Genomic DNA, 284,026 nt, shown 5'->3' with positions numbered 1-284,026 from the left:
AAAACTATGAGAGAAACTGGTCCCAAAGGACACATTTAGTCCTCACAGACACAATAGCATATGGATGAAAATGTAGAAACAGTTCAGGATATTTTAAGCCCTATTCACACAGGAATAGTATTACCTGAGGACCTCATGTTTTTCAGAAATTACCACCCCGCCAAGTCTGCGTTTCATTTTTGTGCAGCCACACGTCTGTATTTTACCAACATTTAACTGACATTATCTCCTGGATGTGATGCTAAGCCTCTGCATTATTTCAACTTCTAGAAGCAGACTGTCTGTTCTTCAGCAGCCACATTAATAATATAGTTTAGAGTTGTCTTTTTCCCACAGTCTGCACGTGTGACAGGCATAAATACACATTTGCAGTTGATTCAGAGCAAGTAACAGCAGCTTCGTGGCTGCACTTGTATATGACAACCCTTTGTTGCTCCTAACTAGGAATGTCTAATATGGGGGGCTAGAAGGGGCTACTAAAAATCATGGGGTGGCCACCAAAATGCCGTGCGACAGGTGCAAGCTGGGTCTCACTGGCTATATAGCTAACATAAAGTTAAAAGCTTCAATGAGTTGAACCTCCTGCTTTTTCTTCACCTTGTCTTTCAACAGTGAGTATCCTGGATCAACCCTCTGAAACAAGTCAATTTGAGAATTTGTACTTTTTCCACTTCAGGTTTACAACGACGGGCTAATGTATGCACACACACAGCGGGGGGAAATCTGCAGCTCTGCATTTCCCGGCTGCAGCATTCATCTGAACGGAACATAATCACAATATTGAACTTCCGCACAGCAATTCACAAGAGGCTGTAGATTATGTGGGAGCAGTTTACATCGGGCCACATTCTGCTGTACTAATTAGTGCATTTAGCCATGAAAAAGCATTGCATGCACGAAACAACACTCGGAATGGAAGAATCCCTCCAATGCTATTACATTTGGGGAATTTTGTGCAACTCGGGAAGCTGCGAGGGAAAATGTTTTTTGTTAAATGAGAACAAACTCGACATTAAGTGTTAAATATTTTAGGAATAGACGGAATTGGAAGTTCTCTCCAGGGATGAGATGAGGGATGAACCTGCCTGTCAGCGAGTCTGGACAAAAACCAAAGTGTCTGAAAATGATCACAGCTTTCATGAGATGAATACTGAGAGATCTGATATATGAAGGTGTTGATGAAGTGTAGAAACACACACACACACACACACACACTCAAACACAGCGTCCCTGTCACTTCCTTCCACTTCCTCTCCCTCTGCATCTCCTCCCACTTGTTCTGTCTTACAAACAAAGACAAACACACACTGCAGGGGTGTCTCCCAACGGGAAACCGAGTATTGAACATTCTCTTTTTCTATCTCTTCCACTCACTCACACACACACACACACACACACACACACACACACACACACTCACACACACTCACACACACTTTGCAGGGGCCATCTCCATTGGGTAACCTATGATTGAACTCTCCTCCAGCCCTCTCCCTCTCTCTCACACCCCTGCCGTGACCTTATAATGATCTTCCACACTGCGCCAGGCAAACACATGCACACACACACACACAGACACACACACACGGACACACACACAGTGTCTCTCTAAATTCCCACACTAGGCCTGTAATGATCTGCCAGGCACTCCATGCTCTGAATCTTTTAACAGTCCACTCCTCCACTCAGTCTCAATGGAGCACCCAGTATCTGTGTGTGCGTGTGTGTGTGCGCGTGTGTTATGCTCGTCGTGACTTTGTGTGCAATATTCTCCTTAAAGTCATATACTTTTGTTGCGTGCACTGTTTGCCTACTTTGCATTTTTTTTCATTAGTGGAAAGAAGGTGTGTGGCGCACACCCACACATAAACACACTAACACACATACACAGGTTGAGGCAAATAAGCTTTTAATCACAGCAGCGCGACAGGGGAGCGGTAAAGTTACACCTCTGTGTATTCAGTATTAATTTCAAGGTCTCCTAAAGTTAGCATTCGACACATATCTTTGTGGCCCTCTGAAGAGTCTGACCAAGTGTGACTACTTTATGAGGTGATGTCCATTTTAGATGTATGTAAGTAAAACTCGAGAAAAGATCAGTGTGTTTATTATGAAAAAACAACCACCTGTTGGATTAAAAGCAAGGGTAAGATCTCTGTATAACCTTTGTATACATAAATGTATAAAGGCATGACATATACCGCCATTATGCTTAAATGTAGCGTCTCAGGTACTCTGCCACGCTTGGGTGGACACTTAATTTACGCCCCTCTTCCGTTGCCATGTTATGACGTGTTGAAGTTAAGGACGCTGGTGTGTAAAGAGTTCAGAGTTGAGTTTAGACCTTACAGCACATGGTAGGTTTTGCCATTTGTTCTTCCACAATTTCATTAGCTGTTTTATGTATCTTATACTGTTCTGTGTTTTATCAGGCTGCATGACAAATTCCCTTTGGGGAAAACAAAGTTAAGTTGAATTATTAGGTTTCAGATAAGTCCGGACACGGAAAATAACCAGTAGCTACTGATCGAATTTACAGTAAAACACACAAAGCACACAGATTGATGAGACCAGTGGACCGGAGACGGCGCAGAATGTTTGATCACATCTAGTTTGAGTTTTTAGTTTAGTTTGAGTTAACCATAATAACCTTGGTTTCCTGCTTCACTGGCGCCTGTATGTGCTGATCATGTCTGGTGTGTGTGTGTGTGTGTGTATGTGTGTGCTCAGATGCATTAAAGCCATGCTGAGGCAGCCACTCTGAAGCCCGGGCATTCCCTGGACGTCTCTAAGTGGTTTTCTTTGAGAGCCACAGTCTGGCAGCAAGACCCCTATTACTGATACAGACACACTGTAATAAGGCAGAGTTGCTCAAACACACACACAAACGGAGTGTATCTCTACTATCAGCAGCACATAACAAGCAATCTGCACGCAAGGAAAACAAGCGTTACCGCGGTTAACTTAACGCTGGATCAAGCTGAACACAAGAGCGTAAATATAGTATAGTTTTCTACTCATTTTCCTCCCTCTGTCTATTTTTGCTCTCCATCTCTTCCTCTGCAGATGATTGTAATCAGAGATATTGACTGGCTGATTGATGGCCACTTTCATGTCTAAAATCAGCCACACCACGAGATAATAACAAGACGACAAACAGAGATGCACATCCTTCCCATCATCTCCCCCTCTCTCCGGCAAGATTGTTATCTGGCAGCAGATCGCTCAGTCACAGGAAGGGTCCCAACGCTCAAAGGACAGGAAATGAAGACGTGGTTCGGCCTATCAAGCTCCTCAGGAGACAGCGGGATAAGAGGAGGGTGTGTATGTCCCTGTCGGTGTCTCTTGGGAAAGTCTGGTGACAGGAAGGAAGTATTTTCTTAATAACGTCACACCCAGCCTGGCAGATCATCAGAGATGAGTGAGTTTACAAGCAGCTTCTTTGCCCTCACTCTCTCCTGACCTTTGACCTTCTTATTTTACTTACTTCCCTACCAAAAACAGATATTTGTTTGCTTAAATCTTGATTCTGCTGATTCTAGATGGACATTTTGTGTTAAGACAGCTTTAAACACTGACGCACTGGAGACATTTGGCTCATTTCACCACAAAGGAACTTTTGCTAAATGGTAGATTTATTTACTGACGCAACATAACTTAAAATCAGTTCAGTGTTCAATCAATTCAACTTTGTCACACACAAAAAAAATTTGAAACGTTGACTTCAATTAAATGTATCTCTTCAACAGGTTGCACAAAATTGTGTTTAGGTTTAGGTATATAACACATATACTGTGTTATAGTAACAAAACAACTTTAAATTGAGCCAATCAAAAAATATAACTTCTGATCAAGAAAATATATTCAAGTATATTCAAGTTAGGTCATTTATGTTATATGGACTTAAAGAGTATACTTCACCAATATAAATCACCAACAGGACGCACCGTTGAGACTTTTTTTGTTTTGTTTTACGACTTTTCACAATTATTATGTTTAAATATGTAAATGAGACATTCACTCATTATATCGCTCATTTGCATACATTTCTAAAACAGAAATCTGAACATCAGGCTCAAAATTCTTGTCACATTTTGTTGACAAATTAGACTGAAAGGTTTTTACAGAGGGGAGTTTTGATATCTCTTTTAATCATAAATCAAAAAAGAAAAAAATCAATGTTCACCATGTTTCTAGGAGTAAAATGTTCAATCAGCTTATGAATGATATATGAACAAACCTCTCTGTAAAAACCTTCAGAATACAGACAGGAATAAAAGAATATAAAGAATAAATAATATAATATTAGATAGCACCATGACAACCCAGCTAATTATGAGGTAATATTATTAATTATGTACGGATCTGCATAAATATCCTGAACAGAGATCTGAACTGAAACACCCGAATATGCATTTAGGATATATTCTTTCCACTAGTCTTGAAAGACGACATGTTAAAATAGCCCAAAATCTCAAAATTGCCCAGTGAATGAAAAAAACGGTTGTCATGTCTCATGAAGAAACGAACACGTTTATATTAAAGTGGCCACCTGAACCTTCAGCTTCCCTCTACAGAGCTGGATTTAATCTCATTGTTAAGCCGTTTTTGATTCATTTTGACTTCTCTCATAGCCACAGCAGGCAGCTGTTTTCAGTGAAAAGCTCTGATAAACCCCACTGTACACCACCTGCTAAGCATCAAACAGCATGCTGTTGTGAAAAAGGCTGTTCTGAGGTGTTTTTTTAGTTAGTATTGTTACAAATGTCAGTTGGATTTTGATTGAGGTTGTCCTACTTTTTGGAAGAAAAAATCTGACCTGTCGTATTTCTTTTTTAACCAAAAAAACCCTCACAATAAATCTAACTGCCTTCATTTCTATAATGCTATGATACAAGAAAAGAAAAAAAAAAAGCCCTTGAAACACAGCTGGACAGCTCGTATGTTCACACTGACGGCAGCTTCTACCTGAAGTGCCTGAAGCAGATATTTTTAGCATGTTCCACTTGCAGACACACAGACAACCAACCCCCCGGAAATTGTCAAGAGGTAATGTCTCGCAATACCCATAGAGGAAAGTCGACCAGCCGCTGTAACCAATTGTCTTTTTTGATGATTAATTAATTTGTCAAGGGCCATGGTACCATTCTATTAAATTTATAACAACGTTGAGTTCCTGTCACCGCCGACGGCAATATATCCCACCCAGATCGCCTCTCACAGGCAGCGGTCAAACTGAATCAATAACTGGAAAAAGAAAAATATGTATGCGCGCACTCCTGGACCTGAATATTATTGGCCTTTTTGCATATAAATGTAAATCAACTGGAATTCGTGGCAATATTATCTGAGGAGGAGAGGACACTGACCCTCCATTTTGTATCCACAAGAAGAGTACGTGCCCTGCGTACAGCTGCCTGTCGCCCAACTTTTGCTGGAAATAACAGGAGGGGAGGCATGTGAGTAGAAGCAGGGGGTTGGAAAATCAAGAGGGGGCATAAATGCAAAAGATAAATGAAATGAAGTTATATAGACACAAGATTTAAGCACTGATTTCCACAGATAGTACCGGTAGGACACAGCAACATAAGGCTCATCTATCAGCCACTAAACTGGCCGCACAAAGCCACAAACACGCTGCCAAAAACATGATCGCACACATGCACAACACGCATAAAGCAGTCCTCCTGTCAACACAACATCCACTCCTCTCACACTCTTTTCTCCCTCCTCCAGGCTCCCTTCCTCTGCCCTGCTTCCCCCTCCATAAAGTATGCACACACACATGCTAACACACACCCACGGCAACAAGTACAAGCCGACCGAAATGACAATGAACCGCTTTCACCCTTGTCAATCGACCGCTCGACACAAAATCAATACGCAATCAGATTGAATCTAGGGGAGGGGGGGCTTGGTGTAATATCTGCACCTCAATCAGCTGAGTGACAGGTGCTCCGGAATAATCTTCAGAATTCATCCGTTTACAATGCGCTCTTTTTTTGATTTTATTTATTTTTTTATCAGCCACAAACTGAAGGAAATCCTGTCTGGAAATTCTCCTACAATATGTGTGAGTGAGGGCGGCCCAGGCTAATCTCTGGACGCCATCTGTTTGCAATGAGGTTTTCGTTCCAAGCCGCTGAATCACGACAAGCCCCGGTCCGGCTCAATCTACAACACGGGCGGGAATGAAATAAGGAAGGAGCAAGCGCGGGCGGGTGTAATCTCTAGATTGCATCTGTTTCTGTTGAACGGCGGGCGAAGGGCATCATATTTATAGTGTATTTACTATAGGCTTGTTGTTGTCATCCACACCATGTGAGCGATACTGCAGAAAAGCACACAAAAGTCACTTGCAAAAAGATACAAGTTTAACGCCTGCATTTGTTTCACAGTTAAAAGACAAGAAAAAGGGATGAATGATTGAATATCCTCCCTTATTTTATGAAAATGGAGCAGTTAACACGATAAAGTGAACTCTGACTCGTAACTTTGTCTCTATTTTCTCCACAATGACATTTTTCTTTCCTGGAAAGCTCCTAGAAAATTACAGACCTGTAAAATACAGCACTGCTGTTTTATTTCCCAAGCTGTTTTAAATCCCTCCCCACGCTGCCAAGAATAAAACTAAACACCGAATCCTCAAAGTCAGTCCATGAAATGTAGAGGATTTTAGCTAAAACCCAGGATTCCCAGAAAAAATACCAAGGACGCAGCCTTAATGCCTTCAGAAGTAGCGATGCTCCCCTGCATAGAAGAGAAACTGCGTGTCTGTATCTGTGTTGGCGCAGGTGTGTCCTTGATTCGACATCTCAGCCACAACAGTGAAGGATGAACTGGGCTCATTGCAAGTGCATTTTCTCTGATGAATTTGGCTGCTTCGTCTGATCACTGTTAAAGCTGCACTATCAACTTTTTTCTATCAACAGTGGGTCAAATTAATAGGCGTAATGTGAAAGGGGTCACTCTCTATCCCCCTTTACATCCATGTCAATAGATGAAACTGTAACAACTACTGTATCCATAATGTTGAGCATAAATTAACACCACTTATCTCTAGGAGGTTTTTTTGGGGTCTTTTAGCCAGTTGTTTTGGTTTTAAGGTCCAACACGTTGGTTAAATCTCACTGCCAACAGATGCAGCTCCACCAAACGGCAGACAGACAAGTTAAAGACTAGCTGGTGAACAAAGTGGAGCATTTAGCAGCTTAAGAGCTGGATATTTTTCTCAGAAGACGGTGGAGACCAAAAACAGAGCAAAACCAGAGGATCGGAGATTAATCAGGTGGACACAAACATGGGTTCAGATGAATGCTGACCAGAGAAATTTTATTGGGTGATAATATGTGAATGATGTGTTTACAGATAGTTTCTCCTGCCCCCTGGTGGCCAAAACACCAGCGAATGCAGCGTTAAAGGATGACAAGAACGTCAAAATGTATCCTCTGGTGTCAGACTTAAGTCTCATTATCATAATGTTCACAGTCATATGTTTTGTTTTAACAACTGCTAAGTAACTCAAGTTGAACCAGAGAACATTGCAGACAGTGACCAGAAAACTCAATATTATGTAAAAGAGTTACCATAATTGTCTTTCTCATAACCAGGCTCTTCCAGGTTGAATGAGAAAAAAAATGACAATTTTTTTTGCATTCGTCCATGTGATTATGTCTTATTTGATATTTAATATCAAACACTTCTCCCTACATAACAGCAGAGCTGATTTCACAGAGGATCCAGCACACTGCTTGTACTGTACACTGATGTACTGTAGCCTGTTAGCGCTGCAGTTTAATGCCGCTGCCGTTTTCCTTTTGTTTCCACTTAATTTATACATTCAAATTGTTTCTATCCGGAGCGTACAACAGGGAGATGATTTAATCTGTGAATCCTGATATTTTTTCATGATGCCTTTGTAATATTGCTCTTTAGTTTTATGCCCGCGTAAGACAGTGAACTGAAAATAAATTGAAGTCACTGGTCGGGAGCACAGTTATTAATCAGGCAATAAGCTCGCAGGAATAGCAGAACCGACGTCTGTCCTTTTAAGGTGAATTTTCCGATTAAAACAGACGCTTCCCTCTAAATCAAATACAGATAGGGCCTTTCAAAGGGTTTCATTGTTCAACGCAAGCTTTGTAGCCATCTTCTTTACCTCTACCTGCACCTATTATGGTGATAATTAGGCTTCTTCATTAAACATTCAGACTGATACAGAACAATCTGATCACGGGGGAGTATTCATCAATCTTTTCGTCAGATGACTATTTCAAGTAGTGAGGAAAGATGTCTGTGTGTGTGTGTGTGTGTGTGTGTGTGTGTGTGTGTGTGCGTGCGTGCGTGCGTGCGTGCGTGCGTGCGTGCGTGCGTCAGTGTGTGTGTGAGAGAGAGAGAGGACAGGAAGGAAGTAAGTCATCCTATCTATGGTCTCCAGGGGACGCAAGGCAATTTGGGAAGCTGTGACAGCACAGATTTTAAGTTTTATACCCGTCCCTCCCACATCCCTCTCTTCTTTGTGCTGTTTCTCTTCACATCCCTCCTCTTCTTTTCCTTCTCCTCTCCCTTGTTTCTTCTTCCACAGCTCACCGTGCATCTGGATACGCTTTGATAAACTTTGCTTTTAAAGCACTTTGTCCAACACAGAGTTCATGACACAGACTTTCTCCCCCCTCCATTCACCACAACACTTCCTCTCTCCATCCATCCACTCCCCCCCCCTTTTCTGTCTCTTTCCTCTGTTTTTATCTCCATCCGTCCCTCTGAGGGCCCGTCTCTATCACTCACTCCGCCGTACACACACATGCGTCCACGCTCACACACTTAGACATTCTGTCCACGGTCCACCACTTACAGACACAAAGGAGCATCGCGAGTGCTGGCCGGGGGGCTAAAAGCGTCCTCTTTGATAGGAAAAGCAATATGGATGGTGCTGAGTGATGCGGACGCGGCTACATTTGTGCTACACACACACGTACACGCACACATCTCTAAATGCACAAATGGACATACTGATGCACACAGGTGAAGAGACACGAAAACATTCACACACACATAAATGTCCGCTAATATCAGCTGAAAAGTGCTCTCAAAGGATTAATGGACATCATAGAGTGGACAGAGTGCGCAGGAGACCGGGTCACACTGAGGGAGACCAGAGTGATACCAGCGGGCCACAAAATGCTCCCTTAAAGCTTCCAGCGTTTTCCATTCAACAAACGTTGAGCATCGAATTCCTCATAGAGATCATAAAATATCATCTAATCTAACCTGGGGCTGCCGGTTTGAAACTGTCCAATTATTACAGTAACAAAGACCAAGCTGTCGGAAACAGATATTTGAAGTTCGGACAGCTCTTAATAGAAAGTCACGGCTGACCACTAAATTACCAATTTTCCTTTAGAGCCCGGAGCCACAACTCACAAAGGCTGACATGTTAACTTCTTCTGATCTCGACCTGACATTTCAAGTGCTTTCCTCGCTTATACTGACGCTTAACTGCTTTCAGTCATCGCATGTTAACTGACCCTTGCACAGATTTTTATTCTCCGACTACTTCAGCTTACATTTTGACTGCCATCACTGCCTTATACCAGCTCACACAACTACTTACAGTGCACACACTGCACCAACTGTCTTCGGCGCTTCCATTCCACCAGAAGTTTTAATGGATCTAACTGATTACCTTACCATTTAACTGACATTTCAACTGCTTTCATGGCTCGATGGCTGATTGCCTGGCAAGATTGCAACGCAATTGGCTGCAACTTTCTCCGCCGGAGTTCATCAGCCAGGCAGGGAGTCAGACAGAGGGATCGGTATTGAGAATCCAGTCATTTTTCAAAATAAAGCAGACAAAATAAAGAAGCCATTTATCTACAAAGCCTTCCTATCATCCATGGGAGCGTAAGACTCGAGAACAAAATGACTAAATTGACAAAATCTGAGCAAATTAACAAAATCAGGCAGGATTCTGAAAGGCTCCCTGTCGGACACAAAGACGTACCGAGGATGGAACAACGCTTTCATCACCTGCACTTGAACTGGCACAACAGCCCCATTACAATAATAGATTTTTAAAGTAATTTGCCAATAATTGAAAGGAGACCTATTATGCCTTGTTGTTTTTTCCTTTCCTTCAGTGTGTTATGTCAGTTCTTGTGCATGTAAAAGCTCTTGAAGGTAAAAAGGTCAAAGTCTGCGCCAACAGAAGCTCCACTCTCCCACAGAAAATGCTTACACTTTTACTTACACTTCAAACCCTTTCAGTGCTTCAACTTCAACATCTCATGTTTTTTCATTGTTGGTTATTTTGATAACTATATTCTTATCTTTCCATGTTCCCAACCTTTACTGTCTGACACACACAGTAGCAGCTGAACTCGCTGCAGTTCAAACTGAATAGCGGATAAAAATAAATATAAAATTGATGGGACTGTTGAAAAATTCCACATTCATGAGAGAAAATTTAGACCATGAAAGCATCTAATGCATTCCAGCGCGTTCACACAGCCGGCGCAATACTTTCAAGATTCAAAAGACTCGTTCAATGTCAACAACAAATTAAGGTTGCTACGTTTTTGTAGCGACATAAAAGGAAGAAAACAAGAATTGTGTTGCCTGCATTCAACATCACAAGACGAAATTCAACTCTGCTGAAACCCCTCAGAGCGAAACACTCCCCACAAAAACTGAGGGAGAAATGTAAAGTACCGTTTCAGATCTGTTCTGTGGAGCTTTTGTTTTTGATCTACAAGGGATGCCTCTTTAAAAAATAACCACAAACAGGCCAGACTGCCTTTCAACTCTACTTCTTGCCCCCGTCTTTGCTCCCATCTGGGTCCACCTCTCTGTTCTGCTCCAACCTGGGCAGGAAGTTGGGACGAGAGCTTTTCCTGGCGACAGAAACGTCTGCCAATTCAACAGCAACTCGTAACAGGCGAGAGACGGCTCCATCTGTTGGGTCGGTTCATTGATTGGCTGTGCATACATCTGTATCTCATCCTGTTTTTCCATCCTTCCATCCAATCATATCTCTATCTATTTATACCTCCAGCGATTGTTTTGTTCATATTTGCTCTGTCGGCTGGGCAGATTACCATGTCTCTAATCCAATCCAAGTTGCTGTGCAAACAAAATCAATGTTGGAGCGACTGTACGACGATTTCAGTCATTTCACACACATATTTCACTCCAGAATTTTGGGCGAAATTAACATTTACAGCGACAGCTCTGCCTCCGTGTGATATTAAATAAAGACAACTTCAAGGCTCACAGTGACAGACGCTAAGTCAGTCCCTCCATGCTGCAACAGCGTGGAGAAACCAAGGCGAGGGGTGGAAAAATTTTAATTTCACTCGAAATAAAGGATAAAAAAAATGAGGCAACACTTTGCAACCGGTTAGCTTGCAGCTAGCACTTCCACTGGGATCGTTATCAAGCCCTCCACTCCTCGGGTAACAGAAAAGGATGGTATGGAAATATTTTATCCTCCCACCCCACCAGAGCAAGCGATGAATTCCTGGTGAGGGATAATGACAGACTTTTGATGCATGGTGTCTCTAGTGTGACACTGAGACTAAGAGTATTTACATATTATATGTGAACTGAAATGCACTCTGTGGCAAAATTTCATGAACAATTACCTTTAATTTAAGGTATTTATTCATTTTTTAGAAAGATAGATAGATAGATGTCCAATATAGAGAAGAAAATCACAGGAGGAGGTAATGCAGTACAGAGAAAAACGGTAAGATGTAGTGAAAACCATTGTGACTGACCTGCGTTAGCCAGCTATTAGCTTGTCATTAGCTTGCCAGCTACAGTAGTTCCCCAACTAGCCTGACCATTTTCATGAATTAATTTCGCTTCGCCTCTTTTGGCTGTGACTAAGTGTTGGACACATCATAATTGAATTCATATTTTCAACTTTAAACCAGTTTTAAAGCAAAAAACAGCCGAATGACAAGACAGTAACTAGCTAATGTCCATAGCCATAGCCAGTTAGCAGATAAATATAGAGAAGCAGAAGATGTAGTGTAAGCCATTGCGACTGACCTGTGTTAGCATGTTCCCAGCTTGCTAACATCTTGTTCGTTAGCGTACCAGCTACAGCAGTTCACGAACTACCCTGTCCATTTTCATAATTATTAATAATTATATTGTCAGCTTTAAAGCAGTCTTGAAGTCAAAACAGCCGAAATGAAAAGACATTTTCTCCGTGACACGCAGTGACTGTGGCATCTTTCCTTTTGTGCTGCAAGTCGCAGAGACATCTCTGCTCCATTTAGCGGCCCAGTCTCTATTCACACTGACCTTGATGAGAAGAAAACCAAAGAAAAGACGTGCTGACACATGACGCCATCAAGCTTCAGCCAGGGACACACGTTCAAGCAGTACAGGTAGGTTTTTTTATGTGGTTGAATTTATGCTCCTTGCCAACTGACTTTACACCGTGAAGGCTTTGGAAGCGTGTCCTGTGACCACAGCGCCGCCGTATAGACTAAACATTATGAGCTCATATGCTGTAAAATCGATTAAGATCCCAAAGAGAGCAAAATACAATAGGCGTTATAGATGCAGCACAGTACGAAGGGAATTTTTTTCCATCTAGGAAACCTTCCCCCCCTTAGTCTTCATCATCCTCGCATCGTCTTAATAATAAATGAATCAGCTAAGCCATTTACTTGTTGAATAGCAGCTGGAGGAGTCGGAGAAATGTGCTCACCAGGGTCCAAACACCAAACGGCAGCAGTTTATATGATGTGGATTAACATTTAAAGTTAAGTGTTTCCAATGCAGTGAAAGCAGACGATGTGAGCCGATCATTGCTGTGGTGTTTCTGCATCTCAACTTCGGTTTGAGTGATTTTTTAAGAAAAAAGAGTCAAAATTCTCTGATTTAAGCCTCTTCAGTGTGAGTATGTCCTGGTCTCTTCACTCCACCATGAGAGAAAACTTAATATCTTTGTCAACAAGACATTTGAGGACGTCTCCGGCTTTGGAAACACTGATTTTTCACAATTTCCTGGCATTTAACAGAAGAAGCAATTAATCTAGAAAATAAACGACAGATAAATTGACTGTTTTTTTAAAAGAATCATGGACGCGGTTACCTGGCAAAGAATGCAGCTGAGGTCTGATTTATTATTTAACTCTTTTCAGCCACGGCCAACAAAACACTTCACAGCAACGCTGCCGATAATCACTTTCTTTTAGCTCGATGACTGCAAGACTTTCTGTCCTTCAACCATGTTTTCAAGCTCGCAACTTCACTTTCTGGCTGCCTGACAGATGAAATATGTCAGAACTCACTAAAAGTATCGACAGAATGTGAAGGAATAAACAGTTTGTCAAAGATGTGTATGTATTGTCTTGCCCCCAGCGCTCCAAGCTCCCAGTCCGAGCTTACAAGCTAACGACAGCTACAGTTAGCAGCAGTTAGCGGTTACTCCGATGATTTGCTGCCCCCGACTTGACAAATGGCCAATCCTTACATACTGCTCCTTTAACTCAGAGCCCAATAGCACACATACGTCATGCGGACGTTGGTGCCAGTTATGCCAGGGAAGATGTAGCATGGGGAGCGTTTGCTAACGGAGATGATGTCGCAGAGACGTCGACCAAATGCTGAACTCAACTTCTATTCAACGTATGAGTGTTGTCGACCTAAATTTATCCTCGCAGTCTCCTTTAGAGGAAGCTCTTGTCCTCGAGCCAGCCTCTACATGTTGTTACGAGCTCTTTAAGAGGTCGTGGCGCTTAATTGTGAACGAACTCATACGATAAACCAACAGACATTTCTCAAATGACTAAAGATTATACTTTCACTGTATTCTGATGTTGATGAGAATTGTTTTGTATGCATGCAGACAATAAAGTGGGTGCAATAATGTACTGCTGTGTGCGTTATTGTTTTTGAAATGAAGAACAAATAAACCAGACAAACAAGTATTTGGTAGCTAAAAGCCAGACGCTCTCTGTGTACCCAGAGGGTTGCTTTCATGTATTTCCTGGCAGGCATTTGATATTTAAAGCAGTAAGTGTACTAAATTACATGCCCACCACAGAAGAAGAAGAAGCCAGATTGCATTTGTTGCAGGTTATTACTTTAAAAATGTGATCAAGCAGTTGAATCATGGGATATTTCTCTCTGTCACCTTCTCCCCCACCAGGATTTATATTTCCACCTCACGCCTTACTCGTCTAATTATCCGTCTCTCTCGCCACCGCCGTCTGTCCACACACACACACACACACACACACACACACACACACACACACACACACAGACACAGGGCTGGGGGTGTTAATATGAGTATGTGATGTCACATAAACAGCCACAGGATGAGGGTCCAGGTGATTTATCGAGGGGGCCTCAGCGCCGCCACAATAAGCGAGCTGTCAATACAATCACAGCTTCTCCCAGCACACACACACACACACACACACAGACAGACAACCGCTATGCTATTCATGGCTCTATCGCTTTCTATTGCTCTATTCTCCTGGCTGGACACACACACACACACACACACACACACACACACACACACACACACAGACAAGCAGACTTCCATCCATCTGATTTTCATCGCTCCACTCAGCCAGCTGGTCGGACATTCCAGCGACGATAAACAAGAGTAGGACTCCGAGCTCTCACTTTCTTTCTGTTTGGCCTTCTTCATCGTCCAACATCTCCACACACACACACAGACACACACACACCACCTCGCACAGACGCCAGCTGACAAACACAACACACCGTAATACTATCACAATAAAGGATCGCCCTTCCTTTTCAATTTTCGTGTAGTCTGGCGATCACTATGATGATGCAGCACACACACACACACACACACACAAATCGTGTTTCCCAGCAGCTGCACAACACAACACCTGACTCACAGCAGAGCAACTGTTTGACACTGAAGGAATGTCGGCTCTCGCTCTCAGCGTCGCGGCTTTCCATTCAGCTATTTTTATCGGAATTATGAGGTTTAAATGAAAGGAAGAAGATAAACGCTACATTTCATAATCAATGATGTGTGGTCAGCTCAGTCTCGCGGCGGAATAACAGAACATCACCTGGGGCCGGGAGCGTTAATGATGCGTGCACACAAAACCACTTGCTTAACAATTTCCTCACATAAAAACAGCAGGCACACATCGCGCATAATTCAGGAGCGAGGTGTTGATGATACGATGGTAAAAAGGGAGATTTAATTTATTGTGAAGCACTTACTAAGTCAAACATATTGATCCGATCATGTTTCCTGCATTTAATGATGGTGATTGAGATATGACTGCAGGCGCAGGTGTATGCAGCAGGGGATTCGTTCATTTTACACAGGTGGGTAGCTTCACGTGAGATGATTTACAATGCATGCAACTGGTCTGTGAGTTTGTGGAACCGCTATTCTCGCAAAGGCTGAAGTCTTTAGATTGCTTGTATCGTCCAACCAACAGCACCAAACCAAGAAGAGATTTTGTTTCCCACCGTGGAAGAAAACCAGTTCGTTTTCATATTCTAGTAGCTGAAACCAGTTAAATAATTGCATTTTTTGATTAAAAGATGGCTTAAGTGGTTGATCGGGCGTCATAATAGTGGGCAAAAAGAGGAAGAGGAGGGCGGCAGCAACCTGGAAAACCGACGCAGACGATGAAGCGCAACTGTTTGACACTGAAGGAATGTCGGCTCTCGCTCTCAGCGTTGCACTTTTGCAGACGATGCTTTGGTGTTTTCTTACGTTGACCTTTAAAGATCACCTTTTACTTCCTTGGACTTTCACCTTTTGTGCATTTCTTTTTAGGGCTTTTAGTTTGAAATCCATGGCACCTTTTTATTCATTCTTTTCACAAACATTTTATTGTTTTTTTGTGTTGTATTGAAGCTGGTTCTGTACTTTATGAACACCTGGTAAAAAAAGACTTTCAACCAACAAAGTCCGTCCATGATTCCCTGGTCACCAAACGACGTTGTTCCCTTCCATAATTACAATGACACTGTTTTAAAATAATCATCCCATTCTTTGAAATCACCGCAGCATTAAGTCTGACTCCTCAGGCGAGACCGACCTTAACTGAAGTAAAATAACAATAACATTCAGAGTCTAATCAGTTTTTGAAGCCCATTACTTTTTGGAGTTTTTTAAATTAGTGACATTTTACACTAACAAGGTTCATTAATTTTCTTATAACCGTTCACATTCACATGTGCAAAGTGGATTTTGATGATACTTTTTGCAAATGACACCAAGACTCGTGACTCATTAAAGCATTCCAGCTTTTTTTTTTTTTTTTTTTTTTAATTATACTGATTATACCGACAATTAGAGATGACATACTTGCTGATGATTGGCCGACAGGGATTCCTGGGGATTGACAAGTTTATTGCCACCTTCTTTTTTCTTCTAAAGTTTGATATAAAAAGAAAAACCTGTCTTCCCTTTGTTTCCTCCTCACGCTCTCCCTCTCTCTTTTAACTCACACAGTTTTAAGCATTGCTCACTCAGTCACGGCGGCTCCCCCGGGACGTGACAGGGGCGTATTAGCCGGTGAGAGGTAGACCGCCAAGGGTGACAGAACAAGAATCATGCGCTGCAGTTTAACGGATGGCCGGATGGCGACATTTTCCTTTCAACACCCCGTCCCCCACCTTCCCCCCGCCAGCCCTGCCCCATCTACTCCATGTAACCGTGAGCTACCCTAACCCGCCAAACCAAGCGTGACGAGCGTGCTCTGTCACCCAACAGCACCAGCGGCAGACTAGACTAATCAATCCACCGGCGGAGAGGCTGTGGAAGGCAGTGGGAGAAAGGGGAAAGAGATAGGGTGAGGGGTGAGGAACCGTGAGGACGAAAATAGATTCAGGTAGACGGAAAGGTAGAAAACGAGAGGAGAGATAGATGATGCAAGAGTGAGACAGAGGGAGGTAAAAGGGGGGGAGGACGAGAGGAGGGGGAGAGAGACAGAAACAGAGAGGGAGATTATGTCCGTCCTTGTCCAAAGAGGATAATGAGGTGAGTGGAGCTGAGCCGACCCAGTGTGGCAAATCCCAGCGTGCACCTGGTGCCTGGGAAGCATCGTACAGGACAAACACACAGCCTGACACACATTCGTAGGACTGTACTTGTGAGGACTGTCCTTTCCTGACTGTTACAGGAATGCTTCGCTTTGGGAGAATACTTGTGTTTAGCATGGTCAACACAAAACGATAGTAATACTCAGAGGTCAGAGATACAGAACAATCCTGGAGGTGGGAGGGGTTCAATGACTTATTCAAGGACTCGATGACCTTTAAACCATAGCTTAGGGGTAGGGTAGAGAAAAATGAGGGTATATAGAAACATGTCCCATGAGATTTAGCAATGATCTTTTCACCGCGGGAGCTTTCCCTTAGTGTCAGTCCCTGGTAGATCTCCCTCACTTGCCTCGCAGGGTAACGTAATTTGGGCAGCAGGACTGCTTACTACATTCTCTACTACTCTACTATTGGATGGATTGCAGTGACATTTTTACACACATTCTTGGTCCCCAGATGATAAATCAAAATGATTTTGGTGATGATCCATTGACTTCTCATTGAGCACTGCCAGCAAATCTTGTGAAAATCTCAACATCTATTAGATTGATGGAAGCATTCATGGTCCCCAGAGGATAAATCCTACCAACTCTGGTGATTCTAGTGCTACCACGAGGTTCACATTTGTGCTTCTGAGTGAATATTCTCGACAACTATTGGACGGATTGCCATGAAATTTGGTACACAAATTCATATTCCCTAGAGGATGTATTCAGATTGTTTTGGTGATCTCCTGACTTTCCAACTAGCGCCACCAGCAGGTGAAAGTTGTGGCTAATCTCATGAAATATTTCAACATCTGTTGGATAGACTAGAACAAATGTGCTACAAGCATTCATGGTCCCCAGAGGATAAAAAATCTGCTGACTTAAGTTAATAGGGCTGCCATGAAGTACAATCTTTAAGTTTCGGATTTGGTGACACAAACGAGCAGTTTTAAGAAGCACCACTGGGTTCTGGGAAATTGTGACGGACATTTTGCTCATTTTCTCTTTTTGCTCATTTTCTCTTTTTCAGGCTATGGTTAATTGCTTAATCAAGAATTAATCTATGGATTAATCAATAATTTATATTTTCTGTAGCTGCGTGATGTGAATCTTATCACACAGCAGCGACACACGGCTGTATCTGCTCTACCTGGTAGATTTTCCACTTCAAAATTTCCATGGCGTGATGAGAATTTCAATTCACCGCTGTGGGAACAAGGTCAGTGTGCCAACCTGTTGACCTCAGTGCTTCGTCAACAGTGACTCATGGAGCAGAATCACCGCTGGCATCTGGTTAACATGCAATTTTCTGGATATTTGTATCACTACATGCTCACCGCCTCCAGTCTGAACCACTTCCTCTGATGCACGCACGACCCTCATTTTCCTTGAGTTTTCCCCAAAAGTGAAGCATTTTCAGTTCCAGTCACAAGTTTCATGAATTGCCAAGAAACACAGGCACACACACTCATAGTAAGTGCTTACACAAACACACACACACAGATCAGGGAGGGTAAAAATGAGCTGCAGCCTTTATGATAGCCATTTTCTATCCACCGGTGTAAAAACAGAGCAGAACTGCCACATTTATTTAATGGGATAAGTGCAAGATAAATGCCATTTTACTCAAATGTTGACCAAAAGTAAATGTTCCTCACACACAAACAAAAAACACACGTCCACACTGCCTCAGTAATGAATAAATGCATTTCAGGTCATACAAGCATGCAGGGTTCATCAATAAATGCACTGGCAGTAGCACACAAGTATCTCTCAGCTCCCCTCTCACACTCTTTTGGATTTAGGTGTGAAATACTTCGATGTCTCTTTATTTCAGATGCATCACACCTTCAGGACTGGTCTCAAACACACTCGCACACAAACCTTCCTTCCCTTTTTTGTCACAAGACTCTTGATCCATCATCCAGAATCACTCCTGGATGTTATCATAGGAGCGTGAAAGGGATCTTACATCTCTCAGCCACGCACACACGACCTGCACACTAATAAGCCTCACCTAAAACGACCAGGGCTCAGCTGGCGCTGTAGCGTCGCCAAAAACCCTCCACGGATCTGTGTTACATTTACACTGACAGCCCAGCGGAGAGGGCGACAAAAAGACGGGAAGTTTGTGTCGTGTGTTTACTAGTCATGGTTGGCTCGAGGCCACAAGGCGACTGACGGAGAGCCTCAGCTGCCCCGACAGCCAAGCACACAAGCCGGGGTTGAGGCGATGGCACGCTGGCTGGCTAGTCGGTCCCAAATGGGAAAAAAAATCACTATCATTTGCTTTGATACTACTGAGACAGTTTACAGCCAACTTATCATACATTTTTGTCTCCTGTTGTGCATGAAAGCAGTATTTTATCATTCAAAAACTGGGATAAAGTGAAGAAAAAAAAAAACTCTACCTATTTAACATTAAAGAAAAGGACAAGATGAAATCGCACTCATTCCTGATACATTTTTAACGCAAAATATCTTTTTAAACGTACAACTAGGGACACATATTTCCAGGTTCTCTCCATAACTGGTCCATAAATTCAACTCTAACTGAAATACAGTGATTTGACTCTAATATTCCTCTCAAGTCATACCGCATGCTTTTGACTTTATACCTGATTTGTGCCGTCTTAAAATCTTCAGACTCTCTGAATTTTATAGCTTTTATTTTAAAGCCCCCTCCAGTCAAACATGTGTTCTCCTTTTTGTCCCTTCTCTCTTCAGACTGATGTATGTGCAGTTTTCGTATTCATCTTGTCGGAGGGGGAAAAGTGTCTCCGTGCTCACCTTAAATCTCAGTTAACACCTGGACGCACCTGCAATCGCAACTAGTTTGGAGCAAATAGACGTTCAATATGCGACGTGGGAACTTGCACACACCCAGTAAGGACTTAACAGTGACACGTCTTGCGCTCGGCGGTGAAACTTTTTGCATTAACAAATATTTGCGCATTCATAGATTCTTGATTTTTCCTGAGGGAGAAGAAAGAGGTTTTAGGATTTAAATAATGTAATAGAACTTTCTTAAAAAGAAAAACTATACCAGACACAGAAATTATTATTCAAACCTTGCTCTGAATCATTTTAGATGTCTTAAAGCATGGCCTGAGGGAGTCTTTAATCACTGTTTGCATACTTTAAAGGCGTAATATGCAGGATTTTTTTCTGTTGCCGTTTGTAAACGCGCCATTTAAAAGGTGCAGTGTTTCCCACACATATACTTTACATGTGTTGGATGCCACCCAGGTATATTAATGGCCGTCCAATCATATTTTGTGACTCATTTTATAGCATTTTTTACTTTTATTTTTTTATCTGTCCAAGAGAAGGACGCCATCCACCATCAGTTAACTACTTGACAATCTCCCCCAGCGTTTTCCACACCTATAACGTCCGAGGGCAGGCCACCCAGGAATGTCAACCAGCCCTTTTCACATTTTTTATTAAATTTTATCCATCTCAGGGAACAACATCATCCAAGATAGATTAACTAGTTGACAACTTCCCCTTGCCCGAACCCTCCGAGGCAAAAAAAAAGCATCCGTCTGCAAATATTATTTATAACTATTAGCCTCTTGATTTTGCTCTCCAAGTGCACCGGCTTGATGCATTTAACTTTCAAATGTGCAAAATCTTCTTTGTTTCTAGACAGTCTGAGATCCACCCACCGTAGTCTCACAAAATCCTTTGGAGAAACAATGAGAAACCAGTAAACTTCTGTGCTAGGCTCATCGCCCATATGAGATGCACAGAAATCATGGGAAAATGACAAAATAAACACAATCTGAACAACAGGCACAACGCTCTGCTTCCGAAATGCTCCCATTAGGGTACAACGCCGCCAAACAAAACTGAATGAAGAATATGAAAGGTATAATATAAAGGTTTGTACTATAAATTTTATTATGTATATTCCCACGGAAATCCAGAATAATCCTGTTTCTATCTCTGACACTCTTCAGCGGTTATACAGTCATCTTATGGTACAGACAGACATTTTCCACCGAGTATTATGAGATCACTAAAACATTCCCATAAGAAATTATAGACTCCAAAGTGATTTTGTAAAACATGTGGTATGTTTATCGCTACAATTTTCCTGCAATACTCCTTCAGGTACTTCTACTGAGTCTCAGTAAGATCACTTTTTATTGGTCTATGGTTGCCTCATTGTTCTTTATATCATTTCTGTCTCATACCTTGTGGCATCAAAACACCTAAAGGGACTTGCGGTGTGGGTATGCAGCTCAGACGGGGGCTTTATAGCAGCCTCGTGGTGCTTTCATGTATTTCCATCTGCTCTGATATACAGGCCTATTATGACTATTTTATCCTCGTGGGAGTTATAGTGAACTTGCGCTGGTGTACATTGAGTTTATGTGATCAAGCATCCTTTGTGCTATTTTCATCTCCCCTGGGATCATCGTCATATTCCCACCGGGCCTTTAAAAGTAGCCTCTCCCTTCGATCTAATATAAGCTGCTGTAGTGGCTTTTTTCTAATTGGCTGTCAGTCCAGGTGTTAGGTTTAGGAGATCATTTCTATGCAACCAAAGAATAAATAAATAATAAAATCCGGCTGCTCATAATGATTCCAGGATACGGAAACTGTCTTCGGAGGGGGGAAATGTTTCAGACTTTATTAGATCCACTTCAACCTTTCTCAGGCTGGGAGAGAGCTGTCATTACCTCGTGTAAAGGGTAAACAAAAAAAAGGGGGGGGGGGGGTAGATGCTGATAGTGTGGGCGAGACAGGACACACACACACACACACACACACACACACACACAGTCTGGATGCCCTCCTCAGCTGCCCAACAGCATAGGTCCCCCCTCCCTCTCCAGATGTAATTACAGCAAACGCACCAGAATCAATGCATGTGCCATTATTGCGTTAACAGATGACTTGCAATAATCCCTCGTGACACCTGCACGCGCGCACAGACGCACGCGCTAAATGCTGAGGAATGTCACATCTCTTCCATGTCTTGCATAACAGCGCCCTGCCTGCATGTCTGTCTGCCTGCATGTCTGCCTGTTGTCACACAGAGTTTATTCCTAAACAAGACGAGGATAATGAGCCGCAGACATTCCAGCCCAACTCTGACCTGTCTCCTCCTGTCACAATCCAGCTGACAGTGGCGTGCACATGCTCCCATGACTTGTTTGACTCACATTAAATTGCAGGAAAAACAGCCAGCAAGAAGACTTTAAAGTGTGTGGTGCGCATTCCCTCAACAGTCCTCCCAGCTCCGCTTTCCAGGCATCTTACCTGAAAACGTGCCATTTCTAGCCGCTTGCCATCTCAGCTGCTTTTAATCCCGCCGAGCCGAGCCGTGCTGAGCCGCTCTGCAGCTATACGGCCACGGCTGAACAGGTGCTTCTCCAAATACCACCAAAACCCGTGCGTAACCGAACCCCTCTGCGTATCCAGGTGGACGCGCGCAAACGCGGCTGGTGGAGGAACGCGTGAGTGTGTGTTTGCGTGTCCGGGTGTGTGAAGCCGGACACAGAGAGCCACAGGGAAGAAGTGTGTGTGTCAGGGTGCTCCGGCTCGCTGTCACTTAGAAATAGTCCCGGTGTTTGAGAGCCTCCCGGTGCCGCTGACAGAGCGGCCGAGACTCCTCCTCCTCCTCCTCCTCCGGCGGCGGCGCTCTCACCGTCTGGTGGCGGGGTCCGGTGTCTAACAGCCAAAGTCTCTCTCTCTCTCTCTCTCTCTCTCTCTCTCTCTCTCTCTCTCCTCTCTCTCTCTCTCTCTCTCTCTCTCTCCCTCCCTCCCTCCCTCCCTCCTTCTCTCTGTTTGAGGTGTTCTCCCTCTGAGAGACAGGATCACAGGCTGACAAACTGTAGGGGGTTAGCAGAGGCTAAGAGTCTGAAACTCCTCTGTGGATACTGTGTTATCACAGCTGTGCTGTTGGACCAAAGTCATGTAGTAGATGTGAGAACACTGCGATGACATGAGAAGCGTCCCACAGGTCCTGCCTTCACAATCCACAGTCAAAAGTAAAAGTTGTCTCAGTCAGGGCCGTAGCCAGGACTTTAGTAACCCCCCCCACCGTGTGAATTTCTTCCCCTAGATTACTAGAAACTACCTCAGAAATGTTATTGTAGAAAGTTGGGGGACTCACAAGGGTCACATTTTTTTACAAAATGGAAATCAAAGCAGCTGAGAGCGACATATCCTGACTTTAAAGGTGCAATATGTAGGAATGTTAGTTTAAAACATTCAAAAGTTAACTAAAAATATCAACACAATGCGAAGATATAAACAGTTTTGACTTCATGCAAAGACGTCTACGTATCTTCTTGCAGAGATATCTGTTGACGTGAGCATGCTAATCAGGTAGCCCCTAGCTACTTTGCAAGTCAGCTAATAGGCAGCTACAGTTAGCAGCAGTTAGCGGCTACTCTAGTGATATCTACTTGTCTGAATTCAACAAGTGGCCAATTCTTACATATTGCACCTTTAAGTTCCTATGGATTAAATTCAAAACACATATTACAACCAAATATCCTCGTCTTTCAAAGCTTTCCGTCTCAAACTCAACCTGAGATGACTCAAGTGACATCACTATGACATCATCGGGGGTTATTTTTTTAGACGAGTGAACTGACCTTTATGTGTAACTCTGGTGGAGTGGCCCGTTAAGTCCAGTAAAGTAAAAGCACTTGTCGCTGTCAGATAACTGTAGTGGAAATATTTCATTCTGGAATTTCGTGGAGGAAAATGATAATAATAAAACCACAAACTGGGAAAAAATATCAATTACACATTAAGAGCTGCCTTCATCTAACATCCAAACTTCATATGCACTTGAGGAGGAAGATTTGTCTCCCAGTAGAAAGACCGCAAGCGGCGGTAAAAACAGAGAAAATGGGCCAGGGTTTCTTCCCTACAGTGAGAAACCAGAAACAATTTCATTTTTCACCAACGTTAATGCGTCATCAATCAGCCTTATGGGCTTCTTTTGGACAGGATTTGATATCAAAATCATTTTAAAATGAAAACACTCCAAAGGCAGCCCCATCAGCTTGACTGATGATGCATTAACTTTAATGAAAAATTAAATTATTTCCAGTTTCTCTCTATCTATTTTGGTTAGCTGCATGCTTAGCTGGTTGTTCGGTGGCCTGGTGTCGTGATGGATGGTGTTCATTTCTCCGCATTTCCAAAATATAGACGAGTGCATTATCTAAAGGGTTGTAGCTTGTAAATAATGGTCTTCTCGCTGCTAATGGCTTTAATAATCAGCCATAGTTAGCTTTAGTTTCCTGTTCACAATCACTCTGTGAGAGGGGGTGTGCATGTTTTCTTCAAAAGACGAATGTCTCATTTTAAAATCAAGCCCTTGGTTTGTTTGGGAGCGGGGAACAAATCACAGTCGGCCAAATCCAAGCTGTTATTCTCAAAGGCCGAACCTCCCTCGCTAAATTCCTGATTTATGCGTCCGCTATTGTCTATTGACTTTTAACCACGTCGCTCTGCCTCTGTGAGTAGCCCTGCAGCTTCCAGCGCTCTGAAACATTCATCAAACCCGGCAGTTGTAGCCCGGGCAGATCCTACAAAACGGAGTTTGATTTTGGAATATCCAAATGAGATAAAACTTAAATGAGGGACAATTATCGAGCGTGAGGATCTGCACTGGGCTGACTTGATCTCTGCTCGGCTCTGCAAAGTGTATTTTTCTTCTCATGAATAGAATATCAGCTCATTTCCTGGGTCATCTGCTGCTCGGGTAATTGGGTAAAAGGCTGAGAGCACACTCAACACATCCAACCTTCACATGCAAAGAATGGGTGGAAAAAAAGGAAAGTGTCGTTTGAGTGTCACTTATAAGACATTTTGGGCAAATTTTGTTCTCAGTGTTGTAGAATTATCTTGATTTCACATGCTGTAGTACAGTTAAGAGGCCAAAACATGAGTGTTCAGCAGACAAGGAGGCTTCAGTGCACTTTATTCACCATATATTCTCAGCTATCTCGCCTTTAACAGGACGCCGTCTGACGTTTCCAGTTTAATCCGTTTTTCAATGGTGACATAAACAACACACCTATGGGATTAGATTTACATTAACAGAACACTGTTTGAAGCCAGAAAGGTGGCAGGGTCCGCCACATATAAACAAAGTAAAACAGTATGAAATTGTGGTGTGCTTTGAGGTCAGTTTGTTTATTCAGTCATGGAAACAAAGAGTTTGTTTGTTTAGTTTACCTTTAAAGTTGTAATCCGTAGCTTAAATGATTGTTATGGGTACATTATGGAATTACGCCTCTATATAGAAGTTTACATTGATTGTGGCAGGGTCCGCCATTCACCCTGACATATTTTAATAACTGCAGCAGAGGCATTACAATTGATGACACAAGTTAAACCAATCAGCTTCTACTCCTTACAGTTATTCTTCGCCATACGTTACAACGTTTATCGGGCTTTTGGGGTTAAGCAGTTAAAAAGCTGCTGTACAGTACGAGGCCTGTGCTGCCAAGTGTGTAGTTAATCATTGTTTCAAATTGCACTGCAAGACTCTTTATAATTAAAACAGTGAGGCGGTCTCATTTACTTTTTTCATTTGGCAGTATTAACCAGAGGAAATAAAAGAGGGACCATTAAGAAAACATTAAAAGCAAAAAAGACTACTTATATTTTATTAGTTTTCTCTGTTTTTAATTGAGAATTGTACTACAGCAAAGGTAGAGGGGACGGTTACCGTAAACATCACTATTATGTGTGTTTGAATATAGTTGTTCTTATTCCCATGTTTGAAACCTCGAGACTCGCTTCCTCATTCAGTAATGATTTCCAGTCGGCACTCCGGTGTCAGGGCTCGGGTCTCCTCATCAGAGAGCGTAGCAGTCCATAATGAGCAGTTAACAATAATGTAAGGCTATTAATGTGTCGATTTGCGTATCACTGTTGGCGCCATCGAATGAAAATGATCTTTTTTAGCTCTGCCTGGTGGCAACCCCGTCTCCTCGAAATTAGAGTTACATATTTCTACTATAACTTTTGAGATAAATGTGATGCCAGCGGGACTATGTTTTTTTTTTAATTGCAAAACACTCACTGAACATATTACTCCTTGTTCCCTCCAATACTTTATCCACTTATAACAACAGCAGCATGATTCATAATTTATGCTTATGTTTAGGCACTCACTGTACTTAGTCCAAGCTGCTCTGATCAATATTTTTGTACTAACAACAAGTCAGAAGACTACAGGTAACGTGAAATGACCTGCTCGTATAGTGATGATCTCAGAGAATGATCACCTCCTCTGTGGAGGCTTTTAGTGTCTTTCAGCTCATTGTTTTGGTTGAACACAACTGTGTTTTTCTAACCCACACCAGGCGTTGTGCTTAAACCCAAAATATTTGTAACAAGAGAAAAACAGCCCCTTACTTTAAAGTTAACTTCTGCAAAATATCTGCTTGCTATGGTCGGCCAGCACCACGCTGAAGGACGCTCCTCAGAGACAGGTGTGTGAGGTGCAGGTTAACTGGCAGTGGACCAAACCAATGTGAGGCATATGAAAAAACCAAAAACTTTGGACTGGGAGCTCGAGGAGCTAGCTGGTTAGCATGCTAACTCCGGTAGTTATCTCTGCCACACAATACTTAGACATCATAATGTCAAAACTGCTATTTATTCACATTGATTGCAGATTGCAGCTCAACAAACTCCAGGTAGCAATTTCATTTCACTCCAAATGTGTGTTTGGCAATACAAATTAGCAGTACACAAACACTATTTCGAGGAGGCGAGGTTGCTGGTGTAATGAATGTAATGTGCATTGTCTCTGTGATCGTGTGTCAACTTCAATTTGGATGCAGCTGACGAGTCCCAATCATGTTTCAAGCCATTATATCACCTCAATGAATCAATAACAAATAAATGGTGAGTAATTCGTAAGTTGTGGAGTGGAAGACAGGTGAAACATTACATCCAACGGATTTAAATAAAATCTAAGGTTGCAGGCCAAAGCATTAGAGTGAAAATGTAATACATTTGACTGAGGTATTATCCAATCTATGATCTAGCCACACACCAGAGGGGTTTTTGGGTAAAAAATGTGTCTTTATGAGATTTATCCTTTAATGTGCATCTGTTCCAGCCTGCTCGTATTGCATATAAATACTATATATTTAACACTGGGAATGAATATTGAATGAAGACATTTGCATTTTGCCTATTAGAGGATCCCTCCTAAGGTGATAACAGCAGAATGAGTGTTAATGCGTATCCTCCCTGTATTAGAACAGGAGGAGCTGCCATTATTCACAGGCGCTGATGAAGGCCAGGAGGCTGAAGCCGTTTGTCTGCAATGGGAATAAAGCGATCCGTCATATAAAACTAGTTCTGTCAAGTGCGAGCTTATCTATTCAACATTAAACTCTACTGACAGGATAATGCACTGACTGGCCTGAGCGCGGCGGACTGTGCGTGACAGCGAACGTCCCCGGTGAGTCGGAAGTCATCAAAAACACCGGAGCCAAAGTTAGAAGGACTCCACACCTCTGATAAGAACGTGCTGTTGTTGTTTATAGCGGCCCGCAAGGAGAAAGAAGGTTATATTCACACACATTCACACACATTCACACCTGGGAGCTGCCCAGTATCACCACAGATTTGCTCGACTGGCCTCTGAGCAGAGCCTCTGGGCCTGCTGAGTGATAGATGTTGGGTCAAGGTTATAGATGACAGAGGGGTCCTCTTTTAGTGTCACTGCCCAGATGTTTCCAGCTGATTGGAGCTGACAATAGTCCAGAAATAAGCTTCCATGTCATTCTCAGTATAGTACATTTTGGCAAGAAAGTATTTCCATTTTTTCTTGCATTTTCTGTTTACATTTTAATGCATCAACAACTAAATGGCACTCAGTGGAATCCTCCGTCCTTTTGTCTGGATCTGCACCAAAAGTTAATGGGGTCTCTTCTGGGCCGAGACACATCCTCCATCCAAGTTTCATGGAAATCCATTCAGTAGTTTTTTTGTAATCCTGGTGACAAACCAACAAACCGGCAAACAGACACAGGAGAAAACATAATCTCCTTGGCGTAGGTCATAAAGATCCATTATCATAATAGTACATTTACTCCTGATACTGTGAGTTTATTTTGCAAATAAAACTTCTCTCTTTTAACTTGAGGCTACATTTATTGTTTTTTCAGCCACTTGGGGGCAGCAGAACAAGCTCAACTTGGAGCAACATCAGCATTTATTTGGAGTCATGTTTGGGTCCACATTAACCCCCTTCAAGCTCTGTTTTTGGTCTCCACCAACTCCTGATTAAAACATCTTTCTCTTTAGTTGCCAAATGCTCCACTATGTTCACCAGCTAGTTGCTAATTGTGTATGTCTGCTGTTTGGCAGTGGATTTATGTAAGCCTTCATGCTGAAAACAGCTACCTGCTGGGACTGACACTGATGCAGGCTTCAAAACATTAACGTGGCGGGCCTGCCAACCAAAACAGCGAGTTGAAAGGCACTGGAACGCTCTACGGAGCAGAGAGGAGGTGATACATCTCTGTGGGTTCATCACTACAAAAGGCCTCTTTCACATTTACATAGTTATTTCACCAATTTGTCAATATAAAAATATTGATTAGTGCAGCTTTAAGTATGTTTTAATGCTTAATAAAGGTGCTCTTTTAGTTAAGTTTAGAAGTTGAGAACTTCTTTCACTCCTGTTCTTATGCAACCAGCTGCCACTTTATCAGATTTATATTTGTAATTAGAGGGACTTGTAAAAAATCTTGACCATTATGGTATCCAGTTCTCTGTGGGATCTGCTGTCACTGGAAACATTGTGGTTTTCAGGCTGTAAACTATGTCTTAATAAAATAGAAAGAGGCCTAGAGAGAGGTTGAACTAATAATGTTCACAGGGACACAGCAGTTTAAAAACTTGTAGCATCAGTTGTCAAAAACAGGGAGTAGGATTTCAGTGCGAGATTAGCAAACTGAAAGGACTGACGGTGGGTTTTATTGGTGCCAGAACATGAGGAGCAGCTGCATAAGGACGTGTTTTAATGTGAAGAAGCTTGCTCATATACATATATACAGCATCAGCTATTTACTTCCCACATAGCTGCATTCTTTAATAGAGTTCACATCGGAGCTTTGCAGTGAAAAATGTGTTCAATGCAGCAAAGTTATGAAATCTGAAAGGAATTTTACCAACACATTCCTACTGTGAGGATTAAGGTCGAGGTCTTTCAGTCGGCTACACATTGTCATCATTCCACCAAGCAGACAGTGTCCTCCACACAACATTACTTGAATGATAAATAAACCTCAAACTGTTCTATTAACAACAAAAAAAAAAACCCTTTTGAGCTGTGATGTTCAACATTTGGGGATATTTGTGACTTAATAAATCATCCGTGTCTCTTAGAAAGGTATCACTTTAAATCTGAAACGATCCCGAGCTGGGCTTAACTTCAAAAGCGAGAACCGGCATCAATCAGCTTCACCGACATGGATGCCAGTTTTACCCTTCCAAAAAACAGTCCCCAGGTGTGACACAAACACAACGAAAGACAAACAGAAAGGCTGAAAGACAGACAACAGCTGAAGTGTGAGAAGTTTGTCAGACACCTGTCCCCACCCACCCAAGAGTGATTCAAGCCTTTTTAGTCGGTAAATTGAGGATAGGTAAATATATTCTGATTACAGTGAATTGGAGTGCTCCTACAAGGACACCTGCGTTCGTAAAGCATCCATTTCTCGGTTGATTGACTTGTCGCCGTATATTCTGTTCTTGGAGTTCTTCCGAACTTAAATGCAACACACGAAAATAAAGCTGGCAGGTCTGCTGAAGTGAGAGATATGTGCGGAGTGTCAGAAATTCAGAGGAAGGCTAATTATAAAAAGTTCACTGACAACTTCAATACAGAACTCTTAATGTTCTTTGGAGACTATAGCTAGTAGACAGTATTATGTGATACACTGTGATAAAGGACATGTAACCACAGGAGTACATTTGGGTATTTCTGGTCAATGCAGGGTTGCCAGGTTTGTGCGTTTCCTCTCAAAAGTGGGCTATTTTGATGGAGATTGATCGAATGAGAAATAGGGAATACCTGACCTGAAGATCTGGCAACCCTCTGGATCTGCTAGACATTGTTAGCTAGTTGCAGCACTGCCGGTAGTGTTGAATAAGTCAGAAAACACAGAACTGACTGTTAGTTACCGCTGCAACTTCTGTTAAACTTGAAGTGATCGGACATGTTGCCTAGCTTGCAGTTTAATTAAATAATTAAAATGATCCCACCACTTATAATTCTTGGTTTACGTCTTCTTTTGCTGACATTATGGGTCCTTGAATTCAGACACAAACTAGACTTTTCATTTATAGTCAGCGAGATGACAACTACTTAAGTGCTAGGTTAGCTCTATGTGTGGAAAACACTGTCTCCAGCTGTCTTTGAATGTTTTCTGAAGATTTGCTCTACAATGAAAAAGCATTGGTCTTGTAATGCATTGCAGATTTAGTCGGCATTAAGAGGAAAAACGTAAGATAGGACTGTTATTTCATTCTAATATAACTCTTTTGCTAGGTAGCTTACATGCTAAGACAATCACGGGTTGTTAGTATTTTCAAGCAGTAGCTTCTAGTGTTTAAAAAAAAAGGCTTCAAGGAAGTGGACTAAATAATGTGTTTGGTGAATGCAGACTAATGCTAACTAGGGCTAAGATTACTAAAAAGCTGGACAGAGTTGCTAACGCTAAACGGGACATAGCCTAATCAACACCAGTCAGTTTCAGTTTCACATGTAAGGTATTAGCTCATTTGTGGTCGCTGCTCTTTGTATCAGCAGACAGAAAGTAAAGCCCAAGAAAGTCCAAAGCTTCAGTAAAACTTATCTAATAGCTGCTAGCTAATGAGCTTCAGAATCTTAGGTGAGGTTCAACAACAACAACCTCTCCGTTCATTTTACATTTAATATCCTGTTACTGATTGTCTATCATCTGTGAATTTGAAATAGTCATTTTAGCCTCAGATATATGGGCTTACAATAAAATAAATACCTTGTTGCATACACGTTTTCATCGTTGACCCAGGATCCATCACTTTCCACCTCCAGAATATAATAATACACCTGATTGCTTTAAGCTATTACATCAAGGGCGTGTGGCTCTCGTTTATATTCTCCATGCATGTGTCCTGTAGCTCCTCTGTGCCTGATGAAAAGTGAGGGGAAACAGGACTGGAAAAAACGTGCAGAGTTTTGTTTTAACATCCTCCAGGAGACGGGTCGGCCCCCGAGGTGGAGAGGATTACCAATAACCCGAGGGCAGCTGGACTGATCTCCGGGGCTGCCTGGAGGTTGTATTTCAGCTGGGATCTGGAGACGGGAGAGCGTCTGCTTTTTCATCTGGCGTGCCCACCATGACTGTTGAACAGCCCCTAAAGCGAAGCGCAGAGGCCCCAAATTGCTCTGAGGGCGCTGCAGAAGGCGCTCTCTGCTTTCTTTGATGAGATTCAGAGATATATGTGTCTATATCTCACCTGGCTGGATGCTTCAAATAAGAAATTCTGATTACCATGTGTCCAGTGAAGTTCAGCATCCCCTGTGTTTCTGTGTATCGTTGCTGCTGGCCGGAAATGTTTTCTCTGACTGCACCGTAATTATCCCCCAGCAGACCTGGGAATATCATAATTCTATTCTGGGCTCGCTTGCTTTTGCCAACTTCCCGCCTGCCAAACCTGTAAGAGCAAAACAAAATCCTACAACACAGTGCATCATCCCCAGCAGCTGAGGAAGTCTGCCTACATGACACACAACCCCTCTTATTGGCGCGTCCTCGGCTCGCAAACATATGCCTTTATTTACAGCGATCACGAGCGTCATTAAGCGTAGCCATTAGTCAGCCGGCGCAGGAAATGGCAGGGATCCCGCTTGCTCATTGGCTGGGGGACCTCGTTAAGGGGTTTTGATTGGTTCGACGATGACCTCCCCGTGTGTGTGTAAGTGTGTGTGAGATTGTGTGTGAGTGTGCATTGGCAGGGGTGACAGATAGGAACACAGCCGGACCAGCTGGCTGAAAATCACTGCAATCTGCTTCCTAGTTTGGCTGGCCCGGGTACGTGCACACACACACACACACACACACACACACACACACACATTAGCTAAAGACTTAAGTGCATTCAATTATTTACTACACATTATACGCAAAGAGTGCCAATTAGAATATTACACATGAGAAGCATTACCAAGAATTTAAAAAAGTTCATTTTTCAATAACATTTACCTCATTAAAAGTGAATAAATATAAAGTTTGGACTGGCTGGTCCATAAATGACCTTAAAACACTGACTAACAGTCAGTCACTAAAAAGGAACAGACTGATTTGTGTAATTTGGCGGTCGCGGTACACACTTCCCCTCCGTCCCCCGGTGAAACCACTCGTGTGTGTCCTCTCTCTTTCTTCCTCTCTCCGCAGAGAAGCAGAAACCATTTGCAGGTCATTAAAATAATTTATTACAATTCTCAATATTCTCTTAATTAAAATTCACTTATCGCAGTTGGGGACTTGAGAGCCGGGGCCATTAAGGAGACGACTCTCTCGAGTGTACGTATAGGAATGTGTTAAGGTGTGTGTGCATGCGGCGTTTGTGTGTTAATATAAGCACCTGTGTGAGTGTGTGTGTATGTACTGTATCGGCACCCATGCGTGGACACATACCAGACTTGGTCTCTTAATCAGCAGCTCTCTTGATTAAGCCATACTAGGAGGCAATTCTTTACAAAAAAACTAAAGCTTGTTACGAGGCTGTCGCTTAACCCTGTTATCAGAAGACCAAAACATAGCCACATCACCTTAAAACACCTTACCATTCCTGACAATGTGTGTAAATGATCTGGAAACGCCTCTCCCAGTCCAGCCCAAAGTAAATTCAAACCTGTTGTTGAACTATTTGTGAGTACAGACATGGTTTTGGGCTCTTTTTGAAAGTTTACAGTCTGCATTTTTTTTCTCTACACACAATCAGAAGCTCTGCACAGTAAGTGCTTCTGGCACTGATCTTTATGAGTCTGAACAAACTGAAATATTTATTATTTCACCGTGTTCAAACTTCTTTTTTAATCCATAAACAAGCCTGCAAAGAACCTATAGCTGCCCCTATTAGCTGGAAAACATAATGGGTCCACATTATAAAGTCTTGCATGGTCCAAGTTCAAATAAGATAACAACATCACTGAAAATGAACACTTTACACACGTTTTTCTGAGGAATTTTCCAGGCGGCTGGCAAAATAAATGTAATTTTGTGACCTCGAAACACCCCTGCGTGAGAGTAACAGAAGCATAAACTGATCATTCTTTATTTCCATATTTACACCAAATGTGTGCTTATAAATTGGTCTAAAACAAGTACATAGGGTGGAAGAACACCCTATTTAAAGCACAAAAAATATAAAGTCACATAATTTCCAAGCATATGCCTGGGAAAATTGATGCAAACCATATACTGCCAGACTTGAAATCTCATTGGCTACATGATGCGTCAGTCATTTGGTGGCTGACGTGTAAGTTGCTCAGGACTCAGGAGGGGAGGGAACAGAGAGTGGGTCATCTGTCTACAGGGCGGTCACGTGTTGGCTGTTGTCGGCGTGCACAGAAGCTCCTAACTGGTCAAATTTGGTGTCACTCAAATGGAGGCCGTCTCAGGGTCTCCCGTATTGACAATATTGGCATTTCACTAATGAAAGACTTTTCATTGGTGAGTTGCCAAAACTGTGTACTCACTTATTTGTCTGCTTGTTTGTTGATTGTAACTGCCTGATGTGATTTTATCTTAAAATGTTTTGCATGATCAAATCACAAGAATCTAAGCTTTCTAAGTGAATAGGAGTGTCAATAGACCGCTCTGTGCGAGCCTTCTAACATGTTTGTTTTGGTTCAAATGGATTTTGGTGTGTCTTCCTGTTTGCTTCGCTACATTAAGACTGATGTGAAAGCCGTCAAGTGAACTTTAGACCACAGACACGCAAGACTGTTTGGTAAACACGGTAACATATCCTCAGATTTGTTGTATTTGTGTCTTTTTAGAAGTTCTGATTATCAAAAAGTGAGTGAAAAATCACATTAACAGTCACATAGAGTAGGAACTATTCCCCTGATGCCTCTTTTTCATGTCCAGGGAATGCAGACCATATCACTACATGTTTACAGCTCGGGGTTTGCATGGAAAAGGTCAGAGCGAACACAAAACAAGGCAGAACTGAAATTGCTTTATATTCATAGGGCATTTATATTAGAAACCAACAGGTGTGGAGGTCACCTTGGACCAGTGATTCCTTTTTGGTTTGTGAGCCTTTTAAAATGAAGTCGTGACCCCACGTCACAAGCTGTTTGCATCGAGCCGTGTGCAGGTAAAATATTCACCAGCGATGAAATGTACGAGGTATATGAGGTTAATGTGACTTCTTCTCCTTTCCTTTCAGATGGCGTTGATCGTGTTCTGACCCGTCCGATTTATCTTGAGATCTCTTCAGGGTCTCTCGTCCCCAAGCTTCAAGAACACCAACAGGAAGATATTGCATGTATTTCCATTAATAAGAAAAGCATCGAAAAGAGCCAGTCGAATGGAAAAAAAACACACATTCCAGGGGGATGCATCTTTTACAAACTCAACCACTTCCATTAATTCTTCACGTCTCCCACTGACACATTTTCTCTGTCCACTTTTCATCAGCATCATTGTTTCCACTGACACTGATGCTGCGTCACAGGCTCTTCTGCTCAGCCTTTCAATTCTCCGTAGAAACAGAGGCTACGGCGAACAAAAAAGACGCCGCAGGCGAACGTTCAGCTGCAATTTTGATCATGAAAGCCCTAACCGAGGTTTGTTAGATACAACTGCTCGACAGTGGGGGTAGATACATGGAGCCGGAACCTGATGCTGTCCTCTCACACACACACACACACACACACACACACACACACACACACACACACACACACACACACACACACAAACACACTTCCTCTGTGAAAATACACAAGGCGTGTGTGCACCACTGTAGCCATGTGTCAGCTCCAGCTGCCTCCAGGCTCACTGGGAGTTTTTGGGGAAGCGCCCAGGCTGCCAAGGACCTCAGCGCCTACAGTATTGTATCCCAGCTACAGTTGCTATGGCATCTGTATTGTTGCGCTGCCAGCGGCGATGAATGTATGCATGTTTCCCGCAGAGAGCTACCCCGCGGAGGGCGGAGTCATTAGCTTAACGAGCACTGCTTAGATGACACCGTGCACACACGTCAAAATCACATAGAAAGGCACGCACATTCATAGAGAGGCAAAAACAGTCACACTGGTATGTTGTAATTACCACCTCTTTACTCCTGGCAGCATGACAAACAGTTAGTCAACCGGAACGTTTTGTCTTTTTAATGCTCATGTGTACGATCCTGTGTGTTTGCATGTGCGTGTGTTCCTGCTGTGAGTTGGATTGGATGGATTACTGTACATGTAAGGCTTTAGCAATGTACTCCACTGGTGTACCATAACGACATCATCATAGTACTTTATTTCCTTATTAACACTAACTTTGTGCAGATAAAATAGTCAAAAACACCTGCTTGGATGAGAAAACAGCCGATACAAACAGCAGAATGTATAAAATGATATAAAGTTACATAATTTCCAAGTTTAGTCCTGAGAAATCTGTGAAAAACGATATATTGCTGGATTTGAAATCTCATTGGATACATGGTGTGTCAATCATCTGGTGGCTGGCATGAAAGTGGCTCTGGGGAAAGGGGAGGGAACAAAGAATGGCTCTCCTGTCTATGCAATCACTCATTGGCTGTTGTAGGTTTTAGGGCGGGCATAGACGCTCCTATCTGGTCAAATGTGGCGTCCATGAAATTGCTGCCATCTCAGGATCTCTCTTGTTGACAATAATGAAAAATCATCGTTGAGTTGCTAACATTTGGTAAAAGCTTGTTTGTCTGCTTGTTTGTTTGTTTGTTGATTGAGCCTGCCTCATATGCTAGAAATAATCGCTTGTAGTTGTAGGCTCTAGGGCAGGCATAGAAGCTCATAGTTGGTCAAATGAGATGTCACTCACTAACGCAGCCCTTTTCAGGATCACACAAAAAGACTCACACATTCAAGTGTGCACAGAGAGGCAGAAAACCAGACACACATTTGCCACGCTGCTATGCTGTAATTACCACCTCTTTACTCTTGGCAGCATGATAAACAGCTAGTCAACTGGAGCGTTTTGATCCCGTGTGAGTTTGCATGTGTGTGTCATCCCGCTGCGAGTTCATGTGAGGGGAATTAAAGGAGGGATTCCAGTAGAAGCAGTGTAAGACTTCAATAATCAACCACACTGGTATGTTTGATTAAACTAACAAGCCTGGGGAGTCCAGATCACTGTCAGCTCTGAAATGTTCCCAAGTTGATCAACCAAACAAACTCAAAGTCCATTTATTCGAGTCAGACAACGCACAGGTTGTTCTGTTTGTTTACTTATTAAAGACTTTTATAACCCTGCCCTGAGTGAAATAATCCTGCGGGTAATTCAATTGTGGCTTTTGTTTACTTATTAAGAGCATTTTCACTCCAAAAACGCTGGCCCAGCTTCCCTTGGTGAGCAAGCAATTAACCTGCCTGAGAATCATTCGACAGCCTCCAGTCAGCAAACTGCACAGTAATAATTTCCTCAGTAGTGTGTGTCTCAGGGATCATTGGAAAACATTAACTTACTCCTCTGTATCAATGTGATAATTGGAATTATGATTATTGGGGGAAACGCACCACCAGCAATCCTCTTCGGTGATTTAATTAGTTTAATAAGCACGTACCTTGACTTATACTATCCAGTGAATTACACTCACTTCAAGTCCACTAATAGATACTTTAAAGACTTCTAGCAGGTTCACTTACAGCTAACATCTGTAATCTTTATTTCAAGAGACGTTTTATCAGTCACACCTGAACTCACACTTGAACTGGGTTCATCAGCAGTCAATAAATAAGTCGATCAACTATTTTGATACAATCATTTTCTGGTTCCAGCTTCTTAAATGTGAGGATTCGTCATTTAAGACAGTAAATGAAGAGAAAAAAGAAGCAGTTGCAATTATTTGACATTTTATAGACGTTTAAATATTGAACCATAAAAAACCTTGGCATATTAATAGGTAAAGGAAATAATCTTTATCAGTTGAAATTTAGAGGTGTGGTAAATTGAATCTGAAGTATCTACTGAAGTTAGCATGCTCACCAGAGTCTGCTTCTAGAAACTAAAGCATGATTAAATTGTCCATCTGTCTGTCTGTAGTTCACATATCTTAAGAACTGTTCATCCAGTCTAATTCACACTTGGCAGGTTTGTTGCTGAGGACCAAATCATATGCAGTGTCAAATTTGGTGCAACTTGGACATGTGTCATGTTCAATATTAATAAATCTACAGTATAAACAGCAAACACCACTCCGTGCAGCACTCTGGCCTCATGGATCTGCAGACTGAAGCTGGGCTCACCCATCATCCCTCTTACGTGATCTCATGGGGAAGTAGACATAAACACAATAGAGATTAGCGTGGTGCGAGACCTTATTGTAGGTTTAACGAGTCTAGATGAGTGGGGAGACACGTCATGCTCTTTCCCTAAGATTGTCAACCCAAGGCTCAAACTAATAGTCAGACTTCAGATAGATGTCTAAATTCATCCCTTTTACAGAGCTGTCTTGACTGTCTTTAAGCATGACTGATATCCCATGAATTCTGGGTAAATTAAGACTTCCTGTCACATTAAAAATCACTGCTGACAGAGCAACTGTGTCAAACTGCTCGGCTCCATTCACTCTGGCAGGAGATGTTTTTCTGCTGGAAGTGCAAAGATACAAAAAACATTCAAGGTTTTACATTACACTTGGCAGACTATTACCACTTTAATGAAACAGTCAACAAAGCTTTAGCTCTGTCCTGCTAATGTGATTCAACATGTCTTCTATTAAACCACAAAAGCCTGTGTTAATAGTTTCCAAACCCAGAGGTCACATGAGTTAATTCAAAAATACATGTTTTAATTTTATGCTTCTCATCATTTTGTGACAGCGAATGAGTCTTTTTTGTCAAACAGGGATTATCTTTTTTTTTTAGAACATCTTCTAGCAGAAGACAACACTTTAAGGGTTCCCCTTCCTTCACTGTTATTGTTGATCAAACACACAACACCCAAAGCGCTTTTTGAATTATGTTATAAAAGCATACAATGGATTCAAACAACCAGAGGGCTAATTAAATTGTTTAGCTTGTCTCATATTAAGGAATACTTTATCCTCTGAAATGTGTCTGCCACCCTGGTTGATTAAGCAGGGGGACTTAAAGCTAGCTTTAATCAGGGACACAACAGCGAGAGAACGTCTATCACTGCTGGAAAACATGTGGAGAATGAAAATAGTTTGAATTGGAGCTCATAATGATGCTTAAGAAATATGACGGATTAACAGGAACAGTTTGATATTTTGAGAATTACACTCACATGATTGTTTTGATTTATTGTCACAGCTTTCAAAAGCACCATTTTAAACCACAGCAGGAAGCTAGTTTTCTAAGAAAAACAAAAAACTGTACCAAACCTGCTCAGCACCAAACAGCAGACTGTCAATGTTAGCGACCAGCTGGTGAACATAGTGGAGCATTTAGCAGCTAAAGAGAGAGATGTTTCCCTCAGGAGTTGGACAGCAAAACATAGCTAACACGCTAAAGAGTGAATATTTTACATCCATTCACGAGGTGGACACAAAATGACTCCAAATGAATGCTAATGTTGCTAGCATGTTGTACTTTATAAGCTAAAGAGTGTTAATCAGAACTTGTTGGGCTGTGCGCACGTGGACAGCCCAACAAGCCCAACAAGCTCGCGGTGTCCCGGCCGCGAGCTTCATGCCTAATTGAGCTAAGTAGCTAACGGCAGCGACAGTAAGTAGCAGTTAATGGTCATTCTGCTTCCTGTTTGTTGCGAGCATAAATTTTATTTCATTTTTTAAAATTATTTTTATACATATTTTTTTTTAAATAACACCACTTTGAATAGAGCTATGCAAGCTATTTCCCTGTTCTAACAGTGTTTATGCTCCGCTAAGCTAAAATGTCCTGGCGCTGGCTTCCACAGATAGACTGCATTTTTATTATTCTAAAATCATGAAGTGTTCTGTCAGTGACCTCGGTATGCTCTCTGATATCGCTTCTGCTGTTTGTTCCGTTTGTGCCTTTCAATCTTCGTGTGATTCAGCCTGAGCAGCAAATTCACCAAGACAAATTTCCGTGCTTCTGGCAGCTCAAGCAATATTGATACCAACTTGATCCCAGGAATTAATCCCTCATTTCAAGCCGACATGGTGTATATTTACCACATGTTGCTCAGTGCTGAAGGCAATCATTTCCATTAAAAACTTCTTCAAAAAACACCTGCATATGTTTGGATGAAAAGATGTTGAGCATCAATTCCATTTTCCTCCCACTCCTGCGCACCCCTGTCTCCAAGTTTAACATGCTGACAACAGCTTGAGCCACCGTGGCATCAAATCCAGAGCCCCTTCATGAATTTAATTCTAGCTAAAGGCGTGTAAACAAGTCAACTAACAGACTACGAGGCCCTGCAGCTTGAAAACCGACCAGCCAAGTGAGACTTGCTCATTAAGACACAATTCTGATTGATCTGCACTCCTGCCCGGGTCAAATTAAATCTAATGGAGCGAACGGAGCAGACAACTACAATGCTTGAGTTGGACGGTCTTTAATTAAACTCACACTATCCTGCAGAGATGAATAAATAACGAGAGGAAAAACGTTACCAAACTGATGCATTTGATGGTTTTGACAATGGTGCTTGAAACGGTGATTGATGTGGAGTGTTGCCTCTGCTCCAATAAGGCTGCTTTTCAGCTTCCTCTCCTCCAGTTTAATCCAGCTCATAAATGTTATTTAAATCAATTGACGGAAGACGACAGATGGTGAATGTTTCAGAGGGAGGGAGGTGTCATAAAGTTCGATCACTCCCACGCTGCATTTTCTAAACTGTAAGTCAGGATCCAAAAGGGACCAGGGGCTTTGGGTTTGTTTTTGGAAATGTGCCACATGGCAACAGCCCTCACGACATTTCAGTGACAATACAAGCCGACAGTAAATCTCTCCCCTGCAGTGTTTCATTTTCATTGGTTTAGTTTATGGTTTAGGTGAGTAGATGCCGTCAAGGTCCATTAAAAAGCCATTGGAAGGTTTTTGCAAAAGGCGAAGGAAAGTGTCATCACCTGTTGTCTCACTTCCTAAAAAATAAGGCTTGACTAAAACTGGATTTTAAAGTAGACCTATTATGCTTTTTAGTTTTTCCCTTTCCTTCAGCGTTTTCTATATGTTCTTGTGCATGTACAAGGTCTCAAAAGTTACAAAGGTCAAAGTCGGCACCAACAGATTCTCCTCTCTCCCACAGGAAACACTCCTCCTCAAACGCCTCGTCAGCAGTCCCTCCTTTAATTCTGTGACATCACACTGCGTCATCCTGTCACACATTTGCATAATTTATGCCTACCAGCTAGTTTGGCAGGCTAGAACTGATTTAACACAGCTGCTCTGTTGTTGTATGCAGTGCTGGCTCAGGCGTGTGTGAGCTGACCAATCAGAGCAGACTGGGTATTCAGGAGGGGGAGGGGGCCTTAAAGAGACAGGAGCTTAAAAAAAGTGTTTCAGGCAGAGGGGGAATACAGTGATGTGTGACATAAGATGATATTTAAAGGCGTCTTCAAAACAGAACTTATTTTGTACATTATCAAAATAAAATCTGAAATCAAACTGAACCCATTCTGTGATTTTTTTTTATCTAAAAATGTAAACTGTGTCACAGCAGGTGTTTCTGTGTCAGCTCCAGACTTCAACACGGTAAAACAGATTCTGCCTGAGCAACGAGACGGAGAGAAGAAAAAGGTTGTAGAGGGGACAAAGATATCACACGGGCACGTAAAATTAAATAGAGGCAGGAAAAGTTATTTATATGGTGTTATCTATGGTCCTGGCTCCCCGTCTCTCCTCTCAGTCTTATGTAAGCTGAAAAAGGATCCCTGTCTGATTCAGAGGCGTGGAGGGTGCAGCGGAGCTTCTGGAATATAATCTATTTGCTAATTATAAACCAAGGCTAAAGCACGACCAGGCCGGCGCTCCGCTGAGCTCAGGGCTATACCCAGAGGCTGGGGAAGAATTAGCATAGTCTGCACACACACCAAGACACACACACACACACACACGTGCACAGAGCCTCAGAGTGATTAGACCCGCCCTGGATGTGAACAGCAATTAACTGCAATCAGAGCCCTGTCCCTCTCCTCCCCAGCCCTCCCACCTTCTCTCCGTGTGTCTCTCCCCCCTCGCTCTTTCTTCTGCATGTCAGCCCTTTCACTTGTTTTTGTTCTCCATAATTCTTAAAAAGGGATCCCTTGATATTTAAGATTTGACTTGGTTTCGTTTTTTTTTTCTTTCAGCACACACAGATGGTGTTGCTGCTGGAGGGAACGGTTAAGTCAGTCCTTCGACTCTCTCGTCGACGGTGGGGAGAACATCCATGCCAATTTAAAAATGTAAAAATCCTCATCTTTGCTGCATTGAGCTTCGGTTAATTGGTGCATCTTTGTGAAATATTCTGTTCTAGTAGCCCGGTGATGAAGAAACTATACTCACAGGGTTAGCTGGTGAGTGATCTTTTCCTAAACCTAACCAAGTAGTGTTGCTGCCTGATTCTAACAAAACAGCGACAGCGATTCTGTTCATCTGCTTGAAGGTCCGTTCATCCCACATGGTCTTTGTCCATCCGTATATATCACCTGACTTCTGAATGGCTTTCTGACAGAAAACTTCTCATACAGCCACCCAAATGGTCTAGATGTGCGGTCAAATACATGAAATCTAGAAAAACAATGTGCGATCAGAGCATGGCCTGGGATGGTCACTGAACTCGCCGAAGCATGCGCTACTGCTACTGCTACTGCTACTGCGCTCTCCTGGACCATGTTCCTTCCATGTTCACAAGGCTGTTGTCATGTCGCAGTGGCTTTGATCATTGGTCTCCTTATTACAGGATGCTTGTAATGGTGATGATAGAACTGAAGCGAATTAGTCGACGTGGTTCCGTCAACTAAATGCAGCAAATGTAATTAAAGTTAAAGAGTGACAGGAAATGAGATACAGTGAGGGAGACTGGACTGGTGCGTTTGGTGGGTGTTGAAACCGGAGGTACAGCTGCACCTCTGATCCACCGAGACACCTGCAGCCCTTTAATGAAACTTAGCAACATTAAGCCCATGCCCGGGGGAAGACTTGGTCATGGCGAGAACAAAACCAGCTTTAAAAAACAGCACAGTCACTCAGTCATACAAAAGACTGGGCTACGTCGCAGCAGGCTTTTTAAAGATAAGCTAGGCACACTGGTCCTGATTTTCCTTCACTGTCTAATAAAACATCAAACATTAAAACATCAAAAGCATTATTAAGAGCAGACTTACGCAACATTTTCCTCGCTATGGTTACCTGACTTAAAAAGGATAATCCTGTTGATCTCAGATATTAAAGTATATTTCCAATTCTGTCAGTTCTGTTAGTCGTGGTATTCCTGCTAATAATCCTCTTATCACATGGTGTACTGTTGTGCACTTCAGGCCATCTTTACCTGCTAAGATCCGGACTTTCCACCAGGTCTGGCAGAACTTACAATCAGTGTGCAGTACAGGTGGAAAAAAGGTCAGGTTGATTAAATTTCTTCAATCAGAATAATGAAGTGCTGGCCTTAAAAAGCCAAAGGGCCACTGATGACCTTAAATATTTTGCACAAGGCTAATGAAACTCCCGCCAAATCAAATCAGGCGCGAGAGGCTGGAAAAGACAGGCATGTAATTCATTCTCGCGGTTTCATTTTCTTGGGGCCGTATAATAGGTAATATGTGTTATTAACAACTTTGTTTTCCTGTGATCGTAAAATATTCCACCGGCCTTAAAAATGGCCGTAAAAATGGCTGTTACGGACGGGTTTAACATCAGTCGCGAGATGCATTACCAGAATGACTGAGCTCGTGCGGGGGCCAATGTGAGAAGTCGGTTTTGTGCACTAAATTGCAAAAATCACAGAATCAATGGTGTGAAATGGAAAATGCATCATGGTGCTGTGCTTGTAATATAGTAATATTAAAAAAAAAAAAATCACAAACGTGCAGAATCTCATTCATGATCCTGATGAATAATACATCGAATCCTACGCTTCAGCCCTCTAATAAGGTTTTGCAGTGACACACTAACACATCAGGTGTCTTGTGGTATATTTAGATCGTGAATCATCATGAATTGTATTTTTTTATGGTGATGCGTCTGTGTTGTTGTCTAGACATGTTGTCATTTCCAGCCTGTTCTCACTCCCAACCCGTCACATACAGCAGCCTGGTCACTTGCCCTACGTTCCTAAGTTTGACGCACCAGGTACCCCTCCAGCCTCGGTTCTTGAAGTGCAGTAGTATAATGAGCAAGAAAAGTTGATGCCTAAACCTAACCAAAACCACTGTTCCAGCCAAGTCCTCTCTGGTCATCCTTTTGTAACAAACAATAAGAGCTACTCTTTTAGATTGTAGATTTTATATCCATTATTTTCTGAAGCCAGGAAACCTTGCTTTCCTGCCCAATCTTCAGTGTCTTGCCAAAGTTTTCCATCACTTTTAGTATGTAGCGTGTTAGCGGGGGCATTGGCAGCTGTTGCTTTCAGAGACTTTGAAAGTGGCGACACAGGGAGAGCAGAACGGAGAAAAAGAAAAAAGTATTTGGCCAGTGGGATGCTTCTCACAGCAGTCTACATCTGGTGAGTCAGACTGCTTGCTAACCAGCCCAGAGACACACAAAACACCCCACAGACCCTCACTGGTTCTCATATTTAAGAGGCACGACCTTCAAAATACAAAATCTCTCCGTCGCGCCCTCCTTACCGCAAGCTCCGAGGGTGCACCGTCCTCCAGACCTTCAAAAGTGACGTAATATTCTTTTTTCTTTCTTACTACCCTGTTCCTGCATCTGGTACCATCTTCCTCAAAGCCTCCTGTTTCTCAGGCTCGGCACCTCTGAACCTCTCCATCCAAGCACTTTAGCAGAAATATGCTCTTTCAACCTTCCCCACTCCATCCCTCAGTACATCCTTCATCTGAAATCCTCCTGTGACTTGCCCTCCCCAACCTCTAGCCTCCTTGCATTCTTTTTTATTTTTTTTTACACCTTCCCGTCCCTTCATCTGTCCCTCCATCGTATCATCCATTCAACCTTTCAACCTAAGTGTCCCTATCTGCCCTCTGGCCATCTGTCTCAATTTCTCTGAAGTTTTCTTTCACTCCCTTTTTCCCCCTCATCTGTGCTTTTCTAAATCATCTCTCCCATCCCATTGCTTTCCTTTCAACAACCTTGTGACACCATTTCAGGGAGCAAAAAATGAAAAGAACATTGCTGACATTGGTCTTATAATAAAAAAGAAAAAGCAGGAAGAAAGGCGTGAGGAACAGAAGAGAGTCAATAGGCAGGGAGTGTGTGTCTGTTGCTTTTGTGTGCGTGTGAGTTTGTGTGTGTCAGTGATGACAGTACAGAATGAAACAACAAAACAGGAATGAAAATCAAGAACAATGGAGAGACAGCAAGCAATACAAGAGGAGAGAATACAAAAAAAAAGGAGAGAGCGGCTGAGGGAGAGATGGAGACGGCAAGAGAACAAACAAGAGACGAGGAGAGCAAATACTGGAGAGAGCAAAGGCCAGATTAAAAAGTGCTCGGCTGAAACTGAATCAGGGCAACTGTAGATCTATAACTGAGCTGTGAGAGCACATATAGAAAGAAGTGTCGCTAAGCTGACACACACACTCATCCACTTAGGCATGCACAAACACTCCTCTCAAATGTACTGACGTAACAGTGTTCACCTGGCTGAGAAAAAACAAATACAGAAGTGTTTCCTGTGCAGACTTCACAGTCAGTCATGCTTGAGCACAGGGACAGCTGCTTCACGGGAGGAAGGAGGCAAACCTTTCTCAGGCCACTCAAATTCATATTAAAGCTGCTCTAACCAATATCCTTTTATATATATCCTTATATTAACAATGCATTTAATGACAGTGTATATGTGAAAGGTGTAATTTGATTTATCAAGCCTGCAGTTTCTCTCATGTCCAGGGGGAGTTTTAGCCTCTTTCAGCATATTGTTTTGGTTTCATAGCCTGGGAATTTTGTTTTTTGTAACACGCCACAAAAGTTACACGCCACAAAAGTAATGCCAAAGTACTGTAAAGCGTTTTAAAAGGATTTGTGGGAATATTAACAGTTACAGTTAGTTATGTCCAGTAACATGTTACCGTCTGACAGTAGGTGTTTATAGATGTTTTACAACGCGCTCAGACCAACTGGGTTGTTAGAAACCCATTAAGCTAATTGAAACTGGCTCGTTACGATTTAAAATTACATGTTTAAACATCTTTCAGTGTGGAATACACGTTTAAATCAGATTCAGTTAATTCAGTGCAAACCAGAAGAACTGAAGAACAATGCGTCCAGATAACCCCCCCCCCCCCAAAAAAAGCAATTAATGTAGGTTTTACTGAGACATGTTCTTCCCTCTGACACAAGAAAGAAAATGTGAATCACTATTACAGCAATGAAGCACCAAGGAGTGTTGCGTCAGCATAGCTGAAACAGTTAGCTGACTAACTGATCTACAGACCAACGTAAGAAAGTTCCAAGTCAGATTCACCGAACTCTCTTTAACTGCACAAACTTGTCAGAAATTGCTTGTTTCAACTTGATGAATGCCTCCTGTTCATGAAGAGATGCCTTTTTGCAGGATAGGATAGGATAGGGTAGGGTAGGGTAGGGTAGGGTAGGATAGGATAGGATAGGATAGGGTAGGTAGGGTAGGGTAGGGTAGGGTAGGGTAGGATAGGATAGGATAGGATAGGGATAGGATAGGATAGGATAGGATAGGGTAGGGTAGGGTAGGATAGGATAGGCCCCCAACTGCTACACAACTGCTACACAAGTCTATCTGTTCGGTTCCATTTGAGATCGAGTTTTATTTACAATAAGGTCACAACAGTAGTACAGAAAGCATATCAGGGAGCCTCAGTGGGTGCTGTCAGAGATCAGCAGATAAAAACATTACATATTTAGCAGTGACAGTAGTTACATGCTCCAGTGCAGCTCCGTGACGTGACAGAAAGAAAGAAGCGGCGGCCTGACATGAAGCTAGATGCTGAAAAAACGTCTTGCTTGAGAAAAGCAGCACATGATTAAAATGGGGGGCGGTCAAGGGAATATGACAGTCGGAGATGAATAAGAGAATACTTGACAAGTGTTACAGCTGAGGCTACTCTTCTAAACAGTGACTAACATAGAGACCCTGAGGCGGTTGCTGGTGTGTGAGGAGTATCGACTAAATTGTGGCTCGCTCAATTTTTCCTGCAACTGACATATTAAGGAAAAAGAGCACAGCCCAGTGAAGATCCAGTCACGGAAACACACATTTCCCTACATGAATGGAAATGCATAAACACTCACGCTCACTTTCCAATGCAGTATTCATTAAGAAGAGAGGAAAGAGGCCTTATTTAAGTGCTATTCTTTTTCTGCACACACTCACAAAGACACACCTAAAATATTCCGGGAGACGCCAGGGCATTTTGAATTCTTGGAAAGAAATCACTGCAGGTTTTAAGGCGAGTGTTGAAGGATGCACTTGGAAGAGGGAGATGCGGCAGGAGTGCAGATGGGAGGTGATATCACTCATTTAAATTAAACTCGTCCCTCTTTTCTGCATCTTTCCCATCTCCCTCTGTTTTATATCATTTATTTAACTTAACCTGTTATTTCCATGCAGGGTACACGGGCAGAAGTGAATAATCTATAAAGCGGGGTGTATTACTGAGGCTTTCTAAGACTTCCTGTGGTGGATGACTATAAAAGACCAGACGAAGAATCTGTCATTACATACAGTATTCACCCAGAGGTGGCTCTTATTTTCACACGACTACTTTCATCATTTTTCATGTGCAGAACTGAACAGAAGCGTCCAACACCATGAAGGTCTTCAAGGAGAGACTGCATTCTTCGTCCAGTTCGGTTAGACCTCAAACCTCAAGTCTTACCTCTCAAACAGCCACTTTTTAAAAGCTTTCATTAGATTGTCACCAGTAGTGAGATGGCAGGAAATGCCGGGAGAGAAAGATAAACATGGACATGCAATAAAGGTCTTGAACCGCTCGGCGCCTTGGGCCACCGGGGCACCACCCCTTCAACAGCCCTTTGAAGGTTCGTCCCAAAGAGAGGATCGCCCAAAATGTCCCCGTTCAAAGGTCTGAAACTCGAATCAGCCCTTGCAAAGATAAGAAGTACAGTACAAGAGCTCGCAACACACATGCACAGTGTGTCTGATACTGATGCTGCAGAGAGGATTAAAGTGGAGCTGATCTTATCGCTCCATCATGTGTGTTTGATGGTGCGAGCCTTGTAGGTCTTTTTCTAGCTCTGAATGTGTGTGTGGGAGGGGTAGGCGTGAACATGTGTCTGCACGATATGCTAAATGACCGCTTCAGGGTTATTGATCCAATTCATACAAGTGATGGTAATGATTTTTGATGATCTCCTTGTGTTCGAGAGCCAACGCCGCTCACCCTTTCCGATCTTTGTGTACTTCTGCGATCGTCCTCTTTGTCGGAGCTCCGTCACTTTTATTGTGAGTTTAAAAGTTAACCAAAACTATTAATCCACACTTGGACGAGTTGAAAATCCCAACTAATCCAAAACGCAAAGAGGATTCTGATCCTGAGCCCAGCGCGAGTGGAAAAGGTTGCCTCTGATTCGGGATTCCCACCCATCACCTAACCCCACTGACTGCGACTAATCATGCAAAGTCATGTTGGACATTTTTCTCCTCTAATGACCCCACATCAGCTGTCAGAGAGCGCTGATGATAATGATGCATCAATCAAAAAGACGTGATAATCTGCGCAAGGAGAACTTCCTTTTGTGGTTGACTACGGCCCAGCGTGGCTCTTCCCCCTCGGCCTGATTGATCGATCCCCCCGCTGCGAGCTGTTGGCCCACTTCCATGAGAATGGGGTGCAACCTGATTCTGATTTCCCTGACATGACTCCTCCTAACCCAGAAAGAGCTTTTTGTGTGCGTGGATGTGTGGCTGTGTGTGTCTGATTGAGCAGGGAGGGGGTTCCTCTGGGATCCTCGACTGCCAGACTCATTACAACATCCCCACACAGCCTCCTCCCCGGTCTGTAGTGACCCAGAAACTTCATATGGGTCAGATCATACGCTGAACCCTCCACTCCACCCCGACTGAGGGACAGAGTGTGTTCACATCCGTCACGACTCAGTCATTTATTGTACCACCCAACCTTTTTTCTTCCCTAAAGACAACAACAGCTGCCTTTCTTCTCCACCATCTTTCTTGTTTTGTGTTTGTTTTCTCCCTCTCTCTCACCACAAGCATCAACCCAACCTGACTCTCTCTCATACAGAGCCAGACTCAAATCTCCCAAGAACAGGCGGATCTGTTCCCACACATTCATCTTCATTGCCAGCAGCTCACACAGTCTCTCTGAGGACACTAACAAAGCCAGCGGCTGCCTCTGCTGCCATCTTCTGTCCACAGACGTGACTGCTCGATCGTGTAAAGCCACCGACTCACAGTTGGGAGCTCCTAGGAGCTTATTAATATGTCATCGAGGGGAGGATTGATGAGTCTATTCTTGCTTTAAACAAGACCTTGCTTTATATTTATACCTGCTGCCTGCTTTCATACAGTACATGCCTTCTTTAAGTTGTTCCACTGGAGTTCGGTGACTTTCTCAAGGGCACCAGGACTGCAGCTTCACAAAAGCCTGGAAATATTCAGAGCTGCAGAATCATTTTTGGCTTGATTGTGCCATTATATGCTTCAATAGCTGGGTTACCATCCGCCTGTTTTTCTGGACAAATTGTGCTTTGTAAAGCAAAATGTTAAACTTAATTCTAATTTTAACAAATCACAAAAGTTTAGGAGCCGGAAAAGTTGGTGAATCGATAAGAGAAAACAAACTACAATATAAAACAGACACAGCAAATTTAGTATTTTGTTGTTTCAGTCCTGTAATCCTACAAAATATTGTAACATTAGATGAACACTGTGTTAGTGTTATTGTACATCGTAAGTTAGTTAGCTAGAGATGCTAACGTTTGTGGCTAAGGCTTCTTTAAAGCAGATAAAAACATTTGCACAAACTTTTATTGGCATTTGATTCAGTTTCAACATGTTCATCTCTCGGAACACAGTTAAAAATGTGATTTCATTCAAATAAAATGTGTATTCTCATGGAAAACATTTACTGTTCAGCACTTTTTCCAGCATTTGCTCCAACTTTTGCTGTATTGTCGTCCCCTCGAGGCCTGTTGATATCACATCCAGCATTCTACCCACTTCAAAAGTTAATTTCCCGGATGGCACTTCTCAGTCAAGCTTCAAAAATTTGTTGGTTTCATTTTCTTCATTTCACTGAGATCGTTTCGACACAAACTTGAACTGTTACATTTTGCTGTTTGAAGACTTTTTTATCTATTGAACTTTTTGGCTAGTTAGTTCTGTGTCTCTTTATTTAATTATTTGCTTTGTCAGGCCTTTACTGATTTCATTTTGTCCTTGGTTGTTGAAGATAAACAAACACGAGGATAAAATACTGGCTGATTTATTATTAAAATGTGTCCTTTGCTTTCTCTCGCCGTACTCTATGCAGAATGGCTGTTTTGCAAATGCAACCTGAAGGCTGATATTAACTGAAAACAGGGAGCTCGTCGCACTAAAATGTCCCCTGACGCCGCGGCTGTACTCAGATCAGTTACTCCTCCTGTGCCGCTGACAGATGAGGTTAAGGTTTAAAAGACAGCGAGGCTGATCCTAAAACAGCGCTGAGGGACAACTTAAATCACTGAGTATTTATTGATGGCCTTGCCTGAGTCTGCATGCAGAGTATATTTAGAGTTTGTGTGCGAGCTCTTTAACTGTCCTGACTTCTTCTCCCTAGAAAGAAGAGGGGGAAAAACAACAAAATAAACGAGAGTCTACATCAGAAGATAAAAAATGAAGGCTAAAAAATACCCTGCTGTGGATGACTTGAGGGATAAACTGGGAAACAAGATGAAGAGTGAGAGAAATAATCATGTGAAAGAGGAGGAGGATCAGTTAGGATAGCCTGGAAAGTGGGCAGAGGGCGGCGCCTCCCCTGGGCCGGGGCAGGAAGAGACGGATCAACAACAAGAGAGAAACCAGAAGAAGAGAAGAGCGCAGAGGTGAAGCAAAAGGACGAGACCAAAAGGGAAGTGAAGGAAAAAGGAGAGAAAAGAAGCAAAGAGAAGTTAAGTTAAAAAGCGGTCAAGTGAAGAGAAGTGCAGCGAAATGAAGAGGTGAGAAGAAGAAGAAGTAGCGAGAAGTTAGTGAAACGAAGCGAAGTGAAGTTAAATGAAAATAAATGACACGTCGATCAAAGAGGGGTAAAGAGACGTGACGTGATGAGGAGTGATATCACGACGACGGAAGAGAAGTCAGGAGAGAAGAGAAGTGAAGTGAAGACAAGGGAAGTGATATCATTTAAAAAAGAAGTGAAGTTAAATGGAGAGGAAGTATGTAATGTGATCAAAGACAGGGAAAAGTTAAATGAAATGAAGCGAAATCAAAAGAAACTGTCTTATGAATCAAAGAGAGGTAAAGAGCATTATCATTTAGAAAGAAGAGAAGTGAAGTGATGTCGAAAGAAGAAAAGTGCAGTGAAATGAAGAGATGCAAAGACGAGAGAACAAAACTGGAGAAAAATGGGGAGAAATAAAAAGAGAAGTGAAGCTAAAGGAAGAGAAATTATGCCAGGTCAATCAAAGACAGGTGAAAGTGAAGTAAAGACAAGTGAAGTGTAGTAAAAACAAGTGAAGTGAGGTAAAGACAAGTGAAGTCAAGTAAAGACAAGTGAAGCGAAGTATAAAAGAACAGAAGTGAGGTGAAGAAAAGTGATTTCAAGTCCGAATTAAGGAAATGAAGAAAATGGAAGTGATGTGGAGTCAAAACAAGAAAACTCAAAAGAGAGGTGAAGTGAGGTGAAGAGAACCGAAGAGGAGAGATGTGATGTCAAAAGAAGAGAAGATGAGATCTGTTGTATTTCCATCCTGACCACAGGCCCTCAGAGGAACCCTGCTTTTTCCTAGGTGTGCCTGCTGTTTTTGCATATTACACAGGGGGCCTTAGAGTGCAGGTGTCCACAGTAACGCCTGAATCTACCTGCCTGTCTGCTCCAATCAGGGTGCGTCCAGAGATCCGTGCATGCAAGAATACACACACACACACACACACACACACACACACACACACACACACTCCCCGTCTCCCTCACCCAATGAAAGGTTGTCAATGTTGATAAATTCGACCATTTTTAAAACCAATCTACAACAGAACACAGACCCACGGTCAGCTTCACACACACTGATACACACACAGCCTGTAGCAGGGAGAAAGCAAGTGGGCAACATGTCGTCAGCTGCATACCTTTGTGTTGCTTTCATACCATCTATCTATGCAAAATAGTATATGTTGCAATATGTAATTAAAAAAAAGCAACATTTGTATTTTTAAAAATATATTTTCAACATTTTTTCGTGTTGTGTTTGCGTTGCGAGTACAGTTGTTTCCTCTGTAAACAACAGGTGCAGAGCAGAGTGAGGTCATGCCACACCGGGTCGTGACCCGAACACTGTCAGCACTTCTTCAGTGGAAATGGTGCTGACAGTGTGCGGGAACCTTTGCACAGAAACACACTCAACAAGGACCAGAAAACCTCTTTCCTCGATTAGCTTGTTAGCCCTTGTTAGCGGGATCCTTCACGTTCATGACATTTTTTTGACAAAGTTCAAACAGAGTTGGTTAATTAACAGCCATATTTCAGCCTTTGCTGTTTTATCTGTTTTTTTCTTGCTGGTTTTAGGTGGGTGGGATCAGCTGGAAAAAGGTGATGTCATATATTCTCGGCACTAATCAGGATTCAGCAACATTTCAAGCCAGATTTGATTAAAGTCAGGGTCTCTGTTTTCAATAAAATCTGATCAAACCATGCCCACATAGTCCTGATGAAGCAGATAACAGTTTTTGAGTAATAAATTATCAATAAACAACATCTAAAGATGTTTCTAACATAAGTTTTTAAGTTGTTTCTCATTAATATTCCATGTTATAGAAAAGATTTGCATTGCGAGATTTGTTTTTGTGTTTTTTGGCATCTTGATGAAAAAAGTCAGGTGTATTTAGGTGATAATTACATTCTTATTTAAAGGAAACTTCTCAAGAAATCTATTAGAAATGTGAAATTTGGACTGTAGGACACATGGATACATTATACCACACAGTGCATGGCATGTTAAATATGTTGAGTGGGGTCTGCCACACAGAGTCAGACAGCTGGATTTAGCTACTGACAGACAGTCCGGTCATACAGTAGAGAACAACTTGGGTGGTAAAAACATGAGAGGAGTGGAGGAACATGAAAAGCCCATAAAAGACAAGGGAATGAAAGATGTACTGAGAATAGATCAGAGAGAAAACGAGGCTGCTGTTAGGGAGCAAAGGAGAGCAGGAAGTTTTGAGAGAAATAAAGGAAGAGGCTGGAAAACAGAGAGAGGGTGTGGAAAAACTGAAAGCAATGGAAGAGGAAAGAGGGAGTAAAGGAAAGAAAGAGGAGGCAGGTGGGGGCATGGCAACCTCCCAAACGAGGCTATCTGACACCACGCACCAGCCGTCCATCAGGCCAGCTGACCGCTATTTCCAGCATGAGATGACCCACCAGCTGTACCGCGGGGGAGAGAGGGCGAGAGACACACAGAGACAAGGGAAAGTGTATGAGAGAGAGAGAGAGAGAGAGAGAGAGAGAGAGGGGGAAACAAGGGTTTATTTATTCGCTGAAGCTTCTTTAAAACAGGCAGGTCAGCGAAGATAAAGAGGTATTCAGACAGAGAGACGAGGAACTTCACGTCCCGAGGTCCAAAGAACTTGACTCTGCTGTCCACCTGTCTGTCTCCGTCACTCTGGTTTGGTCCATTCCAGGTCATCCAGTATTTACAAGCGCTATAAGAGGAAATCAAACCTCGGCGGGCCTCTGATTCGTTCCATCGGGCAGCGAGGGGCTCAGTGTCGGGGTCGCACAACAACTCACACCTACAACATTTTTAGCTCCGGGGTTTGGCTAGTTAGCTCAGGAACAATTAAGTCCTGATTTAGTTCTACAAATTGTTGATGAGGGGAGGTCTATGTGAATTAAATGTACCAGTGTGGCACAGAGGGAACACAAGACATATATAGAAAACAGGATCATCGCATCACAGGGAGTGGCAGCCTGGAGAACCAGGTTCTTGTGGGTTTAAACTGCTGTTGTACTTTGGTGACTGATGTACGGCGACAGAAAGTACTGTGCTTAAGATTAATTTCCTCTTAAGTATTTCCATTTCATGCTCCATTAATACAACACTACATTTCAGAGGTAAATAATATTCTTTAACACCCTGGCATTCAGCTACAACAGTGACTACACATTGGTGTATGGGTATTAACAACCTCATAATGTCAGATATAATAACAGATCAGTCACAGCAGACATTTTACTGCATTTAACTTGCTAATACGTTTACTTTTTACAATGGTACGTACATTTTGCTGATAATACTTGTCATTTAACAGAAAAGACTTTGGGCCTGCGTCAAAATGTCCGCTCTCTGCAGACTACTGGACTTTCTGCAGACCTCCAGAGAGTCCACTTTAGGTGCAGACTTCACTGATTTAATCCCCTACAATTCATCGCAATATGGACGTGATGTTGTAGAACTTATTATGAATGTGTAAAACAATTATTTCATTCAAACGTTACTTGAATCATGTAAATACTCCACCACATCATGATACAGAAGTACATAGAAGTACAGGCTGTAGAGGTTACCGAATACATTTTATTATTGTAGTCTTTAGGCCTGTCTATCAGTGCCTCTCTTTCTCAATCTCTTTTTTTTTTGACAACAGTTCTTCTATGCTGCCCTGCAGTCTTACGAATCACGGACTTGACGCAACGACAGTAAACACACCACAGTACATACGGCTGAAGCCCACGAGGGCTGTGGGGTTCGAAGCCAGGGAGAAGGTCTAACGAGGAGACATTATTAAAATGCATTATGGGAAACGTAGTATCCAGTGTTTTGGTTCGGTTATTGCTGAAAAAGGTGATAAAATTCAGGCTTTTCATTCTAAAGCAACATTATGTAGGAAGTGATGGGGGAGACACCATTCACCCTATTACAAGACACTGTACCATCAAAAAGATTTTAAAGCTGTTATTTCGAGGGGGAAAAGTTACATAAAGTTGCTTTAATTGCTCATAATTGACATATTGTGCATCTATAACCGCAAACATACCTCACCGTGCTCTCTCCGATGAGCAACAAGTCGAGAAATACCCTGTGGACAAGGTCACCAGCTGGCATGCGCTGTTTTTAGATTTGATAATGCCCTGCAGAGTGTCAACATCCTCTCTGCACGAGGAAGAAGGAGCTCATGGGAAATGGAGTTCCCAATTCCCATACTCGCACCGGCATCATGATATATTGAGGGTGCAAAGTGTCTTAACCACAGACACATTTTCACAGAGCATCTCTCAACCTGTTAGCACGTCTGACGAAGACTAAAAGCAAACTGCAATTAGCACCTTTAACATCCCACAGATAAATCATTTAAAATGATAAAATGTGAGGTGACACATGCAGAGACACAGCACAGACACTGAATTATGAACTTCACTTTTACATCTCCGTCCTCACATCCACAGCAATCAGCAGTCAGATGGAGCCAAGTTTAACAGGTGTTCTGCTCAGAAACACAAAATTAAATCACATAAATCAGATTTTAGAGTTTCATTTTGCAGCTGTGACACTTGTGGAAAAAAGTTTGTGATGATTGTAAAGTTGTTGTCGGTGAGCATCCTCGCCTCAGCAGTGTGCAGAGGTATCACACACACACACGCACACACACACGCACACACACACACACGCACACAGACACACTAGGGAAGCTTTGATGTCCTACCGGATCGACACTTGATGATCTCTCCAAACTCGTCCTCCGCCGGCTCGTCGCAGTAGTCCTCGGGGCGCACACCCTCCGCCATAGATAACAGGGCACAAAAAAAAGAAGTTAGCTGTGAATAAAAGAGGAGATTAAATCCACCAGGAGGGAGAGGAGAGACCCAAAGTACAAATCCAGAACCAGTGAAAGTGTGGACGCAGGAACCGAGAGCTCCTGAGGAGAGGAGGTGGAGGAGGAGGAGGACGACCGGGTCTGTCAGACACGGACAGACGGAGAGGAGCAGGTGTGCATGCGGGGGCTGGGTGTCGGAGCATTCCCACCTCTAAATAGTAGGATGCTGGGTGGTGGCTGTCCGCGGGGCCCCGTCCCGTTTGGCGGACGCCATGCGTAAAACCCGACACCCAGCGGACGCATCAGTGGACGCGTATTTCCGCACTAGGGGGGGGGGCGATGATGCAGTTGCAACTTATCAAGGTGAGTCAACTGTGGATCCGACCTCCGCTTGGTGGTGCTCACTTTAATATGCCACAACCAATCAGGAGTCATTTTTTACTGACGCGTCACGATTTCTTCTGATAACCTCGATCTGATCAACAAAAATGAGTTTAGTAGGTTACTGCTCACTTTGATGTTCAGGGATTTGGGTCACAGAGTTTAGAGCAGCACAGAAACATGGATGGACTTCATTCCGAAGTAGAGAAAGTGGGGGGAAACCTGATAGACGTGACATTTAGGAGCCGAAACCTGAGAAAATAGTGAAAAATCATTATTTATGTGGCTGTTTTTGGTTCCAAATTGAGTAAAAAGTTGTCTCTCAATGTAATAAGATCATAATATAAAGCCTGTACAGTAATGATCTCTGAGGAGGAAAATAAAGATGCCAAAATCTCAAATGTAAAATCACACCAGAGGCGCAAACGTCTCTTTGCTGCTCCTCTCCGGTGGGAAAGCTCATTCCTTATTGTGGTACAAACTTTCTAACATTAGATCTGTTGATAAACTGATACTCCCACTTTGGATTTCCCGGTTATTCAGGAGCAGGAATGGACTGTAATAGCTCCATTACGCACGGCGCGCTGCGCATTTACGAGCCTGAGAGCAGCTATTCTTAGACATGATGGTGTGATGGATCCAGGCGCAGCTCCGGGCCTCAGGCTTCATGCTGGGAGGCCACAGACAGTCTGCGGGGGAGCTGCTGCTGCTGTAACTGTAAGTGAATGAGCTGTTCCAAAAACAGAAACCGATCGGCACTGACTGGCATCCCAAGCAGGCAGCCGCCGGCTGGACGGAGCTCCGGGCTGCTGTCTGGATGGAGAGGTGGTGTGGGTGGGTGGGTGTGAGGGGGGCTGCTGGGTAACTTATGTCATTCAGCTGCTCCATGTGGTGATGGAGAGATGAGGTAAAGTCAGAAAAATCAGAGTAACACGTGTTTTGCAATAATGATAATAATGATTTTATTTATAATTTATATATTTTAATGTCTTTTCAAAATAAGTCAGTGAAGAAATGTATTACCTTTTTTCATCCAGCTGTTTATAATTTTATTTTGCAAATCCTGTATGCATAAAATGAAATGGACCAATATGTTTGAAAAAAGATAGTGAAAGTGCCCCCTCTTCATACAAGTGGTGCCCCTTTTATTTTTTTGGCCCCTGACCCTCAAACATCCTGAGCCCACCCTTTTTTTTTTAGCTGTTAAAGAGTTACAAGATATCTCCAAGACTATAAAGAGAGAATTAAAGGGTTAAAATAAAGTAGTTGTGACTTCTCTGTCTTGAATATTCACCTTATAAAACTTAATTTAACTTGACTCCTTCTATTGATCCAATTAAAAATAAAACTTTGAGTAGTGTGTGTCCACATAAAAAAAATCAAGTATTAATAAAAACATGAATATTTGTTATTCAAGCATCTTCTTGAATACGTGTGCAGCTGTGATCAATTCAACGTGTGAAGAACTTCAATTTTATGAGTGAAACACTTTAAAGTTGGGCGTATGTGGAGGTAAGCATGGTAAACATAACGCCTGCTAATCATTAGCATGGTACAACTATCATTGTGTGCTATGCTAGCTTAGCATTTAGCTCAAAGCACCATTGTCCTTCAGCAGCAGAGCAGCTAACGTGGTCCTTAAACCCTAAATTGCTAATGCTAATGTACTGAATTTATTACATTAGATGCTGTAATGGTGTGTACATAATGGTACTGTGTATAGTTGGTTAGAGGGGCTGATGACATTCCTTTAAAAAAGGATTTTTTTTATTGTTTTTAACGCATAAAGATTTTGTTTTTTGTTTCATGTCACTTTTTTTTTTTTTTTATTGATGTAATGTCCTGAGGTTACTGCTCAACCAAGAAAATTATGCTCAGCTGCACCTAAAATAGCATGAAAGTTTTGAATGTCGAAATGTTGACGGTCGGGACTGGAGTTGGCCTGCAGTGAGTCAACACAGAGACTCACAGCAGGGGCCAGACATATGCATTTCTTTCTTGCCAAATCCACACAGAGAAACACACTCATTGTTATCCTCAGTGATAGCCAGTGGACAGAATGTGAGAAGCAGAACATTTGTCATGCTGCAACAGACGGTCATGTTTTACAGTTCGTAAGCAAAATAAAGGCCCTGCTTTCATCACCAAACTCCATTTCAGTTCAGTCATGTTGTGTCCCAGTTACATACATACTAACTGTATACAGTATGTACTACATATGAGTCTTAATAGTTGGGATCTTATACAATAAATCAACATACTTCGTACAATGTTTTTATTAAGTCATGTTGACAGAAAAAGCATGAATACATACACACATACACACTTTTGAAAAAATTAAAGATCAAATGAATACATGGTATATTGTACATATGCATTAGATTATCAAATCAACATACTGCTGACGTTTTTTCAATTACAGAAATGTACAGACATGAAGGCCGATTAGATAAGAATTAAAATCTGAAGACATGAGACTACAATGCATCCGTCTTGTTAAATAAAATGGTACGTTCTGATTTCAACTTTTAAATTTCAGCTTTGATCAAAACTTCCCAAAGAGAAATCCAAACATCTTGAAAGATTTATTACTTATTTTTCTGTTTTCAAAGATCCTTCTGGTGAGAGTTTTGCAGCTTTGAGAGGTTCAATTTCCTTTGATTTATACTGACATTTCTAAGAATACATCGTTTCATCATTTCTTTAAGCATGAACACACTATACATTGATAGCTAGATGAGAATTAGTACACTGCAAACACCAATTGAATTCATTGTCATGAGTGTGTCTTTTATGCCTCAGTTAGTCAGAAAACCTTTAAGATCGATTACTTTACTGGTAGAACAAGCAACGTTAGATAAAGTGAAGCCACATAAAACTCTATCTCACTAAAAATAAACTTGTTTTATGTTACAGTATAATAATTCTCCACAAGTATTAAGGACTTTTCCACTTAAAGTAGTCATTTATTTTTTCTTGTTCCTTGGCTTTCATTTCTTCAGTGTGCAATAATCAAGAATGCAAACAAATTGAGTGATTTACTGGTAAAATGAGCTACATTAGATTAAATGGAGCCTCATACCATATCTTTAACTTAAAAGAATCACTAAGATTAATGTTTTTTTTTTCTTGCTCTTTGGCCTTCATTTCTTCAGAATGCAAAACGTCTGATCTCAATAAATGAAGAAAAGTCTGAAGTAATTCAATCTAAAAATGATATTTTCAACATTTCAATCTTTTGAATAATTACACTAGAAAAAAAGCCACTCCAAAAATAGGTAAACATGGATGATTACAAGGTGTATTTTTGCTTGTAATAAGTAAAAACAAAACTAACTAGAAATTAGACAAATATACTTCAAGATTTCTTGTCAAGTACAACTATGTTGCTGCATGAACAGATATTTTCATCACTATTAAGTTATTTTCCACTCACATGTAATGTTTATCTCTCCTTTATGGATTTAGGACACAGTGACTCTAGGTTGTAATAGCAGGATCTGGCCATCAGGGGGCAGTACGAGCACAGGTTAGTGAGTACAGTATGAATCTCTACTGTAAACTAGGCCAGTGAGTCTTGGAAAGATGTTTTCTGAAGACGTCTCCCTCGGGCCTGAGTGAACAACAGAGGAGCCACAATTGATTCTAAAAAATTAAACGGGGAATGAGAGTAGAAATGATCCAGAGTACTATTATATGTTATTGTCAGATCACTCACACACACCCCTGATTGGGTGTATCTGTTTGAGGCTAAATGACACAGATGTTGACTGTGGCAGACACTGGGTGCGCTCACTGTGCTGATGAGAGCTAATCCAGGCTGACAAGGCGTGCTGCTCCTTAACCGACCCCCCTGACTCTCCTTGCTGGAGGTTTTTGGCAGCAGTCGTGGTGGAAGAGGAATCAATTCACTGCAGGAGCGAGGGCTCCTAGTTCATCAAACTGAGCTCTTAGTCTTGTCAATAATTCTGCTTTATCTGCTTTTTCTTGAAAATGAGAAATGGGTGCAGGTGAAGAATTTGGGTTTAATTATCTTGGGGATGCAAGATAATTAAAGATTGGCCTATTTTGCTTCTATGACATGTCTTCTTTTCTGACTATCGTGGACAAAAAAATGTCCAAAATTTAGTTAAGATTTCTGTTCTGGACATTTAGACACATTTTTTCATATCTAATTAGATTCATTTCATCCATTCATATGTGAAAGAAGCCAATCACTTGCAGAAAGTTGCAGTTCAAATGCGATTAATAATTAAACATAAAATATCAGAAACATGTAATACAAAAAATGAATTTTCTTAACGTAAGTTATCAACTGGGAAAGTTTCATCGTGACGCCCGATTCATTTCTCCCTTTAAGCCAACATCTGTTTTAAAATCAGGTGACAAGAACAACACATGACGTCCCTCTATGATGTTACAGATTCCTGGAAAAAAGGCTTCAGCTCCAGGGAGGTGCCACATTTAACCAACTGTTATGTAACTTTATGAGATCTTCTGTCTTGCAGTGATCTTGATGTTCCCCGCAGTGAAGTGTGCCTGTCTGTCACAGCAGCAATCATAAACCACTTTACTTCAAACAACACATCTCGGGGTCTTTTATTGTCGCCCACGGGCTGTGAACAGTCGCCTTCTCAGCCAGAAATAAAGACATCCAGGCCTCTGTGGAGGCATATGTTGTGATTATGTTAATATGTTTTCTTCCTGGAGACAGTAACTGTTGTTTTGGTCAAGTGTTTCCTCTGACTCTGTGGAGCCTTTCCTTATGTTGCTAATTGGCACTCCCGCTCCTAATTGGCAGGAGGAGTGTTTGCTAAGAGGCAGCCTTGAAAGAAAGCGAGTCAAAAACTGGCAAAAGATATAATCTCTAATGTGTTCATTCAGATAATGAGGGGAAAGTAGTCCTCTTCCTGGAGGAATCTGGGTTCCTTGGAATAAACCCTTGATATACTGATATAATGAATGAAGCTTTTATTTTGTTATCTCAGAGCATTCAGGGAAATAACTTCAACTGAGAACACTCACATCTCAAATTTAAATCAAGTGAATTGGTGTATCATAATGAGTAGTTACTAAGGAATTAATAATTACTTCATGAGTACCTGCCCATTAGTAAACAAGTCAACTTTTCACTTTCGTTCCTGATTTTTTCCTCACTTGTTTCTTAATTAACTAATTGTTAGTTGCTCTATAAAATTGGATTAGGAGTTACTCATCAACTAGTGGTTGATTAGCAGTTTGTTCCTTATTAATTTCAAACTTGAGTTTAGAACAAGCTTTAAACTGTTAAGTTAATTGAAGACTAAACTGGAAGAGCCTAGTTTGCAGTATAGTTGACGGCATACAGGATGATATCATCTGCATACAAATGGACAGTGACTTACCAGAGTATCTTGACCTCAGTAATTTTTTTGGTTTTGTCCCCTGGGTGAACTTGCTTCATTTCATCTGGGCTTCCCTTAGCAGGATGCTCTTGCACTATCTGACAAGTTTAACTCAGCATACCAGCAAACTACAGTGCATTTTTTTTCAGTATATGTTGCTGATGTATGCTAAATTTAGCTCACAACATCTCCAATTCATTAAGCTTACTCTGAAAGTAAAATAAAGATGACAATAATTATATCAGAGCTGAAAAAAGACTGATAGAAATAAGACGTGACAACAAAAAAAAGACAGAGTGAGACTTTCTGTTCAGTGCTTTAATGTGCCAACGTACAAAGAGATAAATGCTGATTACTGACATCTCTACAATGGCATCTAAAACATGCCAACACATGCACACGCACACACACTTTCTCTTCTTGTCAAACACACTCTCTCCTCTGTCATTCACACACACATACATACATACACACACTTTCTAAATCCCTATGCACATCATTAGACAGTGTTTCTCTCCAGTCTACTGGGAGGTTATGCATAAAACAGAGCTGTCTCTGTTTGCGAGCCTCTACATTTCATCAGTAAATTAATAACCGAATAAATGCTAATAACTACGAGTCAGACCTGGGATAAAACATACAAGGAAGCAGCATGGGTCAGACACCCTGGGGTCGCTTATAACAAGTATAACCTATTAGAGGGCAGTTGTGTTTTCGTAGCATGTCACCAAGCTCATGTAGCTCCCCAAAGAAATGACACTGAGGGGCCTAACACAAATAATCTTATTTACGCTGAACTACACTGAAGTGCTTCATTAAAAATCAAAGCATGTAGGTCATTTTTGAAACTGGTGCAAACATATTTGCATTGTCGTTTAGAATCAGAGGCTCGTAATTACAACTGACGTGACGTTGATTTCAGCTCCCAATTAGGAAATCAAAACACACGGCAGCTCATTTCTGAAGGCAGCAGCCACGATAAGTTATAGTATGTTTGTTTTCGGCACCGCAAATTTGAAAACATAGTGTTGTCAATTTAAATCTCGGATTAAAATAACAGCAGCTGCACCATGTTAAACTACCTGAAGTTAAGCAGTAAGTCTTTGATGTGAAACTATCTGGCAGGGGATTCATCTCCCCTTTAGACATTTAGAGAGGGTTTATGTTTGGCAGGCAATTTGAGAATAAGTGTGCTGTAATACCAGATTCGCACTGTAAATCAACAGTATTTTCAGTTTCTGCACATAAAAACCAATGTTTGTTTGATTTTGAAAGCATTAAAGGGGCAGTTCACCCAAAAATCTAAAAACACATATTTTCCTTCTTAACTGCAGTGCTCTTTTTCCATCTCGATTGTTTTATTGCGAGTTGCTGAGTTTTGGAGATATTGGTTGTACAGATGTCTGTCTTCTCTTGAACATAATGGAACTAGATGGTACTGGACGTGCATCTCAAGTGGCCACCATGTGATCGGATCTCATATACCCACTCAATATGCAAATTGAACACATACAGCACTGGGAATAACTGTTTTTACACAAAGAAAGAAATAACTTCTTGCATAACATTTGCTGAATTTACAAGAAGGCCAAAAAAATTGAGAATTTGTCATTGAGAGCATTTCATAAAGTTTTTTAAAGAACTCAACAACTCTCAAAATTGAGCAGTTTTGTCAGGCAGTCTGGGGAATTTCTCTCCTTGCTGTTTGGGTCATGATTTCTGGAAAGAGACATTGCTGTTGAGTTTTTCAAATGTTTTCTTTTTTTCACTTTAAGTACCACAAGCCGAGTGCCATCTGGTCCCATTATATTTAGAGAAGGCATACAGATCTGCAGGCCGATACTACAAAACTCAGCCACTCACACCAAATAAATCTAGATGGATAAAGAGCACTACAAGAAATAGGTAAAATATGTGTTTTTGATTTTGAGGTGAAACTGTCCCTTTATATTGTCATTTAGTCCTTCTAATAATATATATAAGGGAATATTTGAGATTATTCCTGTATATTTTAACCCAGGTCTGTTACAGTGTTAGTGCCTAAGGCTTTTCTAAACCACCAAAGCACAGAGACGTTTCTAGGTAGCAAAAACACCCTCACTAAGCTGTGATCATACAGTATTAAATACAATAGCGGCCATATCAAATATCATACTGGTGGCGATGATATCTATTACACTGTTCCTCATTGCGTCAGGACTTTTGTTTCGCTCTGCCCGCACGGAGTAACAACACGGCAAGTCCATGACCTGACAGAAAATCTGGTGACCCAACAAAGCTAAACACTGATTAACTGGAGCCTCACCACCAATCACGGTGATGCTGTGACATCTTTCTGATAAAACACTTTAGAGCAGGGTCACATGCTGAAAAGCACCCGCTGACCCATAAAGCTGGTATGACTAATGGAATAATGGCTGTAACGGTGAGCGCTGTTTCTGTTTTCACTCAGTGCTGAATAAAAAGATGGGTCAACTGTGACATCCTGTCACTATACATACAAAAAATCCACATAAAAGCATAAAAGAAGTTTAGGGTCTTCCCGCCTACTTTCATATAACACCCATCAGTTCAATACTACTTACGAGAATATACACTGTGAATTTACAACATGAGGTTTATGTCGGCCTGAAAAGGCTTGTACTGAAAAGTGAGATTAAGTGGCTTTAGTCTCCAACACGTCCTGCCCACATATTTATCCTTTAGTAATGCTTCTTTAGTAACGCTTTACATTATAGCCTGCAACTTACAGTCTAGTATTTTGTTATACAAGGTACCAGTGACCGAGTAAGGAGAGAAATACATGGAATAAGGAATGACAAATCTGTGTTTAGGGGCTACCTAGTACCAACAACTTTCACATATTATCCTATTTTAGGTTGATATGGATAACTTGTTAGCAAACAATATCTGGCTCTTCAGTAGCTAGCTGCTAACTTTGTTAGGCAGCTGTTTGTTATTGCAGCTGGTATGCAGTGGGTTTATCACAGCTTTTTCAAAGCAAACAGCTCCTGTTAGCTAGTGGAAAACCAGGCTGCTGTGAGGTGTGAGAGTGAACCAAAACAACTCAGCTGAAAGACACTATCACACTCCATAAAGGTGAGGATAACCGCTGCTTAGCAACAATAATTTACACCAAAAGAAAAGAATAGTTGGTCATTTTGGGAAATTGCTTTCTAGCTCAGAGTTAGATGGGAAGATGGATACCACTCTCATGTCTGTGGGCTAAATATGAAGCTACAGCGAACAGCTGGTTAGCTTATTTTAGCATAAAGACTGGAAACAGCTATTCTGATTCAAGGGATTAAACAATCAAGATACACCATGCTGATTAGTGAGCTTTAGTGGTGCTGGCAGGTGGATTTCCAGTCTTTATGCTATGCTAAGCTAACCTAAGATAAGCTAAGCAAACCATTTAATGGCTATAGCTTCATATTAAGCATACAGGCATGAGTGGTATCAATCTTCTTGTCTAACTCTGGACAAGAAACTGAGTAAGCTTATTTCCTGAAATATAAAACTGTTTATTTGATAGTAATAAGTATGATGTATTTAACAACTACTGTATCCTGTAATTATTAAATAAGTAATTAAAAAAATACTTCAGCCTAAACGCTAAATTCTCCAGCCACTTTCTTCCATTGTACTGACATATTTATCCTATTATTGGTACCGATTAAATGTCAAATTGATACCCTGTATATACTTATTGATTACACTGTCATGTGTGGGCTGTAATCTAAAGCGTCCCTGTAGACTTCCAGTCGTGTCAGATCTTGGCTGCTAATAAACTTGAATGAGCTGATTTTAGAAGCCCTGCTTTTGTAGTGACAGGCACAAACAAATAGCACTTTTCCTCGTCGGCAACAGAGGAAATGATTCTGTCTGTGGTAAACATCACCGTGTCAGTTTAGATTAAGTAAATGGACTTCTGTCAGCTGCGTGATCCGCGCGGCGGCTGTACAGCTCTACATTTGTTAAGGTGGCGAGGGAGGCAGCCTGGATCCTATTTTTGGGTGATGGTTGCTTGACAGCTCCACGGTAAATATGTGACAATGGAGAGTAGAGAGAAGAGGCCGTTTGTATCTCGAGAATGTCAGCCAGAGAGTTCTTATTTTACATTCATCTCCCTGTGCACTTTTAAAATTACAGAGTTTGTTTTGAAGGGAGAATGGAGGTCGCCAGGTTAGGAAAGTAATTCAGCACACAGGGGAAGTTGAATTTATACTTTGGCTGAGAGAGAACATAAATAAGCTTTTGCACAATGGAAGCAAGAATAGCTTTACCACCTGCTTTATCGCCCAATCTAGAATTAAAAAAACTCAGTATAAGTTACAATATTAGCTTCTCCATCTCTGCACAGTGAGGGCATTTGATCCATGGCTACCACCCAAACATCTGATGATAAGAACCGAACCGTGGGGGAAACTGGAAATGAGATAAATGCTGTTTAAACTCAAATGAGCCTGTTGGGACATGATTATCAGACAAGCTTTTCTACAAGGTGGGGATGCTTTGATGTAAGATACAATCCTACTTTTTGTCTACAGTCTGTGTTACATCATTCATTAATACTGACATTTGACACTGGCTGATATTGACATTTTCCTCTTCCTGTGCCAACAGATGTATGACCGGCTGGTTTTCCACCAAAGTATGCACACACTGGGTGCAGGGCTGGTCCCTGACATTTACTGCAGACAAGGAGACAGCAGTTTGGTGTTAATGAAGCGCGGCCTGAACTTAGATACACTGATCCGGTTTTTAAATTGTCAGCTTCAGTGGCCATGTTAACATGCACACAATAATGCATCGATTCCTCATATTCATAATCCTGTTGAGGACTTTCTTAGATTATAAAATTGAGGTGGGGCACCAGCACGCAGAAAGGGCATCCAAGAGGGTACTTTCACTGCGTTTCTTCAACATGAGCCCACCAGTGTTTAGATTTTCAAATTCTTTCTATCTAAAACTTTACTTTTACTATCCATATGCATGTGTCTTGCCAAAACTTTTTTTATTTCCACCATTTAGACACATTTCAAGGTGACTTTTGTGCATTATAGTGACACTGCTATGGTTTGGGTTTGAACAAGTGTAGGTATTGTTGAATCCAGGTCAGCCACAACTGGTGCGCACTATTGGAGTGCCTCAGGGGTCGATGCTCGTTTCCCAACTCTTTTTTCCATTTACTTTGTTCCTTCAGGTCATCTTATATGTAGACATAATACCAGTTTCCACTTCTAAGGATGGTGTACATGTGCCCTAAGGGGCGTCTAGTCAAATCACAGTTCTCCATATGTGTTTCTGTGATTGTACCTATTTCTGCTGAGTGCATAATGATATCACTACACTCAGAATGCAGATCCTATCTTTCTTAAACTACTGATGTACATGTAAACATGCCCACTGAGAGATTGTGTCTGTCTGTGCTGTGTGCAGTTGACACTCCCATCCACAAGCAGGATGCAGAGGAGGAAGGATGCTCCGATCGTCACGGTGCGGAGAAACCTCGGCTCAATAGGGAATCGAAATTTAGCAGGCCCTCGGAGGCAGCTGAGCGCAGTCTTGTCTCACACCTCCGACCATGGCTAATCAATCATGACAGCTGCATGTGCACGCCCTGTAGGTTGCTGCGGTAACAGACAGGTGGGTCGATAACAGAATATTGAGCGGGCGTCTTTATTTTATCCCCCGTTCTTACCTACCCCCGAGAGGAATCTGTTCAGTCTTATGAAAAGTTATGAAGCGCAACTGCAGCGTCTGATTCTCTTCCATATCCTTGTTAAAGTAGAAGAGCTCTGGAGGACTCTGAAAAAGAAAACAACTCCTAACTAAGCACTGATGATGATGAACTCATGGAGCAGGAGGCTGGGTGGTAGATTTTCGAAGATGTCCAGCCCGAGGGTTCGATGTTTACAGGTGATACACGTGCCTTTGCATGTGCATGCGTGCGTAGACGTGCAGTAAAAGCCTCCCAGTCTAACATCATGTTTCCTAAGTAACAGAGTCAAAAAGTTAAGTGACATAATGAGAGGAATCATCAAGAACCGAGGTGGCATCGTCACTGTAAACCTCCATCCTTTGTTACTGCGGGGTTGCAGTTGTGTCACAAGTCTGAGGAATAAACTCGTAAGACTTCTTTCCACCCTCCAAACCCTCCCAAGAACTGACCTGCTGACGTTAGGGCTGTAAGTTCAAATACCCACCAGCTTCAGTGCTCACACTTCTGTTGACTGAGGCACAAAAAGAAATCCCCAAAAAGCCAGCTTAACCCCCTGAATTTTCTCAGGGGAGGGGGGAAGCTTGTGGTGTTACAATTACTGGCTCAAATCCGGTGTACAGTATTCCTCAAAGTTCTTGGGAATTGAGCCGTTAAAGGAAAATACCCCCAATACCCTCTCCTTCACCCCTGAATACCATGTGACTGCAAGGTCCTCGGCTTGAATCAGAGTTAGTAATACTCCTCGTAGTTCTTGGGGTTGAGACAGTAGAGGATTCCTCCGCCAAAGGAAAAGATGGTCCCCCCCCAGGCCAGGCCGTAGCCCCAGTTGAACTCATGGTAGATCCTCAGGTTGATGCTCTCGATGAACTTGATGGGATAGAGGACCAAGCTGCAGGCTTGGAGGACAACTGGAGGACATATAGAGACGATAGGTATAAGGCAGTATACTTGCTATTAAGTACTTAATACGAGGTATAATGTCTAAAAACAACAGTACAACAAGTGGAATTTCTATTGGTGGGTATCCAAGCAACATCATTTTGATGCATGCAATTAGTTGAAAACAAACCAAAATAACTAAGAGCCTATGATAAAATGAACATTTAGCGTTGTTTTTCTGTTTTAAAATGCACAAATCATAAAAGTAACGGGTGAAAATGTACAAAATCCCCGAAAAGAAACCTCCTAATTAGCTGAAGTGCATAAATAGCTATTAGTGCCATGCTTTCTGGTTAGAGTGGCAGATCGTTTTTCACAGAGATTGATGAGGAAAAAGCCTGTTTGGACTATGGTCAGACAGCTCATGCTGTTACTGTGTGTTTATGCCTGTTGATGAATATTGTAAAAGCTTCTCAGGCTCAGCGATCAGTTAAAATACAGATTTAGGGTCCCTGGGAAATTTTACACCCCAGAAGTCAAACTTTTTTGGCCTCAAGCACCACGAAGCATCCGTAGGAATCCATAACAAGCTTCCGATGCTCTATCCAGATTTCGCTTATTATATCAAGCCTCACAGAGTCCTTAGCCTGACGACAGACTCACAGTCTTGTTTCCAAATATTGAAAATGTCCAAAGATAAGCTATTATGACATTGCTCAAATATACTATATCTGGCCACCTGCTGTGTGCACATCCATGATAATGAGTGTCCACAGGGTGAAAGTTAGAAACAGTGAGCAATCATTTGAAATAGACTGCAGTCAGTATCTATATTTAGTATAGCTATAACAGCAGGATACCAGCTGGAAGAAGTAGAAGTGTTGTAAATGTTGGAAATATTCATGTAATGTGGAATTTGTCAGTTCTGGAACAATAGCTGAACAATAACACAAACACGGATGTCAACATGGAAGAAAGATATTTGTACTCAATGGTGTATTCACACAGCGGGGTGTCAATATTTTATTTATGTGGTAAATATTAATAATTGAATTCTGAACAACCTCCTCTGATGTAAAAGTTTTAAGTGTGGGTTCATTGGCGTTGGTTACATACACACTTTTATCATTACACTTTTTAGTTTTTTAGTCACGTACAGAACAGTTTACAAATAACAGAAAAATAGCAGAAATTATCATCGACTGGGTCCAGAGTGTTCCATGCCCACAGGGGATGTCATTTAGCTCGGTTTAGTTCATTTAGCACATTTTGGAGAAATAAAATAAATCAAATGTGATCAGGCAAGAGGAGAGCAAGGGGATGGCGGAGAGGAGGAGGGAAGAGGGTGGATAGGGTGGAGAGGAGGGAGATGGAGAAGGATCAGAGTCGGACTAAAGGGTCAAAGGAAACAGGAGGAGTTTAGGAGGACGGGGAAGAGGTGAGCATGAGCCGAGAGATAGATGTTTAAATGGGGAGGAGGGAGGGAGTGAGATGGATGGCAGCGGAACAAAGGGGAACACATCAATCGCTATTGCTTCAAAGGGAATTCATCTTGTGGGAACGTAAACAAGCTCTGGCACTTTTCTGCGCGGAGAGGGAAAAAAAAAAAACAGCGCGGAATGCATAATATCCAAAAAACATGCAAATATTAACACAGATGGTGTGAAAAACAAGCCTTGAAGAGGTAGCTGGTTGTTAAGGAGCGGGTATGTGATCTACCATTCACTGAGGGTCCCTTTATCCTGAACCCCAAAAGACTTTGCCTCTGTGCTTGGCTTTTAAGATATCATTTAGGGAGCTCGTTTGTGTCCCATTTTGACAGCTAGAGTTTTTGTTTGTTTGTTTGTTTGCCAATTATTCACGGATTACTGATCTCTGTTTTCCAAGTTTTAAAATGATATATAATTATTTTTGCTTGAAGTATTAATTATTATTAAATCAAAGCAGCCCATTTTGACTTTTCACAACGTTTAATGAGTGTTGAGCCACATTTTGTTCGCTGAAAATGACAAAAAAACATAATCAGCTTTGGATCCGCTTTGAAAGAAAATATGATTATAAATATTTATTATATTATATTTATTTTCAGAAGGTTTTTATAGCTGCAAACTTGCACTTGCGTTGCTAATTGTTTAAAGCCACAATCTGCAGTTTTCACATGATTGTTTTTCAAATTAGTTTTTGTTTGTAGAACAATTAAACAATCCAGTTTGAACTAACTTTACTTCTCAGAGCAGGTCACAAGAGAAAACTCTCATCAGTACCAAGGTGTTGTAGGTTATGCTGCGGCTTACGTTTCAGTGGACAAATACGCCTCATATCTGAACTGGGCTTTTATTGTGAAACATTTGCAGTAACCTGTTGTAGAAAACTCATTTACTTGCAAGGTTGGCATGCGTGACTACTTGAAATGTAGCTGCTGCTATTTGATGTTAAACTTCAGAAGAAGTCAAGTTGAATTGTTGTGTGAAATGTAAACACGACGTGTTGCAGTTGCCCTGATGGACTGTAGTGCTACTACACTCATTCATGGGCTTTCATTATGTTACTCTTGGGAGCGGCTGAGGCTCGTTCCAGTCTTAGGTCTTATATCATACCGATTGGAAAAATGTTAAATTGGCCCAAGGTTTGCTGGCAACTTGATACCTAGATTTTTAACAACATCAGAACCTCTGGGACAGATTTCTTGGCAGAAAGGTCCAAAAGTAAAATTCTTAAAATAATGTACATTACAGTCTTACAGTCCAAGTTAACAAGTGAGTTGTTTGTGTATTTCTTCCTTCAACCCATAATAGTCAGTTTCAGTGGACACTCCCAGCTGCATCATTTGAACAAGACGTAAGCAAAAAAATCTGTTTATTTGTTAAAAATTTAAAGGTACAAGCCAGTGTACAAAAACCTCCCACAAACACAAACTCCCATAGTGCATTTGGGTATGAAACATCCAAACACCAAGCTTAAAGAGTAACTTAACAGCAGGTTGAATACAGATGTTTTGCTGCACTCTATTATTGAAATTTTCAAGCCACACCCAACAGTGATGTCACAGTGCACTGACACACCCTTGAGTAAACTTCAGCAAGGTGAGGAATCAAACCACAGGCAGCAAAAACAAGCTTTTCAGCTGCTGGTAAGTGTCTGTCGCCATCTTCCATGCCAAACTTAATGGAAAAAACCTTTTCAGAAATCTAATTACATTGCATCATCCGGTCGACTCTATGCTAACGACGCTGAGGAAATCTTAGGAAAAGGTTGAAATGGTAATTTACAGTGGGAAAAACACACTTCTCACTTCTTACCTCGATATGCATTCAAACTGTAAATGTCATGCTGCTCTGTTTGCTGTGCCGAGGCTTAAGGCAGAAAAGCTGCTCATTTATTACGGCATGCAAAATGATTCTATTTGAATGAGCAGTCAAATGTCAATCCAAATATAATAAGGATGTTTAATTCCAATCCATTGCGTTCTCATCTCTCACACATACTGTACTCTCAGGAAAGGAAAAAAAACACATAGCGTCTATAAATCTCAATCACTTTAAGTTAAGAAGATTTCCTCTTCAGTGTTGCATCCCACTTCTGCGGTTTGCACGGTGTGATTGAGAATAACGTCCGACAGGCAACACATGCAGCTTTGCAGAATGAGACATTTCACGGCTAAAAAAAATGAAATTTTCCAATTATTCCCGGGAGGTGAGGATGCGGAAAAAATGTGGAAACTTGACAGTTGTCCAAGTTGAGATCGGGGCTGGCTAGGGAAATTAAATGGACAGGCATGACACCCCGGTCCAACCCTGCTGGGCCCGGCTCATAAAAATAAGATTTTCTCTAAATTAGTTTGAGGGAGACAGGAACTGTGTGTGTGTCAGTGTGTGTATGTGTGTAGTCTGTGTGCAGTCTGTGTGCCTACTTAATGAGTAAGTAAGGATTATCATTTAAATGCATGTCAGTTTTCAATGTGATTACCCTGCAACCTTCCAGTTACCTTGTCTAAATTGGCTAATTAAGTTTGTGCGTGTGCGTGTCATTAGGTGTGTGTACTTTAGCACATAATGAGCGCGTGGCCTTCGACCCACAACTGTTGTAATTGTGACTACAGCTCATTGTGTGCGTGTGCGCTGACCTGCGGCGAAGAGCATGAAGGCGACGGGTGCATAGAATCGCCGTCTCGTGCCGATGCACACAGCAACCAGAGCGACCAGGAACGACATCAGCACCAGGGCGCCGCCCCCTAGCAACAGGGCCAACGTAGCAACCTGCCAGTCTGGAATGGGAGGGAGGAAGAGGAAGAAAGAAGAAGAAGAAAGTGAACAGGAGGGAGCAACACGTTGCATTAAAACCGTCAGAGGAAATTCATGAATAAGATCTAAAAATGAGGAAACCTTGAGGGTGGCCTGCGAGGAGAGACGGAGCCACCAGAGACATATTATTTTATTTGACATTTTAAATCCTCCATCAAGTACGTTGATTAGAGGGAGAGCGAGGGAGGGGTGAGGACGGAAGGGCGTAGGAAAAGGTATAAAAAGGAGAGAATGAACAATAAAATAAGCGAGAGTCAAGGTATAAAATGACATCGGATGAAAGAAGGGGGGAAGGAAGAAAGGGATGGGAAGTGGAAGGAAAGATGGGCAACGAAGAGGATTAAGGAAGTGTGAATACAGAAAATAGGAAAGGGAAGGAAAAAACAAGGAAAAAAGGGGAACATAACAGAAGAGGAAGGAAAGAATATAAGAAAAGATGGAGGGAGGAAATAGAGGAGGACTGGAATTAAAAGGGAAAGGAAGGAAATAAGTGAGGCAGGAGGACAGGAAGAGGAAGCAGAAGAAAGGATGGATGGGTGGAAAAGGCTGCAGCTAATATACAGTAAAGAAAGACAGGAATGGAAGACAGATACTGGATAGAAAAGGAGGAACAAAGAGAGAGGATGATGGGAAGAAAGGGCAGAGGAAGTGGGGAGGAAAGGTGATGTAATTAAGGAAACAAAGATGAGAATAAATGAGTAAGGAAGAAAAGGTTTGGAAAGTAAAAGGAAAGTGAGAAGAAGGATGTGATGAATAATGGTAGGAAAGAGGAAAGGAGGAGAAAGTTGGAAGAAGGTAGGATGGAAGGAAGGGAAATAAATGCAGGAAAGATTGGGAGAAGGAAGGTGTGAGAACAGGTGATGAAGTTCAGGAAGCATTGGTGGATAGATGAGAATAAAGCAGGAAGGAGGGAGGACAAAGGATGGGAAGAAGTATAAATAAGGGAGGTGAGAGAAGGAAAGGGAAGAAAGAAAGGTAGAGATGGGCAGAAAGGAAATAAAAGAGCAAAGGAGGAAAAATTACTGTGTAGGAACCACAAGAAAAACCAAAGGGAATCGAGGAACAAAGGGAGATGACGACAGGTTTCAGTGGCGACGAGGCGGCGAGCATCTCCGAGAGGGTGATGGGTGATAAAAGGGGAGAAACGTGAGTGGAGAGGCACGGGCATAACGTTACAAGGACAAGGAGAGGGCAGCGTGGAAAGCAATGCCAAAAGGAGGAGCAGAGGAGGAGGAGGGTGGTGGAGGTAGAGGGAGAGAGGGTGGAGGAGAAGGAGGTGAGGAGGGCGTGAAGGGGCTGGGGACAGAGCAGCGCTGAGGGAAAGTAATGAAGAGAGGGAGCACTTAGTATACCTGAGCTGACAAAAAGCCTCAGCTAAAAAGCTTTGCTGGCATGTTATCAAAAGTCTGTCCGCATTTAGGCCTGGGACTATATATAGGGAGCACCGTGATGCACTCGGAAATAGCACACACACGCACACATAGACACATGGTTACATATGAAGACACACCCAAACTTGATACCACATATCACATCCAACGACTGCTCACTAAAAAGACAATTCATATTAAATGCTGCAGGGATGACATACATTATTTTTGTAGGCTAACCCTGTAACTGTGTTATTATACTAGCTACGTTTTAGCATGACACAGATTGACATTTCAATGGTCTGGTAGGCTATGACCAGTAACTTAGCCTATCATGGCTAATGTTAGCAAACTTAAAGGAGCAACATGTAAGAATTGGCTGCTTCTTGAATTCATACCACAAACAAATGGCAGTGTATCATCAGCATAACGACTAACTGCTGCTTACTATAGCTGCTGTTATCTAGTTAGCTCGGTTAGCTGTGCAGCTAGCGGTCAAGACTAGGAGCTCGGAGTGGTATTACAAGAAAGCATAGGCCTGGGCTAGCTGGTTAGCATTCTAATTTCAGCAGATATCTCTGCAACACAACACGTAGATGTCTCTGACATGACGCTGAAACTGTTATTTTTTATTATTTAAACTTGAATTCTTACATAATGCAACTTTTAGAGCAACTGCTGTGTAAATTGTTTTGCTGATGAAATGACTGTCCTTGCTTTTCATTTAACAAGTCACAGAACATTCCAGTGAATGAATGGATATTCAGTCTTGTTTTACATAAAAGCTGGATGGTGCAAAAACAGCTCAAAGCCAGAACTGTCGCCTCTCCATTTCAAACCCTCAAAGGTCAGCACTGTCAATGCGGTTTGCTGTTGCTGCTGGTCTACGGGGCAAATAAGTGTGTCAGAGATAGCTTCTTGCTTGTGAGCTTCACAACGAGTCCACTTATTGTGGCGATTCCACTGGAATTAATTGATTTCAGTGCAACACTTTTCCATTTTATATGCTGGCGTGACTGGAGCTGGACACACACACACACACACACACACACACACACACACACGCACACACAGGCAGACACACACCTCATCATGTACTACATCTGGGCTCTGAGGGGGAGAAGAGATTTGACCATTTCTCTAACCTTTTATTCCACCTGTCTGCCTTCACACTGTGATCAGATGTGATGCTGTCAAATTGGCCGGGCTCATGTACGCCGCTGTAAAACCTATTTCTGTACCGCGCCGCTAAATAGGAAGTGGTGTGTTTCAAATAAATAATAAAATAATCTGCGCTCCTCGACGACGTGGAGGCTCTTAAAATGCGAACTTCAATCAGCTGCGTCTGAGTCCGAAAATGTAGCTGTCAGTGCAGATGCAAAGCCAATGCACAGTCGTTGGCATCAACAGTATATCTAAGTGAATTTATTTTTTTATTTTCCAGCTATTTAAGGTGTGTAAATACAGGAGACGCCTAAATTTACTAGAGTGGTGAAAAAAAAGGCGTATGAAAGATGGATGGTGGAGGGTAGAGATAAGGAATGATGAGAGATTTAGAGGCACAGGGAGGGAAAGAGAGTCGGAGATAGCGGTGAAAGATGAGATGCGGCGGTGGGTGGTGGGAGGCAGGAAATTAAAGATGAGAGAGAGCAGAAAGAAGAGGGGAGAGATAAAAAAAGATAGATCTTGTGTACAATCAGCAGCATCTTGTAATACCAATGCAAAGCAACCAAAAAACAGTTTATTTCCAGTTCGAATGATGTTGCTGATTACGAAGAAGAAACCAAAAGTCTTTTTCTGGACAAACACCTTTTCAGTTTTATTAAAATGTTTCCTGGCAACAACGTATTTCCTACGTGAAAGCCCAATTTTTATTTTTTTAGCCTTGGACCCAGCCTTATCTGGCCCTGTGGGTTTGCGTGTACATGCTCGAGTCTGTTTACTTTATATTTCAGTTGATGCACTTCAGGCTAAATCTCTGGATTTCGCTTGAAGTCAGGCAGTTCTGTTGCCCCCCTGAGAGCCGAGCCCAAAAACTAGCCCCGCAATGCAACAAGATACACATGAGTGGAATGAGGGATGGCAGACGTATAGAAGGATGAGATGTAGTGAGGTGGTGGGTTAACACAGGGCTGGTTTATCTTTCATTCAGGTTTAACTTCCCCTCGAGCACAGAGCAGCCTAAGCCAAACAAAAGTCAGCATGACAAAGCATCAGATGTGGAAGTGGAAGCAAATGTCTTCAGCTGTAGTTGAGTAAGAATTCATCTCTCTCGCAGTTTCTCAGACACACTCATTCACGCATTTCTCACCAGAACACCATCTTTTTGTCTGTTGTACTCACACCCACCTACAGATGAGCTCAAGCACCCCTTCAACACCATTCACCATATTCAAAATGTGTTGGAAAACACCAGATTAAACTTGATAAACAGTAAATGTTACGTACGATTGCGCTGTCAATGATAGAGGGCGTCCTCGACCATAAAGATCAAGAATGAAAGCAGTTTATTACAACTCATATATGTGTCTTGTTAGGCGGTGACCTCTAGTGGCAGTAGTAATTATAACAGCTCAAAGGAGGAAGTGAGGAGAAGTAGTATAAAGACAGCAAGTCCGTATAGGGAGGATGTCAGGGAAGGATGATTGGGTCAAACAAGCACGGGACTTTCATTCAAAAGACCGCCTTTTGTGTCGAAACCAGAAGTCGAGGGTAAGTTCTTACTAACGTATGTCACGTACTGCACATAGGTCATGAAGGTAAGTTTGTAAAGGAAGTTCCAGAAGTAACAAAGTGATTTTGATCCAAACCATGATGTTTTCCTAAACCTAACCAAGTAGTTTTCTTCCTTAAACCTAACCAAACTGCTAAGTAAGTAAGTTAGCTCACTGTTTTGACTGTTTATCCATTCATTTGAGCGTTCATCCATTAGTTATAGCAAACTATCTTTGCTATGTATCTCCTAACTTTCCACTCTATGTCAAACAATCATCCTTTACTTTTAGGTAACTATATAAATCATTTATTCCCTTCTTTAGGCCGACTGTTTCAACTTCATTGCCTTCTCACTTGCACCAAATGTTCAGGTGTAGCCTACGGCTGACTCAATATGTGGATTGACTTTTAAAAATAAGTTCGTACTTAAAAGTTTTTCAAATTAGTTGGGCTAGCCTATTCCACAATCTTACCATGTAGTTACCCCCTGGGTACTGCAGAGGTACCCCCTGGGGTACAAGTACCGCTGATGCAGCATAAGATGCCTTTTGCAAAAAGTGAAGCAGACTCTCTAACCACGGAGGAAATGTCAGGGGGGTCACTAAAATAATAATTCCCCGTCCTCTTACATTATATTTCACATTAAGCTTCTTGAATAAGTCTTTGGTCATTGGTTTTAATATAAATCCTTAGTCGCTTCCAGTTACTGTTTCTGTATTACAACTGGTTCAAGAGATGGGGATGATGACTTTATCATGATAAAAAGGGAGCAAGCAAAGGAGGAAAGCAACTGGCAAGACAACTGTCCATACAAATAGTAAACCCTACATTGAAGATGATCATAAGTAAGACACAGTTAATTTAGAAAGCTCTGCCTATCACTAAACAGATACTGTAAGATGGAGTCATGTCATCTGAGATTCATCTAAAATTTAACGTAGCTCAGATGATCTCAGATGAACAATTCACTATTTATAGGCATAGACATGAAAGTCCTACTTACGTTGCATACCCGCCTAAAAATATAGAGTTATGTAGTATTGAATAGTTGACTTTTTCCTCTACCAAATATAAATCTGACGCCTCAACTCAATAACAGTGCGCTCTTTCTCCCAAATTTAGAAACTGCATGAAACTCAATGGGATGATTTTTACGTAACAGAACACAAAGCCAGAGATTGTCTTGGCGCTACAGAGAGCGTTGGCAAACCTAATGAATTTAACTGATGAGAAACCCCAGAATTTTATGATATTTAGTGTCCTCTCAGTAAGATCTGTTGTAAAGCTGCACTTCATGTTTGTTTTTGAGTAAATACTACGGCATTTAACACATATACAGTAACTCACACTTCTCTGTAACTACAGCAGTTGTAAATATCTCTCTCATACACACACACAGACACAGACAATGGTGGCTTTAACTGTAAACCTCTCTCTCCTACTTTCAAATGCATACAGTATGCAAAGCCTTCTTTCTGTCTCTAGACTACGGCAGATTTGAATTTCTAAAAATCGCATCTGTACACACTGTAACCACAAACACGGGTGACTTTAGAATATCTCATATGGACCGTCCTCCTCGGCGTATGTGGCTTGCAAATTAGTTCTTGCAAATGTCCCAGTTCCTCACAACACAGAAGCACACTGTGCTGTGTTGTGAGAACTACCTCTCGCTGTAATGTGACTGTTTGCCATGTGACAGGATTACTGCACTGTCACATTTTTCTGTTTCTGCAAAGCCACTTCAAGCTGTCACGCTGATTAACCGCTGTAGTACTTTGAGTTCATGCACAGAACAAAACCCGTCAGACCTCGAGCTGCAAATGTAAAAAGTTTCACGTGTCATTTTAACACCTCAATAATGGCATCATTTCAACACTGCCAAGGTCACTGTAACCCTCAATCTGACAACTTTCAAAGCTCATTACCAAGAGACACCTCTGAATCCATACCAGACCCGACCCTTTAATGGAACAGTTCATCCGAACATGACAAGTCAGTCATTATCTTCTCACACATATGCAGATGGAAAGTCAGGTGAAGGTAATCTACAAAACATTTCTGGAGCTTTTCAGCAAAACGGCGTTGCAGCATTTTCCTAAACAACTGAAGTAGATGGGGACTGTCCATATGTCTTCTGCAGACCTAATCCAAGACTTGGGTGAACTTATCCTTTGATGTACGATCAGCTAACAGAGGCATCAAGCAAAAGTAAATAAAAATAAAAGGCTCAGAATTGGCTGCTGATAAAAGCTGGTCTGGTCACTATAAAGGCACACAACTGCGATCTGAGCAGGTTGGGGATGCAGAAGAACTCTTTATAAAGGCTGCCTTTGTTGGCAGAGGACCACACTAAGAATGCAGCGTTATTCAGGAACAGCTGGCAAAGTGTGGATACCTTACTGGGATATAACATTACTGACCTCTCTGAGCCTTCCTGCATAGTGCTGAGCTTCACAGTTTATACAGCGAGATCATTAGAAGTGTAGCTGCCGTTTGTGTTTGTTTCGAGATAAAAGGACTGCAGTCATTTTTAGCCATGCTAGCAGCTTAGCTTGAGGGATGGAAATGTCTGTCTGTCTGTCTGTTAGTCAGCCCACCACTTTGGTCCAGAGGAAAATATCACAACAGCTTTTGTATTTTTCCCCTGATAGTGTTACATTGTGCATAACAAATCTGCTGTGTAGTTGACAGGAGGAGAGCTAGTTAGCTGGTAGCAGCCGCTTGGCAGCATAGTCCTGCGGTGTGTTTAGCTATCAGAGCTAATAGTTTACACCTCAGGGAGCTATAGCGCTAACAGAACTAACAGCTAATGGAGCTAAACACACAGCAGGACTGAGAGTTTGTGCCAACATGAAAGGTTTACAAGTAATGTGTGGAAGTATTTCAGCCGTGTACACTTTACTTTAAATGTCAATACTTTGAACTGACAACTAAAGATGTTATTAACGAAGTAAAGAAACAACATTTTTGTTTTAGGACAGTTATGTTACTTTAAGATGGTTAAAATTGTTTTCTGTGGCGCTTCTGAATCAAGTTAGTCTAGAGCCCTGACAAACATTCAGAGCACTTCGACTAACCTTGGCAATTAATCATCATCATGTTTAGCATTGTCATAGCAACCATGTTAGCATGATGACGTTAGCATCATTTTCAATGTATCTATTGATACATTTTTGATTAGCCAGTAAATAGCCTTTAAAGCACACACAACAACACTCCAAAACCCCCAATTATTCAGTTCACAATATTAAAAGTATTGCAGATTATTTATCTGTTGATCCAATGAATAATAAACCTTACAACGTAGAGAAATACAAAATAATCAGCTTAATTTCTGAATCACCCAAATATGATTTTGAGATCTCTGAGTCATCCTAGGTGTTAATTAAACGCTCTGAAATCCGTTGTATTATCTCAAAGTGGATTTAAAACTTTTGAAGGTTTTTTTTTCTTTATTTCTTAATGCTTTAATCAAAGATCGATTTAACAATCAAATGTGAAATATGAAAACAGCTGATAAACCAGCCTGTTTCCTTGTGAGCATGGCAGATGAAAGTTAAAAACAGCAGGCTTAGTTTCTTTAAAAATTATAATTATTGCGAGTTAATGCCAGAGGAATATCCGCATTTAAGACAATTTTGTCTCTTTTATGTCCATAGATAATTTAGAATTTGTTTATTTTTAAGATGTTTTATGTGCTGCAACATGCTGCTGCTGTGATACTGGTAATGCTTTGAAGAACGCTTGATTTGCATCCACCAAAAGGATTATGTGTGTTATGGCACATGCACATCCTTTTCCACCATCATGCCCCCAGAGTGTGTGTGTGTGTGCAAGTGTGGTTCCTGGTTATTCCCCTGTCTGTCTGTCTGTCTGTCTGTCTGTCTGTCTGCCTGTCTGTCTGCCTGCCACAGCACTGAATGCCACATCATTTCCCATTCCTCGTTCAGCTGCTACAAATAGAACGGGCATCTCTGGGGGCTGAGCTCACTGAGAGGAGAGACGGAGTCAGAGGCGAGGAGGGGGAGAAGAAAAAGGGGGGAGAGACTTGACCTGGGAGAAAATGGAAAGGAGAGATGGAGATGGTTGAAGGAGGAGGAGGAGGAGGAGGAGGAGGATGGTGAAATTACAAAGGGAAAATGATTAACATTAGAAATGTAACAATGAAGCCCTCGGGGAGGAGCGAGGGACAGGAAGGAGAGGAAGAGAGGAGACGGAGGGGAATGAGGAACAAACAGATGGGAGGAAGGTTGAGTATCGAGAAAAATACAATTCATTTAAGAGTACAGATGAAAAACGCCCGGGGAGTAAAAGCAACGGATGGATCGATAGGCTGATAGAGAAAGATGAGAAGGGCAGAGAGCGAGGAGGCACCATTTATGGCGTTTTTTGGGCCTTTGGTGTTACTGATTTCAAATCTGTGACAACAAAGACCCTGCGAATGTGGGTCAAAACGGGTCGAAACTGAAACCACTTTTCACTAAATTTGCTAGAAATCACATCCGTCTAAACATCCTTTGGCATTTATTCTTAAACAATATACAAATAGTGTGATAAAGAAGATGACACATAGTAATGTTTCCTCACTTTTTGAGTATCACAAGCTGCAACCGAATCTGACAAAGAACCTGTGAAATCTCTCAAGGTCAGGCGAATGACATACCTATCGGTAGCGACAACACATCTTTTGTTCTCAATTTATCTCATTTGAAGAACACTTATGTTTGTTTACCTGACTCGGGTGTTAAGCTCGACATCGGAGTTGTGAGAAAACAAAGGAAAAAGGAGGGGTGGGGGGAGAGGAGGATGGAGCGAACAACAGGAGAAAAGGAGGAGGCGGTTGAGCCTGAAAACCGTGAGGAGGGAATAGAAGGAGCGACTATAAAAGAGAGAAAGAAAGTAGGTTGGCTTCCAGGTGTAACTTCTTAGGGTTCAAACACCTTTCAACAGAGCGTGTATGACAGGCAGAGGTTCCCCTGATGTCTGCCTATAAGGCCAGACGCCCACTATGAGAGTTTTCATCTCAAGCCATGTCCCATTTGCCAAACATGAGAGAATTGAACTCCAGGATTTCTGTGTGGAGCCGACTTGATCTCGTACACTCCCTGCTTGTCTGCTATTGATGTTTTCGTACTGTCATGAATATCAAAAATCCCTTTAGCTCTTTTTCAGACACAGAATGTGTTGCATTCCCTCACCTATGTGTTAGAGTGGTGGCTTTTTGTCATTCTGCTGCATGAATAATGGAGCACAGCGGTCAGTTGGAGATGATATGAAGCAAGAAAAGTGATTTCTGATCACCCACACACTGCATCGTAGATGGATTTGAGAATTTATTTTGTGGTTGAAGCTTTAATTAATGACTAAGATGAGTGTGAGGGATGCTCGCCCCCTCTTCTCACCGTTCTGACAGTACTGCTGCCTGTTTTCTAACGTCTGACAGCGCTCAAGAAGAGGATGACAGGATGTTAAACCTGCATTAACTGCATTGGCATATTCATACCCTATTAAGTTGATATACTAAACTCTATAGATCCAGCAGACACAAAGCAACAATAACTTTCATTTAGAGTCATGTTTGTGCCCCAACGATGAATCCTTTTAGCTCAATTTTGGTCTCCACCAACAAATCAGGCTCTTTAGCTGCTAAACGTGCCACGGTGATCAGCAGTTAGTCACTGACTGTGTCTGCTGTCTGGTGCTGAACAGGTATTGAAAACAGCTGTCTGCTGTGGCTGGAAACAAAGCTACATGATTGGTGTGACTGAGCCAAAACAGCAAAAGTTGCGAGTAGGGGTGGGCGATCTTTTAAAGGCATCAACAATCTACTCAGATCCAGGTGGAATTGTTAGAAATAGTGGTATCGTTGGCACCGCTATCACAAAGACAACTGGATAGTTTCCGTTTTCGTCAGTCGCAACTACCAACGACACAGGGAAAAGTTTATTAATTAATTTAGTCTCTAATGGAGGCTTAAATCAGATGGTCCCAGGCATTATTGTTGGCGCGACTGTCACAAAAACAACTGGGTTGTTTCCGTTATCCTCAGAGTAGAAACTACCTCCAAGACAGGAAAAAGCACAAGTTTATTAATTCATTTAGTCTCTTATGTAAATATGAAAGCAGATGGGGCCAGGCTGCCAAATGGTGCCAGGCATTATTGTTGGCACTACTGTTGCATAACCAACTGGGTTGTTTCTGTTTTCCTCAGAGCAGCAACTACGAACAACACAGGAGAAAGCGTGAGTTTTTACATTCATTTAGTCTCTAATGGAGATGTGAAAGCAGATGGTGCCAGGCTGCCAGATGCTGCCAGGCTGGCAACCTGACAGGATCACCAGGAGATTTCATACCCGGTGGCAGACAAAATTGCACTGTGGAAACTAAATACCAATGGTGTTTGCAAAGTTTGCATTTTAGATTGTGTATTGTGGATGTGATATAACAGATCGTGATATCATTTTTTGGCCGGATCAACCCTTGTTGCGGGCCTTTAAACCAAAATATTGAGCTGAAAGACACTAAAAAGCACTGCAAAGAGCTGAAGGGAACTTCAGAGTCAGGAACTTTTCATATTATTAATATAAAAATATTGATTATAGCAGCTTTGATCTGTGACTGACTTTAATTTCTATAATGCTACTTTTAATAAATGTTCTGGTAACACAATTGTATGTTCTTGCAATAACCGATAAACAAAACATTAAAAAACTACATAGAGAGAGGGTGTGATCCGAATATTGTTTAGTTCACTGCCTTTCCATCCCCACACTGCAGGGGAATGAAAGTCTAATTCTGCTAAAAGTCTAAAAAAGTCCAAAAGACTAATCTAACACAGGAAGAATCTCCACAACACCCTTAAATTGAAGGCGCCCTCGTGTCCTGAGGCTTGTGTCATATTCATGTCATGTTGTAATTATCCGTCGAGGAAAACAGAATTCACGCCAACATCCAAATGTAATTATTACTGGGGAACTCTGATTTTTGTGAAAGCTCCAAAACATCAGACTTGGCACTTAATAATACGGGCCTGAAAGTCAGCCAAGCGCGGCTGCCTCACGTCAGCCAAAGTCTGACGTTTAATGTAATTAGATTCAGTTTAACCCCTCACACGACCAACTCTGTAATCACACAACCATCTTGAGTTGCACGAGTTTGTCCCGTGACTACTGGCAATCCCACTTGACTCGAACGTGGGATTCCCTTTCTGTTACCTCTGTACAGTCAAATCTTTAACAAAAGGTATAACACGCTCTGACATTGTACGATTACTTCTGTGACTTTTACATAGTGACTCAGGCTCTTATTCACACATTAGACCGAGATGTTAAAATGCCTTCATGTAGGAATAAGTCTGAGAGGGGGTTCAGATACTCCTGACACCATAATTTTACCTGCAGCGGTTAACAAGGAAACTCCAATTACCACAGCTGGTCTTTACACAACAGTTCTGTTCATTTCTGCACAGTGAGATCCTTCCTTTACGCCTTTGATTTTCCATCTCACTCCAATTAATTAGAGGGTATGTTATGTACGTATGTTGTGAGCTACATATTTCTGCCTCTGATTGAGGTATTAATTAAATGATCTGTCTCTGCATACATTACAGCATTTTGCTTGTTGTTAAGGCTGAGGAGAGTTTCATAGTCAGTGTATTTTGTCTGGATGTTCCCATTCCCATGTTAATTTAACCCATTGATGCATACCTTATAGCCTACGCATACTTAACCAAGACTAATCCCTTCATTTCTTTTTCCAGTTAAGCCCTCAAGTGCCTATTTTTAATGATTTTCTGCTGTCAAAATAGTTAAATATTGTCTTCCTGATGTTTTTCTCTAAAACTTTAGGCTATAGTCTTTACAAAGTTAGTGTTTAGACTCTCTTTTTGGTCATGGTATGCACATAAAGCTGTTACAATAAAAGCAGTTACTGTTAGCTGTTACAAGAAGCCGTACAAAAAAAGGTATATAAACTACCGTAAACTATCGTAATTGTCTCCAAACTATCCCTTTTTGTGGAGCAGTTTATAAAAACTCAATGATGCAACACCTCTAATAAGATAATGTTACATTAGCTTTCTCCATTTTCGACTCTTTGGCTATCTAACACTATGAAGACGGTTTGCTATTGGTCACCAAAGTTGTACTAGACATGAAACATTCAATCGGGCTTACTTCGCCTCAGCGAACAAATTCACTAATCGTTGCAAATCCATTGAAATTAATTGATTCGGTTTTAAAATTACACTATTTTTAATGCTGGTGCGAACAGGCCCTGAGGTTGCATATTAAAATATAAAAAAGGAATCTGTTAATGTGAATTTATTTATACATTTATTCATTTTAACACCTATAAATGTTATATTTTACTCTTCATAATATCTGTGATCTTTCCCTGTGTTTGTCTTTCTGAACAGTATGGTGGCCCAACAGGATCAAACGTCCCTATGCTAAAGTGCCCCCGAGCGAGCCAGTGAATAAGTGCCAGTTTCAGCGGGGGCCGCACTGTGGCAGCTCTGCCAAGCAGAGATGCCAAGCAGGGGGAGGTGAAAAGACAATTTCCCTGCCGCGATCGGTTCAGTTTCACATTATTACAAAAAGAGAACCATCACATTGAGTGAAAAGGATGAGCTAAATTAACAAAAACTGCTGCTTTGGTCTGTCTCGGGTGCTGGAACAAGCCAAGGGAGCTGGCACAAGCAGGGAGAGATTTATTTTTTTGAGATCAGTGTGTGTGTTGGACAGGCTCAGACACACACACACACACACACACATACCTGTCGCGCCAAGACATCTAATTAGGTAGCCCTGCTCTGGAGTCTGGGTGTGCATGTACGTGTGTGAAACGGAAAGAAAGAAAAGAAAGTTGTGGTCACAAAGTGTGTCAGTGAATGTATGTGTGTGTGTGTGTGTGTGTGTGCGCTGGTCCTCTGAAAAGAGGAGGTGCGGAGATGTAACAACAGAGAAATCAGAGTGTGACATGAAATATTCAGCTGGGCTTCAGAGGAGACTGTCCAGAAATAGGTCAGCTCGACGTGGTAGCATCTTATTGGCACAAACACACACACACACAAAGCCATTTACACACTGACATACAGACACCCAGACAAACACACACAGTCAGACACTCATTAACTTGCATACAAAGACAGACAGATACTTAGATAGATGGCGTCTGTCACAGTGTCTGACAGCTTGAAGACCTTTTAAATGTCCCCATGTGTAATTAGCACCACTCAGCTCCTGGTGGTAAATAAAGCCACTTTCACCTCAATTAAAGTAACGCTCGTGACCTCTTGTTTCCCTGGAAACCAATCCAACGTCCAAGATCAACCCCTTCTCTCTATTGCCCTCCCCTCCCCACCTCAAAACTTACTGCCAGACCTCTCCTGGGTGCGACAACAAGGTGGTTTTCTAGACAACAAAAGAAGGGGCAGGACAATAAAAAAAATAAGAGCGAGACAGGATGAGCTCGATATCGAGCCAGCACTTTTATGCCCCCACCCCCCTTCTTCTTTTTCCTGCGTTGACAAATGAATTAATTAGGCGCAGGTAAGTGGCGACACCCAGGAGAGTTGATTGACTTTACTGTGAGGGTGGTTGCAGTTTTGCAGCATTAATAATACAAACGGTGATCATTATAAAGTAGCTGAGAGTGCACATTATAGCGTTTATGTTGGTCCAGTACGTTCAGGTGTATAGGGGCTGCAGCTAATGATGATTTTCATTAGCTATTAACCTGCCAGTTGTGTTCAGGAATAATAGATTCATTTAATCTAAAAACATTGTGGAAAATGCCCAAAGTGACGTCTTTAAATTACTTCTTTGGGCAGTGGCGGACACAGGATGTTTGAGGGTCAGGGGCGAACAATATAAAAAGGGCACCAGCGTGCAGAAAGACTTTTCTTTCGATCGACTGATAGATTAATCATCTAATAGTTGCAGCTCTACAAGTGTGTGAACATTTTTCAAGTGTATAGAGAAAATCAACTTTATAACATACTGAGAGATGCTTTTCCGCCATTCATTTTTATCACGAATAACATTAGTAAAACTTAAAATTGCTTTTTCTCCAGCCAATTATTTACTCAATTCATCAAAGGTGCACTCGGCAGGTTCCGGGTTAAAAAAAAAATCAAACTCAAGGTAATAATACGAACTCAGAAAGAGTTATTTGATATATTTCCATGTAAACAAGCTGTCGTTGAGTGGAATCAGGTCCCGAGAACAGAGTTTGCTGGAGAAATATAGCGACTTAGAAGCGTCCCGCCAACAGAAACAAGGTAAAACAGGATGAAATGTTGTTCTCCTTTTGAGGACAGTTTGTTTATTCAGTTATGGAAATAGATAAGTGAAGATTTTTCCCACAAACTCTCTTTGTTTTCATGACTGAATAAACTGAATAAAAACCTGAAAGGACAACAGAATTTCATACTGTTTTACTTTGTAGCTAGAGAGGGCAGGGTCTGGCAAATATGAACAAACAGTGTTCTGGGGACCTTATTTTCCTCTGAGAACAGCTTGTTTACTCAGTTATGGAACAAATTAATATTTCTGAGTTTGTATTATTACTTCCTTAATATTGTGAGTTTGAATTTCTTTCCCAAAACTACATAGAGCGCCTTTAACGGCTTTAAAATGTCAGAAAACGGTGAAAAATGGTCCAAGCTGACACATTGAAATGACTTTTTGTCACACCAACAGTCCACAACTCGAAGATATTCAATTTCCAGCCACGGAAGACGAAGAAAACCACAAAATATTCAAATGTGAACAAATTCCTGAACTACCAGCTCGACATTTCAGCTTTCATGCATTCACTTGCTGCTCCCACTCACATCAGGGTTAGGATTTAACCATACAGGCTTGTGTCTTTTCCAAAAATGTCACGTCTGCAGCTTTTCTGAGCAGCGGTGAGAGGGGATGTCACCGGTGCAGGTATCAGCAAACTGCATCGGTGACAGCTGAGGAGCATTTCATATGAGCCATTTTTTCATCACAGCAGAAAAAAAACTGAAATCATTTTTGAGTGTTATTCTATTTGAAGTGCTCTCCAGCCTTTCCCTTCATTTCACCTCCACTACAATTAATGTGGAGTCCCCGGTGGAGTCACAGTTGACAGGGACTGTCAGGATGAGGCTTTGTTATGGTTGGATAGAGACGGTGAGGAGTCACCATCCTGGTCATGAGGACAATACCTTCCTGCAGCTATAGAGATTATTGTCCTGGGGCATTTTCCTCTAGGACTGCCCTTCTGGAGGTGAGGAAGCATCCCTCCATCATCAACATCCATCAGAACAACTCTTTGTTCCCCACTCCACAGTCAACCCTCCACCCTGTCCCGTGCGCACCGGTCCGGACAGGACAGATGAAGGGTTGTTTTGATACCATGAGCCCATACATTGTGACTCCCCCACCCCCCCGGTCATTACCTGAGCCCAGCGTGCTGCTGCACTGCCAGTTCTCGGTGCTCGCCGGCTTCCAGCAGGACTCCCACAGGGACAGGTAGTACTGGTCGTCGGCAGTCACCCACGCCGGGCTCATCACGGCTCCCACATCCAGGCAGAGCGCCAGGAAGACGCACACCAGCCCGACCAGCTTCAGCGGAGTCAGCGGGGAGCTGCGCGCCGACTCCTCCGTCTCGGTGACAGCAGACGACATGGCGGGGCTGGAGGAAGAGGCGAGGAGTGAGAGGGGACCGGTCCGGTGGATGTCGATGTGTGTGTGTGTTGGTGTATCCCTTCCAGATGAGCAGTGAGTGGTGTGGATGTGTGGTAGAGTCGGGCGGGGAAGTCTGAGCTGAGTTGGTGCCGCCGCAGCCGCCTGCGTTGCGCGCTGAACGGACGCTGCGCCTGTGAGCCCCGCCGCCGCCGCGCACCGGAGATCTCCACCGTTTACTGCGCTGACGTCAAGGCTCCGAGGGATCAGCAGGTGCTACAGGGTCCTAAAGAGAAGAAGGGGGGAGTCAAGAAACGTCGCTTTACCAGAGCCGTAGATACGATTTGAGACATCCAGAGGTCCTGAGCCCAGATCCTCAAGTTCAAACACATTTTTTTTAAAAAGCCACCAACCAAACTCTGTACAGTTTTGTGTGTATTTAACAGAATAACTCATCTCACTACTTCACAGCTTAAGTCTCTACACTGTCAAATGTGTGGGCTAATGCTGGTTAGAAACCACTTTGATTCTGCTTATTTAGTTTTGTTTTCTTGTTTATTCCATTTCATGTTCAGTCACTTGAAGTGGTGGTTCTCATCATTTTTGAGTCGTAACGCTGGCAATAAAAAGGCAACAAGGACACTAAAGAGCAAGGAAAGTAGGACAGACCATAAAGCCATGGGGAACAAATCAGGAACGCAGGGAACACACAAGGACCGGGGAACAGAGGCAGGAACTGAAAACTGACAGAGTGAGTGAAAAGACAGGGGCTAATGAACAAATGAAACACAGGTGTGCAGAAAAAAGGGCGGGAAGGGGACAAAGACAGGAAGTGGAAAGTCACAAAGACACATGAGAATGAATCTACAAAATAAAACAGGAAATGACTGAACAAAAAACCCAAACAGTGACACCCAGTGGGCTAGGTTGACAACCAATACCTTAAAGGTCCAGTGTGTAGGATTTAGTGGCATCTAGTGGTGGGGTTGACCAACTGAACACCCCTCATCTCACCCTCCCCAAAGCCGCTAAAAACACACACAAATTTTTTTTTTAAAAAAGCGTGAAAGGCCCTCTTTAGAGCCAGTGATTGGTTTGTCCGTTCTGGGTTACTGTAGAAACATGGCGGTGCACCATGGCGGACCCCGCCAAAGAGGACCTGCTCCCTCTGTAGTTAAAAGGCTCATTCTCAAACACAATGAATCTTAGTTTCACTGAAAATGAAGACAAAATTATGACTCTTATATTCCATTTATGTGACCCCCAGAAATCCTACACACTGCACCTTTAATTTAAATTTCTCAAAACATGTCCACGTTTTAAAGGCGCTCAAATAACACTCGCAAAATAACACTGTTAACTAGCTAACTGTTAGCTCAACTAGCTTACTGTGTGTTGAGGTAGAAGCAGTTCTGATGGTTAACTTATGAATATGATGATGCAAGTTATCAACATTTGTTTAATTAATCAAAATGGATCTTTTCACCCAGCTGCTGTATGTAACAAGCATCTTTTATTAAACAGCCGGTTTAATTTGGAGTAATTATCTTGTAACACAATAATCCCATGGCGGAGCAGATGTGTGTCCACTGTGACTCTTTGTTTTAGATGAAGAAATATTGTATTAACACACTCGCACTCACGTCATCGGCCCTTTATTCGCAGCTTCACAAAAATTAGATTTTGGATTCCTTGTTAAATATTTAGGACTTCTTCAGCAGCAGGAGGGTGAAGCAAAAAGCAGAAGAGAGAAACGGAGAGCACACACAGTGATGGAGCAGGAGGAAGTGGGAGGCACATGAAGGAATATTATTGTTTCTTCTGCATACTAATGACAGAGCCAGAGATGAGACGGCGGAGCAGACAGGAGGAGGGAGGCCTAGAAAGCAGCAGAGGTGAGCAGGTTTAAAAGGAGAGCAGAGCCATCCGTATGTTTATTCAGGCGGAAAAAGAAAGGAGGGATGGAGGGGCTGATGGGAGGAAGAGATGGCCTTGTTTACTCTCCATCAGGACAATAATGAGCGATGATGAGGCAGAGACAGGAGGAGGCAGGGGAGCAGAGCAGAGAGGAGAAGGGCAAGAGATAGAGGTGAAAGAGATGGAGGGATGGATGCCTGGAGGAATGACATTTCTGTGCTTTGGAGGTCTCAGCCAGACGTCTTAATGAATTGACTCAGTGTTGATCCACATCAGTTACTCACAGCTTAATAAGAAAATACCTGCCGGCACTTTTTTATCTCGTCTTAGAAAAAAATGTCCATACTCCTGAACATTCGCTCCTATCATATAAATCATAGCTAAATGGGAGGAGGTGGTGTTATATTTCAAGGGCATATTACTGAATAATGAAGGAGTGCTGATTTTGTTGCCATTGAAGGACGCCACTTTGTTTACTGTATTAAAGGGCCCAGATGTTTTGAAAGTGGTAAAACACAACAGTTAAATGTAATATGTAAGACTGAGTAGGCTAATTATTTTCTCAGTACAGTAAAAGCCACATAAGCATTTACAGGAAACACAACTTTATTGTTGACATGTTTAATTTCCGACTCCTGCTTCCAGTCCTTTAACGATGTTCAGTGGAAGAGTAATGGACGCACTCGCCAAATTGTATTTCTGTTCTTTACGAGCTGACAGATCCAGTTTATTCAGGCCTCAGCGGGGACGTGCGTACACTATGGTCTTCTGCTGATTGTAGCTGGAAGAAAAACTCCAGGGACAGTCGAAGATGTTCAGAGGAGTTTTCCTTCTAATTTTCAGCCTAAATGTGTCAAGTCCTCAAACTCAAGAAAATGCTTACCTTGATTTTTTTCCCCCCCTTTTTTTTAAACTGGAAAGGAACAATCGCACGGTAGGGGAGACCTTTCAACTATATCTTTAAAAGAATTTTGAAAATCTAAATTGGCTCACGAATTGCAGCTTACACCCATCCCATACATAAATTCATACTATCAAGGGAAATATAAAAGAAGACAGAAAAGAGAGGGAGAAAAATTTACTTTTTTTTTTTTAACATTAAACACTTTATATTTCTCGTATCTTAAAAATAGGACAGCTGCCAGATCTTATAAAACTTTATGGTTGAGCCCTTAGCACATCGGAGCTTTTTACAAATGAGGACAATCAGTTGTGGAGAGAGCAGCAAGAAGAGGCTGCAACTACCCCCCTCCGAGACCGTCCTGACTGGTGCCATCAACGGATGAGCATCAATATTAAAAGTGCCACATGTGTATCAAAAATCATAAAAAATATCCATCTACTCTTTAAAAAAAAGTTTATAATAGTGACAGATTTACAATTCAGTGTTTTTATTCCCAGTTTGAGCCACTGATCACGGATAAAGTAAAGAGGAATGTGGCTAACAGTTTTTTATCCGTTTTAGCTTGCTAGCATAAGCTAATACCAACGCTAACACTCAGCAAGTTGGTTGAAAAAATGTATGTTTCAAGTATGAAATTAAGTCAGAGCTTCCGGGTGTGGCCAGCAGGGGGTGACTCCACTGGTTTCAAAAAGAAGTCTGATTCTATATAAGCTTATGAGAAAATGACTCGTCTTCTCACTTGATTTAATACCTCAGTGAACAGTTTTCCAATGAGTTAGTGGTTTCAATCTCGAGTTTCAAGTCTTCTTCAACATAACATGATGTTCATTTTATAAACGATAGTCCCATTTACAGTAATATAAAGCCTCAAATTTGAGGGATGTGACGTAACAATGGCTTTACACTTTGGCTAAACATACCAGTAGCAGGAGCAAAATGTCAGCAGTCACTTGTTGAGGATTCACATAGAAGACATGGAAGTAAACGACATGGTTTTAGCAGAGCTATCAGCCCCAGTGAAAGTATAATTAAAAAAAGCTATTCATTCTAAAGTAGCCTTGAAAGGCTTCTATGCTTAGTATTAACAAAACACACTCAGACAAGTAAAACAGTAGTCAGATTTATGCTTTATTGTAACAAGAGACAGTATTTGAGGGTGAGGAGTGACAGAAAGAGGAAAAGTTCAAATGGATGTCCTTTGAACAGAGGTGATTTTAGGACAAAAAAACCCATATATATTTACTGCTATGTCTTTAAAATAAAAATATTATGTACTGCAAGAGTTTTAAAACCACTGCAACCTTTTAGCCAACTTTAGATCAGAAGCCTCACTAAACTAACCAATCAATAAAACATTACTTTTTTAGCGGTTAATCTCACCATCTAAGCTCACGCTTCACCACAGCAACACGATGTGATAAATATGTTTTGACCTATTCAGATGATGAATGTTCACACTTTGAACATCAAACATGATGTTCAGTTGAAGTTACGACCTAAAATAACTATGATGTGCGAACACATATCAACAATTCCAATATACATTTGCGAGGGACATTGTACAGACGGAGCTCTGAAGACAAGTGAACCGAGTGAGAGTTTCTCTCTATGGTGACAGCTGTGTTAATCGTCTGGTGGTGCTGTAGAACTCCACTCTTTTCATGTCGCTCTGAAAGTCTGTGGAGACAAAGGGGAAGGGGTGAAAGGTCCGATTAATAAACTGTAAGGGGAAAACCTTTTGCACGGATATTAATCGGTCTCAGAAAAACAGAATTTTATTACAAATACGGCTAGGAGTTGAACGCCACACTTTGTTTGATGAGGAAACTTTGGCCCAGTAAGTCCAAAGACAGGACGATGAGACCGAATCCTCACCTTTCAGACAGACGAAGTGAAGGTGTTCTCCACATGGAAGATCCCTCCAGTTGAAGGGAGCGCTGGTGTCCATGGCGCCGCAGGGACTGGTTTCGGTCCAGACGGACTTTCTCTCCCAGTAGTTGTAGTTCTCAGAAGCACCAGACATCCAAAACCACGTGCCAGACATCAAGTACCTACAAGGGATTGCTTGATATTTGAACATCAGTCTACAGAGGCCTGTGTGAGTGTAATACAGTGGCCAAAACAAGTGGCAAACGTAAAATATAGCAGCTATTATCGTGTGGAGGTGGATCCGTTCTTTTAATATGGCACTTTGTCACAATCTGAGCTTATTGACTGTGACTTCTGTTTAATTATTATTGCTCCTTTAATGGCCTGTTGTTAACATAGCAGATGGTTGTCTGGTGGTGCAGTGGTGTAATAAATGGCTGTGATATCGCACTAATGAGAGTGAATTATATTTGCGAATGAAAGAATCGTGATCATGCGAACACCACGGGTTCAAATTTAGTTTGGGAATTGTAATAACTTTTGTTCGTCCGTCCAGAACAAAATCATTTTATTGCGCTTTCTCATCATTCAATGAAAATTCAAATATCTTCCTACTACAGACGGTGTGATAAAGACAGAGTTGCTGAGATGTTCAAATCTCCGGACCAGATGGGAAAACAAAACTCTCCACGCCTCTAACAGCCACTTCTATTGTTCCCCTGCACTTGGCACCCTGCACTCGACTTTTCCGGCGGAGTTGCTCAGAGGTAAACAGTGGCAGATTGTTGTTACACCTGGCAGTGTCCAAGTGTGAATGCATGTAAGTGTGACACTGCAGAGGCGAGGAGCCGCTTAAACAAAAACCGCTGCTCGGTAAATCTTCCCCGGATCAATATAGGTGAGAAACAACATGCACAATTAACTGTGCAGCCCTGCCCAATGCTGTGCCTTCAGATAAATCTTAGAATAAAGTTAGAGGAATGGGCGGTGGAGAGAGTACCACAATGTTCTAGTGAAGTGAAACTACTGTTACTTAATTTATATGTATATAGGTTTGAAATGTACTTAGTTAAATTAAAATAAATCTACTTTAAAATGTAACGTGTAGTTTAGAGAAAAGAGCACCTTTGCCAGTAATCCTCAAAAGCGTAGGAGAGTAAAGTTCAAACTATGCTGACTAAAATATAATGGAAAGGAGAAAAAAAGTGCATAAACAACAATTTCATTTAATGTGTCATAATTCAAGGATAGTAGTATGGCATAATTTTGATTTAGTATAAAAAACTTTTCATTTACTTCCTTATAATTTCAAAAACATTATGATTTACTAATTCATAATTTTGATTTTGTATGCCATAATCCTGACTGAGTACCTGAAAGTTGGAATTAACCATTTCCACGACAAAAAAAAAAAGGAATATATACATAGAAAGTCATGATAAAAATAAAAGTGTGGTAAATCAGTAATTTAAGATACTAGTTCATAATTACTAAGTAGATGAATATTTTTATTTTTAACATGTCTTACATCTCCTTTTGTAGTACAAAGAAACCAAAAACAAAAAAGGTCATCCTTCTAAAGACGTCTTGAGAATAATTTTAGTATCCCAAAATTATGAGACAGTAAATCAAAAGTTTTTGCTAAGTCAAAATTATGGGATATTACGACCTTAGAATCATGACATACAAATACATTTAAACCATGATTTTATCAAATTTAATGAAATTGTGAGATACTGTGTCAAATCCTTTACTTACCATGAGTATTTATTTATTTATTTTTTATGATGTATAAGTTTTCTGGCAGAGTTGGGCTTCCACAGCCATCACATTATGGACAACTATTAATTATGTGTCCTGAGAAAGGTCTTTGTGACTGTAACATCCATCTAGTTTAATAAATCTCACTGCAGAGGGGAAAAGTGTGGGTGAGAGTTTACTCTTTTTTGCTAGTTATATACTTCAATGGACCTTGTTATTAGACATTTTTACCTGCGCCGTCCAAACCAAACATGTTGGGTGAGGGGGAAGGAGGCCTTTTTCAGCACCTCCTCCACCTCCCACTGCTCCACCTCGCTGCGTACGCTCAGCAGGTCCCAGTAGAAGTCTCTGCAATAGAAAAGGGCATCCGACCAACACAGCTTCTTCTCCACCACTACGATGTTCCTACCCATCACCACTGCGCTGAAAGAGGGCGCAGGAACAACCAGTTCTGGAAAATGTGATTAATAGTACATCTGGTTTGAAGATGCTGCAGCAAACATGGCACAGCTACTTGGTTTAAAATCAAGTAGCAGACACATTTCTCTTGGGCAGATCCTACATATCATCTTCTGCTGAGAAACACATAAAGAGATTTTTGGATTACATCTCAAGTTCTGATTGACTAACCTCCATACACTTCCACCTCACACACCATCAGTGCAGCTAAAGGGTTTAGGGTATCGAGTTTCAGGTTGACGAACCGGCCTATCATCCCTCCACAGTTGAAGGTGCTGGTACCTCCACTCGGGATGGAGGAAATTACTGCACAGCTGAGAAAAAGACAGAAAGAGAGAAAAATTAAATGATAATTCTGGTTTATTACAAGTCTGTAGTACTAAATTGTAATATTCTCCAGGATTACCTTGGGTTCTTGTTGCCGTTGTCCTCCCCAAAATTCCCAATGAGGATGTTAACATCTGTCATCCTGTATAACAAATCGATTTTGTTGGTGATTGTAACAGAACTGATCCTGTACATGTCCGGCAGGAGCAAACTCCACCAGTGGCTGAATCCAGGCAATGTAACGCTGCAGGAAAACACCGCGTCTCTGCTTCCATCATTTGCTTTCGAGGCCGCATCAAAAAGAAATGTCGATGACTGGGATGCTGTTCCACTGCGCGCCACATTTGGCGATGAGGTAGCTTGGAGGTGACAAAAAACAAAACAAAACAAACAAAACACTTAATAATAGTATAGCTGGTGTCATGCACAAACCTTCTATCTGCAACTTTTGTCATATATTTTTTTACTACAGCATCTCATGCAATGCAGTACCTTTTTTTGATTCAACAGCATCTGAATAGCTTGGAAAGTATATAACTAGAATAAATAACCATATCGCATTAATAGGGCAACTGGTGTCAGGCTCAGGCCTGCAACTGACCAGCTGGCTACCGTGTAAGTGTCACTTTATGTCTCGCCTAAGCATAAAAAGTACACTTTGTCTGATAAGACCCACATGTCGTCACTGGAATCCATCTTTGCCCACTACATCTTAGTCTTTTCACCCTGAGGGGTGCATAAACTACAGGTTATGAACTTATTTTAAAAATACAAAAATGTGAAATTATTATCGGTTAACAGTATCGTCTGTGAGAAGCAGGTAATTATCAGTTATCGGCTGAAAAAATCCACATTGTGCATCCCTAGTGGAAATTATGTCTTGTCCCTCACAACGTTTGTCATTTTTGTGATAATCAACAGTTGATGTTCTCATGAGAAATTTGCTGGTTGGCTTCACACCAGTAAATACATCAGCTGGGTGTTTACCTGTTAAGTCTCTGAGGAGCCACAACTGGAAGAAAACACCTGTCAAATGAAAAAGACAAGTCAATCAGAGACATTCTTTCATTTTTCATCAAAATAAATACCTTATTTAAAAAAATCATATATATTTGTTGATTAAACACGTGGATCTTTATAATAATCAATAAGTGCCGTCACTAATAGGAAAATAATCTCCAAAAAGTGCATCATTTGCTGTTATTTGTTCTTCATCATAACAGAAAAAGTCACATACAGTTATACTATGACCTCACTTCATATATGTTATATGATCAGTTTGCTAATGTATGTGCTCAACACCCAAAAGAGCTACTGCCTGCAGTTAAAACCTCCAGTTTTACGACTACACAAAAAAGATTTCAGCTGATATTACCATATAAATTCCCATCATTCTCATTGTGCTCATCACAGAACTTGAACAGAATCGAGGAATTATTATAGCAATCATGTACGCCGTATAAAATAAAAAATCCAACCCACTGAACTTGTCTCTTGGTTATATCACTCTTCTGTATTGTTATGCTCGACACCCTGAGCTACAAAGTACCAGTCACAGTCGCCTCTGCAGCGTAAGAACCGGCCCAACTTCATGAATTTGCAGAGACACACAGGGCTGTTATTTTTTTTCTGACAGTCCACGTACAGAAACTGCTGACAAATTGTTATGTGTGTGTCCTCAGCGGCTGAAGTAAATAAAGTGAAAGAAAGAAAAAGAAATGCAGTTGAATTAAGGGTTTTTGCTGCACTTCTCAAGGGCAGACAGAAGAAGGGAAAAGTAGTGCGTCGTGAATGTTGAGGTACAATACAAACTGTCACACAGGTCACTTTAGTCTCTGTGATGAGGACTAAAAGCAAAGAAACTTGACGAAGGGCCAGAACTTTATGTCTCGTTGCTTGAAAGCAGATTGGATGGTGTGACTTGAAGTCCTCAGTGGTAAAATACAGTGTGTACCCTTTGAGATAAACCAAGTACATAATGTTCAAATGAGCCAAAGTAATCCTGTGAATGCAAAAACAGTTGGTACGGAAGCCAAGAATGGTCGCTTTTGCATTATTTTTTTCTTTAATTATATCTTGAGATGATGAGTTAATTACCTCATGATCCAAAAAATAAATTGTTATCTTGAGGTAACAAGAAAATAGAAGTCAATAGTCATTGTTCACTCTTATGAATGTAATGAAGTCGTTTTCTCCTGATAAATTATCTTCTTATCTCGAGAAATGGGCCTTTTGTTTTCTTGAGATAACTAGATAAACTCATGATTACAAAAAAACAAGACTTCTTATCTTGAAATAAAATAATTAACTTGTGATCTTGTGATAACGGCATTAAAAAATTAGCAATCAAGCTAAAATTTGACAGGTCTACTTTAAAAGTTTGGTGTTTCAACTAAGAATAACTGGACTGGAGCTGCTGAGGGCCATTAAAAAAACAAAACAATACATATTCAATTGTCATCTGTATCCTATGTTCAATAGTCCACTTCTTGCATGAACACATTTATTTCTATCAATTAGTGCCAACTTCTAACAAGCAAGCCTGGCTTGAATAAGCCACAAAGTAATAGATGGATCGCTGATATTAAAATGTAATTAAGTAGAGCTAACTCGGAGTGAAATACAATGCCCATGTTTGTCTAGACTACATGATAATTGCTGGTGTTTGATGGGGCCTGTGTGTTCTTTGTAAATGATGCAGCAGGCCCGCTCCAGCCATTACATGTAAACAAATCTGTTAGGGCTCAACCTAACACCAAATAATGTGTTTGTGTCACTGCTTCTTACTAATTTAATATTTTGCATGTTGAAAGGATGGACTGATGCAGCCATCATGGGGAAAAACATGCAATTGTCAGCTGAATGAGAACTTCTAATAGTCAGTTTATATCCACACATTAGATTAATTATATACTATTTAATTAGGGGAGTGACTAGCTGACACAACATCAAGATCCCCAAAGACTCCATATTAACCTTTACTGCTTAATGTCTATGTGAATGACATGCCCATAGCTTATTCTGAAGTTCAAATACAAATATAAAGGGGCAGTCTGCAAGATTTGATGTTTGAGTCTCATTCTCACATTCAGACGTGTCTGAATGTGATGAGGGGGGAATGACACTCAAAAATCAACTTTTATGCAGATGATGCAATTTTGAGTGTTAGTGTAACTAGCAAACAGGAAGCGGCAGGAGAATGTTTCGATGATTATTATCTCTGAATGGTTGAAACACTACTACAACTGTCTGCATGTATTTAAAGAAAAAAAGACTCCTGTCAACTACCTGTTGGTGTGCAGGTAACGAGAGTCTGTCTTGAGGTTGTTTGAGAGTCAAATTTGTCTCTTAAAAAATCATTCAGAAAGGTTGTAACAGTGCTTCTCTCACTCATTAGCTGTTTCCTCAGACATTTGATCCTAAACAGGAGTTTGCATATCAAAGCTGATAAAATCCCTCTATAGTATAAACAAATCCGCCGAAGGTCTACAGCAACTAGCTGCGCATAGGCTGTCCTTGCTCCATTAATTCATTGTCCACAGCAGCCAGATTTAAAGTGTCATTTCTCAGACATTTCTTTGTGTTTTACAAGCACAAATACATTTGTACAGCTCGTTTACATGTGGTTACTACATACGGCTTGTTGGCTGACTTCTTGTTGCATCTTACTTTAAAACTAACACTGATAAAATGTCAATGTTGATTCATTGTGAATTCTCTCTTACAATGTTTGCATATTAGGCAAATTGCTGATCTTGTGTTAGCTGTCTTAAATACTCAACAAATTAAACTGCAATAAGTAAATAGCATTAGATTGGTGCAGTCAGTCTAATAAAATGCTTAAAAACCTCTAATATTTCAGTCATTTGATTTCATATTAGCATTTGAATGATTCAAAGATAATACTCACAGTAAACACCTTTGCAGCTCAGCATGCTTCCAGCATCCAAAACCACGATGATTGATTGTAACCCATCCCAGGTCTTGCAATTTTTAAGAAATGCCAGGTGAGGTATGTAAATCACATCAGATGATTTGCCTGTGCCGTGTCAAACAAGGGAATTAAGTCATTTACAAATCAAAAGCTTGCTCACTAAGAAAGAACAAAGGAGGATCCTCCTCTGTCTTGGGGACTCGGGTCACAACTTCGCCTCCTGTCTTGATTTCCTGTCAGGCAAAGCAGCCTTTAGTTTACATGTACACAAATGTCTCATTACTAGGCTGAAGGTTGTAACATTAAACTAAGGACTTTGGTGTGATATTGATCGGTGGTGGTGGGAGTATATGAATCCTTTACTATAGAAGTAAATGTGTAGAGGATTTAGGAAGTGTTAAGGTACTCGTTCGGATAAGATTCATCCAAAAATCTGTGAAAATGTGTCTTATACCTGGGGCACACAGAAAAAAGAGACTGTCAGACAAATGCAGTAAAGTAAAAAGTATGGTTTTCCCTCTGAAATGTAGTGAAGTAGAAGTATAAAGTAACAGAAAATGGATATACTCACGTTAAAACTGTACCGAGTTACAGCACTTGAGTAATTGAATACGACAGAGAATGAACATATTCTGTCAGCAGCTGTAAACATGACACAGACAGGATGCAGAGCACTCTTGAGTTGTTTTTGTTTATTATAAATTCCACCCCGTGTTATTTTTTAATTAGACAGGTTTTGCAATTTGATGATGAAGGAGCGCTGCAGTGTTTATAAGCGTTGCTCCTGGTGAGCATCAATAATGAATCCAGTGATTCTCTCAAAGAGAAATGGCTCTCTGTGGGTCCTCCACGAAATGAATCGCTTAAAAGTCTCCTTTATTTCATTCGGCACTAACTTACCGTGATTGAAGAGTGCACAGTAAATGAGTCGGTATTCATTTGTCAGAATTTGATTACAGTGGCTTTGCGTTATGTACAGCTCATATAAATTGTATAATAACAAATCTGTCCAATAGGTTATTCATTATACACATTAACATAGGCCGCAAGTAATGAACACGCACCTGATGGTGTTTGTTTGTCTTCAACTAAGAATGAAGGACTGTTTCAAGTGTGTGTTTGTTGTGGAGTACAGTAACTAGAGGAGAGACTTTCACTTTGCTGGAAGTAGCTTAGAAAATACTTTGAATGTTTTAAGGTATTTAGATCAGGAGGATTAAAACAATTACAAATTCCTGCAACACTCAGACTAGGGTAAAGTGACTCAGCAGATTACATTGTAAGTAATTTCCTACGGCGTTACTGCTGAAATAGACTTTTTGTTATTGTTGTTATATAGATGTAATTAATGGTGCTGTAAGATTGCTGCTAGACCCCTCTATTGAAACAAAACAAGAGACAATGCCAGATCTTCTATAGGAATAAACACACTGATTCTGCTCTGATCCGGAGCCAGAGAGCTCAGAGATGACTTTTTAACTTTTGGGATTAAAAAGCCGATTAATCTACACTCCTGTTTATCAACCTGACTGCCGCAGTGATCCGCAGAGGTAACCTCCATTGTTGGGTGTTTATGTACTGTAATGGTGACTATTAACATAACAGAGAAAATATGTGAGAGAACCAGAGTCTCTGGTGAGTGCTGAGTTTAGTGAAAGCTGACCTGAAATAAAACATACAGACACGATCAACCTCGGTGTGTGCTGTCGCTCGCTAGCTTACAGCTAACAGCTAAACACTGGCAGAGCTGATGTAGAAACACAGTGGGCGCTGTCTGCTCAGGCCTGTGAGAGCTGACCAGTCAGAACAGAATGGGCTTTACAGGAGGGGAGCTTTAAAGAGACAGAGCATTCAGACAGATGTTGCATAGAGGTTCTGCAGCAACATAGACAATATGAGAGAAATAAAGTGTTTTTTGAACATTAAAGCATGCAAACATTTTCTAGTAGACAACAAAAAGAACACTCAGATGTTAAATGTTGGTATTTCCCTGATGCCTGTTATTTAAGAAAATTCTGTTGTTAAAAGGATGATTTAAATATTTTTTTGTCCCTTGAAATAGATGTTATCAGCCCCTGTAGGCAACTAAGTGATAACCAGACATGTTTACAATTTGCATATTCCCCTGCTGTGCGAGGCGTGGTGGTTTTGCTGAATGTATACTCCCTTGTAGTGCAAGAAAATGAACAGCTTGGAAATGTTGTTAATGTAATTGAAAGACTTTGTAAGGAGCCCTCAATGTTTGGGTTGTGCCCTTAGAAATATGTTACTTTGTTTCCCTGATGATTGATGTTTTAATACAGCTTGGGCTATTCTGATGTAAGTACTATTTCTCAAAACCAGCAAATGTTCCCCTCGGCGAGGCTGAGATAATTTAAATTTGGTCTTGAAACAAGGTCGGAAGAAGACAAAATCCTTTGCAAAGTTTTTCATTTTCTTTCTGCCGCGTGTGTGATGATGGGTTATTATTATGTCGGTTCATTAGCATATTTCATATCCTGCTGCCGAGCGTTTCCAAGCTCTCTATCTGTTTCCATCGTCAGCGGAGACAAGACACAGGTGCTGGATGCCGGCTGAGGGTATCTTCATGAGTAAACCGAACACAACGCACACACTACGGTAAACATACAAACAACGCTGGCTCATCATTCAGCGAAATGTGCACACACAACAATCAGTCAGAGCTTCAAAGTGTGTAATAAGACATTTCAATGAAAGCACACACACGCAGTGTGTCATACAATCTGTCAAGTCATCAGAGCCGCTTCCAAATGTGTCACACAGCGTTCACACAAACCAGACAAACACATGCCTGCTGTCCCTCACACACAAGTGCTGCTTTGTCAAACACTCGGATGCAAGCAGAATGATAACTCCTGCGATCATCAGCAACATGAAATATGTAACAATGTCTCCCGCGCACACACACACACACACACACACACACACACACACACACAGACGTGATGATTTTTATGTGTCAGAGCCGAGTTTTTCAGGCAGTAAAAAGGGGGGAGAAGATGAAAGCAGGGTTGAGCAGCTTGTTCTTTCTCCCCCATCTCTTCTGTCATGTTCACCAGAGGGAGTTTTGATAGGTGTAGGCTCACACACACACACATGCACACTCTCGCTCAGAGGCATAAGTGTAGACACACACACGCAGTGTTCGTGGAGAAGTGCCGCAGTAATAATTAGATTTCACTTCAAAGAACCACACAGTTGTTTCGGTGGGAGACGGGGCCGACGTGTGATTGGCTACTCAGACTAGCAGGTGAGGGACTTTGGGTGCTCCAAGTTACTTCACCCTTCTCTTCTTGCATTACTCTGTGATGGGCTCTGTATCTTTAAGTGTGTGTATATGTGTGTGTAGATAATTGACTGACAAGTAAGTTCACAGTAATTTACTCCTCCGGTAAAAATAGTATCCATCAGTTTGACCTCGAACAAAGCAGGCAAGTAAAAACAGGAGTCATGATTAGGAGGTGGGAAGACGTCTGCTCTGAAATGAGATGTGGAGTCACGACTGTTGAGGATGAAATGTGCTGAATGTTAACGCTGAAAAGACTAATAAATAGAAAAGAATCCAAACTTTTAAAAGTCTTACACTGGAGGAGCTTTGTATAACTTTTCTACACACAACAACATCAGCCACTGTTGATCATTATGTTCACACTGCGAGCGACAAAGTAATAGGACGGCTAAGCAAAGGCAAGTCACGGTCGCCAAGTGAGAGTTGAAACCATCTTGACTTCGATGGTCGTGCAGCGACGGTGTGGTAGTCTGAGCGCATCGTGATACTATTGTACTGCTGTGCGCCTCATAAAAAAAACAGTCCAGCTCATGTTCCACTGAAGACCTGTGGTGATTGAGCTTTTGAGGCCGTAGCACCTAAATTATGGAACGTTCTGTCAGCACCCCTACAGTCTGCTGATTCTCCGGATCCCTTTTAAAAAGGCAGTTAAAGACATATCATACTTTATATGTTTACTTTACAGGTTATATGTATTGTTTTTTCATTATGTAAGCCTTCGTGGCTCACGTGGTCACTTTAGTGAAGTTTATTATTGAGAAATGACCTGTGAAGTTGACTGTTTCAGTGCTCCAATTTCGTTATGGACATTAAAATTTATTGTTAAACTGTAAAATATCCTGCCTTCATTACATTTGTATCTTTTTCACGAGCGTTTGATAACCACACTTGAAGGATCATTGCAAAAAATGTGTGTTTATGTTCTGTGTATATAAAAATTCTGGCCAGTATGTTCCATTTTTTTTACCCCTCAATATTGATAATGGCCCCAGAAAATATAAGCTCTAGTGATGAATGCTATGCTTTTCTGGTAGCTAGGCTAGCTGGGCATGTATGACCATTACCATGAGCTGAATAGCATTTTTATTTAATGTAAGAAATGGTATATGTTAGTGGAATATGAGTGATGTGCAATGTGTCAGTAATACCGCTACCGCAGCGATGGCATATGCCAATCAAAACACTGAGTGACGAAGTATTTATAAGTGGCACATGTTGAAAAGACTGTGGATGACAAGTGGTATTTGTGACTTGATAGTTGTCTTATGAAGAGTGTAACACTAAAGTTTAGGACTGCCTCTTTGAATTTAGCTGAGGCTGTTGTTAAGTTTTTACTGTATTCACATGTATAATAAGCTTAACTGTGGCCAGCAACAGAAAAGACAAATTGTCATTAGCGTCAAATCCTTCGTGCTTTAATTAATTGGATTGCCGTTTGCCTTATTCGTACTTCCAGTGACCCAGTTTCCCAGAATCAATACATTTAATCTTAAACTGAGAGTGCTAACACCCAGAGAAAATACTGTACTGATCGCATTTTTAATAAACTGCAGTAATAGAGCAAAGTGAAACCATTTTTAAAAAAGTTTATACTGTTAGTTACAGCTAACTTTGTGTGAGTGGGTGTGTGTAGGTTAACACAATTACACTGTGTAGCAACAAGTGAGGAAGATACTGGACAAAGCGATAACACTGATGAACACTGTCCTCCCTCTTACATTCTTTCATCACCCACTCTCTGTCAATATGACACACACACACACACACTCCTGGCACTCTGTCAAATGATTTTGTGTGTATTTCAGGGAGAAACAGCCCCCTGCTTAATTACTGCCGTGCTAATTGAATCCCAGTGTGGGTGATGTATGGGGATAGGACTCTCTGTGACAGAATGAAAATGAAATAGTATTAAGCAGCCAAGTAGATAATCCATTTAGGAATGTCTGAGAAACTAGAAGGATTAGTTAATGCAGTGCCATATGGCGCGCCTGTCAGAAGACATCAAAGTTGCTCAAAATCTAAAGTGTTTTATACTCGGTCTCTTTTTATTTTATTTTTACTGGCATTCTCATTCTCTGACAAACTAAACACATCTGCCTCCGCTCAATCTTGTTTTTACTGATCTTGATAATTTAATCTATCTGATAATTGAAGGGTTACTGACACTTCTGCTAACTGTCAACATTCACCTTAGGGAATGAGTTTACTTTAAGCTCCATGTATGGTTACACATGTTAGAAAATAATGTAAACATCTCATTAAAGATGATTCTCACCCTGAAGGGTCACAGCTGCAGACAGGAGGGAGGGTTGTGTAAGGTTGAATGCCAATTAGCAGCGTTTGTTAGCTGTCGCAGAGGAGTGATAAACGGCACTTTCCTGAGCTTTCAGAGCAAAAGAGACAATTAACCCTTCAAAGAGGTCGTTATCATCCAGACAAAGTCAGAAAAACAGCAGAACAAAGACCTACTGGAATGAAGAAGAGGTATCTGAAGGAAAACTGAAGTTGACAAATGCTACTTTTATAATTAGCTTGTCATCAACTACAATGAACCATTGTAGCAGTGTTTGCATTAGTAATTTAGTTATTTAAAACATGGTACATTCATCATGTTCTCAGAGTAGGAAATAAGTCATAGCTGGGGAAGAATGGACTCAAATTTGGTTTTATTTTTAGGACTAGAAGTAAAACATTTGATCTGATTTCTTATCTTAGGAAATGACTCCTAATCTCCAATGTTTCTGAAAGCTCTAAAGCAGTTCTAACCTTAAAAAGAGGTATTCTTTATTACAGTTTTGTCAAAAATTAAATTGAGTGCCCTCTCCACAGAAAAAGAAAAGGTCTCTGTGAACCTTACTGTAACAGAGGAAAAGGCAGCTTCGGAAAAGTACTGATTTGGGTCCGTCACAACCAACAATTTCAACAGTAAAAAGTCAGTCTTTGGTAACTCTAAAGGTGAGTCAGACCATCAAACCAGAAACCAACAATCTGACACTCACACCCACTTCCAACAGAGACTGGCCAGCTGTGTGAAGGTGAGAAAGGAAGTATCTGTCAAGCTTTCTTTAACCTTTTCTCCCAATTTCTGTCAGCTTCAGTGCAACACTATGAATTTCTTTAAGGGGATCCTGTCTGAAAATATGCAGTCATCCCCATATTTAAAATATTATCTCATTCTTCTCTATGACAGCTTTTCACTCAACCTTCCAGTGTGGCCGTTCACAAGAGAAAAAATACTTGCCTTTCAGCCGAGTAGGACAACTGTGACAGAACTAACTATATTTCCTCCCACAGTGCCACTGAATGAGTGATTGAACAGTTTAAGAGCTTCTCCATGGAGAAGTGCAAGATACCTGTTATTTCCAACTGTATGTTCATGTATTTTATGAAGTCATGAGACTGGATAGCCAGTGTGACTTACAGCCTACTATATAAACTGGCAATGTAAGTTTCATAAGTTCCTAAGTATTCATTTTTGGCATCATATTTTTGTATATAAAGCCAAAGATAGCTTAGTTTCCCAGTTTATTTGCCCATACCCATCAAACATTGTTTGGGGCCAAAAATGGGGCCCCAACTTGGTTACGAGGGCCAACAGCCTGATGGCGACGTTGTTTCCCTGTCCAATAATGGTCCACGCAGACCTTCTCTTGCAAAGCAGGAAATACACGTGTCTTTGTTTTGTTTTAAATATGACTTATGATGGACGATTTATTTGGCAGTGACACGGTCCACTGCTTGTGCAGAGACGACATCCGTTGTTTACATATTAAAATAAAGTTGACGCCATTTATGTATATCTATATGTAAATTATATTCCAGTGTCATTCCTCATTGTTTTAAGTGTTGTAAGAGTCAGAAGTCTTTATCCAAGAGCTGTCTTTGATCGCACATAAGAGAAGTTTGACTTCACAACTTTCTGCCAGAAAGTAAGGTGATGTAGTATAAAGAGCAAAAAAGTCTCCACAGTGAGGAAGTTGTTTAAAAAAGGCTTAATACTTTTAGACTCAGATGATGAATTATTGTCGATGAAGCTGCTGAATGCACCCGTTCGTGGTGACATCATATTTCAGCGTTGCTTGGACGTCCAGCTCACGTCCGGGTAATGTTCCGGATGTCGGCACAGCTTCCATTTTGCAACTGCTTTTAAACCTGTTAATGGACATTCAAACATAGGTCATTCAGTGTGTCGGTGTTTACTACACAGTAAAATGAGTGCTGTTTCGAATTCAGACCAACTGTCGCCTTAAAGTTGTCTACGTAGAGGAAAGCGAAGTTACACTTTAAGTGTCCGAGGATCTGCTTGTTCAGCTTAGTTTGGCGTGTCAGCACTTGGCACCTCATCATCATGATTTCACTATCACGAGCGCGACTTCAGCGTGATCTCTTGCAACTGCGGGCATCATAACAGACCCTCCGCCAATTACTGTTGTCTGGGCTCATCTGTTGCCGGGGACAACTCACCCGCAGAGGGAGGGGGAGCTCATTTCCGCAGGTAATGTGGACAGAAATCAACAACCGCACAAACACACTCACACGCTCACTGATACACATTGTTAGACAGGGGCCCCACACACACACACACAGACACACACACCCTTTCTCACAGACAATATGCAAAACACATGCAGAGAGCGTCTTCCCTTCATCCTCGACCAAACACCCGCCTTCTACTCTTCACTTTATCTGCTGCACTCATCTTTTCTCACTCGCCCTCCCCCCTGTGCTCCTTCTATCATCTATTACTCCAACCATATCCTCTCCTTTCCTCCTCTATGTCCTTCATTCTCTCCATCCTCTATCTCTTGCTTACTTCTTCCATCCTTCCTCTCCTCTCCCATCCCATCCCTCTCTCTGCCTCCATTCTTGCCCCAGCAGGCTGCAGATGGTGCTTAATGGACGCATAACTGAGCGTAACTGCCTCGTGAATAATTCCACAGGCACAAGGTGAGCCATAGGACAGCTCCATATGTGGACACACAAGAAAGGTAAAAGCAAGCGCATGCACAAGCTACAGTATAAGGACAACATTTTATATCCACACACACAAAATAGAATCAAACTTTAAAAAGGTGCCATGACTTTCTGCAAATGCCTATCTATCTTGATTTATCACTTTCTTTCATTTGAAAATATGTTTTTCTCTTTTAAAAAGTAAAAAAACAAATGCTTAAATGTGAATATATGTTACTAAAACATTCAAATATAGTTACTATATAAAAGTTTCTAGTAGTATATTGGAATTTAAATATATTTTAAAAGGTATTTTTGTGTTTTACTGTTTTACAACACTGAGAGTAATATTTGGACTCTAATTTAAGACTTTAAATTTGTTTTGAGGCCATTCCTGTGTAACTTCAGATTTCAGAACAGATTCATTCTTGAAGTGACACATACGAGTGATTCACAGAGTTTGTTGCATTCAACAGTTTTCTTGTATTAAGGGTCACTCCAGCAATTTTACACATTAAGGTGTGTTTACAGGTGATGTCACTCAGTTGCTAAATTGCATTGTGGGTAATGTATGCACCAGGTTGAAAAAAAAAGCAGTCTGAGCAATGCACATCACAATGAAGCAGCAGAATTTTTCCCCCCGTCTGTTTCAATACCTGGTGCCTACAATACCCACAATGCAACGTAGCCCCCGAGTGATATCACTGGAGTAAATGTATCAGATTACATGCAGGTTCCTCCTGAGTCATAAAAAGAGCTTTATACTTTTTTCACATAATGCTGAAGTTGGCAGCTGTATTATTAATACTTCCTAATTGTTTTGGGTCCTCTCGCACCACTAACACAGATACACTTGTTATCTTTTGTCTGATGAGATTTGACGATGGGGCTTGAAGCTCAACTGTGTGAAATATTTCTTCTCAGTCTTTGGTAACATCTTTGTAAATGAAACTTACCCACAAACAGAGAGGAAGAGTTAGATTTATATCACAACCTGAACATACGTTTGGTGAATTCTCATGAGCAAACCTCAGAGCAAAAACTAATACAGGTTTGGAATAGGAATATGTCATGAGGCCCATGTCTTGCCGAATGTTTCTTTCAGACTACATCAGATTTTCCTCCAGGATTTCTCTGTATTTCACTGCATTCAATTTTACCTTCTACCCTCACAAGCCTGCTGCAGAGAAGCACCATCACGCCTCTGGGGATGTTTATGATGACGTGCAGTGCAACATGGTGTTTAGTCTGATGGCCAGAAAGCTCAATATTGGTCTCAGTAACCATAGATTCTCCTTCCAGCTGACTACAAAGTCCCCCACATGCCTTCTGGAAAACTATAGTCCAGATATCAAGAGTCTCCTCTCTCTCGTGTTCTCTTTGCACTTTTTGAAGATGACCTGCTTTGGCCCATTTACAGCTGTGTCATACTCCTTCCATTTCACTATTGCACCAGTGTGTTGACTTTGGTTCCTTAATGCAAAACAAGAAATACTTTTTGCAGGCATGGTACATAATATTTATGTACTAAGGAAAACTGAACTGTAATTTCTAACACTCGTTGAAACAACTTCCGCTTCTCTTGTGGCTACAGACACAAAGATTTACAGCCGAGCCGAGCAGCCATGGGTGCAGTGTGGGCTACATTTGCATGCACACCAGCCCACACACTGGACAAGCTCTTAAGCCTCATGTGGTTTGATTTATTAAATCGAAGACTGAGCTTTTCCGAAAGGTTGCTGTATATTTCAAGGTTGTCCTGGTTAGTGTAATATAAGGTGGGGTGGGAATATTGGTGGACCAGCAGCTTGAGGTGGATCTAATTTATGGCCATACAATCTAAGAGAGGATCACAAGGGAAAGGATGATAAAAGGAAGCTGGTAACATTTTACTTGAAGTGGACTCTGAGGCATGATAGGGACATCATAACCATTACTAGCATTTATTGCTCATCACACATCTGATACCTGCTGAATGTGTAAAACTTCAGGGACGCTGGCTCTTTCCATGAAGCACACCGATGAGGTGAACCTAGGAAATGTCATTATCCCTTATGGATTTAACTGATTAAGTCTATACCAAGGAGATGAGGAGGAGGAGATGAGCTGCGGAGGGATTTTTGCACGTGGAGTTTTGTGCTGACTATAATGTGTATGTCAGTTACAGCACAGGCGATGTAATGTGTTAAATATATAAGAATCACCTTGGAGAGTATTTTAAAATTACGGAGATAAACATTTGTTCAATTTGCAGAATGATCCTCACGTCTGTGTCATCCTGTTAAATTTCCGTCAGCTGCCAAAAGAAAAAAAGTCTTTGTATTGGCAGAAAAATAGCTCATTAAAACTGCTGATGAGGAACACTAACCCGTCTAATGAGCCGTTTTAAGAGGAAAAAAAAGGGCAAACTGTGAAAGCCATCACCATCACCACCATGTGGTAATGTGTCTGTCCAAATAAAAGTTCATTTTCCAAACATAAAGGTATCTCTTTAATTGAAGGTGACATTGTCTGGTAAATGTTGCCAGACAAAAACACAAAAAAAGTCTAAAAGGAAATTACACAAAAATGACAGTCCTTAGCTGATGAGGGAGTGAGGATGTCCTTTATCTGCGGACTTTGAGGGGGGACGAGTTAGCCAAGGCGGGAAGACGAAGGTTAAGAGCCACAAAGTTCCGCTGCCGTTCATTGGCTGGATGTGGCAGAGAACAGCTGCCATTGGTGGATGTAGTGCAGAGGGGTGGGAGGTCATGAGGGGTTTTTCCTTTCACCTCGTAGGTCCACTGCATGTCTGCTGCCTGTAACAGGAGGGTCATGCAAATCTACTTACTGTATTGTTTGTATGGGTGAATATGTTGGAGCACGCATCTGTGACTGGATATTCTGTCCTCAGGACTTTTTCTTTTTAAATGCTGACACTTAACATATATACTTACTGCACTACTTGAAACAGGTAAAAGTTAGACTGTAACACCACTCTAACAGTTATGACCAGTAATTAACACAAAAGTCGATGAGATTATCAGAGAATAAATCCTTTAAATACCTGGATGGTGAGTCTTGCACTGTGCCTGCTATCTTTGGTGGGTGTGAAGGACACAGTGATGAGAGCTCCGGTCGAACCAACAGGAGGTAACATCCCTGAGGCTGGAGTCACTCTGAACTCACTGCTGCTGCCTGGCAGGAACGCTGCTGTGAACGGCTCCGGCCTCCTGGAACCAACTCTTCATATTAACAGCTTGCCAAGAGCTGACACTATCTTCCAAAAACAAATACTGAAGTGGATAAACAAATGAAAAAAATATTCAACAAACTATTATGTGTGTTTTTACCAGAGGAACCATAAGGTAAATTTATCTCCTCAGCCACAGTTCCTGGAACAAGAAAGTCTCTGTGCTAGGAGTAGTACTATTGATGACCCAGCCAGCACTGGGGTAGAATCACTGATCAGGCTAACATAGAAGGGCTACAACCTTCACTGACACAGTAAACAAACACTAGGTGCCTCTGGTTTTAATATTAAGGGTCGACATTTCTTGCTCTGTTTATTGATGTTACAAGCAAAGCTATGATATCAGTCTCCTGACTTGGTGAGGACAGAGAGAGAAAGTGTGTCTGCGTGAGAAAAAGCGGTGAGCAGAAGCAAACGAGATTGAAACAGAGCAGCCAACAAGATAAACAAAAATGTTTAATTTGATGATTAGTGAATTGTGATTTCGAACTAAATGAGAAATCTTTGCATCCATTCGTTACATCCATTCAAACATCACAGTAAATGCAAACAACAGCTGTTGTTATCTTGTTTGTGAAAATTTCATTCCAGGACTGCCGTTGATTCTTAATCTGTTACAGAACTAATTTTCATCCTCACAATATTTCAGATGAGGCAGAAAAACAAACAGGAAGGAATGAGGGTGACTTTTTAGTTCCTAGTTTAGTAAAAAAAACTATTAAAAACACACACACACCTGGTGGTGCTGGTCAGACGGAAGCCCACCGCTGAAGTCTTTCCCACCTCAGTGGTTTCAGTGAGAATGACATCATCGACGTGAGGCTCCGTGGCGATGAGAGTGATGGGAACCTCCCAGATCCTATTGGACACACACTGCACAGCTAAGACCGCTGAGCACCTGGACAGACAGACAGACAGACACACACACACACACACACACACACACACAATGAGTTGCATTTGGCTTTAACTGTGGGAGTAAAAACCTGTTTATATTTGGCTCACCATGGCACACAGAAGAACACCTCTGATTCAGAGTCTGCTTTCCACCCTACTGTTTTCTTCAAATCATTCCTCCACTCTAATTTATCTTGAAAAGTGTAATTTGAGCATTCCTATTTGTCTAAACCGGTCTTTAATATTCCCACTTTCAGCTTATGATACTCGGTCTCCTCATCTCACTGCCCACGGCAGAGAAATAACTTGTAGATAATGGAAGAGCCTATTAGCAGCACCACACCCCCCCGTCATTTCCTCATGGAGAAGTCATTAGCTCTCGGAGGTATTGATTCTACCAGGGCACGCCTCATTAATGGACTCCACAGATGAAGATGGGAGCTGATAAATGAATGCACTCTTCACTCAGCAGGATGTCACATGCAATGTACAGTAAGGAGGACCGTAGAGAATAGGTAATCGTGAATTTAAACAGTGAGATGGTATGGTGAATTTTCATTACAAACAAGTTACCTTGGATATTTTGTAAAAAGAAGTCACTACAGCATTTATTTTAAGCAAGAAAGGGGATGTGCCGATGGTTTCACATTATGCCACTGATCTACAGGTAGTGGTAATGTGCCAAGAAACACAGGAATGTGCCAGCTAAGACAGGGAAGTAGGAGAAGATGTAAACCATGCAGGATTTAAAACCCTTTAAAAATTGGTTTGCAAATGTTTTATGTGGAAGGAAAGGCATTCAACTGGTTTGTTGGACCCCAACGATAGACACACTATGTTTTTGTGCGAAATGCTGAACGTAAACAGAAACTGTGTTCGTTTCCAAAGGGCACCTCTAAGCTATGGAACTCTGCCAATAACGGTTGGCAGAATAATTAGATTTGCAGCACTGTTTGGAAGAATTTAACATTTTTAGGCAATAATAGTTTATTAGAGTTGTAGACAAAGCTAAGAACATGATACAAGTCTTTACATGGGCAACACATATTTTTCATCACCATATAAACAAAACTCAATGCGTTTAGATTTAAGATGAATGAAAATTGCAGACAATTTTATCCTGAAGCTCACATGATATTTTGCACCTGGCACGCGAGACAAAATGTTATCACAAGAGGAGACCACTGGGGAGTTGAAAAGTAATAATATAAAAGGAAGAAGAGTGTTTTGTGCTGTGTCACAGGCTGCATCACTGATGGATTGTAAAACTCATTTTTCCGTTGAAGCCTTAATTAATGACTAGTCTGAGACTAGTCCCCTGGGACGATGTATTAGCTTATCACAGATAAATTGGTATCTGCTTAAATGTTGGCTGATAAATAACAAGAAATGTCAGGAAGAAAAAAAACATCAAAGATATGATTGAGGTCATTTAGACGTTAAAAAAGACATTAAAAAGTTTAGAAAGTTAAGAAAAAGGTTTGTTAAAGTTTGGGCATTGAGGTTAATTTCACCTCATCCCCATGTCCCCTAAATCCCACTCTCAGGACATGATAAAAAATAGTGATCACTTCTTACTACAAACCAATTGGATAAAAAGTGGTCATCCCAAGTTAGTAATGGCTATTGGAAAGACAATTCATCTGGCAATAATTGTACTTAAGTGTCAAAAGTACATGTAAAAGTAAATTATACATGTTTTGAAAATGTACGTATATACTCTACGTACTGTAGCGCAGTGGAAGTACCAAGTAGCTGAAAACAGAGATACTCAAGTGAAGTACAAGTACCTCAAAACTGCACTCAAGGACAGTACTTGAGCGAATGTACTTAGTAAAAATCCACTACTGTGTATGATTATCGATTTTTTTGACCTAGAGTCAGCTAACAAATTTAAGATGGATTGAGCTAACACTTACCAAAAATTACTTACAGAGTGCTGGTTCAATTATTATTGTAGTAGTATGAGATGAGAAATATTTTTTACAGACTGATCTGGCATGAGAAGAATTGCCATAACAATTAAAAAACTGTCTTATAAAGGATAAACTGTGCGTAGGCATGTGAATGTACCTGTGTTCAAACCTAAGAGGCTTAAGTCAAAATAATCTCCAATTGCTTTATCTCGCTGACTGCCACTGTAAATCATATGTGGTTGATTGGAAAAGCAGCGGGAGAAACCCTGGTGTTTAAAATCTAATAGAAGTATCAAATGTGTTTTTAGGTCAAACCAAAGTTAATGTATTTTCTATGGGGATCTGCACTAACATGGCAAGTACAGTTAAAGCAGAGGAAGCTAATGAGCCGGCCTCCCTCTTTAACTCTGAGAGAGCACTGCAACCTTTAGCTACAAACATTAAGACTCAGCACATGTAGACAGTTAGTAATAAATGAATGCGGAGGCCACACCCACCTGAGAGAGAGAGAAGATGAGAAAAAGGAGAGGTAGAGGGAGAAGATACTGTACTGTAGGGGGAGAACCACAAGAGATAAATGAATGCAGTGTTTACGCACAACGCTCAATGCAAGTGTGTTATCTGTAGAGAGAGAGAGAGCAACAAACAGATTGTGTCTGTATGCCTTCCTTCCTGTTGTGTGTCTGTGTGTGTGAGAATGTGCAAGTACTCTATGTGCTTGTTTTGTTTTCCTGACTTATTATTAGCATCCTTTTGTTTTTTTTTAAGCACCCAGGAGGTGTGCATATTTGTTTCTCTGAGTGTGTGCAATTTTGTGTTTTTCCTTTCCTTTCTTTCCTGTGCATGTGCTTTTCAACTTCTGAAGTGTTTGTGTGCCTCTCTCAGAGTCTGCATAATCTCACAGTGTGTGTATTTGTTTACTTCTGACTGGTAATGAGTGTTTGTGTATGTCTACATCTCTCTGTGTCTCTGAATGTGCAAGCGTCTGTGTGTTTGTTTGGTTTTTTAGTTTTTAATGTGGGTTTGTGCCTCTCAAAAAGCACCTCTTTTTTCTATGTGTATTTGTGTGTATAATGGTTTTCCTTGGGTGTGCGGGGTGTTTGTTTGCTTTAACTGGTAGCAGCATAACCAGTGGAGTGGTTTTGTAAGGAGAACAACAGGATTTAACTCGAAAGCTGCTGCATCTCAACAACAAAAGGACACATTCCTCCTCTGACTATCTGAATATGTTTCTTTGTGTATATTCTATTTTTCCTGCATACTTGTGCATGTGTGTTATGTTGTCTTTGAACGAGTATCTGTGTATGTAGTCCCATAACCTACCTGCATGGCCTGAGGGGAGTGTAGACTACATTCAGGGTGAGCGTTATAATGCCAGTGTCAAGGTCCCTCTTCGCTGCCTCGATGGAAGCAGAAAGGCAGTCCTCCACCTCTGAGTGCTGTGATTCGCTGTCTGGACGAACTGTGCACAGGAAGTCTTGGATCGTCACCCTGGAAACTGTCCCGAAGTAAGTAAGTGGGATTGATCAGGTGCAAGGAACAACAAAAGATATAACTTAATGAGCTTCTGTGCTTAAAACATCTACAATTTTTGTTTAATTTGATGCTTCATTATTTTTATCTAAGCATACTGAGGATTTTAGTAAACATAAAAAAGGACAGTCCAGTGTGAGCCCAGACACTGACCCCATTAAGCTGGACAGGTATTGGCAAGACGTGAACGCCAACTTAAATACAGTTTTCTATTCTGTCGTGTTCATAAGCTGCGGTGAGCAAATTTCAAAGTGGCAAAATTCACAATGAATAAATAATAATGTGAAGCCATTGCAAAAACAGAGGCACTGACAATTTGCAGCTTGCTGATGTTATCAAAGCTGACTCAAGTTACAGTTCGTCTAAAACTGTATTTCCTGCACTTTTTGTCAGTTTTCAAACATTACATGGATGTAGTAACGCTAGATTTCATTGATTATTTAACAAAGCTAGAAGAAGAATGGCCAAAAAAGAAAAAATGGACTTCTGTTGAATCTTATCAACAACAAAATAGTGCAAAAAGAACCAAATCAATCACTCTGGAGCTTCTGTATAACATTAGTTTAGGAACTTGGTTTTGGTTAGTGAGGGAAAAACAGATAAAAGATGGAGCCACACACAGGTGAAGTGGTTAAGGCTCATTTATGCTCAAAGTTAGATACACTGTACTCTGCTTTCATTTTGTCCATATTTCTGCACATTGTCTGAAATTTTAAGGATAGGGACGAACGCAACAGAACCTCCCATAGTCATGGGGGGGAAGTGTAAGCAGTGTAGCCAATAGTTCAAGTGGGACTCGACCACAGGACATGAGGAAGAAGTTTTAAAAATGGCTGAACTTTTTGCAGAGAGATTATGCGAGTTGGGGCGAAGTTTTAAACACCTGTATGATGTTACTTCGCCCGGGCACAGACACAAACAGTTACTACAGAACAGCTGGGAGGAGACTGGACGGTGGCAAAGATATAGCGGTGATCTGTGCAAGACCGATTAGACTCTGAGCTGTGCCCTTTAGTGGCTGTATTGCTTAACATCCAGTGCAAAGGACCCATGGAAGTATGTGGGCAGGACGGACGCATCTATTTTTCATGCGTGAAGGGAGCATAAATGAGCCTTCAGATGAAGAACTGCAGAAGCATGTAATTAAACTGAATAACACCCTTTACTTCACCACAGCACAATGCAATTTGTCAGGTTTTATCTGCACACAAAACCAGTTACTCTACCTGTCAAACAGTGTGTGTTACATGTGAGACTTCAGATCGGTATATGGTAAACACTTATATCAGATAAAAACAAAAGCACAACTGGCGATTTTCAAGCAAAACTCAGCCTTGTGTAATTTTTTATGACACTCTTACCTCACTGTGACTGAATGGGATGTTGTCTGAACTTTTCCCAACTTTAAAAAACTCTGTGTTTTCTTTTTTCACTTGCGACATGCTGCTCTGATTAGTTACAGTGAAGCCAACACAGAACGTGATCGTCAATCAATCACCTGCTGAGCTGAATCACACAGATCCTGACACATCTCATCTCATTATCATTGTAGTTACTTGATGACAGTTTAAATAATCTCCTCACTCATTAATTAAATATGTGGCTTTTCCTGTGTGATGGAGTGAACATGTAAAACACCCCATCACTGTAACGATGCTTAAAAAATCCTCAAAACTATTGTCTAATGCTGGAAAAAACTGGCACACACCTTGCTGTCCTTCCTGGTCCTGATTCCCCAGCACACACCCAGTGAGCAGTACATCCACCTTCCTTTCCAACTGGCAGCCCGCTTCACAATGGAGCACGCCAAGTGGTGAGTTCTCAACAGGCACTTCCACGGGAATCCCACGGAGAGGGTAAATCCAACAGATGGTTGACGATTCCTGCTCTGACCTGAAATATTCATGTGGAGCATTTTTTAAACAGTATTTACACAGCATTTAGGATTAGCAGTGAACCAGTGCTTATGCAAATATGAGATATCTGTATTCTGACAGCATTTCGTGTTTAAAGGCAAGAATTTAAGTTCTCAAAACTGAGTCGAAGCCGTTATGTAATGCTGTAGAAGTAATGGATTATGGTGCCTTTGCCAGCATGTGTGTCCTCCTGGTGCTCTAAGGTGTGAAAGTGAGTGTGAATGTGAGCTGTGTGATAGACAACCTGTCCTGTGTGCCCCTTCCCTGCTTCTTGTTGTATTAACTATTCTTCATTTTGTTTACAGCAGAAACCTGCTCGAATGTAGGAATAACAGAGGCTAATGAGCTCTACTGAATGTCTAGAAACTTGTCTGAGAGGAGGAATACACTCATGCACACAATAACACACTCACCTCTTGTTGTCTGTGCTGAAGGTACCGTTGTTGTCAGGGCTGCTGATGAGCTTCATACTGATGCAGAGCCAGGCCTGTTTTACCTCCATGGAGTTAGGTGCAAACACCAAAGGCACATCAAAACTTGCCCCTTCACTGATCTGTATCCCTGCAGCCAAGATGGAGGACAAACACACAGTCATCGATATGTTTTCTGTTCGATAGCCGAAAGACAAATACAAACTTTCACTGAGAAAAACACAGCTTATTAAAATGCGTTGTATTGGACATCTGCAAAACCACTGCAGTTGATAGACTAGAAGAAATTTGACTTTATTTGCAAGATGATGAAAATATTAATAAAACAATTGTTATTTATTATCTAATAATACAGATTATTGGCAAGTTACACATTCAACAGTCAGAAAGCAACATCAGTTGTAGTTATGTTTGTGTCCACCTGATGAATGTCAAGTCAACTGGGCTTTTATCTCTGTTATGGTCCCCACCAACTTTTTAGAAAAAATGTCTGTCTCTTTAGCTGCTACATGCTCCACTGTGTTCACCAGGGAGCCCCTAACTGTGCTAATCAGGTAGTGTACAGTCATTGCACCTGGGAACGAGGCTGATGAAATCCGTGAGAGTGAATCAACACAATGAAGTTGCAGGAAAAAAAACCTTAACAATGAACTGAAAGAGTCTAAGTCTGCAGAGTTGAATGATTAATTACTGTTTGTTTGTCACTGCAATAGCCCCATTTTACAGAAAACAGCCATCTGATCCATTGTTGATATAGAAACTATTGATAAGGGCAGCTTTAAAGTTTACTTTTGCATTCATTTTACACACCTTCTGTGTGGCTCAGAGGGATAGAGAAGACGTCCATGTCTGTAGAGCCTTGATGGCAGTTGGAGGCCTCACTCGGGTCCTCATCTGAGACATGAAGACAGACAAAGTACACACAGTATTAGGAACATGTCTGAGTGTGTCACAACTGACGACTGAGTGTCTGCTGGAGAAAAACATGAAGTGCCTGTGACCTCTGAGTGTGATATCGAGCCAGACTGGGAGCTCAGTGGGGTTTGCAAAGGGAACGGTGATGGAGCTTTTGGAGCCAATCAGGGAAGAGATGCTCAGAGGCTCCTCGCTCTCTGGATAAAGGCCACGTCCACTCAGTGACACACAGAAATCCTGCAACTAAAGAAAGACAGACAGATTAACAAGCGCAGGCGACGTCAGCAAGCGAAATTTAGAAAAAATAAGAAAATATGAAGAAAGAAAGATTTCTATAATAGTTCCTATTATTTATATCATCCAGCCTTCGTGAACAGCCTCCTGTGCCTTAAATAAACTATGCAATCTGGATCAATGAAAAGCTTTATGAGGTGATCAGATTGCTCCAAGCTTCATGTTGATGACTGGGAGTGATGAAGCAGTAAATTAAATGAGAGCACCTGCTTAAACTAATTTAGGAGGAAAAAGAAGCAAGTTATTCCTGCATTTACTGTATGTGTGTCTGTATGTGTTCTTGTGTGTATGTGAAGGCAGGGGAAGGTGATTTATGTAATCTATTTCCCCCCTCAGTTTGTGTGTGTGTGTTTTGTGTGTATATACACCTCAGGGCAGGTGAAAGAGATCTTTGCAGTGTGCTTCCCCTCTCCGATGGATGAAGGACTAAAACGGACACCAAGCTGGGTGGAGGAGTGGGGCTCCACAATAAGCTGGAACACACACAAACAAACACACACAAAGGGAATAGCTTTCATGGGGACAGTAAGGGTGGATAAACACACTCACGCTCAAAGAGAAAAACCCTTTAAATCACACTGCTCGGCAACCCACAGCTTTCCATCAAGATATACAGCCTCCAAGTGACATCACTGTCTCTTGTTTGTGTAAAAAGACAACAACTGTGTTATCAAGGCTCTTAGTATACTGTGTGGTTCTTTAAAGAGATGAAATCCAAAGCAAAAGCAATCAAATATCCATTGAACTATAAAAAACATCAACAATAATGGTAAATACATTTCCCCCAGGGGCAGGAGCAAGGTCACATTAAATGTATGTTGTGACAAATAAAGCTTTATTCTGAAATAATGAAAAGGTGAGTGTGAGTACTAACAGTCCTTCCTGAATCAATTTCCAGTTTGAAGTTTCTGGGGTTACTGTTGGCTACAAGTAGCTTCAGAGGCTCAGCTGTGGGGTTCACCAGGGGAATGGTCTGTCTGGTCCATCTGACAAACACACACAAACACAAACACTTAAATACTAATAAAGTAGGGCTGCCAAAGCAGAGAGGAGAAGTACAGATGGTCAAAAAAAGCCTGAAGTAAAGAATCGAATTCCCCATAAGGACCCAAATGTTGCATTTATAATTTACTGAGCTAATTAGCAGTGCAATTAATATGCAGCTATAATTGCCATTCATTAGTCTGTTAGTATGGTAAAGTGTGTCTCTGTTCATTAGAAGTCCTGTTTTAAACTCAGTGGAAAAACTTTTCTTATATCTCTAACATAATTATCACAGTGGACAAATTCAGTTCTTCTGTCCCTGCAAGGATCCTGTAGGAATGATGTCTACATTGATCCAGGGAGCTGATTGGTCAGGAGGAATCTGGGACCACTGTGGCCATAAATAGTTAAAATGAAAATGAAAACTTCTTAAATAATAAAAACTTTTAAAAATTAAATTATAAAATGAAACCTTTTCTCCAGCAAATATAATGTAAACAGACCCAAAGCAGCAGAGAAGGAGCCTCACCCACACTGCTCAGTTTCGGGAAAATCCTGAGGATGGGACCGTTGCCATGAACAAATTCTCAGTGGTGTGTGTGTGTGTGTCTATACAGTATGTGTGCATGCATTCCTAGCCAATAACCCTGCAGTGTGTTGGTGTGTGTGCACCTACTTGCCCAGCTGACAGCAGGCCTGTGGTAGCGTGAGGACTGGAGGAGGAAGAGCATAAAGCTCCAGTTGATACCAGAACTCCCCCACCTGCTCCGACTGGAACAACACACTGGCAGAAAACACATTACAAACCAATGCAAATGCTGTATACGTACCACAGATCACAAAATACTGTCAGATTCATGGCAAATTTCTCTTTTTAAAGCATTCATATAAAGCATCTATTGAACAGAGATCTTTACTTTAAATGATAAACTTCTTTAAAGGAAGTCGTGTCAGCTACATTGTGATAAGTCTTACCTGCCCATGCTCTTCCCCACACCGCCAGGGGAGAACGTAGCTTTGTAGGTGAGAGTCTCCCACGGGGGAATTGAAACCGTACTGGCGCCATTGATGTCATCTCCTTCCAGGTAGACATCCAGCATCATGAGCTCTCTTCGTGGGTTATTGACAGGGATCTCTATGGCAACTGAGCTCTGGAAACACATCATTTCAAACATGACCGCTGTTTCTGCTTTTTCCATGTGATGATCTAATAATCTTTTGATCTTAGTCTGGAGGGAACAGTACACACTTCTTTAGGGCCTGTTAGAAATATAATTATAATCCTGAGCTGAATTAACTCTTTTCACTTTCCTTCAATGTATCCAGCAAAAGAACATTCCTCTTTATTGGCTGGACCAGCGTCTTTTCATTTCTAATCCCTAGAGCACCACACTACTCACATTTTATATTGAATTTGCTATGAGTTACAAGCTTTGTTCTGCTGCATTTTTCAAACAATAGATTAAAATTAGAGGCCTAAGGAGAGATATTTGCGACGGATCTAGGCGCTTAACAGGGAAATTGGACCACACTGAGGTTAGAATTGTGTCTTGTGCAGTAGCTATTGTGAGGCGTTCCTATTCAGAGTTGTCTTAAGTTGATGCAAATGTCTGATTAGTACAACCACTTAAGTGTGCAAGTATGTTTTCAGAGCTTACCTGAGTTGTACACTGAACATTTATGACCATTTTGGGCGCTGCTGGCTCACAAATGATCTCCAGTGTGAAATGCACCTTGTAGTGTCCTAGTACATTTCCTGGATGAGAGGCACACACGTATAAATATGGTATAAATGCAAACACACAACTTCTAGGTTAAATGTTTTTGATGCTGCACTTTGAGCTCTAAATGCTTCATGTTCACAGCATGGTACAACAACAAGCTTACCTTTGAATTTGTCTGCCATCTGAATATCATCAATTTCTTGAAAAGACACAAAACCTGAAAGAAATGTGGTGGATGAAGTGCCCATGTTAGTTTTTGTTGAGGTTTTCGTTAATTTATGTAAACAATACAATTAACCTCAGTGCGCAATTATTTTCACTGAGTATTGTTCTTTTGAAGTGTTTTAACTCTGCATATTTTTGTGTATCTCAACGTCATTGCAAATGAGAGAAAGCTAAATGATTTTCGAGGCTTAAATAAAGGTTTGAATACACAAATCAAGCAATTCACGATGGCCTAAAGCCATGCAACACCAAAAATACACAGTAAAACCACCGCATGTAAATGTGAGCGTTAAAGCAGGCATTTGAAGGACAACAAGACTGTAGTAGTCTGTGTGCATCTGTTTAAGCAAATGTAATAAAATATAGTGAACAAACTGAGCTGACATTTGAGCACAACTGCCTTCCACGTCAGATCCTAACAAACCACAAAACCACACAACCACAAACATGCAGTGGGGGAAAAAAGAAATCACCTGTCTGTTTTCCACGTTTCCATGGTGACACAGCCAGGGAGTACGGAGCACTGTGACCAGGTTTAATCTCCAGGGAGGGGGTGCCACTTACAACAGATAGATCTGTCACCACCTGGGTCCATGTGTTTTTACAGACAAGAAGTACAAATACAGAGGTACAAATGGTAGCGAAGACACGCATGAACACATACACGCACATACATTCAAATAGATGCTCACTCACTTGCAAATGGCTCAAAATGCACACAGATACCAAGAAACATGATCAGAGCCAGACAGTCACACTGCAAGGACTTTACAATATAATAATCATCCTGTGAAATATCTCAACATCTACTTGCTAGTTTGGCACAACATTCTGTACAGATGTTCATGGTCATCAGAGGATCAACCCTACTGATTTAAACGATCCTCTGGCTTTTCATCTGGTGTGACCAGCAGGTTCAATCAATATTTCAACATCTACTGATGGATAGGCACACTATGTTGTGCAGGTAATCATGGTGTCCAGAGGATGGACCCAACTGACTTTGTGATCTCAGGCTTTTTTCGCTCTTTCTGTTAAATATTTCAACATCTACTTAATGGACTTGCACAACATTTTGTACATGCAGTCATGGTTTCTGATGATGTATCCTACTGACTTTGGTGACCCCCCAACATCCAACAGGTTTTAATTTGTCTAATACTTTGGTTTACAATATAAAGCACATTATAACTGCTAGATATTAGCATGTTAGCATTGTTGTTGTGTACAGCATCCCAAGTACAGCATCACGGAGCCAGTAGCATGGCTGTAGACTCTAAAGTCTACTTTATTCAATTGGTTTAGTAATGCTTTCCTTTGCAAATGTGTTGTGCAAAACTGTTGTTGCGTGAATATGCTTTAGAGTACACCTTGTTAGCACGTAACAGTGTGTGTGGCAGTTATTTGCATGTGTGATTATACCTTGAGGGTGACTTTGTTCTGGCTGTAGTTGGGGACGTCCAGCTGTGTGTGTGTGGTCTGACCAACAGGGCATTGTAATACCACATGGTCCACTGGCAGGGGGTGCTCTCCCACTCCTCTGAGGGTAAACACGTGCTCCGTACCGTCACAGTCATTATGTAAGGACAGCTTGCCCTGTGGGGGGAGGGATAAAGTTCAGGCAGTCAAACACACACAAACTTGTGTTCAGTGTGGAGTGTGTTCAGCGTGGAGTGTGCATACAGAGGAACAAAGGCAAGCAGAGTCTCAGATGCAGTCAAACATGCTCACACTGCCACGTTGGTTGATTACAGAGGGAAACGTCATGTTTTATATGTCAAAAAGCTAAGCTACTGAAGCTATGTGTGTGAAGAGTTACAAAAAGCCGAACAAGCCAACACAAGACCGAACAGCACAGCAACTGGCTGCAGCAGAATGTCGCCTACTTAGACTCCGCCCTCAAATTCTCTAGTACAAATGCATTGGTGGTTCAGTGGTAGAATTCTCGCCTGCCACGCGGGAGGCCCGGGTTCGATTCCCGGCCAATGCAAGTCACCTTTTTCTTCCCTCTGTTCTTGACTAACACTAACAAAAGGGAAACAAACAGGATACACTCTTTACAGGGAAGATACAAATGTTAAGTATACTAAAATAAACGCAGAAGCCCTGTCAGAGACGTAAACCTTGACTTCTACAGCGCTTTCAACAATCCAGCAGCCCTGCCTCTAAGGGAAAAGCTGCTGCGTTACAACTGCGCCATGACACTGCATTTTGGATCATGGACCTCACTGGCAAGCCACAGTCAGGAAGTGTACTGGCAGCACTTCTCTTCACTCTTTACATCACAGACTTCGACTTCATCTCAGGTTCCTTCGTAAACTTCTCCATTGTTAGATGCATCAACAAAGACATCATGGGGGAGCACAGTGGACTGATAGAGAGCCTAATCTCATGGTGCAACAACAATCACCTGATGCTCAATATCAGCATGAGCAAAGAGCATGTAGCAGAGTACTGAAGGAACAGGAGACACCCTGTGATGGTTATCATCCAAGGAGAGGAAGAGGAGAGGGTGGATCATAAAAGAATGTCACAGTCCTAATCAATAAAAAACAGGACTGGAAAAAGAACGCCTCTTCAGAAAGGGACAGTGCACACTGTTCTTCCTGAGGACAGTCAGATCCTTCAGTGTGTGCAACAGACTACTGCAGATCGTCTACCAGTCTGTGGTAGTCAGTTCTTTGTTATTCCCTGAGCCTTGCTGGGGTGGCTGTGGCAACAAGACTTATGAGGCCAGCAGACTTATCACGCTCTGTGGTCGGGCTGGAACTAGACAGCCTGGAGGCAGGGTTGACAAGATCAAAGCCATGCTGGATAACCCTGTTCACCCTCTCCACGACGAGGTAAGGCAGATTGCGGCAGATGGGCAGCTCATTCAACCACCAGATTATCCAATCCTGATGTAAAATGGAGCGCTTCAGGCACTCGTTTTTGCTCTGTGACATTTATTTATGTATTTAGTTGTTCATTGATTGATGATAAAGTCATTTTTCATCCTCAGTATATCCAAGTATATGTATAGTATCTAAATAGTTGTTAAAAATATTACATGTGAAAGATAAATAAGGGTTTTATTGTACTTTTTCTGTATTTTGTCCTTCCTCGATTAAAAGAAAAATGTAAATTTTTTCTTCTAGTTCCCTGACGATTAAATGGATTAATTACTCTATAAAGAAAAAAAAATGTTTTAACTGTTAAACATTCGTTATATATGAAAGAACAAGTGAAGTATTCTTTCATCACTGTAAAGGATCAGCTACCACTCTAAATTGCCGGGTATTGTTGTCAAAAGGCTGTTTCTCAAAAAGAGAAAGGTCAGATGTAGTGTAAAAAATATCTGCTGTGCTTCTTGAAAAGCACTGGCAGTTTTAATTCCCAGATATAATCATAACAGCCACACAGGCCAGACAGTGTGCAGCTGTTTGAGGCATCGAGATAAGTGGTCGTACTTAAGCTGACTGCTCCCTGAGAGGATGGGACTGAGGAGGCTAATGAGAAGAAAGGCCAAATATGAGAGCCTGGTGAATGAGCGTTGGTAGCAGGGGATTTAAAAGTGGGCTGACTTCTAAATGTTGCTGATGTTGAATTATCTTAAATACACACTAACTCAAGGCCACCGCACTGCGAAGATGTCATGGTCTGTCAGAAAGCGTATAACAAGCAAAGTTAGACTGTAAGAATGTGACAGGAGGAAGGAAAGAGGACGGACAATGAAGACAGACAGCATGCAAGAAAAGAGAGAAATAATGAAACCGTAACAAAAAAATATGCATTACCATGACAATGCATTGTACTGAAGGCAGAAAGGTGAGGGGGTAGCAGACTTTTGTCCCTGCTGGCACATTCACAACCTCTGGGCCGGAGAATCCTTCACCACACACCTCAGCTTGCATTTTCCAGTCCTGGTCAGTCTCATTGTGCTGTGAGAGATACAAAGGAACCATTATTGCAAATTTTCCAACAATTTACATAACCAATCTTACAAAACTACAATTACAACACTTTTCTAACCTAAAACTTTAAATATGTTAGTTTAAGTCAAGTGATGCAATTAGTCAAAGATACATTTTAACCATGCTTTCTGGTTGCTGTATATTCAGGACCACCACTCTCTTCCAAGAAATCAGTTTCTCATTATAGAGGTAATATTATTCATCATTCATAATTAATCAAATGCTTTTAGCTCAGCCCTTATTAATAAGCAGCACACACACAGACTGATTAATACATTTTCCCTTGCTACTCACCAGTGGAATATCTTGCGTGACTGAACGGTGAGCAGGCGAACTGAAGTCCAAGTGGATGGATCTTTCCTGTGGTCACAAGTGAGATTTTGCTCACGTGAACCCACCGGCATTTAGTTAATTTACAGGCTTAAGCTCTGATATTTGCTGATGTCTACCTGTGAAGTAACCAGCGCTTCTAGCATGTAGACCCTGGTATCACACCAGGACCTCAGGACCACCTGACATGTAAACTGTCCGACGGAGTTTGCCTGGAAGCGTAATGGGATGTCCACACAGCCACAATCTATTGAATGGAGGGAAAAGTAGCTCCAGGGAGGAGGTGGACAATTGAAGTTAGTTTATAGTTGTGTAAGTAAATTACATGAGCTGCCATCATCGCTGCTACACCTTCAACCAGTACACTTTATATCACTTTTAGCACCCTGTTTTATACTTAATACTTTACCATTGTTTTATTAGTAAAAATGAGTATTTAATGGATTTTCAGTTGTCATGGAAATACAAACAGTAATGCACAAAAGGGACTTTTATATACTAAGATAGTTTAGCGTCCTCTGGTTCCATTTGCAACTACTATTCATTTGAAAAGTGCTATTTGACATTTAATTAAGTTTGTAGAGCTGAATGGATCAATTTGTCAGTCAGTCAATGCTGCTTCATCAATGCTTCACAAAAAACTTCTCCTATGCCGAGATGAAATAAAGTGTGACCTTGTGCTGGGATTCAGGTGTTCGTGTGTGTGTACCTGCAAGATTCTTCCATGGTATGTTGGTGTCTTCTTTTAGAGGTACTGTTACAGTCCTGGGTAAAGTGAAGTATTGTGGCAAAGAAACCTCAATGCTGTATTCGACTTCTTTACTCTGCTGAGCATCTCTCAGGAGTGTGGCCTAACGGGAGACAACAGAAAAAGAGGGACAGGGAGTAAAATATGAACAGATACTGATGTGGAGTTCGACCTGCCTGCCTGTATATTCAAAGATCAGCTTTCCAGAGTGTGTATGTGTGTGTACCTGTTGTTGGAGGAGCTTGCGAGCAGCTGTGACTGCCCTCACGGTGCTGCTATGCAAAGTGTGTGTCAGCATCCGCCTCCTGTGTTCGTCAGCACTCATGCTGTGTTGACCCCAGATGGCCAGAGCTTGCTCCCAGGCCATATTGATCAGCGGCACACGCACCACCTCCTCACACACCTGCCCTAGTTGGCAGCTCAGGCTTAGCACTGGCACACACACAGCTTGGTCCAATGGTGGAGAGAAAAATATCAGAGTGGATTTTATCTGATTTGCTTTTCACTATAAATATTCTTCTTTAGATTTAGGTGACACAGAGGAAAAGCATGCTCAAATTATGTTACACAAGACTTTAATTCAAATTCAAATGTTTAATGATTAAATGATGTTGAGTGGTGATTGGTGTTCAGAATATTTTGGTAAATGGAAAAACAGCTACAGTGAATTACATTTACTTTCACTCAGATTGTGCAATGATGCCCTAAAATAGTTTATGAGCAACATCTGGGTCACAGTTTTCCTACCAGAGTTGTTGGGGATGGAGACTATGTTAGAACTGGGCCTGGCAGTGAGAGGGGAAGGAAGTGGCAATTCTGCTGTGGCCTTTACCACATAGACCATATCTCCCACCTAAAAGCAAGCACACACACACACACACACACACACACACACACAGAGAGAGAGAGAGAAAGACAGACATGGCTGTGAAAGAGGGTCACTATGTTTGCAGACTCCATGTGATTTAACATAAATACCTGTGTTAAAAATGCCATTTGGTTGTTGCCTGTTCTTAAACTTTGACTCTACTATCCTGACCAAAAGAAGTTACAGATATGAGTATCCAAACTTAAAAACTCGAAGATTAGTAAGATTAGTCTCAACTTAAATTGAGTTCTGTGATGCAATGCCCGTATTTTCCATTTCTGCTAACACAGGAAATAATAACTTTTATTTATACAGAGTGTTTACAAGAGTTTACAAAGTGCTAAATCGGACAAAGCAAAACCAGGAAACTCAGGTAGACAATTTAACAGAATAAACACTCAGGAAGCCCAGACTAAAAGAAGTTAAACAAGAAGAAAAAAACACAATATACAAAACACATGTGTCAACATGAATAATTACAAGTAAAAGGAATAAAAGCGATAAAGGACGATGAGAAGACAACATCGCATAAGAGGAATTGGTAATAGCAAGTCTATAAAAGTGGATTTTTCAGTTATGGATTTTGTGAGCCTTATCTCCTCAGGCAGGTCACTCTGCCAGTAGGGCCCCACCTAAGGATCTGAGGCTGCAAACAGGCAGGGGTCAGCATTCAAGCTTTGCATCTATGGGCAAGATTTAGATTAGCTTTGAAAGTTATCAGTACAATCTTAAAATCAATTCGAAATCAGACAGGGAGCCAGTGGAGAGAAGGCAGGACTGGAGTGATGTCATGTCGTCTGTTAAACCCGTAAAAAGCCTAGGTGCTGCATTCTGGACAATATACATACAGACAAAGGACCGGTATCCCATATTCCCTTCCTTAGAATACAAGATATTTTCTAAAGGCCATATTTTCCGGCTGCCCCAATGTCTTAAAGATAAACCTCTGCACTTTCTTTCCGAATGTTACCTGTACCTGATTCTTGACACAACAAAACACTCTTATAGAAATTTAAAAATGCTGTTGTTACACACCCACATAGAATTTAAAAGACTGCCAACTCCCCTCCAGTTAGTTAGAGCTGAAGAAGCCTCTTGGATGAGAGGTGAAACGTTACAGCACCTAGGCTGTTGTTACTGTTTGTGTGTATACAAATTTAGCCTGTTCTTAAACTTTGACTCTACTATCCTGACCAAAAGAAGTTACAGATATGAGTATCCAAACTTAAAAACTCGAAGATTAGAAAGATTAGTAAGATTAGTCTCAACTTAAATTGAGTTCTGTGATGCAATGCCCGTATTTTCCATTTCTGCTAACACAGGAAATAATAACTTTTATTTATACAGAGTGTTTACAAGAGTTTACAAAGTGCTAAATCGGACAAAGCAAAACCAGGAAACTCAGGTAGACAATTTAACAGAATAAACACTCAGGAAGCCCAGACTAAAAGAAGTTAAACAAGAAGAAAAAAACACAATATACAAAACACATGTGTCAACATGAATAATTACAAGTAAAAGGAATAAAAGCGATAAAGGACGATGAGAAGACAACATCGCATAAGAGGAATTGGTAATAGCAAGTCTATAAAAGTGGATTTTTCAGTTATGGATTTTGTGAGCCTTATCTCCTCAGGCAGGTCGCTCTGCCAGTAGGGCCCCACCTAAGGATCTGAGGCTGCAAACAGGCAGGGGTCAGCATTCAAGCTTTGCATCTATGGGCAAGATTTAGATTAGCTTTGAAAGTTATCAGTACAATCTTAAAATCAATTCGAAATCAGACAGGGAGCCAGTGGAGAGAAGGCAGGACTGGAGTGATGTCATGTCGTCTGTTAAACCCGTAAAAAGCCTAGGTGCTGCATTCTGGACAATATACATACAGACAAAGGACCGGTATCCCATATTCCCTTCCTTAGAATACAAGATATTTTCTAAAGGCCATATTTTCCGGCTGCCCCAATGTCTTAAAGATAAACCTCTGCACTTTCTTTCCGAATGTTACCTGTACCTGATTCTTGACACAACAAAACACTCTTATAGAAATTTAAAAATGCTGTTGTTACACACCCACATAGAGTTTAAAAGACTGCCAACTCCCCTCCAGTTAGTTAGAGCTGAAGAAGCCTCTTGGATGAGAGGTGAAACGTTACAGCACCTAGGCTGTTGTTACTGTTTGTGTGTATACAAATTTAGCAACGAGTATTTTGGCATTAGCTCAAACCATTTCCCATTTTTTAATCTGCTGTAATGAAGCCAGGGTGCTGTCATGCAGACAGAGCATCAAATTGCACTGACAGGATGAAGATTTCAGTCAATTAATTTAAATTAATTTAGCATGCACTGCAGGTTTTCTCTATAGTCTAATGAATTAGAAATATATCTCCAGTAAGTGTTCATAACCGTCTGCAATTTCAAAAATGCGAGTTAATGAGTTTAAAAATAATTTGTTTCAGGGAACCGACAGACAAGCCAGACACACACACACACACACACACACACACACACACACAGACCTGTGGGCAAACTAGCAGCACAGAGCAGTACTTGGTGCCTGGGCAGAAGGGCAGGTAGTAGATGTTCAGCGTGTCTGCTTGGCCTGACTTCAGACAAACACTGCTCACTGCACTGAGGAACTCGCTGTCGTCACCATCTGGACACACACACAAACATATATAGACACATATAAAGGTAATAACTCACACATAAGCTTAAACAGAGTACAAAGCATATGTGTTCATACTTACTGAGATCTGAGGACTTGCCTTCCATCTCCTCTCCGCCGCTCTTGTCTGAAGTCATCTTCTCTATACTAAAAGAGGGAGACGGAGGATAGAAAATAATTCATAACGCATAGATATCAGACTACACAAGCTGATTCAGGTGTACTACAGATGACCTCAGCCCTACTTCAGATCCTTGTAGTCAACTCCTGATGAGGAGGAGGAGTTGGACTGTTCAGCTTTGAAGACATCTCAGGAGGTGAGAGATGCATACTAACTAGCTATTCTTGATGACAACTCGGTACTCTCCCAGGGAACCACCTCATACTTTACCTCACACTTCTGAAGCTGTCACTAGCAGGAGGAACACCCTCTCCTTTTTACCAAATAAGCTCTGACCTGAAAACAGAGCATTTTATGCTTAATTCTGCTTTTATGTGTCGCTAGCTTAGAAAGTCTGCTTGAGAATGATACCAGAGGAAACACCTAGCCTATGTTAATTAACATATTGTATCTTGTTCCACCAAAGTCCACTGAAAAAATTAGATCTAACTTTAAACAAGAAGGCTAAGTTGTCAAAACATTCCTTTAACTGTGTGTTTACTGTGTGTGTATAAGCTGAGTGCTGTGAACGGTGCATGTGTTACTTGGCCTTGGAGGAAGCCTGTTGAACGAGGCTGTCTTTTTTCTTTTCAGGCTCCATTGGGTTGACTGGAGACTCCACCAGCACCACCCTAAACACACAAGAGGTTTGACTTCAGCAATACGGCACAAAAATGCTCCTTCTGTAACTGCTGCACATGCTGTATATATTTTAGTGTGTTCAATTCACTCTGTTTATCTTGTATTTGTCTTAGAGTATTCATATATATACCCCTCATTGTTATCTATACAGCTATGCATATTTGCATACACGACACCTAACTGCTTTTTGCCACTTCTGGTTAGATGCTAAACTGCATTTCACTCTCTCAGTACTTGTACTCTATACTGACAATAAAGTCTGTGTACACCTACCTAAAATGAGCTTCTTTGTTGAAAGGGTTAGTGATGGGCACTGGGATCACTTTCAGCTGGTAGCATGGAGACTTGCACTTGACAGTTTTCTAAGGAGAGACAGCAAGAAGCAGACAGTCTTTCATCTAGTTATCAGTTAACAGCTGTAGCCATCCACTCTGTTCTCCAAACTATGTGTGATGTGTGTTAGACACAGCATGCTATTGAGGAGTGTTTCAGTCAAACAGTTAGCAAGCTTTCAACAAATCAGTAAGTGAGGCTTAGAGCCAACTGCAATGTCGGTGGTGCGCTAACTGTAGCGTGACAGTCAGTCAACCCCTTTAGTTAATGATACTCACTGTGGGTGTGATCTGACTGACATGGGTCTTCAGGCAGAAGGCGAGGGTGGTGCTGTGCAGGCCAGAAGGAGAGCTGGAGATGAGCAGGAGGACTGCCTCCATGGGCTGCAGGAAGGAGCACCTGAACTGGACGGTTAGATCAATGCTCACCCTGTGAAAATCACCACAGCCAACAGATAATCATTGTATTATTTAGCCTCTGTTCTACAGGAACCAGAATGCTCAACACAGTGTTTTTACAACTCAGTTGTTTTATTGCGTAACGTCCCATTTTCAGGTTATGGCAGTAATGAATCAGCAGAATCTTAAAGCTATTTTTCTGCATAATGGCATTGTCCTTAAAGACAGCATTTCTCCGACTAAAGCTAGGTTTTCAAAATGGGACATGAACTATTTTTGTAGAGAGACCTCACTTGAGAGCAAAACTGGTACATTTTAATGAGCTACAGTCTCAAGGCAAAACTAAATTTACTCAAGAACTGAAAAAAATGAATAACTGTAGCCATGCAAAGAGTATTTTCTCCCTTTTTTGCACAGGCACAGGTCTACACAAAAAAAGTTATTCTGGAAGTGCAGATGCAAAGACAGCACTTCTCCACTTTACAGTACCAGGTTTAAGTTAAGTATCAATTGTTAAAACACACTACAAAAGCTTGCACCAATGTTTCATGATTATAACCATAATTATAATGTATAATGAGTTTAATTTTCTGGGTAAAAAACATACTTTGGAGGAATGGTGACGGTGGATCCATCAGGGAGGGAGAAGAGGTGGGCATCCTCTCCTAAAATGAAGGCCTGGTATTTGACAGGTTTAGAGGACGGGCTTTTCAGACGCACCTGCAGCACCGACACACACACAAAGACACACAGAAACACATATAAATTAGCTACGTTTTTATACATATAAACACAGGCAACAAATGCTGCTGCCAGAAAACAATACAACAATGAAATCCATCTTCCTTAGCACTGAAAAACTGACATCTGTTTTTGTTTAGCTTGTAATGTGGCTTAACCTGACAGTGTGGATCATTACCCAAATGTATATTTGTCTGTGTTTGTAATCCTGTTAGTGTGTGTGTGGCTGTGTCTATAATCCTATTAATGGATGTGTGTGTCTATAATCTTGTTAATGTGTGTCTGTGTGTGATCCCAGTTGCAGTGTTTGTACGTGTCTGTGTGTGTCATTATCTGTCCAGGAGGTTATTATCCAAACCATTTTCAGTCTCACAGTGCTCATGAATTTGATTTACAAGGCACGCAGTTAAATTTTTATTTGGGTATCTTTACAGACCATTGTTGATGCTGTGTGTGTGTGTGTGTGTGTGTGTGTGTGTGTGCGTGTGTTACCTGTTTACTGAAAGTGCTGTGAAGGCCTCCTGAGAGTGTTATGGTGTGCAGTGGCAGGTACTGAGGCAGCCTCTCGTACAGGTGAACACACAGCATTAACATCTGCACTGGATTGGGGTCCGACAAGTCTGTGGGCTGAACAACACACACACATACACACACACACGCACTCAGATACAGGGACACACAAGAAGACACACAACAGGAAGTGCTGCCTAATCTCTGACATAATCAGCATGATATATTAAACATCTCCAGTTACGCTAAAGAGGTCATTACTTTAGGTAATTAATGCAGTAATTAGCCAATACTTCTCTGTCAAAGTAACTGCTTACCCACACTTGTGGGTGGTACTAATATGTACTGGATATCTTAAAGGATTTAGTCTCTGTAAATTTAGTCTCACCTCATTATAAACCATCTCATTACATGTACACCTATGTTGGTTAATTCGAACAAACTAAACATTACAACTAAAAGTTGTAATATGTACAATATGGCCAGAATTCAAAGATAGCTCCAACAAATATAGGCTGCAGCATATCACCAGATTAACTGACAACTGTTACTCTTTGCTGGCTATCTTTGGCTCAGATAACCATGGAGCAGGTGGCACTAGAGACTGCCTGGACCGGGACCTGGGACTGAACACAGCCTCCAGGACCGACGGAAGTCAGCTTGACAACAGGGGATACAGTATGGAGGGGATTTACAGCAGCTCTGACTAAGACTATGACTTTAGGGACACAAGACATCAAGCACAATTGCATTAATTTACACTGAAATGTCACATATTAAACATAATGTAAAGATTGCAAAGCTGATTAAACAACTAAACCACAACAGGTAATCTTCCCGTGTGAAGCCCCCCTCTGGTCCCATCTGGTATTTACCTGTACATCTAGGTTGAGACAAAGTGCAGTCAAGGCCTTGTACACGATGATGTTGTTATGCAGGATTTGTTCCAGGCTGCTAGTTGTGGTGTACATCCTCCGGAAGTGGCTGCAGATCTAATTAGGAACACATCAGGCCAGTGTGATTTAAAAACAATGACAAGGTGTATCTGTAACTCATGTTTCATTTGGATCATATCTCTACTTTCTCTGCCACTTGCTTGCCTGTTAAGCCATTACTCTGTTGCAATACGTGCTCTGTAAATCAAATGTTTAAAGTTGCACTCTCTCTCTCTCTCTCTCACACGCACACACACTCACACATACACACAAAATGGTGCTTAAAATGGTAACAGGCTCCCCTAATCTTGCTCAGGACTAATTGTGTCCTCATCATATCAATCACAGTGCCACGTACAGACATTAACAACCATCTCTCACACACTGAAGAGGGTCCACACACAGAGGCACATGCACACACACACTGACCAGGTAAGGGCAGTAGGCAGCAAGCAGAGAAGCGAGCACCAGTCCATCTGTCAAGTCCAGGTCGAAATTCACTATCCAGCGTGCTGATGGGGCACCACCTGTGAGCCATTACAGCACAGAAATTACCAATCAATCAGTAATACATATGAAGGCATCAAAAAGGGGCTGAAAAATGCAGCCTCAAGCCTGACAGCAGGTTGTTAAATTATGTTCCAAGTGTTGGAAATACTTTCACAAGGCCTACCTGAATTCAGAAAGCATGAATTGGACAAAAAACTAAAACATTAAATGAAAAGAAAAAGTATCAACAGTTTGAAAGACTTAATAGAAGAACAAATCGTAGCTGTATTGATGACAAACGCTGCTAAATATACAATAATAATAATAATAATAATAATAATAATAATAATGATAATCTATAAACATGAGATTATGACAAATACAGAAAAACTGTTCTGAAAATCTCTCTGGGAGTTGTAAGGACCTTCTACTCTGGTCTTGCCAACAAGGTCTGGGAACTGCTCTGCTCTAAAAAGTTATTATAACTTGTGATTGGTTCTATTGTATAGTGGCATAACAGAGTGGGGTCTCTTCCCCCACAGATCTTTGGTTGAATACAGACACAGGCAGGACAGCTGCCACATTTTATTTTATTATGAAATTACACACAGAATTAACGTTAATTGGTGAAAGCTGATATGACCTACTTCTGGTGACCCTCATCAAGTTAACCGGCCATAGCAAACGTTAGTGCCAGCTAAAAATAAGACGCTGTTACCTGATTGTTTTGTACACTTTCTGGTTCTTATTTTTACTCTATTATTTATTCATTGTTAATACTGGTAGTACGCCACCTTGTATCTCCCTGCACATAGTGTATGTGTAAACCCTTTTAACCTTCTACATGTGTGTGTACTTGTTGCGTGTCCTACCCGTTCCCCACACGGTCTCCCTCATGCTCTCGTAGTGCATGTTGAGCCATGACAGCAGCTGGAGCTCGCAGGATGAATAAATGTTACTGGCCAGTGGCTGTGAGCTGAAAGGGAGGATTCCCTTTGTATCTTTGTGGTTTGCAGTTGTGTTCAGACCGCTCTTTGACACGCGATACAACACCAGCACCTGGGCACGTGCAGAGGAATACTCAGTACTTGTATTTAACCCGATGAGATTGAGGGTTTGCACTCTGAGAGGAGCAGAAAGCATTTTTTCACCTTGTGTATTTGCAGCAGCACGTCAGTCCAGGATCGTTTGCTGAGAGACTCATAGTCAACACTGCTGTAGTCTAGACCATGTTCATCCTCATATGACTAAGAAAAATGCACATGTTAACGTACATGACATGCAATTTAATTTACATAGTGTAGGTCTAGGACAAAGGGTGTGTGCATGTGTATCTGTACCTGCAGGGAGCACCAGTGTTTAAACTCCTGCATGTCCAGCAAGTACACTGGTTTGATGTGACAAAGGCAGGCTCCCTGCACCCTGAACAAATAATTAGCATACAAGATTGAAAGTGAGCACAAGACATTTCCAAAATGTCATTTAAACCCTTTTTAGACATGGACAATGTAACGCTGCTGACTTTAGCTTTCTGTTAAAGTAACTGCATTTTGCCTTTCAGACAGTGGGTGTCCTTCTCTTAAATACTACCTAATAGTTATAAGTGCGTACAAGGCCTCCATGATAATCTTCTCAGTAAGATCTGGCATACAATGGTCTTTATCTCCTCAATAACTTAGACTGCATGTCTGAGCTGATGTCAGTGTTCAAACAATGTCAGCAGCATGTTTGCATTGTATCTAAGGCCTACCTGAGAAAATTCAGCATAGCTTCATGCTGTTCCAGCAGCTGATTGGTTCGCTGGTTTATATCACTGGAAAATGTCTGACAGCGAGGAATACCAGGAATCTGTTTGCCAGTCAGGTGGTGAAGCATGTCCACTAAAGACCTAAACACAACAATACAATATCGTTATGTCCCTGCATCCTGACACAGATCAATGCATCCATTGATGCAAAATTAACCCTAACCCACCAGAGCTTCAGTTCAAGTATCATAAACTATGTTTCTTGACCCTTTTTAACCCTCTAAATAATCAATAATGAACAGAGTAGACTGCCCACTGCTGTTTGAAAGCAGACAAAAATTATTTGCACTTGAGAGCCTCTACTTATTCTTAAGATCTCCATATAAAAGCATTATTCAGCAGGCAGAATCTGCTTTCAAGGTGCTCACTTTCAACTCCTTTCAATTACCCAGTTTTTAACATCCAGCTCTCTTATGTTGTCATCTTGTTAGCTAAGACTGCTTTCACTGCTCTACCATAATAATGACTCATTAGCGACTACAATAACAATTTTATTACTAAAAATTCATCCCTCATATACACACCTGGAATCTTTACTTTGACTGACTCTACTGCTGGAAGGATTCGTTTGAATTTTTGATACAACTCTGGAGGGAGAGAGAGATATACATTATAATAGAAGAAATACCTCAAAGTGGAAGTCCTCTGACATAAACTGGACTCCAAATGTGGCCCCTGAGCTAAACTCTTGGGTCTACCTTCTGAGTGTGTGTGGTACAGAGATAGGGTGCACTCCAGTCGGCCACCCAAAGATGCTAAACCACCTCTCCACCGCCAGTAACACATTCTGGTAATATATTCCCTCCTCTGAATTGGCAGCAGGGAATTGTGGGATGCCAGGATTCGTTGGAGTGTCTCTGTTGGGAGAGATGTCTGTGTCCCTGCTGGCCTGACCACTCACACTGTCACTGCCTGGATAGGAGTCTGAAGAGGAAAGCAAAACACAGACTCCCGCTGAGACATAAGCAGAAATATAGAGACAAACATATAAACACATGACACATTTTCTGACCTGAGATGGTGTTCTTGTATGTTGAGCTATTGTGATCAAATGTGGATGAGGAGGATGAAGTTGGACCAGAGGCAGGACTTGGTGTGTGATAGTGCTGAAGGATCGCCTCGACAGCTGTCGCCCCTAAATGACAGTCACACATAAATCAATCAGATGAAAGGAGAAAAACACTGAATAAATAATCATAGCTGTAAACTGATTCGAACCTGTAATAAAACATTTTGTATAAATGTATACTTAGTAATTTGAAGACATATATTGCACCATTGTCTGACATTTATAGAATAAACAACTGATTGACTGGAGAAGGTTGAAAGCTATTTTTCTCTGTCTTTTCACCTGTATAAAGATTTCAAGTGCTTGTTGTCTCTGCTCAGTCATGTACAACTTTCCTGACACTTTTCTGTGCCCCCACTCAGAGAAAAACTCTTCGCCTCAAAACAAATAACACCGGTGCTGTATATTTTAATCCAAATGGAGAATGTTGCCAAAAGGAGTAAAGTTTGCAGCTATAAAATAATGTTTAATTTAGTCTACCAATACCTTTTTCTCAAACTTTCAAGAGGTCTGGCCCTTCAGTCTACCCATACATACAGGTACATTGTGTGATGTATGTGTGTGTGTTATAAAGTACCAGTCTTGAGAATTATCTGTTGCTCAGAGCGGTGCAAAGCCATGAAGGGCCAGACTGTCAACAGACAGCTGTCAGCGATAGCACACACCTTAGCCTTAAACCTGGAGGGAGAGAAGTAGAGAAGGGAGAAGTATGTAGAATGAATTAATTTTAAAAATATATATTCAAAAGATAGTGCCGTTGATATTCTCTATTTTTGTTATTGTCAAGAAATCCCTTGAAAAGACCAAAACCCACAATGTGCTATCCCGGTTACCTGTTGGCTTGGTCGTCAGTGAAGGTGATGGTTGTGCAGAGGGACAGAGGGACGGCAGAGCAGAAGGACACACTGCAGACCAGAGAGGCCACATCGGACTCCTGGTTCTGGAGGCTGACTGGATGTCTCTATGGTTGCAGATAAGAGTGAGAAAGTGGGATAATATTACAGATCATGACAGTGTTTCTGTTGAATCACCAGCCAGGAAAACCTATTTCACTTGTTATATCAATCCAGTTTGTATCCCCTGATCAACAGATAGATTCATTGCACATAAATTGGGTTTTGCTCACACCATAAGATCTTCTTACAGCCTCAAGTTGTGACTGAAATTTATACAGACATGATTGTATCTGAACAGTGTGTGAATATACTGTTGACAGCAAAATGAAAAAGTAAAGTACAGATAAATACAGCCATGGTAGATGTGTCTTTTTAGGCTTGATGTGGACCTACTTTAACACAGTCTTAAAGCATTGAGACCACATGACACAAAACTCAAGTAAGTAACAAGAACGACATCCATTTTTGGTCAACATGACTTCATAGTATAGGGGTGTACCTGATCCTGGGCAGGGATGTTGTTACCCTCTGGAAACATGACAGAAACAGGTTGGATCTTTGTCCCATCCTCCAGTTCCACCTCTTCCACTTCTGCTGTTACACCAGTTCCACTGCAAACATAGACAGACAGTGAATATATAAAAGAGCATATCAGATAGACAGAACCTCCGAACTAGATTTAAATGTTATATGATGTGTGACAAAAACCTCAGTCTTATGCATTTGTAATTTTTTTGTTACTTTTTTCCGGTTGTACTAACATTTTGTATTGTTTTATATAAAACTTGGCATGTAAACAGTGTCCCAGCTTTATGTATATATTTTTTGAGGAGATACACTGTTCCTCAGTTCAGTCCCAGGGGGTCAGAAAATGCAGCCAGAGATGTAATAGTGCATACAGATTGACGTCAATGTAAACCAGCTTACTGCCTCACAATGTAAGCAAAATCCAACATGAGCCCAGACCTGCCAGATAACGAGACCTGGCTTGATTGATAAACATCCCACTAGCATGAAAAATGTATTTAGTTTATGTGGGTGGCAGTGTTTCCTCCACACTCATTTAGTTCTAATTGCTCAACACAGCTGGTAAATTGCCATGAGCTAGAAAAATGTAAATACAATAAAAGTCCATCATCTTTATTGCTCAGCTTACCCAAAAAGCTGACGACGACAACTGTGATCGCAAAGTGGCTGTCCGTGTGTCATGATCCAAATAATCAAAAGTGAGGGATTCAAAGATGAAACTGCTACTGCAACTGTTTTTGGTCTAGGGTGAATAGAAAATACTGTGTGTGTGTGTGTGTGTGTGTGTGTATGTGTAAACCAACCTAGGATATCCTAGTGCAAACAGGGTGAGAATGACAGTTGCATTGCTTTCCAGGGGTACTGGTGTAAGGAGGATTTGAGGGGGGTGGATGGTGATAAGGGGAAGCTGGAGAGTAATAGTGACAGACAGCTCTCTGTAGGGTTGATGTCCCTTTTCCTCTCCCTTGTCTCCCAGGTAAAGAGGGAGGGACAGTTTAGTCACTCGTCCAGACCCTAGAAGAAAAAAATTCACAAATCAAGCTGAGAACACAAGTGGAAATCCAGTGGAGCAGTGGCAGAGACAGCTTGCGCTGCTAGTGTTTTCTCCTACAAGTTTCCGATGCCAATATAGGTTGTTGATACTTCTAACAAAACCATCTGCAGTGCAGACCTTCTTCTCAACTTGACTGCACAGTATCATGATGAGTATAAGAACATGAACACAACGATTGAAGGGCACTTGTGTCCTTGTCTGTCTATTGGCATTCATAGATGTTTTATATATATGAGATTTTTCAGGTCAAGTGGAAGAAGTGAAAATGGAGGATAGGGCAAAAACAACACATTTCTGTCTTCTTTCCAGAGTGTAACAACACCTTTTACTCCGCTGACTCTCTTGAATACAGCATGTAAATGCTCCATCTGTACTAACTGAAGTGATGTCGACAACATCATGTCAAGCCACATTTATGCAAGAGAGATCCACTGGTTCAATTTGTGCAAAATAATCACTGACACCTCTGTACTTATTTGCACATCAAACGTGTCATTCTAATTAATCATTCTACACTTTGTACTGTTAATCAACAGGCGCTGCTGGATAACGACACACTAAAAACAAGTCACATAGTTCTATGAAAAGTCCAAGATCCATTAAAACAGCTACTAACTCCCACAGGACGGTCAGTTCCTGTTAGTCCTCCCCGTTTTCTCCATCCAAAACAATGGGTAACTGGAGAAACAACTAAGCGTGTCATCTTCTTCTTAACGAGTCTACCGCCTGGAGCTCTGCATTTTAATACAGGCAGACGTGGCGTGATGCTCCCAGAAACAAAAACGTGGATCACTACAGGGATTGTGTTTATGTCACAAAGAATCAACAATGTAATGATGACAATAGAATCACCATATTTAAGTTTCTGTATTGATATTTGAAACTCTGCATGTAGCAAAAAACAAGAAGCTTCCACTGAGGAAGACTGTATGTGTGTCATCACGTGGAGAGTCATGTTTTTCAGGGGGATGAAAGTCGTGAAAGTGATTGGCCATGGCCATAATTGCAACAGCCTCTAAGACACCCACACATAATGAACGATAATGTATTCTTTCTGATCTCATCCCCATACCCAAGTACGCCACAGCTGTACAAGATAAGCCTGGCCATGAAAACACCAAAAGTGCACTTGCTGAGCAAGGCGCACTTCACTTACTTTGCACTCACTAACTCCGTTGTAGAGACTTGGGGAAACAAGACTCATGCACAACGATATAGACCTGGGGTGAGCTACATGACTCTCCTTAAAGGTTATCATATGGTATTCTCCAAATGGATAACGTCTAAGGCTCTTTAAAGTCACAGGCAGTCTTATGAGGCATCACACAGGCAGTGTGAAGGGTGACACTGGACAAAAATGAAAAAGAACCACTGGTCTGTTTCTGGTTTCTCTCAGCAAGACAAGAATATGTATTGACTTCAGATGTTTAGTCCCAGAGCGAGACATAATTTCTTCTTTATGGTCAATGGCCCGAGCTGCATTACATCATTCTTTAACTGAATATTATTTTAATTGAGATTTACTTTATGTTTTATGTGACAATATATTCTGAGGGAGGTTTCACTCTATTGAGCAATGACTTATGTTTTGTATTATCTAGTTTTCCTCCAAACATGTGTGTGTGAGGGGAGAAAGGGGTTAAGTGATATCAATTGTAATGGTGTGATCAGAGAACAGCTATATTTTCTCATACGACTTTGTATGTGTGAGAAAGGGTAAAGGAGTAAGAGATAAAGTAATCAATCATAATGCTTGTGTGTTTCCAATCATTTCTCACCTGTTCTGATAGCCTCAGGGCTGATGCTGATCGACAAACAGATGAACTGACCGGGTCCCAGACTGCCTGATGATGGAGACACGGTACATATCTCTCCCTCTCCTCTGTCCTCTGTTGATACCGCTACTGCTGCACAGTCAAACCACCAGTTTACATGCTTCCTGACACCAATACGCCAAAAGACATTCTCTTCACACACTGCTTTCAGCTCAACGGTCTGCAGGGGAGAGAAGAGCGAGATATGGAGTGAGATCAAAAGAACCAAAACACAGAAGATGAGTAAAAAGGAAACATGCAATTATTTTATATGTCAGACGGTTGTGTCAGATGCTCAGTAGGACGAAAGCTAGAAGTTAAAATGAGAACAATAAAGGAGAAAAGTGAGAGAGGAGAGTACGAAAGTTAAGGGGAAACTTTAGGAATGAAGGGAAAAATAGAGAGAAAAACATGTGAATGGAAGGAGGATACCTTAGTGTTAGCATCAGACTGCGGTCTCAAAGGTTTCACGTAGAACTGCAGGCTAGAGGGGGACATTTCCAGTGGTGAGCACAGCACTAAAAAGCAGCGAGGGAAAGAAAAGCATTACATTTAGCCACATGAACTTGTTCCCATGTGTGAAATGTGTTTTGTACATGAACAATGTCAATATTTCCTCTTCAGTTTCAAACACACTCACAACTCCACATTAATGATCCCACCTGTGGCCCATATACGCTGTGACCGTGGTGTCGCCATAGTGACAGACACAGGTTTGACGACATGCTTCCTGCTGCCAGCTGACAGTGAGGAGGAGGTGGAGGATGGAGTGGGGAAAGGAGACAGAGAAGCAGTGGGCCATCTCACTCCGTTGACCATCAGTGGCAAGTCAAAGTCATAACAGTCCACCTGCAGGAAGACATTTCCTTGACTGTCCTCCTCTATTTCTCTGATATTTTCATGTCTCACTCTTACAAACAACTTTAAGATGAGATATACACATATTGCACATTGGTTATCATGGCTGAATATAAATGTAAAAGGTATTGTAACATATTTGCCAACACTTAAAATCTGTGAAAAGATTTGATGAAATTTTACTCCACCATTTCAAACAACTGCTACTGTTTGGTCATCAGCTGTTAGAGATTCAAGGTCATAATTGCTGCCTCATATACCACCTCCACTACATTAACTCTTCATAAAGACATGATGTTACACACTCCAGGACAGTAGGTGGCAGCATGTACCTTTCATCTTTGAAATAATTTGTCTTTGATTTTAGACAGAGGTGGAAAAAATAATGAGGCTTCTCATTATTTACTTATATCTGTGGGTAGTAAGCTAGTTAGCTGCTGACTATCGCAGTTACACACACTAATTAATCCCTTTTGAAAAAGGCTAAAAAGACACAACCCAAGAACTTTTATATCAAGTATCACTGTTGATAGAGCCCCATGTTAGTGGAGAAATCTAAAGCTTGACAGACCTGCTGGGCCTCAAAATGACTGCAAAGCTATGACTGGACAATTGCTGTTCAAAGGAGGGGTTAAGGGCCCTGACACACCAGGTTGACAATCGACATTGTGGCCCTAGTTTCTGCAGCGTGTCCCGCACCATTGGCACTAGTCAGCCCTTGTTGGTGACTTTTCAGTTTGGTGTGTCTTGGCCCTTAGAGAACAGTCAAATCATGGATGCTAAATGTACCACTGGAGCTTGGTCTGCTCAGTCTCCATTATTGTACATGTACTGAGAGAAGTTCTGTCAAAGTCTCACCCGGGTGGGAGAAAAGACAAGGGAACAGTCCACAGTCTGATTGACCTGGACCTCCACAACACTCACGCCTGGCTCCTTTTCTGCTTGCAAAAATGCACAGAAAAACAATTAGACAATATTGTGTATTTAAACCACGTTATCACTTTTATTGCACAAATTATTTCTAATCTTCTATTCTAGTTACAGCCCACACAGACAGTAATACAATAATACTATGTACTCTGTGGCATGAACAACCTCTTTTCTTGAGGACATATTACCCACCCATCATAATGAATCAACTGTGTGAAATGCTGCATCCTGTGTGTAAATACGTACTTGCTGAGGAGTGAGGGAGCTGCAAAGAGAAGTCGGTGTATTCTGACAGGTCGAAGGTGACCTGGGCTTCGGCTGAGGAGAGGTTTGTCAGAGCGAATGGTATAGCTCGCTGAGAACCAGTATGGACCCCATTAAACTGAAAATCAGGCTGAACACAAGTAAATGAGAGAGAAACAATTAAAGTTGGATATCCCCAAAACTGGTAAAATAACATGTACTACAAAGGAAGAAGCATTTTGAGTGAATCAAGATGAATGAAATGAATAAACGCCATTCCAGTTTTTGTGTCCTGACATCTAATTATCCAATTATTTACCATTTCAGCAGAGTAAACAACAATACAAGTAGACAGAATAGGTGGAATTGGGAAAAAGTCAAACTAGTTTAAAAACTGAAAGAAAAGCTTCTAAATTCCTTTTATGTATTAAGTTTGAGTGAGAGAACTTCTCTACAAACTCTGCTCTTGATGTTTCTGAGAGAAACCTAAGATCTATATTCTGCCAAGGAAGCTCTGTTCCTGCACCTCAACAGCTACAGCAATTAAGAATGAAAGAGAAAGAATAATAGAGAAGTACAAAAGCAGAATATCCTTGACTTAATTTCTTTCAAAGGTGCAACCCCTGCTGTTTTTGAAGATGCACACACACACACACTTTAACACAAAGTCTGACTTCCTTACACCGTCACTTTACCCCTATTTTTCACTTTCCACATCTATAAGCCGAACTATTATCATCTCTGTGGAGATTAATAATGGTAGAAACCGTTGAAATGATCCAGGAGTACATTTCAAACTAGAGTGCCCCAGGCTCCACCTCAACAAATTCAAAACCGTGCATGTTCGTGTCCAGTATGTTCTTAAATGCTGTAAGTGGCATATGACAAGTCAGCTCTTTCAAATGAAACCAGCATAAGTCAAAAAACAGATGCATTACACTCTAGCATTGCTAACATTTTATAATGTCAATAATATAAGACTACTGGAGGTGTCAAATCAATTCTTTCCTTATATTCTTATTAGTTTTTGAGTATCCCCACGTTCAATATTTTGGTGTCAAGAGGCCATTATGTTATTGACTTGCATGGCATGCCTACCAAGCACAGAGCTGTTGACTGATGAGTCATTTCTTAATCTGTCAAGGTATCAAAAAAAACCTTTTGTCTGGCATGACTGCAGCTAAGAATACAAAGATGACACCTCTGCATAGATTATGTATTTGACAGTGGGCGTCCTCTTTTCATAATCTTTTAGTTTTAGAAATGCTGACGAGGAGGCAAATGCATCTATTAAGACAGCTTCTGCTTTAGTTAAGTTTATATAAACCGCAGAATGATGAGAGACGTAGGTGGGAGCATGTGGCTGGAGGAACTGTATGTTTTTTTTCCTTTTTTCTTTCTTTCTTCCTTCCTATTTTTCTCTATAAACCTTCTAATCTTGCAATTAAAATATATGTCGGTGCCGTTTTGTGTGAATGGTTTGAATTACTATCAAAACATCAGTTATCAGTCACAACAACCAGACAAAATCAAAACACTACAGTGTAACTCATCAAAAACCAACAACAACGAACAAAACAGCAATTTATTTTGTGACCTACATGAAGCCGGTATTTACAGCTATATGCCTGTCTACAAGGCCTGTGCACAAAGCACTGTCTGAGTGCACAAAACCAGGATTCTTGAGCTATAGAATTCATTTTAGGATAAGATTATCTGCAGCACAGTATGTGTGTAGGATTTCCACGTCCTTTATGTATCAAGGTAATGCACATTTCCCTTCTTAGTGAAGGAGCTCAACCACCTACACACAATTCAGGATTTATATAATAGTTTAACAGTGAAAAACAATGCTTTTCTATAAGTGTTGCCTAACTCCTTTTTGGATTGTTCATATTTGATAAGTTTCTTCCTTTGTTACAAACTACATTTCACAGACAATTTTGATATTACATGTAAGAAAGCCAGTGGCTTTCTTAACTTTCTCAACACACCATGAAACAGAGCTCTTTCCAAGACCAAATCTACTTTCTGTCCTTTGAGAAACAACCTTCAACCTCTGGCCATCATTTCCTAACAGTGGCAGAGACCCTCACACTGGATTTCTAACTGAGTTGCCCAGTAAACTTTGGATAAACTCCAATATACCAAGAACTCTGCTTAACACCATCTCCTACTACTAGGAGTAACCTGCTCTCAGTTCACCACACTGAGTCCATTTCTTTTTCCAAATCAAGGCACATCCATTTTATTTGTGGCCTGTTCTTCTTATTATCTACAGGTGCATCCTTTGTACAAAGTTTAATCAACACGGTGAACAAACTGTTAATTAAATTGACTGCGCTTGTGGCATAGAACGAAGCATAGATCGATTTATTTGACAAAAATAAAGGTAAATAAAAGACTGCAATCACCCAGCCCTGACATACAATTAAACTGTGGAGGGCAAAACAAAGCTAACAGCTTCTTTTCACTGTGGACCTCTTGAGAAAGACAAAAGAGTAAGATGATAGACAAAAAATACTGCACACAAACAAAGCAGATTTATGATTGAATATCTAATTTAAAAAAGTGTAAAACCCCTCTCTGTCTGCTTTTGCTGTTATTACAATCCCTGATAAAAATTGAAATTGTTAAGTAACCAAGAGCTTAATTTGTTTATACAATTTTATAAGTGAGACCTGACTTAACTGGAGTAATATCAACCTTTGCTTATGATTAGTTTATCTTATTGTTAATTGTCTTTATTGTTGAGTCAAAACTTTCAGCCCTGGTGGGACAATCACATTCTGTTATCCACTTCTTGGACATTCACTCAAGTGTATGTAACATCTGTCCTTATTCAATTTATTTGAATGAAAAAAAAAAAGATATTGACAATCATGAAAGGATCATGACAGTCCCATCATAGTCGTGCTTGTTCCATGTGCTACAATAACTACAATAATAGACTTTTAGCCGTGTCTTCTGCTTGCTGATTTTAATGGGGTTTACATCGTTAATGGTACACTCCTGAACTTAGATAAAGTTTGTTTCACAAGTTAAAGGGCAAACAGACAGCCTATCAAAGTGGTATTATTGTTGCTACTGCTGAGGCAAAGACAACAAGATCGTTCTGGTTTTTCTCAGAGTAACAACTACTAATAACACAGGACGTAATGTGAGTTTATTAATTCATTTAGTCTATAATGGAGACATGGAAGCACAAAGAAATAGTGTCAGGCTGCCAGCCTCGCTGTATCACCAGTCAATCTTCATTTTCTCTGGATATTTTGTGCCCAGTGGCAGACAAAATTGCATGGGGAAAACAAGGTTTATAGGGAACCAATCTTATATTGTGAAATCAACATTTACTACATAATGATACGTTAATGCAATAGACTTGTCTGTTGCCAGTTGAATTTGTGAGGTTTAGACAAGCTGGCTCACTCACATGTGGTTTATGCTCTGCTGTAAGCTCTAAGCCTGTAAATTAAAGGAGTTCATGAATGCTTTTATGTATGAAACCATTTTGTAATTCTCTTTTTATGCAACTGCTTTTTCTCAAGCCATGTTTATTACTGCAGTTTGTCACAACTAAAAACACTGTGTGCATAAACGTGTAAACACACACATGCAATAACTCACCACGCTGATGTCTACGTTCGGAGGCTCCACTGATCCGCCCACTCTGAGCTCTATGGACTTCATGCTCCTCAAAGCTATCTGTAATGCACATACATGCTTTGTGTACATCAATTTCTTTCTTTATTCCTTACATACACACACACCAACACACACATATAGAGAAATCACCATAACATGGCAATAAACAGCTCCATCTCCTCTTCTCTATTTCTCACCTCGACTCTGGCGTCAAACTTGATGACAGAGTCAGGGTTGAAGTGGATCTCAAGCACGGCCTGCCCCCCGCTTGGCACCACGCCCTCGGCCGGACTCGCCACCATGCCGGGCAGAGGGCAAACATCTAACACCTGCCTCAAACAAACAGAGACAGCGTGTAGCGTGAGGCTGGCTATGTTTCTTGTTTAGTGTGCAAAAACAAGAGAGTGTGTGTGGGCACCTGGTAGTAGGCATGGTTCTGTCCAGTGTTGTGTAAGACTGCAGTTCTGACAGAAGGCATGTTGAGAGGTACTGATTGGAACAGGAGCTGTTTCTCTGCCAGCTGCACGCTGGTGGATCCAACCTGGGAGAAGGAAAACATTCTCAAGGTTATATTTAATTGTTCTGTGATAATTAATCCACAGAGTTCTTTCTATATGTTTCATTCACCAACCCTCCCTAAACCTGCCTCGTCTACTTCTACTCCAGTCACTGATTTCATGCATTTTACAAAATAAGCCCCAAGGGAACATGTATTTGAAGCATGTGTACAACTCAGTGAAGAGAGCAATAGTAGCAAGTGTGAGCGGAACAAGTTTAGCTTTACTTAATACACGCCTTGTTGCTGAGTTCTGTTCTGGTCTACTGAGGCTGCTGTCAGAGCAGAAATCGATATCAGCCTCTATGATGGATTTGTCTTTGTATGATTGCTAAACATTGGTTAAAAAAAGAAAGAAAAAAGAATGAGTCAATAAAGAGGCTCTTTCATTTTGATCATTTATTTAATTTGTATCTATTATTAAGGATTTAGATTGCTGAAACTCATTTTGCTATTAACTTTAAATATAACGATAATGAGCCATCTCAAGGTGGGTCACATGTTTTATGTTATACCACATCATAAAGTGAGAAATGGACACAAAAATGTAAAGCTCTCACAGTTTAAAAAGTAGATTTTCATTGATTCCATATCTCAATACTGCTGCGAAAACTTCTCGAACAAGCTATAAACTGATTACAGCAGATGTTCAAGACTACATTAGATACTTACTGTATGTGTTAGAGCTCTGACTTGCTCAGACAGAGCAGCTTTCAAATTTGCACAAACCCGTGCGACAGAGTTTTGTTGTTTTTGTGTTGGTAAAAACATGACGGTTGGGGACACACTTAGAGTATAAATCAAGTGTTTTCAACGATTGCGCTGCAACCTTACACCGGCCTCTGAGGAGGTGTTGACTACCAAATGACAAAGATGTTATGAGACAAGGACAGACATCATCAATCCTCCCCCTGATGCTACCCTCCTGACAGCACAAAAAACAACAAGACCTGACAATTTAAGAACAAGATTTCCAATAAAAGTTTCAGCTCTAGACTCCCTCTGTCCTTATTTCTATGCTCTCTCTCCTTTGATAAGACCACATCTTTGCTTTTGCCTTATTTATAATTAGGTTTATTTTGTGTTATTTCGGTTATTATTCAGGTAACATGGTGTTTATTTAATCTTTTCTTTTAATTCCTAATGTAGCCTACACACAGCTTTCTAATGGAAAAACTTCCACCATATTTCATATATTAATGATTAACTGATTACCGATTGTTAAGGCAGCCAACTGTCAATTAAAGAAGTTGCTTGAAATGTGCATCCCTATTCAGAATAAATGGATATATTGACAGTAGCAGTAGTAGTTATACCAGTCCCAAATTGCTTGCCTGTCCCACAACCAAAATGTTGCAAACCCCTGCTATAGAAGGGTAGAAGAGAAATAGATTATGGTGTGAAAAGTTTCAGTTTGATACTAGAATGACTAATGGCATAATGATCTTCACTGTTGTAGGTCCAGACCTTAGCAACACAGTGCAGGCGTTGAGTTTTGCCCTCATGGACGCAGAGGTCAAAGTCTCCTTCTGCAGGGGAGGTGAAGGAGGGGTGCCACACCACCTCACAGTCCAATTCACTGTATGGTTCCACTGTGCCTGGGGAGGGATAGGGAGCGGTAGTTTTGTTGTATCAGCTCTAATTCAAAAGGCAATTCTATTATCTAAAAATAACAATAAAGCCTCTTGTCAAACACAGTCTACCAGTAGCTGGTCGAACAGAGAACAGGATGCCACTCTCTGTCACTACCGGTCTCCATGTGAACTCTGTGGCCTGGTTACGCCTGTTTCTAAGGGTCACCGAGCCCCTGTATCCTGACTGGGCGAGCAGAGCGCGGGTGGGGCGGAGCACCAGCAGGGTGTCTGACAGCTCCAGAGCCAAGGGGACGACCTGTGCCTGGACCCGTATCTGACCAGGGTGTTGCTGGTTCACTGTGTAGGATACAGGTCTGGAGAAAAGAATTGTGTTTGTATTGCTGCTGAACTCCAATATTTGATTTTCGTGTAATTAAAGCCCCACCGACCTATAGAAAGGACCCAGCTTGCTGCTTTGAAACATCAGGTTCAGGGTGTTGTGGGAGTGGGGTGGAAGGACGTGGGAGAGGGGTGAGGAGCCCTGCAGCTCAGGGGAGTCCACCTCCAGCTGCACCCAGACAAACACTGATAGGTGATTGATCAGCTGCAGCTTCTGGACACACACTGACTGCACACACACCTCGCCAAAGTCCAGTAACGCTGGGCCTGATGAGGAAAGAGTTAGATTTTTACCTGGCTGTTCAACATGAAACAATTCTTCTGCACTTGTTATAACCTGTAAATAATTTTAATGATTGATTATTCTCAGCAATCATATTTGTGGGTGATTATTTTCCTTCTAAGTATACAGAGTATATTAATATACTAGTATACAGAAAAAAAAAACAACACATAAAAACCTCTTGTTTTAATTCCTGTTTTGCTGTATTTCAGTTTATACTGAAGCTCAGTGAGTCTAGCACTTCTGAAATGAATCTCTAACCTATGTCAACTTGGCAGAGCTCCTGAGCTGTCAGAGTCCTGTTGCAGTCTGCCACCTCGTGGCTGGTGGATGGAACGGCATTTATTAGCTCTGACACCTGGAGAGAATGCAAGAGAAAAAAACAGAAACTTTCCTGAGTTCTGCAAATGTTAACAGATCTGTTACCATTTAAATTGACGAGATGTTTTCTTTGGATCCTCTTTGATCTGACCTGACTGTTTCCCTGCTGGATGCTGGATGTCATGTCTTTGCTGCGTTTAGCTGCTGTGGAAGCACAGCTGTTGTTGGTCTCTGAGATCTCACAGCTCTCCAGGTCGCTGATGCGGAGTTTAGGGGGAACAAGCCCTTGAGAAGGAACAATCCCAATATCCACATCGTCCTCCTCCAATTTTTCCTGCTGTCTAGCAACAAAAAGGTAAAACTGCACTATTACTGTACATCTGCAAGACAAAAAAAGCTTGATATAGGAAGATATAAGAAAGCCTACTTCTCCTTGATCTTCTGCAGGCGTGTTTGTCTGAGCTGTTTGATGAAGTCTGCATAAATCTGTAGATGCTGCTGTCTCTGGTGCTCCTCTTCCTCAGTGAAAGCATAGCCTGTGTCCAGATAGTGGTAGCGGTGCACACCAGTGAAGATGGTCCTGAATGCAATAAAGCTAGAAATGCTTCCGTAACAACAAAATGACGAAAATCAAAACATTTTGAGTGAAGATTGAAACACATGTTGTTAAAAAAACTACATAGAAATGAAATATGCCTATTTCAGACTGTTAAGGAAAATCTGATTTGTTGTTTTTTTTGTCTTGTTACAAACACATTTCAGCTGACAAATTAGCTGTCAATCTGCACTAAGCTTGTTAAAGAGTGTGTTTCTTTGACCTCTACCTGTACTGTCTGTGTGCAGAGGCAGGTCTGGTGCTTGTGGCGTGGTCACTGGGAAAGGCCAGGAACTCCTCCCCCTCTGTGTTTGGACTCCTCTCCCCGCGATGTACGTGGAGTCGTGTTTTATCCGTGTTGAAGGCAGCAGCTGGATTGATGCCTGTAAAGCAGCCAAGGTACGTGTATCAAGATCATCTAATTCAAGGACGAGTCTGGTGATATTAAATTTTTTTGTTTTTTTGTTTAAAAACAAAAGAAATAAAAGAAGTTGTTTTGAAAGCTTTGGCTTCAGCAGAAAGCAGTTCAGTTAAGAGCCACAGACAGGGAGGGGAAGACAAAGTATTGAGCGACAGACACATTGTTGGTGTGTTTGGTCTCACTGTGGCAGACAGCAGACAGATGTAGTGTGATGGTGTGAATGCTGCACAGCTGAAGTGCAGAAACATCTTTAGCGGTGTTGCCATCTTTCTGAAGAACATGACCTAAGACTTCAATCTTCTGATGCACCTGGAAGCTCCCTTGCTGCCTCGCAGTGAAAGACAAAACTACATCCTGGGGAAGGCAACAGAGAAAAACAGTTCCCACATTCACTGCTCTGCTTGGATTTATAAACAAGTAACTAAATCAAACACCAGCATTACCTGGCATTGCCCGGGGGAGATTGTGCCAATTGAGGGCTTGGCGGTGAAATGTGCTAACTTGGGGAAGCGGAAGTTGACGGGAAGCTGAGGGCAGAGGTTCTTCAGGACACACAGTCGGTCCACACATTGGCCTGTCACACAGGTGAGGAAATCGAATCTTTCAGAGGGACTAGGCACAAGAGAAACGGGCAGCCCTGAGCCTGTCACTGCCAGCTCCACACTGCTGTTACCTATGAGACAGAGAGAAGACAGTTTCAACCAAATATCAAGGAATAATCTGCTCGTAGAGTTCTACAAACTAAACTGCTGGCTTGTTCCTCTGAGCGCTTGTATTGTACTATGTGATGTGACATGAGTGTGCGTGTTTTGTTAGTACCATTATGATGGGTGAAGCCGTATCTGCTTCCAAGCGATTCAAACAGCAGGAACAGGCAGTAGTCTTGCCGGGTGGATGAGTGATCACGTTTCTTCCCTTCAGGTGTACTGAAAGACAGCCAGTGTTATTCTGTACAGGTAAGATTAAGTTCCGGCCACACCTGCACTGCCTCGATCATCTCCTCGTTAGTATAGTGGTGAGTATCCCCGCCTGTCACGCGGGAGACCGGGGTTCGATTCCCCGACGGGGAGTAGCACTTCTTTTCCCATACTATCATATATAACTTTATGGTATTTCTATAGAATATATTACCGCACAACAATTTTAGACAATATTTACATTTCTAAGTGGCAATTATTTTGATAGGAATGTTAAGGCCATTGGGTACTCATAAAAAAAATATTTTTTTTGTTTTCAGGCACATTCACAGACAATTTACCTCTTACACATGGGGCTGAAGTGTACTGCGACAATGGTTTTGTCATACGGTCCCAGCCGACCCTGTTTGGGATCACACACCAAGACCTGAGAGAGGTCTTGAGTGTTCTGGCTGCACCTCTTCATTCTCTCCAGCAGGGCGGCGTCTGTTGTCTTCTGGAGATCTGTTCCCTACACAGCCAACACATTCAAAGCATTGTTGTTTCATTTTCAGTTCAGTATGACTAGCTTCTGGCTATGCATAGTGTCCCCGAGCGTGTCACTCACCACCTCAGTCCCAGCAGCAGTATCCTGGAGCAGACAGACCCAGTCACATGCTTGGGGTGCATTGTTTCTCAGAACAACATTCTCCACGCAGGATGTACCAAAGTATACAGGTCCAAACCACAGACAGGACAATGGATCCCCCTGTGAAATGGCACAGCATCTTAACATGAACACAATTTAGAGGGGGAAAGCCATAAATCCACTTGAAGCACTGATTTACCTGCAAGTCAAAGACTTCAAGGTGCTGGTCCACAACCTCAGCCCTTATACTGAGAACTACAGCAGAGCAATTCTGCAGTTTCACCCTGCGACAAAAGGAGAGGGAGGTTCAGGTGGGTTTTAGTGTAAAATGACACAATGATTCACTCCTTAAATGACAAAATATCATTAGCTAATTTCTTAAAATGTGAAACTTAGCATTTAGTGTCCTATCCATTTAATACATGCTATCTGTGGTCACAGATATCTGAAGATTTTCTTACAGAGCCTTCTCATCAATCAGCCTGGGCACATCTGTGCGCAGTTCCACTTTCAGCCACTGAGTGGCGCCAGCTGCTATGACTCCACTGCAAGGTGAAAGTCTGACTGATGGGTCTCCATTGTACTGCACCTGGAACAAACCTTCAGTGCACACACACAAACAGACACACACAAACACATATGTGTATTCACACCAAAACCTGCTTCATTTCAGAAAATATAATTTAAAAAAAAGTTAAAAAATAAAGAGGGAATCACATTGTGAGGCTTTAAGTCAACAGCAGCAGCAGCAACGTAATAAATTTAATTTGATGGGTCCTGGAGTCTGTGTTTTGGAAAATGAATGTCATACACATGTGAGCAACTTAGATAAAGTATCTCCAGACACACTTGATTTACCTGGTGCTGATCCTTGATTGGTTATATGGTGATGTTTGCTGATAATCTGACTGAAGGCAGCAACACAGCCAAAGTCTAATACTGAGTCCATTAGCAGGGAGCAAGCTCTGGGAAACCTAGAGGAGAGTTGTGTGCATGGATATTGGTATGTTTTTGGTCCTAAATAACTTTAATATGTGTCAGATGTTAACATATATGTCTAGCCTGCTTACCCCAGCAATGGGATTTCAATGGTCTCCACATCATCTACATAAATTAGGAGGCAGTCGCTGATCTCTTGGTCTTCCTCTGGAGTGAACTCCAGCAAGCCGCTTACAGACAGACCAGGAGCCACTACCTCAGCTGAGGTAAGGGGTTTGAACTTGAATAACTGCAGGAAAAGGGGAAAGAAAGAAGGAGGAGGAAAAAAAGGGATCAATCAAATGTTCAGAAAGAACCACTCTGTTGGCACCTTTTGATTCAAGTAGTAAACATTTAGGACAAAGACAGTTTAAGAGAGGGACATATGCATCTTACTATACAAAAGCTAGATAAGGCAGAGTGAGTTAATGGATGTGTTGTAAAAAGTACCCAAAAGTCATACTAGAGTAAAAGCAAAGATACTGTGTTAAAGTATTTCTTTGATAAAAGTGGAAGTCACCCATAAGAAAAGCATTTAAGTAACATCTGATATAAAATTTACTTAAGTATCAAAGTAATTTATTGGGAATAAATGTACACAAGTATCAAAACTACAAGGAAAAGTATATCAAAGGCTACATATATATACTGTATACTAGGCTTTGGATCTGATTCAGCAGGCAACTTGCAATGTAACTAGTAACTAAAATTACCAAATAAATGTAGTGGAGAAAAAGTACAATATTTGCCTAAAAAATGTGGTGGACTGAAAGTATAAAGTAGCCGGAAATGGAAATATTCAAGTAAAGTACAAGTACCTCAAAAGTGTACTTAAATGTACTTAGTTACATCACCTCACAGCTATTTTGTGATGTGTAGGTAGGTATGCAGATCTATTAAAAGAAATGTTTATGTTGAAATAAATAAACCTATACAAGTAGTTGTGTTAGTTATTTAGTAACTAAAATTAAATAAATGCAGTGAAGTAAAAGTACAAAATTATCTTCCGAAATGTTAATTATAATGTCCTTGGAGTGGAAGTATTAGCTAAGTAGCAAAAAAAAGGAAATACTCAAGTAAAGTACAAGTACCTCAAAAGTGTACTTAAATGTACTTAGTTACATCACCTCACAGCTATTTTGTGATGTGTAGGTAGGTATGCAGATCTATTAAAAGAAATGTTTATGTTGAAATAAATAAACCTATACAAGTAGTTGTGTTAGTTATTTAGTAACTAAAATTAAATAAATGCAGTGAAGTAAAAGTACAAAATTATCTTCCGAAATGTTAATTATAATGTCCTTGGAGTGGAAGTATTAGCTAAGTAGCAAAAAAAAGGAAATACTCAAGTAAAGTACAAGTACCTCAAAAGTGTACTTAAATGTACTTAGTTACATCACCTCACAGCTATTTTGTGATGTGTAGGTAGGTATGCAGATCTATTAAAAGAAATGTTTATGTTGAAATAAATAAACCTATACAAGTAGTTGTGTTAGTTATTTAGTAACTAAAATTAAATAAATGCAGTGAAGTAAAAGTACAAAATTATCTTCCGAAATGTTAATTATAATGTCCTTGGAGTGGAAGTATTAGCTAAGTAGCAAAAAAAAGGAAATACTCAAGTAAAGTACAAGTACCTCAAAAGTGTACTTTAATGTACTTTGTTACATTCCATAACTTTTTAGATAGATAGATAGATAGATAGATAGATAGATAGATAGATAGATAGATAGATAGATAGATTCGTCGAGTCAAACCAACGATAAAGTTAGCTAGCTAATGCTAACGACCTGACGTAATGTCATACATGAGGTGTTAATTGCTAGCTTAACGAGCAATTAGCCAAATTCTTATTTAGCCCGCTATGGATTTAATTCTTTAATTTTGTATAGTTACTTTACTGAAAAACATCTTAGGGTATACCTTACCTTTAACGCAGGTCTCTCAAAAGTTATTTTCTTCGACGTTTTTCCAACATTTGCTGCCGTGACTTTAGTTTTGTAAACCTTCCCCACTTTCACATCTTTGAACTCGACAAACGGTGGGTCCACTCGAACGCAGCTCGCAGCCATGTTATGACTTTATAGTTACTACTTACTTACTTACTTACAGACAACCCTCGCCGCGGAGATATTTCCCCTTCTTTAAAAAATAATGTATGGTGAAGTTATGTCGACTTGCTGACTCGCATACCTATAGTCAACTTCACCGTTGGTAGGCTGGAGACTAAACAGACGCTGGCAGCTCAGGTAGTTTCTAGGCGACGACTCCTGTGGGTGCGCTCGTTGTACAAGCTTGGGCACTCCTGGTGGACGGTGTTGATAGTGGACTGTTGACCTTCACAGTCAGAAAAAACAAAATATTTTTAATTTCATATTCTTATACCATAAGTGAGAAGACAGACTGTTATTATTATTCAAAAAGCCGAGATGCTTACTAAAAAATAAGACGTTTCTATGTGTATCTCCGCTTCTTTCTCAGTAATTCGCTGCACAGATGATTAAATCAAACATCTCAATCTGGCATATTACTAAATTAAAGTTTTATTTGGGAACCACACTGCTTATTATCTATGTGCTGTGAAAATATAACACGATAAACACCTTTAATTACATACAAGTTATATGGGATTCCTTTCAGTTTCTAGCTCATTACTAGCAAACCATGAACATGTATCCATAAATCAAACTTACTCAAATAAAATAAACATTTGTACAACATTAAATTATCTATAGGGTTGTGATTTATTTCAAAGGGAAAAGGATCTTCCTCCATCGTGTTACAAAAATAACTGATCTTGTTAGTAACACTAACACAGTATCACATTAAAAAAAATGACAGTCCTTTAAAAAAAACAAGAATTTAACATAATTAAATCAATGTATGAAAGACAAATGTCTCACCCTCAGAACAAAAAGCAGATAAATCCAATTTTTTTTTATTTTACAAGGACTTTACATAACAGCACCAGGGCTTTCCCATATTTCATCATCATATATATTCGATACACATGTGATTTTATCTGTGGATGTTAAATCCAGGCTGTGACAGTCTTTGGCAGCCGTCTGTTCAGCATTTTGAACGAAATCCCCTGCAGCCTGCTCAGCCCTTGCTGCTGCGGATGCTTCTGAGCATACTTGATCACTCTGCAAACCCTGCTCCAGACAGTTTTGGTCCACGACAACAGCTTTGCTCGTTTCTAAATCCTCCTGATTGCCAACTTGAGGCACAGCACTGTCTTTCTCTGATTGTTTTTCCTGCCTTTCTTCATGCTCTCCAGTTGGGGTGGCTGATTTGGGTTTATCCTTCATCCCCTCCTGGTTCTGAGCTTTGCTCTCCAGGCCAAAGAAGTTGCTTCGGACAACGTAGCGCACACACTGCAGGAGGACGTTCCTCTCATGGCGGATATCTGGGGCCAGTAACTAAACAGAGTGAAAGAAATCAGAGGAGCACATGAGGGCTGAGAACATTCTTGTAAATCACGCTTGCATAATCTCAGTTTTCTCCTTACCATCTCAAGCAGAGTGGGACGACGTGCCTGCAATCTATCTTGGTGTCCTCCTCTACCACCCCTTCCTCCCCTGCCTCCCCTTGCCCCTCTTCCTCTCCTGTTGTGAGGTGTGTGAACCACAGAGTCAGGCTGGGGGACTTTGTGAGCTTCTGTACCCTGAGGAGAGGATTTCGGGGCACAAGAAGGTCCTCTGTCCTGGGAGTTTGGTGGCACTGAGTTCAGTAGGGCCTTGTTTTCTTGCACAAGGTCTTTGGCTCTCTGGATGGGTATGGCTGAAACAAACAGAAAAGAGGATAATGAGAATACTGGATGGAAATGATGGAAAATGTCAGTTTTTTTGCTCTGTCATAATATTTTGTTTGTTAATATATGCGTCTGTATGTATCTTGTGTATATTTTTGCCAAACATGATATGAACTCACCCTCTGGTTCATCACTTTCACTCTCACTCATGGAGCCGTAGTTGGCCACCAGCGAGCCCAGAGCCGAGCTCATCTGTTTAGGAGCCACAACCAGGCCACCGGTTCTGGACTCAGCAGCTGGGTCCTCTCTGTCAGAATCTGGAAGCACATGACAAACACCGTCAGGTGATTGTTTACAGTCTTGTTTGAATACCGAGTCCTGCCCATGTCAGACGAGCCACTCACCATGGTCACTGCTGGCCAGCGCTCCCAGTGGATCCACGTCCCTGGAGCGTTGGGTTAGGGGTGGGGGTGTCTCTGTAGCACTGCTGTCCGATGGGTGGGGGCCTTGAGGATGTCGCCCATGAAACCCTCTGTTGCCCCAGCCGCGACCTCGACCCCGTCCTCTTCCTCTGCCTCTCATTCGTCTGTGAATAAAATATTAAAGTTTGGATTTAGACTCTAGCTCAGGCCTCATGTCATAGCGAAAGTGCAAATATACTTTTGTGTTTGGATGTAATAAAAGAGAAAACACGATTTACCCAAACTGTGCTGTCTCCAGAACAGCTCCTGTCTCCTCCCGCACCTCCATCACCTTTCTCTTCTTTTCGATATTCTGAAGAGTTGGAAAGTTTCTACAAAAACAAATTAAAGGTTGCATATTATGCTCACGTTTAGGTTCATGCTTTCATTTTGGGTATCTACTAAAAAATGTTTACTGACTTGCGCCTCTCCTCTCTCCATTTTGCGATCTCGTCTGGTGTGTCCAGCTTGATTCTTTTAGCTCCTGGTGCATGGTTCTGCAATCAGGAGGAAAGAAACACTGACGTTAACAAAAATAAACAACGGGAATCTAAGTTCATTGTACACAGCAAGTTGTTTGACCTACATTTTTCCAGTGGATGCTGACTATTTTTTCATGAGCCATGAAGCTGCAGTCGGGCACAGAACACTACGAAAGAGATGTGAAGGAGGCGGTCAGTAAAATGTGAACACAGATTTCCACAAATGACATGAAATAAAGCGAAATATACAGTGTCAAATCAGATTAAATTACCTTGACATGTTGAGAGATGTGTTCATCGTACTTCTCCTGGTTTTTGAAGCCCCGGTCACAGGTGTCGCAAAAATGGGAAAACTCTGGTTCCTTCTTATTTTTCTGCTGTGAGATAGAAACACATCAGTTCACATCATGTAACGCGTGTATTCTGCTGCCACATAAAAAACACCATTAAAGTCATGATCATGATCTAAGTGGTAATGATCCAACCTTCTTCCCGTGGTTGTTGGGGGGTCCATGATTCTGTCTTCCGCCCCGATGTCCACCTTGATGCCACTCATGACCAAAGTTTTGACCTGAAGACAAGACTTGAAGTTAGAGGAATGACAACACACGCACATCGATATTTAAATCTCAATAAATTCACAATGTTTTCTGTATAACACTTAAAGGGGCATTTCACCAATTCTACAGACCAAGTCCACTTAACTCGTCATGAGGAGTACTACTCAGCCTGTAAACACAGTGATGCATATCCTCTGTGGCTCCAGAGAAACCTGAGAAAGTAACCCTGATGATGTCATAGTGATGTCATTTGGGTTATTTCAGCTCAGGCTTGTAGACAGCCAATTTTAAACAGGAAGCCCTGAGTTACTAACTAAAAGGTGTGGAGTTTGAAAGACATGGGCATCTTCCAGCGGGGTCTAACCTTATATGCTTTAGGTGGCATTATGGGAAATGTAGGATCTAGTGCCTTTGGACCCTGACCCATAGTAGGGACTATTGTTTGGGGTGTTTTTTAATACCATTAAAAGTACTTTATAGGTAGCTTACCGTACGGACGTTTAGGTCCATAGTTTCCACGGCCTGACTGGAAACCAAACCCTGCCGCTGCCCCGTGATGCCACCCCCCCTGGCCGCTGTGGTCCCAGCTGGGCTCCGACGGCGTCTCGGACCAGCTCCACATGCTGGGGTGGAAGTTGCTGGAGCGGGGCTGCTGCTGGTACTGGAAGGACTGGATCGTGTTTGGAGCAAGACCGCCGAAGTCCGGCGGAGGATAGTGTCCCGGTTCATTCATGCTGCACGTCCGAGGTCTTTCTGCACGTCGACAGGGAAGTGTATTTGAAGTAAATGTGTTTCTCACCACCACGCAGCTCTCACATGTACATGTTTTGCTCTAGTTTGTACGTAGGTTCGTCACTTCCGCGAGAACAGGAAGTACACGGAACATTTGAGCAGAGATAAAATACATGTTCCTAACTATAGCTTGCATTTTATAATAACAATGTTTTGTGTACATTTTTATATATTAAGTTAAACGGTTACTTTGTCTTATCTACGATTTTATTTAATGTATTTTCTTTAAACCGGCATTTTAGTGACAACTTCTCGCGAGATTTGAGGTGACAATCCTCTTGGGTTGCCAGGTTGGGGAGCGGAAAACAGCGTATAATTTGTGTTCCACTTTTAAAGAAATGTGGACAAAGTTGCAGGATGTTAGATAAGCTTAGAAATATATTAACACCAGATAACATCTTTATGTAGGCATAAAGCGCCAGAAAGCTATGTCGAGCGTTTTTTTCATACGCCAACTCATCTTTTTTTGTTGTTTTTGAGAAATTCAACCTAATTATGCACTGTTAAAAAAAACATCTTATAGTGGAAATAACACAGAGATGATATCAACAATTCTTAAAACCAAATCATATTTGTAATGTGTTTAAAATTTGCTAAAATATCAATAAAATCACACTATCACGTCCGGTAGGGGGTGATATCGACTGAGCGGAACTGGCAACCCAGCAGTTTCCTGGTGCTCGCTCTCCCCGCGTGTGCTTCAGCCACAGTCGGAGCAGCAGCGTGGTGACTACCAGAAAAACCTGAAGGCTCTCAACCAGAGAGCGTACAAACTCTATAAAGTGACTGACCGGCGGCCAACATGCTGGTGTTATTTGAGACCGCCGCTGGATATGCCATATTCAAGGTACGTACGGCTTTTATTTCCTGTCATTTAAAGAAATAGCGGCAAATACGCGTTATTACCCGAGTTAGCTTAGGTTAGCTACGCAGCTAGTAACTAACAGCGCACGCTGGTTCGGTTTTAGCAGACAGTGAAGACAACTATAAATGTAATCTTTTAATTTATCCTCATTTATGTGAATGTGTACGTGTAAGGTTTGTACCTGTGCACGAGTGTCATTGCTGATGCACAAGCTAACACTAAGTTAGCTAGCAGCTGAAAGGCCTTGTAACCACGTGTGCATGTTGAGGCTGACTTCAGTGCATGTCGCTACTTCTCATGAAGCGACATTAACGTGCACATTGTAAATGAAGCAAACGACGATGCCATATAATGATCAGCATTAAAAGATTTTGGCGTTAACCACCTATTTTAAAGGTAATTTACATTTAAGTGTTTCATTTACACGTGCAGCCCGTCATTGCTGATTAAAATCTATTTTAAAAGATGACAATTAACTTTAAGTGTCTTTTTATATTTCAGGTCCTCGATGAATCCAAACTGCAAAAAGTCGACAGCTTGTATAAGGAGTTTGAAACTCCTGAAAAGGCGAACAAAGTGTAAGTGTTGATGCAACATTCAACTGCCCAGAGCAGCTTGTGTTACAGACGCAACTAGACGGTTGTCATTGATTGATAAAGTTGATGAAGTGTCACCTAAATGTTTTTTTGCTTTCCCTCTTTAGTGTGAAGCTGAAGCACTTTGAGAAGTTCCAGGACACAACAGAGGCCTTAGCAGGTAATGACACCTGTGTTTGTGCGCTCTTGTACACCTGAGATCTGTGGTCTGTGATGCATTCCTGTGTCTGATTAAAACATGAGGCATTTCACAGTATACGTCACTACCGCTGAGACCACTTCATGTCATGTTAGCGGCTAGTTTAGATGGTGAAGAGAGGTAGTTAGTCCTCTGTTTTAGATGTTCCCCTCAAGTACATTAGTTTGACTGTTTTCTATTTTTCAGCTGCCACTGCCCTTGTCGAGGGAAAAATTGGCAAGAGCTTGAAGAAAGTCCTGAAGAAGGTTGTTGCCAAGGAGGCCCATGAGCAGCTGGCCATCAGTGATGTGAAGCTCGGTGGTGTTATTAAAGTAAGCGACCCAACAATCTGTTACACTCACTCAGGTATTCACTAGCTCAGAGTTGGGTCTCTAACCAGTTTTGGTGTTTTTCAGGAAAAGCTGGACCTGAGCTGTGTCCACAGCCCGGCCGTGGCTGAACTGATGAGATGCATCAGGAGCCAGATGGAGGCCCTGATCACTGGACTTCCTCCAAGAGAGATCAGTGCCATGTCTCTGGGGTTGGCTCACAGGTAAATGCAGCACAGCTAGTGTTTTGTTAAAAGTGACTGCTGCCTATGATTACACTTGCTGTCTGAAACTTCCTGTAGATTTTCCTCAGCATTCGTCACTACCACTGAGGCAGCAGTCTCTCTTAAGGCACACTACACTCAAAAATAGTTTGGAGTGTGATGTAACTCACTAATAAACCCTATTTTCTGTGTTCTCCAGTTTATCCCGTTACAAGCTGAAGTTCAGTCCGGACAAAGTCGACACTATGATCGTGCAAGCCATATGTAAGTTGTTTTTTGTGTGCGTAATGTAACAAAAGCACTACACTATTTATGGATGGGTAGGGCTGCAACTTATTTTCATTATTAAGCAATGACTGACTGACTTTTCATTGTCTCTTCAGCTCTGTTAGATGACCTGGATAAGGAGCTTAACAACTACATTATGCGATGCAGGGAGTGGTACGGCTGGCACTTTCCCGAGCTGGGAAAAATCGTCACTGACAACTTGGCCTACTGCAAATCTGTCCGCAAAATTGGTAAAAATAATCTGCATTTGTGTCCCTTTTTAAAAACTAGTTCACATAATGTTCCATAGTTGCAGCTTTAACTTTACATGCATTAAAGTGACAGTATTCCTAAGTGGCTAAATGTCTCTGTGGGTCTTCAGGTGATCGCACAAACGTGGCCGGCTCCGATCTGTCAGACCTCCTCCCTGAGGAAATCGAGGCTGAGGTTAAACTGGCTGCTGAGATCTCCATGGGAACAGAGGTGTCGGAGCAGGACATCGGCAACATCAGGCACCTGTGTGATCAGGTATGTTTCATTCGTCCTTAAGAATCTGAGAGCTTGAGTGACAGTGGTGATGATGACGACTTTTGTCTTTTTCCTGAAACAAATCATGTGGGTTTTCAGTCACTACCTCATCTGAACTGTCACATTTCAAGACTCCTGCTTTGAATATAAACATACAGGAAGGGAATCGAACCATCTTCTCTTTTTGCTGCAGGTGATTGAGATTACAGATTACCGCACTCAGCTGTACGACTACCTGAAGAACCGAATGATGGCGATCGCCCCCAACCTGACAGTCATGGTGGGCGAGCTGGTCGGCGCCCGTCTCATCTCACATGCAGGTACGTGTCTGAAAAGGGGACTGTGTGAAAACCAGCCAAGCGGTGATGATGACGACATTATGTCACTTTCCTGAAATTGACTGATGCTTTTAAGTCACTACCTCATCTGAGCTTGCTTAAAGAGAACATTTGGCAGGCACTGGTGAGAGCATTGTATTTACATGTATTTGTTGTGTTTAAGGTTCCCTTCTGAATCTGGCAAAGCATCCAGCCTCCACAGTGCAGATCCTTGGCGCAGAGAAGGCTCTGTTTAGAGCCCTGAAGACCCGCAAAGACACACCCAAGTACGGCCTCATCTACCACGCCTCCCTAGTGGGTCAGACCACTGCCAAGAATAAGGGCAAGGTATGTTTAGAAGGAGCTGTAACTGGACCGGTTAATGATCATCAGTCTGATTGGTAGAAGATAAACATGGGCTATTTATTTTTCTGTGCAGATCTCAAGAATGCTGGCTGCTAAAGCAGCGCTGGCTATTCGCTATGACGCCCTGGGAGAGGACACAAATGCAGAAATGGGAGCAGAGAACCGCGCCAAGTTGGAGGCAAGGTTGCGCCAGCTGGAGGAGAGAGGAGTAAGTACCACTTCGACTGAAGGATATTAATCATGAATGTCATATGTAGTAACTATGAGCTCTCTCTGCTGGTCATCTGATCGTGTTTTGTATTTTTCATTCTCAGATCCGCAGAATCAGTGGAACAGGCAAAGCAATGGCAAAGGCAGACAAATACCAGCACAAGAGGTGAAGAGTCATAACCTGCTCTTTTCCAAAGATGAAATAATTCCACATGTAAATAGGATATGTGTTAAATGCCTACTTTTTTTCTCCACAGTGAAGTGAGAATGTACGATCCATCCGGCGACTCTACAATTCCCTCCACCTCAAAGAAGAGGAAGTTTGAGGAGATGGAGGAGGAGGAGGAGGAGGCTGCTGAGGAGCCAGAAACACCAGTAGTGAAAGCCAAGAAGCCCAAAAAAGAAGCAGTACCAGAAGGTGGGTGTAGTGGGAATGAGACGAATCTTGTGGTGTCAACAACAGTGTTCATGATGCTCAAGGGTTTTTTTGTGTGCATGTTTTGTTGTAGAAGAAGAAGAAGCAGTAGAAGAGGAGACCCCAAAGAAAAAGAAGAAGAAAAAGAAGGATAAGAAGGCAGAGGCTGAAGCCGAGGAACCAAAAGAGGAGGAGGAAGAAGTAGCTGTAACAGAGGTCGGATTATGTTTTATAAACTTGATCCTGAGTCTTGAGACGATTCATGAGATTTGTTTTCCAGTGTTGAAAATTTGTTGCGCTAACTTGACTTATGTTCTTTCTGCAGTCAACGGAAAAGAAGAAAAAGAAGAAGAAAAAGAAAGCCAAGGAGGAAGAAGATGATGAATGAGAGAGTGGAGAGTGTATATATGTTCTGTTCTAGTTTTTTATGTCATTTTAGTTTTGTGTCATACATTTATATCTAATCAGGGCAATACTGTATCGAGTGCCTGTTTCAGGACATCAGAAAGAGTTCATGTTAAAGAACAAAACGGTGGGATCCACTTTTATAACTTTGAGTAAGCTGTGGTTTGAAATCTCACCATGTATTTCCATACTTAAGATGAGTGAACAATGTAAATTTTTATTTTATTTTTTAAATGATGTGTACTAAGTTTGTAATCTACCGTCATCAGTTTTATTTGTGAACACATCTGTATCCAATTCAGCACAGAGGAACGAGTTGAGATTCCCCAGTTCTCTTATTATTGTCCTAGACTGAACATCCGCCCTGGTGAAATAAATTTTTTGCTGTAATGATGTGTTTTGGTTTTATTTGCTTGGTCAGTATAAAAATGTAGAGTACATTTATTCGATTATTCAATGTTATTAAATTAAAGGATAACTGCACCACTTTAACACTTTAAAGTGTTTACAGGTCCTGGAGTACTAATGTGAAAAAAGAAGTATAAAGTCTTTTGTGACTCCAGAGAAAGCTGCATATAATCTGACAAATTTCCTCCAGTGATGTCATTTAGTGGCTTAGTTGCATTGTGGGTAGTGTAGGCAACATTTTTTTTAAGCAATACACTGGTTTAGCAATGCATGCTAAAACACTGTTTGACTCATTATGGACAGTTTGAAAACATGATCAAAATCAATAAGAGTTGAACCCAAGATATTGCCAATATATTTCACACGTTCTACTTCCTCTTCAACACCTTGTGCCTACATTACCCAAAATGCTTGGCGACTGAGTGACATCACTGATGGAAATTTTTTAGTTTCTATCCAGTATTTGTTACCAAATGTAGTTTTTATTTCACTGTCTGGGTTTAATTCAGTTCAAAGATGAATCAGTGTTGGTTACAGATGCTTCACTGCACTCAGAATAAGATTATGTATCTTTGGAAAGAATCAATAATTCTGTCTTCCTCTTGAGATGAACTTGTAAGCATCATAAGCGTATTGTGGCTAATGTTAGCTAACTTTGGATTATGCTTTGAGGAGCTGTCATTACTGGAGTCTGTTTACAGTGAATGAATAGAAACGCAGTGTGCCATTATCCTGTACATGCCACTTGTGTCAACAGTAGTCGCTGTTTGGCAAATAACAGCTACAGGCACGGCGAGTTACTCCGGCCAGGCATTAATAGAGGAGCACAGATCCGCATCATCGCTCGTCTGCATCTGTGCTCTGCTGAAGTGCCTTACGTCCGCACCACATGGCACGACTGCCTGCATGAGAGTCAGATGTGTTATGAAGGAACAGATTAACTATTGACCCATATCTTATATTCTTATAGCTCGTGTTCTTTAAGAGAAACATATAACTGAACATGTCGCAGTTACAAGCGAGGTTCTTCACGGAGAACAAACGGTGAGTGCTTATTTCTTTTACATTAAAAAACTAAAAAAAAAAAAAAAAGACAAGATGGCTAGCGAGCTGGCTAACTAGCTGTAACTTACAGTAAACACTGCGACATTATTGTGAAACACTACTCGGCTTTAAACCTGTGAATGTGCACTATTAATGTTTGCTTAGCCACGTATTACTGTTAGCCTTAAACAGTTCGTGGCTAATGTTTTAGCTAGCTAAGCTAATGCTAACAACCATAAGATATGAGAAATCTAGGTGCTGTATCGTATTTCACTCTCTCCTCCATATTTACAGCCATATACATTAACCTATAAGACAAATTAATCCATTTAGTGTTAGATATGTTTGTCTGAATTTGATGGTTGTAACTAATAGCTTTCTGTTTGTAGGTATGTTGTAGATGATGTCCCATTCTCCATCCCTGCTGGAGCTGAAGTGCAGGACCTCAGCAATGTCATCAACAAGCTACTGGAGGCTAAAAATGGTAAAGATACACACTTTAATTAAACATTTACAAGTGTGTTTGACTTTTTCTGGCACACAGTTGCCCAGCGGAGTGTCCACTTGCAGCAGGGTTGTATAAAACTATGACTAATTGTCTTTGTGTAGCATATTGTGAAAGAAATGATCTCAGGTTTTATATGGGTGTGTATATTTACATAAATTATATGAGATCGTTCACAAAATCCCAGTGCTTGATCAAAAATACTTGTAATGTCTTGAATTCATATGTTGTTGTTTTGTTTCTACAGCATCTCACACCAAAGTGGAGTTCGACTTCCTGGTCAGGGGTCAGTTCCTGCGAACGTCTCTGTCCTCTCACATGGACACAGAAGGCATATCGACGGTAAGACCAGCCTCACCGCTAAAACCTGACTAGATAGGTTTTGCTTCTGTTGCACTAACGGCACTGGGTGCTTCCAGTGACTCAGTTTGTGAACTACGAAGGAAAGACGTTTTCCATGCTATTCCTTTTATATTTCCGGGAATAGGGACTGGCTGGGAACACATAGTTTGATATTCATGCATCAGTGTTTGTGTGTCTGTTTCAGGAAGACGTGGTGGAGATAGAGTACGTAGAGCGGATCACAGCACCAGAGCCAGAGGAGTGTATGATGCACGATGACTGGATCAGCTCCGTAGATGCAGATGCTGAATGGTAAGAAGACCATGCACCAGAACCCAGACTAGAAATACCAGGCTTTTCATCAGCATTACACTGGTATCACACAACATAAATTTAGTTTTTGTGGATAATATTTTACTTAGATTTCTTACATAATTAAAGTAGAACAAGGTGAAGTAACTGCAAACGAACATGAGAACAAATAGATACATTTTCTAAAGAGGGAGAGGAGGATTTTTTACAGGACTGTTGTTTAAGACTGCATTACTACTTGTCTGTGGTGTGAATATATATGTGCTTGAAATCTTCTATAATCTCCACATTTTTCCAGGATCCTAACAGGGTCATACGACAAGACGGCCAGGATCTGGTCCGTGGAGGGCAAGGCGGTGATGACGGTGGCCGGACACACAGATGTGGTGAAAGATGTAGCCTGGGTCAAAAGAGGTGAGCAGGACGGCGATGCCAGACATCCACTCTGCTGGCTAAATTATGACAAACCCTTCTTAAAATGTCTGTTTGGTGTTTTTGCATGCAGACGGTCTGACCTCTCTGCTTCTGACGGCCTCTCTGGACCAAACCGTCCTGCTGTGGGAGTGGAACTCTGAGAGGAACAAGGTGAAAGCGAGACACTGCTGTCGGGGGCACACGGGGAGCGTTGACACCGTCGCCACAGACCCCACCGGCTCGAAGGTAAAGAGGGAAGAAAAGCAGATGAGAAGAAGTAGGAATGATCAGGATTGAGTATTCAAAGTGTTTGTGTTGCTCCCTCACAGTTCTGCAGCGGCTCCTGGGACAAAATGTTGAAGATCTGGTCAGCAGGTAGGTTGCAAGAAAGATTGATTGAAGTGTTACCGAATATAAAGCAAATCTCTGCCAAGCTACAACCTTTTTCCTGTGCTGTCAGTGCCCACAGACGAGGCCGACGAGGTTGAAGAACCTGCCGACAGACCGAGGAAGAAACAGAAGACTCAACAGCTGGGCCTGACCAGGGTGAGTCGTCTATAAGGTTTGATAATATAGAAACCGATGCTCAAGTTCACATGTTTGATTAATGTGATGGTTCACATGTTCTCACGCTGACACAGACTCCCCTGATGACGTTATCCGGACACAACGAGGCAGTGTCGTCCGTCCTGTGGTGCGACAGCGAGGAGGTTTGCAGTGCATCGTGGGACCACACCATCCGCATGTGGGATGTCGAGACAGGCGGGATGAAGACTACACTGGTGAGAAAAACACTGTGCCTTGGCTTTTGGCTCTCAGGCTACAGGTGGAGTTTGCAACTGCACACCTGGACACCTGTATTTGGTATTTTCTACAATAACCTGATGTTTTTTGTCCTCTCCACAGACGGGCAGCAAAGTGTTTAACTGTATTTCCTACTCACCTCTGTGTCGACGGCTGGCCTCAGGCAGCACCGACAGACACATCAGACTGTGGGACCCTCGCACCAAAGGTACCAGTGATCTCTAAACACCACCGCTGTCTCTCAATACAATCCTAGCTGTTTTAGCAGCAGCGTTTTATTTCCGCCCCCTGTGGGCACTTCGCCTCACTCTTCCTCTTCACGGCTCTAAACGCCTCCTCTCCTCTCCTCTCCAGACGGGTCGCTGGTGCTGCTGTCTCTGACCTCCCACACTGGCTGGGTCACCGCTGTGAAGTGGGCGCCGTCACATGAGCACCAGCTGGTCTCGGGTTCCCTCGACAACCTGGTCAAGCTGTGGGACACCAGAAGGTCTGTACAGCACTTAGTTTAGAGTGTGTATTTCAGAAGGCGGTAACATGCACCCATTGGGACTTAAAGGATCTTTTATGTGTTTGTCCATCTTCCGTTCCTTTCCAACTTCCCTCTCTGTGGCACAAGCCCATTAGCTCCTACTCAGTACATCAAACTTTAGAAATTTGGTTTCAAAACAGGAGGATTAGATCCCAGTTCTTCTGTACTTTTACAGAAAATTTAGACTGAGCATCAAAAAGGTCAATATTAAAGTATGAGAGGTCACCGGTGCAGGCGTGTGGAGCTGTGGGACATCCTGTTCCTTCCTCACGCCTGGAAATAAACAGCTTTCTCCCGGTGACGGCTCCGTTTGGAGCAAGCTTCCTGTCTTTGTCAGAATAAAATACTGGGTCAGTTATATAGAGCTGTGAGCTATTTCTTCAGCCTACGCCCACTCTTTGGTTGGTGCTGTTTGTCTCTTATCTTCTTCACTCTTTCTGTAATAAACCTCTATATTAACCAGCTTATGTGAATGACGTTAACGTGTGTTTCTTTCATGTGTCACAGCTTTAAGGCTCCTCTGTATGACCTGGCAGCCCATGAAGACAAAGTGTTTTGTGTGGACTGGACAGAAAGTGGGGTAAGACTGTTTTCCAAAAATATAATCCCAAAGCAAAGAACAATCGGTGCCTGATCCAGTGGGAAATTAATGTCAACAATACATAAAAATCTCCTCTCTTTCCTTCTTCTGTTTCTATTTTCAGCTGATGTTGAGTGGAGGTGCAGATAACAAGCTGTACACCTACAGACACTCAGCCTGTCAGACGGATGCGGGGGCGTAGACTCTGCACAGATCCAGCTCATCCATCACAAAACACACACAGAATGGACAGACATATATATATAAATATATATAAACAACATAAACATCACTGTTGTGACAGGCGGACAAAAGCAGCAGTGGTTTTGAACTTTCCTCACCTTGTTCGTTGCTGTTGTGGTTATTTTTAACCCTCCTTGAATTTTTACACATATTTTCTTATGCCTTCGTTTTCCTGTAACCCGAGAAAAGTATAAATTAATTTTGTCTCCGAAAATGTCTCTTGTATTTATTGTTTCATTGATATTAGAGTTGTGATATGCCGATGTATGATGGTGGCTCTGATATAATGAAAATATACAGAAAAGGTTCAACATATAAGTCACATTATTACATTTATTTCTTCCCCTGTAGGTTGGTGATTAAGACTATTTATGATTCAAGCAACAAATCAGTGACTGCGATTATGTTGGGAAATTTCCATTATATTACTGTAAGTTATGTCCTGGTATATTTCATATTTTTGAAGCACGTTATGAACTTCCTCATGTTTTAGCGAGCAAAAGAAAAGAAAAACCTGTTTGAAGGAAACTGGAAACTTTTTCCTCCTCAGACTGGTTTGACCAGAGAGGGGTTAACATGAAGAGCTCTCACTCTGGTTGTTTTATTACAATACAATTTCAAAGTGGGAAGAACAGTAGGGATTGACTGGTATGTAACAGGGCTGATACTGATTATTAATAATCAAGGAGACTGATAGCTGATATAAAAATATATGTGTCAAAATTTAGAATAACCATGCATTTTTGATTATATTTATTTTCCCTGACAAAAAATCAGACATAAAAATTACCATGGTAAATAAAATTGATGAGATAAAGTCATACACATGAGATAAAAAGTCTAAATTAGGGGATTCAGAAGTAATGATTATGAGATTAAGTTGAAATTATGAAAAAGTGACAATGAGATAAAAAGTCAACAGAATTTTTTTCTGTCTCATAATTTCGACCCTTAAAATAACAACTATGACTTTTTATCACATAATTATGACTTTTTTCGGATAATTTCGAGTTATTTTCTCATAACTTAATAAGTTTTAATGTTGGTTTATTGTTGTAAATCATAGCCAAATTGCAATAACAGATTCCTGTCATATACATTCAACACCTCACACTATCCTCTCTTGTTTTACCTGAACATCTGCAACACATTGATGAGTTACAGCGGCTCATCTGTTCCATAGACGATCTTCGCTGCGGCCGGAGCAGCAGCGACCCCTCGCGGCCGAACGGCGCCACGGCCGCTTTGCATATCCTGTTTCTGTGACTCAGATTATGACGGTCATCGGGAGAGGAGGCTAGCTGAGCTGCGCCGCATAGATGCTCGGTCTGCTGGGACAAAACCTAAAGCAAGGTAAAGGCATATTCACCCTTTTTTTTTATAATGAAATGTCAGACTATAAAATAAAATCCGGACTCGTTCAAAGTAAATGTCCACAAGGCATTTTCGCGCTGGCCTCGACACTTGCTACTAGCTAAACTGCTGCTAGCACACTACAAGCTCCTTCACTGACGTTTTCTTGACGTTAATTTCTGCTTTTAGACCTCGTCACGGGTTTATTCTGAGTATTCATGAGCGTCGGAGCGATGCTCGGGGCTTTGCCTCTTGTTTCGGTGTCTATGAAGGCAGCATTTGTTGTAACTGAACACCTGGTCGACAGGCAGCCAGCTGGCTCTCAAGTCCCCTGACTCTGGAGTCGCAGGTGTCTGATCCCTGCTCCAAGGACCGTATTAGATTAGCTCTTTTAGTCTGTAGCACCGATGAGTTTTTTTTGGTCCGGGCAAAGACAGTAAACCTCAATGATAACCGCTTATAACTCGATTATAATTCACTGGGGGAACAGCTGTCAGCTCTGTTACCATGCTTGCTGTTTTTCCTTGCGTGCACCTGTACACAATTCAACAGGAAAACCAGCAGGAGGTCATTTTTTCTGTTGTTTCATTCATTGTTAGACACTCGGGCTATTTCTGTCTCTCCCACTTGCATTAGTCAGTCACTTTTACACACAATCTTACATAGCAGGCAAAATCTGCAGTTTCCTGTTAATGTCCTTGTCACGTCTTTCTATGTAAACAAGGAAAACAATGCAACCAAATGGACAGCTGACTATTGCAGCCCTGTTTTCATCAGCGATCAATCGGTTAGTCTGTAAAATGTCAGAAAAATGCTCAAGACGATGTCTTCAAATTGCTTCTTTTTGTCCAACAAAAAGTCCAAAACCCAAAGTGTCTTCATTTATTATCTTAAATGTCAAAGAAAAGCAGCAATTCCTGACATTTAAGAGGCCGGAACCAGCAAATGTTTGACATTTTTGCTTGAAAAATGACTGAAATGATTAGTTGATTCTCCAAATTGTTGGAAATTAATTCTCTTTTGATTTCGATTCTTCTAAAGCATAAAATTAACCTCATTATTTTCTTCGTCTTCAGAACAGAAAAAGGCTGATATCCAATGATGGACGGGTATGTGTGCAATCGTATTCATAAACAGAAAACCGCAGCCATTACTGATATGAAATACTGCTGCTGTGAGTCAGTCAGGTAGAAACTATAGGTTCGCTGACTGGGCTTTGGTCTACAGGTTCGCGGGGGACATGCTGAGCGGCGGCCGGGCTCTACTCGGCGAGGACAGCTCGGTGATGGCTCGCATGCAGAAGAAGTTCTGGAAGACCAAGCAGGTCCTCATCAAAGCCACGGGCAAGAAGGAGGACGAGTACGTGGTGGCCTCGGACGCTGACCTGGACGCCAAGCTCGAGGTAGGAAAGAGAGGAGAGATGAACTCCAGCTTTTTGACCCCTAACACAAGCTGTGTTTCTTATTCCGTCCAGTGTACGGGTGAGAATTAGTCGTGTTAATGCTCCTAAATGCTGATTTTCTTTAAGGTGATATTCTTCAGTCACAGATGTTCTCACCACTCCCTCTGCTGTGTGAGTGTTTTCTTCCACTGGTGGCCATTTCCTAAGCATTATTTCTCTCCCAGAGGAACCTTGTCTGGTTTCTCCTCTCCTCTCATCCCATAACTACAGGAGTATTATATTCTGCCTCAGTTAAAAGCACAGCAGTATACAGTGCCAAAGGCTTCACACAGACACTCGCAGGGCTCACTGTGGAGCTTGGAAAGGAAAACCGTATCCCATCATGCAAATTAGCACTTGTGAAACAAACGATGTGAGAGATTGTCAGTCAGATTTCATTCAGAAAGAGATCGATTGTTGCACTGTCCATGCCAGCTCTCCAGTGCGCTCGAGCAATATTCAAAATCAAAATCAAAATCAAAAAAAAGAACCGAACCTGTAGTTTTGCACATTTTTCGGTAAGTAAGGCTGAGATGCAGCGAGCAAAGATGGATGATTTAATATTACATGACTCTAATTCGAGTTGTTGTGTCAAAACTTGTAGACCTTTTCTTCTCAGAAAGCTTGAGGCACACGGATTGAAAATTGCAATCACGTCGTCTCCTTCTGAAACCCAGTCGACAACATCTTTGGCTCTCTCATCTACAGTCCAGACTGAAGCCCTGCAGCCAAACTTTAAAGTTTAAATCTACAAAACTTTATTTTAGATTCTAGTGGAGATCCAAACGTTTCCAGAGATGCCAAATGTTTCAGGCTAAATTTAGGAAAAATGTGTCTAAAATGATTCAATAAGACATTTAGAATATTTTCATGACATGACACGTGTCAAGGGTACAATCATAGAAAGAAGACTTGGAACACGCCGATACATATTATATGATTTGTTTCCAACATTAAAGAGGAACATATGATTGTGGGTCATTGTGAGCGGTTATGTAGCGTGTTGGCACAAGGTGTTAAATATTTGCGGAGATTCTTTGTAGCTGTCCTGTCATAACAATTTTTAGTATAGCAGAGATGTGTCACACCACGTCACAGCTGTCAAATTGAAGTCAACTGGGTACAGTTTGTTCTCACTGCGGCAACAAACGAGAGCAGACAGTTTGGATTGGCTGGCATTTAGTTGTGACAGGCTGAGACACGGGGACGTGGTCGAGTTTCACTGAGCTGCTAGAGAGAGGGAGACAGAGAGAGACGCACTGTGAGGCTTTTGTTTGCTCTGGAACGAGATCAGGCTTCTTCTGTCCTCCTGCTCTCATTGTGCCTCCGTTCAGGAGACAAAGTCAGAAAGCAGGGGGAAAGTGTCGACAGAGACGTGAGAGTACATACAGATTTCTGAAGATCACCTTCAGATGTTTCATCTTGACTTTGAGCTCACCGGAGCGTTTTAAAACCAGCAGGGCAGATTAGATTTGGAGCCGCTTCTGGACGGCTAACCTGATTTTATCGGTTTAGCTGTAAGGCTTTTTTAAATTTCAGCTCAGCGGTGTTTGCTTTGTGACCTGTAAATACTCGAATAAAACATCAAATCAGATGTTGTCCATTTTTTCGCTAAAGTCTCAGTTTAAAGTCTCAGAACTATTTCATCATGTTAAAAGCAAACTTTGTGGCATCCTTCCCTTCGATCAGTGTCGGCGGCTTTGTCTTGACGATGGAGGAAACTGTGACACAAAGACAAAGCTGGCTGTCTGCTTCTGTTTTTCCTCCTGCCATATTGCTGTGACTCACACAGAGCAGGTGCATTACATTAACATAATTTCGATGATGATATCTCAAAATTAAAGAGGAGTGTAGACCTGCACACGGCTTGAGATCTGACAGGTGTTCAGTCACTGCTGAGGCACACAGACTGAAGCCAGTGACTGTTGATTCTGCAGTTAATCAGTAACTACGTAGGTCACCTCCTCCCTCTGCTCTGTTACAGTCTGCCTGAGTGCTTTTAAAATCGTAATGTATCTTAAACTCCACTTCTGTGCCCTGTAGTTTAAGTTAAACCTGCTTCAGACATGGTTTAAAATGTATGGAGGGCTGAAACTAAAATAATTTGCATAATGAAGCAGAAATGCAGAAAGAAAATCAAAAGAAATACAGAAATAAATAAGTGAATAAATAAATTCAAAACTAATAGATTGAAGAGAACAAAGCCACTGTCAGTGTTGGTAGCAACAATAGCTCACACCTGTTGTCTGCACTGTGATTTTTCTGCCTGATGCTGACATATAAAACATCACATCACGGCTGAGTAGGTTGCAGAGGAGTGTAATTTTCCAGAAATGTCATCATTACAGACAATAGCGGCGTAATAGCATGAAAACCCACACGCAATCATTTCTGATAAGCTCCAGCCTCATATCTAAATGCAAAGGTCTCACAACACACACTGCTCTTGAGCCGAACGCCGGTGCACTTTGTTAACCAGCCGGCTGTAACAGTCGAGGTGACCCCTTCATCCCTCAATCTTCCCTTTCTATCAGACGGCAGCGCCGGAGTGGCCTCGAAATCTGTGTTTCCATGACAAACCCTGTGTTTGTCTGCCAAACGGGAGGAGAGGCGTGTGACTGCCAGACGGAGAGAAAGAGAGAGAAAAATATGTTTGTTTACTGAGTGAGAGGTTGGAGTGCTGCGTCACTGAGCGACAAACATCATCAATTAAAAGCAATTGAAACAAGTGACAGGAAGTGGTGGAAAGCGTCTTTTGAGTACGATGAAACTGTCACATGAACTTGTTTTATGCATCACGTCTTGTAACTGGGCCCGTTTTTGTCTTTGCAGTTTTTCCGCTCGGTTCAGTCCACGTGCACGGAGCTGCTGAAGGTGATCGAGAAGTATCAGCAGAGGATCACACGTGAGTGCCAGTAGAAGCTACACCTATTACATGATGCGACTATTTTCAGCATTGATTAATCTGCTGATTATTTTCTAGATTGATTAATTGTTTTGGTTTTTAAAATGTCAGAAAACTGTGAAAAAATTCCATATCAGTTGGTCCAGAACCCAAGGAGATTCAATTTGATGTGATATAAAGCAGGAAATCTCCAGATTTGAGAGGCTATAAAGAGCGTTTTCTACCTTTCTTGTATGGAAAAGTAGATTTTTCTGTCTGATTAATTGTTGCTGCTCTAATCTCTTCCCTGACAGCAGGAGGTACTCATTTCAGACATCATAATGTACTGTAGGATTAGTCAGGAGACAACTAACCATATTTTCTAAATAGAAAAGGAGGTTTTATCTGGTTTATTTAGTTATCCATTACTTTTAGCTTTGTATTTTCGCTACTTTCTCTCTGTCACAGCAAATAGGTGGTGTTTTATGAGTATGTGTGTTAGTTAAGTTTTATTTTGTCATTTTCTGATTTATACGTCACTTAACAGAGTGTCAGGACTTATGATGACGGACTTTAAGATGCAGTTAAGTTAATAAAAATGTCTAAGAGACATGTTGTTTTCATTTCCTCCTCTTTGGAGAAACCCTGGGGGATTTTATCCTCAGATGCTTTTAAACAGTGTCCGTCATGGTATGAGGAAGTCAACTATAAAAATACATCGCTCATTGTTCTGAAGAATTACTCACCGTGAAGCTATTTTTCTGTCTTCTTTTAAAAGAAGGCGATTCAATAAAGCCTGGACATTTTCTTATATAATATAAACTATTTATAAGTCTCTTTTTGATTTTTGTTCTTCTCCAGGCTTGTCTCAAGAGGAGAACGAGCTCGGCCTGTTCCTGCGCTTCCAGGGCGAACACGATCGCACGAAGGCCGGCAACATGATGGACGCCACCAGCAAGGCCCTGTGCACCTCCGCCAAGCAGAGGTCAGCAGCAGGAAATAATGATGCGATGAATATTCAGTGTTATTTTTTTCCCTGAATCTGTTGTTTGATTTTGAGAAATGTTGATGTACTGTATCTTTGTCTTCTCCCTCAGGATGGCTCTGTGCCCGCCACTGCACCGCTTGCACCAGGAAGTGGAGACGTTCAGGCGGCGCGCCATCGCCGACACGCTGCTGACAGTCACCCGTATGGAGAAGGCCCGCACCGAGTACAGAGGAGCTCTGCTCTGGATGAAAGACGTCTCCCAAGAACTGGACCCTGACACCTACAAACAGCTGGAGAAGTTCCGCAAGGTGGGAGGAGTCACTTGTTGAAACACTTGAGAGAGTTTCCCGTTTCCCAACACGTTGAACCAGAAAAAAAACAAAACGGCAAACTTGTTTACTGACAGTGAGAAAGGAGTCATTCACCTACTTTTAGCTGGCTTACCTGTTACCAAATTTTTGTGAAAAGTGGAGGTTTTTCATCATCTCTCTGTTGTCAGGTCCAAGCCCAGGTCAGAGGGACGAAGGGCCAGTTTGAGAAGCTGAAGAACGACGTGTGTCAGAAGGTGGACATGCTGGGAGCGAGCCGCTGCAACATGCTGTCACACTCCCTCTGTACCTACCAGGTACCTTTTTCAAAGGGTTTAATCAGCTTTTATTTTGAAAGGATCACCAGTTTCTACCTTCTTCTATCTACCTGTGTGTTTGTGTCATTTCTTCAATATTTCTATCCTGTCATGGCAGACCACTCTGCTGCAGTTCTGGGAGAAGACGGCCCACGCAATGTCAGGAATCCATGAGGCCTTCCAGGGACACGTACCGTATCAGTTCACCACACTCAAGGTACTTGAACCAACACAACTGGAATAACCAGCAGTCTGCTCTGTTAATCCATGTCTTTATATTTCAGTTAACTGTTTTCATCCTTCCTACAGGACCTGCGAGACCCACTGGAGGAATTAACAGACTTGCAGAAACAAGAGGATAAGAAGGAGAAGGCTCTACAGAGCCACACAGACAAGTGAGAGAAGACACTAAACAGTTTATTGTTAATGAATCAAATGCAGTCTGAGGCTTGTCCTGCCACACCATCTGTCTCTGTTTTCATGCCACTACTCTCCTCTTTCTGCGCTGTCATCATTAACACACACACACACACACTCCTGCTGCTTTCCATCTCCATATTGTCCCCTCACTCTCCGCTCTGTCTGTTTTTTCTGCACACAACCACCTCAGCTATGTCTTCATCAAACACGAGGCCAATGTCACGCCCGTGTTCACTCACAAGTAAGTGCGTGCGCGGCAGGTTGTACATGTGCTGATCAGCGGTGATCCATGTGGTAGTTGATGGCTTTAGAGTAGCAGACCTGAGACTGCAGCTCCAAATCAAATAGAGGCTACTGCATCGCTAAAAATAGCAAATAGTCTCGCCGGCTAGATAAGTCACTTTCTCATTTTTTCCCCTCCTCCCTCTCTCTCTCCCTTCCTCCTCCTTCATCAGTCTGGTGTCCTTGGATGACGACAAGCCATCAGGAAGTGCCTCCGACGCAGGTGCGTACTGCCCCCTGTAGGCTGAAACCAAAGTTAATGTGAATTTTTACAGTTTTTCTGCCGTTACTGTGGCTCTATACAAATCATGATCCTTAAAAACAGTGTGTGAAATCAGCAGAGGTATAGATTGCCAAGAGATTTATGTTTATTGTAAAAGAAAATATTACATTATCTTTTGTTTAGCCATTTAAAACATCAAAACATGACCCAAAGTGTGACGTACAGTGGGTTGGATATTTGCTGTAATATCAAATGTTCGTCTTCCCAGACGCCGCCCACAGCAGCGATGGACAGAGCCAAACCAGTGACAGTGGTGAGTTTTCCTGTGTGTGTGTTGAGAAGCTCCACAGAGACTGTTGGGTGTTTTCTTGTATAAATAGTACAGATGTGTATTGGGATTACTGTTGCTGACTGTGGACCGGCTGCCTGTTGGCTTTATGATCCCAGCGCACCAAAACACTCCCAAACCAACTCCAGCCCTTCACGACCTCAGAGGACAATCAGCGAGCTCCGATGACGACCTGATGCTCATGGCCTGTAAACTCCCAGCCCCAGCTGACTCTCCTCTCTGGCCCCAGCTCCTGCCTCCTCACCCTACTGAGCCCTGGGGCTTCGGAAGCTTCCAGGCCGACCTCTCACAGCTGCCTGCCACCGGTAAACTGGCTGGCTGACTCCTACTTCTATCCACTTCAAGCTGCCTCCTCAGCTGACTTTGCTTGGTTGTGGCACAGATTCACCTCTCCTGGGATTTCTACTCTGCTTCCTTTTGCTCTTTGGATCTGGATTCAGTCTGCCTGGCTGCTGCTGCTGCTGCTCCTGCAGCAAGGGGATTTGTCTCCCTCGCTTTTGTCATTTAGGAAAAAGAAAAATTAAACTTTACTTCCGAGACTCACCTCTTTGATATTCTGGGCTTCATTTTCTAACCATTTTACAGGCTCTCTCACCATCTTGCTAACCTGAATCTTGCTAGTCTTCTATTGACGGAGCTCTCTCGTTTCTTCCTTCCTGATTCACAGACCTCTTTCGCAGCAGGAGGAGCACAGGTGGAACTAATAACATTAACAATGGCTCCGCTCCTGCAATTACTGCAGCACTTTGCAGCTGTTGATGTCATTAGTTGCACCTGTGCCTCACACGCCTGCTGTGGAAAAGGTTTATTCAACCTAAATGTCACTTATCATTGAAGAGCCTTCTTATCAAAAACTACCTCTCTCTACTTAAGTTGTTGTCTGTCTGCTAATTATGTGCCTCTTTTCTCCTTTAACGTCTTCATTTTTCATGGTAAACCTTTTTAACTGTCTGTGTCGCTGTAACAAACCGATGCTCTGGCACATCTGTCCTTTTCAGAATCAGCTGTAATGTATTTGCCTCCGGTCTGATACATCACCCTTCCCTCTCCTCTCAGGTGGTCTGCCTCACCCAGCCGGGATAGGACTGGGACCAGAGGAGGAGGACGGAGAACGTGGTGACATGGCTTTCCTCAAAGACCTCCTGAGCCCGGGCCCAGGTGCCAGCGACGAGTTCAGCAGAGAGTGGCAGGATGCTTTCGGGCTGTTTGAACCTCCCAGCGTCCCTCCATCCAGCACGGGAACAGCAAGTAGCGGGCCGGCGGCGCGTCCACCCTCAAACCCCCCCAGCCCCACAGGATTCCTGCCCTCGCATCTGCTGGATCACAGTCTGAGCTCGACAGGTCAGTCACGGCGCCCTCTGCTGGAAGAATGAGTTTGCTGAACATCACCCTGTGACACAGAAACTTCTGACCAAACATCTTCTGATTTCTGTTCTAGGCTGGGCGACCCCACCCATGTTCCAGGCTCCACCCCTGCAGCCTCCTCCTGGTCAGAGCCAATCGGCTCAGCCAGCTCCAAGTTCGGCAGCTAATGGTAAGATCTTTCTCAATCTGTGTTCTTGTCACCAGAGTCATCCTGTTCCCATGGCCGGATTAACTTTCTTTGGGGCCTCGGGGCAGAAATGAGCTGTTGGGGCCCCTTTACCCCGCTTGTTCCTCCTTTGTGGATTGATTGAATTGATTGTTTTCATTCTCGATTAATCCTTCAATTATTTTCCCCTTCTTCGTTTTTTGGTCCGTAGAATCTAAATCTAAAATCAGTTTAGACATTTAGTTTAGGTAGGAAGTTAATCATTTGGATTCTGCATGTGATGTAGATTTATCAAAATATTCTTTTTTTTTTTTGCGCGTGTGCGTGTGTGCAGCTGCTCCAGCCGGGTCCAAAGACATGTCCGCCTGGTTCAACCTGTTTGCAGACCTGGACCCCCTCTCCAACCCCGACGCCATTGGACGCTCCGCAGACGAGCTGCTCAATGCCTAACGCTCCGTTTGTGTGTGTGTGTGAGTGTGTGTGTGTGTGTGCAGCAGTGTATGAATTCTCTCAAAGGATCTGGATGTCAGCACGTTTCCATGTCAACAGCCAAGTAAAAGAAACACACGCATTTCTGTCAGCAGGAGACAGGGCATATCCACACTCGTGTGTGTGTGTGTGTGTGTGTGTGTGTGTGTGTGTGTGTGTGTGTGTGTGTGTGTGTGTGTGTGTTACACTGGAAGGTTTTACACTGGGAAATGAAACACTGTCAGCTGACTCTGCAGCTCCTTACATGACTGTTAACACATGAAGACACTGACTGATGCACACATTAAACCCCATGCGTTACCTTTCACTATCAGTTATTGCCGCTTCTGTCGGGCGCAGAGAACGTTTGTGTTACAGGTTTATTCTCAACGCCGTTGTGTTTTTTTCTGTTTTACTCATGTTTGTGTTGTCTGGGCGTGTGTGTCAGTTTGCTGTGTGTGCACACGACAAGGAACTCTGTGTGTAAAAGAAAATCTCTATTTACTGCTTAATGTCGTTTCTACATGGTAGCACATGATTGTCACATTTTAATGAAGAGTATATATATATATAAATATCTACAGGACATAGTGTATGTATGAGATGAGATGGGACCCTGAGCCTCACTGAGCCTTTATTTGTACACCAAGACAAAAACAGCAGTTGAAGCTCACGCTGCACACAGGGGTCAGTATCGTGAAGCAACATTAGTGGGTTATCCAGCTGTCTTTGCATCAACAGATCGTTGGAAAAATGAAGTAATCTTTCCGACAGAATCCTCAGAAGTACTGAGTCAAAATTAAATTCAAAAGTTATAAACCGTCAGGCCATATTTCAGGGTACAGCAACATATTTGATAGCCCATTAGCTTCGGTTAACAGCCAAAGTTAGCTTTACAAATGCATTGTTTCAGTCAGATTTGATCTCATCAGATTATCTGTACTTTCTTGCCTCACTTTACTTTGAACTCTTTTTATTCTCCATGGTAGTTTGTTGTTATTCATGCAACAAAAACACTCCCAGTTATCCAGGATCACTGATGTTAGACTCAGTGAGGCTTGCTTTTTGATACAGACCCCTGAATCTTCACCAGTTCAAGATAAATAATGTGACGCTTTATTTAAAAATCCTCAGTTTCCTCTGAGGGATTCAGAACTATGAGCCGTCTTGTCTCTGGAGAGGACTGATGGTGTCGTTACGACAGCCTGAGCTGGAGTCAGATTACAGGCACAGTGGAAACCCACAGTGTTTTTTGGACACCAGTAGCCTCTCCGCGTTCATCCTCTCACCTTCAGCCCAGATTCTGATCGCTGAATGTGTAAAAATAGGACGCTTTTGAAATCATCTTCAGTCCCATCTGTCGTTTCACAATCACAAGTCCAAGGCCAAGAAAAATGTGTGAAGGATGAGAGTTATTTTGTAGTTTTTCTCTCTTGAAGGAAGCTTAAAAGTAGGACACACAAAAAACATATTTTTGGGGGTGCGTGGGTTATTTAAGTCCTATAAATCTGCAAGAAACGACACCTAAGCTGCATCGAAATGTATTTATTTTCAGATTATAACACTATTGCAAATTTTGATGTGCAGTACACTGTAAAACTAAGATAACGCTATGAAATAACACTGTAAAATACTGTATTTTGAGCTCTGTGTGTTGTGTCGTGAGGATTCGCAGATGGATTTTGTTGCAAGGGAAAAGAATCAACACTGGAGAACTGTTACCATGTTGGTAAAAAAAAAACAACCAAGACTGACATTTTTGAATGTTGAGTGAAGACTTTCTAAAATGTATTTTATGGATGATATGTGAATATGGCGTCCACACGCACCGACTGAAACCAAATCCTCAGTTCTGACGTTTGTGTGCCTGTGTGGATCGCACTCGGAGTGCATCATGGGAAAACTTTGTCATGTTTTGTGAGTCTTTTTATACAAGCTGCACATTTAGTTTTTCTTTTTTTCTTGTTTTTAATGTAACGTGGACTTTTGTTGAGGGAAAAGCAGGAAGGAAGGGAAGGGAAACTACAGATTTAGTGTTTGTCACATCTTGTATTGTACTGTTTACTCTTGATTTAAACAAACAAAAAAAAAAGAATGTATTTCTCAAGTCAATCACAAATGCTTTATTTAATTCAACTATGCCTTTTTATTTCACTCGAGGGGTTTAACAGATGAAAACTTGGCAGTTCTGTTTCCAATAAACTGGACAAGCAAACAAAGAATCATTGTGTCGAGCCTCATTCCAAAATGCCGTTTATCCACTTTGAAAAATAAAAATAAATCTGTAATATTATTATCACGTGTATGAACCTCCAAACTACTTTTGTTTTTGTTGTAAACAGACGTCTAAAAACGACAAAGGAGAACATGTCGCTGTTGGTGTGATTGTTTTTCAGCAAGTGGATATCTCATTTTGGAACAGAAACTCTTCATTTCGTCAATAATTTTTTTTTTTTTTTTCTCCGAGACGTCACTCGTGCCAAATCAGGTCACTTCTCTCTACTTCTACTCTGCTACAGGTTTACATCATTCAGGATCTCCACTGTGTGAGGCTACATACTGTAGATAGCAGCTGTTGGTTCGCTCTCTTAATAGTAGTGTAGACTTGTTAGTGTGCGCTGAGAAGTTAGTATATCTTTTTGTTTTTGTATCCTATTCACTACAACCTGAGATGGACGATGTAATCTATTCTGGATTAAAATTCTCTGCAGACCCGATGACACTCCTGATAAATAAATACATTATTATTCACAATAATGAGACATGTAGTAATTCACAGTACTCAGCGGAGAGAAAGCAGGAGGAGGAGGAGGAGGGTTATATGGTACAATTGTTGACTCATTCAGATACATATCTTTGTCAGCCGATAATACAAACACAGTGTGCCTCTATATTTACATATCCAGTACATTCCTATCCCACCGGAGCAGGCACAGTCAAGTAGTAATGACATATACAGGAAGGTGGGCCGGGGCATGGAGAGGCTGCCAACCAACAAACTACACTGAGAGGTGCTGTTTACCATACATGTATGTAAAAATATGTTTCATTTCAGCAGATTTAAATTCAAAAGATTAGAATGAAAACAAAAAGTATTTTGTTTTTTGTGTGCTTTGTAAACTTGACAGGATGATAAAGAAACTGATGCTTTCCATGAGGGATGGGAGAAAAAATCTATAAAGTATAGTATCGCAAAATTTTGTGTGGCAATATAATATCATTACACGCATGCCTTGTCCCACAAAAAAGTCTTAATATTGCAAATACCAGTAACATTTTTGGTACCAGAAAAATAAGTTCAGTGGCTTTTCCAGTCCACTAGATGGTGCTAGATCAAGTTATTTTTTTCTCGTGAGGTCAGCTGCATCGGAGGTTGTTTTTTTGTGTTTTTTTTGACAGTGTTGGTCAACCTGCTTGAAAAAATGACTGAAGTGAGATGAACAGACTGAAGACTTCATCTTATTTGAAAAAGCAGATGTTGAGAAAGTTGCTTAGGGGATATAATTTACAGTTTAAAGAAAGGTAATACATGTATGTAATCGTATATACGCTGTCAAAATTATGTTGAAGCGCCTGAAAAATAGTTTTTCATTTAGCTTCTTAATTTGAGTAATTGGCTCCAACATTAATACAAAATATACTAGTAAATTTAAAACAGTTTTGGTTATTGTACAAGAAAGTTTTCTGTAATTTTCGTTTTTCTAGGTAGCTTGAAGAGGGCGGGGCTTATTTGGAAAAAAGTGAGGTCGCACATGTGCAACAATCAGGTGAATCATTTGAAAGCACACCCACATGCTTTTTATTTTGAAACTTTAACTTTGATTGTTGCTTTTTTAATCAAAACCTGTATTAATATATTAATATTAATATACACAACACGGGTCTAGTTTTCATCAGCGCGTTTTAACCAAATTTCCAGAAAATCTGTTAAAGAAACTGCTTCCATCTACTTATGTACATTAAGAGTTGGTTGATGGAAACAAAGCGAAGAATAACATTAAAGTTTTGTGCTGTGAAACCAAAACAATGAGCTGAAAGTAGCTAAAAAAAAGCTCCGTAGAGCTGACGAGCTGGGAGATAATTCTCTGTAGGTTTGTCACTACAAGTGACACCTTTCACATTACATGTAGTCTTTTCATTTATTGTTAATATAAATATATTGTTGAGCATAACTCTTATGTCCTAGAGGAAAAAAGTTTGGATTCAAACCAAAACTTTCAGGGTTTTTAAGCTTTGCACTTCAGCAATTTGGACTAGGAATCCCACAGTAGGTAGCTTCTGTCTGATTCATATCTAAACTCCATCTACCCTCATGGTGTAGTATTTGGGCTCATCTAACCTCTCCATGCTCAGGGCCCTGCAAGCCAGAGGGAGCCTGTCCCATGAGGACGACGAGGCCCCTCCTGGACACATTTCACAACAACACTGAGCAAGACAGGAGGAAATCAGCGTTAACAGTGACAGTGAGGGAAAAAAAAGGACAGAGAGAGCTGGAGAAAGGAGGAACAGAAGGAGGTGGTGGTGGTGGTTGTGATGGTGGTGGAGTAAAAAGGGACATTTTGAGAAAAAAAGGCTGGCGCTTGGGGAAGGAGGGGCAAGCAGACACAGGTTGAACACGCTGCACACATCATAGCCCTGGCCTGTGTTTCCCATCGATACACACCGCCCGGCAGGGAACCAAAGGCATCAGCTCATACCGGTTTACAGTCAGCTGTCACTGTAAAAGGCTGATTAAAGTACAAAACAGATGTCTGGATTTACTTCACAGGTGGTCGAATGTATATTTTCATCTGTCCCTGCCTTTGTGTGTGTATCTATGGCCATCATAGTGCAAACATCACGTGTGATCCGAGCACTACGCTGGTTTAGCGAAACTGAGCGGTCTAAAATAATCAGGCACATTTTTAACTTCTCCTTGTCGCGACCGTTCAAGTTTTGCTACGATAATATCTGGCAGCACCAAAAATGAGCCTCCGTGGTCAAACTCTCGGCCGCCAAGGAAACCAGCGGCCTTATTTTTTTGTTTTTTTTTTAAGTAATGGAAGGCATATTTTAATATCAAGAGAAATAACTACAGATAGAAAAAGAGATATGTCCGTGGAAAGGCGCCATGGTATAATACGATGAAATAAAAGAGTCTGTCCTTTTCGCCCTTTTCCTCCTAAAAAACAGGAACATAACCAGCACTAAAGGTAGAAGAAAGCGATGAAATGTTAGCTGCAAACACCCGCTGCAGGGCTGCCGCAGGACTCTCACGTCGTAGTCGTCGTCTGAGGAGGAGAGGCAGTGGGAAGCGCTTTTTCAACAAGATAAGGACATCAGAGAGAGCTTAGCTGGCATGCTGAAGGCATTTTTCTGGAGCAGAAGGGTTGTTTCCTAGTTTCCAATGTTTTCTGATTTTGTAGGGGGAGGTTCCTCAGAAGCTCTCCGGCTCCTCCAGGAGGCAGGGCTGGGTGGACAGAGGCACGAGGGACGGGGACAGGCTTCGGAGGCCCACCCCGGGGCGGAAGTTGAGGTCCGGGGCGGGGAGTAAGGGCTTGAGGATGCTGACGAGGCAGAAGGCAGAGCCGCTGTTGGGGATGAAGTTGACCTTGTTGCGGTCGGGACACAGGAAGGGAGGGATCTCCTGCAGAGGTTTGGGCCTGGAAACACACAGCAGGGACACAGTGAAGACATGTCAGAAGATATATTCACATTCTTAATAACATCATTAAGGCAGAATGTAGCCTCGGGGACTATTGTCAGTGGCGGATTAGTCTACACTTGGTGCTCTAGTGAGTGTTTTCTGAAGGCAGGATGGTGTATGTGTGACTGAATCCAAATAAACAACAGTGTTTCTGTTCGTGGTAATGAAGGAACATGTCACCCAGAGCAACAGTGTGACTCATTGATGTGTTTTTATCATTTTGAACGACAATGGAGCTCTTCTATTAGGCACTGATTTTTGCATTTACTCCTAAAACACTTTATATTTTGTGTATGTCACTAATAATAATACTTAAACTGCACCCAGTGTGTGAACCTGACACGGGGAGCCCACTCTCTAGCACAAGATTAACTTTGGGATGAATAGAGTTCTGTCTTATCTTAGCTTAAGCTGATTTGGCTAACGTGTTAGCAAAAAGCATTGTTGACACATGTACAAGACAAAGAACATTTAGCATTTAACTGGAGTTTCTGTCCAACTAGACGTACTGTAAGTCAAATATTCTCTCCACTTTTAGCTCTGTTTTTGGTCTCCACCAACTCTTGAGGGAAATATCTGGCTCTTCAGTCACTGACAGTGTCTGTCTGCTGTTTGCTGCTGGGCAGGTGGTGTACGGTGGGTTTATTAAAGCTTTTCACAAAAGATATCCCCATGAGAGCGGAACAAAAACAGTAAAGCTGCAGCTAAACGATGAGCTGAAAGATGGCAAAAGTCTCCACAGAGCCGAAAGTTTCGCGGTAATCCTCCAGTAAATATTAACTTTTCAATTACAAGCACTCATTTGACCCATTTTTGATGTAAAACTATTGATTATATCCTGTGAAATCAATATGTCTTGTCTAGATTAGACAAAATCAAACAGTCTTTGTACTCACATGGACTCCTCGAACACCTTGACCTTCTCGCAGCCCTCTGGAGGTTCCCGCTTGAACGTGTAGCTGTTGTTGGGTCTGGGTGAGGCGGCGTATTTAGGCAGCGGGGAGCAGGGGCCCAGCTCTGGGGACAGGAACAGAGGGGAGACTAGAGGTCAAAGGTCAGCAGCAGCAACAGACTCTGGCACGTGTACAATGTGGTGTGTGTGCGTGTGATTGTGTGTGTTACCTTTGTCCTCATAGGGGCTGCCTCCACCCATGTCGTTGAGTACGGTGAGGTAGGAGGGCGAGATGGAGTCGGGACGGCTACTGCAGTTGCTATGGTTACCGCTCAGGCCGCCCCCTGAGGGAGTCTGTGTGTCGATGCTGCGGGTGCTGCTGCTGCGCTGCGGGGGGACGGGCGGGGGAGCACGGTGCCCATCTGGGACATCCTGCGGCTGTCGTAGAAACACAAATGAGGTCACAATAACAACGATGAACTGAGGGCTTAATCCCCGGCCAGAGGTGACATGTGAACCCTTAAAAACCTTGAATGTTAATTACTACGGTGAAGGACATTTAACAGGTCAAACTCACAACGATGGTCTCTTCCTTCTCAGGGGTGTCCTGGATGGTGATGCGTTCGATCTCCTGGTTGAGGCCCTCCACGCTGTTGCGGAAACGAGGCGCAGATGACTTGGATATAGGGATGGGGATCAGGATGGTTTTGGGCATAGGCGACTGTAAGACACGAGCACACACACGGCTGAAGTTAGTACGGATTCTGCACCTGTTTACAGATGTTCACTTTCATTTACAGGTTGTCGACAGGTATCAGACACTTACATTTAGTGCTTTTAAAGACATAATCAAGGTAATTCTTGACCAAATTTAAGACAAATTTGTGTACAATTCATCTTTTGCTTATTCAAGCAAAACAAAATATTTGTGGCAATTAAGACCTTAAATTTAAGACTTTTAATATATATATATAATTATATTCTAAGTGATTTTAAGACTTTTTTAAGGAACTGTATCTGCTCTGATTAAGCTGCAGTGAGCAGGAAAGTATGTTCTTCATATTTTTGGGCTTATTTCTCAGCCCACACAAGAAAAAATACAGCTGCACTCGTTCTACCAACATGAACATCCATAAATCATAAATATTGAAACAGGAGACTTGAAATCATTAACTCGAGAGAACATTCATAAGTACAGAGCACAATGTGCTAAGACAAACACTCAATTACTTTTTTCTCCCTCCCACACAAAATAAAAAACATACTTCAGAGGCACTTCTGTACACATTTTGAATAAGGAATTTGTATAACCACCAAATCTAGCTGAAGATTCCTACCTGAGCCCTGTTTTTTTGTATTTGTTAACACTTGATCAAACTGGCACCATTAAATAGCCGAATCAGCCAGTAGCAGTTCCTGTTTGCGATGTACTCATGGATGGACTCGCCACTGCCACTGGATTATTTTAATAAGAAGAAAACCTTAAAAACATGATGATTCTGAGGCAAGTTCTGCAGTGCTTTTTTCTATGATTTCTAAGCAGATTCATGGATGTTTATTCCTAATGGACTAGATCAAAACAACATGTTTGTGTGTTAAGACATGACTGAACTATGACTCAGATTTTTTGACTCAAGTTTCCCAACTCACGTCACACAGTAATTTTGCCTCACATCTCTCCCTCAGCCTCTTTGTTAATCTAAGGACTGAAGGGAGCAAAGAAAAGCTTCTTTTGACATTTTTAATTATTGTACATGGTCATAAATATTACTTTAATACTTAAACGAGAATACTTTATACTGAACTGATGATGAAAAGTACTTTTGCTTTGACCTCCTGTAACGAAGAATATAGAGGAAGGAAGCTCTTCATCTTTACGTTTACTTGAGGCTCATAAGTGTGTTCCTGCTAGCTGGTGGCTCTTTGTATCCGTGAATGAACTTGTCAGGAGAGAAAAAGTTGCACGACAACTCAGCCATTCCTTTCTCTTTGTCTCATGAGGAGGCCCAGAAAGCAGGACAGCTGCACTCCAGCAGACTCCACAGGGAGCACAGGACTCCAACACAGAGCAGCACTGACAGGAGTGGACGCTAACAGCATGTGTATGTGTGTGTGTGTGCGTGCAGTATCAGAGGAACCCAATTTAACTGACTTTACATAGAGCTGAGGTCGTTAGAAAACACCACGTCACATTTTAAATTAGCAGGAGACACACACGCCACAGCCAAACAGGGACAGGAGGAAAAGTGGGACGTCCTCAAAACTCTCGACAACCTAGTTCCTCTCACAGACGGAGCCACTTAGGAGACACACACACACACACACACACACTCCCTAAAGCACACTATCTCTATTGTTCACCTGCGACTGGATGATGGTATGGCTGCCATTGAACGGAGACTTGCGGTCTTTATCCCTCCGATGGCGGCTGCTGCGTTTGCTGCGCTGAAGCTGCTGACGCAATTTGGCAATCTGGAGAGTTTCACACACAGACACACACTGTGATACAGACATATAGATGAAAACTGATGCACAATTCCCAGAAACAGCATTTATTTACAAATGATAGATGTATCTTTGCAAGTGTTTGTTTATTTGGGCTTTAAAATTGAGAAAAGAAACTGACCTCCTTAAGCTGGTCGGTGCTCCCACAGGAGGCCGAGCGTTTGTGAGAGCCCCTCCTCCTCTCATCTGCCCAGGCCCTGGGGGTCTGACACACACACAAAAAAAACACACACTGGTTAGAGCTAAATATCAAAAATACAAACAAGAACGGTCAAATTAGGACACACATGGGCGGAAATAAAAGTCACATGAAAACCAGACCTGGCAGAGATAACCCATAAATAATGCAAACTCAAACTCTTTTCTAGTGTGTCATTATTTGGCGTTACTGGGTTTAAAATATTTTAAAAATGTATGAATTATGAATGAAGTCTGGTGGAAAAAGAAAGGACAAATCAATTTTGTTCCAACAACATGTGTGCGCGTGTGCTAGGAAGTGTGTAAAAACAGAACAAAAACATCACCTGAGGCTATTTTGAAACATCTGTTTGAACACTCTTGTTGCTTGACTGAGATGACCTGCTGTTAAAGAAATGCCTTACAGCTACTGTTTGACCTGAGTCTGCTTCAGAGTCGGTCTGTGCGTGATAGTCGGCGGCAACACAGCACAATGATGCAACCGTGAGCAATCTCTCCTAACCTCTTTGCATTGATTGCCTGCTTTGTAAACACACAAACGTCTTGCAGGAATTCAGCATGCCTTGTCGGCAGCAAGAAGACACATGCATGTAAAGACCACTTTAACCGACATGGCTTTATTTCACCTGACGGACAAAATCTCAGCAGTTATTAATTCATTTGTACCATATTTCTAGATATTTCTGGAGATTTTAATGTCTAAGAATTGTCCGAAATACCAGAGATACAGCATCTGTATGGTTTAAAATAGAGAACAATTTCTTCGAATGCTCACAAACAACTATTACGATGTGGCGAACCCCAGGGCTCCGTTCTTGTGTCATCATCATTCCTTTTTTAGTTTACCAAATGTGTTCAACATAGTTTCTCCCATCGTGGAAGCTCAAGTTTGTCTGTCTGCATAATGGTTCGAAGCAAACAATCACTATCATCTGTAGCCATGCTAACTAGCTAGCCTCAGCCAGTCACCGTTTCGGTCCTAACTTTTTCATTTCGTTAACATTACCAAATCCTACAGAGCATATTCAAAATGCAAACGTATTCAATCTATGTTTTAGACTTGTTTTTGTCAATAATAATGTCAATAAGACATGATTTTTTCCTTTCTCTGCACATAAATTCCCATTATTTATACGTCATTTCCTTGATTTCAGCCTGTGCACATAAACAAAACTTAAACTAATGCACCACACACGAGACATAAAACCCCCCACAGCACTCACCTGCGTCGCTTTGTCCCTCATGTAGGGAACGTGTTGGTGCTGGCTGTCTTCCTGAGGCCAGGGACCTGTCAGGTGAGAGCCAGCGAGCGCGCCCTGTGAGGGCCACAGCTGGACGCGATGGCGGGAGACCGAGACGAGAACTGAAGGAGCGGAGCGCTCAGAGGGAGAGGAGGGGGATGCTGGAGGACGTGGAGGAGGACCACGCAGAGATGTGGGAGGTTAAGGCCACGGATGCAGTCTGAGGAGGAAGGAGAGACAGAGGGGAGTCTAGATGAGTGAGGTCTGCCTGGAGATGTAAACAACTTATTTGTCAATGCATGGTAAACACATCAACAAATCAACAGACCCACAGCTGGCCTGCAGGATAAGCTCATGACTGTCTTGCTCTGTCTGTCTAGGTTTGTGTGTGTGTGTGTGTTCCCAGATTGACGTTAATCCGTCCCGTGCTGGGCCGAGTGGATATACCCCCCTCCAAGTCTCACACAGTCCCCCTGGTTAATGGCATTAAAACAGCTTAAAGCAGGAGGGGGGTGGAGGGAGGGCAGGTGCTGGCTTCTGCCCGACTGACCCTGATTCAGAGCTGCAGCAGCGTGTTTTGAACGGGTCCATTGACACCCACGAGCTCCTGCTGGGTATCAGACAGCATCAGCAAATTCTGATTTCTAATTTTAGATTACAGTTTTGCGTTGGAAAACAAACACAACAAAGCACTATAAGGATAATGTAATATCAATATCATTATCAAGGTAATTGGTCAATAATATTGTGACATTTGATTTCTCCCAGTCTGAGCATTTATGAACTGCTTTTGAAGAGGTTTTAAAATATCATGTTTCGCGATATAGTCTAAAAATATTGCAAGGCCATATCACCCAGCCCAAGGTGAAATGCCTGACGAATCCCAAATTCAAGCTAGCTAACATTAGCCACCATAAGCTAGTGATCATACTAGACCAAGTAAGGCTGAAGCAGCAAATCTCATCAGTGTATTGAATTGAGTGCCTGTGTATTTTATTGCATATTAATTCAACTTTTCATTTGTGTTGAAGGAGAAACGGACTTCATCTTCTTTAAAATGTTACACACTGCTACTTTAATTTAATACATTGATATTTTAAAGGGGGTGTAGGAGAAGGAGGGTTGATCCAAGTTGGAGAATAGTGTAAATACTCTAGTACTATTATCTCTACATGTACAAAAATGTCATTCATAATAAGGATTTTTTTCCGCAAAGGATGTTAGGCCAAACAGTGTTCATGTGATGCTCATTGCATTCAACTGCATTGCAATTTTAAGTGTGATATCAAACAAAAACAATTCATATTCAGTGTTTGTGATCAGCAGTTTAAACAACAGAACAACACTGCTGCAGCTGTGAAGCCACGCATGCACACACAAACAACAGAATCCATTTTAATGGATGCGAAAACACCTTGCAGGATGAAGAATGCTTTTATTTTTTAGCATCCCGGTGGGAACTGAAAAGCTGCTCAATCCTATTAACAACAAACTGTACATGCAGCATGTTTCCACACGTACAAACACACAGCATCGACTGGCGGTGCGCGGGTCCCGGAGCTAAATTTGGCAGGGGCCTTGACCAGCGCACATCGCTGTTGCTAGGGAACCGGGCTGACTGATCTTCACACAGTCGCCCTCGTGTGTGTGTGTGTGTGTGTATGAGAGTGTGTAGGTAAACAGGGGTTTGGGCATCAGCAGTCTACTAGCAAACACTCACACTTTTTTATTTTGACGGCTCAAATCTGCAATCCACTACAATGTACTGCAGACTGACAGCAGTAGCCACGCTGATGTAGTCGTAGTAGCAGTAGTGCTAGTATGGTGGCTCAGCCTGCTGTCATATTTGATGCACTGATTCTTAACCTATTGAGAGGCATTACTTGGTCGTATTTTAGGCTTGTTCGGGATATAATTTTTTAAAAGGAGCCACACTGGTTAACACCTGAGGTCACTTTAAACAGGTTAAGCTAGTTAAATAACTCAGAAGTTATTGATCAGACAAGAGCAAGCGTGGGACGGCCAGCTTGTACAGAAATCATTAAAGACAGGATGTAAATATAGCTTTTTTTTCCCATGGATCAATTGGTGCAAAAATATCAGAAAATAGTTTTAAAAATGCCAAATTGAGGACTTTAAATGGCTAATTTTGCCCAACCACTAGTACAAAACCCAATGATTTACTCTTATATAATAACATGTATCATAATGGACTTACAAAACCAGCAAATATTCACATTTTAGAGGTCAGAATCAGTCATTTTTGCTTTAAAAAATGACCCAAACGATTATCAAAATAGTTGCCATTTAATTTTCTGTTGATTGACTGATCAATTAATCAATTAAGGTCTGGTTTACACAACTGCCTTTGCCTTAGCTGCCATGTCTGTGCATTTTGAGTATAAAGGATTATAATATAGCCATTGATTTCGAAAATTTCTGGGTTTTTTAAAGAAAAAAACTAGCAAATAATGCATAAAATAACAGGTTACTACACATTAACTTAAAAAAAATAGCCTGCTGTAATCATAAAAAATGCTCACTGTATATCCCCATTCAATCTAATGTACAGTATTATGTAGGCCAATTTTGTTTACTGGGAGACCAGCATGCAACCCCTCCCCACACATATCACCATCATCAAAACATACTACATGCTAGTGCAAATCCATCCCCCTGTGCCAGGATATCACCATCCAGACTCCTGATGTTAAAGGTTAAACGTGTATACGCGTGAGGAAAAACACACTCACCTGCAGAAATGTGGTCTCGGGGCATGGAGGTCTTCAGCACCCCGGCCCCTGTTGATACTCGCCGCTACTCGAAGATGCTAAAGAGGCAGGGGGGGGAAGGACGAGGGCGCAGGCTGGCTACAAGTGAGGAAAGCCCCGTGAGATATTAAAGAAGCAGACATAGAAAAAGACACTAAAGCGTCTCCGCGGGTGCCGTAGTGATACAGTAGGTGTCAAAATGGGCGTTGCTGTACTCGCACCCTGCCTCCTCCGTCGTCGTGGATGGATGTTTTTCTCCCCCGGCTGATGCGGCACGACGGCTGAAGCGGCTCCCCGAGCGCCTCCCGCTCGAGGGAAAATGTGTACAAAAAGAGGAAAACGCGTCGAGCGCCGGGCGGAGAGAGTGAGGTGTCGGGGGAAGACGGAAAAAATAACAGAAGGATAGAAAATACAGAAGGGATAGAAAGAAGAAGGCGGTGATGCTGGGCTAGCCTCGGTTGACACGACGGGAGAGGGACCAGTGTGAAGCGAGCCCGGATACACGACACGACTTCCGGCTGGCGTTTTCAAAGTAAAATGCGTAGCGTGTCGCGTCCTACCTGGGGCTATGGATACGTATGGTCTTCCAAAGCTGAGCTATATTAACAGATCTTAAAACCCCTGTATGAAAATGTAGTTGTAACACCTCCATTGTTTCAGTTTTGAGCTTTTGCAAATTACTGCACAACAAACCGAGGGACAGGCAGTTGTGGAAGAAGTTTGTACATCATTTTACTGAAGTAAAAGTAGTGATATCACACGATAAAGACTGAATTACAAGTAAAAGTCCTGCATCCAAAACTAAATTTCAGTACAGAAGCATTGTCAGCAAAATACACTCAAGGAATTAGAAGTTGAAGTATTAATTAATTATTATATTGCTGAGGATTATAATAATTGCATTAACATGCATAAAGACATGCAATGCAATGTATTACCTCAAAACTGTCGCAAAGTTCAGTATTTGAGTAAATGTACCATCTGGGCTAGGCAGCATTGCAATACAAGCTAAACAAGTAATTATTTATATTAATATATGTGTATATAATATCAATAGGGCCCACATTTGACTTTTTGTAAGTCATAGGCATTGTCAAGAAATGTAAAGCACCTAAAAACAATGTTTAAAGAAGTCAAATGTATCTAGATCTTAAACAAGAAGAAACATCACTAAAAATCACAATAAAGTTGCACCAAAAACACTGACGCGTTTTATTTTATTTTGAATGCGAATCAGTCGGCTTCCGGTCCTGCCCCGGCTGCCTCGTGCCGCCTTGACGCAGCCGAAGCAGCGCTGTGACGTAGCGTACCAACGCTGCGCTGCTCGTGCTGATGCTGCAGTTGCTAGGGCGCGTGGAGCAGACAGACGGCGGAGAGGAGGAGAAGGGAGGTAAACAAGCGGAGGGGAGGAAAGGTCTCCCTCCTGCGTCCAAACCAGCGACTTACGGTGTTTCGAGGAGATCAAAAACAGCCTGTTATATTTAACAGAGCTCCTAAAATCTACATTTTATCTGTCTCGTACACGTTTAAGTCCATTTTGACTTGAGGACCGGAGCTGTTTCATCATGCAGCCGTGGTCCGCAGCTGTTGCAGCTGCTGCAGGTCTCATCCCAAAATGGTACCCAAAACAGGTTCAGCCTTGCCCTTCCCTGGTGGGCTGATCATGAAATTCAAGCTCCCACTTTAGATAGCCTACCTGCTTCTGATGGCCTACAGAGCATCATCTGTTTTATCTAAATGTGCACCTCAGGAATATAAATAAGCAATTAGTGCTAGGAAGCAGATTGTTATTCCCTTTGGAGAGAGCCAGGCTAGCTGTCCCCCCCATTCCCAGTCTTTATGCTAAGCTAGGCTAACAGGCAGCTAGCTGTAGCTTCATAATAAGTCAGTCAGGCAGTCTGGTGATAAGTTGCCACATGTTAGCGTATACTTTAAAAAATTAAGTAAAATTATCAACAGAATGTGAATAAATAACCGTTTCGACGCTACATCAAGGACGTCTACGCATTGTGTTGAAGAGATGTCTATTAAAGTTAGCATGCTAACCAGCTAGCCTTTATACAGTTTGTATTTCCAGAGGTGAAAGCCTTATAGTAAACAAAACCGCAGCTATAGTCAGCAGCAGTTAGCGGTTACTCTGGTGATATGCTGCCCCCTATTTGTTTGGAGTATGAATTTGTCAATTCTTACATATTGCACCTTTAAGGCCTAAAAGCAACATGAGCGATATATCCGTAACAGACATAACCAACAATTATTTCATACATTTATTGAGAATTTTTTCTTTCATATTGACTTGAAAATGTTTACAGAAACTGTACCGAGCAGACGCATAGCAATGGAATCAAAGGCCATGTCCATTGAATGCAAAACAGAATTCCATAAAAATGATGCAAATATCAATGCAATACACATACATATGTTTTTTTCATACAAATTACAGATTACAAAAACATAAATGAGATCTTTTCATATGCCCTGAAGCAGCGCTGAAAATACAGAATGAGTACAATGACATTTCAGCACGCCTGTACAGCGCTAGGCCCCAACAACTCTAATGCTTGCTGACGTAAAGAAACACAACACGTGCACACTCATTCGCACACACATACACGCGCGCACACAGAATCAGTCATTTGAAACATCGAGGGATGAGACAAGAAGAAGCGGAAATAATATCCAGCGTGCTTCAGAGGGGTTTGGTTTTTTTGTTTGTTTTTCTTTTTAGACTAGTTTCTGATTTCCAACAGAGTTCAAAGAGCAGAATCTGGTCTTTCTAGTGTTTCTGGTCTTTCAGTCACAAACAGACAGCTAAACACACAGTCCACAGTGAGGTCAGGTGTGATAGTGGTACAGTGATTGAGTCGGGCACTGTAACAGATCCCTCCGTAGATTTGATTCTCATGATTGTAGTGTTAAAAGACCCCAGAGTTTGAGCCGTTCCTGGTGTAATTGTGCAGAGGAGTTCCATGAACACTTTTCCAGTCAGCTGGGATTGATTGTTAGTGTTTGTTCCCCCTTTAAAAGTAGTCCACAGAAGAAGGAAAGCGAGGAGGATTGTCATCCATTTTCTCCTCTTGAGTCAGGGGGTGATAGTGTACGGTGGATTGTTTACAAAACGATTGTGACTATTCATAAGTGCAACAGAGATTAACATATTAAAATAATGACGGGATAAAACAACGACCAAAGAAATGGAAGCGATAAAAACATCGAAAGCATCTAAAAGCTACATCCTATTGCACAATTAAAAATTATGATACAAAAAATGGATACATAGTCAAAAAAGACAAAAATTGGTATTGCATACAAATCAAGGAAATGAAAAAAGTAGTTTGTTCCGTCTTTTAAGACCCTCAATTCTTTTACAGAGCCGACTCTCCAACATCGCTTGATACAGCAGAGGACGAGAAAGAGAACGCTCAAAAGTGTTGATTGTTTTTCATCGCCTTTTTAAAGTTTAGAGACCACTTCTTGTCGTGGTCGCAACAAACAGGACTTCTAAACACTGATTTTAATCGGTTTCAAAGTGCACATAGAAAAAAATAAATCCATTCAAAACATTGCTACGCTCATGAGGATGAAACATGAAACAAACCGACAAAAGGGGAGATTAATCAAATGCGGAAACAGAAGCGGACGAGAATGCTGCATAGCTGGATTCCATTTAAAGCAATGCCATCATCAGAAAGACACACGGGAGCGAGACAGACCTAATTACTGTACATGATCAGACTCGACTGTTTGTTCACAAGACACTCCATAGCTTCCTCTTGCTGATTCAGAGCAGAGAGCTCGACAGACACAAACCAAACGCTCTGTTTTTTTTTTTTTTTCAGTCTAGTCAGAGGGTCTGAGTTCACACGTGCGTGTCGCTGGGCTCGCTGGCCAAGCTCCCCCCCCGCAGGTAAATGGCCGAACTGGACTTGGGCCGGCTCTGACCGTGACCTTGACCGCGGGAGGAGCCGTTGTTGTTGACCTCTGGCCCCCTGCTGTCTGTGGAGATGACCCATGTGGTGGGTCGCCACTTCTTCAGGGAGTAAGGAGTTTTGACGCGCTTCTTGATCTTTTCTCCGGTCCCGCCCAAGGCTCCGTCTGGCTGTACCAAGCCCTCCCCTGGAAAACAGGAAGGAACACTGATTAGTGTCATGTGGCAGGTTTTTACACAGCATGAAACAAGAAGTGCAACCATTAATCAGTCAGCTGTTAACTATTAAATTAATCGCCGACTATATTGATAGTAGATCAACAGGTTTTTAAGAAAAATAAAACATTTCTTTCCCACTTTGTGCTCCCAGTTTGTGACTTCAACCTTTCTGTTAAAAGTTTGTAGTCACCAAGACAACCCTGATGACATCACTCGGTGAGTAAAATCGCTGTAGTGTCCCTTTAAGGCTGCACATTCAGATCCATTATAAATGATCTAATCAACAATTAATGGTAATAACAATGCAATTCAGCAATTGGAGTGCTTTAATGAATAATCAATTGTAATAGTTGGGAAACACAGAATGAATCAATAACTATTTTAAGACTGGACCACATTGTTTTAAGTTATTTATCAAATAAGAATGTAAAACATGTAGGTTCAAGTTTCTCCAATGTGAAAACCCCGATTCCAAAAAAGTTGGAACACTGTAGAACAAAAAAAAAAAACATAACTCATGAATCCTTTGTGACGTATAGCTAATCTAAAACAGAAAAACACACAACATATTTAATGTTTACCTTGTGAACTTCATTGATTTTTGTCCATATATGCTTCTTCTGAATTTGTGGAATGTGATAAAAAAACAAAAAGGTTAATGGTGACAGGTGATTGTATCATGACTGGGTATGAACGTGGCATCCTCGAAAGGCATTCTGCATTTATGAACGTCCCAACTTTTTTGGAATCAGCAAAGTATTGTGTGTGTGTCCAAAGCCTGATATAGCTCACTCCTCTGTGCCATAACGCTCCACTGTTGTCCAAAAACAAACGCTCTGTAGTTTATTTTGACTCAATCCCACATACACAGTCCTGCTGCCAGAAATATACTATATATCCTCACTAGACCAAATGTGGATTCATCCACCGCTGAAAATAGTCCCCAACAAATGTTATATTTCTTTCTGTAACGTTTGATATAAACTACAGAGACCAGCTGTTTAAGAAAATGACTGAGCCTACTGAACTATTCTGTGTGTGAGGTGTTGGTGTATTAAATCACCGAATGAGGCGAGGTCCTGTGTTGTGAAGGACAGGTCCAGGGAGTTGGGTCTCTCAGGCCTGCGGGCTCTGGGCTGCCTGAGCAGGGACTCCCCCCTCATGGTGACAGGAGCTGCCCCCTGGGAATCAGCGGCGCCAGATCCCGACCCCGAGCTTTCCCCCGGGGGCCCTGTGGTTTCCCTGCTTCCTCCCTCTCCGCTGCCCTCCTCCTCTCCATCACTCTCTCCTCCGCTCTCCCCGTCCCCCTGGCCGTGGCCGGTGTTGCTGTTGTTGTTGTTGGTGTTGGGTCGGGCTGAGCGGAGAGCGGCGACGCTCGACGACGTGTCCCTCGGATCTGGCTGCTCTCGCTCGCGGCTCAGAAGCGGCTCGTGTTCGTCGGGGCTGGCGGTGATGACACCCAGGCTCAGGTGGCCGTCATCCGACCTCAGGGCTCCGGAGCCGTTCTGAGTTATGCTGGATCCTCCGAAACCTGTCGCTCCACCTGTAGCCATGGATGAGATCCCAGTGCTGGCGTGACCGTTGACAGTGCCGTTGACGCCACCGTTGACATGTATATCTCTTAGAACAGGTGTGTTGTTTGTGCCTGCGCTCCGGTGAGCCTCTACAGCTGTGTTCGTGCCCGTTACTGCACCAATGTTCATCTTTGCTCCCTCCACCTGCCGCAGGTTAGACTTCCCCGAGCGTCCGAACTTGAACCTGAGCGAAGACGATGACGACTCTTTCTTGGTGGGCTTGGTGCGCAGGGGCAGACTGGACGGCCTCTTGGGCAGGTTCTGCTGCTTGGGAAGGGGGAAGATGGTGGTGGGCATGGGGGCAGCGGGGTCTGATGTGCCTGAGGCCTCGGTGGCCATCTTTATGAGGGGGTACAGGAGGCTGGAGCTGCCGGGGCTCAGCGGATCTGGAGAGCAGAACTGCTTCTGCGAGTGCTCCATCAGGTTCTCATCTGAGCTCTCCTTTAGATTCTTGTCCACTTCTTTCGGGTCCAGCTTGGTGGTTTCCAGATCTTCCTGGGTGAGGTGGAGGCAGACAGGGACTGTGGCGACCCCCACAGGTCCCTCAGACTCAGAGATGATAGTGGTGGTTGTGGTGGAGGCTGAGGGGCTGCCTCTCATTCCCATGCTGGTGCTGCTGCCCTCTGGGCTGGGCAGGCGGGCGTTGGCTTGCTGCTGGCGCTCCTGGTTGATGGAGTTCCTGTTTCTCTCTCCGGTCCCGGCCCCAGCTCGACCACTCACAGAGCCGGTGGTGTCAGCTTGAGTGTTCTTGGCTACACCCTCATGCTCTTCGATGTAGGTAGAGGGATGGTCTGTGTACGGGCCAGACTTTGGCGTCATACGATTTCTGGCAGAAAACAGATGCAGAAAAAAACGTTAAAGACAACATTTGAGACAGGTATCACAGTAAAAGAAGCAGTTCTGTGTTTAAACCCACCTCTCATTGTGCAGGGTGGTGGACATGGGGTTAAGTGTGGGGCTGACAGACTTGGAGCGGTCCCATATGAGGAGCAGCTCTGCCAGCCGTTCCTCGGCACACTGTGCTGTGAGGCGGGCCTCTGCATCCTGGTCCCAACAGTCCTCCATGGTCTCTTTTAAAGAGCGAACCGCCTGGAGGAGACACAGTTTGAATACTTCACAACAATTTAGACACAGATTACAATATTTAAAGAGCTACTGTATACTGTAATTGTTCCTTCTTTCCATGCTGGCTGAGATCCCATCTTAAGACATTTTAGATGTGGGATGGTTTGACAAAACTGCGTTCACAAGTTCAGCCAAAGCTAGTAAGTTTCTTCAGCAGTGAGTGTTTTTGATTTATGTAACCATCTGAACTCTCTGAAGTAATTTTTAAACAAAACAAGGACTGTGGATTAAAACCATCCCAAAGCACATAAGAGAATGTTTGATTTATTTAGCCCATACTGTAAGCTCAACAGAAACGGTCACTTTATCTTTATGGTAATGTATATTAATATCGACTGGACCTATGCCATATTGTCCAGACCTATTCCAGACTATTTCTTAGCTTTATTGACAGGGATTCTGGTTGGAATTGGTTGCACATACGAACAATATATAGAATATATAGGCATTTCCCACCACAGTTTGATTCAAGCTTGTGACCTTCAGTGGTCATCGTACCTCTATTTTGCTTCCAGTATTCCCTGTCTGGATTGTCACTATCTAATAAAAGGTGAAATCCCCAAAAGCTCATTTTAAAAAAAAGAGACAAAAACAAACCAAAGATGTCCCTCCGATAATAACAAGTAACTGAAGTTGTTATGACACGTTTCTGCTGACAGTGTTTATCTCTGCTCATTCTAGTATTATAATCTGAATCCTGGCTCGGCTCACAGACACACAAACGTACCAAACTGTTCTCTTTCCAGGCCTCGGGGAATTTGGGCCTTTGCTTCTCCCTGGATACCAGGACCTGCATGTCCTCAAACGTCGGGTGGTTCCCTGCCTCCGCCTGGAAGGCCATCTGGTACTCTGGCACAGACTCTCCTAGAGGTAGGACAGGGAGAGGAAGGGTGTGTCTGAGATATCTTTCATGCAGCAGAAATATTCATTAATCTTATTAATGCACCTCTTTCCTCTCACTATGAATAATGTGTATTTAATTGCTTTCTGCTGTATCTAGCACAGGAAAGGGGCTCATTCATGTGTTATTTAATCACATAATCATGATAATAATAATAATGATAATCATGCTGGTAAAAACGACACGAGATTTGTGTCTTTGAAGAAATGGAGCTCATCTGATCTGTAAAACTCATAACACACGTCACACGGTCGGTCTGTCTGTCTGTCTCACCTGGGAAAAGATCGGTACATCTCATGAAGGTCTCCCAGTAGATCAAACCCAGGGCGTACATATCCACCTGCTTCAGCGCCGACTCACAGTCCCTCAGGTTCACCGCCCCCTCCAGCACCTCTGGAGCCATGTAGCGAATCGTCCCCACCTGGTAGACAGAGCAGGAAGAAAAAGGAGGGGGTGGGCAGTGAGAAGAAGGATTGTGATGAAAAATGAGGTGAGACAAGAAGAAAAAAAAAATACGACAAGGTGAGAAAAGATATTTCAAAATTAGACATCCGCAGAAAACTTTATTCTCCTATTTTATCTTTTTTTTTTGGGCATGGCAAGGACACCAGATCAAGGCTTTTCATGAATACTTGTGATTAATACATCTTCACACCAAAAATCCATCACTGGTTGTACAACAAATAATGTAAACAGAAAGATAAAGATAAAATTCATATGAACTGTATAGAAACCAACATTATGACTGTCTCTCTTGTGAGTGGTTCTATACGAAGAGATCTAAGAGTAGCATCTGTAAAATGTTGAAACTATAGGCAACAAAATACCATTGAAATAACGATTATTATTTGTTTTCAACAAGATTTTGCCACGTTTTAATAGACTGCAAAGCATCTTTTCACAAAATCTACACTACGACACTTTGGGCTGTGCTGCTATCAGCTTCAGTTTTGGAAGATTACTCCGTTTAACTCATCTCCCTTTACTTCAATCCTCACATCTGCATTCTGATGTTTACTCAGATGTAATACAGCTATCGTTTGGACTTCCGTGCCAAGTTTTATGAGAGGGTTCTGCAGCCTCACTGATTTTAAATTCAAGATGAATCCTGGCTAAATCAACCCAATCATATACCCATCACACATAAATGCACCTGCTATGAAATCTGGTTGTTGTTGTTGTAATGATTTAATGTTGTCAAATCTTGTTGGTGTTAGGTTTGCTGATGTTGTTCTCCCCTGCCCGGGGACTACAAATGTAAATTAGCTTATAGGTATGCAGCGCTTCGCATCCAGACAGAGGAGGCTGGACAAAAATTTCAAAGCCAATTTCACACTTGTGTTTGATACCTGAAACGTCCACATTGCTTCGCCTCAGTGAACAGTCTTTAATTCCACTCTGCCATGGCAGTAATACTGCCTTCACTAGAGAGTGCAACACATAAATCAGCTGCTGGATTTGTATGTAGCGAGGAGAGTTATCTACAACTTCAGCCTGGAGCTGTAAAGGGTCTCCTCTGCGCCTACCGAACACAAACTGGAGGCTAAGGTAGATTATTTCAGCTGCAGTCTGTTACACAAATGTTTGTTAAAATACTGTCACTGCATGACATCCTGCAGATAACAAAAGCCATTAAAGTGCCATTTACACCATTTATAATATCATAATAATAATCTTCTTTTGTCCTGCTTCCTCCTGAACACTCACCTCACTAATAGCAGCGTTTTCCTCCTCTCCATGACGTGCCGGCCTGTTTCCCGTCAGCTTCATAGACAGGCCAAAATCGATTATCACACATGTGCCGTCAGCCTTGACCAGAACATTTCGGCTGTTCAGGTCCCGGTGGGAAACTGCGGGCTTGTACAAGTCTGAATGCAGGCGGTGGGAGGATTGGAGAGAATCAAGAGAAGACATGAGACAAAAGAATTGGGCTAATTTACTTTTCATTAAACATTTAAGCCTGTACGGCACTCCCAAAATTCCCTGCCTTCCAGATACACTGTACTCACGCAGTTTTTCTGGTATTTGCAAATGAATGATAACATCCAGAAAATCCCCTCACATTGCTTTCTATTCCCCTCATTAACCATTGTTCAGCAAAGCAAGCAACACTGTCAACAGACAGCTAAACCCTCTAATCTAATCTACAACAATGGGATTATGACCATGTCAGAGTCGCCTCCGCCTGCAGTACCGTGCTGTCCAGCAGAGGGTGCAGCGAGGCAGGGGGGTGGCTGGAAGTTGTGGCAGCCACCACAGTAATCTGCTGCAAGCTATTGATGTGCAAGGAGGAGTGGGGGAGGATGACGACTGTATCAAAGCCGGAGAGATTGTGGCGTTAGCAGCTCCACGCAGAGCTGACAAACACCAGCCCTCTCTTTCTCTGCTGTCACTTCTCCTCATCACTTTAGGTTTACAGCGGGACAGAACGGAGAGAGATGGACGCCCCCGCTTGCACAAGAAGAATGACTTCCTTTACGCACAACTGCGAGCGCACTTTGTTCTTCACTTCTGAGCCTGTTTGATGTGTATCTGTGCTGATGAAGGGAAAAGAGAAGGGGGCCAAGTTCAACCGCCAAGTTGTCACTTCTGCTCCTAAGACTCGGTTTATTAAGCCCGAAGGATAGTCACATGTCATCTGAATCCCTATCTCGCCTCCGCCTGCCAGCCTTTCTCCCTTCCTTCCTTCCCCCTACTTTGTCCCTCTCTCCCTTTTTTTTTTTCTTTCACTCTCTCTGAGGCTAGCTAGAGGCCGGTCTATAAATACCCTCGGCTGGGCGTGCACGCAGCGTGTTTGTCAAAATGCAGGGATGCAAAGCGCTCCAAGCCAAACAGACCCACGTGGAGCTGCAGTGTGCAGGTCGTAAGAAGGCTCAAGCGCCGGGATAGAGGGAGAATCGCACACACACTCTCAAAAGCCTTTCTAAGTAATCTAAACTAACTGAGCTACACACACATTTTCTACCATAATTCTTTGTATGTGTTTGTTTCAGTAACAGATGGAAGCAGCAGCCTTGGAACTTGAGCCTCAGTAAACTGTGAGCAGTTATGTAATTAACTGTCTGCGTGTGTGTGTTCGAGTGCCCTCCAGCTCACCTCCTTTGAAGAGCTCGGTGTGCAGGTAGGCCAGGCCGCGGGTGACGGAGTGAGCGAGCCGGCAGCTGCTGACCCAATCGTTGGTCTGGAGACCCAGGTAGCGACTCAGAGAGCCCTGAGGAGAGGGGGACAAAAGACGGATAAAAACAGATGAGGGAGGAAGTTCAATATCAGGGAGAAGTGGGGAGGGAAATCAGTCAATTGATAAAAATCAATCACCAGCATCACTTTCCAGGTCTAACAAGATAAGCAGAGACTTGGAAGAAGGGGGAAAAATGCTGACTTAGTGTTTGTTGCTTTAACACATTAAACTGATGTGTTGAACTTTAACTCACACACATTCAACTGCACTGGAGCAAAGATAATTTATTACTTCAATAGCATCTTCACTATTAATAAAATCTCCAAAAAGGTCAAAACTGACAATTTACAAGAAGATTATCTTCACATTTATAACTCGGAGCTTTGAAAAAGGCTGTCCTTGTGCTTTGACCCTTTCAAAATAAAACTAACTTACAGAATATTTTATCACCGGCCAATAAAAGTTCAAGGATTTTCGAAATTCCGGTTTAAAGAATTTGGTGCATGGACGAGGACTATCAAAAAAGTCCATAAAAATGTTTAGCAGAAATTATACTGGATATTATTAATTTCCTTCCTCAATTATCTCTATCAGCCCTGAAAAGCCATTATGGCCCTGGCCCTGACGCACAAACACACACACACATCCCAACACACACAGACACACACTTAATCTTTTCTCTAAAAATCAATCACAAGGCAATTCGCGCATCCGCTACTAAAGAAAATTACATTAGATCTGTTCGTTTTAAATAAATTATATTATCGTTTACTTGAATGCATTATGTGTCCCGGTGTCCTGTCCTAGCTTGCACTGTGTTTCCATGACAACATGTACTAGAGTAATGATTACGATGCACAATAGGCTCCTTTCATAGGCTGGCTTCAGGTCAGCTGACTAGTAATCATCAATTTTGGGCAGCAACAGTTTAAAGTTAAGTCGACATTAATATTGAAGAGTTTCTAGAGGCAGTTTTCTTCTGCTGCACCAGCCGCATGTTAATTTGTCTGCGGGAAAAGGTGAGGTGGGTGAAACCGCTATTCCTGCACTGGGATCAAATTGACGTCACACACACAAGGGATTCACAGGAATTATTATTATAACTCATTGATCTCTGCTTCACTGTTTCCTCTTTTTTCCTCATATCAGAGTAGGATTATGTTACCGCTAATGCTAACTCAACATTTTCTTCTGCTGTTTCGTCATAATAAAATTACTGAGCTGGCTTTAATTGTGAAGCAACCACAGGAAACGCCGTGTATTCTTCAATGTGGTTATTGCTGACTGTAAAGTTTCACAAGATGTGGTCATTTTTGTTTGGCAGGAGGGAGGAACGGAACAGGAAGGTGCAGCCAAGGCTAGATGGGAAATGAAGAAATCCACATCGACCTTCACAGCAAAGTAATAAAATTATTTTACCATGTCCTGCTTTGGGCTGAACAATTTGGAAAAAATGTCTGACTACGATCATTTTGACAGACATTGCAAGTGTGTTATGATTCACGATATTGGAGGTAATTATATTTTTTTGCATACTATTATCATAATAAATTGATAATGGTGTGATTTTTTGTGAGGATCTGAACAAAGATTTGTTTTAAGTCTGTAATACAATTTGTACAATATTCAGAATGGTATTTCAATTTCAATAAAATTGTATTGTATTGTTGTATTCGGACATAATGTGGTGTGCAGATCAAGGTTGGTCATAATAGGAAAGTGAATCCTTTATGAAAACAAAAAAACTAAAATTGGTTGTACTGAAGATAAACCTGTCAAGTACTTTTTATATTTCTGACAAAGTAGCTGTTAAACAAGTGTTTGCTGCCCCTATGTTTCAAGGACCTGTGGTATGAAACTGCACTTGTTGTTACCACAGGTGCAACCAAACAAAGCTGATTTGTCCAGAAAACCTCTAATCTTTACAGGTCACAGAGGAAGGGACGGGAATTTCACTGAATGCCATCTGTATGTCAAACACATTCTACATGCAAAACCTCCTGCTCCCTTCGCTACTCACATGTGGGTAGTAGTCCATGACCAGCAGGTACTCAGTGCGCCCCTCCGGGCCTGTCCGCTCGTCGGCAGCCACAAACCGGGCGATGTTGTCATGCTCCAGCAGCGGTAGCCGATAGATGGAGCATTCATTTAGGAAGTTCTGCCGGTTGGCTGCCGTGAACACCTTCACGGCCACAGGCCGCTCGTCCAGAGATCCGCAGTAGACGGCGCCGTATCTGCCACGCCCAATCAGCTGAAAGAGGAAAAACTATTTATTTATATTAACTATTTATAGCCCTTTGTTTTTGTAATTCTGGACCTTTAGCTCTTGCTTGTCTACAAAGAAAATGAAAACAGTGAGAATAAAATGGTAATTTTGTTTGTGCTGCTTTGAAACGCCACAGAAATGCTGACAAGCCAAGATACAGAAAGATTGCTTGACGAATACTGAAGAGGCAAAAAAAGAAACACAAAGAGAGGCACAAACACAAAAAATAAAGACAGCCAGGCAGGCAGGCAGAGGAGAGAGAGGAAATAAACTAAATTACAGGCGAACAGCAGGGTTAAACAGTTAAAATGGCCCAAAGTCGGCTCCAAATCATTCAATTAGTTCTCTGAATTAACCCGAGCACAGCATGCCATTAAGGGCCTGACATTCAGCTTTAAAAGTCATCTGCTTGGGAGTAAGAAATGAACTGGGGAGTGCATTTATTTCTGCGTGGGTTCTACCTCAACGCCTGGTAAAAAATGTTTATCTCTGGGTAGAAAATACACTGTGAAAATAGCGGACTGTGTTTTGTCTATGAGTTAGGCTCCCTGGCCTCCCCTCCCCCCTTTTCAGTGAGTCTGATGTGAAAGAACTTGTGCCTGTGTTTGATAAGGCACAAGGACAGCGTTCTGATTCAAATCCTGTCTGAAAATGTACCGTCCTCTAACTCTAGTCTGAAATGCACTAAATAGACGTCAAAAGAAGAGAAGAAGAGTAAGTGGATCATTGTGTTCGGTACTGATTGGTCTCTGTCTGAAGCATCAGTTTGAAAGAACGTTTCACATAAAATTTCACATTTTTTTCAGCATGATTGCTTGTGGTGTTGAGATGCTGATGGCACGCATTTGATAAAATTGCTGCTCCATTGAATTGCAAGAAATACAACACAAAATAAACACTGGCATGTAGAGACACAGACACAGCTAAAGAAAAATGTGTTTTTTTTCTCCCCCAACCTGGGTCTCATTCTTATTATTAAAAGGTGCAGTGTGTCCATTGGCAACAATTATATATAATATTTAGACGACCTTTCGCGTGTTTGGGGAGTGTTAGCCAAGGGGGGTTCAGTTGGTTGTTATTTGCAACTGCACCTCTAGATGCCACAAAATCCTACACAGTGGATCTTTAAGTCCATGCTTCACGATATCAATTTGAGGCATTTCATATTGTGCAATGATTGCATGGTGAACCAACGCTACAATTAAAACAGAAAAAGTAGAGCAGAGGCATATCCTTGGCTTGTTTGTCATTTTGCCTGGTTGCTCTGTAAGTAGATCAAAATGCAGTTAACTCCACTAGCTAATGGGGCTAATTTTCTCTGTACTTCTAGTCAGATGCAGAAACAAGGTTAACTAAGAATGTTTTAGGAGACTCCTGCTGCTTGACCTGATATACAAATCTTTTGCTGGAACAAAAGTTTCACAAATTTCTACAGAGTTGGTGAATGCGAAGATGTTTGAACTCAAAAATCCCTGAATTTTACCTTTAGCTTTCGGCTTTCATCTGACAAATCGGCTCGTGAACGGCACAAAAATAGTCTTCTTAACAGAAATATGTTTTTCATTTGGAGAAATCCTTTTATTATAAGCCTGCGCATGACAGTTAAAAGAAATGAGAGATAACAACGTTTTAGGAAAAGCTAAGTTGTACTTTTAAAGCTACAGCTGCCATCATACCATCTCCTGTGGCTGGATTTGTTTAAATCCCTTCTTATATTGTCATCCTGGCTGAATATCATCCACACTCCATTGACTTCCCATCACAATATGAGCCTTCCCTCTTCCATATCAGGTTTTCCATATCCTGCGTCAGTGTAAGCAAAATCTTATTTTTGTGCGCCCTGACCTGTCACTTAATGCGTCCTGCCGTGATCAGATGATAAAGGTCACATTGGAACGACAAATGTAACCGTAAACCTTGATGTATTTTGGGTGTATTTTTTGCCTCTATGCCTTTGGTTTCTCCTTTATCTTTCTTACACTTGTCTCCCCTCCTCCCTCCTTCTCTCTCTCTCACACACACACACACACACACACTCCCTGTGTAGAGTAGCTAAAGCAAGCAAGAACACTTTCTGTCTGAACCAGGAATACAAGCTTTTATCTTCTAAAAACAGACGAGTAAGAATCTGCAGGATTTGGGGTATAAAACATGTAGTGAGCTATGCTGTTGAAAGGGATCTTTTTTTTTTTACATGACGATTTAATGGAGACCTATTATGCTTTTCCGTTTTATTCTTTTCCTTCGGTGTGTTATGTCGGTTCTTGTGCATGTAAAAGATCTTTGAAGTTAAAATGTCAAAGTCTGCAGCAACAGAAGCTCCTCTCTCCCACAGAAAACACTGCTCCTGAAATGCCTCGTCATAAGTCCCACCTTTGATTCCGTGACTTTGTGACAACACACTCCACCATCACAATGTCACATATTTGCATAATTTCTGCTTAGCGGCTAGTTTGGCTCGTAAACATTGATTAAGCACAGCTGCTCTGTTTGCTATGCTGGCTCAGGCGTGTGTGAGCTGACCAATCAGAGGAGACAGAAACATGTAAACCTTTTCTAGTAGTAACCCAAAATACAATTATGAACCTGAAAATATGCATTTGTATGCTTTAAAAAAATGAAACTATGTGTCAGTGTGGAATTGTAGCAGAAATAATGGTAAATCTTGATTAGTCAAATTGCCATTAAAAAATAAATGTATAATCAGCGCTCTACTGGCCCCCTATTGGCTCATTTGGCTAGTGAGCGTAGTATTACACAGTGTTATGCTGGCACTCACACTGTCACACTAAATACTTTGGCTCTTTCCTGGGCCAGAAAACAAATTGATTCGATTGATGAACAGATGACTGTTTAGCACAAAACTAAAAATATTACGAGTTGGAGGCAGTCGACAGTGATGCACAGATATACACAGAGACCAGTGTGTGAACTGACCTCCAGCAGTTTGAGATTGTCTAAGTCCAGCGAGCTCTCAGAGCCAGCAGCCTCCATCATATTCAGGTTGTGAAGCCCTTGCTTACCATCTCCTGTGAAAGCACAGAAACACACAGAGCATTCAGAGAAGTACAGAACATGCAGACACTTTAAGACAATAGATCAGCTCTGAATCCATTCATTACATTAATCGAAATTCGACCAAAAAACATTTAAAAAGCCTTGAATAATGAATGATCTTCCACGCAGCGTGGCGCCATGGTAACTCACCGTGCATCATGCGGTAACCAAAGAAGGCTGCTACGGCAAACACGGCCAGCACCGACACTGTTGCCAGGGTGATAATTACTGTCTCTTCGTAGCCCAGTGTGCGAGGGTCTATGGGGGGGGGGGCGGGGGGGGGGGGGGCACATCAAAAACAAAAGTACAAATCAAAGTGTGACCTTTGTGTGGGAAGAGCTAACAACTGAAACAATGTGCAGACCTTTGATTTGTGAGCAGGAAGTCTGGGGATGGCCATGTACCAAAGCTAATATCTATACACTGAGTTCATTTGGTCGGCCATTACCTGTATAATTTTGCTGCAGTACAGTACAAAGACTATACAAAAGAAAATGAGCTTTTAAAAAGAGGCAATTGGAATAAAGGAAGATAAACTAATAAACTAAAAGCCATATATTACATACATTGTTAACATAACATGGTTTACCCTTTTTTTTTTTTTTTGGCAATTTAGCTTAGGTGAGTAAACACCATTCAAAACTCCACAAGAGATTTGTCTTATTTTGTGTAAGCCACACAAACACACTAATCCCTTTTTACAAGTTCTGCCATGTTTTTTCCAAATCAACAAACAGCAGCAGCTTGTCCAGGTTATACATCATTACATCAAAAACACTCTGCCTTCTGTCTGTGATGATTGTTTCTGCATATTAAGCACCGTACGCAACTACCAAACTTGGAACAGTCATCAGCTTTAGTCCGTATTTTTCCTGCCACCGGGGAAAAAGAAGACTGCGGGCGATAAACGTAGATGTAAACAAGGTAGGATTTAAATAAAATGGTCTTATCGAAAAGGAAATGCACTGAACACATTTGGTCAACCCTGAGGATACACAGAAAGTGTTTTGGTGAGTAATACAGAATATAAACAAAACTCCACAGCACCTTTAATTCTTACTGTGAGCTGCACCGTAAGCCTCTTGGCTTTTTGGCTCACATATGTTGTTATTGTGGGATTCCTTCCTTGTGCGCTTACCTGTTAGAATTGGGCTTTTTACCTTTAATTCTCCTATTTGGTATCGTGCAAATTAACCTTATTTTTTTTATGTCAGAACCAGTGTTGGAAAAGGGAAAATACCCCAGGGCATGGTGCAGGAGTCAAAACTGGTTTGCATGTGACTGCCAGATTTTGAATAGACTGTCAGCGGGCTTACAGTGTGTTGTAATTTCTTCTCTCTCCAAAATGTCAATAACATACACACAAACATCTAAATGTCTTGCAAGTATGTGTGTTTGCAGACCATCAGGCATGCCGTGAAGCACATGAAGGAAAAGGCAAAAATAAATAAGTTAAAGCAAACAACCATGAAGCATGGTCAACAGACTGGAAAGGATCACGGGAGGAGAGAAACAGAGGATGTGTGGGAAGTGAATGAAAGAGCGAGAGAAAGAAAATATGTAAAAACAGAGAGAGTACACCAGAGAGCTGGTCAGATGGCAGGTAGCTGCAGTCTAAGCTGTCAGGTATTTGTGATTAATGACACTGCAACAGAGCTACTCTGGAGACAAACATACATATAGCAACACTTATATACCACTACTCCACACTTGCAGAAATAGTATACATACAGAAAAACACTCTGCTGCATCCGTTACATCAGTCAACACACGGGCGCTGCTGTGAGACACCAGCTTTATCAATAATTGATGGCTTCGAGAGCCTAAGGGCAGCTTTGAATGACGTGCTAACATGAGCGTGCATGCACACGCGCTCTGGCACACACACTAACAACATGGGGGGTTGACAGGACGGCTCCCCCTCAAATGCCAAGGTCACAGAGTTCATAATCAACAAGAGGGTTGCACAGGAAGCAGTCTGACAAACACAGACGCACGCGCACACACACCCGAACGCACAGCAAACAACTGTTTAAAATCTCCGTAACATTAATGATAGTGCCAGCCTTTATACGGCAACAATCTTATATGTGGACCGTATTATTTCATACTGTTTTACTTTGTTTATATTTGGCGGACCCTGCCACCTTTCTTGAACAGCTTGTTTATTCACTTATGGAGAAGTATGGAGTTTGTATTATTACCTCATTGATATTGTAAATAACAAAAATCTGACTTTGAATTTCTTCTCCAAAACTACACAGTGCCCCTTTAAAGTGGCACTTACACATGTATACATCAATAACTATGAACCCAATACCATTACATACGAACATACAGTTTACTCTGGCGGGCCCAGGTATACCAACAGCCACCTCAGGGATATTTAGTGACTTATTTAAGCCTACTTTTATTTTTTTAATAAAAGTAGCCAGGCAAGCCAGTGTGTGTGCATTAAGCTAAAAGCTATTAAAGCTATTCTGAAGGAAGTTGATTTTTGAGTCTGATTCACTCAGTGTATTTCAGTTTTGAATGCAGGACTTTTGAGTACTTCATCCGCCGCCTAGCCCTGTATGTTGTCATCCATGTCGGCTCTTTGCTTTTGATCATTCAGACAGCCAACTGACTCAAACTGTTTCCTCCTCCTAGTAACACTGGCACAGATCTGCCCAGACATGTCAGGAATTAACAATCTAGCAAAAACAGAAACAGGATTTTAAGTTAGAGCACAACCTTAAACTTAAACTTCACCGATTAATCAAACGTCCTTCTAACACCTAATGGTTATTTTTCCCGAGGTTTGTCTCGTCACCCGTCTGCTCGGTGGAACAGTCACCGGCACGCCCGCAGACAGACAGATACAGCAGACGCCTTGTAATCCGTGGAATGCAGAGAGACGACATGGATGGTAGAGTGTGTGTTTGTGTTAATGTGTGGGCAGGAGCGATGATGATGAGCCGCTGCCGCCATCCCCCACTCCCCACCTTTTCCTACCACACACATTGCTTTTATTCACAGCTTAACCAACAAAAGGAAGGAAGAAACAAATAACAATACATACGTTTGATTTGTTCGACGTCTTACCCGCAACTTATTAACACAACAGACCGGCATTGATACAAATGGAATCCAATATCAACCACTTTCAAGGAATTTTAGTGCAAATAACTTATACCAGCTCTGAGTGAGGACGCCACAAAGCTTATCTGTCGGTGAACCGAAACCAATCTCTGCAATTCACAGTTGTCAAGGCTCATAATGGATAACAATCAGGAAGCCGTGCGGCTGGATGATGAAGCGGAGGAAGACGAGGAAGAGGAGGAGAGAGAAAGTAGGTGGAGGTAGAACAGCTCTGATGGTATCAAACATCCTTTCATTCTTTGCTGTTAATAGCGTTGTGTTTCAGGACTGTGTGGGCCTGCATTTGTTTTCTCCCATCCTGCTGTTAGTTAGTCATTTTTCGTTCATTCATCCGCCTCACGGGAGATTGTTGTAACCACGGCAGAAAAGTTCGATTTCATCCGGCATGAGAAATGACTCCATTAAAAGCTAAAAATGGGCTTCTAAGTGAATTCATATGCCATTAAGAAGGTTAATGATACACCATCTAAATCCAAAATACATTTCAAATCAATGAAATCACAGCTGTTCTCAACACAACACAATTCCGCGTGGAGTTTTCTTCTTGCTGTTGAAGTGACCTGATGTCACTGGTGTTCAGTGGTTAAGTGATTTCCCTCACTGCCTCAACCTTCATAAAAACGGTCAGCAGGGAATTCACTAGTAAAAGCCATAAGAGGATGAGCGTAGGCTGAGATCTGGCTTTGAATCCATCTGGCTGACACGTTTTTTTTGTCGGCGAGCTGACCACCGCTCATAGAAAAGGAAGATGCATCACGACTAGAGAGGAATCCTTTGGCAAGAAATTAAATGGAACTCACTACAAAACAAGCATGTGTTGAATATCATCTATTGTATGACTGACGACATGTGAAGGGTGTAAGTGTGTATGTGTCCTTACAGAGGGGCTGTGCGGTGGTGGGGCTTGGAGTTGGGAAGTCCTCCGTGAAGTTGACATTGCACATGTCGCTTCCACAGCAGCAGAAGTGGTACGTCCCGTTCTGGATCTGTGGAGGGAGGTTGGTCACCACGCAGCGGTCGTCCTTGCAACCCTGGTGGTCGCCCAGGTGAGTCCAGCAACCTAAAATAGAGGGGAGACAGAAGAGGGCGGGCACAGTGAGTGTTGAGCCAATTAAATTAACATCCAACAAAAAGATCCAATCACTGCAACCTCCTTAGCTGCAGTCTAATCTAGGACTGATCAGTCACAGGTCTCTCAAGTTGTACCTTGTTTGACAAGTCGCACTTCTCCCGGAGGACTTTTCTCCCACAGGCCAAAACAGTGGCTGCCCTTGTCACATTTGATGGTGGTGTTCTCTGGGGAGACCCGGCCTTCGCCCCCAGCCACTCGCTCCACCTCCCACTGCTGCTGCTGGTCCGTGAAGGCACACTCCCTCGCCTCGCCCTGCGCCGCTGTGAAGAGATGGAGAAGATGGAGCAGAGTTGAATCAAATTTCAAGCAAAATAGAGCTTTGCTCTTGCAATAGCAACACATTGAATGAAATAGCTGGATGACAAGAGGCATGAGCAAACATTTCTAAGATGAAGGCTCGTGTTGACGAGCGTGTGAGCTGAGGAGAGAGGGCTACAGACAGCTCGACAGCTTCATTAATTTATTCTATTTCAACGTGTCTCTTTATCGATTATTGCCTCAGTCCACAGAAACACGCACATTTCACATGAAAGCTTTCAGCCTGATGTAGATGAAAAGTCATGCACATCAACTCACTCACGATGTATCTATATAACCACATACATGTACAGACACTTCCTGTCTGCTACACCAGCTACAGAGACAGATTGACACAGCCGTTGTGTCCGTCTATACAGGAAGAATCCACAGATGAAAAATAGCTGTCTGCCTGCACAGAGTGCTGCCTCTCACAAGCCAAAGATCAATAGAAAATACCAATTCAAACTCTAGCCTGAAGGACAGAACATAAACACATGCAGAGGCGTAGAGGAGAAGTGGACATTTGGGTTTGAAAGAAGCCTCATTAAAAACATAAAGAAAAGTTGAGATGACTGTGAAAACACAGCAGAAAATGAAATGTCAGAAAATGAGAGATAAGCTTAAGCTACTGTCGTGTACTTAATGAATTCAACTGATTTATGGCCTTTGGCCTATGGCTTGTTTTCTAACTTGTTTGCAGAAAATATGGATGAACTTCAGGTGGTGTCGTCAAATTATGCAGTATGCGTCCAGTAATGAAATAGACATCTTGCTTTTTCATGTGCAGCAAATGTCTGAAAGAGTGATTCCAGGGAGGCTAAGTTTGAGTCAATGTCAGAGTGTGTGTTTGTGTACATAGCCTGCGTTGTGCGTAATTTCAGATAAGGGAAACATGATGTGCCAGTTTGTTTCCCTTACTCCCAGCTCCTCCCTTTCCTCCTTGCCGGGAAGAGGGGGGAGGGCTGGAGGGGTCTGTTACGAAGGGGTGGAGGGAGGAGGGTGACTGTGCCCTGCCCAAGGTCAAGCTAGCCTGTGTGGGCAGAGGGTGACGCGATGGAGTGGTAGCACTGCTGGGCATGGCGCCAACTTTCCTCCTCTGCTCCCATCCGCAGATAAAGCTATCAACCCTGGCCGACTGTGGGCCTCGGCTGCCCTCAACCTGTGGGCCTTTACTGCCTACTGTTCTGTGGGACTGACATTGCCTGCAGGGGGAAGCACGCTGTGTACAAGCAGTATGGGAAAGGAGTTCAAACTAAGGGTTAAATATGTGGAGGATTTTATTGTGATGAAGAAGCTGAATTTCAATGAGATGACGATGGCACTGGCAGGGTTAGCGGTTAGATTCCCGACGGGGCAGATGTTTCTACACTGGTATGTATTCCCAGCAAATTAACGTGCTCTGGGTTAAATTAAACACCAAAAGGTACATGCACTAAATTTTAATCACAAATATTATGTCATACTGTACATGTTCTCACTGTATCAAACTATAAAGCGTGAAAACCCTACACCAACATGAAATATACCAAATCAATACTGAGCAGTGTTTTCTTTTCAGCTCAAAGCCAACGCTAACACTTTACTTGGACGTCATGGAAATAACTGATTTCAGAGAACAATGATTTCCTCAAAATGAGCACCAGCTCTACCATTAAACCAGAACATTACATGAGAGGAATCATGGGCTGGCATTCATTCATATTTTACCACTTTTCTTTTGCCAGAGGGACAATCAGCTCCGAGCTATTCAAGTCTGATGATGCATTTATAAGAAAAATACAAGCACAACACCCCAATTTACTGTCTTTATTTTAAAATGTGAAAATAAAAATCTGACTTCCATTTAAATGAAATTAAAAAACTCAAGTTTAAAGCTGTATGTTCTCTTTTACTTAAAAATACTTGAAAACGCAAGGATGTGATTGAACTGTATGTTTGTCCCACTCTATTGTGAACTTGGACATTAGCATGTATGGCTAACTAACTAGCTTTCTTCCTACAATGGTAACAATCTACATTACCTTCAAGTCTAGGGGCTTCTCATACGACATTATTTTATCATCAACTGGTGAGTAATGTTGACTTATTGCCTGGGATCTCTTAGCTTTAGCTTCAGTCTGTTAGCATGATATCATATGTAACCATTTAGTGCATATTTTAAGAGCCCATTTTAGAACAAGTCAGCAAGAAACATTTAAAAGTCAGCCAGAAACAGCATTTTCAGCCAACTCAGGAAGACTCAAATACTGATAACTTTAATTGCTGGTTAGATAGAACTGATAAAGTCTGCTCCATTTCAGTCAACAAAATACCGACAGTCACCAGACGCCAGCATCAAAAATATGCATGATTAAAACTATTTTTTTTTGTTAAACTCTAGTGTCTGTTTGATCCATGAGGCCAAAGGCATTTAACTCTTAAAATATAGCTATTGCAGTGTTGTGAAGAGGCACTATCCACTTTCTTTGACTGTTAAACTCAATCTCTTGTGACACTTCAAAAAAGGTAGAAGGCTTTCTTGAGTGTGACAAATTCTGCCCCGAGTATGCTTCCTTTATAATAACCAAATCCGAGAAGTGGGCACTGGAGGTGAGGACATGAGTTCCAGAGAAGGAACTCTAGTAAAAAGAGGAGAAACATAAAGGAACAATAGAAGGAAGTGCCTAGCCGGTGACAACACCCAAAGACAGTTAGACAAACAGACTGACCTTGTACCAGGATTGGGAGAACAGAAATCCATAGAGCAGAGTATCTTCTGTCTTTCTCCCAAAGCTGACATTAATTATTAACATTCTTACTATAATTCAAGGCCATGAAATCAAAAACCTCATAATGATGCTCGAGCTACGAGAGCTCTTGGGCATGAAACAACTGAGAAAGCAGATAAAAAGGAGTTCAACCCAGAAATTGATTTTAGAGTTGATTCACAAATATTAAATACTTTTGTACTTCATTGTTGTAAGGGAAAAGGTTATCTGAGTGTAGATTCGATACAATATCTTGAAAGATAAACATTCTATACCATGTTCAATACACAGGGAATTAGCACTCACTAATTGGAAAGCACACACTAATCACACAGCAGCTTGCAGCTCCTGTTTCTTAACAAAAAGGCGATTCACCCTCTGAAAATATATAACCTTTTTTATTTAGAAATTTAGCAGCTCTATATCCAATAGGCGAACAGAGACAACAGACAGTGTAGCACATGATGGTGCTCAAACCCCAGCAGTCACATCCAGCCTTTGCTCATTTGCAGTCAGAGCCATGGGAGCACTCCTGTAGTCACATTTCATTGGTTTGTCTGCAGTACTGCTCGCCTGTGGTTGGTTCTTTCCCTCAATTCTATCGTTTTTAGGAGCATTTCTGGTTGGATGCCAATCCCTGTGTTTATCTCCGATTGGCCGAGGACAGCTCTGTCCCTGGTTCTGCTTCTGTGGAGCTTGCTGTGTGATCTTGGCTTGCACTGCAGTATTGGATTGTGGGTCAGAGTATGCAGGCAAGGCCAGTGGAGCGAAGCAGATGAGAGAGAGAGAGAGAGAGAGCGAGAGAGAGAGAGAACGAGAGGGAGAGGGAGAGAGAGGGTAGTCATATCAAAAGGCTTCGGAGTAGTTTTCTGCTCCAAGCCTGTTCATTGGATGATGGCGGGCACTGCTGAGTGTTTACCCATGGCCCAGTTATTTGCTAATCTCTCCCCCCACCCCCCCAGTTACCCTCCTCCCCCAATTGGCCTTCGGTGCACCCTCCCTGCCCGGACTACCCCCATCCCCTCAGCCTCGCTGCTAAAAAACAACAGCGATCTAATCTGGCTCTCTCCTTCCTACCGCCAAGGCCCATCGGAGCGTTGCAAGACATGGCAGTCTGAGACTTGATTAAAAGTCACTGAGTGCGCTGATGTGTCTCTGTTTTCTCTCCACAACTAGTTCCGAGTTCACGTCCAAGATTAGAGGCACAAACAGAGGGTGGGAGGGGCAGGGGGGAAAAAGAGCAGAGGAGACTCTGCTGACTAAAGGCTGAAACGTGCTTGATGCACCCGTGCACGCACCACCTCCTCTGCAGGCATGCGTGCACTGTCCGCAGCCACTGAAGTATACAAGTTGTGCTCTCTTGCTCGAGGAGAACCGGCATAATGCAGCCATGTGGAGCCTTTTTATCAATGCTGACTCTGCGTCAGTATCAAAAATGAATGCATTCAAAAACAGGCCCTCTCTCTAGTGTGTGAAGCAGACGTACACACCCCGAGAACTGATAACGTGCCATCTCGCATGGTGGGTGCATCCCCTGCTACAAAAAAGTCAAAAAATGCAAAAACAATGCATGCCCATTTGCAAGGTGTTGTCATTATCACAAGGCTCAAGCTGCTACGTCCCTAATCGTACCTGCTGCTGCTGTTTGGGTGCATGCTTGTTGCTGAGGTAGGATGGATGGGTTTCAGGGGGTATTTGCTGACACCCCCAATTTTCCAAGTCCCCTGGTTGAGTTTAAAGATGCGGGGGGTGAGTGGGCTTTAATCTGTCCCATCTGTTGCCTCGGGACTGCCCACTCCCCCGCTCTCAAAAACACCACCACTCAGTCTGTGTCTGTCTGGGTCTGGTACAGTTATGCTAATCCTGGGGCTTATACTACCCTCAAAGCTTAGAGGCCTCCATTATTGACCACAATGCATTTATACTAAAATTCGCCGCCCCCTCCCTCCCTGTATACCTTAACTTTCCCGAATATGTGATACACAGATGACAGAGTGGCCGAAGTGGTGTTCACTGTCACACAGGGGGGGGGTATAATCTCAGATTATTTATGAACAAGCAAAAGTTTGCTTTCAGGCTGCATCTGAATTTAGTCTCTATTTATGACAATATGTTTCTCCTTGACGAGTAAATGAACAGCCATTACAGGCTTGACGTGCTACGTACTCTCCGCTACATCTCCACCCACTTCACTGTCACCTCCGGAGGCCTGTGGTTGTCTGGTATGAAGGGGGATTTCACCTGTTCTGCGAGAGCCAACAGGAAGTCAAACTCAGAATTTAAATGAGATAATAACGCAAACTCAGCAATATATATATATATATATTTTTTTTTTTCCGCATAACTAAATAAACAAGCTGTTCTCAGAGGAAAATAAGGTCTCCAGAACACTGTTTGAAGCTAGAAAGGTGGCAGGGTCCACCACATATAAACAAAGTAAAACAGTATTAAATTGTGCTGCCCTTTAAGGTCAGTTTGTCTATTCATGAAAACAAAGAAGAAGAAAAATCAGACAGTGAGGATCTTTCTCTTCTGATTAAAGTTTCTTCCCCAAAACTACATAGTGCACCTTTAAGTCATTATTTAAAAAAAAATGCTGAGTCAAAACTTCTAAATTGTGAGGATATTCTGCTATTTCTTTGTCTTATGTGACGGTAAACTGAATTCACTACAGTTTTGGTGCGTGGAGCAGGCAAACAAGCAATTTAATGAGATCATGTTGGCTTTACGAAATAGTAAGGGGCATTTTCCACTATTATTTTCTGACTGATTCATACAGAAAATAATATTTAGTTGAACCATATCACTAGACTAGTGTTGTCATGATCGTGGAATTTCCAACTTCGATTTAATACCTTGAAAATGACACACTGAGGGCATAAAAGATAATACAACATGGCATGCCATTACAAAACAACAGCATCTAAGATGAGTTACTTCTGGAAAAGTTGGGGCCATGTGGGCACTACAGCGCTGCATGTTAACTTGAGAGGAAAGCAAAAAATCAATTTCAACAATACTGAGAAAATGAGCACTGAAACAGTTTTAAATATTCAGAACACTTCAATACACTAATAAATAAGTCAAGCTGACAAATAGGAAGATATTTGCTTAGTTCAGCTATATCGGAGCACATTTGTGCTGAAAGGTAACAAGAAGTTGCAGCATAGAAACACCAAACTAGGTTTAAAGTCATTAAGAAACACTGTCTCCATTACAGCGACTCCATTGTCCTCCAGAGAGCACTGACAAGTCTGTGTGTACACTGTAAAATGTTCTGCTCAGTATGCAACTTGAAACGCAAAAAAAAAACCCAACGAAATCCCTATTAAGATCATTTGTTAAGTATAATTACTTACAATTGGCGAATCTATCAGCCTAAAAACCCCTGTATCAGTGGGACTATACTTATCACCCCCAGAAGCCATCTTCTGCTCTTCCCTGCAGTTATTTTTCTTTCTGGGATATTTCTCAGAGGAGTGCTGTGAGTGCACCATTGGTCTAAAAACCTGCACCTCCCACCAATGATTGCCTGTAAATCCTGGGATCTAGTAACTGCACCGTGAGTTGTTTCTGTGACTATTATAAGCTGATGTGGATAGAAACATAGAAAGCCTTAGATCTACGAGGTTAACAGGGCAAAATATAAAGACAGTGGCCAATATCCACAGATGTCACATCCCAGCTACATCACATGCACCCTTCCCTTTTAAAGCTTCTATTCATAAAAATGGAGAAAACTCAAACCAGTTCATCCATACTATGAGCAACATTTTTTGCGCGCTCTAGACTTATTGTCTCTGCTGGTCAAGGAGAACGCTTCGTGTTAATCATAGGCTGTCACTCTGAGTTACCATCTCAAGGCTGCACCTTTTGTTTTCTAAAACATCCACTAATTTCTCCTTTTTGCCAAACCAGAAGCTCGGCTGAACACTGTTCTATTGTACCTCGCTTTGCTTTTACCTCTGCACAGAACTCAAACCGAGGTACCGAGAGAGAAACACATTGATTTTTTTCATCTAATAGAGTACAAGGCTAGCTGTATTAGACACCAAACGCCCCGCTCCCTCACCCCCCCCCCCATTCCAGCATTCATTGGTCTGTTTCTAGCCGCAGTCAGTGTCATCTCTTCTCACGAAATAATGATGTGGACTGAGTGCAAAATATTATGGAATCAAAGTGGGTGCAGTGCTTTTATATCCTTCAGCGTATGCAACTACTTCCTGTCTAAATTGCATCGCTCCAGTTCTTCGAATACTGATGCCAAATTGTTGTCTCAGAGTGCACGCATCATTATATTACCCCTATTTTTGCTTCTTCCACACACCGGCTGCCTCGCAGTTTTACAAGAGATTTTAACATTTTACGAGCCACCTTGACCCATTTACTATCCTTGTGTTTACCACCAGAAGCATCTGTCTGACTGTAATGCACAGTCGGCAGACTGGTTTGAGAGCCAAAGGTAATGCAGCTTGGTAGCGCGGGCCCCTGGGCTTTGGGCTAGAAATCGGTGCCATTAATTGAAACACACAAATTTATCACACTACTGACGTACAGAATTAGTTGTTCTAGGCATTGATTTGTTTTAATTAGTGTACTGCTTTCTTCTAGTCTCTGGAAATCGATATAATTAAGCCTTTTATAACAGATGTTTACATTTGCCGGAATTATTATGTAGTATGAATGTATAATATGTCACATTTCTGCACTAAAATGCCTAAAAACAACTAGACCTATGTTATATGTTTTTGGTTGGAGTCAGGTGACATTTCAATCAACAATTGTGGTCGACAACTCCCATGATCCCATGCTATTCTATGACCCAATCAAAATATGTCTTTTGTTTTTGTTGTTTCTATTAAAAGACCCCAAGCCGCAGAAATGTATTAGTCAATTAACTGACTAAAAAGAAATCTTATTTTAAAAATGTAGTTTTAATAAAGTAAAGAATAGAAAAAATGCTGCTTTTCACTGGTATAATATAGATAGTTGATGAAGATATTTGAAGTTTGAAACTTTTAAATTTATACAGTAGAACACCTGAAAACTCTGAGATGCCTCACCCTGTAATTAATGACAAAAATAATATTTAGTTGCAGGCTATAACACATCGGGTGGATTTCTCACACTCTCTCATTAGAGCTCTTCCATTTTCAGTTTTTTAAAATATCTCTGCTGGGATGTCACCGAGGCAAATTCCTGAGCATGGCATTTAAGTCATTCTGATTCATCCTAGTCTTCTCACACCACCCTTGCCATTAAAACCACTGATGAAATGCCAGGGCTGACAGCAGTCGCCAAATTCTGTAGGCTCCAATCTGAACTAGCCTGCGCGGCAAACACACTCGCGAGGCCGCAATCATGAGCCAATAACTTCGCTTTCTGTGAGCCGCTGACGTGACCGCGGAGCTGACAGCCTCAAGAGTCCCCGCGTGGCCCGCAGAGGCTGGAGAGACGCGGCCCGGTTGAGGAACAGTGGGACTGTCAACGGCACAGTATGGGGCTCAAGGGACACAGCTACAGAGCTTGGACAAGCGGAGCAAATGAGCAGTCCTTTTTATGCTATGGTATAATACTTCTGCTCTAATCCTCTTTGGACCCTCAAACCCCCAGCCTACCTGGGACAACAGTAAAAATGTCTGCCTGAATGTGGGTTGTGGCATACATTATGGGCCTGCGTGTGCTACAAGTTGAACTTGATAAGAGTATGGGCTAATGCCTGTCCTGATGCCACTGCTCGAGAACACCTGCGGTCACACGCCGCAGGTAGCGTCTGCAGGCTTGTTTGGAACTGTTTCGACTCCAGATTTTGGAGCAGCAGGCATACGCCCACACACTGATTAGTCACAGGGGACGGGGCGGAAGGACGACCCGAGCTCAGCTGCAAACAGGTTAAACACATGGCAGGTAGAAGGAAATTAATAATGATTTGAAAGAGAAATTAACAGAGGTAATAGCCGAGATGGAGAAGGCAATAATGTTCCTGGAGCCAGAGGAAAGGTGTTGGGTCAGAGAGATGAGTAACACACTCCTGCAGACTATTAGGCCCTTTGATTCCTCTCATCATCCAAAGAAATGGGCGCTGGGAGTATCTCCCCTTTGCATTCATGGACTAAACACCAGCCCAGAGAGGGATATAGAGCAGTTTGTCTCCTGTCTCTTTACAGTCATTATGCCAACAAAGTCTGACTGCTGGCCTAATTAATTTTGCACAGTTCAACGATTTGAATTTATCGGCTGTTTACATGGCACGCGTGCCTGTAAGTATCCATTAATCGTCCTTGTACTGATTATTGAGTGAATATGTCAATCCTCTGCCAGTCACTGTAGTCGTTAAACCGCTCTCGGGGAATAGTAATTTACATGTCATGTCTCATAAAGGTGAGCTCATCAAGGTTGTATTATTTCGTGATGATGGGACATCTTCCAGCGTGCGTGCCGAGATGATGAATTGCCGCTTTACATTTTGCTGAATATTAAAAATTGCACTCAGCTTTTTTTCCACCCCCCTACCGATCCTACGTCACAACCTGACAACTCATCCCTTCAGTGAACGCTTCAGGTCCCGCTCTCTCCGCTGATTCACCCCCCTCTTCTACAGTACGCCTTACTTATCTACTTACTCCAGTGTTTCTAAATTTAAGTAGCGAGCTTTTCACCTCTATTTGCTTGACCTCGCAATCAGACGATGTCAGAAACACAGTGCAGGCAAAGACAGATAAAGTCCTTTCTTGTCGTTTTATGGAAGCGGGGATTTAAAAAACACTGACACTACGACTTGTCTGTTAAATGCAAATGTGCATGCAAATAGGGGCACCGTTCGAGCTTAAAGCGATGAACGCTGTGTCAAACTGTGTGTTCAAATTATGCTCCACGCTCACATATTTCCCCCTCTGCAACAGCAGTCATTACTCTGGCCTTCTGATAATACCCTGTCTATGGATGGATGTAGGAGCCTTAACAACAACACACACTCGCAGAAATGATAATATGCACTATTAAGAGGCTGTTTATACACACATTCACACCCACGTACTCGGCTGCAACGGCCGAGCTACTCCTGAGACCACCTATTTCCAAACACCCTGCACAATGTTGAACTTCCATCGCCCAAATTACCCATCTTGTAAAATACCTTTCCTGGCTTCCCACACATTCCACCCAACCCCCCTCCGCCTCCCTGTGCATGCACTGTTCCTCCATCTCTGTGCAGCCCTGCTACTATCTTATCATGCTCAAGGTCTCACAGAAGCCTGGCTTCAGCCCAAAGTCTTGAACGGGGGGCACAACTTGGCAGACAAGGACTGCGGTATGTTTGGCAGTGTTTTTCCAGGCCTTTGTACACAGAATGATTAAAAAGGAGCCAGGGGTGCAGTTGCTGCTGTGTTCGAGAGGAGATATCTGTGAGGGTTTGACTTGACTACAGTGGGATGGGTTACACAGATCACTCCAGAAATGAGGCAGGCGGACAGCAAAGATGGGGAAGGTGGATAAGGGACAGGCAGGCAGAAACACACGAGGAGGACATGATGATTTGGGAAAATGATGTCTGGTATAGATTGATCACAGGCTCAAGTAGATTGTTACTCAACATCTGCACCAACCTGGGTATGTGGACGCAATACAGACAGCAAGAAACCAAAATGAAAGCATCAAATATTCATGAGAAGCACATTTCCTCCATCCCCCCCCCCCCCCCCAAAAAAAAAATCAATGCACTGATAAGCCACTCACCAGCCACAGAAGTCAGGAGAATCGTCAGGCAAAACCCAAATTTAGCGAGTGATTTCATCGTGATTCGGCCCACAGCCATGACAGTGTGCATCGACTTTGGTCTCTCAATTACAGCTCCTCCGAGTCCCCCTCTACTTCTTCTGTTCCTCTCTTTTTCTTTCCTCCAGATATTGTTTTGACCCCCTTGGTTTTCCTCACGTCAGCTCAATAACTTGAACCGATCTCTCAGGCATGGGGCACATTGATGAATAACGCGAAAAAGAGAGTCGGGGTCTTCTGACGTGATTTGATAGCTAACATTGACCGCCAGTAAAAGTTAAGTTAGTCCTGCTGTCGACTCCAGCGCAGACCGGACAGATAAACCGAGCAGCTAACTTGTTTGGCGGATCTGCCATCTACAGCCAGCCAGAAAACAACGTCCATATCGGCTAGCTAACATGCTAGCTGCCCAGGGCGACTGTCTGGGACTAGAAAACTTAGGCAAAGAGGGTAAATATCGCAAAAATAACCCGCGCACAGCTAATTCGCGCAAACAAAAACTATTCTCGGTTGTACACTTTGCGAAAACATCCAGTCTTTCGATACAGCGGGCAAGAATTTGGCATACTAAACGTTAGCGAATTAGCTTGGTTGGGTTACAAGCTGCTACCGATGCTAACCGACGTTAGCCGAGCAGCTAGCCAGTTAGTTTCTCGGCGTCCCGTCTCATTTCACGATCTCCGCTGAGGGGGGGAAAAAAATAATTCACAAGTCGACGGCGTCTACAGTGAGCCTCGCTGGTCTGCGATAGACGGAGATTATTACTCCCCTGCTGGATGACGACGGGGCTGAGGGAATGGATATCTCTTGGTCTGATCTTCCCCGAGGCAGTCGGCGGCGTTTGGCATTGACGGTCTGGAGCTCCGCTGGGCAGACAGACAGACAGACAGGGCGGCTGGGAACGCCTCGTTTGCAGGCTTGTCTGGACCGCTCGTCTCCGGTATCAGGTTGCTGTGGGTTGGTGTTGGGGGTGGAGGACAGTCCTACACGGAGAGGAGAGGAGGGGTGGAGCAGCGCCGCTGTGCCGCAGACTGTGGACATAACACCCTGGAAACATATGCTGCGTTCAGGCTCCCGGCGCAATTGTCCGACTCGTTCAATCGCCTTGAACGCCTCAAGCTTAAACAACATAAGCCATCTGAGTGCGAGTTGCACAATGCCCGCATTTTAATTCAAAACGCTAAAGGGCACGCTTAAAGGATAAGTTCACCCACAAAATTTTAAATACGTTCATTATCTAGTCATCCCCATACCGAGGAAAGGTCAGGGGAAGTCTCGTGGTTCACAAAACTTTTCCGGAGCTTCGCAGCAAAACAGCGTTGCAGCAGCAGAACAACTGAAGCAGATGGGGACTTGTTTTAAAATGTGCAAAAGCAAGCACAAAACAAACATGCAATGGCTCCAGAAGCCCCAACATCCAAAATGGATCTGAAAAGATGTTAATCACACGCTTGACGCACAGTCCTGCGCGTGTGCACTCACTTCAGATGGGGGTGTGTGCTAACACGTTTAGCTCAGGAGCTAAAGTGAAGATGTCAGCATTAAAAAGTGTTTAGATAACATCTTTTCAAATCAGTTTGAGATGTCAGGGCCTCAGGAGACTTGGATTACGCAGGATGAAGACATTTTATTAATTGGTTTCAGTTGTTTTTTTACGTCTCAAAACAAGTCCCCATCTACTTCAATTGTTTAGAGGAATGCTCCAATGCTGTTTTGCTGTGAGGCTCCAGATGTCCTACAAAAACTTCACCCGACTTTCCATCCACATGAGGTTGAGTAGATGATGACTGCATTTTCATTTTTGGATGAACTTATCCTTTAATTAAAATATTGTAGAGACATAAAGCATTTCTAATTGTGTGTGAATACACATGATAATATCTCAGTAATACATATGCATTATTAGTATTTCTAATAATATGACAAACTTAGCCTATGTCAATGCTTCACACTGTTTACCTTCTACCTAAAACTGCTATTCCCGATTGCAAATGAAGGCATCACTAGTTATTCAACTTTCAGTGTAACTTTACTGCCTCTGTGTGGTCACATAACTTTATACAGAGTTTAAAGCCTTGAACTCAGACTGTGTAGTTAAAACAATAATTATTCCAGCAGGTGGCAATGTTATCCTGTGCCTACGGCAGAACAGCGTGTGATTTGCAGTTATATAACCTCAAAACAGTATTTAGGCGCCTTTTGATGTAACAATTAAGGTATTAATTGCTTTAAAAGTCTCGAAGGGCGTTTAATATCCATAACTTTTATATATAATGGAAACATTTTAGTGATTACGCAGATGGAAAACAGCATTGAAGTAACTGCTGAGTGTCCTACAGCAACAAATAATAGTCATATTGTGGACAGTAGTACCAATTATTTTCTGCAAATAGGCTGCAAATATGATGGATGAATCAGTTTACAGAGCTGTCCCACTGGGCATCATTATTACACCGAGGAAGGGGGGCGTGTCGGTTTTGCGCAAGGGATCTCCTGACGGGACAGAGCGCGGCAGCCTCTGGATGTTGCTCTCCGACTGCCTTTCACCAGGGAAGTCATCCTCACTCTATCCTGGATCTCCACTGTACACACGACCGAGCTCATGCGAAGTTAAACAGAAGCGTAATGCCAGGATAAAGCAGCGCCGCGGTGCATTTTTACGCACGTCGGACAGCCCGGAGCGCAGGATTCCAGCCTTTTTGCGCCGCCGCTTGGGACAGTCGGCTCTTCTCACCACCTGGCTGTCTGATGAGAGGTGGGATACGGTATGGCGTCTGCTCTACCCGAGGCGAGGAAGTTCACCCGGGGGCTCAACAAACCGGGCACCGCGGCAGAGCTGAGGCAGAGCGTGTCGGAGGCTGTCAGGACGTCAGTGTTGATGGTGAGTGAAGCGTCTCTTCTGCACACACAGAAGGCTGAATTATCATACATCATAGACGACAACAATAGAGAGGCTTTCCTTCCTTCCATTAGGAGGTCATAGGTCAGGATTGGGAGGTTCAATGCCTTGCTCAAGGGCACGTCAGCAACCTCTGGTAAAGGTCTTTACCCTTTTATTTGAGAATGGTGACATTTCTGTCCCCCTGCTGTCACTTGCTGCTGCATATCCCCCATGTCTAACTCCACAGGGGGTCTATTGTTACAACTTTCTCAAAGGGGGTTGCCAGGTAACTGAAACACACACCTCCAGCCCAGCTCTGAAGGGACGAGAAAGATGACACACACACTCACTAAGACATGCACACTTCTTTGGTTCACTCTGTCATCTGACCCCCGCAGGTGCACCTTGCAACCAGATAGGTTAGAAAGAAACAGCTGAGTAATGACAGAGGTAAAAATTGCCAAGGAACTTCTTGACTGATAATTGTTTGATTGCTGTGTCCTCATCCTCAGGGACTCGTCCACAGCACTGACCTGCGACTGTGCCTCGTTGCATAATCGTGATCAATATGCCATTTTTCTGCGCCTAATGGCATCTGCTGTCAATTATGTCTGTGTCCGTGCTCCCAGTGCGCCTCCTGATCTTATAATGAAGTCATTAAAATAAAGACAGACATTTTAGACGAAGCTCTAATTAGGCCTCAGAACTGAAAGATGTTGATTTTTGCACAACAAACACACAAATGCATAAATGTGGCGCTCAGGGGTCCAGGCACTGACCGGTGACCATGAGATCTTGTCAGTGCTAATGAGTTTGTATTTGGGTTGGGCACGGGTCATCATGTTACACCCTGCATACTCTGCATCATTGCCTTCACAGTACAGTGAGGTTGAGCACACCATACGACCAGAACGAACTTGTTTTTTTGCTTTTTACATTTGTCTTTTAATCCGATTGGCAGACACCTCAGGCAAAAAATGTTGAGGTATTTTGCTTCTTTGAAATGTCTTCTTTCAGACTAGTGGAAAGAAACTAACCAAAATACAAGTTAAGGGTGTTGATTTTAGTTCAGATTTCTGTTCTGGAAATGTTTGCAAATTAGCATTTATTCAATTCTGGATGCCTCATTTATATATTTAAACATAAACATAAACATGAAATAAATATGTTTCAGTAAACTTGTAATACCAAAAATAATTGTCTTGGACTGCGGGATACTTTGTTTGGGATACTTTTAAGTTGAATTTTTTACCCTACCCCTCAACCCCTCTACCGTCTCTTGAAGAGGAAGCATGTAGACAGGAGGCAGTGTAGATAGACCGACTAATCTGAACTACTGTTGTGTCAAGGTCATAATCCCTCACCGGCTTCCCACCGGCGCACAGTGCTGTTTGTGTTCAATATGGACACTCTGGAAGCATTGTTGACAGGACATCTTAAAGGTATACTTAACCATTTTAGGAGCTCCGCTTCATCGCTGTCTTCTGGACCGTTAGAGCCATAGCCAGTTAGCTTAGCTTCGCACAAAGACTGGAGACAGTGGGAAACAGATTGCCCGGCATTGCCTGTCAGTAACCAAATACACAGTACCTAGCAGCGTGTTTAAAGCTCACCAACAAGTAATATCTTGTTGAATCTGAACAGTACAAGCAGCACAGACATATATCGAGATTAGTAAAAGTGATTGAGGTCATGTCCATGCACATATTGATAATTTGATCAAATATGCACAATAAGATATGCAGGATCAGTCAATAATAATGTAATTATCATGACAGGCCTAATTAGACCTGATGACATCATTCCCAGAGCATGCTCACACAGGCTGAGTAGTAAACTAACTTTGGCAACTGAACAGTACATTACGTTCAGGCTGAACTAGCAGAAATCTGCACTTTAACATATCAGAAACCACTTTGTACCTTTATGGTGGATCACAAGGTGTACATCTGGCTCCCATTATGTCCCTGTTATAGTTCACATACTTCTCCCGTACCTCTATTTTTGACTGTGTACTTACGCTGCAGCTGTTTCCCCCTGCTCATTTGACATGGACACTGGCATGCTGGTATGGCAAAAGCAAATATATATAGTAGCTGGACATTAAAGAATTTCCTCAACAACTCAGATTTCACCCAGCGAGAAGCAGGTCGACCGGCCTTGGACTGCGGTGGGAGGCTTAACCGACATCTTTGATCTGATAAAACTGCTTTTTAAAGGGGCACTTTGTAGAACTGTCTTCCCCAAAACTACATAGTGCACCTTTTAGCAGGAAGTATTTGTAGCAAATCTAACATCCTCCTCTTCCTCGTAAACAATCCATTATTTAGTCTCAGTCTTCATCCCCACACTTATGTCATAGTAGCCTATTAATTCCTCTCATCCCTCAGCTTGTGGAGTGGCATAATGGATGTCAGATCAGATCTCTGGGCTGTGTTTAATAATGGATGAGATGATGGTAGGTGTTCTGGCTATTTTTAAACGTGCCCTCTTTCTCCTCTGCAACTTGGTGTCACACTAAGCAGGGGACCATCAATTATAAATACTTGCTTATGGGATAAAATCATCTAGATTCAAGACTTAGGCCAGATCAAGTGGGACACACAAACACACACACACCGTAGTTACTGCAGGCGTGGTTGGCTCGCTCTCTGCTATACCTTAGTAAACAACGTGGGAGCCAAGCAGTAGAGCGGTAAAGACAGCCCCTGCAGTTTTAATAATCACTTCCAACTGTGGGAAATGCTTGCTTAGATGTTTTTAAACCTCTTGCTGCCCTCTCCCTGCCTTCCCGAATGAGCGTCTCAACTCCTTCCTCCATCCACACACGTGCTATAAAAACACATAGAAATACTCAAATTCTGCCCTTTTTGGTTGTTCGTCTACTCTCTTTTTTTCCTCCATCCATCTAGCTGTGAGACTCTTTTCCACTGCTCTACAATCCCACTTAAGAATGAGCTCCACTCTAGAGGATTTGGTCTGATTAGAGCATAAAAAAACCTGGCAGAGATAATCTGCAGATTTGCAGATGCTTTAGCACTGCTGACCTATATCGGTGTCATGATACAGAAGCTGTGATGAAGCTTGGCGTTTGGTCAGCCGCTGGGTTTGTGGTTTAGTCCCGAGTCGCTGCGGCTGATAGCTGAGGCGAGGGCTTTTCTGGCCATGTGGTTTCCACTACTTCTTTATTTAGGCTACCTCATCCTCTGTGTCGTTACCACCCTCACGTTGGTGTAAACACCCGCTCTCTTTTTTCTTGCCCGAGCAGTTGGTCTGGCATGAGTGTCGTTTGCCCGCCTGTGAGCTTCAAACTTAATTTCTTCTTTAAGATGGAAAGAAAACAACAAGTTTCAACTGTTCACCATAACACAGAATTCCTCCATCGTGACATGATTTTGATATTTTGCCAGTTTCCAGCATATTCATCAAACAACGCTGTCATCATTCTGTACAGCCTGCAGGCTCACAGATGAAAAGTCTGTTCTTGTTCGAGTGCCGCAGCATTTTTATTTGATAGTTGCTGCATGTTTTCGTTTCTCCGACACGGCCCCGCAGTGTTGATTCAAGAAGGCGAGTGCATGTAAAGGAGATTTCAGCTCATTGCGACATCTTCAATGTTTTGAGGGGTTCTTTTGTTGTTTATTGTAGAAATTTGCCGGCAGACAATAACATTATATTTCAGATTTAGCAGACAGTTTCACAAAGTCTCGCAATTCCAACAGATCTTTGTCTCATTACTGTGAAAAACTGTCCATTAACAATGTCGAAAAGGAAACAATCTCAGACGTGGTTCATTTAATGGTTGAGTGAATCCAATGTTTGGGGGGAAAACCAGGCTGCCAGAGGTAAAATATTATATTCATGAAGCACTTAGAGAAGACTCAAGATACAACATTAAAAATGGGAACTATTTTTTTTGTTCTTGTTGTCATTACAAAGAAAAACTCATTATTACTGGAACAAAACAAACAACACATCTCAAATCTGGTGTTCAGTGCAGTTTGTTCACACTGGAAAAAAGTGACAGAATAAAGTATGCTCAAAACAGATCGTATACAGACTTAAAACAGGCGATTTAAGATTGTGCAATTGATGGACAGTACTTTTCCACGATGCAATATTGCACAAGGGAAATAAAGGAGCTGCTCACAAATGAAAAACATTAAAATGAATTATGGGTGGTGGTGAAACAGCCCTGCGAAGATCTTCTATTAAGTCTTAGGAAACACATTCGATGTCTCTTTGTAAAGTTTAATAAGCAATCCCCAAGTTGTAGTTTGATTAATGTCCAACGTCACACATATTATATAATTTCCTTTTACTATCAGATGCCAAAGTATGTTGATGATTTGTTTATTAACTGCTTAAACTCTACTATGATGAATAGCTTGTAGTATGGACTTGAGATGCAGCTCATGAGTCTGCAGTCATGCTAGAGGCTGACAATGATAACATTCTGCTTATAAAAGCAGGTAAGATGTTTACAGTTTTCAGCTTAAATTAGCATTTTAGCACTTAACACAATGTAGCTATTTGGTCACAAACAGTAAGGGAAATTTTGACCTGATGGTGGTGCTAGATGAAAAGTTAAAGGATTGTCAAAGTGATTCGGATTCATCCTCTGAGCACTATGACTCTCTGAACCTAATTTATTGGCAATCCATCGACTAGTTGACAAGACATTTCACTAAAAACCACAAATCTACTGGTGGTGCTAGTAAAGGCATCACCAAAGTCTTTAGGGTTCATCCTCTGGGGACCATGAATATCTGTACCAATTTCAAGACAATCCATCGCAGGCTCACATCAGTTGTCAGGATATGTCACCAAAAGCCAAAAATATCAAATATGGTGTGAGATGAAAAGGTGAGGGGATCATTAAAGTCTTTAGGTTTATCCTCTGGGCACCACGAATATCTGTACCAATTTCATGACAATCTATCACAGTCGCACTGAATAGTTGGCAAGATGTGTTGCTGCTAGTTGTGCTAGATGAAAAGTCCGGGGGGTCACTAAAGTCAATAGGGGTCATCCTCTGGGGATGTTATTACTCAATTGTGATATTTTTAGTTTTCCAATCACATGAAATGCCAGTAACTGATAATCCTGATGATTCAGTGCTTTCAGTTATGTATGTTATGTGTGCCTGAATTTGAATATGTGTTTGCGTGTGTATGCGTACATATTACAAAGACTGAACTGTTTATGGGATACAGCATTCGTAAGTGTTTGCATAATATTCAAACACACGGAGTGTATTTCCACAACTTTCATATTCAGGCTTTCTGTTGCAAATTTGTTTCCCTCCCGAAAGCTGAAATAACCCAGATGACATCATCCTTTCATGATGACATCATCAAGGTTACTTTCTCAGACTTGACAAAGCCCCTGAGCCACGGAGTAAGCGCCCCCTATGACAAGTGAACTGACTATTTATGTGTGAACTTGGTGGAGAGCCCCTTTAACGCGGCAATGTGTGTTTAATATAACTGTGATTAACGAAACAGTTGCTAATTCAATCAGCAGTGCAGCCAGCCATGTCTGCAAAAATTGGGCACTGACCATAAAAAATTCCTCTGACCCAGTTGACACAATTGCACATCCAGTTCTCTGTTGCATGTGTAAAAATAGAAATTTCACTTTAGTGTGGAAAACATTCATGGTCCTTTTGGCTGCCTTAGATTCCTTCCATTCGAAAGTTAGGGTGAGATAGGTAGAGCACATTAACCAGTGGCCTACTTCGAATATAATATAGACGCTGGTTTTTCTTATTACTTGTTTTATTAGCCATGGAGAGTACTGAACACCCAAACTCTCATGTCAGGACACAAGGATCCTGTCCTAGTCTGCCAGAATACCTGCAGGCCTTTCATGAGACGCTCAATACCCAAATCACATGAGCGTAACCCAGATTCAACAGTAATGTTCATTATTGTTAACCTGAATTTAGGTCCCTGGTGAAACTATTAGCACATTTGCCTGAGATGAAGAGATCACAGTGCACTATATATACTGAAATATGCTCAATGGGAACATGATCTGGGCCACTTTTGAATGAGGTTTGGAAAGAAATCCTTGAACAATTACTCTCTCCGTAGTAGACATGGGCTCATGCAATTGAAGATTGTGCACCTAATTATCCAAAATAAATCCCAATTTAGATCCTACTTGTGACAGATGTAAATTTAATCTACTGTACCTTAAAGGATTCATCAAAACGCTATATGTAAACTACATCCATTAACATGAATTTTCAGTGTAAAGCCAGAGAGTGCTAACAAATATTAGCAGTGCTGTTGCATTAATTTGCCTGAAAGCCCGTTGGGTTATATTAAAGAACTGGAAAAATCCAAAACCCTCTTCTTATGCCAGCTGGTTAAAGGATGTCATTGTTATATTCAAAATGAAAGAGAAAATTACCAGGAAAGGAAATTCTGTTCATTTTAAAAGACTTCTGATGGACATCTTTTATCTATTTTATGTTTTGGGATTATCATTAAAATTTTGTACAGGTTTTCGTGGTCCCCAGAGGATGAATCATACTGACTTTGGTGATCACCTAACTGTCGCCACCAGCAAAGTTATTACTCATTTGGGGAAATAAATAAACATATTCGGGGTGAATTGCCATTTATCAAGACATTCATGGTCTCCAGTGTATGAACTGATCGCCTGACCGTTCAACTAGCATCATGACCAGGTCAAATTTTGAATTTGTCCTATATTTTGGTTTCTCCCTGTTTGTGTGCATGTGTTTGTAGGATCTGTTGTTGGTTACGTTTTATTGTTTGTTGTCTTCATCATTTTTATGGTCTTTGTGACACTGCCCCGTGAAAGATGCTAAATAAAGGGGCTCTGTGGAACTGCTGGAAGCTGGTTGCTAGTTTATGTTAGCGGAAACCACTTCTTAACTTACATAAGCCATTGTTGCTCCCTGTGGTCTCATTTTTCACGTCACGTTACAACTTGCTCACATATGGTCGATAAAAAAGTGGTTAACACATGTGAATTGTTACATAGAGCCCCTTTAAATAAACTTTACATACTTAACTGCAAAGCTAATGACATTGCAAATTACATTTTATGTAGTGCTAATATTGAATATTGAATATTAGTGAGTGCATGTTAGCATGTTGATGTTAGCATCCACTATAGCCCATGTACAGCCTCAAAGAGCCACTAGCATAATGTGCCCTGAGCATGACGTCAGAGGAAAATTGGCGCCATGTGACTATGATCTACGTGGTTTCTTTCTACTTGTTTTAGACAGTGTGTTAATGCTGTGTAATCACACTGGACATAGTTCCCTCTATCTGCATGCAAAAATAAAACTCACAATAGATGAAGTCACTACCCTAATAAACCCTCTATAGTTTTTCCATGCCCCTCTCATCAAACCACTGCAGTGAAACTTGGCTGCCGTGCTGCCTTTTGAACGCTGCGCGTGCTCTCTGGGCCACATTACATTATGTTTTGGGGCAAAGCTTTCATGACAACACGTCTCCAGCCATTTGTACAGGCTTGCAGCTCGCATGGCATCCTCTTTGTGTGCTTTGATTCATGCGGCTGTGTGGGGAGTGTTATCCAAAAATCTGTTTGAAAAGATGACCTAAGAAGTGAGTCATCAGGCCTCAGTGTTGTTGCAGTGTCAGGAGCGGCCTGTGGGGGGCAGCAGCGATGCATGTCTTCTAACTCTGTCCTGTTATCTGTGGAGAAATGATCATGCTGTAAGTATTTGAGCATGTAAGAACAGAGAGTTGTGCTTTCTTAGAGCACTTGTGTGTGTGTTTAGCATTTAGCTATGGCATGGCACATTCTCCTGGTGATGTCATTCAGTCATCCATCCTATGAATCTAAGTCTGGGATGTTTTATTTGCTTTCTGCAGCTTGTGCAAAGAGAAAAACACTGACGTTTATTGGCATGAGTGATGGCTGTCCACCAAAAGAGTTAATTTCTCTACTTTCTTTAAAATAGCAGTGCCTTGTTGCCACGAGACCAACATTTATCCCTCTTATTTAATTTATCAATCTGGCTTTTGAAACACATAATAAAAGTGTGTCCTTAAGAGTTCACCGCATTGTAAATCTAATAAAAATAAATACACGTTTTGCTCTAACACTGCCAGCGCAAAACCTATAAATTTTATGGAGTCGGTTTACAATCAAGCAGGGATGAACTACTGTTTTGTTGAATCAAAAAATGACCATCTGAGAAGAGCATTATGCTTGCTTTGCTGACTGAGGGGGAATGAATCTTTCCCACTTCACCCTGCCTCCGGCCGTCATCGCTAAACAGCACACGGAAACAACTGATAAACGTCTTTTTGTGGATTCTGATAAAATGATTATGCGGCCTGCGTGGTGCAAAGTCTGCCTGGTCTGCAGATGTCTGTGTGAAAAAAGGTTATCGGGTGCACGGTGGGGTGCAGTTTGGATTTCATTAGATTAATGCGTCCTCGGAGGAGTCGCCCTAATGTAATGACATTGTTCAAAGAAAAGCTGCTGAGGCTTTTTGAATGAGCCTGAAAACACTGAAATGAAAGAGACTTGTTATCAGCTTTAAAGGGCCACTCCACCAATTTTATACTGGAAGATAATTTATGAAAATAGTTGTATAATGTCTTCTCTCTTCTAAAGGGAGCTCTCTAAAGTCAGCTTTGATTCTGATCACTCTTTTTTAATGTGACTCCCTCAGTTTAAAGCGGATATAATCACTATTTTTAAACCTAGGCACTCCTCATAGGCTCCATCTCCTCAGCTTCATACAAGATTTTCTCATTATTTGACACTTTAAATGAAATTTCAAGTGCTTTCATCACCTACAAGCTTCATCTCCGTTCACCTTTCCATGCCAGTTCTCACTCGAATTGAAATTTCAACTACAACCACTCACAAGTCAACTGACATTTGAACAGCTTTTATCTTTGCTTCAGACTGAAGATTTAACTGCTTTCGTCACTTGCCGCTTTTGGTGGTTACACTTCAAATGACATTTCAACTGCTTTCACCTTTTACCCCTTAACAGGAGGAGAGGATGGCGGTGGCGTGATAGCTAGGCCAGACAGCTGCTGCTACTACTGTTGCGGCTTGTTTTTGCCAGTTTGCTTCCCACTTTCCCACTAATTTCTGCTACTGCCAGGACATTTTCCAGCCATGTTTGTGCCAGGAAACTGGGTATTTTTAATGAGATGTTGGGAATATTTTCCTGCTGCCTCTACAGTAATCACACCAGGTTTTTTCTAATGAGATGTCATGACGTTTTCCAGATTACTATGTGGCAACAAAACCAGGTATTTTCCTGCCGTCTTTGTCGAGACAAAACCAGGTATTTTTAAGGAGATGTCAGGACATTTTCCAGCCATCTTTTTGGCAACAAACTGGGTATTTTTAATGAGACATTGGGACATTTTTCTGCTGTAATTGTGGCAACAAGGCAGGCATTTTTAATGAGACATCAGGACATTTTCCAGCTGTCTTCGTGGCAACAAAATCAGGTATTTTTAATAAAACGGGACATTTTTCTGCCATCTTTTTGGCAACAATACAAAGTATTTTGAGCCAAAGCATCATCTTTTCTTATCCCTTACCAAGTGGCTTTTGCATTTAAACCTAACGAGCTTCAGCACAGCATTTTCCCAACATAAAATGGAAAGTTGCAATATAAAGAGCCGTGAAGTTTCAACATATCTGTGGTTTACTGGAATGTACACTGCCGACATTTATCCTGGCGACTTCATCTCTTTCCAGCCTTTTGATTTATTGCCACAATAAATATTGTCAGTAAAAGTTACATTATTGGCTCAAAAGATACAGACACACTTTAATTTAATTCCATCCATTTAAGCACTTCCCATGATTCCAAACACTGATCCTACTTTGTGCTCCATTCCCCTTTTTTAATGCGATTCTCCTTCTTACCCGTTTTTGCTGCATCATCCACTTAAAAGTAGGTGAGTGTGTCAACCGCTGATGAAATATTTACACCAGCCGCTGGAGAGCAGCTGAAGGAAATTCAGAAAATTGTTTTGTATGTGCATGTAAATTAGCCTTACATAAACAAGCCCTGCATCCTTCGGCTCACATCCTTCCTTCTGGACGGAAGATGCTGTGATGTTAATTAGGTGATGATTTGCAGAGGGGTTGCCAGGTTTGTCCTTGTTGTCCTATGACGCATCGTGCTTTTATGGATCAGTCCAGCCGAGTGTTAATGGCCGGGGGCCTGGCAATGCGGGTCAAGAGAAGTTAAATTATTCCTTTTCATGTCTGAGAGCGCATGTAAATGACATCAGCAGGATGACTGCATCTCTTGTAATTTCACTGTGAGTGGGAGAAAGAGGAAGGAGGGAAAAGAGGCAGAGAGAAAGAGTCATACATTGTCTGCAGCAGTCAGTTTTTGTGTGCGTGTGGGCGTGTGTGCGTGTGTGTCTTTGTTGGTAACAGTCTGCTTTTATTGTTGACAAAGCATGCAGAGTCAGAGAAATGACTAAGCTGCGAGGGTGAGGGAGGGAGGGAGGGAAGGAGGGAGGAGAGAAGAAGTGAAAGTGACAGGCAGGAGTGAGTGATGGAGAGGGATGGCGAGGTTGAGAAAAGAGTGAGAGAAAGCGAGAAACCGGCGGAGGGTGGAGAAGAGTCGGTGAGGGGAAGAGAGAGAGAGCAGAGCGGAGCGTCTGAGCATCTCCCAGCAGAAGGAAGAGTCGACGCCCTGCTCCGACTGAATGAGCAGCTTCTCTCCTCCGCGCGCTCATCCCTCCATCCACGCTGAGCTGCTCACGGGAGGATACGACTCAGCGGCCCGGCACTTGGGCTGAGATTTGCTTTCGAAGATAGTGGTCGTGTTTCACGCGGGAAATCCCTCCTCAGCTATGGGAGATAAGCTGACACCTGAGTGAATTTTAAAACCTGTGTAAGGGGACTCCTTCTAGATGTGGAAGAGGTCAAGTTGGGACTGCTGCTGCCGCATCTGCAAGCAAAGAGTTTTGAGATAATTTCTTTTCCTGCATGCTGGTGGTGAGTCTCTGGCGGCACCATGGGATGCACCACCAGCGTGGTTCTGTTGGAGGGGCTGCGCTCCATCCTTGAGAGGAACTGTGGCTACATCAAGGGGGCGGTGGAGCTCGGGGCTCTGGAGGAGGAAGAGGAAACACTGAGTCTGAGGGGGTCGCAACTCTGGATGCCCACCACGGCTCTGGTAAACCCATTTCGAAATGTTACCTCTCTTCTGTTTTAATCATGTTTCACTCTTTTGTGATCAGCTGTGCTTTAAATTAAAGAGAAGACTTTTCTTTTTCCAGTTTTATTTTAATGCAGCACGTTTATCATGCAAAATAAAAGGCGAAATGCATAAACAAAATAAACAAACTCTTTTTCTATTTTCTACTGTTTTATTTTGCTTATATGTGGCGGACCCCGCCACCTTTCTAGCTTCAACCAGTGTTCCGGGGACCTTATTTTCCTCCGAGAACAGCTTGTTTATTCACTAATGGAAAAAAGTTTGTATTGTTACCTCATTAATATTGTCAGTATTAAAATTCTGAGTTTGAATTTCTTCTCCATAACTACATAATGCCCCTTTAAGTTGATTTTAGACTCCATATGACAAGCAGGATTTATCTGCAGAAAAGCAACGCCTTAATCTCTAAACAGATAGCAACAAGAATTAGCATTTATTTGACTGAATCCTCCTCCAAATTGAAGAATTCCTTTGCTTTTCTATCCGTATTTGATCAGCTAGAGTTACAGCAATTTATTTTCCATACATATAACACATGTACACGTAACATTGTGGCATCATTGAGATTAGAAACTCGGTAAAAGATGAATAATTTACAGTCAGTGCGGAGACTTGTCGGATTAAACATGAGTTCTGCACAGATCAGCAGAATTTGGGCTAATAATCTTCCTAATAGACTCCCTTGAGAAACTAGATTTAGAAGTCGAGTATATCTTTCAGTGGCCCCCCCGATCTCACAATTACTGGCGCGGCACATCAAAAGCTTTACGTTTTGGCTGCGAGGAAGTATAACATACGTCTCAGCGTTTGATTTTGATTTTACTGAGTTAGGAAAGGAAAATATCCAGGTGTTGAGTGTTTCTTTCCTCGGCCTTCAGCCACGTTGTCCCCCTCTTGGATTTATGCACTGCTACATTAAGCCACTTCCCCTCAAGTTAGCTCCATTAGCCAGCAGCCTGCCCCTGTGTTAAGTCAAAGAGATTTAATGGACAATCAATAGCAAAGGGTTTAAGTGGGATTGCTAGTGCACACTGAGTCAAGGACATTCACTATAAACCATTATCACTTTGGGATGTAGTGTTTCCTTTACAGCCATTAAGCTGTGGTTGGCCTCCTATAACCCTTTCCATAAAAACAACAGTTACATGTGCGGTTGCAGTGGAATATAGCCTCATATTATTATTATCCAAATTATAGTTAGGCTGGAAAACACAGGAAGCGTCCAGGACTGAGCCTTGGGCCTTGCAACCGAGATGCAGATTCTGACATTTTGCGCTTCTTTGGGAATTAAAATACTGTCATTAATGTAGTTAGTGGACAAAATCTCATATTCATACTGTTTTTCTTCAGCTGGAAAACATACGTCCTTTTTTCCCCTCTGACTCTGATCTCTCCGAGCTATCGGCATCCTTTTGCAATGCTGTTTTTCACGTGTGCATTAGTTTTAAAGCCACTTGAGACGTGGTTTCAGATCATGTAAGATAAAATAAGACAAGCCTTTATTGGTCCGCAGAGGGGAAATGCAAGTATTCTTGGCTAAACAGGCAACAATTTATGTTAAAGTTAGGAAAACCACCCTGAGGTATTGTTCGTCAAAAACCAGGTCACACCAGCAGTTAAAGAAGAAATCAGAGCGATTTTTAAATGAGATCATAGCGATTAGTGGACTCATTAGTCCAAAACTGTAGCTTATTAGATGTGTTGCATCATTTACTTTTATTTAACCTCTTCTCAGTTCACCGCTGCGCACAGATAGGAGATGGTTCGCAGAGAATTATGGGGCAGAAATGGATGAATGTATGATTGATCAAGCAGGCAGTTAGCAAGCTAGTTAAACCTTTTGGTCCCTCTTCGGTAAAACTATTGAATGAAATGATGAAAATCCCCAAAACAATCTTTTACCTACTTTCATTCAGTAAGTAAAAGGGAAATTGAGCTAGCCTGCTTGGTGTCAGTTAGCACCCCTGTTAGCTCAGTCGCTAACGGGACAATAGTTCACACAGTTTATTCCAAAGACGTAGCCGTAGTGAGTGAATAGACAGTGAGGATGAAACACAGCTAATAAGCCACGATAGCTTCCTCAGCACAGGTTCCTGTTCCAGTGCAAATTACGGATTATCCCTTTAAAACAGACAAGAGCCTGAATAACTGTGTTTTTATGAATCTACATGTTGTTCCTTTGGACTAATCCCATGAAGGGACTTTCTGCGCCTCAGTTGTTGCTGTACAGTCTTGAATCAAGCTCTCAGCACCCCTGAGAGCTCTGACATCATGGAGACTTGGGGAACTCCCATCTCTCATATCAGATTTAACTTGTCCCATATGTTTTCCCCTGTATCACCTGGAGCCACAGTCTTATACGTTTGACCGCAGGACAGACGACTGAGCTGCTCTTTGATTCTTTTGATTAAAGCACATACTGCATTTTCCCTTCGTGTGATGGACGAGTGACAGATGAGTGAGTTTTAAGTCAGGGAGCTAACATGCACGTGATTACATGTGTGTGAGGAGAGGGGGGGATCTGTCTGAAGGGGAAGTTTTTCAGGCAACACCCTCACACTTTCTCTCTCCAGGGCGCCTGTAGCGATCACCGGCTCCCAAACATTACGTCAACCTGCTCTTATGCAATTCTCCACAGACTTGTGTGACGCTTTACGTCTCTATACAGTGTGTGTGTGTGTGTGCGTTCACTTGGGAAGGGTGTGGAAGGCTCACATGTCCTAATGAGTTCAAGCTGTGGAAAAACAAATGGACGCCATGCTTCTCCCTTCACTTTCTCTCTGACTTTTTTTTCTTTATGTCAAGCTCTTACGCAGATGGCCTTGTAAACTCATTCGCACCACCATTCACCCATCACACACACACACATTCAGACACAAACTCACACATCCTCGTGGTATTGCTGGCATGTTACCAGCGATAGCTCCTGGAAGCGTGATGGCGTGAGAGCGCTCCAGAGATGTGGGTGAATGAAGCGGGATGACCTCAGAGCAGCCAGGGTCTTTGACAAGAGGCTGATTATCACGCTGAGCTGGTGACGCTGTCACTGAGGCCTCCGCAGGACGCCAGAGACACTGTACTGTCAGCAGTCCATTACACGCCGAGGCAAGAAAATCAAGTCAGGAACCTGCATTAGATTTGCTTTAAATACCTCACCTCAGAATATCCTTGAGAACACACACTCGGTTTTCTAATTTAGTTGAATCTCTCAGCCTTTTCCAATGCTATTGAAATTAATGAGGCTGCGAAAGGGAAACATAAAATGTTTCCAACCAGCTTAAGCGTGAGAATCCAAGTTTTTTGGTGCAAAACTAATAGATTGTGTCTCATAATTTTTAAGATTAACCACCAACAGAGTCTGCGATATTTCCCACAGCATGAATAGAAAACACAAAGTAGGGGTTTAATCCCTTCAGTTAAAACGTCAAATATTGCTTTGCCTCTTGTCCTTATCATAGACTGTGTAACTTTGTCAACACAGCGTGATGTTCATTTTGTAAATTATGTTCCCATTTAGAGTAAAATAGATGATAAAGCAGGATAAGGATAAGCTCCTCTCATCCAAATATGGTCCTTTCTGGCTCCAAAACAACAAAATGGCGATGGTTGGGTGCTGGGTGACCAATGCTTCCTATCTATGTGTCTAAATAAGTCCACAGCCCTGCACAGCACTGCTTCGAGCTTGATGCCACGCCAGCATACCAACCATGTTTACCACCTTGGTTTGGCTTGTTAGCATGCTAACAGTCAAAGAAAAGTTGAGGAAAAGTCAGATGATCACCAAAGTTAGTGATTGCCATCCCTGGATGCACGCTGCTGGCATGGCTAAGAGAAATTAGCATTGCGGATTCCTGATTTCATATAATTTTGAATTGAAAATCGTTGAGCGTTGGACTGTTCTATGGACTTTTCTAACATTTTGTAGACTCAGAGGTGAAACTTATATGAACTAATAATGAAAGCAACCATTCGTGGCTGCTCGACGCTGTTTTAAAGGTGCAATATGTAAGAATTGGCCACCTGTCGAAAATTATACTCCAAACAAGTAGGGGGCAGCATATAACCAGAGTAACCACTTGCGTCAGCTACTTAGCTCAGTTGGGGGTGTAGCTAGCAGTCCTATGAGCCTTACTAGCAGACTATCGCCTCTTTAGCTACAAAGTAGTATTATGAGACAGGACGGGCAGAGGCTAGCTTGTTAGCATGCTAACGTCAGAAGATATCTCTGCAACATAATACATAGATGTCTTTAATATAACATCAAAACTGTTGTTTCTTCACCACCTGTTGATCATTTCAGTTAATTTTAAGGGTTTTAAACAAAAATTCTTACATATTGCACCTTTAATAATCACAGTACTAATGCCACTACATTCATGATGGTTATTCCTATGGCTCAGCTTTTTCCCTCTCACCTCACCTCATGCGTGCCCTGCTGGCTGAGTGGCCTCGACCTTATTTTGCAGCCTCTGTGCAGTTTCCTGTGTTTTCAGAAGAAGTTATTTCTCTGAATGGTACATTTCAGCGAGTCCCTTTGAAGCGAGTACAGTTAAAACAAGTTATGCTAATTATGCACAGTGCCTCACACATCAGAGGGCCCTGCAGTACAAAAAGTCAAACTCATGCACACACACACACACACACACCCTCGCCTGCCTTTGTGCTACACTGTGTTAGCAGCGATGGCGCTCAAACTGTAATGGAGTCATGACGGCCTTTGAAGTCATCCCCGACCCGTGGCGTGTCATCCCCTCTCTCTGACACCCCACCTCTCCCCCTCTCCCCCTCTCCCTCACCCCCAACCTCTCTCCCCACAGAAATAATTGGATGAGTTATTAATCATGCTCATTGAGTCAGAAAGATTCAGTGGCTTGTAAACATCAGTGTGGTTTGGGAGTTGTGTTCATAAGAGCATAAGGGAGAGAGAAGAAATAAAACTCCAAAATATGGGATTTGCATAAATTTACCCGCAGTAATTCCTCACTGAAAACTTTAAATGTCATCATTCTGAAACACGCTCGGCGATAGAAAACAGCTGAGCCGAGGCGCCTCCGTTGCTTAAAGATTAAAGGCGAGTGGTTCTCCTCGGAGAGAACGCTGACTGGATGGAGAAACAAGGGGGCAACTCAAAGTGTTCCTGAAGCAGCAGGAGAGTGTGTGTGAGTCTGTGTGTGTGTGTGTGTGTTGCGTCTCAGAGCCGGATAAGAGGGAAGTGTGTTTTCACTGACCCTGCTGTGGGTGCCTGCTGCAGCGGATACAGTGGAGGAGCAGTTCAAAGAGAACGAATCAATATCAATGGGGAGCAGAACTTTATCAACACAGATTGAGTGTCTCAATACTGTTTCTCTGGCTGGTGGGAGTTATTTTTAGTGATTTTGACAGCTATGCAGTTGTTGGAGCCAATGTAGGATCCATCTGACAATTAAAACTGGTGTTAGATCATAAACCAATTAAGGATCACTATGCTACTCACTTTCACATTGTAAATATAGTGTAGTCACATAGTTTGCAGGCTGTAAAATTAGTTTTCAAAACTTTTTCAAGGTAATTCTCGAGTAAATATTAGGAATGCAAGCTGTAATATGTAAGCATTACTTATTCTAGTATAATTACACAATAATCACCGTAATAGCTACTATTAAATATATGTATTCCCATCGCAATGTTGAAACAGCTGGCAAAGTAAATATTAATCAGAATGTACATTTATTAAGATCAGGAGCAATAATTTTACCAGGCAGGACAGTTTACAGTTGGATAAACAAAAGACTAATGACACTGTTTCAAAACATATGTACTGTATGTACCATTTCATACATACAGTATACACTGAATCCACACATCGGAGATAAGCTAATATCAGACGTAGGCCACTTCTGCGTAAAGCCTACGTTCAACAATAAATTAGCTTTTATTGTAACAACAGAAGCCAAGCCAATTAATCACAAAGCTTGTAATTGTGTAAATGTGCTTTCCATCTAATCACCCATTATTAGCCCCTTATTCCCAGTACTGCTTCCCTTATACCTACTGGTATTTCCCCAGTAATTCCCAGTGTATCAGTAGTAACACATACTGTATATATACAGTGTAGTTTGCAGGTTACAGTATAATCTAAAATGTTACAAAACTTTTTCCATTCAACTCCTTTTTGTCTACCTTTTTCTGCCACTTTCTATTTGCAACACACACACACACACACACACACACACACACACACACTAGGCAGGTGGAGCAGGCACATGACGACATGATCTCTGGGCCTCTTCTAAGTTTTTTAATGGGGGAGTGGTTGATTTCTCCTCCCCTCCTCCTCCTCCTCTTCCTCACACAAATCACATACTGTACATACAAACACACACACACACACACACACTCTCACAGCTGCACAGCTGTGAGGGTGGGAGGGGCCCTACCCTTCTGATGAGAGACAGAGTGGGAGAGAGAGGGAGAGGGAGGCTGGGCTATTGTGATTGAGCACAGAGGGGAATCTCACCGGACGGTCGACAAAGCTCTCTCACTTCACACACTGTGGGCAACTTTGTGCCATGGCAGTGTGTGTGCAGTGAGTCTCACACCTGATTGATTGCCATAGGATTGATCACCATGCAGGGCCGGGCTGGCAAAGCCCCCAAAAGGGAGATGGTGATAGAGTCTCCACAGCAGTACAAGAGCCTGGCTGAGATTGAGGCAGAGGTGGAGGCTGGGTCACAGGTGGCAGCGGTAAGTGTGCAGGACTGTGCCATCTTTTACATTTAGAGGCTTTGTAAAAACTGTTGTTCTGGGAGTTGCTCGCTAAAAGGAAACTGATCTGATCTGACTGTTTAACCGAGTTTTTTATCGTTTAGGTTTTCTTTCAAGAGCAGCTTTGAAGATAATTTAAAAAACGGTAAAGGCGGAAACGGGAAATAGCAGCTTCAGGGTACACCTCTCCAGGGGGTTGGATGTTGATCTTTTTTTAGGAAATGGAGCACTTGTGGCTCCCTTTGTTCATTAACTGCTTCTGAGCATCAGAGTCAGGGACTTTGCCAAGTTGGCTGCAAAGTTGGTGCAGTGAGACTCGCTGGTTTGTTGAAGAAGCTGCAGATACTGTACTTTAAGTTTTATGTAAAGATGTAAATATTTCTATAGTTTGAAACCAAAGACTGGTCACTTTATGACTGTTTTGCTAAACACTTGACTCTCAAAATTTCCCAATTTTCGGATTATTTGGATTATAAATCGGAGTAGTCACGAGTTAGGTAAGAGTATTATCAAACTGACCTCATAGAGCAGAATAGCATCTTCATCAGGCTTTAAGTTAAACTGGATCCACACATCTTTCTTGTATGTATATACAAGAAAGATGTAATGTATTCCTGTGAGGTAATTACTGACGAGTCACAGTTCACAGCTGCATAACGTTATCTTCCGTCTGAATGGCAATTATCCAGTTGGAAATTGGGACCGACGATTTTCTGCTTATCAGATGATCTTTTACATCCAAAGGGCTGAGAGATATGGAGGGATATTTTCATTGCGTCATCGGGAGGATTGGTCGGACCAATCAAAATGTAATGCTATGGTCAGACGTTTAATTGTCCTCAGATTGTCATGTGTTCATTGGACGCAGACCAAGGAGGCTAATCCAAATAATCTGGATCACAGCCGCGCCTAGTGGCCACATTCGGACCTGGGAGGTATGATGATGTAGAGATGGACAGAGAGATGAGCGCTAACTTTGAGTCATATTTTGTCTAGTGGCTGATGAGACTGATGAATTAGATCTTCACATACGCAGAAAGTCCGTACTGTTGCGTGAGTCAGACTGATGACATTGTTGGTTGTCCGTCGGTCCGGTCAGTTCACCACTTTGGTCAAGATCGAAGTATCCCAACAATTGCTGGATGGGTTGCCATTATCCTCAACGAGAATTGTACAAAATTAAGCTGAGCCTCTGGCGCCAAGTTTTTATTCGACCAATACTTATTTGCCGATTTATGAACAATTACCCAACCCAGTCGCCACAATAAATGTTGGTAGTGTACTTACCCATAAACCACGGATATGTTGAACTCAACATTTGTGTACAATTTTTAGTTTGGCACAAAAACCACTGAGGTTAGGGACAGGACAAGGTCATGTTTTGGTTGGTTCTGTCGCCACAAACACAGCTGGAAATTGTCCCTACATGTCGTTAGAAATACCCAACTTTTAACTGCAAATTTCCCAGAAGTCTAATCAAAAACATCTGGGGTTTGTTGCCATTAAAGGGGCTGGAAAATGTCTTTATGTCTCCATCCAGAGATGTGCTTAACAATGCTGAAACACAGTCTTGAACACTGGTCTCTAGCTTGGCAGCTGTTTGGCCTAGCTGTCAAGCAACACCGTCCAGTCCTCCTTGTGACATTTAAGTCAGCTGATGTATATATTATCCGAACATGCTATGACAAGTTTTTTAGAAATGGTGATATGATGGGTGTGGAATGCACAAAGCCAACATTTTACTCTGGCAACTGGACTGAATTACTTGCAAATCTAATGACATACCCATTAGCCTCAGGTTAGCAAATGTTAGCATGCTAACACACTAAATAAAGAACATGCCTGCTTAATGTTAGCACGTTACCATCGTCACTGTGAGCATGTTAGCATGCTGGCATTAGCATTTAGCTTGAAGTGCAAAGTACAAGCAGCAGCCTACCACAGCTGCTAGCATGGTTACTGATCTTTAATCTTGTTTTGTTTGTTTGTATGGTCAATAAAGCTGCTATATAGGAAACTGTTCACACACAGAATGTTATTGATGAGTTTTAAACTCACATTAGAGCCAAAACAAATAATTAATTGATATAGGGAGAAAATAGATTAGCAGCTATTTATTTCTTCCGAGCACAAATGCCAAACATTCATTAGTTCCAGCTCCTCAGTTGTGAGGATTTTCCTGCTTTTCTGTGTCCGTACACTGAACATCTTGGAGTTATAGACTGTTGGTCAGACAGAACAAGCAATTTGGAGACATTGTCTTAAGCTTTAGAGAGAACAACAATATCATTTTACTTATTTTTATTCGCAAATCCGGTCTTCTTTGTGATGCTTTAAAGCAAAGGAAATTGAAGGGAGGAAAGGATTATTACCATTGCTGAGTTCAGCTTTCTCTTCGTTCTCAAGTGTTGACTCACAACTTCATGCACTGTGTCCTTAAGTCTATGCCTGAAATTGATTGAATCTACAAGTATAGATTAGGTAGGACGTCCTCATTTTCTGTCTTAGCTCACCTTTAAGTAGATCAAAGCTTTGTTTACTTCCTTAAAATCTTAATATGAAGGCACATGTGTGTCATATTTGTATCTATTTTGTAATCACAGTCCAGTCAGTTGAGGGAAGACATAGTGGAGGACTCCCTCTGGTCTTTTCTGTGGAATGTAAGAGCCGATGTCTGCAGCGCCGGGGGAGTTTAATCTCTGCTGTATCATGAACTAGGCTCCACTATCTTACCTACTGGCAAGCATCAATGCCTACAAAGCCCCCTCTGTTGTAAAGTACTGTACGGATTTACTATGGAATGAAGAATCCTGTTCAGACTTTCCCGGTTTCTCTTTGAGATTTGTATTTTGAGCCCATGACACAGTGACTGGTACAATGGCACACACAGACTCTCGCTCATCCATCCCTCGCTTTTCTTACCCATCATCTCTTCTGTTAACCCACATTCATCTGTGTCTCTGTGCCAGTTCCAGCTTCTGTGGCTGTCAACCAGTAACTCTGTGAAAGGACAATAGCAACTTGTTGTCCAGACAAGCTTGAATACCCAAGATTTTCCTCTGTAACTCATCCCACAGCCCATCCACTGATTATTACCCTTATTAAAGTAAAATTAGTGGTCGATGAAGATTCACTAAACGACCACAAATATTTATCGAGAAAGCAAATGCGTTGCCACTTGTTGACGCTCTGTTGTAATCCTCTCTTTTAGGTGAAGCCAAAGATCATCGAGCCTCTGGACTACGAGAATGTGATTCTACAGAGGAAAACCCAGATCATCAGTGATGTGCTGCGGGACATGCTCCAGTTCCCCACGGACGACTTTCAGGTAAGACGTGACAGAGAGATATTCATTGAGCCCTGTAGGTACATTTTTGTTTAGCTTTTACCCGCTCATAGGTCAAACCTGATCGCAGAGCAGTGGCCTTGAATCTGGTATTGATCAAGGCTAATGCAGCGGTATGACACCACTGTTTACACGTAGGAAGTAACGCCACTTGGAATGATGTTTTGGATTGTTTGCCATCCACATTCAACACAACTAAAGTACTCAAGACATCCAGAAGATGCTGCTAAATGCTCCGCTGTGTCCGCTAGCCAGTTGCTAGCCATAGAACGGAGAGTCTTGGGGCAGGGTTTATCACTACGAGGAACCTCATTGCTCTACAAGTAGTCATGTGATGAACTGTTCATATAATAATATTGATTATGTCACTTTGAAACCACTTGAGCTAGCTATCACACTAGCACATGGCTTATTCTAGTAGCTGCTAATGTAGCTTTGAGCCGATAGTCTCAAGCAGGGATGAGATAAAGCTGTTTGATAAAGGTATTGGAGAGGAAGTACACATTAGCATAAATGGAAATATTCAAGTGCTGTACAATTACCTCGAAAACTCTACTAGGCACAGTACTTTCCACCACTGGGATCCCATTGTTATCTCTGTTGTTCTCACTGCCCTCTCCCCATACATACGAGCAGCTGAAAACACCACCTGTTCTCAGCAGGTTTGTTTGAAGTAATTCTGGGAAATGTAGAAAAAGTCTGAGAGCGAGGTGGGTGAGGCACGCTGAGATAAAGTAAGGACAGCGAGACGTCATCACATAGTAACTCCTGGTATTCTCAGCGGGGTGATGTGCTGCGTGCCGGCGGATCTGCCTCTTGAGGAGTGGAAGCAGCAGGTTTGAACGCAGCGCTCTGATTTGAATTCAAGTCAAACGCTTCATAAAGAGCTGCAGCATCAGACTAGTACATGTTCAGAAAGCAGCAGTCAGCTGGCAAACGATGATATGACCCAGCGAATCGATGCCTGAAATCAGTTATAAACCTGACTTCTACATGCACTGTATGTAATCGCTGGCTCGTGGTCTTATAAACATTTACACGCTACATATAACGGCTGCTTATGTTCAAAGAGGCTGAAAGGCCGTGTCAACATTACATCACCGCGGCGCTGAGACGGATCTCAGCGGGGTCCACTCCCAGTTTGAGCTGAGAGAGAGAAAACACCGGCGGACTCGTGCTTTCAAATGTTTGTCATTCCTCAAGTCTCCTGATTCAGACTTTGAAGGTCTGGTGAGATTCAATATTTTCCTTCTTGTCGACGAATCCCATGTGCACACCCGAAGCAACAATGAATGTTTTCTGCTAGGAGTATCGTGCGTATATCCAAATAGTCACGAGAACATGAAACACGGGTTCATCCGCTGCTGAAAATAATCCCAGAAAAAACAATTTCCTCCTGTTTGAGTTACGTTTGACCAGAAAATCACTGAACCTTTTGTAAAAAAAAATCAAACTGTGTATTTAAGCGGTGGGAAATCTTCAACGTACAGCTTCCAGACTATTTCACAATCGGTAGATGATGAGTGGTTTTCATTACAGGGTTGTCTGCAGAGCAAAGCCATTAGTAACTGCCCAGGACTACGTGTGTGTGAGAGTGTGTGTGACCCTGTCCGTCCATCTGTCTAACCTGCCATATGTTTTACATCACCGGGCTGAGAGAGGAGAAGGGGGGAGCCAGCCAGACATATGGGTGTAGCGTGTGCACGTGCTGCACACACACACACACACACACACACACACACACACACACAAACACACACATGCACAAGTTACTGGGCATACAAGAGAGAGCCTCATTTGGGAAGGATGTGAAGTTATGGATTTAACTTCCCAATACATGCACATTCATGTTAGAGAGATCCTTGGATGGATGTTGGACTAAACGTGGTCTTCGAACCGCTCACGCCCAAATATCTCCACTCCAGAGGATTTCATTCCTGCCTGGCATCACCCTATCTGCCCGCCGTGTCACTGCCTGTGGGAACACGCTCCTCAGGCCCAGTGGAGGCCATCAAAGCTCCGGTTTAATGACTGTGAAAGGAATGCCGTTAATTGGCAGCCAGCAGTTGACTGACAGCGGCGCGCTTTGGTCAGAACCTCCCGTGAGCGGCCGGTCAAACGGACAGGGCTGTGTGTGTGTTGATGGGTTTGGTTTCAGTGAATAGGCAAATAGAAAAGAGAAAATAGGTGTCTATGAAGCGTCACACTGTGCTATGCTAATTGGATATTCGCCCAGATATTAAAATTCAGCCGTTATCTTCTCGCCCTGGAGTTTTTATGAGCACCAAACGCAGGGAAACTGACCCCCTGTGGTTTCATCTCATCCTGTTCACACACTACTCAGGTTAAAGCAATAGTTGGACATTTTGTGAAATATTTTCTTTCAGGCCCAGAGTTTAATGAGGAGATTGATACCACTATCATGAGTGTAGACTAAATATGAAGCTAGAGCCAGGAGCTAGCTTAGGTTAGCATAAAGGCTAAACGCAGGAGGAAACAGCTTGCCTGGCTCCGTACAAAGGTGAATAAAAAAAAAGAGTACATACCAGCACCTCTAAAGCTCACTCACTAACATGTTCTATCATGTTAAATATGTGTTGCTTTTACATTTTGGCTTTTGTTCGGATTAAACAAACAAGATAAAAAGCCAGGCTAGATGATTCACCCTTCTGCCAGTCTTTATGCTAACCGTAGCTAGCTGTGAACCTTGCCTTATATTTAGTGTAGCTTTAGTTATGAGACTGTATCAACTGTTAGAAAGCAAATACATTTTTTTAAAATGTAAAATGACAGATTAACTGAGATATAACATGGGGCAGCCTCGGCCTAAGACACGCTTGCTGTTTCCTCATGCCACCAGGCTTTATACTAAGCTAAGCTAAGCTAGGCTAAACGCATCCTTGCTAGGAAAGACATGAGAGTGGACACAAACAAGATGTGCCAGGCTAGCTGATTCCATTTTCTTCAGGCCTTTATGCTAACTTAAGCTAGTAGCGTCTCTGCTCTAGCTTCATGTTGAGAGCAGCATCAGTCTCGTCATAACTCAAATTGAGGTAGGCCGAAGAGAGGCTAGCTGTGTTCCCTAAGCTAAGCTAACCACCTGCTGCCTCACCTTCATATTTATTGTAGAGAAACAAGAGTGCTATCAATGTTATCTTCAGGGCAAGAAAGCAAATTTTTCCCCAAATGTCTAACTATTCAGTTAATAAAATCTTTTTTCCTTTTATACAGCCACAACAAAAGAATAGAAATGACATTTTTCCTAACATCTCTAGTCTTTTGTAGCCCTAGCCAAACCACTGCTTTGTTGGCCTGAATGACAGAAACTTTCCTTACTGCAGATGTTTTAAAATATAATTGGTGTCACTGATTTTTATTACTTTTTTGATCTGCATACAGATTAAACAAGACTGAAAAAACTGAGCTCAGCTTGGGCTACTGACACGTCTTTAATTGCTATTCCGAGAGTGAACCGGACAAATGAGGGCAACGACTACTTGCCAGTGTAAGAATAGGAGATCTATGACAAAACTAGGTCATTGTGCCACTGTTTCCTACTCACCCCTTGAGGGCTGAGTAGAAAAGCAGAACACTTAAGTGGGAGCAATGGCGGCGGCAGCGTCCAATAGCTTGGATGACTTGCAAGCCCTGAGGCGTCTCTTGCTCCTCGGGTATGGATCCTCGCTCTGCTCTCTCTGGCTGTATCCATTTAATAAGGCTAGCAGGGAGAAGAATTAGGACTTGAATAATACAGGCAGCACAACATTCTCTGCAGTGCTGCTTTTTTTTCCCTTTCTCCTTTCATCTTTATTGCATTAATTTTTTAACATTGAAAGAATAGTTCAATCTTTGGGGAAATACAAGCGATGTCAGATACCAGTGAGCCGAGGCTTATGTTGTTGTTCCCAATCAGTGACGGACCTCGCTTCAAGATTTAAAACCATATGTGACTGCTGATGTGGTTTGTTTGAAACTGGTATGAATCAAAATGGGGCTCATCTTCCTCGTAAAGTTCATCGGGTTACTTTGTGGGTTGAAGTAATGGTGAAAGGCCCTCCTCTTACTACTCTATATTCTGTAAAATTGCTTCGGACAAACTAAGTAAGAGGAAAATCGTACGTAAACAACCGCAGAAGGACTTCCTGGAGTCATTTTCACATTTTGATTTTTGTAAAGACGAAACAAATGAGATAAAATGTGTATGCTTTAAAAAAAAACCTTTTGACAGAGCTAGGTTAGCCATTTCCTCTTGCCTCCAGTCTCTATGCTAAGCTAAGCTAATGTGACGCTAGAGCCAAGAGACGACTAGCTTAGGTTAGTATGCAAAAAGCCTAGCTCTGTCCAAAAGAAAAAAAAACCCAAACAAACTTGTTCTTGTTTAATATGTGTTGTTTTTACTTTTTTGGCTAGCTGATTCCATTTTCCTCCAGTCTTTATGCTAACCTAAGCTAGTAGCGTCTTGGCTCCAGCTTGATATTGAGAGCGGCATCGATCCTGTCATCAAAATCTTTGCAAGAAAGCAAATAAGTGAATCTTTTAAATGTAAAAAACGAGAGATTAAAGTAGATATAACATGGGTAGACCTAAAAGAAGCTAGCTGTATCCAGCCTTTATGCTAGGCTAAGCTAAGCTAACCCTCCCCTGGCTGTAGCTTTATGTTTTGCGTACAAACATGAGAATAGTGTAAATCTTTTCATCTAAGCTTCTGCAAGAAAGTTATATGTCAGCTGTCAGAGCGAATCAGAAAGGATTAGCATGTAGCATCCGTCTGCTGAAGTGTCCTTGGGCGTAGCACTGATCTCAGGAGGCTGCTCAGCACCTTACCTTGATCTCTGACCTTCCTTTGAAGGAAAGTACAAAGAGAGCAGCTCCATGGGGATCAATGAAGTTTAATATAATCACGAGGAGCAGTAAAAGCAACACTGAACATACACCTGAAGCAGGAAATGTGTTTACTATGTGCGTGTTTTATGAAAACATCGGCAGGATGGATCTGTTGTGCCCGTCTCTTCTATCTGGCCTGTTTTTCATGCCTGCTTGCCCTTTCTCTCCTCAGATCTGCACCCTGAGGCGCCAGGGTAGGACTCTATTCTCCACCGTGCCAGAGACCGCTGAGAAAGAAGCTCACTCGCTGTTTGTCCAAGAGGTAAAACTAATACATACCTGGACATAAGCCTGCTTTGTCCATTCTTTATCCCTCGATCTTGGCCTCCACCTCCTTCGGTCGTGACTGAAACCCCTCCTTATCCTTTTGTTTGGAGCGCGGCCATGTTTTCTCTCCCTTCACCCGAACACAGGTGCTTCGCCCCTGTCCAGATAATGCTCTCACACCCTGAAGACCCATCAGATATCGGAGCTCATAAGTTCAGACAGGAATCAAGCCAAGGATTCATTCTGATTTTTTGTATAATATATGGATAAAGCGGATCTGATTAGATTTCAGAGAACGCTTTCAAAAGAGGAAAGTGTTTGTTGACCACTCACATGAGCTAGAGATAAGGGAAAATCGATACGGTGCGCGTCAAATGCTTTGCTGTTAGCCTTTAAATGAACCTCCATTCATGTTCCCCACCCTCACATGTTTCCTGGCAATGCGGAGGATCGGCACACAGATGGAGTCCACAGTTCAAGTGGTGGTTCATGTAATGTTGTTACAGAGGAGCCGTGTGCCGGGGGGTCGGTTGGGGTGTAGTCCGATAGAGCCTGATGGGGGACAGTCCTCCATGGCTGCAGCCAGGAATGACATCATAGCTACATCTGGAGCAGCTGCGTAGCTTTATACAGATGTGCTGATATTTTTCTGAATTATTTTTCCGCTTTTTAGTGACCCCTTGCCTCACCCTACATGTGTTTTTTATGAATTCGCAGAATTGATGAGCACATACTGGAATGACACCAACCCAGTGATACTACTAGTGTTTGTTTTACAGATGTTTAGCTTGCGTCTCCCCTCTCTACGGGATAAAATAATATTTTTTAACCAAACATAACCCCTGAGTAGCAGCTTTGTTAGCTTGAACAGCAGTTCATTTTATGATGATGACAAAATTGGTCGATAGATGTCATAAAATGTCCGTGCAACGGTCTAAATTTCCATATAACCTGCTCGGGGCAGTGATTTTATTCCTTGTCCATGGTTGAGAGAAGGCCACATGGTTTGTGCCAGGATCATTTAGAAAGAAATACAGTATTATTCCCTTATCTGACATATGATAAGTTAAATGTTTGTCTTGCTAACTCAGTTGGATGAAATGAAATATTCCCGTACTTTCCGAGGTTGTTTTAGAAACCCGAGGCCGTCGGTGTCTGGACCTTGTATGTAAGTACACGTCTTAATTTGCTCCTGTTGTAACGACCCCTCGCCTCTTCTTCACCTTCTGTCTCTGCAGTGTATCAAAACCTACAAGTCCGACTGGCATGTGGTCAATTACAAGTACGAGGAGTATTCAGGAGACTTCCGCCAGCTCCCAAAGTGAGTGTGTTTCTGAATTACACTAACCGGTGCTTTCAAGTGTAGACCATTTTCCCCGAGAGGTTAACGGCCTACTGAGCTGCATTCAAGGTCACTGCCACCTACTCTGTTTTCACATGAGCGAAGCATCTAATTGCCGACCAATTTGCCATCTAGTTGTTTAGTCTATCACGCTCGGATTGGGTGCTTTGTGTTTACTCTATGTCTTCATATCTGCTCAGCGAATAGCCGGCCTCGTCCACCACATACCGCGCGATGCTGCAAAAGCCGTCCCGGGGATATTGTAAATCTTATTGTTGTTCGGTGACACTGCCCTTTGTTTACAGCCCAGCGAATGTTTAAGCCAGATCTCTAGAAAGACGGAAGCGTGTGTCTCGGAGGCTCCGAGCTCTTCCACAACAACAATAGAAGGCTTCCTATGTTTTCCTACCAAGGATAAGCACAGCTATTCTGGGACTACTGTTGATAGATATCGTTAAAGCTCAAGGGAAATCCCACAATGCCTTATGTGTCCCCGCTCGAGCCACTTTCTTTAAGGACAGGAATGTGCTTTACAGATGTTGCGTGTCACATTAAAGACATCGGAGAGTAAAAACTAGACGAGCCCCGGCCTTGGCCCTGACGCTGTTTATACTAGTCGTTCCCCAGAGCGAGCTGGGTCTTGTAAAGGTCGAAGGGCAAACAGTCCGTCTGGGATCGGAGCTGCACTCAGAGGAGCAGCTGCAGTATTAGAGCCACTTCCTGTACAACTAGAAGCACTACTGTGTGGCCTTGAAATTAAATAAACCCTTTTGTATTGTGCGTGTTGAAACATGTGTACTGTATTTCTTAGCGCTACAAGGTCAAGAATTTTGGATTAGTTTTTGAGTGTCTATCCAAATCTACCAAGGGCGGCATTTCCAGCTATGGTTTCGACCAAAAGTACCTGGAACCTTTTGTCTCGGGAACTACTTTTCAAGGTTCCTTCAGGCTGTTGTTGTCTACATTCAGCACACAGTCGATTAGGCAAAATATTCTGTTGATTATGAGCCATTCCTGCTGTATTTCGTCCTCAGCATAAAGGCCCATTAAGGCCTGGACTAACCACCCTGAGCAGTGAGTTTTTGGGGGTTAAAATAATGTCTCTGGAACTTAATTTGAACCCTTTGTTCCCAATCCCTGGGAAAAGTTCCTGTGGTGGAAACGTGGCTGAAGAAAGATGCCACAATTCTCGCAATTGCTTCCAAAACATCCAGAATTCATTATTCCATTGCACTTTTCCCCTGGCCTATTCCTGACAGCGACATGGGGTCCTCATTTGGTCGAAAATTGCGGCTGCCAGAAAACTTCTTTAGATCAAATAAGTTTGATCGAATTACATAGCTGGGTCGGGTAAACATTCAGCTGAGTTCTGCTTTCTGTTTTTCGTGACAAGTTGTGTTTTTCTTAGCTGAGGGTAATTTGTTAGACCGACGATTCAGACAGAAAACATTAGGAATGATTGTGCGGGACTGTTTGTTGGCCAGGAGCCTACAAATAGTTGTGCTAAGCTAAGCTAACTGTCTCCTGGCTTAATCTTCAGATTTAGGGACATCTTACTCACCTTGTTTTCCCAAAATGACCGATCCCTTAAACTCTGTTATTGCTGTTATATCATTCTGAATCTCTCTTTGCTCATTGTTTTGTTTATGACAACTGAAGTTGAACTAGCTCAGAGTCTAAACCTGATCTGATCTCTTCCCTGTACTTTCAGTAAGGTGTTGAGGCCTGAGAAACTGGCACCTCACCTGTTTGAGGTGGATGAAGATGTGGAAAAAGACGAGGTAAGTCCCCCAATCGCAAGCCCTGTTCCCCTCGTTGAGGGAATTCTTTGATTGTCCCATTGTCTTCTCACGCCGGCTATTCAGCAAACCATTACAGAGTTAATAACAATGACGGTACAGAGGGCAACAAGTTCAACCTCTCTCCAGCCCTGCTCAAACAAACTTGATTACAAGGGATGGCAACAGAGCACAAACATTGTTTATTGCACAACATTGTATTCATTTATTTAATTTCTCTCCTTTATTAGAAGTCAACCTTTGGATGTTTTGTTTAATGCTCCAGGCCCCAGTCGTTTCCCAGAATAGCTGACATCTTCGTGACATTTCTTGGATTTTAAGGGCACTCCACTCCCGACAATAATTACCTCGCTTTAGGCATTGATTTAACCGAGGGGCAGGTGACCTTTAATGGACCGAAATCTCCTGAGATTAAAGAAGTGCGCTGTTGATGTAAATGTTGATCTTAATTAAGAGCCTCCTTGTCAGGAGGAAACAGGTCGGTCAATGTGGGCCTGTCCTCCCACTCGCCCCGAGGACGGTCAGCACATTTTTAAGCTCAGAGCAAAGTAAATGTGTGAGCGTGTGTTTTGAATACAGACATAAACGTCTATAATATCTGTGTTTAATTTCATTTACAGTAGAAAACATATATTGATGGATGTGTTTCCTCCTGCAGGACACAGCGTCCCTCAGCTCTCAGAAGGGAGGAGTGTCCAAACACGGCTGGCTGTACAAAGGCAACATGAACAGTGCGATCAGTGTTACGATGCGGGTGAGTACAGCGACGCCACTAAAGCGTTTCACAGCCTCTTCTAATAGCGTTAGCGGCGTGGTTAAAGGGGCACTCCGCTGGTAATACTGTACAAAATTGTTGGAGTTCCCCTTTAAGTTGATGTCGTCATTGTCATATGAAGCCTACAGCGTATAGGCGACTTGCAAACAACACTTTTAACACAACTAAATGACATTTCATACATGATTAAGTTGAACTGCTGGAAGGTGAGAGACAGAAGGTGGAGTTTAAATCTTTCACAGCCACAGTTAATAATCCAGTGCACCTAGAACATACTGCAGGAGAATTTATCCCTCCACTTCTTCATCATCCATCCAAGTCCATAAACTTCACAAAAGCGATAAACGGTCCCCCAAACATGTCCTGTTTTCCTTTTGATATATCAGTAACCTTTTCTAATGCAGGACTTAATAACATCTGCCTTGCCCACTGTGGTCTGCTAGTGCTTTCCCAGAAGGCTGCTATCAGTCGTCTGGCAAGCAGAAAACAGAGATGTGCCATTATTTGTTCCTTTTGATTGATTTTGTTCGTCTGGATACAATCTTTACATAGAAAACCTTCGTAAGTGTCTTTTTGAGTTAAAAATCATGTTATCGATGTTAGATATTTGTGCACATATGGAAATCAATTTAGCCTTTGCTTGTGGTAGCCTATAAATTGTTGTACATATTCACTTTACTAAGCGTTCCCACGCCCCATCTCCACCCTTGTGGTATTTTTAGAGAGAAAGAGGCCATAAGGGATGTTAAACTTTCTGTATTTTCATCCTCTAGTCGTTCAAGAGGAGGTACTTCCATCTGGCCCAGCTGGGCGATGGATCCTACAACCTCAACTTCTACAAAGACGAGAACACCTCCAAGGAACCCAAGGGAACCATCTTCCTCGACTCGTGCATGGGGGTCGTTCAGGTAAAGGACCTTACACTAATGTGCTGAGGCCTTCGAAACTGCCCAAACGTGAGCGCAAATGTATGAAATCAGAGTTTCATTTCAGAACAGCAAAGTGCGTCGGTTTGCCTTCGAGCTGAAGATGCAGGATAAGAGCACGTTCCTGCTGGCTGCCGAAAGCGAGGCAGAGATGGAGGAGTGGATCGGCACCCTCAACAAGATTCTCCACAGCAGCTTCGAGCAGGCCATGCAGGAGAAGAGGAACGGAGACCTGCATGATGGTACGTTTCTTTCCTTTCTTTGACGTCTTAATTATTTTTGTGATTGTTTGTCCGCCTTCTCTCCATGTCTTTTGGTGCTTGCTGCACCTGCTGGCTTCTCTGTTGTGCCTGTAATAATTTATCTCAAGGCTGTTTCCTTATTAAAACCGCTCATGCTTGACTCTTTTTTTTATCAGTTTCCTGTGTAATTCTCCCTTCCTCTGCTTAGAGAAGCTGAGACCAACACATCATTATGTTTTTATATAATTGCATTAGCTAACAGAGCACATGTTGATCTCTCCAACAGATGAGGAGCACGGAAAAACAGACCTCTCCTCCGGAAGTTTTCAAGACAGCTTTCAGGTAGCCTGTTTTCTCCATCTGTAATGACATTAAAACAACGCTCGCCACCTCTGTTTGACCACGCGACAAGCACCGCCATATGTCTTAGTCCATATACTGCAGAGGTGTCAAATGACTTTACTTGGAAACAGTCTGAACTGTGACTTGCGTTTTGCTTTAACATCTGTATTTCCTGCAACCAGGTCCCCACATTTTCCTGTTGGTGCTAACCAAGCAAACATCTGGTTTAGTGTGCATGGTCTCCAAATGTAGAGGCCAGATGAGGCCAACGCTGGTGCTGAAAAGGGGTCCGGAGGTGGAACGTGGCAGTCTGAAAACAAACACTTGTAATTTGTTGTATTTACCAAATCAACATTAAAATCAAAGGACTATGTGTGATGTTAAAGGGGTGCTTGAACTGACAAACCTATGGAGACCTATAGAGATACACTGACTATAAACACTGTCCCTGGATTTCCTGATCAGTGTTCTTTCTTCCCTTAATTTTTTATACAGTACATCCAACCCAGGCCTCTGATCTAGACAGGCTGATTGTTTCCATCCCACTCCCTTTTTAAATATTAAGCTGTTCTTCTATGAGTCCTTTTTTTGCTTTGTTTTTCAACAGACTGCCAGAGATATTGAGTCCAAAATGAGGAGTGAAGCTCGCCTGAAACTCTTCACGTTGGATCCTGACACACAGGTGATGAAGATAATACCTGAATGCTAATCCTTGTACATTCCGAATGAGTATTGCTCTCATCTCCCTGGCACCAGAGTCAGTTTTGCTCCTGTTATTGACTGATTTCCTGACAGCATCTCCTGTTTCCACAGAAACTGGATTTCTCTGGCATTGAGCCCGACGTGCGGCAGTTTGAAGAGAAGTTCGGGAAGAGAGTCCTGGTCAGCTGTCACGACCTGTCGTTCAACCTGCAGGGCTGTGTTGCAGAGAACGAGGAGGGACCAACAACTAATGTACGTTTCAGTGAAAAACAAACATAGATGAAGGTGCTTATTACAAGTCTATTTCTAAGTCGACATGGAGGCAACAGATCTGTGAATGCACACGTGTGTGCGAGGACAGAATCACGCTTCTGGAATAATTCCGGGAAACGTCCTTTAGTGAACGAGGGCGAGGTTTAAATCAGTTAAGAAGATCACAGACAGTTCAGATGGCCCACTTGGCTGGCCCCTGCCAAAACTGGTGTTGTTGGCACGAGGGATGGCCGCTACCATAGCAACCAGCCTGGGCCTCCCATCATGCATTAGCACCAGTCTGAGGCTGGTTTCCTGCCGTCACTCTCCAAGGTCTCTGTCTCTGTAAGAGACGGACGCCTCCTACACTCAGCACTCAACTGGGAAACCACAGCTATTAGCTCCGCTACTCAGAACACACACACACACACACACACACACACACACACACACACACACACACACACACACTCACACACACACATGCTCAAATGGGTTTGTGTAATGGAAATCCACAGTGGAAAGAGAGAAAGGGAAGATGAATTACATCTATGGTACATTTTGACTGAGTGGAAAACGAGAAGTGCATTAGGAAGGATGCGTATCCCTCAAAAAGTAAACTACTGTCCTTTTTCTTTCCTCAAAATATGTTCCTTCCTCCCATTATTCATCAAAGGTGGAGCCTTTCTATGTCGTCCTCTCCTTCTTCGACGTCCAGAACAGCAGAAAGATCTCGGCCGACTTCCACGTCGACCTCAACCACCCTTTGGTCCGTCAGATGACATCAGGCTCTGTCAGCGGACATGACATGCACATCAACGGCAGTGGCGATGGTCCCTTAGATAGCCACAGGCAGGCCAGTGGGCTCCCAGAGGGGGCTCTCCAGTACCCTAAACAGGGGGTGTTCTCAGTCACATGCCCCCATCCGGAGATCTTCCTGGTGGCCAGGATCGAGAAGGTGCTGCAGGGGGGGATCACCCACTGCACCGAGCCCTACATGAAGAGCTCAGACTCAGCCAAGGTACAGAGATTGGTAGAGATGACGAGGATGAGGCTGTGAAATCTCAAATTATTAATCTGTGTAATCAACCCCACTTTTCTTGACTACTTATAGATGGCTCAAAAGGTGCTGAAGAATGCGAAGACAGCCTGCAGCAGACTGGGGCAGTACAGGATGCCATTCGCCTGGGCTGCAAGGTATTAAAAACCATTGTGTATTTTCTTTAATCTTCGTTTGTTGTGTCAAAGAACTTGAAACAAAACAGCCACAACCCCCACATTCAAAATAAACAACAAAAGAAATTAAATCCCTCTGCAGCATGACAGAGAACAAACCCACTTATCTACAAAGCAATTACACAATAAAGTTTGGTTTGGACTATTGGGTATGTTTGCACCGTTTGTTCAGTTGCTAATTAAAGATTTCAGATATCCACAACACAAGTGCTTGTACCCAATTTTGTTTACAAGAGAATAAATGGACTTCCACCAGCAGGCAGTCTGTTTCCCTCCCTGAAGAAAAGGGAATTGAGAACCTAGAATGATAATACATTAGATAAACATAAATGGTAAATCTTGTGTCAGGGTTGGTTGGTGTTATACAGAATCATATACTACATCTGATGATTTCTTGCACTTGAAGGAAAACTTTAAGCTTCTCAAAGTTCGAGGAGACGTATTCTCTTGTGCCACGATGCCACATAGTGATTCAGATTTAGGATACTGCGTATAGACTGAGTGGGAGCTGTCAAAGGAAAGTCAGCCTGTTGGGATTCACAAATCTTTGAACCACTAGTGTGGAACTGAAATGTGCCCTTTCTCCAGTAGGTTTCTTTCTTTGTCTCCGCAGGCCTGTGTTCAAAGATGCATCAGGAACTTTGGACAAAGGCGCTCGCTTCTCAGCTCTTTACAGGCAGGACAGCAGCAAGCTGTCAGACGAGGACATGTTCAAGCTGCTCACTGACTTCAGAAAGTACGCTTCTTCCCCTCTCTGAAGATCACTACAACTGATCTCTATACAGTTTTCTTATTGCTGTTTCTGTGTCTGATTTCCCGACAGACCAGAGAAAATGGCCAAACTCCCTGTCCTCTTGGGGAACTTAGATGTGACTATCGACAGTGTGGCTCCGGATGTAACCAGTAAACCCTCCAAATATTTACTTTTAACATCTATTTATAAGCGTCAGACTTCAACCTTGAACTCTGTAACTCCTCTTGTTTCCTGTCTGCAGATTGTGTCACTTCCTCCTACATCCCCGTGAGGAACTTTGAAGGCAACGGGCCCGGCAGCGCTCTCCTGGAGGTGGAGGAGTTTGTACCCTGCATTGCTAAGTGCTCCCAACCGTTCACCATCTATAAAAACCACCTCTACGTGTACCCAAAACACCTCAAATACGACGGACAGAAATCCTTTGCAAAGGTAAAGGTTAAGTTAATGTAACAATCCTTTGAATAAGAGGAAAAAGGGGATTATGCCTTTAATTTTGAGCCTTTCTTTTAGTGGTACAATCAATATTTTAACCTTCATATGTTACAAAGTCATCACAAAACCTGTGACTTTTCCTTTTTGGAAGGTTAAGCTTTTTTTTGGCCACCATTCTCTCATGATCATCATTTTGTGTTCCTACCCTGTGAGACAACTGGCAACCGCCTCTGGCTCGTTCAGCCAGCAGCAGAGCTGGATAGAATTATCCTTACGCAGAGCAGCAGCTTCTGATTAATACATTAATACAGGCTTGTGTTTTTCACTAGGTCAGCTCCATTTCGGAAATCAACCTGCCTTCTCCCCCATCATCTGTCTCTCTGCACACTTTTACTTTAAATGAGAGCTGGCTATCCTCTCCTTGAAATATCTTCCCACTCTTCACATCTAATACACATCAGTCAAGAAAGTGTCCAGCTAAAATTTGTTCTGGGGTATCTCGGGACTTGTACATGCTTTTCTCATCTGTCTGTTCCCAAACTTCCGTCCCCCCTCTTCAGGCGAGGAATATTGCCGTTTGCATTGAATTCAAGGATACTGATGAGGATGAAGCCCTGCCGCTGAAGGTGTGTATACATAGCTCTCATTTCAGCTCTTTGCATGCTACATAATCTGAAATGACAAAAATCAAACCGACAGAGGTGTGAACTCGAGTCACATGACTTGGAATCGACACCAATGGACACCGGTGACTCGTGGCTTCACTTGGACTTTATCATCTGTGGTTAACATACTGTGCCAAAAATATATTTACACTTGCCAAAAGTCCAAAATGAAACTGTTGGCTGTTCTCTGGTTATGTGCTCTGTGCAAGCCAAGCCACACATGGTCGTTTGGATTTTAAATATATCAAGATTTTTTGAAAGTGATAAATACAATCTGCAAATATACTTACTGACTGATACTGATTTGATTTAAAAATTTAAAAAAGGACTTAACTTGTTACTTGTTGGTCGAGACTTGGGACTTGACTTTGGACTCACTAGTCTTGACTTTGGTCTTGACTCTTGACTTGTTGGTCTCAAGTTGGCAATTGACTTTAGACTTATTGGCCTTAGTTGGGACTTGTCTTTGGATTCGTTGGTCTTGACTTGGGACTTGTTGGTCTTGGCTTTGTTCTGGACTTTAGACTGGTTCATCTTGACTTGAGACTTGACTTTGAACTCAGTGGTCTTGAATTAAGACTTGTTGGTCTTGACTTTGGACTTGTTAGCCTTGATTTGGGTCTTAACTTTGGACTTATTGGCCGTGGTTGGAACTCGACTTGGGACTTGTTGGTCTTGACTCAGGACTTGTTGGTCTTTGCTTTGGTCTTAACTTTAGACTGGTTCATCTTGACTTGAGACTTTACTTTGAACTCATTGGACTTGAATTAGGACTTGTTAGTCTTGATGTGGGTCTTAACTTTGGACTCGGCCTTGACTTTGGACTTGTTGGACTCGACTTGGGTCTTGACTTTGAATTTGTTGGCCTTAGTTCGGACTGGATTCGGGACTTGTTGGTTTAACTTGTCAGTCTTGACAAGGTACTGTTTGTCTGATTTAGACACTCAACTTGGGTCTCTTTTTTTTAAAATTGGTTTATCTTGGTTGTGGACTTGATTCTAGACTGGTTCATCTTGACTTAAGTATTTGCTTTGAACTCATTGGACTTCAAACATGCACTCCTATCTCTCTCTCATGTTTGATTATTTCCTACTTTATGAATCCACTGCAGTGCATCTATGGCCGTCCAGGAGGTTCTCTATTCACTAAGCAGGCATATGCAGCCGTCCTGCACCACCAGCAGAACCCTGAGTTCTATGATGAGGTATTTATATGCTCATACTACTCATAATCAGAGTTTTATTGCTATCATAGGTATTGTTAAATGCTTAATAATCAGTAGAGAGAGCCAGATATGCTCTGCAACATATGCTCAAAGTCAAAAAGTTATATGTTCTTTGAAAGCAGAGTGTTTTGAAGTTAAGGAGGTACCTCTCACCTCCTCTTATGTTGTTTGAGCACATTTCAATCCCCACTGGAAATGCTCCGCAGGCCTTTTTTTTCACTTTCATTTTCCGGAACAAAGCCCCCTGTGTATTAGGGAACGAACCCCAGGAATCTGTGTTTTTCTCTCCTTCAGATAAAGATAGAGCTGCCTACTCAGCTGCATGAGAAGCATCACCTTCTCTTCACCTTCTATCACGTGAGCTGTGACAGCAACAGCAAGAAGAAAGACTTGGTGGAGACGCCAGGTAGGCTGCAGCTTTCAGTCACGTCTTCCCCTTCTGAATTAAAACTCCAGCGGGTATTTCTACTGTGTTTCAGTGAATTCATGTTCATTTCTGCTGTGCATCATATGTGCAAAAGTTGTTTGATACAGGCATACTTTGTACAGCGTGATGGTAGTTTTAATGAGGTTGTTAGATATATTTTAAATTGTATTACTACTTCTTTACAACCATGTGGCCTCTACCTGTCCTTTACTCACAGTGGGTTCAGCATGGCTGCCTCTGCTACGGGACGGCAGAGTCATCATGAATGAGCAGCAGCTGCCTGTGGCTGCCAATCTGCCCGCCGGGTACCTCAGCTCCCAGGATGGTGTCAACAAGGTAAAAGAAGATGATTAATATTAGACATTTTATTAATTTTTGAGAGTTATGCGTGCAGTTGATTAGCACTAAAGGTCAGGAGAGGGCTGTGAAATTAAAATCTCAGCAGGACTTGTGGTTGTTTATGGAAATCATTGATTGCTGCAACATTCTGTTTAAGTAAGGCACGTAAGTGCTTTAGATCGAAGTTGTTCTGCCGGTCAAACAGTTTTCCAAAATGGTTTTTAAGATTGGATGCATTACCATAAAAGATCCGGTGCAGGTTGTGGTAAATGGTCAAAGATCTTATTAGCTGTGATTGGATTGGGACCTCGCAGATGCCCCGACAGGCTTTCACATGAAATGCCTGTGGAATCTGATGAGCATTAAAATTTAATCCAGTAAAAACAATCAATGCCATCTTACCGTTAAGATCCCTGTGTGTTGGTTATGTGGTGCAGGGATAATGGGTTTCCTGTAAATTTAATTAAAGCTGTAGTATGTATGTAACAGTGGCTGTGCTTAACACTTGCAGTTCTCTCAAAATGAGCCAGCATTGAGCCTCTAAACTCTGACTGCAATTACTTCATAAGAACTCTGGTTAAAAAGACTGTATTTATTTATCTTGTAGTAAACTGTAGCCATATGGTAAGACAGCTTGTCTTCTCATATTACAAAAGAACTGCGGCTAATTTATTGATTATATCATGTTGCTTGTGCCTTGTTATTCTAGATGTGCTTTAATAAATCAACACAGTGCAGTGTTTTATTCAATATTAAGTGGAGTAATGGTTGCCTACATGTCATTACAGCACTCTGGCTCGGAGATCAAATGGGTAGACGGAGGAAAAACCTTGTTCAAAGTCTCAACTCATCTTGTTTCTACAGTTTACACTCAGGTGTGTCCATTTAATTATGTCCATCAATCTCACCTGCTCACCTCAATGGAAATAAATGTCAAATATATGAGTAAATGATGTGTTTTCTTTAGGATCAACACTTGCACAACTTCTTCCACCACTGTCAAAGCATGGAGATGTCAGAACAAGCTTCAGAAGGGGAGCTGGTGAAATACCTAAAGGTACTGCGAGCGTAATTTATCGCTAATTCCCCCCCGGGGGAAAATGCAACACACCCCTTTTATTCTTGTCTCGTCAAATAAAATCTTGTAATCTAGCATTTAAGGGAACATGACAAGCAGGAGTCTTACTTCCTCCCTTCCCTCCCCAGAGTCTCCATGCAATGGAAGGTCATGTGATGGTCAACTTTCTGCCCACCATCCTCAACCAGCTGTTCTGCGTCCTAACCAGAGCCACACACGAGGATGTGGCTGTTAACGTGACCAGGCAAGCCAAACACAAACGCTTAAGCACACATGTGTGAGACGCCTGGTTTCCAGCAGCAGAAAGTTATGTGTCCGAACGATATTTTTGGTCTCTTTTAACAAACTTCATCTGTAGAAAATTATAATAACAGCACTTTCATCTGGGTCTCTCTTTTTCCTCTGTTTCTCTTTAATAGCCAGAATCCTTTTTCTCATTAGACTCACCTATGGCTTGCACACGCTGTGTATGTATCTCAGTTGGGTGTGTGAGTAGTCTTTGAAGCTCTGTAGGCAGTGTGTAAATGAGCTGTCAGTGCCTTTGAATGGATAAATGTAATTCCTATCTTTGGCTAGTTCTTTATAGCGAGCCTCACGTCCTCCTTTTCTTATTCTTTTATATTTTATGTCACCATGTGTGTCTCTGTGCAGGGTGATGGTTCATGTGGTAGCACAGTGCCACGAAGAAGGGCTTGAACATTACTTGAGATCTTATGTCAAGGTGCAGTCTTTTCTCACTATATGATGACAGTGTGCAGGTATATTTATATGTTCCTGCTTAAGTTAAAATCTCATTTTCTCCCTCTCTACTCTCAGTTTGTGTTTAAGCCCGAGCCTTATTCCTCCACCAACGTAAAGACAGTTCATGAGGAGCTGGCAAAAGCCATGACTGCCATCCTCAAGCCATCCACAGACTTCCTGACTAGCAACAAGCTGCTAAAGGTAACCTAAATTCATATCTATTCTGTCTCAGAAAGACTGTAAATGAAGAAAGAGTGACGTTGAGATATAAGTTAGTAAGAAGACTCAGCTTTCTTGCTTTAGCTGTTGAGTTGACTGTGTAATTACAACAATTTTACATGTTGTTTTCATGATAATTATACATTTCTATGGCGTAATTGCTTGTCACATGCCTGGACTCCTTTTAAATATAATTTTAGCATCTTGTAAACATATCCTTCCACATTTGGGATGGTAGCTTTCCTTGCCTAACTCTTTCTTTGTGTTGCAGCACTCGTGGTACTTCTTTGAAGGCCTGGTGAAATCAATGGCTCATTATCTCATAGAGTGTGGGAAGGTCAAGGTGGGTCTTGTTTAAGTCCTCAGTCTTCCTTTCTTGAACCACTTTCCTCCAAGCCTAAATCCTCTCCCTCTTTTCTCGTTGTTCGCAGCTCTCCAGGAACCAGCGTTTCTCTGCATCGTTCTACCACGCAGTGGAGACTCTGGTGAATATGCTGATGCCACACATCACGCAGAAATACAAGGACAACCTGGATGCGGCTCGCAATGCCAACCACAGCCTGGCAGTTTTCATCAAGGTTGGCACTCCTCCCGACGCCTGCAGTGACTTATTGTCCTTTAATATGTAGATGAGCTTGAAAAACTGCCCTTCGGTTAAAGACCGTAGAGTTATATTTAAATCATCCTCACTGCAGATGGTTTATGTTTGGTGATTAACATAATTTTAAACAATGATGTAATGTTTGCTCACCTTTTCACTCAGCGCTGCTTCACCTTCATGGACAGGGGCTTCGTATTCAAGCAGATCAACAACTACATGAACTGCTTTGTGCCTGGCGACCCCAAGGTGAAAAGGCTCCCCTGCTACCGTCTTTAACGCTTTTATCCCAGTTATTAAAGCCATCATAAAATGTGTTTTCTCATGCATTCCTATTAGACTTTGTACGAGTTCAAGTTTGAATTCCTGCGGGTGGTCTGCAACCATGAGCACTTTGTCCCTCTTAATCTGCCCATGCCCTTCGGAAAAGGCAGAATTCAAAGGTTCCAAGGTAAATCACACACTCAACGTCACTTTCATCTAAGTGGAGCGCGGTTTATATTCTCCTTGTCCGCTGCAATCTGTTGACTGATGCCCTGCTACAGATCTTCAGCTGGATTACTCTCTGACGGACGACTTCTGTCGAAACCACTTCCTGGTGGGGCTGCTGATGAGGGAGGTGGGCGGGGCTCTTCAGGAGTTCAGAGAGGTCCGTCAGATCGCCATCCAGGTGCTCAAGGGGCTGATGATCAAACACACGTTTGACGACCGCTACGCTGCGAAAGTGAGCTCTACAACACCTTTTACTGTACTTTGAACACACCATAAATGGATGAATTAAATGAAAAGCGCGTACGCTTCCAGGCCTGGGTTGACTTGAAGATAAATTCAGTCTGACTTTTGACTCATGAGCACTTACTGTGTCATTCCAGAGCCAGCAGGCCAGACTTGCCACCCTCTACCTCCCGCTGTTTGGTCTGCTCCAGGAGAACGTCTACAGACTTGACATCAAGGAGTCAGCCCCCCTCAGCAACCACAATGTAAGCATGACACCTAGTGGTGGGAAATTAAATGGCAGCTCACGTATTCAAAACACGAATTACTGGCTTAATGTCATCTGAACAGGTCACTGTCTTGACTACCAGTGTTTACCTTTCAGCTGAAAGCATCCTCAATCTGTTGCTTTCTGTCCCAGAATGCCAGGGAGGACTCCCTGGTGCCCAACTCCATGGTGACTCCTCAGAAACCTGGGAGCTGCATAGAAAATGCCCTCCACAAAGATGTGTTCGGGGTCATCTCTGGAACAGGTAGATCCGCACTCTTCTATCCTAAATATCTTCATGATGAGCTTAATGTTCTCTGCGTGTGTAAACTGTAGATTCATCATCTTCTGATATGCAGCAAACTATTGTGCTCTGTTCCTGCAGCCTCCCCTCAGAGCTCGACCCCCAACGTCAGCTCAGTGCACCACGCGGACTCCAGGGGCTCTCTGGTCTCCACTGACTCTGGAAACAGCCTCCTGGACAAGAGCAGCGACAAGACCAACTCCCTAGAGAAGGTACATGAATACTTGAATGATACTTCACTTGCAATATTAGTGAATCACACAATCCTATTTCACAATGTCTCATTCCACGTGATAATATATCTAATATCGTTCAATATCACCTTTCGCTGCTGCAGTAGCCTTAATTCCTTGTGGTTATCAGCAAAAAAAAAAAGAAAGAAAGCTGAACTGCATGAACCAGACAGATGTAAGGATATTGCTGGTTACAGGCCATTTCTTCAAAGTCTGGCTGGTTATGATAATACGGTCACTTTGGGCCAAAATCACGAGTACTTTCTTATTGCTAAATCCAATCACAGAATGTCATCTGATTATATCATCAACTGCAGGCATATTAGACCGAAAGTGGTGCCGTCTGTGGTGCACTGAGGTCAGTCCAGCTCTGCAAAGTGAAGCCATACGGTTCCTTGACAAAAAACACTATTGTCCAAGTTTTTTTTCTCATAAATTTGTGGCTTTAATCTCAGAAGATCTCGCAAATGTTTGGACTTTATAGTCTTTGTATTGATGAGATTAAAGTCATAAATTTTTCGTTTGACCAGCTTTGTGATACCAATTATCCAGTATCGCCAATGTTAGGTTATCTGGCTTCAGTGAGCGTAAGGAGATTAAATATGCTTCATGGTTCTGGTCTGTGAGACCTGAAATAATGAGGAAATAAAGCCAATGTCAACAAAACACAAAGTTAAAAGTTGGTAGTTCGCTCAGCACTCCCCTAATTCTGTTTAATTTTACATTATCTGCACTCTTGGACGTCCTCGCTGTCCTCCCACCCCCTCCTTCAGAGCTCCCACTCCCCTTGTCCTTGCTCTGTAACCTTCCCAACCCACTACAAGGAGGGATTTACCAGGAGGCACTCGGTCAACGTTCCCCCTCTCCCCTTGGACCCCGAGGATCAACTCCCACCTATGAACCGCGCGACCAAGCGGGTCACCATGGACTTCTCGCTCCTGTCTGTGCCCCTGCCTCACCTCCTGCAGGACAGCGACAGTGAAAATGACAAACAAGCGGCAGGCCAGAGGGTTGAGGGGAATCACGAGGAAAACTTACTCATACAAGTATTCTGTTTGACCTTTGTGAGCTCTCCGACAGAGACTTTTGGCTGCAGTTGTACAGAATTTAGCAGATGTGTGATTTTTTATGAGCCACTAAACCAGAGTTTTGCTTTTAGTGTCAAATTTAGAGACCAAAAACACTGCTGAAGTCTGTACAGTACGTCCAAAATCCTCCCTAAGTTCCTCCCTACATTCTTCCTCTGAGTGTCCCACGTCAGGGAGTGTGTGTGCTGCGGAGGTTGAGCTGACCTCATGGCCTCTTTCACTTATTTCCTCAGTTGCTGTAATGTAACTGTAAATGTGTTTCTTCAAACCTGCAATTGATGCCGTTATCTCAAAGCACAGAGCTGCTTCAGCAAATGCTTTTGTCCGCCCCGGAGGAAAATACTTGACATTTCTCATCTCTGAAGTTTGGGTTTGAGTGATGTTCCTTATCTCTTTTGAAGTTTTCCGATTTCTGCAACTCCGCCGTCTGCGCCTGATAACGAGAACTTTCTATCCTCTTATTTGTTTTCTGTCTCCCTCTAGAACCAGTGTGCGTCGGCTCTGGGCAGCACTGTGCTGCGCTGCGACAAACTTGACCGGGACGAGATCAAAAACCTGCTCATGTGCTTCCTTCACATCCTCAAGAGCATGTCAGAGGGTAAGACTGTCATCTGAGTGACTGTACTTGATCGTGACACATTGCTGATATGAAAAACTGGCCCACAGTTAATCCTTTCTAAAGATTTTTCTTCCCATGTCCTCCACCCCAGAGGCCCTGTTTGCATACTGGAACAAAGCAGCTCCCTCAGACTTAATGGACTTCTTCACATTAATAGAGTAAGCACAGAACTTGACAAACTTTTATGCAAGTTGAGTCTGGCAATGATCTCCGACTGAGCACCACCTCTTGTGTTTGTCCTGCAGAGTCTGCCTCCATCAGTTCAGATACATGGGGAAGAGATTCATCGTCAGGTACAGTGTTACGTCTCTTATCTCAACTGACTTTATTTGTGTTTAAAAAATTGAACCGAAACTAATTATGTTCCTCATCTATGCAATATGACTCACACTAATGCACAGACTTACAAACACAAACTGACTGACTCTTTTAACCCCTTTGCCTCTGGTTTGTTCTCTCGTCTGTAACACTGCTGGAAAGTTGTTGTTGTGGGTAATGTCGCGGGCCGGGGCCCCTCCTGCGTGGGTAAGAGACTGCCGGTGTCACTTTGCCTAATTAATGCATGATGCTGCCATTAAAGCCACATTCATTTGTCTGCTCTGTTTCTATCTGTTACTGTTCTTCGACACCACTGAGACATTTCCTCAGACATTTCCTCTTGTGTGCCTTTTTATCGATGTATTGACCGTCCTATCATGTGACCGTAGCATACCCGCTAACAGTGTTTCTCCTCTCCCAACAGGAGCCAGGAGGCGGCGGGGCCTGTAGCTCCCGACAGGAAGTCTCTGACTCTGCCTGTGTCTCGTAACAGGGCGGGGATCCTGCATGCCCGTCTTCAGCAGCTGGGAACGCTGGAGAACGCTCACACCTTCAACAACAGTAAGACATCCTGTCCTGTCCTGACTTCTAGAGGACGAACGTCACACCAAGAGGGCTTCGCAGATTTCTTTCTTTCTTTCTTTCTTTCTTTCTTGCTTTCTTGCTTGCTTGCCAGGGCTGGAACAGAGATTATTAGGGCCCAAGCACCAACCAGTAATTTGACTATTTTATGTCTGGTTAAAATATGATTTTAGTTGTTTATTTGGTGAGCAGCTAAACTAAACGTCTGTGTCTTTTACTGACCTCTATAGGCAGCAATAAGAGCTGCAATAACAATGACAGAGCTTATCTCCATTCATAAACAAGCAGAACAGAAGTGCTTGGTACTGATCAACAACCTAATCAAGCAGGTGATGTTTGAGTGAAAAACATATTTACTGCTCCAATAAAGATATATCTTTTAACAGCGACCTTGTGTGTGTGCTATCTGTGCAGTGTACTCTCATACGGAAGCAGACGTGAGCAGCCAGTGTCTGCTGGAGGCCAATGTGTCCACAGAGGTCTGTCTGACTGTGCTGGACACACTCAGCATCTTCATCATGGGATTCAAGGTATCAGCTGCGACAGCCTGTTGATACAAACAACAAAGACACATGACATTTTGCATCTTAATCACATCTTGGTTGGTTTGTCCCCCTTAGACGCAGCTTACTTCAGATCTTGGTCACAACCCCCTGATGAAGAAAGTTTTCCAGGTACATCTCTGCTTCCTGCAGATCCCTCAGTCTGAGGCCGCCCTCAAACAGGTCTTCACCTCGCTCAGGACCTTCATCTACAAGGTGAAAGGGAAATCAGAACATTTGTTGTATTGTCTTTTTCCCTGATAGCTGTATTTGTCACGCATTACATCCTGCCTCCCTCCACGTGTCCTCCAGTTCCCCTGCACCTTCTTCGACGGCAGGGCCGACATGTGTGCCTCTCTATGCTACGAAATCCTCAAGTGCTGTAACTCCAAGCTGAGCTGTATCCGCAGTGACGCCGCCCATCTGCTCTACTTCCTCATGAAAAGCAACTTTGATTACACAGGACGCAAGTCTTTTGTACGAACACACCTGCAGGTATGTGTGTCGAATAGTTTTTAAGCCTTTCTGATGAGTCGTTAACCATGTTCTTGTTGCGTTAGTGTAACATTGATTATCTTTGTTCTTCCTCTCTATTCACCCAGGTGGTCATTGCTGTCAGTCAGCTGATTGCTGACGTCATCGGCATCGGGGGTACCCGTTTCCAGCAGTCTCTCTCCATCATTAACAACTGTGCCAACAGTGACAAGAACATCAAGGTGAGGGGAGAATGATGATACTGTAGCTGCCTTTAGCTAGTGAGCTCAGTTAGCCGTGCAACTAGTGGTCTGGACTGCAAAAACAGGCTCACAAGACTTACATCTGGCTATTGTCCTCTTGTAGCACACAGCATTCCCGTCAGATGTGAAGGACCTGATGAAGCGCATCCGCACAGTGCTGATGGCCACGGAGCAGATGAAGGAGCACGAGAACGATCCGGAGATGCTGGTGGACCTCCAGTACAGCTTGGCCAAGTCTTACACCAGCACGCCCGAGCTCAGAAAGACATGGCTGGACAGCATGGCACGTATCCACCACAAGAACGGAGATCTCTCAGAGGTATTTTTATTTATTTATTTATTTTTATTTGGCCCTAACCCTGCGTTACATCTCTAACCTGTGCCTTGTCTCTGTTTGTCTGCTCCACCTGCAGGCAGCCATGTGTTATGTGCACGTCGCTGCTCTGGTAGCTGAGTACCTGTGGAGGAAAGGTGAGTCGAGGATATAGGAGTCGGAACAGTATGCTAAATAACCGCTGATCGTTTGAACTCAAACACTTTTACAATCCCAATTTATAGAGGCTATATAATGAGTAACTGCTTATCACCGTAGAGAGAAGATTATACAGGAATAAGTGTTGAACAAACTCAATAAATTCATTTGATTCACTTCTTGTGTACTGATGAAAGATTATGGATGGCAACAAAAATGCTTTTGGGCCTGGTGAAGCCAAGGAGGTCGCTTATTAATGCATATTCCTATTTTTTAATGGAGCGATTGATATAATTTGCAGGCGATTTTGAATATCTCCTGCCTTTTCTCTTTACTTATTTACTCTCTGCACTGCTTGTTGAGAAATAAAACGAGCATGTCCTGTTCCACGCACACCTACACATATACACACAGGAACATACACCTTCATCCTCCACCTGAGCAGCCGTCCAAGGGTCATCTGTTTGTTCCCGTGTTAAAAACACTGCATTCTCTAGATAAGATCCCCTCTCGTGTTTCTGCACATACCAACCAGGATACTGTGTTCAGACTTTGGATCCGGGGATCTGTTGTAAAATACAACAGGGTTTTATGAAAGTTCAACGTCAGGTCAGAGTGGGTTGACTTCCCCTCAGAGCTCCTTTGTCAAACACTGCGTCGACCTTTTTGCTCCACAGAGGCTCTCTTATTTTTAAAGATGTTTAACCAAAGAAGCAAATTCGAAATTTAATTTTGCCTTTCACACATTAGTTTTGGGGAAAAAAAACAAAACCACTCATGTTGCTTCTGTATCTGTACGTTCAGGTATGTTCAGGCAGGGCTGCTCGGCTTTCCGCGTCATCACTCCGAACATCGACGAGGAGGCGGCCATGATGGAGGACGTGGGGATGCAGGATGTTCACTTCAACGAGGTGAAACTGCTGTACACTAATCTCCTTACACGCTGTGCTCCGCTGTGTTGACCAAGCATTTAGATGTTTTTTTAAGTTCCTCATTGGCATCACGTGTCACATAATGACCGTCTCTTATCTCCGTTAAGAGTATCAATTGCTCCGAGACGTGAAAATACTGTAGACTTTGACTTGGGGCTTGGTTACATGTGTTAATGTAGAAAATCACTGAGCTGGCACACAGAACGGTCTGGCCTCAGGGTCAACACTCCTGTAGAGGGATTCAGTGTCTTCTTAATCAATGACACTCCGGCAGGGGAAGTGGCTTGTTGACACTAGATTAATTGATTAGTCGACTGAAAGAAAATCAATGGGCATTTGTTTGAATTATAGATTAATCCCTCCCCCCCATGTTTGTTGTTCCAACAGAGCCCCATCCCTGTAATAATATTATTGTACCTGTTAAAGTCATTTTTTAAGCATAAAAATGTCAAACATTTGCTGGTTCCAGCGTCTTCCAGCGTCCAAGTTTCGTTTCCATTCCTAACATTAATCATAAATGGATGCAGAACAAAACATCTCTCTCGTTATATTTTGTCATTTCCCTGCACCAATCTCCTGAAAACCTTTGTACGCCTGGTTTAAAGTATGCGTGAGGTGTACAAATACCAGTTTATGTGTGGGGAAAGCTGCCTGGTCTAAACTGATGTGAAATTGAAAGTGATGGCCAGAGAATTTCTCAGCTTTTATGACTTGGTCAACACATCTGTAGGCAACGAAAAAGCGCTTCCACCTTCCATCTCCTCCTCTGTATAATCCCCCAATAAAAAGAACAGACATGATGGATCCATTTCCTCCCACGTCTGCTGCCTTTACAGGAACATTACGCTCGTTTTAAGTCCACTGTAGCCTTGTAAATCAGAACAAACAGAAATGTCCCCCTTTGCAACAGTAAAATATGCTGAGACTGCAGGAAGCTTATATTTATTCATCAGTGCGTGTGTGTGTGTGTGTGTGTGTTCAGGAGGTGCTGATGGAGCTGCTGGAGGAGTGCGGTGACGGCCTCTGGAAGGCGGAGCGTTACGAGCTCATCGCCGATGTCTACAGGCTCATCATTCCCATCTACGAGCAGCGTAGAGACTTTGAGGTAAACTGAACAGTGATCAGACAGAAGCAGTGCTATAAACCTTTCAGGAAACATGGAGTGCATCTTAGATATTCAGCAAAAGTTGTGTAGTCTTGCTTTAAAGGTACATTGTGTCAAAGACAGCTATGTTTTGTGTTGCAGAGATATCTACTGAAATTAGCATGCTAACCAGCTAGCTCCAAGCCACTTTGTCCCTCAAACAACACTAACTCTCCCAGTCCAGTCAGAGTAAGCTAATATGAGCATTAGCTGCATGGATAATTGAGATAAGCAGCTACAGTTAGCTGCAGTTAGCGGTTACTCTGGTGATATGCTGCCCCCTATTTGTTTGCAGTGTAAATCCGACACGTGCCATTTCTTACATATTGCACCTTTTAAAGCGACAATAATCACTATTTTTATGATAACAGCTCGACTGTGTTTCTATCTTTTATCAAGCAAAAAGTTACTAAAACGTTATTTCTTTAAGTTCTTGGTTGATTTTTGTGAAAATGTCTGCAATCTTTGTGTTTCTGCGGAACAGAAACTGACACACCTGTACGATACCCTCCACCGTGCCTATACCAAAGTGATGGAGGTGATGCATACAGGCAAGAGGCTGCTGGGCACATACTTCAGAGTGGCCTTCTTTGGACAGGTGAAACACACACATAAGCTAACCATGGATGTATTATAGTACTATTTTGCTGAGCATGATTGCTAGCACTCTTAATAAGTCATGTTATCTCTTGCCTTTTGCAATCACATTCACTGTGTTAACACTTCCTAAACACACACACATATGCACACAAACCATTGAGCTTTAGCCCACCTAAAACTCTCTTGTTAATAGAGATGTCTCTTCTTTTCTCCTCCCTCTCCAAGGCTGCGGTAAGTCCGTAGAGGTTTAGCTGTGTGTGTTGGCCTGGTGTGCTAGTCCGCCTCCTCGCATCGTTATATTATTTGAGGCCTGATATTGTTGAGTTCAATTAGTGGTTAAACGTAGCTCTGGATCACCTAGATTTAGCTCCTCATTGGCTTGTGATTGCTGAACGGTGGTGGAGAGGAACTGCACATGCATGTTTTTGCATTGAGTAAATGGTGTAGAGTAAGTTTTTGTTTCTTTTTTTTTTTGATTGTCCTATAAGTGGCTTTGTATGCAATACCTCATTCAAATGAGGTATTGCATACATGTGTTTTATTGGGTTTTGTTTGTCCGTGTACTGCTTGTGCTGTGTCAGAAACGTGTTTAGTTTTTAAAGGTTAAAAGTCGTCAAATTCTGAAGCAGAACTCCATTTGTACGGCTGAATTCAACACCAGTCTCCTGACCTGCCTCCTCTCCTCCACAGGGCTTCTTCGAGGACGAAGATGGAAAGGAATACATCTACAAGGAGCCAAAGTTCACTCCGCTGTCTGAGATTTCTCAGAGGCTCCTGAAGCTCTACTCCGACAAGTTCGGCCAGGAGAACGTCAAGATCATTCAGGACTCTGGCAAGGTGGGATCACGTCTGTGTGTGTTTATGTGACGGGAAGTGGTGTAGACCCTGACAGTTGTGCAATGGCCCTGGGAGAACATGTAATAGGAGGTTTGTAGTGCAGAGTTCAGGGACGGCGTTCAGAAAAGTCATGGTTACAAAACAACATACAGCAGCATCGCTACAGTTCATTGACTCTGGATGAAAGCTTGTAAATAAGCCACTTACAATGCAGGTTTAAGTTTATTAAAGGGGCAGTTCACCCCAAAACAAACTTACTTGGAGGGCTATTGCTAGATTTTTTTTTGTGAAAGTTGACGATTCTTACATATTGCACCTATAAGGTTTTCCCAGGACCACAGATATTTTAGGGCTGTCGACGTTTGAGTCAAAATAAAATATATCTGTCTCCTGTGCACTTACAGGTGAACCCGAAGGATTTGGACTCCAAGTACGCCTACATCCAGGTGACCCACGTCACACCCTACTTAGACGACAAGGAGCTGGAGGACCGGAAGACCGACTTCGAGAAGAGCCACAACATCCGGCGCTTCGTGTTTGAGACGCCGTTCACGGTGTCGGGAAAGAAGCAGGGAGGGGTGGAGGAGCAGTGTAAACGGCGGACCGTTCTCACCAGTAGGTCATGCACACAGTGATGAAAATGATTTGCCATCATCACAGCAGTTTAGACACAAATTTGACTTGTACGAGCAGGAGCAAGAAACGCACCGTGTGGCTTATTTATCACAGCGGCAACATCAGGAAGCAGAAAGCAAGAATATTTCCTGGTTGTTCCTGGTCCCGAAACATTAATCAGATAAGATCATGTGAGGTTTATTCACTTGATCCCAAAGTTCATGTAGTTATCTTTGATGGTAATAATCCTGCTGACTGATAATGACTTGGCTGCAGGCAGGGGTGTGTTTAGGGCCTCAATATTTGGCTGTACTGTCGCCACAGGTCTTTTTTTTTTTGGCAGCAGGTCTTTTTGTAGTGCCAAATTGATTTTATCTGAATTTTGAGCTGAATCGACATCCCAGCATAGTTTTTCAGTGTTGTTTTGCACAATTCTTATGTCATTTGAAAGCATGATTTAAGTCCTCCCCATCCTCTTCTGTCTCCCATCCAGCCACCCACTGTTTCCCTTACGTGAAGAAGCGTATAGCGGTCATGTACCAACACCAGACCGACCTGAGCCCCATCGAGGTGGCCATAGACGAGATGAGTGCCAAGGTGTCCGAGCTGCGGCTGCTGTGCTCGGCCTCCGAGGTGGACATGATCCGTCTGCAGCTCAAACTGCAAGGCAGCATCAGCGTTCAGGTACAGGTGGCGAGGTCGTGCTGCCAGTTACAAAGGCTGTAAATCATTTCACTCCTTCAGTGTCATTTCTGATCTTTCACCTCCGTTGTTTTCCAGGTCAATGCCGGCCCTCTCGCTTACGCCAGAGCCTTCCTGGACGACAGCAGTGCCAAGAAATATCCTGACAACAAGGTCAAGCAGCTCAAAGAGGTGTTCAGGTACTTATCGATGATGGAAACATTCGCTGCTTATTCCCTTGGTTTGTTCTCGGCCTATGGAAATATGTCCTACCATGTTACTCTGTCACATTCTGTCCTCTGCATGTTGCTTTGAAGTGGCACTAAAACCCTGTCGCATCCCTCCCTCAGGCAATTCGTGGACGCCTGCGGTCAGGGGCTGGGAGTGAACGAGCGGCTGATCAAAGAGGACCAGCAGGAGTACCACGATGAGATGAAGGCCAGCTACAGGGACCTGGCCAGGGAGCTGTCGAACATCATGCATGAACAGGTATAGATGTGGGTTATATCATTCAGACTCCAACTAGCTGTTTTGTTTAGTTCATTTTTACTATTTATGTTCATTGTGCTCATTTTATTGTCCACTGCTGCACTCCTCTGCTCGTTTACTAACCGGGTCTCCTGTCTCCTCTCTCTTTGTGCTGGCCTGAGCAGATTGGATGGTAACAGTGCTTTTGTCATTTGAGGAAGTTACTACAGAAACTGTGAGGGACTGTATGAAAATTATAAAAATGGGGAGACGAGCTCAATCGTATCGTAATTTAAGACAAAAGCAAAGCCCTCCTCGGCGTTGTTGTTCTCTTTCGACCCTTCATTTTGAAACAACTTCCACCAAAACCTCCTCGAATAATTTCCCCACAGTCCCTAAACATAAATGTACGTGCCTGAGTGAGTGTGTGTCACTTTCAAACAACCTTCCTAATCGTAATAATGTGACCTTCCAGATAAACCCAGTGGAGGACGGCACAAGGAGCGCGCTGTCCGACTCCATGGGCATCTTCAACGCCATCAGTGGCACACCGACTAGTGCCAACCCACACGGCTCCACCACCATACTCTGATGTGGATGTTTCACGACGTCTTCACCACCAATGACGGATTCAACTACCTGCCAGTCGAGAGGAAACCATAAAGTACCTGAACACAACCTGAAGCCATCATCCATTGGTTTACTTTACATGTCATGAGCTGGAAAATGTTTCCTATGGAGACTCCGGTCAATACTATTTTGACTTATGTCAGATTTGGGTCATTTATCCTTTTGTATAGTTTATTTTATGTCATGTTAGAGGGGTTTAAGCATGTGATCTGACACAGCAAGTGTGTATCCAATACTGTGACTGACAACACAATGTTATCTTAATCATCGTGGTGTCTTAAGCTCCACCCGAGGGATGTTGTAACAAATGAGGAACATCGGTATTTGAATTTGACCCAAGTCTAAACCTTATCTCTCTTTTTTTAAATCTAGGGCTCCCATTCATGTACAGTGTTTGTACGAGAGTGTTCAAGGAAGTTTTTAATGGAAATAAACAAATGCCACTGCTGCAGCCGTACATGCATTCTTCAGCTGGTGCACAGTATTTTTTACATTTCCCCCTTTTCTATTCTTTCCCATCAAGGCCCTGTTACAGCGGAGGCATCAGAGTTTATCTTTTAAGAATTATTCGCTCTATTTTAGGCCAATGGACGTGTATAGAAACTGTCTAAAGCCAAGTGAACCACAATGTTTTAACCTATTTTCTGTAAAGAAAAAATGGTGTGCAATATTTTCTATTGTTACCGACACTCTTGCCAAAGACATTAGAAAAAGGACTGTGCAATGCAAGACAAGGGTGTGACTGTTTGTAATCTACCCTCTTTGTTTCTCTGTCTGTCATGTAGCTGCCTTTTATTATCTGTGAGGTCAAAATTAAGGAGAACGTTTTTACTTAATGACTGCCCATGTAAATATGTTTAAGACATATAAATAATAAAAAATCTGTCATAATACCCTCTTCTGTGCCTTTGCTTTTGTATGATCTGGTGTAATCATTCATGCAGGAGAAGCTGGACATTGTGGACAGGGAGTGTTGAGATAACACTTCCCTTTATCTGCAGATCACATTTCATCACAGTCAACAGCTTTTGATAAAATGATTTCCTAAGAGTCACTTCTGTAACTGATCCAGTCATGACTTGGCAGCACAACAGTGTAACTCAGTGTCATCTGATCACGAAGTCATCTTTTAGTTCGCTCATGTGGTTCAAAGGTGCAATATGTAAGAAGAATTGCCGACTGTAGCTGCCGTTAGCTAGTTAGCTCAGTTAGACATGCAGTTAGCAGTCAGACTGGGTGCTTGGAGCGAGACAGGACAGGCCAAGGCTAGCTGGTTAGCATGCTAACAATACATAGTCGTCTTTAACATAACATCAGACTGTTATTTCTCCACATTCTGGTGATGTTAATTTTTAAATGTTTTAAAATCTTACATATTGCACCTTTAACGTATCACTGTTGTCTTCTGCTATTAGCGTTTCTTTTGCACTTTATTTAATTTTTTCTAAAAGTGTAAAGTCTTTGAACGTCCAACGCTTTTTGAGGATTTACTTAGGTAGCCAACTGTGGTGCTTTGAGCTAAATGCTAATGTTAGCATGATTAATTTCTCACAATAACAACATCAGCATTTTGATGTTTATCAGGTATGTTGCTAATGTTCACCAGCTTAGTTTAGTGTGCTAAAATTTGCTAGCATTAAAGATGCAATATGTAAGATTTTTTGTTTAAAACCAGAATGTTAAGAAGTAACAGTTCTGATGTTATGTTAAAGATGACTATGTATTGTGTTGCAGATACATCCACTGAAGTCAAAATGCTAACCAGCTAGTTTGTAATACCTAATATCTAAGTTCCCAGGCTGGACAGCTATGGCTAATTGAGCTAACTAGCTAACGGCAGCTACAGTTAGCAGCAGGTAGTTGTAACTCCGGTGATGTGCTGCCCTCTATTTGTTTGTCTTGTTTGGTTCTTACATATTGCACCTTTAAACACACCTAACTAAAATGTTGTGCGTCTGCTTTGAAAGTCAACAATGTGAAGACGTGTGAAGGCATTTCGTTGTGTTAGTTTTACTGAGCACCCTCTCTTGTTTCAGATAAAATTCAAAGCAGTCTCTTATCTGTGAAGAGGAAGCCACAGACGTCCAACTGTCAGTCAAGCTTTACCTCAGAGGAGGAAACACTTTTGTCTGTAACAGAAGGGTGACTCATGATGTACGGCTGGACTGCATGTTGCCATGGGTAAGTTGAAAAGCGGACTGTTAAAATTGGTTATTGACTCGTTAAATTGATAGATTTCTGCCTCAAACTATCACTATAGACCTACTGTATGCTGTTTTTATGCGGTGCATTGAAGGAGAACTACTTTGAGACAAGCAGATGTTTGCGTTCATCAGTGTGGACGCCCGAAACTGACAACATGGAGCAAAAGGTTATCAGAAAAGTCAAGAATATAACTGAATACATTGATAAATAATACTAATAGTTAGTTCAATAGTTAAAATAGAGTTTAAAAAGAGACATTAAAGGTGAAATATGTAAGAATTTTAGTTTAGAATATTCAATTTACTGAAATTAAAGACAGAATGTGAAGAAATAAGAGTTTTGTCGTTTTGTCATCTATGTATTGTGTTGCAGAGATAACTACTGAAGTTAGCATGCTAACCAGCTAGCCCTGGCCTGTCATTTCTCATAATACCACTCTGAGCTCCCAGTCTGGACTACTAGCAGCACAGCTAACTGAGCTCACTAGCTAACAGCAGCTACAGTTAGCAGCAGTTAGTGGTTACTCTTGTACTATGCGGCCCACTATTTGTTATGAGTGTTAATTCGAGAGGTGGCCAATTCATACATATTGCACCTTTAAATTTAATGTTTTTCCTTTAATATTCATAAAAAATAACTTTAAAGAGAAAAATAACACATTCCTCCAAATGAAAATAAATTCTGAAGCATTCAACACACCACATTTCAATACACACAGTTATTTCTGCTCTAGTAGGTTATGGTTGCTAAATGTTAGCTAATGTTAGCATCCTTAACATTGAGAGTTTGCTCTCACAGATATCACTAATTCTCTTCCCTGACTTCATGACTCACTGTTAGCTGGAGTAAGCTAACATTGACCATTAACTGGCTACTCTTAAACAAACTCATATTATTTTTATTTATTTATTCCCTATTTTTTCCAAACCAACATTTCCCGCCTTCCTCACATTTTGCAGGCTCGACAGACAAAACTAGGAGCCAAACAATCAGAGCAGCAGCTTTTTAAATAAGCTAGGGCTGCCTAGCTTTAGCCTGCTAGTGCAAAGCAATATTCATCCATATACTTTGCTATATTTGATTATTGACAGTGCACCACACATCAGTAGCAAAGCTTTACAATATGCAGTTTTAAGAGTAAACTCTGGGTGTAACATGTGACTGTAGTTGACAACTGATAATGTGTCATATTTAGATACTGTAATCTACTTGGGTCATTACATTATCTGTTAAAAATAACTCTATTGTGCATGTGTGATTAATAGTAAGCATGTTGGTGAACAGAGCAGTGCATACATTGAAGAGAGACGGGAGTGAAATCAGGATGCTGACTCATATAAAACCCCCACTGAGCTCTGTGTCATTTAAATGACCAGCTAATCCCACCTCCGATCACCGACAGAGCCCCCCTACCTCACCCCAACACCCCGACAAACACCCCGACTGAGTCATTGTTTCAGAGATTCGGGCTGCTAAACATCATGCGTCTGGCGTGAGTCCTGCTGGTGTTTCATGTTGTGTGTTTGTGTGTCATTATTTGATGAAGTACGCAAGAAGTCACTGCTGTAATCTTGATCTTTTTATGTGTTTGTGCTTTAGTCACTGCTGCTATCAAGTACCAGTACTGTCCAGAGCTCAAAATAAACACCCAGCTATTTTTTTTAAAACTCAGATGGTGGTTTAACAAAAAGTTGTTGCTTTTCTGGATGTATTTAAAGATTTCTCACAGACTCTTCTAACCACCTGGGTAAAAAAAACCTATGGACTAATGCTTAATAAAAACATTTTTTAGCCTGAAATGACATAATACACCATATTCACACGGCGGCCATTTTCCTCGGAGGTCATCATTAGTTAAACACACATATAACCACATGTACACGTGTCAAGCCAAACACTTTATCTACTAAT

At 42.1% G+C, this 284,026-nt stretch overlaps 9 protein-coding genes and 5 non-coding genes across 17 annotated transcripts; 9 read left to right on the top strand and 5 right to left on the bottom strand.

Moving 5' to 3' along the window:
* Positions 1–67,570: 67,570 nt before the first annotated feature.
* On the bottom strand, positions 67,571–87,769 carry LOC140992363 (transmembrane protein 47-like). The gene is made up of 3 exons (XM_073462676.1): positions 87,541–87,769; positions 71,844–71,984; positions 67,571–67,749 (listed from the first exon to the last, which is right to left on the bottom strand). Exons 1-3 carry the CDS (start codon positions 87,767–87,769, stop codon positions 67,571–67,573), a joined length of 549 nt encoding a protein of 182 aa, XP_073318777.1.
* A 22,031-nt stretch (positions 87,770–109,800) lies between these two features.
* Positions 109,801–155,624, bottom strand: LOC140992247 (cilia- and flagella-associated protein 47-like). The gene is given in 67 exon segments (XM_073462539.1): positions 109,801–109,998; positions 110,247–110,412; positions 111,169–111,330; positions 114,569–114,736; positions 116,483–116,671; positions 117,108–117,255; positions 117,936–118,019; positions 118,127–118,283; positions 118,703–118,807; positions 119,209–119,320; positions 119,995–120,102; positions 120,294–120,469; positions 120,977–121,074; positions 121,206–121,259; positions 121,741–121,852; positions 122,690–122,863; positions 125,044–125,187; positions 125,515–125,580; positions 125,670–125,797; positions 126,260–126,401; positions 126,525–126,745; positions 127,046–127,151; positions 129,680–129,816; positions 129,911–129,975; positions 130,534–130,620; positions 130,904–130,992; positions 131,242–131,392; positions 131,969–132,081; positions 132,595–132,729; positions 133,488–133,604; positions 133,977–134,074; positions 134,909–135,095; positions 135,188–135,283; positions 135,377–135,458; positions 135,787–135,924; positions 136,368–136,430; positions 136,542–136,767; positions 136,856–136,978; positions 137,490–137,590; positions 137,746–137,873; positions 138,308–138,419; positions 139,140–139,350; positions 141,169–141,385; positions 141,637–141,722; positions 141,867–142,053; positions 142,921–143,003; positions 143,239–143,386; positions 146,863–146,940; positions 147,078–147,209; positions 147,299–147,421; positions 148,904–149,034; positions 149,140–149,384; positions 149,460–149,676; positions 149,954–150,050; positions 150,165–150,354; positions 150,441–150,593; positions 150,838–151,026; positions 151,154–151,383; positions 151,473–151,702; positions 151,849–151,955; positions 152,288–152,457; positions 152,554–152,694; positions 152,774–152,858; positions 153,036–153,174; positions 153,433–153,548; positions 153,645–153,802; positions 155,481–155,624. Coding segments are annotated over 67 exon segments (9,267 nt in total). The 3' UTR covers positions 109,801–109,806.
* Positions 123,187–123,257, top strand: trnag-gcc (transfer RNA glycine (anticodon GCC)). Its single transcript has one exon. It is a non-coding gene; the product is annotated as a tRNA-Gly (tRNA).
* On the top strand, positions 152,028–152,099 carry trnad-guc (transfer RNA aspartic acid (anticodon GUC)). Its single transcript has one exon. It is a non-coding gene; the product is annotated as a tRNA-Asp (tRNA).
* Positions 155,625–156,272: 648 nt separating the features above from the next.
* nufip1 (nuclear FMR1 interacting protein 1) lies at positions 156,273–159,660 on the bottom strand. Of its 2 annotated transcripts, none has more exons than XM_073462294.1 (10): positions 159,299–159,660; positions 158,735–158,820; positions 158,522–158,626; positions 158,354–158,416; positions 158,188–158,264; positions 158,007–158,099; positions 157,711–157,892; positions 157,486–157,623; positions 157,064–157,335; positions 156,273–156,974 (listed from the first exon to the last, which is right to left on the bottom strand). In XM_073462294.1, the coding sequence occupies exons 1-10, from the start codon at positions 159,540–159,542 to the stop codon at positions 156,507–156,509; spliced, it is 1,728 nt and encodes a 575-aa protein (XP_073318395.1). In that variant the 5' UTR covers positions 159,543–159,660; the 3' UTR covers positions 156,273–156,506. The 2 variants fall into 2 exon arrangements, with proteins under 2 accessions (XP_073318395.1, XP_073318396.1); XM_073462295.1 differs by having other exon boundaries at positions 156,411–156,974; positions 158,522–158,623; positions 159,299–159,619.
* A 611-nt stretch (positions 159,661–160,271) lies between these two features.
* nop58 (NOP58 ribonucleoprotein homolog (yeast)) lies at positions 160,272–164,691 on the top strand. Of its 2 annotated transcripts, none has more exons than XM_073462272.1 (15): positions 160,272–160,448; positions 160,968–161,044; positions 161,170–161,222; positions 161,448–161,572; positions 161,657–161,793; positions 161,993–162,057; positions 162,177–162,311; positions 162,443–162,588; positions 162,782–162,908; positions 163,090–163,253; positions 163,345–163,479; positions 163,586–163,647; positions 163,739–163,899; positions 163,991–164,112; positions 164,222–164,691. In XM_073462272.1, the coding sequence occupies exons 1-15, from the start codon at positions 160,404–160,406 to the stop codon at positions 164,282–164,284; spliced, it is 1,617 nt and encodes a 538-aa protein (XP_073318373.1). In that variant the 5' UTR covers positions 160,272–160,403; the 3' UTR covers positions 164,285–164,691. The 2 variants fall into 2 exon arrangements, with proteins under 2 accessions (XP_073318373.1, XP_073318374.1); XM_073462273.1 differs by having other exon boundaries at positions 160,305–160,448; positions 163,994–164,112.
* Positions 161,826–161,913, top strand: LOC140992624 (small nucleolar RNA SNORD70). The gene has a single exon (XR_012178189.1). It is a non-coding gene; the product is annotated as a small nucleolar RNA SNORD70 (small nucleolar RNA).
* On the top strand, positions 162,627–162,710 carry LOC140992626 (small nucleolar RNA SNORD11B). The gene has a single exon (XR_012178191.1). It is a non-coding gene; the product is annotated as a small nucleolar RNA SNORD11B (small nucleolar RNA).
* LOC140992627 (small nucleolar RNA SNORD11B) lies at positions 162,943–163,025 on the top strand. Its single transcript, XR_012178192.1, has one exon. It is a non-coding gene; the product is annotated as a small nucleolar RNA SNORD11B (small nucleolar RNA).
* A 904-nt stretch (positions 164,692–165,595) lies between the features above and the next one.
* Positions 165,596–169,696, top strand: wdr12 (WD repeat domain 12). Its single transcript, XM_073462274.1, has 13 exons — positions 165,596–165,753; positions 166,143–166,237; positions 166,506–166,600; positions 166,806–166,912; positions 167,211–167,326; positions 167,418–167,572; positions 167,656–167,701; positions 167,787–167,872; positions 167,968–168,108; positions 168,233–168,338; positions 168,485–168,617; positions 169,167–169,239; positions 169,364–169,696. Exons 1-13 carry the CDS (start codon positions 165,713–165,715, stop codon positions 169,439–169,441), a joined length of 1,272 nt encoding a protein of 423 aa, XP_073318375.1. The 5' UTR covers positions 165,596–165,712; the 3' UTR covers positions 169,442–169,696.
* A 1,052-nt stretch (positions 169,697–170,748) lies between these two features.
* On the top strand, positions 170,749–182,268 carry ical1 (islet cell autoantigen 1-like). Its single transcript, XM_073462557.1, has 15 exons — positions 170,749–170,835; positions 171,912–171,944; positions 172,063–172,237; positions 175,109–175,181; positions 176,022–176,145; positions 176,258–176,456; positions 176,648–176,773; positions 176,892–176,990; positions 177,083–177,168; positions 177,649–177,698; positions 177,967–178,011; positions 178,146–178,352; positions 179,104–179,388; positions 179,486–179,581; positions 179,913–182,268. The coding sequence occupies exons 2-15, from the start codon at positions 171,934–171,936 to the stop codon at positions 180,026–180,028; spliced, it is 1,692 nt and encodes a 563-aa protein (XP_073318658.1). The 5' UTR covers positions 170,749–170,835; positions 171,912–171,933; the 3' UTR covers positions 180,029–182,268.
* A 3,191-nt stretch (positions 182,269–185,459) lies between these two features.
* Positions 185,460–195,694, bottom strand: fam117ba (family with sequence similarity 117 member Ba). Its single transcript, XM_073462751.1, has 8 exons — positions 195,661–195,694; positions 190,551–190,729; positions 189,251–189,334; positions 188,986–189,096; positions 187,202–187,345; positions 186,855–187,062; positions 186,629–186,749; positions 185,460–185,688 (listed from the first exon to the last, which is right to left on the bottom strand). Exons 1-8 carry the CDS (start codon positions 195,692–195,694, stop codon positions 185,463–185,465), a joined length of 1,107 nt encoding a protein of 368 aa, XP_073318852.1. The 3' UTR covers positions 185,460–185,462.
* Positions 195,593–225,657, bottom strand: LOC141020434 (bone morphogenetic protein receptor type-2-like). 2 transcript variants are annotated; one of them, XM_073495507.1, is made up of 14 exons: positions 224,642–225,657; positions 213,935–214,120; positions 213,609–213,788; positions 209,738–209,845; positions 209,468–209,559; positions 206,285–206,515; positions 204,183–204,297; positions 202,794–202,954; positions 201,360–201,507; positions 200,913–201,049; positions 199,977–200,149; positions 198,550–199,886; positions 198,068–198,106; positions 197,372–197,455 (listed from the first exon to the last, which is right to left on the bottom strand). In XM_073495507.1, the coding sequence occupies exons 1-13, from the start codon at positions 224,730–224,732 to the stop codon at positions 198,078–198,080; spliced, it is 2,988 nt and encodes a 995-aa protein (XP_073351608.1). In that variant the 5' UTR covers positions 224,733–225,657; the 3' UTR covers positions 197,372–197,455; positions 198,068–198,077. The 2 variants fall into 2 exon arrangements, with proteins under 2 accessions (XP_073351607.1, XP_073351608.1); XM_073495506.1 differs by lacking the exon at positions 198,068–198,106 and having other exon boundaries at positions 195,593–197,455; positions 224,642–225,656.
* Positions 225,658–227,202: 1,545 nt separating this feature from the next.
* dock9b (dedicator of cytokinesis 9b) lies at positions 227,203–280,786 on the top strand. Its single transcript, XM_073462430.1, has 52 exons — positions 227,203–227,561; positions 248,747–248,863; positions 253,938–254,027; positions 255,271–255,353; positions 257,086–257,155; positions 257,832–257,927; positions 258,722–258,856; positions 258,942–259,116; positions 259,403–259,458; positions 260,066–260,140; positions 260,272–260,412; positions 261,089–261,433; positions 261,527–261,609; positions 262,262–262,384; positions 262,472–262,551; positions 262,644–262,831; positions 263,395–263,460; positions 264,611–264,703; positions 265,019–265,130; positions 265,369–265,487; positions 266,279–266,365; positions 266,458–266,547; positions 266,697–266,812; positions 267,220–267,289; positions 267,385–267,510; positions 267,800–267,871; positions 267,960–268,106; positions 268,292–268,375; positions 268,466–268,577; positions 268,672–268,850; positions 268,999–269,106; positions 269,262–269,373; positions 269,494–269,624; positions 271,217–271,331; positions 271,444–271,510; positions 271,598–271,645; positions 272,095–272,231; positions 272,667–272,782; positions 272,873–273,010; positions 273,107–273,289; positions 273,397–273,510; positions 273,635–273,850; positions 273,945–274,002; positions 274,808–274,914; positions 275,918–276,040; positions 276,564–276,677; positions 277,370–277,516; positions 277,921–278,131; positions 278,625–278,815; positions 278,912–279,012; positions 279,163–279,301; positions 279,756–280,786. Exons 1-52 carry the CDS (start codon positions 227,448–227,450, stop codon positions 279,870–279,872), a joined length of 6,237 nt encoding a protein of 2,078 aa, XP_073318531.1. The 5' UTR covers positions 227,203–227,447; the 3' UTR covers positions 279,873–280,786.
* The last annotated feature ends 3,240 nt before the right edge of the window (positions 280,787–284,026 follow it).

The sequence above is a fragment of the Pagrus major genome, chromosome 24 (assembly GCF_040436345.1).
Source record: "Pagrus major chromosome 24, Pma_NU_1.0".
NCBI lineage: Eukaryota > Metazoa > Chordata > Actinopteri > Spariformes > Sparidae > Pagrus > Pagrus major.
Note: the sequence above shows the minus strand (reverse complement) of the source record. Positions and strands in the feature narration are given on the sequence as shown.

Bases quoted from the DNA above. Each gene is read 5' to 3' on its own strand.
- LOC140992363 (XM_073462676.1), bottom strand. From the start codon at position 87,769: ATGTCGTCTGCTGTCACCGAGACGGAGGAGTCGGCGCGCAGCTCCCCG. The intron at 71,985-87,540 runs GTAATGACCGGG...CTCCCATTCCAG, and splicing joins CAGCAGCACGCTGGGCTCAG to ACTGGCAGGTTGCTACGTTG. The intron at 67,750-71,843 runs GTCAGCGCACAC...TATGTCCTCCAG, and splicing joins CTTCATGCTCTTCGCCGCAG to TTGTCCTCCAAGCCTGCAGC.
- nufip1 (XM_073462294.1), bottom strand. From the start codon at position 159,542: ATGAATGAACCGGGACACTATCCTCCGCCGGACTTCGGCGGTCTTGCT. The intron at 158,417-158,521 runs GTAATTTAATCT...TCTCTTTCGTAG, and splicing joins ACATCTCTCAACATGTCAAG to TGTTCTGTGCCCGACTGCAG. The intron at 157,336-157,485 runs GTGAGTTCATAT...TGTTTGTTTCAG, and splicing joins TGAAAGTGATGAACCAGAGG to CCATACCCATCCAGAGAGCC.
- nop58 (XM_073462272.1), top strand. From the start codon at position 160,404: ATGCTGGTGTTATTTGAGACCGCCGCTGGATATGCCATATTCAAG. The intron at 162,058-162,176 runs GTAAGTTGTTTT...TTGTCTCTTCAG, and splicing joins TATGATCGTGCAAGCCATAT to CTCTGTTAGATGACCTGGAT. The intron at 163,900-163,990 runs GTGGGTGTAGTG...GTTTTGTTGTAG, and splicing joins AAAAGAAGCAGTACCAGAAG to AAGAAGAAGAAGCAGTAGAA.
- wdr12 (XM_073462274.1), top strand. From the start codon at position 165,713: ATGTCGCAGTTACAAGCGAGGTTCTTCACGGAGAACAAACG. The intron at 166,238-166,505 runs GTAAAGATACAC...TTGTTTCTACAG, and splicing joins GCTACTGGAGGCTAAAAATG to CATCTCACACCAAAGTGGAG. The intron at 167,573-167,655 runs GTAAAGAGGGAA...GCTCCCTCACAG, and splicing joins CAGACCCCACCGGCTCGAAG to TTCTGCAGCGGCTCCTGGGA.
- ical1 (XM_073462557.1), top strand. The intron at 178,012-178,145 runs GTGAGTTTTCCT...TTATGATCCCAG, and splicing joins GAGCCAAACCAGTGACAGTG to CGCACCAAAACACTCCCAAA. The intron at 179,582-179,912 runs GTAAGATCTTTC...GCGTGTGTGCAG, and splicing joins TCCAAGTTCGGCAGCTAATG to CTGCTCCAGCCGGGTCCAAA.
- fam117ba (XM_073462751.1), bottom strand. From the start codon at position 195,694: ATGGCCTTTGATTCCATTGCTATGCGTCTGCTCG. The intron at 189,335-190,550 runs GTGAGTGCTGTG...TGTGTGTGTCAG, and splicing joins TGAGGGACAAAGCGACGCAG to ACCCCCAGGGCCTGGGCAGA. The intron at 189,097-189,250 runs GTCAGTTTCTTT...GAAACTCTCCAG, and splicing joins GCACCGACCAGCTTAAGGAG to ATTGCCAAATTGCGTCAGCA.
- LOC141020434 (XM_073495506.1), bottom strand. From the start codon at position 224,732: ATGCACACTGTCATGGCTGTGGGCCGAATCACGATGAAATCACTCGCT. The intron at 202,955-204,182 runs GTGAGCTGGAGG...GCCTGCATTCAG, and splicing joins CACCGAGCTCTTCAAAGGAG to ACTTGTACAAGCCCGCAGTT. The intron at 197,456-198,549 runs GTGATTTAATAC...CCTGTTTTCCAG, and splicing joins ACAGGACCTCGCCTCATTCG to GGGAGGGCTTGGTACAGCCA.
- dock9b (XM_073462430.1), top strand. From the start codon at position 227,448: ATGGCGTCTGCTCTACCCGAGGCGAGGAAGTTCACCCGGGGGCTCAAC. The intron at 255,354-257,085 runs GTGAGTGTGTTT...CTGTACTTTCAG, and splicing joins GACTTCCGCCAGCTCCCAAA to TAAGGTGTTGAGGCCTGAGA. The intron at 269,107-269,261 runs GTAAGCATGACA...TTTCTGTCCCAG, and splicing joins CCCCCCTCAGCAACCACAAT to AATGCCAGGGAGGACTCCCT.